This window comes from Schistocerca piceifrons, chromosome 5, assembly GCF_021461385.2.
Source record: "Schistocerca piceifrons isolate TAMUIC-IGC-003096 chromosome 5, iqSchPice1.1, whole genome shotgun sequence".
NCBI classification, from domain to species: Eukaryota; Metazoa; Arthropoda; class Insecta; order Orthoptera; family Acrididae; genus Schistocerca; species Schistocerca piceifrons.
The window spans coordinates 201,949,084-202,237,441 of record NC_060142.1 but is presented as its reverse complement, the minus strand read 5'-3'; the positions used below and the strand labels follow the sequence as shown (position 1 = coordinate 202,237,441).

Sequence of the window (288,358 nt, the reverse complement as noted above, 5' to 3'; positions counted from 1 at the left end):
TGAAAACGTCTAGTCAATGGTCGCCGAGCAACTGGCTCGTCACAATACGCCAGTCACTACTCTTGATGAACTGTGGTATCGTGTTGAAGCTGCATGGGCAGCTGTACCTGTACACGCCATCCGAGCCCTGTTTGATTCAATGCCCAGGCGTATCAAGGCCGTTATTACGGCCAGAGGTGGTTGTTCTGGGTACTGATTTCTCAGGATCTATGCACCCAAACTGCGTGAAAATGTAATCACATGTCAATTCTAGAATAACATATTTGTCCAATGAATGCCCATTCATCATCTGCATTTCTTCTTGGTGTAACAATTCTAACGGCCTTTAGTGTATTTAAGCGAAAATGGGAAGTTTTACTGAGAAACTAACTGTGGAGACAGTTGTAGCTTTGCTTCATCTACGTAACACGATTTTTTTAGGCACATTGGATGACTTGAAATTTCACCCCCCATGTATCGTGCGATTTTAGTTGAGGGTACCCCGAGGGAGTGGGAAGCTTGACACACCTGACCCGTCCCCATTGCCACTCTTATTTACTTCTGCGCTGTTTGGCTGGGCCGCAGGGAGTGGTGGGTGCGGTCGGACCCGCGCCTGCGGCTGTACATGACGATGCGGCTGGGCTGGTCGCTGCCGCCGCTGGAGAGCCGGTGGCGGGAGGACGAGCAGCTTGTGTCGCTGTACGAGGACCGTGTGCAGCTGCTGGCTGCGCGCTACGGCCGCCGCTTGCGCGAGCTGCGGCCGCTGCTCGCAGACTTCCTGCTCGCTCTGCTCGTGGCCAAGCCGCTCAACGCGTTCGCGTTCGCCGTCGACTACTTCACGGCGCAGGCCGGCACGACCCCGGGGGACGACCACCACGACTGCCGATTCAGCGAGGAGCCCACGACGGGCTTGCAGGTGACCCTCGTGCTGTGGTTCCAAGCCCGGGGCTCTTTACCCCTGACTGGTGGAAAAAAAATTGGGTCAGCCGAAGAGTCCGATCCCACCCTTCGGCTTTGACCTGTGACGTAAGGCTGTTGTGATGTGTGACGTCACGACGGCGCGGAATTTAGTTTGTGACAGTGGCGTGTTGTAGGTGTCGTTTTGATGTGATCGGTGGTGCTCTCTGGTGGTGTGTTAGGTGATGTTTTTGGTTTAGTTTGCGTGCGAGGCGTGTTAATAGGTGGCGTATTGTAGCGGTCGGTGGTTTTCTCTGGTGGTGTGTTTATGGGTAGCGTGTTACGTGGCGTATGGGGTTCATTTGCGTGATAGCATTGCACGTGTGTAGTATTGGGACTGTGCTTTTAGCGAAATATTTTTCAGTGAGTTAACGATTTTAGTTTTGTTATTTCGACATTATTGTAGTTTCTTTTTGTTCGTCGTGTGTGAATTTTGGTAAATAGTTTGTTTTTTTTGTCTTTGGTAGCTATGGATATAACTGACAGGGTCAACAGTTTTCGGTTGTCGGCGATGATGGGGGACAGTGCGTTGTCTCTAATAAAATTTCTTCAACTATTCGGATTTTTGAATGAAGTCGTGAAGTGTTCAGTATGTCGTGAATAAATGAGGCTTACTTATAGTTCCGGCGTCTCGGACCACGGACGGCTGTATGTGGAGATGTCGTAAGGATAACAGGTCAAGGGAAGTGTTCGATTCCAATGTGTGGTTGTGGCTGTGGGTTTTCCGGTATCGGGAGTTGCTTTTGAGTTATATAGATCAAGGGAAGTGTCCGATTCCAGAGGATATTGTGTTTAGTGGCATTTGGGGAGTTTTGTGTTGTCGATTTTTTTTCGTCGTTTTGTGTGGTTTGTATGGTGCTGTGTTTCTAAATTTGTTTATATTTACTTTGTCCCCACCCAAAAACCCCCAATTTCCCACGCTTGTCCCGTTAGTCTCATTAGGTTTTTTGTGGAACGTGCGTGTGCTGGTTTTTCAATCTATTTTCGTGTTTGTGGTCATGTTTACGTGATGACGTCACAGGCGCCATATTGGAGTCGTAGTGTATGTTCGTTTCCGCCATATTTGTGACGTCATGTGGGTCAAAGCAGATGGGTGGAATCGGACGCTTCTGTATTTCCAAAAATTTATACTTTTGCAAGTCAATACACAACGAGCAATTTTTTTCTCTCTGTTTGTCAATTCCACTGACTTAACATTTACGTACTGTAATAACCTTTCCTGGCGCCACCTGCCCATTCTAAAATCGGGACATGCCTTATAGTTCTCTGTTCTTACGGTGACTCAGGCGTCAGTTTCCTCTCGTAGTTGCAGGTCTAATCAACTTTGGACTCTCGCTTGTCACTATATGATTAAGCTAATCAGGTTGTCGCAATGAATGACCAACAAATGCTTAAATGGCTTACTTGCTGGAAACTGGCAGCCTTCACGAACTTACGATGCTTCAGCGCTCAGCTATACCGCCACAACGTAGCACCTAAACTGTTGGTCCATGTAGCACGACTTTTTACTTACCGTAAAAATGCGTGTTGTATTTCTCACGGAGATCAATGAAGTGAGCAAGTGAAGGCTAATGTCCACATACGCTGCTATTTAAGGCGTCAGCTCCCACAGAAAACAGGTACAACTGGCGCTTCTCTTTATTACCGACCAAATTGCGTCTTTTGTAGCTGCTCTGGAAGAACCACTCTCAGACGCCTAGTTGCCATGAAATGGTGTCTCCTAGCGACCACTTATACCATGCACGTGTCTCCCAGTGCAAGAGAGAATTAAAGTACCTTCGAAGACATTTAACGGAAATCGCCATCTTTGCAGTCATTAGTAACTTTTTAATACGACTAGGTACTGACATGGGAAAATCTGAGAAAAATACCTCTGTATGTATCTCTCATTATTCCCTATATATCATCTCTGACCTGCCCTCGCACTACATACAAAACTGGAACGTAAATCCTCTTGCTCAGCGGGAGACTGTGGCCGAGCGGTTCTAAGCGCTTCAGTCCGGAACCGAGCGACTGCTACGGTCGCAGGTTCGAATCCTGCCCCGTGCATGGATGTGTGTGATGTCCTTAGGTTAGTTAGGTGTAAGTAGTTCTAAGTCTAGGGGACTGATGACGTCAGATGTTAAATCCCATAGTGCTTAGAGCCATTTGAATTTTTTTCCTCCTGCACATAAGTTACTGAAATTACTGAATTAATTTTTTCAAGTACTTCATTTTCTTTAATCTAATTCTAAAGCTTTTATCGCAATCTCTAGAGAATTCAGATTAATTTGACTGTTGTTCTTGTGTGTTAGCAGTGTTGCGTTACTGAATAGCTCTATTCGTAATGAATCCAGAACATTTTATTACGAGTGCCCTGTTGTTCCTATGCATCGTGGAAGAAATAGGGGGAGTGATTCGTTTTCTTTACTCGAATGGACTAAAGCTCAGGAGATTATTCCCAGAATGCAGCTTCAGCATGGCGACATCTGCCTTACTGAACGAAAGATTTTTTTGAAGTCCAAAGACTGATTCAATGCAGCTCTCCACGCTACTCTATCCTGTGGACTCCTTTTCATCTCCGAATAATTATTGCAACCTATATTCAATTGAATCTCTTCACTGTATTCATCTCTAGATCTTCCTTGACCATTTGTATTCTTCACAGTTCCCCCTAATACTAAATGGATTATTCATTGATGTCTCATGATGTGTCCTATAAGTGGGTTCCCTCCTTTAGTCAAGTTGGGCCAAAAATTCATTTTATCCCCATTTCTATTCAGTACCTCATCATTAGATATGCAAAGTACCCACCTAATTTTCGACAGTCTTCTGTAGTATCGCTTTTCAAGAGCTTCTAGTGTGAATTGCTTGTCGTCCACATTTCACTTGCACCCATGGCTGGACTCCATACAAATTCTTTCAGAACGTACTTCCTAACAATTAAATTTATATTCGATGTGGCAATTTTCTCTTCTTCAGAAAAGCTTTTCTTGCCATTGCCAGTCTACATTTTATATCCTCTCTATTTCGGTCATCATCAGTTATTTTGCTGCCCAAATAGAAAACTCATCTTCTAATTATAGTGTCTCGTAATCTAATTCCCACAGCTTCGTGTGATTTAATTCGACTACATTCCATTACTTTTGTTTTACTTTTGTTGATATTCATCTTATATCTTCCAAAAGACGTTGTTCACTCAGTTCAATTGCACGTTCAAGTTCTCTACTGTCGCTAACACAATTACAATGTAACGTCGGAGTTTTTATTCCTTCTCCTTAAACTTTAATTTCCTCTTCAAATTCCTCCTTGGCTTCCATTACCGCTTGCTGAACGTATAGACTGAATAACATCGGCGTTGAGCTCCTATCCTGACTCACTACCTTCTCAACGGTTGCTTCGGTTTCATATCCGTCAACTCTTGTAACAGACTGGTTTCTGTACAAGTTGTATGTAGTCTTCCGCTCCCTCTACTTTATTCCTGCCTCCTTCAGAATTTCAAACACTGTCAAAAACTTTCTCCAAACCTGCAAATGCAATAAAGATAGGCTTGCCTTTCTTTAAACTATCTTTCAAAATACACTATATCATCAAAGGTGCCGGCCGGAGTGGCCGAGCGGTTCTAGGCGATACAGTCTGGAACAGCGCGACCGCTACGCTCGCAGGTTCGAATCCTGCCGCGGGCATGGATGTGTGTGATGTCCTTAGGTTAGTTAGGTTTAAGTAGTTCCAAGTTCTAGGGGACTGATGACCTTAGCAGTTAAGTCCCATAGTGCTCAGAGCCATTTGAACCATTTTTTCATCAAAAGTATCCGGGCACCCGCAAAAACATAGGTTTCTTACGTTGAGTGCATTGTGCTGCCACCTACTGCCAGGTACTCCATATCAGCGACCTCAGTAGTCATTAGATATCGTGAGAGAGCAGAACGGGATGCTCCGCGGAACTCACGGACTTCGAACGTGGTCAGGTGATTGAGATCACTTACGTCATACGTCTGTACGCGAGATTCCCACACTCCTAAACATCCGTAGGTCCACTGTCTCCGATGTGATAGTAAAGTGGAAACGTGAAGGGATACGTACTGCACAAAAGCGTACAGGCCGACCTCGTCTGTTGACTGACAGAGACCGCCGACAGTTGAAGACCGTCGTTAAGGTGTAGCAGGCAGACATCTCTGCAGACCATCACACAGGAATTCCAAGCTGCATCTGGATCCAGTGCAAGTACTATGACAGTTAGGCGGGAGGTGAGAAAACTTTGATTTCATGGTCGAGTGGCTGCTCATAAGCCGGTAGATGCCAAACAACGCCTCGCTTGGTGCAAGCAGCGTAAACATTGGACGAATGAACTGCGGAAAAACGTTGTGTGGAGTGACGAGTTACGGTGCACAATGTAGCGATTCGATGGTAGGGTGTGGGTATGGTGAATGCCCGGTGAATGTCATCTGCCAGCGTGTGTAGTGCCAATAGAAGAATTCGGAGGCGGTGGTGTTTTGGTGTGGTCGTGGTTTTCATGGAAGGGGCTTGCACCCCTTGTTGTTTTGCGTGGCACTATCACAGCACAGGCCTACCTTCTTGCTTCCCACTGTTGACGAGTAATTCGGGGATGGTGATTGCATTTTTCAACACGATCAAGCACCTGTTCATAATGCACGGCCTGTGGCGGAGTGATTACAAGACAGTAACATTCCTGTAATAGACTGGCCTGCACAGAGTCCTGACATGAATCCTATGGAACACCTTCGGGATGTTTTGGAAAGCTGACTTCGTGACAGGCCTCACCGACCGACATCAGTACCTCTCCTCAGTGCAGCACTCCGTGAAGAAACCTTCCAGCACCTGATTGAACGAATGCCTGCTAGAGCGGAAACTGTCATCAAGGCTAATGGTGGGCCAACACCATATTGAATTCCAGAATTACCAATGGAGGGCGCCATGAACGTGTCAGTCATTTTCACCAAGGTGTCCAGATACTTTTTATCACGTAGTGAAATTCGTAGGATCAGTATTGTTTTGCATGTTCCTACATTTCTCCGGAAAAAAAGATTGAGCCCTCCCGAAGTCGGTTTCAGATTTACGTGCCGATTAACAAAAAGACCGTGACGTGGAAATGCGACGATGTTTTATAAGTGAAGTCACAGTACGACCTCTAACCTGTGACCAGATGAGAGGAAACGCAGATTTCGACCGGAAAAACGAATAACTGTTTGTGGTAATTGATTAATATAAAATTTATTAACTGGACTTTTTTCTAATCTGTAAGTATTAAATAAAAAAACTGTACTATTCCAGGTTAAATCCGCTGAAGACGCCTTAATGTAAAAGGCGAAACGTATCAGAAACATGAACAACAAGAACAAGGTGTTTCATTTTATAAAACGAACATTTGTATACTTGCAGAGCATAACGACCACTGTTGAATCTCCTCCACATGGTGCCATCGATGTTGTCATTGAGCAGGTCACTACAGCGATCATTTCTGCTGCAGAAAAGCGATCCCTCGTTCTTTAAGGTGCCCCCATCGAAGGACAGTCCCTTGGTGGTTGCCGGGAGTCGCTAAGGCAATTAAAGAGCGTCGGCGAGCTCTACAATGACATAAGCGGCACCCATCCCTAGAGCATCTAACAGCCTTTAAGCAGCTCCGTGCCCGCGTTCGCCAGCTTATAAAACAACGGAAACAGGAGTGTTGGGAGACGTACGTGTCGACTATTGGGTGCCATACGTCAACTTCCCAAGTCTGGACGAAGATCAGACGTCTTTTTGGGTACCAGACCTTAAAAGGTGTCCCTGGCATTAACATCTATGGCGTGTTATCTACCGACGCAAACGCGATTGCCGAGCACTTTGCTAAGCACTATGCTTGAGCCTCTCCATAGGAGAACTACCCGCCCAGCCTTTTTACCCTCAAATGGCGGATGGAAAGGAAAGTCCTCTTGTTCACTATACGCCACAGTGAACCCTATAACGCTCCATTTACAGAGTGAGAGCTCCTCAGCGCCCTTGCACATTGCCCCAACACAGCTCCTGGGCCGAATCGGATCCACAGTCAGATGATTAAACATCTCTCGTCTGACTACAAGCGATATCTCCTCGTCATCTTCAAGCACATACGGTGCCATGGCGTCTTTCCATCGCAATGGCGGGAGAGCACCATCATTCCGCTGCTCAAACCCGGTTAAAACCCGCTTGATGTGGATAGCTACCGGCACATCAGCCTCACCAACTTTCTTTGTAAGCTACTGGAACATATGGTGTGTCGGCGGTTGGGTTGGGTCTTGGAGTCACGTGGCCTACTGGCTCCGTGTCAGGGTGGCTTCCTCCAGGGTCGCTCTACAGCTGATAATCTTGTGTCCCTCGAGTCTGCCATCTGAATAGCCTTTTCCAGACGCCAACATCTGGTTACCGTCTTTTTTGCCCTGCGGAAAGCACACCACATGACCTGGTGACATCATATCCTTGCCACACTGTATGAGTGGGGTTTCCGGGACCCGCTCCCGATTTTTATCCAAAACTTCCTGTTGTTCTGTACTTTCGGTGTCCAAATCAGTGCCTCCCATAGTTCCCCCCGTATTCAGAATGGCGTTCCGCAGAGCTCCGTATTGAGTGTCTCCCTATTTTTAGTAGCTATTAACGGTCTAGCAGCAGCTGTAGGCCATCTGTCTCACCTTCTCTGTATGCGGATGACTTCTGCATTTCGTACTGCTCCTCCAGTACTGGTGTTGCTGAGCGGCGCCTGCAGGGAGCCATTCACAAGGCACAATAATGGGCTCTAGCCCACAGCTTCTAGTTTTCAGTCGTGTGTCATGCATTTCTGTCGGCGTCGCACCGTTCATCCAGAACCAGAACTTTACCTTAATGACGATCCACTCACTGTAGTGAATACATATCGATTCTTAGGACTGATTTTCGACACCCGAGTGACTTGATTACCTCACCTTCGTCAGCTTAAGCAGAAGTGCTGGCAGCACCTAAATGCCATCCGCTGCCTGAGCAACAGCAATTGGGGTGCACATCGCTCTAAGCTGCTGCAGCTCTACAGAGCCCTTGTTCAATCCCGTCTTGGTTGTGGGAGTCTGGTTTACGATTCGGCGGCGCCCTCAGCGTTGCGTTTACTCGACCCAGTGCACCACTGTGGCGTTCGCCTAGCGATGGGAGCTTTTAGAACGAGTCCGGTGACCAGTCTCCTGGTGGAAGCTGGAGTCCCTCCATTGCAGGTCAGGCGTGCACATCTGCTCGCCAGTTACGTTGCACACGTTCGTAGTTCTCCTGCGCATCCGAATTACCGTCTCCTTTTCCCAACCACGGCGGTTCATCTCCCGCATCGGCGGCCCAGGTCAGGGCTTACGATTGCGGTTCGCGTCCGGTCCCTTCTGTCTGAACTGGAGTCCTCCCCCTTACCACCACTATTTGAGGTCCATTCATGTATACCTCCATGGTGTACCCCTAGGCCGCAGATTCTTCTGGACCTTTTACATGGCCCTAAGGACTCTATCAAACCTGCAGCTATCCGCTATCACTTCCTCTCGTTTCTCGACAACGAAGGCACGACGAATGATGGTCACGTAGGCTTTGCTTATGTTCATGGAGGACGTATTGAAAAGCACTCCTTGCCAGATGGCTGCAGTGTTTTCACTGCAGAGCTGGCGGCCATATATCGTGCTCTTTAGCACATCCGTTCTTGCCCTGGCGAGTCATTTCTCCTGTGTACTGACTCCTTGAGCAGCCTACAAGCTATCAACCAGTGCTACCCTCGCCATCCTTTGGTAGCGTCCATTCAGGAGTTCATCTATGCCCTGGAACGGTCCTGTCGTTCAGTGGTGTTTGTATGGACCCCAGGACAAGTCGGAATCCCATGTAACGAACTTGCCGACAGTCTGACCAAACAGGCTACGGGGAAACCGCTTCTGGAGATGGGAATCTCCGAAAATTACCTACGTTCTGTCTTACGCCGCAGGGTTTTTCAGCTTTGGGAGACGGAATGGCATAACAGTACGTGCAACAAACTACGTGTCATTAAGGAGACTATGAACGTGTGGAAGACTTCCATGCGGTCCTCTCGCAGAGAATCAGTTCTCTTTCGCCGGCTCCGCATTGACCATATTTGGCCAATGCGTGGTTACCTCCACCGTCGTCAAGACCCACGTCAGTGTCGCTGTGACTCACAAATGACGGTCGTCCACCTCTTGCTTGACTGCCCAGTTTTAGCCACTCTGTGCCGGACTTTTAACTTTCCCAGCACCCTATCTTAAGTGTTGGGCGACAATGCCTCAACAGCAGATTTAGTTTTACGTTTTATTCGTGAGGGTGGATTTTATCATTTGATCTAAGTTTTAGCGCATATTCTTTGTCCCTCTGCGTCCTCCACCCTAGTGCTTTTAGGGTGGAGGTTTTAATGTGTTGCAGAGTGGCTGGCTTCTCCTTTTTATTCTCATGATCAGCCAGCCATGGTAATCTTCTGCATGTTTCTTGCGTCTCTCTGTGGTTTACTTGTCCGATTTTGGCCATTTTAGTATTTGTTGCCCTTCTGTCATTCTTGTGGTTTTCTCCTCTCTTCCAGCTGTGTTTTGCATGTCTCGATCGTTTTACTCTCACCCTTGTGGAATTATTTTAATCGGAACGAGGGACCGATGACCTAGCAGTTTGGTCCCTCCCCCTCCCTGTTTTAAACAAACCAACCAACCTTGATCATAATTTGTCACGAAATTTCAAAATTATCCCCTCTTCCTCCCCCTTCCACCTGCTCACACCTTAGCGACGTTCTTGATGACTAAGACAGAATGCGTTTATAAACACTCCCACCTTTCAACACGTAGTGTGGTAACGTTCGTGCCATTGTTGCTACCACCGAGACCTGAGTGTACTATAGAGCAGAAACAATAGCGCTATTTTATTTTTTAATACACAATTACATGATCATTCCTCAACGCCGTAATCTGTTTCGACCAACCAGTGGTCATCTTCAGACTAAACGCATATACTGCAAGCAGTGATGTAATGTTCCTATTGCGTTGTCAGCAATGCGTTACAATCGGTGTGGTTCGTCACCAGCGACTCCTTCATGTCGGTGTAGAGCACTATCCGACCGTGGACTTCGCGACCTTTGACGTTTCCGACCGCAGATATTTTAGTTGTGGGTTTTCTGATCATCAAAGGAAGATGCAGCTGTGGGAAACGCTCTGTCGATCGTTCTGTAATAAGAACAGACACTCAACTTTTATCCAGGCTTAGGACTGGCTACACGCATAGTGCATAGGCATGTTTAAATTTTTTATTTCTTTTTACTGTTTTTTTAACTTTTATTTTTTGTTGTTTTGACTTGTGTTTTCCTCTCTACAATATTACTGGAGAAAATTATAAAATTCCTTTTCTCACTCTACGAATTTTGATTTCCCACTCAGTTTTTGTTAGAAAGCAGGAGATTTGAAACATCATCTTAAATCCCCAGAGTCGTTATACAGGGTGAAGCGAAATTCGCGCACTCGGGCAACGTACCGCAACTCCTCACGTGCCAGCGATAAAAAAATGTCTCTCACCAAATTTCGTCCTATGAATATATCCGCAAAAGAAGGACGTTAAAGAGTGGCAATCTGGCAACACTGAAACAAAATGTTTGATAAGTATCTCTGTCAGCAGTTAATACATGTTCTGTGCGGTTGGCGCAGTAGGTAAAGTTTTGGGTTATCATGCAGGATATCGAGGGTTCGATCCTTGGTCGGGAGCATTTTTTTATTTGCTAATTTCATACTGTATCCTAAATTTGCAACATTTTGCAACGCTTAAGATAACAAATATGTGGTTAGACAAATAAAAAATAGACAGTTGAAACAAATGACGTGTCATAGGACAGAATAACTACAAAACAATAACAGTTTCGAGATGCTAAAGATGATAGCACAGTACAATTATACAACAACTTTTCAGTGGTACATCATAGCTGGTGAATGAATCGATAAGAGATCTGTATAAAATCTCGGCACTGGCTTTGGGAATATCATCAGCATCGGTTCTTTCCTTAACTTTGTGCAACTCCAAAAACGTGTTACATATTTTTTAAGCTTCTTGATAAAAATTGCGTACCATAACGCAAGCAGTTTTGACTGTTGACTTGTCAGGTTGTCTCGTCCGTCATGACCGAAAATTTATTTTTTTGTAGTTTTTGGGCTAATTCTCCTTTCTGACCTCCAACAACGTTCTTTACCACTGCTGTTACTTTAGTTCATTTGAGCCCTATGTCCTTAATTTAGAATCCGTCACAACTTTTAATAAAGATATCAAATGGTCAGCAACCGAAAATGCAATGTTAAAATGTTATGCGCTGCAAAAAAAAAAAAGAAAAGAAAAAAAAAGAAAGCCAGCAAGTTTAATTTTTGCACGTGCTTTTTCTTTAATTTCTGGAGTTACTTTTTTGGAATCCAAACGATGTTACTGTTGGCGTTTTTGCCGTAGAACCAGGTTTGTTTTTGGTAGTGGCGTGAGTTTACAAATTAGATACTTCAGGTATCATCGATGTTCCCGGCCAAAATGCACATCTAGCTTCAATTGAATCACTGGTGTCTGGCAAAAGCCAGTCCTTAAAAGCCGGATCCTGTAACCACTGATGGCTAAAATTTTGTGAGCGATGCTGCGATGTGTTACCTTCCTTTTTACTTGTCCAGTCGCCTTTTTTGGGTATTTTTCTTGGAGTAAGATTTCACGAACGGTCACTGTCTTCCTCACAATCACTCATAATTATTGGTAAATAGGTAGTACAAACAACTGCACAAAAGACACAATACTGTCAGGTATGGAACAGAGAAAAGTAGATACTACATACGGCGAGGAGGGCTATTGTCAGTGCCGGAAACACACCTGCGCTGAACTATTGATGCACTGTGGGCTCAGAGCGCCATAAAATCGCCTGATTCCGTTAAAGAGCGTTGCATATGTGTTCATGTTCAAATGTGTGGCTACTTCATTATGAAGTACCTACTGAAATAATACCGCGCCACACATTGTTGGACTACGTATGTTGGCAGCGTTACGATTTCAGTTCTAATTGTCGGTAAGCGTCGGAGGAAGGAGCCATCTATTCTTGGCTGAGTAGTGCTGTCGCTTTTGTGATGGAGACGACAAATACGAAGAAAGGAATTTGTTCCTCGCAGGTTCCCGACTAACTAACCATAGAGTAGACTGTTTTTTCTTTTAAATGATATGTTTATTTAGGGATACCTTAGACTAGACTTTCAGAATGATTACAAGTGTTAACGACTTTTTTTGTGTGACTGAAGGTCACTGAAACGAAAATTAATATCAATGAGAAAAAAAATTATTGTATTCCATTGAACTTTCTCGTGCTCACTGTCACGTACTCTAGTGTACAAAATTCGGAACTTAGTTAAAATGAATTCCAGAGATTGGCTTTATCAACTAATTACTTTTTATGAATTGGAAACAAATGAAGATTGATTAATGTCATTATTACAATAAAACATTTAATTTCTTTAGTAATAGGAAAGTCACAGGCATGTTGCATTTGTCAAAATTTTAGAAATTTAAATGGTAACTAAAAAGTACAAAAATATACACCAGAAGCGCTAATTTTAGATGACATTCCGCCATATTTAGGAAATGAACGAGTCTAATGTGTTACCATGGAGAATAGATCTATTTTCCTTGAGTATTACATTTAACAGTTTTTGAATTGCTGTGTAACAATCTGTTTCGCAAGTGTCATTCCCATGCAGATTAGAAGTGTAATTAATAATACGCACGGGTATCGGCCATTATTCCTTGTAAAGTTTTTCCAGTTTCCTGGGATGAGAGGGAAGTGCGGCAAGAAGGAACGAAAGCAAAAGCCAACGCGTAACAGTGGGAAGGTTTCTTCGCAGTATTGCCAGCGGGCACGCAGTCCTCGCTTATTGTGGTGAAAACAGCACGAAAGTAAACACATTTGCTGGAAGAGCGTTATTGTGCAAGTTCATATTGAGTTACGGTACTTTCTTATATCAATGGATATGAAATACAGAAAAAAGTAAATCATGTGACAGTTATTCAAAGAGTGAGATTTGAATTACACTGAAAACCATGTAAAAATTTATTTTAATACTCAAAACGGATATAATCATTAACAAGTCATCCGCAGGCACTGCATTCTTATGGACTCTAGATTTGCGTCATCATCACTATCACATTAACACTATCGCGTCCAATGTATACTGGATTTCCGTTCATTGTAGTGCTGCACATTGCAAATCACATTCGTTGGCAACAGTGCGTAAAACTACAGAACGTTCCGGACCCTGTCGACGAGCTCCAAGGAAAACTGAGGGAGCTAAGGAAACTAGGAAAACTTTAAAAGATACATTAAAATGAAAAAAATCCGCGAACATAGCAAATGCGTCTAATTTTCGTATAGCACACGCAGTGTAGCGAAAGTGTAAAGATGCATTTATGATATAAATTGTTGCCCACAGTCAAAAATCGGTTTATAAAATTTCCTATTTAGGACTCCTGTAAATAATTGTACGAGCCTTACCGTGTTCACGTACCGCAGGCAACCCTGAATAGCAAATGCACACCCAGAGTAGCCAAAGTGTAAAGACGCCAGCACATTGTCGTGTACACATTTTTTATTTAACGTCATATGTATGGAAAAATAATATATGGGAGAAACAGTTTGTCTATTGGTTTAAACGCCCCGTTATTCTAGTTAGAACTGATAGTAAAAAAGAAAACGAAACCACACATCTTCACAGCACAATACTGCATTTTCTGTCACGCAGTCGGTTTTAAAAGAAAACGTGTACATCGTTGCTTAAAGAAATATATAAGCTGTGTCCACCTGAATGTTTATTAGTGTCTCGTGTAAAAATCAGAAGTAAATTGGTCAAGAACTTTTCGAGATTTTTGCTAACAAAGTTTCCCTCCATATATTAGTGTAGATAACTCATATGTAACATTACGTAGAAACTTTACGTTCTGTCTTTACTTTTATACGCAAAAATCACCGTTTGACATATTTCAAACTGGCCTCGTAAACTTATAAACGTATCTGTGAGAAGAAATAACAAAATAATTGTAAGAAATATAGCAATCAGGGTGTTTCCACTCGATGATGGAGTTGTATTTAATTCCTTTGTCTTTTTCTTAATGTTTTAATCTTATTGCTGTTTCATTTGTCATACAATGAATGTAGCGACGTGTGCGACTTTTTTGTAACTGTTTGGCAGATTAAGACTGCATTCCGGATAAGGAATCCAATCCAGAATTTTTTCTTTCGCAAGCAATGCACTTACAAAATGGGTTGTCCCTCCGTCCCCCATCCACCTCTTAAATTCACATCTTCCAGTACCTTTCACCTACTTTCCGAAGTTCACAAAAGCTCTCCAGTGCAGTAGGTCAGGCTATCTCTTCCTGGAAGAAAGGATACTCCGCAGAAATGGCTTAGCCACATAGTAGCTACAGATTTGTTTCCAGAACGTGTCTTTCATTTTGCAGTGGAGTGTGCGCCTTTGAAACTTCCTAATAGATTAAAACTGTGCGTCAGGTTAGGACTCGACCGCAGTACTTTGCCTTTCGCAGAGAGTAGTCTCACCGATGTATCCCTGCCTATCTTTACTGCTTCACTTCTGCCAGTATCAAATCTTGGTCTAGGACTAGTTTTGTGACAGTATAGTCATTTCTTCAGGTAACAAACTGTTGATCCTTCAATACATAATGTTCTTAAAACTTAAACTGTAGGTCCTCTATCTTCCAACATGAAATTGGCTTCACAAAGAACTCAACCATCTTGAACAAAATATCAGAGAAAGACGTAGCCCAGGCATATACCGACGGGAAAAAACGCGTAACACTACAAATAATTGATGTAGAGTAACGAAATTTCGGAAATACATTTGTCTAGATAATGTATTTAAGTGATTAACATTGCAAGATCAGAGGTTAATGTAAGCGTGAGATAAGTTATTAGAAATGTGAAATGCTGGTACATTAATTACCGGTGTAACCGGCATTACGTTGAAAGCAATTATTTAAGTGTGCATGCATTATGTTGTATAGGTGCCAGATGTAAATTTGTGGGATGGAGTTGCATGCCTGTTGCACATGGTCGGTCAGTATAGGAACGGTTAATGCCAATTGTGGTGGATGGCGCTGGAGTCGTCGTTTGATGATTTCCCATGTGTTCGACTGGAAACGGATCTGATGGTCGAACAGGCCAAGGCAACAAGTCAGCTCTCTGTAGAGCGTATTGGGTTGCATGAAATGGTGTTCATGAATGGCAGCACAAAAAGTCGAATCACCAGACTCACAGACAAATTTGCAGTCAGGGTGCGCGGGATAACCACGAGAGTGCTTGTGCTGTCATACGAATCGCGTCCCCGATAGAGATGGACAAAGTCGTTCATCCTTGAGAACTAGTTCACTGGTGCTCGTCCTGTTTTAGGAACCGTTCATTTTTACTCGTTCACCGTTCATTGTACCTGGTATATGGTTCTTATGAAAAATTGAAAATTAGTAACATAGGTGACTGAAGATGGAAGGCACCAAGAGGGGCACTTGCCTCCCTCCTGGAGTACAGAGTTTTTATTCATAACAGAATTCTCTTGTAATTTTCGTGATTCTGCAAAACATCTCGTTTAGCCAACTGCAGCGTTATGTGGCTGATCGCAGTGAAATAATATAAGGTGGCGCACGAAAAATCGGCCCCGAGTACAGACTGTTTGCCAATTAAGCACGATTTGTTGACCGCTACGAGCAGAATAGATAAACATGTAATAATTAGGCAGTGAAGAAATAACAAATAAGCTAATACAAACAACTTCGAAACAATAGATGACGATTGGTAAGCGGCAATGAGCAGTCTAGTACTCGGGGCCAATTTTTCGTGCGCCACCCTGTACCACTGAAATAATATTGTAGGAGTTATCATATTCTCTTTACAAAATGTGACACCATACACTCGATTACGAAACGCAGACTTCATTCGGTTGTAAGTCGGTCTGCCTTCCATAACAATGAACATACTCTTTTACCTTGGATCAAAAAAAGACGGAAAATGGCCACTCGTGTGTGCCGTGCCGACGTCCTTTGCATGTGTACTAACAAAAAATCTTACCTTTTTACAAGTATTCCTTCTACTGTTTATCGAAATAGTGAAGTAAGCTAATACGCTTTTTGTTACCTGAAAAGATGAATGTATTACATACCATGTAATTTTCATGTAATTGACGTAATTATAGAATACATTTTAATTACCGATCGTGGACGCTGAATAGAATACGAAAAGAACCAGAAGTTTAGAGTTCAAAAAAGGTTTGAAACAGATCTAGAATGGGCGTGCGAAGCGAACGTAACAAACAACAACGATTCGATACTGAACTATGAGCAGTTGGCAGTGGAACTGCGACGAGTGGCGACGCGAAGAAGGACGAGTCCGGCCGAGCGAGACCGAGACCGAGACAGACGAGAACGGGACCGAGGCTGGAACGAGACCGGCCGACGTGCCGTTGCGGGAACGAGACGGACCGTTTCCCGTTCCCGGGAACTGTAAGTAGAAAGCCGCGACTGAAGTGAACTATAACAGACCGTTCCCTAGAATTCGTTCCTCGCTCGTTCCGTTCATCTTGATGAACCGTTCCTTTGGATCCGTTAGTTCGCCAACGACCCATCTCTAGTCCCCTGCCATAGCTCCTTGTGTAGGTCCAGTGTGTCTAGCATTCAGACAAGTTGGTTGCACGCTCTCATTTTGCCCCCTTTTAAAGAACACAGGGCGATCATCAGCACCGAGACAGAACCAGATTTGATCATAAAACACTACAGACCTCCACCCTGCTCTCCAATGAGCTCTGTCTTGACGTCACTGAAGCCGCAAATGGGGGCGGTTTGGGGTCAGTGGAATGTACGATATTGGGCGTCTGGCGAGGAGCTGACATTGAAGTAAGCGATTTGTAACAGTTCGTTGTGCAGTTCGTTGTGTCACTGCGGTGCGTGGTGTTCCTCAAGCGGCTGCTGCAGACGCAGTACGACGTGCTAGAGCCATACGCCTGACACGATGGTCTTCCCTCTCGGTAGTACCAAGTGGCCGTTCGGAGCCCGGTCTCTTGCGACCGTATATTCTCGTGACCACCGTTGCCAGCAGTCATGTACAGTGGCTAAATTCCTGCCAAGTCTTTCTGCAATATCGCAGAAGGAAAATCCAGCTTCTCGTAACCCTATTTCACAACCTCGTTCAATCTTAGTGAGGTGCTGATGATGGCGTCTTTGTCGCCTTAAAGGCATTCTTGACTAACGTCAACACACTACATCCAGTCTCAAAGGTAACTAACGCTCACGAGCGTTACAGCGTCTGTTTAAAGCAAACCTATTTCGCATGCTCTTAGTGGCGGTATCAGCGCCACTCTTATGAGACTGGCGCAAAATTTGAATAGACATCATCTTTCAGATGTTTAAACACGCCTACTAACTTCCGTTTACGTCGCAAATTCCGTCTGGCGTTATGATCTTCTGTCCATCAGTGTACACAGGACGTCTTCTCAGAGGGCAGCCAGCTATACCAGTGTATACTGCGAATTTCATCAATCTAAATCGAACATCACAGCTATGGTTGCCCCTAGTATCAAGTGATTCGTTTTTCTCAACCATTTAATGCGATTGGCAGTATAGTTCTTTTGAAAGGGCACCTGTGAATGACTTTCCCAATTCTAAATTCTGACCCCATCTTTATGGTCTGGTCGTCGACAGTAAGTTAAACCATGATCTCCAGAATGAAATTTTCACTCTACAGCGGAGTGTGCGCTGATATGAATCTTCCTGTCAGATTAAAACTGTGTACCGGACCGGAGCTCGATCTCGGGACCTTTGTCTTTCGCGGGCAAGTGCTCTACCAACTGAGCTACACAAGCACGACTCACACCCCGTCCTAACAGTTTTACTTCTGCCAGTACCTCGTCTCCTATTTTCCAAACTTTACAGAAGATCTCCTGCGAACCTTGCAGAACTAGCACTCTTGAAAGCTTCATATCAGCGCACACTCCGCTGCAAAGTGAAAATTTCATTCTGGAAACGTCCCCCAGGCTGTGGTAAGCCATGTCTCCGCCGTATCCTTTCTTTCAGGAGTGCTAGTGCTGCAAGGTTCACAGGAGATCTTCTGTAAAGTTTGGAAATTAGGAGACGAGGTACTGGCAGAAGTAAAGCTGTGAGGGCGGGGCGTGAGTCATGCGTGGGTAGCTCAGTTGGTAGAGCACTTGCCCGCGAAAGGCAAAGGTCCCGAGTTCGAGTCTCGGTCCGGCACACAGTTTTAATCTGCCAGGAAGTTTCAAACCATAATCTTTCTTCCTTCTGCCGGTACCGCTCACCTGTTTTCCAAGTTCCACAGACGCTCTCGTGCATACCTTGCTGGACTAGCACGCTCTTCTGTTCTTTAAATGAAAAATTTTAATTGTTTTTAACAATGACTTTGACGATGTTTCGTCGAGAACCTTACAGTGAGTTGTCGACGGTCATGGGAAGGCACTGGATGTGATGTTAATTGCAAGTCACTCCGCGAGCCCTCAAAACTGCGGTTAAACGTCGAGGCATGTGGCCTCTACAAAGTGATGGACTTATTCTGTAATGCTACCCATAGTTGTTTGGTGTAGCTGGTGCTGTGTTTACCGAACACACACGGGTGTCGATGGCGTCCCTTTATACGCTCGATTAGATTTAAATCGAGTGATCTATGGAGAAAGGGGGAGGAAGACGAGCCATGGTCCTGAATGCATTAGAATGTTCATCAACCTGCATGCAATCAAAGGCTGGTGGTATTTTGGTCAGTTAGTTACATGATCCATAGATCATTTGAACAATTGTTTTACCGAAATGATATGTAAAGCCTCTATTTAAAGGATATGTATACAAGATGAGTGTCAACATTAATGAACGTATGGTTTCTTAGTCCTACCCATGCAACTACTCTTAAAAACGGTTGTTTACAGTCTACCAGTTTTTAAGTAGAAATTCATCTATGTAACAGAAGGAGTTGTCCAGGAGAAATTATTTTATAATAGACTTAAAATCTGCCTTGCTACTTGTCGAATATTTTATGATATTAGGTAAATCATCAAAAAAATTTTTTTTCCGTATTGAACTCCTTCGTGAACTACTGGCAGCTTTAACAATTGGAACCAAAGGTCATTTTTTCCTCTAGTGTTGTAGGTATGGACATCACCGTCCTCCTCAAATTGTGATGGACTATTTTTCACGAATTTCATAAGTGAATATTTATACTGCGACTGTGCAGCTAAAATGCTTAACTCGTTGACGATCGCTGTTGAAAACCATATATTATTCTTACTGGTCACTTTTGTGCAATCAATACTTTCTTACTAAGTGGTGAGTTATCCCAGAAAAATATGCCGTAAGACATTTTTGAGTGGAAGTATCTTAAATATATCATGAGCTTGATTCGTTCGTTTCCAAGACTAGCAGTTACACGAAGAGCAAAAGTAGCTGAACTTAATTGTTTCAGACGGTCAGGAATGTGCTATTTCCAGTTCAACTGTTCACCGATATGTACACCCAAAAATTTGAAACATTGTACCCCGTTTACTGACTCTTCTCATGTGCCACATCAATTGTTGGTATAACTTTATTTGTTGCACAGAACGAAATATAGAGTTTTTCATCAACTTTTAGGGAGAGTCCATTTTCCAGAGAACCACTTAATAATTCTTCCAAAGCCTCATCCATCAGCTCTTCTGTGGCTTTCTCTCTAATCAGAAGTATTATAACACTAGTATCGCCTCCAAAAAGTACCAATTGTGTTTGTTGAATATTAAGTGGAACGTCACTCAGATATAAAAGAAGAGTGCACCGGACAGTGAACCCTGTGGGACTCCCTTTGTGATTTCTCCCCAGTCACTTTCCAACATTTGAGTTATGCAACACAACTTTTTGCCTTCTCTTTGTTAAGTATGATTCTAGCCAGTTGTGTGTAAGGCTACGAATTCAATAAAACTTTAGTTTTTGTAAGAGTTAACATGATCAACAAAATCAAACACCTTCGAAAGCTCATCAAAAATTCCAACTGAAGATATTTTATTATTTAGCTAAGGCTTGTAATATTTGGCGTGTGAATGTATAAATAGCATTCTCATTCAAACAACCCTTCTGGAATACAACTGTGATACACAAAGTGAATTGTTTCTGTTTGGATGTGAGACTATTCCTGAGTACATTAATTTTTCGAATATATGGAAAAATGATGTCACTAAGGAAAAGGGATGTTAATTATTTAACTCCTCCTTATCACCTTTCTTATGAAAAGGTTTAACAACTGTATATTTTAATCAGGCTGGAAAATTTCCCTATGTCTGCGACGGATTACATGTAGCACTAAGGATATTACTTACTAAGTCAGAACAACTTTTCAGAATTCGTTATGAAATTCCATCAACACCGTATGAACTTTCATTTTTTTAGGATTTTTATAATTCTTTAAATTTCAGTGTAGGATGTTGGTGTTACTTCTAATTGCTTAAAGTTTTGTGGGAGGACTTTTTAAGATATTGTCTTGCTTCTCCCACTGAACCATTTAGTCATATTTTTGCAGCTACATTTGTAAAGTGATTGTTAAAAGTACTTGCAGCTTGTTAAATATCAATCACAACATTGTCATTTAGCTTAAATGTTGTAGCATCTTGTACATTGATTGGCTGTCCTGTCATCTACTTGACAATAACACATGTAGTTTCAATCTTATTTTCAGAATATTAAGTTCTGTCAGGAAGTACATACTTCTTGATATTTTGACGACTTTCCTCAAAGTATTACAGAATTTTTATAGTGTGTAAGTAATGGTGGATCTTGCCTTATTCTGGCAGTTATATAAATTTCCCTCTTCCTCTTACAAGAGATTTTAGTTCCCTCAGTTGTCAGTCGCTCACTTATTTTTTAAATTTCTTTCCTGAATACCTTTTTAGGAAATAACTTCCAAATACTGACACAGATCTACTGTGGAGTAAGCTGAGTTTGACATCAGCATCCCTTTCCATATATACATTGACGCATACCAACTCTTTTAACTTACTCTTAGATCATTGTACCTTGTTCTGATTCATAAACCTAACTGCTTTATATGAACATGCCTCAGGGCTTTAAGGTGCTGTATTGCTTTTCCCATTAACTGTGAACCATGATCAGATAGTACATCAACAACTGGGTGCACATTAATTGTTTCGGTCTGACTGCTACCTACAAAGGTGCTATCAGTGTCTTGTTATTTTGCTGAATACTGAAATTAGATTGAAGCACCCAAATAATGATTCCACTTCATTTTTCCTGTCCATATCTCTTAAGAATTCTGTATTGAAATCCCCACAAACTACTATTTCTTCTTGTTTGTTAGGCAGTTCATTAATGCATCTATATTTCTCATAAACAGCTGAAAAATTCTTAAAGGTGACCTATAGACTGCTACAATTACCAGAGAAGTAGGCTATTCTGCAGTAACAACTCACAAACACATGCTTCTAGAATCTGACTCTACAAAAACTATTTTATTCAATATTTTTGATTTTATGTCCAACTTTTACGTATATTAAAAATCCTCCTTTTTCTGTTTTAACGAAACTTATCCTAGTCAATAATACCTGATATTTAACTTTTCCATCCCTGAGGTTATGTGATTCAGAGAGGCACAGAACATCTATTACATCAGAATTTTCCACATCCTGTAGGTATACAAGAAGTTCATTTGCCTTGTTTTTCAATCCCTTATTATTCTAATGGAACAAACTAATTTTATTTTTCTGAAAATTGTTACCTATATTATGGTAATGTTCTGCTCTAATTTCTTGCAACACTGTCTGTCCTAACAAGACTAATAAAAAAAAAGAAGTGTCTCTCTGACTCCAGCAATCACGTCACGGGAATTTTCTCTTGTGCGTTTCTGGCCTCCTTAATACTTTCTGCAAGATGCTCAGCTAATCTTTCTCTCCTGTTCTATTCAGGTACATGCCATGATTTATCTATCCCCATTTACCAGCTGCAGCAACTCAATTATGAGGCTTTGTTTCAATCAAAAGAAATCCACTCAACTCCATGTTTAACAGCTAACAGCCGTGTTAACACAGGGCTGGTCATGGCATGATAAAACCTCCACGAAACCCACACGAGTGAGTGCTGTTGCCTCTTTCCCACATGTCACAATTAATACTACAGCCTAACAAGGAAGCCCTTGGGTGCGAGGCTGCGAAAGGTCAGTGATGTTTGCGGCATTCGAAACACCACATACTGTCTACCAAGCAACCACAATATTTATTGCCAATGGCAACAGGGGGCGGGATTGAAGGTATCCCATGGTGAGAACTGCATAAATCTACGTAGCATAGCTAAACTGCCGCCGAGGAGTAACTTACAACAGTGCTACAGTGCTAGTGGTGTTGATACAAAGCAGAACAAAGGCAACGATAAACAAAGCAAACATTGCGTTACATCTACAACAGCAGTTGCCGAAGTTGACATTTCGTCAGAAAGGAACTCTAGGAATTTAACAGAGCGAGAAAGAAGTGACAGATGTAATACTATCGTTTCTGCAAGATGAGTCAGTGGAATGTAGGGCGTCGTCTAGGTTCGACTGTGGGGACAATGTACATGACGCGTACAATGATGAAGATAGGTGCTTCGCAAGTGAAAGTGATATTTAAATAGGTATCGAGTCAAGTAGTTCATCATCCTCGTCGAATAGGGAGCCACAAATCCCGTCTCCAGTGAAACGCAGTAAAGGATAATCGTTATCCAAGGAGCGGATATTAAACATAATTACGTACATGGAAGAACATCCGTAGCGTAGTAAAAAAAAAAAAAAAAAAAAAAAAAAAAGAACGGATTTCGAATAAGTCCACAGCAATATGACCTTGTAGTGCATAAGGAAGACTACTGATATTCAAGGGAGGACAAGGCGCACTTGTTACAAAATCTGGTGTTAGCGCGTTTCAAAGATGCTCGATATAATTTACAGGATGTGCATGATAGTGACCTACGGTATGCACATCAAATTGCGCTCGACACAGACTGCAGTGATTTCAAGGGAAGCAGTAGATTGTTGCACAACTTTAAACAGTCCTACAGAATTGGAAGAGTAAGATAACGAAATTTCAGACGAAGCGTCAACATGAAGATGCACAGTAAATTGCGGAGTCGGCGCGAATATTTGAAGGTGAGATAGACAAACTTATCCCATCGTTGTTCAGTTCTCAACTCTGACCAATTGGGATTTGAAGAGGAAATGCATATGAAACGAACTCTGGAAAGTAGAGTACCAGGAGAATTGTATCAATATCAACTAACGTCAGTGCCTTAAGACATTTGTATACAATTACGTCGACTGTTAATCTGGATGGTAAACTGTCTGGAACGTTATTTATTGTGCTGCGAGAAGTTGTAGATGCTCGGTCCTCTGCGATTCTTTCTCGTGCGTGTGATCTTGCAATAGCAGTAGGAATATTTACGTCACAGCAAGCAAGAGTGGGAAAATGGGCGTAAGAGAAATTCAACTATGGCATGAGTACTGCTCTTGACCAATAGCTGATCAAAATAACTTGCTTTTGCTTGATTCCTGGTCTGCGTATAAAAATGATACTTTTTTAGAGCAACTATCCATTCTGCAAAATGTGTGACATTTCAGTTCAAACCACCTGGAACCACTGGACAAATTCAGCCTCTGGACGTTTATTTTTTCCGTGGCTATAAAACATATTATCGTATTACCTGCAGCTACGCCTTAAAGGATGGTCAGTTTCACTATAGGCTCCACGACAGACTGTTTCGCATTCGGTTGCATAGCATCACATTCCATCAGTTCTCATCACCTCTTTAACCAATATTATTCAATATGCATTCTTGTAAGAGTGGATACCTATCTAAATGTTTAGCACGGTTTGTAACTCCCAAGGAGTTCGCAAGGAAGATTGGGTTTAACGTCCTGTCAACATCGAGGTCATTAGAGACAGAGCACAAGCTCGGATCGTGTCAAGGAGGGGAAGTAAATCGGTCGTGTCCTTTCAAAGGTACCATCCCGCCATTTGCCTGGAGCGATTTAGGAAAATAACAGAAAACCTCAATTTTAATGGCCGGATGCGGGTTTGAGCCGTCGTCCTCCCGAAGGAGTTCGCCTTCGATCTTGATGGTGCGAACCTTTGTGATCATTGTGGCACGGCATTTTTCATTCGGTGTTTATTGTGAAAGTTAACTGTTGTTTTGAGCATTTTTTGAATGTCGACGATGTCCATTTTGCGAAGTGTAATGCATACATCCCATAGAAGGTTGATCTCTGCCCCCCCCCCCCCCCCCCCACGGACACTCATTTTATGTTGGCCTCTTCATGCACTTTGCAAGTAAATAGGAACTAATGTTTTTTCCCGTCGTATTATTAGCACACTTTCAAATGAGCCTTACTCAAGAAGATTACACTTGCGACCTCGCACTCAATGGGTTTCTTGTAATTTGTTAGTTAGGCTGTTTCCTGCTTCTCATACCATAAGTACCTGATCCTCTCCATCACTGTATTGTCCTGTTGAGACATGGCATCCCCATCAAAGTACTCTAATGTAATTGGTCTTCAAGAATGTCCTCTGAATGTGCACCTGTCATTGCTCCATGCACGCGAGCAATGAGGCCTAAGTGCGAGCTTGTGAATTCAGTGCAGACGATAGCTGAGGCACCACCTTTCTCAACATAGCCTTTTTGACACCCAGAATGCATAGCTTCATCGACCATACGCCACACTCTCATCCGCCCATAAGTTCGATGTGACTGGAACAGTGATTCACCAGATCACAGTACACACAAGTACTTTTCTGTAGTACAGTAGTGATGTTTGTGGACACGTGCCACTCGTTGAGCTGTGTGTTTAGGTGTCAGCAAAGGGACCTGAGGCGATTGTGTGCTGTTAAATGCCCACTTTCAAATCGCCGGCGATTCCCGGATGTCCAGCCGAGTCACGTAATGATTACTCATCGATATTTTGGCGAACAGACTCGTTGCCATCTTTAGGTGGTCTCAGATGACAACTGATCCGCTCCTGTAGGTGTCCTATATGTGTTACCCCCTCCAGTACAGGTGGTGGACAAAAACACTGAAACACCAAAAGAACAATACATTCCCATGGCTGATAACCGTTCTCGGTAAGGATACATGCATGACCTGTAAGGTTTTCAAAGCAATCTTATACCACTGTTCCTCCAAAATAGTGGCGTTGGATGATGGTGGTGTGTAGCGAAGTCGCGCCCTTTTGTCCAAAGTAAACCACAAATGTTCAATATATCGAGATTTTGAGGTAACAGGCGAGTTGTGGCGCCCTGGAAATATTTTAAGTTCAGTTTGGCAGCCACTGTTTGGGCCCCTCGGCAAGCCGCAACTCGTTAGCAACCGCGTGATGCCGCACAACGGCAGGACCACGTGATCAAGCCGAACGCGTGGCTGGAAATTCCATGGTGATGCTGTGTTGATGAAGGAATCATGCCGGGAGTGCTAAAGATGGCGGACTTTCTGAAACCTTAATGGCAGACATTTCACAGTTCGTATAGAAATTAATAGTAGCCAGATGAATCATGACACCTCAGAAAGAAACATGTACATTACCATTATTTGCATGATGATTCAGATGGTGTAATCAGATTTTCAGTGTCTTTAATAGTTTAAAGTTTAGTATCTGATGATAAATTATACAAGTAACACCCAGCAACGCATTTCCAAAATCTAAACAGTTCATCTGATTTTGTCGATCGACATGTCTTTAGAAAGCTGTTAGTGTAAACCTAAATTGGTATTAATGACAGGCATGTAACTTGAATAGTACATGAGTTATTGGAGGTCAAATTGGCCAATTACTATTAATCACGTCAGGCCATAAGTACTCCACAGTGACACGAAAAAACGGTGGCACCATGCTGATAAATATATTTATTCGTCTCTTTCTTTGTTTATATTAGATATATCCTATTCATAAAGAAAGGGGTTAAATACTTACTATGTTTTAGAAATCACAGGGACATTAGGCTACTGGCCTACCTTTGTTTCTACTCCTTTGATATATGTTTATTTAATCTGTTTATGTATTTAATAATGTGTGTTAGAGCGTGTTTATGGTACAGCCATAGGAATATTTATTTAATTTCAAGTTATTTAAGTGTAAATCCAGTATTTCGTATGTGTTTCAATATGTTTATGAGTGTGTGTCGGCTTGGAGACATGGCGGGAGCGCTCTAGCCAATCACAGCACTCGTTACTGCGGTAGGTGACTACTGAAGTCAGTGGAGAGACCGTATGGAAGTGGGGGAGGAGCGTCAGGTCACACGGGACACGGGGGAGCGCTGGACGGGAAGGTGAGAAGGACGGTCACGGGAAAGACTTGGAGAGTGGAGAATATGCGCGTGGTCGCGGGAGATAGAAATATTTCGTAGTGCCGACTTGTGCCCTCGTGAGATTTCCGTGGCTTCTGCAGTGAAGACGTAGTACGCGTTTAGAAGTGAATATCTCGCAAGCTGTGTTGTTGTTCATAACTAATTACGTGAATTAGCAATCTATTGTTTCCCTGTTATTCATCTTACATTTTATTTAATTGCTGGACCATCGATACCAATAACTGGTTTACAGTAATAAAGTACATTATTATAGGTACTTCTGCTTTCGTACTCATCATTTAAAGTCGTTAAAATAGTACCTACAGAATTTATTTAATTGCAATCTTTCCTTTATACATTTCTATATAACATTCAAAATTCGCAATTACCGAGTGATAGGAGCCTTCGACTATTCGATTCATGTGTATATTCATATTGTATACTGTAGCTGCAGAAGTATTTGGCTTATAATGTGGCAACTACGTATCCCAGACCCTAGACAACGAAACCAGCCAAAACTTTTAATATTTCAACTCTTGAATCTGAGGGTACGTAGCTGAGGACCACACCACGTTTCATTTTAAATTTGAAAGCCCACAAGATCTAGTGACTATGGTTTCCATGGTAGATGAGACAATTCAGCCTCCTGCTCACAAAACCGTCCTGGACAAGCTGTGTGGACAGGATCCCTGTCGTCTTCGAACACACCATCACCATTGGGGAACAAACATTATTCCATGGGATGGACCTGATAAGCCAAAATGGTCACATAATCCCTGGCAGTAATGCGACTTTGCAGAGTAACTATGGATCCCATGGAATACCACAATATGGCTACACAAACCATCAATGAAACGCCGCAATGTTTCATCCTTGAGACCAGATGTTGGAAACAGTGTGAAACAAGACTCATCCGACCAAATTAAATTCTTCCAGTGTGCCGTAGTCCAAGTTTTATGGCTTCGGCATCAGCTTTCCTGTAACGGGCGTATGCGTCACTGATGAATGGTTTTGGAACTTCAGCTCTCGCTGCAATTCGCAGTCGTTTAATGAACAAAGTAAGAGCATATGGACTATCAGACCAATTTTGTGACTGGATTGAAGAGTTCCTAGATAACATAATGCAGCATGTCATTCTCAATGGAGAGAAGTCTTCCGAAGTAACGGTGATATCAGGTGTGCCGCAGGGGAGTGTCATAGGACCGTTGCTATTCACAATAAACGTAAATGACCTTGTGGATAAGATCGGAAGCTCACTGAGGCTTTTTGCGGATGATGCTTTGGTATATCGAGAGGTTGCAACAATGGAAAATTGTACTGAAATGCAGGAGGATCTGCAAGGAATTGTCGCATGGTGCAGGGAATGGCAATTGAATCTCAATGTAGACAAGTTTAATGTGCTGCGAATACATAGAAAGAAAGATCCTTTATCATTTAGCTACAATATAGCAGGTCAGCAACTGGAAGCAGTTAATTCCATAAATTATCTGGGAGTACGCATTAGGAGTGATTTAAAATGGAATGATCATATAAAGTTGATCGTCGGTAAAGCAGATGTCAGACTGAAATTCATTGGAAGAATCCTAAGGAAATGCAGTCCGAAAACAAAGGAAGTGGGTCACAGTACACTTGTTTGCCCACTGCTTGAATACCGCTAACCGATGTGGGATCCGTGCCAGATGGGGTTGATAGATGGGATAGAGAAGATCCAACGGAGTGCAGCGCGTTTCATTACAGGATCATTTAGTAATCGCGAAATCGTTACGGAGATGATAGATAAACTCCAGTGGAAGACTTTGCAGGAGAGACGCTCAGTAGCTCGGTACGGGCTTTTGTTGAAGTTTCGAGAACATACCTTCACCGAGGAGTCAAGCAGTATATTGCTCCCTCCTACGTATATCTCGCGAAGAGACCATGAGGATAAAATCAGAGAGATTAGAGCCCACACAGAGGCATACCGACAATCTTTCTTTCCACGAACAATACGAGACTGGAATAAAAGGGAGAACGGATAGAGGTACTCAAATACCCTCCGCCACACACCGTCAGGTGGCTTGCGGAGTATGGATGTAGATGTAGATGTAGATGTAGATGTCATGGAGCTCCATTCAATGTTGTTTTGACGCTGACAGGGTTCGTGGTTGTGACATTGCGTTCTGCAGTGATTTTTGCGGCTGTAGTCGCCTTGTTTCTCATCACAATAACCTTCAATGACCGTCTATCACTATCAGTCAACACACACTTTCGTCCGCGTTGTGACTTAGCAATGATGTTTGTCGGCTTTGCTTCCATGCGGAATAAGTCTTCGACAAGGTGCCTCTTGGAACACGAAACACTTAGGCTCCCTTGGTTACGGAATACCAACAATTTGCACACGTTCGAAATAACTTAGCTCCGACATAATGCACTCATAAATACACAGAAGACTGTTCTAACCACGACCAAGACTTGCAACGTATTGGGAACATCACACCGGTAGCGTCCGTGGTCAAATACAACAGCACCACCCACAGGCTTTCATAGCGTCTGCATTTATGTCCAAGCATGCATTTCTGGTGGTGTTTTCATACTTTTGTCAAACACCTGTATGTACTACAGGAGTGTTGACGATGAGAAAAGGCGGGGACCCACTGGATGTACGCTTCGCTTGTCAGATACCGTATCTGCACTCACGTCATACGCCGCATCGAACCGCAACATTCGGGCGTTTATATATGGCAATTTTTCAAAAGGGGCAGCCGTTCCCTTGACTTTTGGCTACTGAGGCTATAACCAACAATAAAAAGAACAATGGCAAATGAATCGCTTATTTCTAAAGGGGGACAACTCACGACTGATAAAGTACAGGTTGTGGCACGGCAAATTGTTCCAACATGTCCAGGTAGATGGCTCCGTCCACAGTCGGCTCCTGAAAGGAAAACGGCCCAATAATGCGATTTGTCATCAAACCACACCACACATTAACTTTCGGACTGTCGCCCATGTGTTCCCTTGGTGCACGTGGATTTTCGGACCCCCAGATGCGCACATTGTGACAATTGACAGCCCCTAACACCTCAAAGGTTGCCTCGTCAGTAAACAACACGCGTGAAAAAAATGTCTCTTCCACGGCAATGCGATCTAACGTGACACATTCAAATTCTTCTCGCTTTGGTCGATCATCAGACTTGATTTCTTGCACAACCTGCACTTTATATGCGCACAAACGTAATCGCTGATGAAGCACTCTGTGCACTGTTGAACGTTTCATACGAAGTTCTCGTACTGCCTGTCGTACTGACTTCTGCGGACTTTGTTCGAATGACCGCCGCACTTGTTCCACACGATGTTCGCTGATCCCAGGCTTACCACCACCATGCCTTTTCGCAACACTCCCAGTAGCCAAAAACTGATCACACCGCTTCTTTATGGTCTTGAACGACGGGGGCGCTTTGTTGTAAACTCGACGAAAGTTTCTCTGCACTTGGGTCACCGATTTTGTCTCTGCATACCACCAGAGCACTTGTGCACGCTCCTTCATATCCTCAATTTTGCTAAAACAATTGATTGCAGCTCCTCTACGGCCACTTGGCGTATCAAATCTGCACACCACAAACTTGTTGAGTTGCTCTGTCTGCCCCTTCAGGATTCACAGGTCCACCATCTCAAATGAGAAAGATATAAGGCATTAAAATGTTTGAGTCTCATTGTGGACACCCTGTATTAAAGGGGAAGAATAAAAGACCTTTCATACTGTGTGAAACAATTCACGTTCTGGAATGTGTAAGGCTAATATTACCGAATTTGAAAAATATTTGTAGCTACTGTGGTGATTTTCATCTCACGGAGTTATCCCATAATAAAAATGTGTGAGAAATGAAATACAGGGTGTAACGGGTAAAAGTGCGATATTTCTGTTGGTGACTGAGGATGGCGTACTGAACAACGTCACATCAGAATTACGTCGTTTCCAGACTGATAATTATAGCTGTTAGAAGTCGTATGATGTTTAGGTTGAGTACTACCTCCAGGTAAATGTGGCAACAACAAGCCAATGCTTATTTTCTCCTGGGCAGCAGATCATATCTTCAAGTGTGGACGCACAGACGCACAGTGGTTAGTCCACACCGACAGGCATCGTTCACTTCATGCCCCAGGTACGGCCATGTAGAAAACGCTAGGTCGTAAACTTTGTGACGTGTTTGTGGGAAGACAGTTCGACACAGAGAAAAAACTAACGTGTACACATATCAAGATACGACGATTTTAAATATCTGCACTTATACCCGTTATGATCTAAATATTTAAAGGCACCTATTTAAATTAATTGAAAGTTAGAACTAATATTTAATGAATGGCAGTATTTCGAGTGCAATAAATGTACGCTACTGGCCATTAAAATTGCTACCTCAGGAAGAAATGCAGATGATAAATGGGTATTCATTGAACAAATATATTATACTAGAACTGACATGTGCTTACATTTTCACGCAATTTAGGTGCATAGATCCTGAGAAATCAGTATCCAGAACAACCACCTCTAGCCGTAATAACGGCCTTGATACGCCTGGGCATTGAGTCAAACAGAGCTTGTATGGCGCGTACAGGTACAGCTGCCCATGCAGCTTCAACACGATACCACAGTTCATCAAGAGTAGTGACTGGCGTATTGTGACGAGCCAGTTGCTCTGCCACCATTGACCAGACATTTTCACTTGGTGACAGATCTGGAGAATGTGCTGGCCAGGGCAGCAGTAGAACATTTTCTGTATCCAGAAAGGCCAGTACAGGACCTGCAACATGCGGTCGTGCATTATCCTGCTGAAATGTAGGGTTTCACAGGAATCGAATGAAGGGTAGAGCCACGGGTCGTGACACATCTGAAATATAACGTCCACTGCTCAAAGTTCCGTCAATGCTAACAAGAGATGACCGAGACGTGTAACCAATGGCACCCCATACCATCACGCCGGGTGACGTATACACGTTTCCAACGTGCGTTCACCGTGATGTCGCCAAACACGGATGCGACCATCATGATGCTATAAACAGAACCTGGATTCATCCGAAAATGTGACTTTTGCCATTCGTGCTCCCAGGTTTGTCGTTGAGTACACCACAGCAGGCGCTCCTGTCTGTGATGCAGCGTCAAGGGTAACCGCAGCTATGGTCTCCGAGCTGATAGTCCATGCTGCTGTAAACGTCGTCGAACTGTTCGTGCAGATGGTTGTTGTGTTGCAAACGTCCCCATCTGTTGGCTCAGGGATCGAGACGTGGCTGCACGATCCGTTACAGCCATGCAGATAAGATGCCTGTCACCTCGACTGCTAGTGATACGAGGCCGATGGGATCCGGTATGGCGTTCCGTATTACCCTCCTGAACCCACCGATTCCATATTCTGCTAACAGTCATTGGATCTCGACCAACACGAGCAGCAGTGTCGCGATACGATAAGCCGCAATCGCGATAGGCTACAATCCGACCTTTATCAAAGTCGGAAACGTGATGGTACGCATTTCTCCTCCTTACACGAGGCATCACAACAACGTTTCACCAGGCAACGCCGGTCAACTGCTGTTTGTGTATGAGAAATCGGTTGGAAACTTTCCTCATGTCAGCACGTTGTAGGTGTCGCCACCGGCGACAACCTTGTGTGAATGCTCTGGAAAGCTTATCATTTGCATATCACAGCATCTTCTTCCTGTCGGTTAAGTTTCGCGTCTGTAGCACGTCATCTTCGTGGTGTAACAATTTTAATGACCAGTAGTGTATTTTTGAGGAGCTGCCCCCTTTTAGTAATAAGCGATTCAAATGCTTTAGTTACAGCGTAACAACGTACTTCATTGTGTGTCCACAGTACACCGATGCGCTATTTTACTACGAGAGGGAGACGCAGCGACAGGAGGAGATGGCCCAGGAGGAGGAAGCGACGAAGCAGCTGGGAGAGAAAGGCGACCGCAAGAGCTTCGCTGCGGAGGGGCTCGGCGACCAGGAGGAGCAGGAGCCCGTGACGGCGGAGTACCAGCTGGCCAAGGCGCTGCTGTCGGAGGAACTGTCGCGCGCGCTGGCCGACCAGGAGCGGATGGAGCACGAGCGGCGCGAGACGAAGCGCGTGCGCGAGGAGCGCCAGCTGCGCGCCACGCTCTTCGAGGAGGCGGGCTTCGCCGAGCTGCTGGTCGGCGACACCGCCGACGCCGCCGTCGACGAGGCCGAGGCCGAGCTGCGCCGCCGCCAGGAGTGCGCCTTCAAGGTGCACCCCGTCTCCATACGCTCCGACCGCTCCGTCGTCAACGTCTACCACGACAAGCGCTACGGCGACGACTTCGAGGGGCGTTTCTTCGACGACGCCTGAACGCAGCGCTCTGCCACATTTGTACTGCAGGAAATAAAACGACAGAAGTAAAAATATACTACTATTGAACCTGCTCCTTATGAGAATGGGAATTCTGTCTACACTAACAAAATAAAATGCGTTCGGAAAGTACACCACTGCCCATTAAAATTGTTACACCTCGAAGATGACGTGCTACAGACGCGAAATTTAACCGACAGGAAGAAGATGCTGTATTATGCAAATGATTAGCTTTTCAGAGCATTCACACAAGGTTGGCGCTGGTGGCGAAACCTACAACGAAAGTTTCCAACCGATTTCTCATACACAAACAGCAGTTGACCGGCGTTGCCTGGTGAAACGTTGTTGTGATGCCTCGTGTAAGGAGGAGAAATGCGTACCATCACGTTTCCGACTTTGATAAAGGTCAGATTGTAGCCTATCGTGATTGTGGTTTATCATATCGCGACATTGCTGCTCGCGTTGGTCGAGATCCAATGACTGTTAGCAAAATATGGAACCGATGGGTTCAGGAGAGTAATACGGAACGCCGTGCTGGATCCCAACGGCCTCGTATCACTTGCATTCGAGATGACAGGCATCTTATCCGCATGGCTGTAACGGATCGTGCAGCCACGTCTCGATCCATGAGTCAACAGATGGGGACGTTCGCAAGACAACAACCATCTGCACGAACAGTTCGACGACGTTTGCAGCAGCGTGGACTATCAGCTCGGAGACCATGGCTGCGGTTACCCTTGACGCTGCATCACAGACAGGAGCGCCTGCGATGGTGTACTCAACGACGAACCTGGGTGCACGAATGGCAAAACGTCATTTTTTCGGATGAATCCAGGTCTGTTTACAGCATCATGATGGTCGCTTCCGTGTTTGGCGACATCGCGGTGAACGCACATTGCAACTGTGTATTCGTCATCTCCATACTAGCATATCACCCAGCGTGATGGTATGGGATGCCATTGGTTACACGTCTCGGCCGCCTTTTGTTCGCATTGACGGCACTTTGAGCAGTAGACGTTACATTTCAGATGTGTTACTAGCCGTGGCTCTACCCTTCATTCGATCCCTGCGAAACCCTACGTTTCAGCAGGATAATGCACGACCGCGTGTTGCAGGTCCTGTACTGGCCTTTCTGGACACAGAAAATCTTCGACTGCTGCCCTGGCCAGCACATTCTCCAGATCTCTCACCAACTGAAAACGTCTGGTCAATGGTGGCAGAGCAACTGGCTCGTCACAATAAACCAGTCACTACTCTTGATGAACTGTGGTATCGTGTTGAAGCTGCATGGGCAGCTGTACCTGTACACGCCATACAAGCTCTGTTTGACCCAACGCCCAGGCACATCAAGGCCGTTATTACGGCCAGAGGTGGTTGTTCTGGGTACTGATTTCTCAGGATCTTTGCACTGGATTAGCGGAAAGTCGGATAAGAGTACCCGTCTGGTGAGAGAGGCATTTTCTCTTCAGTTACAACACTGTGTCTTTTGGTCTCCAATGTGAAGCACTGGAAGATTGATTAAGTGTGGTGTGGTTTTAGCACCCTCACCACTCAAATTACACCTAGGGCCTTCTTTCCTTATACACGTCATGTGTAGGTATTTCTTAAGGTTCCCATGGCCAGTCATTGGCCCTACCATGAGTCTGTCTTGTGTTCAAGCCAAGGATTACAGAACTTCTCTTAAATGTGGCTCTGGCATATTGTTGTCTTTGGATCATAGTTCAATATTCTATATGCTGTCTTCAGATTCAGTTTGGTAGTTTTTATTTAACCATCGCCTTAGTGATGGTAAGGACAGGCTCCAATTCAATAAATGGAGTCGTCTCACCTGTCTTGTTCAACCTATCAGCTTGTTCATGTGATTTGTGAGTGACGTGGGATCACAGTAGGTTTGCGCCGTTGCTTTCCCCTAGTCTCACAAGAGCTTCGTGACATTCTGTAGCGATCTTTGATTTCGTTACAGATGCTAACAGGGATTTCAGAGCTGCTTGATTGTCCGAATAAACATAGATACTACGATTTTTGAAGCGCTTACGCAAGTTCTTCTCTGCGAACACTCTGATAGCGGATACTACCGCCTAGAATAACGTGACCAGCTTCCCTAGTGAAATTGTGGTCTCTAATCTAGGCTGTACCCCGTATACCGCAGTCCCAGAGCCTTTGTCTGTTTTTGACCCTTGAATAAATCAGGCTATGTCTACTGCACGATGTCGTGGTTCGTTCTTTCACTGCTCCCTACTTTCAGTTGTTCTTTATTGAAGCAGCTGGAAGTTACTGTGTACTCAGCTGGTATTTACCGACTATTCCTATATTTACCACATTCCCTATTATGGTTCAAAAATGGTTCAAATGGCTCTGAGCACTATGGGACTTAACTTCTGAGGTCATCAGTCCCCTAGAACATAGAACCACTTAAATCTAACTAACCTAAGGACATCACACACATCCATGCCCAAGGCAGGATTCGAACCTGCGACAGTAGCGGTCGCGCGATTCCAGACCCTACAGGTATCCAGTTTGTTCCAGTTTTTAGCTAGCATGCTCCTGCCTCTGACTCCATTTTGACCCACAGGTGTAATAGAGGAATGTCCAGCACGGTCTTCATCCCAGCAGTAGATGTGCAGCTACTTCCAACTGTTATGGTTAAGTAGGCCAGTCTCTGTACCCTGCCAAGCTCCTTAGCAGCAACTTTCTGTTCTACTTTATTTTGCCACACTGTAGTACCATAAATTATCACAAGTCTTATTACAGAGGTGTTTATTCAATACTCGTTCTTGGGGTTTACACCCCAGTTATTTTCCACAGGGCCTTTTAGTGATCATAAGGGTACCTTTAGCCTTTGAGCATATACTCCTTATGTAAGACGTCCATGACAGTTTCACAACAAGGGTTACCCCCAAACACTTCACTGCCCCGGCTAGAGGTAGAGTTTCAACGAGAATTTTAAGATTCCAGTAAATGTGCTGGACATGCTTACTCGTAAATGGTAGTATAATAGATTCCTTGAGGCTGACTGTCAGATCCTGCTTCCTGCACCAGTTTCGCACAATATTCAAGACACATTGTTGCATTGTCCTAACGTTACTACCAAATTTGATGCTTATTACTATGTCTAAGTTGTCCACGTATCCTTCGAAAAAGTAGCCTCTAGTATTTAGCTCTTCAGTGAGTTCCTTCACCACTAGCTTCCACTGTAGTGGGGGCAAAACCCTCCTTGTGGACATTCTCTAGTGGCGTTAATCGCCATTTTTTCATTCATCATGTTGGCTTGTACCTTTCTTCCACCCAAAATGATTTTAATCCACCTACATATGGTTGTCTCAATGCCATGCTCTTCTGCAGCTCCAACCATGGATTCGAAAATCGTATTGCTAAAAACTCCCCCTATATCGAGGAAGATGCAGAGAGCAGTTTCCTGAAAGTGTAGTGCTTTTTCCACGTTACTAACAAGTTGGTGAAGTACTGTTTCATATGATTTGCCTGGTTGTTACGAGTGTTGGTTTACAAGCAGAGGAGTCTCAGTTGACCTCTTTTTCCTAACGTGCACATTTACTAATTTTTCTAACGTCTTAACAGAAATGGAAGACAGAGTGATCAATCTCATATCCTTGGGCTTCGCATTACCAGTTCTCCCTGGCTTCGGAATGAAACAACCCCACTGTTTTACTAGCATTAGGAATCGTTCCTGCTGCTAGGTTAACCCTAAATAGCCTGCATATGGGTCTAACTGAACTCTCTCGTGCTTGTTGCATTAAAGTTGAGCCTGGTGACGAAATGGTTAAAATATTCCCACCACCTACCGAATTTTTTTAAACTCAACTCATTCTCTCGTAGATTCCCAGCTCTCTCTTGATTACCTGTAAGGCAGTACCTTTCAGAGACTGAATCTTGGCCTATGTTGTGTGCGAGAGTGCAATGAGGGTAATGAGTCTAGAGGAACACATCCAGCATCTCATATGCTGTCATTGTATACTCACCATCCTCCTCCTTTAAATTCCTCCTGGAGTAGATAGTATTCTGGTGAGGACTTTATTACCATTCATCCATCCATAGAGCAGATGCCGGAGGCAATGTTTTTATGTTCTCTAATCACCGCCATAGCCGGTGTCAGGGGGTACTATCCGTTTGCCGAGGTTCCCAATCCGTAGCCCTCTACGGAGGTAACCTAACAGTTGTTATACAGTTTTCTCAAGATCTAGAAGAAATAACAAACTTCATTTTCCCAATACTTTATACTGCAGCGGCAGCTCTTGATATTATTCAGAAACTGGTATATTAGATCCCACAGCATCACAGTCACAGACTTTATATCGTGCCGTCGGATTCCTTGCAGGTCGCTTTGACGGGTGCCATTTTACAGTGGAAACTAAGTCAAAAATCTTTGTATTCCTCACTGAAGATGCACCCGGAATGTAGAAGGACTGTCATTATGACAGTTTTTTAACTTCTCTAACTGAATTACACCCTTTATAAGTTTCAGTCTGCTGTTACTTTTTTGAAATACTCGGGTAAATGTAGCATTACACTTTTGTTAACGAAATAAAAAAGGGTTATGTTGGGTAGCCATTTGGTAGGACGACACTTTGACCCCATATAAACAGCTGTACTCAGGTTATTTAAAGAACCCATGAAATCTCTTGCGTAGAATCTGGATAAGTAGTATAATCCATTTGATAAGTAATTTTTTATCAGGCTTTTAAACATCTCTTTATTTTCAAGCATATGTTGACAACTGTTGCTGTTGATATTACACAGTTCCTTTAAACTAAAAAGCGTTGCCAAGAATTACAACATTTTTATTTCAAAATATCATTAGTAACCCCTTGCCATTCGTCTTTTCTTCCTATTGTCTTAACATACATCCATGTAATTCCATACTAGTAATTTGGAATCATATAGGTAACAACAGACGCATTTTTTACATATGTTTTTTACATACGTTCACATTCTACTCAATAAACTAATTTGTCCTCTAAAGCAATGCTCTTGATTTCCTCTCTCTCTCTCTCTCTCTCTCTCTCTCTCTCTCTCTCTCTCTTTCTTTCTCTATCTGTCTATCCATCTATACTAAAAGTTTCGATATACTTTCCGAATATTCCTGTATTCCATTCTTAATCACATTGATCATTGCGAAACTGATGTGATGAAGCTGAGCATCAATCAGTCGTTCTACTCATGTACGTTTTAAATCAAATGCATTCCTTCTATTGTTGCTAAATGGATGAAACCACTTTTAACTGTTGTCAAGATGTGTGTGATATCCATGAGAATGTTGAAAATTTGAATAAAAGTTACACCAAGATGTTCGAGTCGCTGAGAAACGAGTCAGTCGTTAAATGTTCAAGTATAAATTTGAAGAATACTTCCATGCGTTGTCAAAATATCCACGGGTGTGCTGCCGGTCTATAGTGTCCAACGGGCACAATATTTCGGCGATCATACATGTCGCCATCATCAGGTGAACTGACGGACTGAGCTCCTGTGAACGTGCCGGCACGGAGATCCGTACGCTATGGCTGCTCAGAGGGAACTGAAATACTTGTCAAGAAGCTACGTAAAATTTATAACAGGAATGCAGACTTGTGATCCTTAAATTATCGCCATTCTTATACACATTCTTTGTTTTACAGTTCTTTACATCTTAACAAAGCAAATAACTCTCCACCAAGTCATGAGAACTAATTCATTTGTACCATTAAACAGATTACTGTAAGATGTCAAAACAATGTACGGAAAAATATAGCTGTAACAATAAAATTTTTGTTCGACTTCAGTGTAAGGAAATAAAGTTTCAGGAAATTTTTAATCATTATTCCACAAGTACACTTTTTTCAGGAAAATTGTGCGTCATGTGCTTACTTCACATATAGTTACGTCGAAGATACAGATTACTGCATATAACATACTACGTAATTTTTATTTGTTACTGTACATTATTACTTAATTATTATGTGTAATCCAATAAGAAATTCGCAGAAATCATTTAGAGATCAATTAAAAGCTTTCAATTGGAAATAACGAATATCAGCCTTGTATTGGAAATGCTTTTATGCACTCCCTGTTTATCCATCTTCTGTTACGTTATCGTAATTTATAAAAATAGTTTTTATCCTTAAGCAAGACTCTTATCATATAAAGATAACAACTTCAATTTTCAATAGAAAATTATTAATTGCACAGTTCACTGTTATTTCATAGTAGTCATTATTGTAAAATACTATTTCGCGTTTGGATTTTGGTAACTAATTACTGTAGCACATAATAACATACTTAATTCTGTAAATACCTTGAAGAGAAGGATAATGTCATAGAGAAGGAGGTATTCCAGTCACTTGCATAGAATTTCCAAAATAGAGATGTCTTGCATGTCTAGGTTTCCCTTCTCCATGGGTCAGTTGAGATTCTTGTGCCAGCAAAAATTTAGGTCTGAAAGAATCCATATAATTTAAATTGGAGATCAATATGATTTCGCTCTTCTGCGATGCTTAACTATGCGGTTTTGGATTAAAACGTTAATTATTTTGGGAGCTCTCCCATAGAGCTTAGAAACAGAAAACGAAGGATATTTGTAATTGTATATCGTCTGAGTCGGTTTTCTGTGATATCGATGTAATATCATATGTGTAGAATAGTCCATATTCCTAAATGGGATTATACCCTACAAAATGTCACGTAATATACAACCTGCACCATAGTGCGTCTAGGCTCTGTAGTTACAAACAAACCGAAACCTTCACATCTGGTCTTCTGAAATGTTTCTTACTTTGTGTTATTGTGCAGGTTTTACTGAACCCAGTGTATCCCCCATTACTCTTCTTTACATTCTTCATAATTTATCTAAAATGTAGTTCAACATTGATATACATGCTCTCTAATATATACTGTAAATTCAATACTGCATTGTAGTATTTTAGTACAGACAGCAGTTAAAAACTTGAACTACTGCTGTGCTGCGTACTTCTCTCTTTAACCTGCTTTTACATCTAACAAGAGGTCGGTGCAATGCTCGTAACTCGTAAATCATAGTCATAGGTCAAAATAGTCCCATATTTAATATTTAAACGAAAGAATTCGCATCTGCTTTGCGAAGAAACACCGTCACAGTGAGAAATACAGATTAGGAATGCAACGGTTATATATATATATATATATATATATATATATATATATATATATATATATATATATATATAGAGGATCACCTAACTAGGGTCAGTTGTAGGATAATACTTTGGTTCTGAGGTTCAAATAAAGTCAGAATTTAATAAATTGTTTATCTATTTTAAGATATCGACACTTACCGTATTAAAATGACTGAGAATGAATATGGCATTAGCTACAATCGGGAAGTGAAATAAATCCAATGGCGACATGTGAAAATTTGAGCCCGATTGCAGGTGATGGAATTTTCTTTCGTCAAATATATAAAGCTGCAAGATCATGAATGGTGTCTGTTTTTTTAAGACATGGCCGGAAGGACAGACACTATACACATAAAATCTCCTTGAAAGACTGGTTGGGAAACCCTACAAGCTTTCCTAATCTGCGCAGCTTGCAAATGTAAACAAGTCCAAGACCAACGAAAATAGAACTTTAGTTGCATAATAAATCCGTCAAATTATGAGCTGCTCAGAAAGTGGACTGCACTGATGCAGAATGCGACACTTATTAAAAATTCAGCAAATATGTGCCAGAACGCGCCAGTCAGCACCGAATAAAGACTGTCGACAAAATCCTGCCCGCCGAGAACCTCTGGGCCTCAAATGCGGCAGACTGCTTCCGCAAGACAAGTGCCCAAAATTATCCTCCTCCAGAATTTTTGAAAAACTCTACATGGAGAGGAGGACATCCAGTCATTGCCACAGCGACCAGCAAAAATTCCGCTTTATTTAATTGACAACAAGGGAACCCTGCAGAAATTTCCCGTTCTTGGTTTATAGGATGCACCTTAACATGCAAGAATTTGGTATCGGCTGCTATCTATGTTGCCGGCCGTAGTGGGCGAGCGGTTCTAGGCGCTACAGTCTGGAACCGCGCGACCGCTACGGTCTCAGGTTCGAATCCTGCCTCGGGCGTGGATGTGTGTGATGTCCTTAGGTTAGTTAGGTTTAAGTAGTTCTAAATTCTAGGGGACTGTTGACCTCAGAAGTTAAGTCCCATAGCGCTCAGAGCCATCTGAACCGCTTTTAACATGGATACTTGTGTGCGCCAGTAGAACCAATACCAATTGTGACAGTGACATAGTCTTTGCGATAGTCTTTTTAACGTCAGGATGGAGGTTGCAGTAGGTACTGGGAGATGAAGAAACTTGCACAGGATAGGGTAGCATGGAGAGCTGCATCAAACCAGTCTCAGGACTGAAGACCACAACAACAAACAAATGGCTTGTAAGACAATTACGTTTCTCTTTCTAAGACACAATGTACCACTCGCAAGAAAAACTTATGAGACATGTCCACGCATCGCTGATTTTCGCTCAGTATTGTTCCGTTTCGCCAGCATTCAGCTACTGGCGAAGTACTGCACTTACAAGGGAACCGCCCCATCGCACCCCCCTCAGATTTAGTTATAAGTTGGCACAGTGGATATGCCTTGAAAAACTGAACACAGATTAATCGAGAAAACAGGAAGAAGTTGTGTGGAACCATGAAAAAAATAAGCAAAATGTACAAACTGAGTAGTCCATGCCTCGATACGCAACATTAAGGAGAGCATGACCTGAGTAGCGCCGTGGTCCCGTGGTTAGCGTGAGCAGCTGCGGAAGGAGAGGTCCTTGGTTCAAGTCTTCCCTCGAATGAAAAGTTTAATTTTTTATTTTCAGTTTATGTGACAAACTCTTATGTTTTCATCACTTTTTTGGGAGTGATTATCACATCCGCAAGAAAACCTAAATCGGGCAAGATAGAACAATCTTTTTACCCATTCGCTAAGTGTACAAGTTAGGTGGGTCGACAACATATTCCTGTCATGTGACGCACATGCCGTCACCAGTGTCGTATAGAATATATCAGACGTGTTTTCCTGTGAAGGAATCAGTTTACGTATGACCTTCTGATCAAATGTTTTCGGTTCCCATTGGAGAGGCACGTCCTTTCGTTTACTAATCACACGGTTTTGCGGTGCGGTCGCAAAACACAGACACTAAACTTATTACAGTGAACAGAGACGTCAATGAACGAACGGACAGATCATAACTTTGCGAAAATAAAGAAAGTAAAACTTTCCACTCGAGGGAATACTTGAACCGAAGACCTCTCGTTCCGCAGCTGCTCACGCTAACCACGGGACCACGGCGCTCCTGAGCTCAGATTTTTCTTGATGTTGCCTATCTTGTGCATGGACTACTCATTTTGTATATTTTGCTTATTTGTTTCATAGTTCCACTCAACTTCTTCCTGTTTTCTCGATTCATCTGTGTTCAGTTTTTCAAGGCCTATCCACTGTGACAACTTATAACTAAATCTGAGAGGGGGTGCGATGGGGAGGTTCCCTTGTTAGTAGTAGGGGATGAGTGATAGATTCGCCTCTGTGACAGACCAGTGCTCAAGGCACACCCTGCGGCGAACACCCGGGTTCCGTGTGTTTCATAAGAAGTTAATTTTCCTCCTGAGTTAGCCAGCTAAACCTCTTCAAAAATAGCCAAGAAATGAGTACAAATATTAAATATCGCTCAGCAATGTGTGACGATCATGTCACACACTTTTGTAGACGTTCTTACTTAATCCACATGTTCCTTCTGTCATTCATTACTGTGTTGTAGCGTTTTATACCAAGAATTTTAGTTAAAGACTTTCCATTACAGATATTCTCAAGGAATCCGTAATATCTCACTGTTACATGTATGTTACTACTTCTGTTACATTTTTAACTTTTTTCTGAATGATTCTCCTGAATCTTTACGCACAGATCTTTGAGTTTCTTTCTCATTGCTGTTTTATCAACATCTTTTATTAACAATTTAAATAGATTTTATGTTTTTCATACTTTTAGTTTTCTAAGATTTTAAGACCTATTCTGCTAGCTACCTCTTCTAGTGATATTATGCTGACAAATTTTCGGAATAAACTGTGAAATCATCAATTAGTAATGGGTAGCTTATTTGCTTCCTTCTCAATACCGTCAGAGTGATTTTTCCTACTTTTATGCTTTAACACTGAGGTCCTACAATTTGCCCCCTCTCCATCTATATCATTTTCCCCTCTGTCCATCTCCTCCTTCACCATCTCTCTGTCCATTTTCTCGTCCCCCATCTCTCGGTCTGTCCATCTTCTCCTCACCCCTCTCACTAACTGTCCATCTGCTCCTCCACCTCTGTCTGTCTGACCATTCCTATTTTTCCTTCTCTATCAGTCCATCACCTCTACCCCCCTCTCTGTCATTCTCCATCTACTCCTTTCTATGCTGTCCATATCCTCTTCCCCCCTCTTACTGTCAATCTTCTCCTTTCCCTTCCTTCTGTGTATCTCCTACTCCCCACTCTCTCTCTCTGTCGATTTCCTCCTCTTCTTTATCTGTGTCGTACCCTTCTCCCCCTCTCTCTGACCATCTTCTCTCTCTGTCCATCTCCTATTCCACTCTTCTGTCCATCTCCTCTTTCCCCCTTTCTTTGATCACTTCCTACTCCTGCTTCTCACTATCCATCTTTCTCCTAACCCCTTCTCTATCCATGTCTCCCTCTCTACCTTTCCTGTCCATCTCCTGCAACCTGCCTATCCCAGTCCCTCTCCTCCTCTCCCATCTCTTTATCCCTCTCCTCCTCACCCCCCTCTCTATCTCCTCCTCCCCCCCTCTTTGTCCATATCCTTGCTCACTTGCCTAGGTGGGTAAAATATTTTTATGTTATTGATTGATATTATTTTATTACTATTTTGACAGATTAATGACCCCTCTCCATCCTCCAAATACCTCATACTCATCTGTTACTCCCCCCCCCCCCCTTCTCTGTGTATCTACTCCTCCCCCTCTCTCTATCCATTTTATCTACCCCTCCCTCTATCCATCTCATCCTTCCAGCTCCATCTCGTCCTCCCCACACTCTGTTTGTCCACTTCTGCAGCCGCACAGGGTAGCCACGCAGTCTGAGGCGCCTTTCCACTGTCCATGCAGCTCCCCCCGTCGGAGATTCGAGTCCACCCTTGGGCATGGGTGTGTGTGTTGTCTATAGCGTAAGTTAGTTTCAGTTAGATTAAGTAGTGTGTAGGCTTAGGGAGCGATGGCCTAAGTAGTTTGGTTCCATAAGATCTTACCACAAATTTCCAAATTTTTTCCACTTTATCATCTCTGTCTCTCTCTGTCTCTCTCTCTCTCTCTCTCTCTCTCTCTCTCTCCTCCTACCTATCAATCCATCCCCTCTCACCCTCTCACCATCCATCTCTTCCTCCTGTCTCTGGTTGCTCAGCTGTGCCCATCCATGCATATACCCTGTGGAACACTTTTTAATACTACTGACATAAAATGCCTGTTGTGCATAGCAGCCTAGATGTTGACAGTAATCCAAACATTTTGGCCCCCATCCCCCACTCCCACCTTCCACCCTCTGTACAAAAATCATTCATGCTTTCAGTAGAGAATAGACTACAAAGAAACGTAATTTGGCGGTACTATAAACACATCTGTGACAAGTGTTTTCAGTATTCAGTAGCGTGTAGCTGAGGTGCCCAGTTGGTAGAATGTGTAAAATTTCGCGTTAGAATACTTGAGTTCCATTCCAGACGTAGATCTAATTCTTTTAATTTCTAATTTTGTTCTACCGAATACTACTGTCATATAGACTGTTTCTTGAACAATAAATATCGCACAAATACAGTCTTTTTACGTTCTGATTGGAGACACTTGTCATACATATGATTGGAGTGTTGCCAAATTGCCTTTCTGTGACATCCACTTTCTATATAAAACTAGCATGGGACGAAATTTTGTTAGAGATATTTTTATACTGTTAATACACAAGAGATCTCTCTGTGGCGTCGAAGTGCAGGTATTTCGATTGACCCTATGTATATGAGTGTGTTTGTGTGTGTGTGTGTATGTGTGTGTTACTGTTATTACTGGATGGCAATGTGTGGGAAGTGTTTGTCCGTTATAATATGTGTTAATTTGGTCGCTGGGCCTACTAATTGAAGTTGGATGTAGTTTTGTAGTTACTTAGCATATTGTACTATTATGCTACAGCACGCCCATATGTTTTGACGACATAAAATATGGTGATTAAAAGATGATGATCGGTTGTTCAATTTCCTTCACTGACACTGCACTGTGGTCTGTCTCTTTGGACATACTCTAGCTATGCAACTGACCACGAGGTTTTAAATTTAGCCGGCTGGTGTGGCCGAGCGGTTCTAGGCGCTTCAGTCTGGAACCGCGCGACCGCTACTGTCGCAGGTTCGAATCCTGCCTCGGGCATGGATGTGTGTGATGTCCTTAGGTTAGTTAGGTTTAAGTAGTTTTAAGTTCTAGGGGATTGATGACCTCAGATGTTTAGTCCCATAGTTCCCAGAGCCATTTGAACCATTTTTTGAAATTTACTTTTTCGCAGGAATCTGCGCTGTTGTCCCCTCAACCATTAGATCAGGCAGTCGATCACGGTGCGCTTAATGTACATCGAAATAAACAGATTTGGCACGAAACGATGACAAAGGACCCCCCAGCAACTTTGACAGCGAGTAGTGCGTTCACCCGCATATTCGCTAAGGAAGCCGGTGGAATCTGTTAATTACGGGGCGCTAAAGGGAAACACTGCGGGGTTTCCCACCGTAGGCGCTGTGACTTGCCAGCGCAGCCAAACTTGGCAACAGCGAAGCAAGGAGTTTGGCCCGGCGCGGTCCGGGCACAGCCGGCTAACAGCTTTGATTGTGGCGTCGTGATTGCCGCCGATCGACGCCCTTGTTTATCTTGGCGGGCGGCGGCCGGGACGGCGGTGGAGCTGTCAGCCGCACCTGCAATGAGCTAATAATCGCAGGAAATTGTTTGAGGGGTGCTCCAAAGCCTAATTCATTACCAGGTTGACGTTTGAGAGCGGTGCGGAGTTTGTCAACAGGCGAGGTCTGGTGGTGGTGGAAGGCCGTGAGGTAGGGGCGGAGAGGGGGGGATGGGAGAGAGAGAACCACAGTAGTCGGCAGTGCTTCGTTCCTTATTCTACAGCGCTACCAACAGCTGACACCGCGCCTGGGGACGATAACAATAGTAAAACCTGTGACGCTGCGGGAGAGAGAGAGAGAGAAGGCGAGTCGGATAACAAAATAGCCCACCGCGTAATTAACCGTCATGTCCTTAGTTACGGCGCTTAGACTCGGATTACCGTCAAGATTTTTCAATTAGGGCGGCCGGCGGCGACGGCGCCGTCATCAGCGGTGGAGCGGCTCGTTAGCGATCCGGGGGCCAATCAGCGCCAGGCGGCCCCCCGAGTCGCGCCGTAATTGGCCCGCCTCCGCGTCAAAGACTCCGCGAGCAGCGACTCCCCCGTAATAATATTAAGTGCCCGCCACCGGCGCGTCCTCGCGGCTGACGCGGGCGTAGCGTGGGCGAGGGGGGAAAGAGGGGAGGAGGGAACTTATTGTGAGGCCTGCCACGCGCACGCGCCCTCTTTATATCATCCCACTTTCCTCCGCCCTCGCAACAGAGTCTGCTGCCGTCTCCATTTGGTGAAAACTTTCTTCTTCTTGTTCTCTCTCTCTCACTCACTCACCTTCTCTCTCTCTCTCTCTCTCTCTCTCTTTCTCTCTCTTTCACTTGCCGCGTTTTGCTTCTCTGTGACGCATCGCCCTTGACAGTTTGCCGCAGAGTTCTAATTATACACATGTCCCATCTATATTAATCCGTTTGCTGTGCAGAACACATAGACGACTACGGAAATTCAACGAACAAAGGGCATTAAACCTATATTCATGCAGACTGTTTTCTGAATCATAAGAGTCGATCAAAAAGGTTCCGTTTGAGGGCATTGCTACAGCGTATATGCAACGTAGTGCGACTCCAGTGCGAGTATATAAGCACCGACATATAGGCAACGGATTAGCCTTACGGCTAGATGCCGTGCGGCTGCAGCTTGCCCCACACGGAAGTAGAGGTGCCCAGTATGTACACACGTGTGAATGGAATCACTCGCACGCAGGTGTTGATATATTGGGTGATCAAAAAGTCAGTATAAATTTGAACACTTAATAAACCACGGAATAATGTAGCAACAGAGGTAAAAATTGACACACATGCTTGGAATGACATGGGGTTTTATTAGAACCACCCCATATTGCTAGACGCGTGAAAGATCTCTTGCGAGTGTCGTTTGGTGACGATCGTGTGCTCAGCCGCCACTTTCGTCATGCTTGGCCTCCCAGGTCCCCAGACCTCAGTCCGTGCGATTATTGGCTTTGGGGTTACCTGAAGTCGCAAGTGTATCGTGATCGACCGACATCTCTAGGGATGCTGAAAGACAACATCCGACGCCAATGCCTCACCATATCTCCGGACATGCTTTACAGTGCTGTTCACAACATTATTCCTCGACTGCAGCTATTGTTGAGGACTGATGGTGGACATATTGAGCATTTCCTGTAAAGAACATCATCTTTGCTTTATCTTACTTTGTTGTGCTAATTATTGCTATTCTGATCAGATGAAGCGCCATCTGTCGGACATTTTTTGAACTTTTGTATTTTTTTGGTTCTAATAAACCCCATGTCATTCCAAGCATGTGTGTCAATTTGTACCTCTCTACCTACGTTATTCCGTGGTTTATTCAGTTTTCAAATTTATACTGACTTTTTGATCACCCGGTACAACCTACACGCCCGCCTCTACTTGCGTGTGAGGTGAGCACAGTCGGACGGCGACTAGGCGCAAGGCGCAAAGGTGCGAACGCACCTTATGTGTGACACTCGTCTCTTTCCGACGTACGAGCCGTAAAAGAGGAAATGTGAACTACGGCGCCGGTGTTCAAACAGGACTAACGTTCTGTTATTCTTTTCTTGACTGCCGGAGGACAAACAGCGATAGACATCAATCACTTAATGATGAATGCGTATGGGCCAGCATGCCTGTCGGAAACCACCGTTGGTATGGTGCGCCAAGTTCTTGATAACGTCTGTACCCATAACGCCAACTCAAGTGGGAGATACTCGAGCATCCGATCCTATAGTCCTGATCCGTCGCCATGCGATTATGACGCCCTTTGTCCGTTAAAAATGCCTTGAATGATCGACGATTCTAGTCGGACTAGGATGTGCAGCAGGCTGTTACAGATTTTTTCAAGCAGCGGGACACAATGTTATAGCAAACGAGTATCTTTAACCTGGCGTGTCGGTGGTATGATTAGCTCACCACTTAGGGTGATTTTGTCTGGTTGGCATACTCATTCTGGAGTTTATGGCCTTCGAAGATCAACTTTCTGATCACCTCAAATACACTCCTGGAAATTGAAATAAGAACACCGTGAATTCATTGTCCCAGGAAGGGGAAACTTTATTGACACATTCCTGGGGTCAGATACATCACATGATCACACTGACAGAACCACAGGCACATAGACACAGGCAACAGAGCATGCACAATGTCGGCACTAGTACAGTGTATATCCACCTTTCGCAGCAATGCAGGCTGCTATTCTCCCATGGAGACGATCGTAGAGATGCTGGATGTAGTCCTGTGGAACGGCTTGCCATGCCATTTCCACCTGGCGCCTCAGTTGGACCAGCGTTCGTGCTGGACGTGCAGACCGCGTGAGACGACACTTCATCCAGTCCCAAACATGCTCAATGGGGGACAGATCCGGAGATCTTGCTGGCCAGGGTAGTTGACTTACACCTTCTAGAGCACGTTGGGTGGCACAGGATACATGCGGACGTGCATTGTCCTGTTGGAACAGCAAGTTCCCTTGCCGGTCTAGGAATGGTAGAACGATGGGTTCGATGACGGTTTGGATGTACCGTGCACTATTCAGTGTCCCCTCGACGATCACCAGTGGTGTACGGCCAGTGTAGGAGATCGCTCCCCACACCATGATGCCGGGTGTTGGCCCTGTGTGCCTCGGTCGTGTGCAGTCCTGATTGTGGCGCTCACCTGCACGGCGCCAAACACGCATACGACCATCATTGGCACCAAGGCAGAAGCGACTCTCATCGCTGAAGACGACACGTCTCCATTCGTCCCTCCATTCACGCCTGTCGCGACACCACTGGAGGCGGGCTGCACGATGTTGGGGCGTGAGCGGAAGACGGCCTAACGGTGTGCGGGACCGTAGCCCAGCTTCATGGAGACGGTTGCGAATGGTCCTCGCCGATACCCCAGGAGCAACAGTGTCCCTAATTTGCTGGAAAGTGGCGGTGCGGTCCCCTACGGCACTGCGTAGGATCCTACGGTCTTGGCGTGCATCCGTGCGTCGCTGCGGTCCGGTCCCAGGTCGACGGGCACGTGCACCTTCCGCCGACCACTGGCGACAACATCGATGTACTGTGGAGACATTACGCCCCACGTGTTGAGCAATTCGGCGGTACGTCCACCCGGCCTCCCGCATGCCCACTATACGCCCTCGCTCAAAGTCCGTCAACTGCACATACGGTTCACGTCCACGCTGTCGCGGCATGCTACCAGTGTTAAAGACTGCGATGGAGCTCCGAATGCCACGGCAAACTGGCTGACACTGACGGCGGCGGTGCACAAATGCTGCGCAGCTAGCGCCATTCGACGGCCAACACCGCGGTTCCTGGTGTGTCCGCTGTGCCGTGCGTGTGATCATTGCTTGTACAGCCCTCTCGCAGTGTCCGGAGCAAGTATGGTGGGTCTGACACACCGGTGTCAATGTGTTCTTTTTTCCATTTCCAGGAGTGTATATGCAGGGTGGAGCAGAGGAAACATATGTTTTTTGAGCGGCTAGTACGCGGCGACGAGAGGGGGTATTGACCTTGAATGAAAGTTTGCAGACTGCCCGTATAATGCAGTTTGAGTCGCTATGGAGCGTTGGAGCATAGAGCATCGTCTGTTCGTTGTCGAGCAGTACTTTGGAAACAATGATTCCGTAGTCACAGTGTAAGGTCTTTCCCGTCAAAATTTTAGAGTTGGACGTCGAGTGCCTGATCGAAGTACTGTACTCCGATGGGTTGCAGCGTTTAGAAGTAATGGATCTGTGATGAAAAAGAAACCACCTGGTCTTCCCCGTCCAGTTCGCACTCCGGAAAATGTAGACCGAGTGAGAACAGCAGTTCTTGCTAGTCCGAAATGATCGGCTAGACGACAGGCTGTAGCGCTGGGTATGTCACGTCGTTCGCTTCACCGCATCTTACATGATGATCTTAAGTTTGACCTGTATAAGATAATGATCGTCCAGCAGCTTAGTGAAGGGGATTTTGTGCAGCGCAGAGAGTTTTGTCGCGTAATGGACGAAATTTTTATGGAAGATGCAGATGCTACAATCTTCATGAGTGATGACGGACAATTTCATGTAGACTGTTACATCAATGTTCAAAATTGTCGGTATTGGGCGCCGGAGAACCCACATGAATTACACCAAAGACCTCTCCACAGTTCAAAACTAACAGTGTGGTGCTACATTTCAAAGATGGGGATTGTTGGACCTTATATTTTTGAAGAGGAAGGAACTGCAGTTACTGTGACATCAGCGCACTAAGTTAAAATGTTAAACAACTTTCTTCGTCCAGAACTTTAAAGGTGTCAAGTGAACATGAGAGAAATATGGTTTCAGCAGGACGGTGCCACAGCTCACATGGCGAGAGCATCCATGGAAGTGGTTCGGCAAATGTTCCCAGACATGTTATTTCGAGATATGGTGATGTGTACTGGCCCCCTTCTCACCCGATTTGTCGATGTGCGACTTCTTTTTGTGGGGATGTTTAAAATCAAAAGTCTACATGAACAAGCCTCGCACAATCGATGACCTTAGGAATTCCATTCATCAGGAAATTGAATCCTTGACGAATGAAATGTTGGAGAGAGCCATGCGTAACTTTCGGGAGAGGTTCCAAATTTGTATCCAGCAAGAAGGACGTCATCTCCAAGACATTATTTTTCGAACCTAATTGAGGTATGTATATTTCAAAACTGTATTAAAAAATCTACCACGTAATGCTTGTTTTTATTATTTTTCTCAAACTGTGTCCCAGTCATTCAATAGTGAAAAACATGCATTTCCTCTGCTCCACCCTGTATAACCTATTGACTGGTTGTTGTGTACATATAAATGTGGGGTGCGTACTGTAAGACCTTCGGTACACACACCATCAGATTATTTGACTTGTCGCTCTAGCGAAGTAGGCGAGTGTCAGCATTAGTCTGCATTAGTCTGTATTAGTCTGCATTTGTCTGCACCAGTCTGTACCAGTCTGCATTAGTCTGTACCAGTCTATAGGCAAGTTCAGTCTGCGCCTAATAAGATTACCATATTCCTGTACATAGCCATGAAGATAAATGAATAGACACTTTGTCAAGTATCAGAGATATGTGAGAATAAGATTAACGTACCAAGACCAAAGGAACTTGAGATTGTCAATTGTAAACAGCATCCAGAATCAAGTTACGTAATATCTATGATCTTTATTATTTTAATAAATGTGTGTGAAAATTAATCTAGTTCTGTTTAAAGTTGATCACTCTAAGCGTGCAAGTGACATTTCTATCGTCTGACCTAACGGCAGAAGATAAACACGCCACGATAAGACCACGAGACATATTGCTGACACTCGCCTACTTCGCTAGAGCGACAAGTCAAATAATCTGATGGTGTGTGTACCGAAGGTCTTACAGTACGCACACCACACTGGTCCACACCGAAGAGGTGGCGAGATAGGCCTCATCCAACTGCGGAGGCACAAAGGAGAAGAGAGGGAGGAAGACTCAAAGACCGACAGAAAATAAGAAGAGAAAGACGTTTTAACAATTATTTGGAAGAAGTAAGTAAATTCTCCTCCTACCTTCATGGAGAAGAAGTAAAAACTTTGAGGTTCGCCGATGACATTGTAATTCTGTCAGAGACAGCAAAGGACTTGGAAGAGCAGTTGAACGGAACGGACAGTGTCTTGAAAGGAGGATATAAGATGAACATCAAAAAAAGCAAAACGAGGATAATGGAATGTAGTCAAATTAAATCGGGTGATGCTGAGGGGATTAGATTAGGAAATGAGACACTTAAAGTAGTAAAGGAGTTTTGCTATTTAGGGAGTAAAATAACTGATGATGGTCGAAGTAGAGAGGATATAAAATGTAGACTGGCAATGGCAAGGAAATCGTTTCTGAAGAAGAGAAATTTGTTAACATCGAGTATAGATTTAAGTGTCAGGAAGTCGTTTCTGAAAGTATTTGTATGGAGTGTAGCCATGTATGGAAGTGAAACATGGACGATAACCAGTTTGGACAAGAAGAGAATAGAAGCTTTCGAAATGTGGTGCTACAGAAGAATGCTGAAGATAAGGTGGGTAGATCACGTAACTAATGAGGAGGTATTGAATAGGATTGGGGAGAAGAGAAGTTTGTGGCACAACTTGACTAGAAGAAGGGATCGGTTGGTAGGACATGTTTTGAGGCATCAAGAGATCACAAACTTAGCATTGGAGGGCAGCGTGGAGGGTAAAAATCGTAGAGGGAGACCAAGAGATGAATACACTAAGCAGATTCAGAAGGATGTAGGTTGCAGTAGGTACTGGGAGATGAAGAAGCTTGCACAGGATAGAGTAGCATGGAGAGCTGCATCAAACCAGTCTCAGGACTGAAGACCACAACAACAACAACAACCTTCTACCATTGAGAAGAAGCCTCTCCCTTGGACTGTGATGATAAAAATACTCGTACGCTGTTGTCCCAGCATCATGAAGTCTGGCACTATGGTCTAGGGCACAGTAACTGAAGTCAGGGGATAGGTCAACGTCCGTAAACAAGAACAAAAAACCAAGAAAATCTGAGTGAAGCTTTCATCGATAGAATAAAAGAGGTGTTGTGCAATATCCACACAGAATTGTTAACAAAATTTACGAAGAAATAACTACATAAGAACGACAAAAATAAATTCGCGTCCCTGAAAAGCGAGAAGCCACGGGATTGAATGACAATCAGACCTGGTATTATTTTTCCGTCTCCCTTTAATCTGGCATTCTCCTCTCAACGTCGTAACAAGTCGCCAGGAGTGACACATGGTTCGGATCGTTACACGTTAACCTTAGCTCACATTTCCTAGACAGCTGGCGTAGGTTAGGGGCACGCGAGTCAGCGAAGTGGCGTTCAATTGAAAGACTTGCAAACAGCCACTGAGCCGCACGAAATTATTACTGTTAGCGTCATAAGCTAACGACTACTACCGAACAGACGTAAGTCGTCAACATGGTTTATGTGGCAACAGTGCGCTTGGTTCGCAGCGCTGCCATCACCACAACTTGTCATCAATAACTCTGGATGTAAAGGTGCTCATTCGCTACGGTGTTCTGAGATGAGAAATGTCGCCGAGCGGGTGCTGAAACAGACATGCTATTTGAGCAAAAACTTCCGATTTTTGCAGATTTCTGCCGACTGTGGACTCGAGCATGGCTGAGCTAGACTGCTTCCAAGTATTGATGCAATAAATCTCACATGTATCACACACTTTCATCTGACTTTCATTTCCTGTTAGTAAATGCCTCAAATGAAAGCTCTGGATCTTATACTGAAAATGTGCAACTCAGTCTCGTGCCAAATAAAGCAATGGCAGTGGAGCCAGTTACGGAAACAGCTGCATTCAAGTTTCATCTGCAAGGAGTATTGAAGAGCATCGATGTGGCTTCCGATATGGGTAATCTGAAGGTTTTTGTTTCAGACTACGGGTTAAACATCGAAATAGCTGTGAGAATATTTATGCAAATTAAGATTATAATATTATCATACTTCCAGGTAAAGGCTTATTTCTCTACTCTTCTTTGTAGCCCTCTATCTTTCGTTTCTGATTAATAATTTATCCACTACTGATAATTTATGAGGAGCAAATAAAGTCTGTTCTTCATTGCACATCATACTAAAACCAATGTACAGTATCTGCCATAAACAGTAATACACTACTGGCCATTAAAATTGCTACACCACGAAGATGAGGTGCTACAGACGCGAAATTTAACCGACAGGAAGAAGATGCTGTGATATGCAAATGATTAGCTTTTCAGAGCATTCACACAAGATTGGCGCCGGTGGCGACACCTACAACGTGCTGACATGAGGGAAGTTTCCAACCGCCGGTCGCGGTGGTCTCGCGGTTCTAGGCGCGCAGTCCGGACCCGCGCGACTGCTACGGTCGCAGGTTCGAATCCTCCCTCGGGCATGGATGTGTGTGATGTCCTTAGGTTAGTTAGGTTTAAGTAGTTCTAAGTTCTAGGGGACTGATGACCACAGCTGTTAAGTCCCATAGTGCTCAGAGCCATTTGAACCATTTGAAGTTTCCAACCGATTTCTCATACATAAACAGCAGTTGACCGGCGTTGCCTGGTGAAACGTTGTTGTGATGCCTCGTGTAAGGAGGAGAAATGTTTACGTTTCCTACTTTGATAAAGGTAGGATTGTAGCTTATCGCGATTGCGGTTTATCGTATCGCGACGTTGCTACCCGCGTTGGTCGAGATCCAATGACTGTTAGCAGAATATGGAGTCGGTGGGTTTAGGAGGGTAATACCAAACGCCATGCTGGATCTCAACGGCCTCGTATCACTAGAAGTCCGCATGGCTGTAACGGATCGTGCAGCCACGTATCGATGCCTGAGTCAACAGATGGGGACGTTTGCAAGACAACAACCATCTGCACGAACAGTTCGACGACGTTTGCAGCAGCATGGACCTTCAGTTCGGAGAACATGGCTGCGGTTACCCTTGACGCTGCATCACAGACAGGAGCGCCTGCGATGGTGTACTCAACGACGAACCTGGGTGCCCGCATGGCAAAACGTCATTTTTTTGGATGAAACCAGGTTCTGTTTACAGCATCATGATGGTCGAACATCGCGGTGAACGCACGTTGGAAGCGTGTATTCGTCATCGCCATACTGGCGCATCACCCGGCGTGATGGTATGGGATACCATTGGTTACACGCCTCGGTCACCTCTTGTTCACACTGACGGCACTTTGAACAGTGGACGTTACATTTCAGATGTTTAACGAACCGTGGCTCTGCCCTTCATTCGATCCCTGCGAAACCCTACATTTCAGTAGGATAATGCACGACCGCATGTTACAGGTCCTGTACGGGCCTTTCTGGATACAGAAAATGTTCGAGTGCTGCCCTGGCCAGCACATTCTCCAGATCTCTCACCAACTGAAAACGTCTGGTCAATGGTGTCAGAGTAACTGGCTCGTCACAATACACCAGTCACTACTCTTGATGAACTGTGGTATCGTGTTGAAGCTGCATGGGCAGCTGTACCTGTACACGTCATACAAGCTCTGTTTGACCCAATGCCCAGGCGCATCAAGGCCGTTATTACGGCCAGAGGTGGTTGTTCTGGGTACTGATGTCTCAGGATCTATGCACCCAAACTGAGTGAAAATGTAATCACATGTCAGTTCTAGTATAATGTATTTGTCCAATGAATGCCCGTTTATAATCTGCATTTCTTCTTGGTGTAGCGATTTTAATGGCCAGTAGTGTATATACATTTTGTTTTACTCTTAGTTGTTTTAGAAAGCTTGGCAGTTTGTAATTTATTTTGCGCAGTAATCTGTACCGCATTTAATTTATTGTGTGCAATATTTTTCAACCATGTAGCTCTTCTAAGTAATGATGTTGCTGCAGTATTCAGTCCGAAGGCTACTTTTATGCAGCTCTCCAAGCTAGTCTATCCTGTGCAGGCCTCCTAATCTCTTCATAACAACAGCAATATACGTCCATTTTAATCTGTTTCCTATATTGTCTGGTCACCCTGTGCAATTTTTGCCCTCCACACTTTCATCACTAACTTGACAAATTCCTTGATGCCCTGGCACGCGTTCTATTTTACTCAAGTTGTCCCATAAACTGCTTTTTCCCCCAACTCAATTCAGCACTTCCTCTTTTGTTATTCCACCTGCTCATCTAATCTCCAGCATTCTTCTCTGACACCAGTTTCAAGTCCTCTTGTCTGAGCTGCCTATCCTCCACGTTTGAATTCCATACAAGACTATACCCCAGACAAAAACCTTCTCGAAGGACTTTCTGACACTTAAATTTATGTTTGATATTAACAAATTCCCTTTTTCTGAAATGATTTTCTTGCTATTGCTAGTCTACATTTGATACATTCCCTACTTTCACAACCATTAGTTATTTTTCTCTCCAAATAAAACTCGTCTACTATTTTTAATGTCTAGTTTCCCAGTCTAATTTTCTCAGAATTGCCTGATTTACTTCAACTACACTACACTGCTCTTGTTCCAATTTCATTGATGTTCATCTTACAAGCTCTTTTCAAGACAGTATATCCATTCCGTTCAACTTCAAGTCCTTAGGCATCTCTGACAGAGTTATAATGTCATCGGCTAACCGCAAAGTTTTCATTTCTTCTCCTTGAAATGTATTCCCTTACCAAATTTATCCTTCGTTTCCTTCAAATAAATGGCTCTGAGCACTATGGGACTTAACATCTGAGGTCATCAGTCCCCTAGAACTTAGAACTACTTAAACCTAACTAACCTAAGGACATCACACACATCCATACCCGAGGCAGGATTCGAACCTGCGACCGTAGCGGTCGCGCGGTTCATACCGAAGCGCCTAGAACCGCTCGGCCACATCGACCGGCTCGTTTCCTTCACAGCTTATCCAATACACAGATTGAGTAACGTCGGAAATATAGTCCGTGAGACGAGTGATTGGTAGTGACAGTTCCGGCGGGCAGACGGCGCTGTTGCCGAACGTGGCTCACAACACGCGGCGCCCTGTCTGCTACACGCATTGTCTAGCAGCAGAAATAAAAGCGAGACAAAATACAAGTCGTATTGGTACGCGTGAATTTATTTAAAGTTGATGCTTGAAATATATTAACTCGAAAACTGATAAGAGCTATTTAGTACAAGTATCTAAGATGCTGAAACATAATAAAGTTATTTGTTAAACTTCACAACTGAAATGAAAACTATTTTCGCAAGTTGTTGAACATTAGCAGTTTTGGTTTCCATTGTTAAGTATTAGCATTATTAATTTGTTCTACTACAAGCTACAGAATAATTGGTCAGTGTATTAAGAGTTATAATCTGAAGAAAGTACTCACAATATGATGATCTGGTTGTAGATTGATAGCAAACTCCCTGCTTACATTCCTGAATACGTTGTAGTTACTGTAATGGAAAAACACCACTCACATCACTGTCAGAATCTGATTTGACATTGTCTTCCTCAGCACTACTCGAACTATCACTGCTCTCTCCCAGATGTATAATTAAATTTTCGATGCATTCTTCCACAACCCCTTCGGTTTTGGCCGCCTCTCTGATGGCACTTGCAGTGCTGTTTACAATTTTAGCCCACGTCTCGCTTGTCACTTTATTGATAGCTGCTGGAAGGAGAGTTTCCACTTCAGAGATCGTGAATTTTTTATTGTTTGCAGCAATGTAATTTTTTATCTGCGCCCACACTCCTTCAATTGCATTGAAGTGACAGTGGTATGGAGGAAGCCGGAAGATTTCATGCCCGTGCCTTTTAGCAATCTCGTCAATTACATATGTTGGAAATTGGGGTTTCTTTTGTGCCACAATTTCGAGCAGTTCCGCCTTCCTTAAATCTTCTCTGAAATCTACTTTTCGCCGTTTCAACCACTGAATGATATCGTCTTTTTTTGTTACCAAGGTTGGTGCCTTATCGTGAACAACGGAATGATAAGGCGCATTGTCCATAACGATCACTGATGGACTTGTCAGATTCGTCATAAGCGATGTCTCGAACCATTCTTGAAATACTACACTGTTTATTTCTTCATGGTAATCTCCCGTCTTTTTTGACCGAAACATTTTCAAGCAGTTTGGCACAAAACCTTTCGATGTTCCTGCATGTAAGACAATACTACGCCCTCATTTGCCAACAGGCACTGCCATTGTCCCCTCGGGCGTTCCATCATTCCAGCCTCTACGTAAAGAATGGCTGGCATTGACCCAAGTTTCATCTAACCACACTATACTTTCGAATTCCACACCCATGATCCTGCGCAGAAATATGCACCGCCATGCAACTACATCTGTCCTTTCCATTAATATTTTGCGTCCGTTAAACAGTGAATAGCTGAAGCCTATGTCTTTCAACACTGTACGCAATGAAAATTTGCTCCCTTTAAAAAGATCGTCTTTCTGAAGCGACACCTGTAATTTAGATAGAGTGGGATGTTCCCTTCTCTTATAATAGCTGTATATATGACGACGAATAGCGTCTTTCTGAAAATCGTCCAAAGCTGTCACCTGCTTATTTCTCGGTCGCTTCTTTCTTGGTGTGTGCAGCTTTGTTGTGCCACTCTCGTCACAATCTACACTATACTGTTCTTTCCCTATCTTTACAACAGTGTTCTTACTTATTTTCTATGCTGCTGCAGTTCTCTTCACAACCTGAACAACAGGAATTAAGGGCCCACCTTTGTCCTTTTCTTTCTCAAAGTAATCCCTCACAGAGCACACGAATTCACGGGCCTGGGTGTGTAGCACACTTTTCTTCCTCCGTTTCACTTCTTGTGTTGGGCTGGTACTACCCGCCGCACTAGACATTGTTTACAACGAAACATAAACAAAGAAACACTAAAAACAACAAAAACGAAATAAACTGCGAATTCAACTTCAAACGACGAACGACCGCACCGCCTGCACGCGAGACACTGGTTAAGTTTCATAAGCGCGCGCGACCGGGTTTCAGAGCGGCAACGTGGCCCTTGCTACCCGCTCAAAGTCAGGCCGTCATTGGCTGCCTGCCTGCGGTCGCTAGGCAACGGAAAGACGCTACAGAGCTGTCAATACCAAAGACTCGTCTCCCAGACTATAGGCTATACCCCTGTCTACTCTCTTCCCAACACTGCTTCCCTGTCATGTCCTTTGACTCTTGCAACTGCAATCGATTACGACATCCTCGTGAATAGTAACTGCCAGCAGACCCCTATCGGGGACTATTTTACCGACGGAATATTTTATCTTAGAGGATACCATCATCTTTCAGCCAACGGCAGAGGTGTATACGCCCGGGGGAAAAAAGACGCTGTATTTTCCCCTTGTATTGAACCGTTTGCAGTTGCAGCACAGCAAACCTATGTTTGCTAATGTTACAAACTGTTGTCCCTGCAACATCTGAAAAGGCTGTTGTCCCTCTTCAGAAACCACAGAGAGTCGGGCCTCTTCACAAATACCCCTCCCATGTGGTTGTACCTGCAATATGGCTACCCGTATCACTGAGGCAGGCGAGCCACCTTACCTCGGAAAGAGCTAGGGTCGATGGGGCTAATACTGTTTTTGTTAGACATACTCAGAAAATCATAAAATTTGCAAAATATAATCCACAGAAAGATATTTTTACGGGTGACTGGCAACTCTGACATTTCTGCAGGGTCGAGGATCGCCACGGTATGGCTTTGCTTGTTGGCGCTCTGTACTTTATAACACTTCCGAAGGTGTCCTGTCGTGCTAGTACTTCTGTCATTGCTCTATTACAGTGTTAATCTTTCGTCGTATCAGACGTTTCCAGCTAAAATGCTATTGTCGCACCATGTAATATTCTGTTAGACGATGAGGCTCTAAGCTACAGAATATATGCGGTCCAGTCACATTAATGAGACCACCGCCTACGTTCGATGTTAAAGTGCAATAACCACTCACAGGCAACTGGTGGCGGCGCTAGCAGAAGAGGGTGTATGATGTGTGTCGGGATGACGCGGAAAACAATGCAGTAGTTGTCGTAATACGGAAATGGAGCGATTTATTCGACGTCCGAAACGGCATAGTCATCAGCTTTCGGGCCAAGGATGGAAGCGTTTCCGAAACGGCTAAATTTTAAATTGTTGGTGAGCCGCCTTGGTTAGAGTATATCAGGCATAGAAAAATGGCGCTAAACAAAATCGGCGCAGAGGCAACTGGGATGCACCATGGGCCATAGATGACAGAAGTGAAGGGCTGCTGCGGAGACGTGTACGGGCGAATAGACGCCCAGATTAACCAGAGGGCTACTCAACGATCGTTCAGCGAACGTTGTTGCGTATGGGCCTCCATATCAGGCGCCTCGTACGTTCACCCATGCTGACTGCTATTCATCGGCGACTAAGGATGAAATTTGCACACCAGTTAAGCAGATGGACGTCCACTGAGCGGCGACAGGTGGTCTTTTCAGATGAATCACTTTTTACGCTCCATCGAACTGATGGCTGTTGACGGATACGGCGTGAAACTTCTGGAAGCAAGCACCCTGCAACAATCGTCGCAAGAGTCCAGGCCAAAGAGCATTCCCTGGGTTGTCTCGTCATTCTGGAAGGTACAATGGGTCAACACAATAATGCATATATCCTTAGGGATCGTGTCCACCCCTACATACACTCTGTTTTTCCTTAGCGCTATCACATCTACCAGCAGGACACGTGACGTGTCGTACAGCTGGCACTGTACGTGTGTGGTTCAAAGAGCACAAGGATGAGTTTGCGTATTGCTATGGCCACCAAACTTCTCGGATTTAAACCCAATCGAGAATCTGAGGCACCACCTCGATCGGGCTGTTCGTGCCACGGATCGTCAACCAAGAAACCCAGTGCAGCCGGCGACCTTCTAGAACCTCATTGACCCTCTTCTTGCAGGTCTCGCAGTGGTCTGCGTGGCAAAAGATTGTTATTCAGGCTTTTGACAGGCGGTCACATTAATGTGACTGGACCGTGTAGTTTCAAGATGGCATACGGGCTGTTCGTGCCACGGATCGTCAACCAAGAAACCCAGTGCAGCCGGCGACCTTCTAGAACCTCATTGACCCTCTTCTTGCAGGTCTCGCAGTGGTCTGCGTGGCAAAAGATTGTTATTCAGGCTTTTGACAGGCGGTCACATTAATGTGACTGGACCGTGTAGTTTCAAGATGGCATACGGAGCCGATTGAGATACTATTAGAACGATACTTGAATAAAGAGAGAATACGTCATTTTAGGCAGGATGTTAGTTCGAAGTCCTCTGATGAACGCTCGCAGGTTGATGTACAGAAAGTGAAATCAGACCGCGTACAAAGTAAAGATACTTTCGACTGTCAAAATTTTAACAGTGAATTGTCGAAGTATTAGTAACAATGTTCCCGAATTTACTGCCCTCCAGGAAAGTTGTCGCGCTCAAATTATTCACGGTACTGAGATATGTGTAAAACTTGAAGTAAAGGCTCTGAAATATTAAGCGAGGCGTGGAACGTATATCGAATAGACAGGTTAGAGTCATAGGAGGGGGGAGTGTTCATTGCAATCGAGAAAAATGTTGTGTCCATCAAGGTCAAAATAGAGTTTAACTGCGAAGTTATTTAGACGCGAGTAACAGACCTCGGATGTTTTTAATGGCCATTTGATTCCGCCGTGATAGTTCCAAGATAATTCAAAGGAAGTCTATGCTCAATAGCGCGTAAATACCCATATCATGCCAGATTAGTCGGAGGCGACTTCAACCTGCCGTGTATAGACTGGGACGTTTATCGATTCATTGATTTATGGATTGATTCCAGGTGGTTACGGACAGACAGTCTTGTGAAATAGTTTTAAACATATTTTCCGAAAACTGTCTTGAGCAGCTTGTTCGACAGGAAACACGCAGTAAAACATTTTAGACCTTGTAGCTGTGAAGTTGTATCGGAAAGTAACACACAATAATTGTTTTCATCCCTGTTACTGTAACTGGAATGTAGAAATTTCATGACGGTATAGTTTGAAGTTACAGAGGGTATTTTGTTTTCATGTGCAGATCTAGCTATAGAAGCCTGAACTACGAAACAAACATGGCGCGAATGTTACTGTCGTTAACTTGAGAAGAGCATCAAACTGTAATTCCATACTTGTGCGCCAAAAGGCATAAGGACATGCGTATCATGTACGGATGGGGATGACTGTATGGGCCACTAGCGGTGTCTTCAGGTGGTGTCCATTCTTCCAAGAGGGCCGTGTCAACCTTAGTGATTCTCCACGCTCAGGGTGTCCTGTAAGAGCCGCGAACCCACAGAATGTCGGAGCCATTGGACAGCCAGCGTGTGCAACTGCCAACCTTATCGCATTAGTTATCATTTCCTATGGTGCGGTGTACGATATTGATCATGGCATGCTGAAATTTCGTTAAGTTTGTGCTCGCTGGGTGTCTAAGAACCTGACCGACAATCACAAGGGTCAGCGAATGATGACAAGCTTGGATCACTTAACATGTTACGCCACAGAAGGACATGAATTTCTGAAACGAATCGTCACTGGTGGTGAGACGTGGCGTACGACAACACGCCCGAAACCAAGCAGGCCTCTATGGAATTGAATCATGCTGGTTCCCCAGTACGAAAAATATTCAAAGTGACTCACTCTGCTAGGAATGTCCTTATGACAGTGTTGTTGGATACACATGGTGTGTTATTGGCGGACTTCGCTAAACACGGGATCATTGGAAATGCTGCAGCCTACGTTAAAACTTTGGTTAAGTTGTGTCGGACCCATCGTGACAAATGCTACAACATTAATTCTGTCGGTGTCAAACTTCTTGATCACAATGTTCGCCCCCATGCTGCTGCTGCTATTCATAAGACAATCGCCAAAATTGGGTGAGAGGTGCTCCAGTATCCACCGTACAGTCCGGACCTTGCACCGTCGGACTTTCATTTGTTTGGCCCCGTGAAGAAATTCCTGACCGGCCACCGCTACTTTACTAAAGGTAATAAATTCATCAAGGAGAGGAGCGGTAGTTGTTAGCATCCAACTTAGACAAGGAATGGACATTATTCAGTTCCATTGACGTAGAGGAAATAGAGGCAAAGTTTAAAATGATTTTACGAGTAAATCGCGCTCTGGATAAGTATGTACCGATAAGTGGATAGAGAATAGAAAACACCCACCGTGGTTTAATTACCAAATTAGGAAAAGATGAGAAAGCGGAGAGTGTTGCACTCTCAATTCAAAAAAGAGCGCGCGAATGACGCTAGGCTAAAGTTAGTAGAAATTCGTGCGTCTGCAAAAATAACGATGCGCGAAGCATATAACAACTTCCAGCGTCATATCTTTCAGAGAACCCGAGAAAATTCTGGTCCTACGTATAATCGCTCAGCGGGTTGGAGGCGTTGGTGCCGTTGACCAATCTAGTGCGGCAACAGAAGACAGCAAAAGCAAAGCTGAAGCTTTAAATTTCACGCTCAAGGAATCATTCGCCCAGGAGGATCAACCTATTTAATGCTATCTCTATTTAAATTCAGCATCCACAAAGCGGAAACAAAGAGTGGCGAGCAGATTCCAAACCTCAGATTCAAGATTTCTGAGGACGAGCGAGAGGTTATTTTTAAATTATATTACGAGGTGCATTCAAGTTCTAAGGCCTCCGATTTTTTTTCTAATTAACTACTCACCCGAAATCGATGAAACTGGCGTTACTTCTCGACGTAATCGCCGTGCAGACGTACACATTTTTCACAACGCTGACGCCATGATTCCATGGCAGCGGCGAAGGCTTCTTTAGGAGTCTGTTTTGACCACTGGAAAATCGCTAAGGCAATAGCAGCACGGCTGATGAATGTGCGGCCACGGAGAGTGTCTTCCATTGTTGGAAAAAGCCAAAAGTCACTAGGAGCCAGGTCAGGTGAGTAGGGAGCATGAGGAATCACTTCAAAGTTGTTATCACGAAGAAACTGTTGCGTAACGTTAGTGCGATGTGCGGGTACGTTGTCTTGGTGAAACAGCAGACGCGCAGCCCTTCCCGGACGTTTTTGTTGCAGTGCAGGAAGGAGTTTGTTCTTCAAAACATTTTCGTAGGATGCACCTGCTACCATAGTGCCCTTTGGAACGCAATGGGTAAGGATTACGCCCTCGCTGTCCCAGAAGATGGACACCATCATTTTTTTGGTGACGGTGAATCTGTGTGCTTCCATTGAGCTGACTGGCGCTTTGTTTCTGGATTGAAAAATGGCATCCACGTCTCATCCATTGTCACAACCGACGAAAAGAAAGTTCCATTCATGCTGTCATTGCGCGTCAACATTGCTTGGCAACATGCCACACGGGCAGCCGTGTGGTCGTCCGTCAGCATTCGTGGCACCCACCCGGATGACACTTTTCGCATTTTCAGGTCGTCATGCAGGATTGTGTGCACAGAACCCACAGAAATGCCAATTCTGGAGGCGATCTGTTCAACAGTCATTCGGCGATCCCCCAAAAACAATTCTCTCCACTTTCTCGATCATGTCGTCAAACCGGCTTGTGCGAGCCCGAGGTTGTTTCGGTTTGTTGTCACACGATGTTCTACCTTCATTAAACTGTCGCACCCACGAACGCACTTTCGACACATCCATAACTCCATCACCACATGTCTCCTTCAACTGTCGATGAATTTCAATTGGATTCACACCACGCGAATTCAGAAAACGAATGATTGCACGCTGTTCAAATAAGGAAAACGTCGCCATTTTAAGTATTTAAAACAGTTCTCATTCTCGCCGCTGGCAGTAAAATTCCATCTGCCGTATGGTGCTGCCATCTCTGGGACGTATTGACAATGAATGCGGCCTCATTTTAAAACAATGCGCATGTTTCTATCTCTTTCCAGTCCGGAGAGAAAAATCGGAGGCCTTAGAACTTGAATGCACCTCGTATAGACTCAACAAAATATTTTGCCTTTCTAAGTAAAGCGTTGGTGATTCTAATTTCGTGAAAAGATCTCGCGCAACGAAAAAGCCTGTCTTTTAATGATTGCCACCATAACTTGCTGTTATGTCCATGACACCCTCTCCCCTATACAGTAACAATTCAAAACACTTCTCTCATCTTTTTCGCAGTCATCTGTATCTGGCAAGGTGCAAATACCGCGTCGCAATACTTGAGAAGCAGACCGACAAGCGTAGTAGTTTAGGTAGTGTCTTTCGTAGATTTGTTTCACTCCTAAATATTCTGCCACCTTCACAATGATGATTCCAAAATAAGCTGTTCGTAATTATAATCCCAAGGCATTCAGTTGAATCGACAACCTTTAAATCCGTTTTATTTATCGTGTACCGCACCTTTACCTTATTTTTGTTAGTATCCATGTGAAAAACCTGATTTTTTTTGTTCAAGGTCAATTGCCACTTTTTGCGCCATACATATATCTTGCCCAAAACATTTCGAAATTAGTGTTGATGTTCTGATGATTTACTATACGGTTAACGACAGCACCATCTGCATACAAACTAAATCCACATCTATACCCAGTAAACCGCCTTATGGTGCATGACGGAGGGTGCTTCTGCTACCACTATCTCTTCCCCCCTCCTCCTCCTATCAATGTCTCTCCCCCCCCCCCCTCTACCCCCCCTCTTCCCTGCTCCATTCCCGTATGGCGTGTGAGAAGTATGATTCTTGGTAAACATTGGTATGAGATCTAATTTCACTAATTCTTTTCGTCGAGTGATGTGATTCTTTTCGTCGAGTGATGTCGCGATATGTATGTCGCGGAAAATAATATGTTTTCGATACTTCCCAGAACTTACTCTCTCGGAATTCCGAGTGCAGAACCCCTCTGTGATGCACAACGCCTCTCTTGTAGTGTCTGCCAGTGAGGTTTCTGGAGCTACTCTTTATCGCTCTCGCGGCGACTAAACGATCCGATGACGAAATACGCCACTCTTCGTTCCTTCTTATCTCTCTCATCTGTTAAACAGACTTGGTAAGGTTCCCAGATTGAGGAGAAATACTCGAGACAGTCGAACAAGCGTTTTGTAAGCCAATTTGTCGTTGATAAATAACATTCTTCCAGTGAGTCTCATCGTGACATCAGCTTTCCAACAATTCACTTCGTGTGGTCATTACAATTTACGTCACTCCGGATGGTTATTCCTAGATATTTTACGGTAGTTACTCTTTCCAATGGTTTGCTCCCAACAGTTTAATTAAGCAGTAATGGATTTCTTCACTTATTTATGTGCAATGTGTTCCAATAATCATTGATCCTCTGCAGTTCTTCCTGAAGTTCGCTACAGTCATCTGGTGTTGCTAATTTCTTATAGAGAGTTGCCTTTTTTGCGAATATCCTCACGGAGCTTCCGTCCTTATCCACTAGACCATTTATATGTTGAACGTCTGACAAAAAATGAGGCAGCCACAAGGATAAGAGGAAACTAGATCAAACTTCGAGGACTCAGAGGGAATGCGGTGTTATTTCAATGATTACAACTTGGCAGTATGAGTCTACTTATTAATATGACACTGTACCCCCTCTGACCTGTATGCTTGCATTGAGGTCTCCCCTGAATCAAGCTGGCTGACAACTATTGCAATTGTTTCTTCATATCTTGGATACTGACATGGGTCGGAATTGGCGTCTGAGCGACATCCACACATGTTGTATTGGGGATCTTGTTCTCACGGGGAACAGAGTCAACGTGGGGACGAAGGCTGTCCTGTTGAAAAATGTCACCATGATACTGTCGCCTGAGAGGTAACACATGAGGACGTATGTGCGTGACGCACTGTTGAACCACCAGAGATCTCTCAGTCACTACCAACCTTAACCTGGTAATGGCTTCCCAACTGGGACAACAGGATTAACAGCATACAGCCTCTCCAAAACATTGGAGGAACGGGATCCTTCGCCAGATCGCCGATGAACTCCCCGACGATGGTCATCTGGCATTCTGCAGAACCATCATTCATCACTGAATACTATGCAGTACATTTTGTCAGTAGTCCGTTGTAACCTCCCAACAATAAAATATAATTATATAATGCACATTTTAGCGTAACCTACCAACAGATAAATTCCATAACCTACCAATAATACAGTGTGACTAACCTCTCAATAAAATTGTGGCTCACTTATAACCTTTCAATAATTAACTAACTGTGAATCTAAACTGGTAAATTTGGACGTCAGCAGTGCTGCGTCATAGCCCTGGAAGATCATTCTGAATAAATTGAAAAATCCTTACCTCAATGAAGTCGCCAGATAACGCGTATATATCTGCTCCTATATGAAATTTTTCTGGCTCAGCCCAGTGCAATGCTGTCCGATAGATTTGTCATGTACGAGGGCAGTTCAATAAGTAATGCAACACTTTTTTTTTCTCGGCCAATTTTGGTTGAAAAAAACCGGAAATTTCTTGTGGAATATTTTCAAACATTCCCACTTCGTCTCGTATAGTTTCATTGACTTCCGACAGGTGGCAGCGCTGTACGGAGCTGTTAAAATGGCGTCGGTAACGGATGTGCATTGCAAACAACGGACAGTGATCGAGTTTCTTTTGGCGGAAAACCAGGGCATCTCAGATATTCATAGGCGCTTGCAGAATGTCTACGGTGATCTGGCAGTGGACAAAAGCACGGTGAGTCGTTGGGCAAAGGGTGTGTCATCATCGCCGCAAGGTCAAGCAAGACTGTCTGATCTCCCGTGTGCGGGCCGACCGTGCACAGCAGTGACTCCTGCAATGGCGGAACGTGCGAACACACTCGTTCGAGATGATCGACGGATAACCATCAAACAACTCAGTGCTCAACTTGACATCTCTGTTGGTAGTGCTGTCACAATTGTTCACCAGTTGGGATATTCAAAGGTTTGTTCCCGCTGGGTTCCTCGTTGTCTAACCGAACACCATAAAGAGCAAAGGAGAACCATCTGTGCGGAATTGCTTGCTCGTCATGTGGCTGAGGGTGACAATTTCTTGTCAAAGATTGTTACAGGCGATGAAACATGGGTTCATCACTTCGAACCTGAAACAAAATGGCAATCAATGGAGTGGCGCCACACCCACTCCCCTACCAAGAAAAAGTTTAAAGCCATACCCTCAGTCGGTAAAGTCATGGTTACAGTCTTCTGGGACGCTGAAGGGGTTATTCTGTTCGATGTCCTTCCCCATGGTCAAACGATCAACTCTGAAGTGTATTGTGCTACTCTTCAGAAATTGAAGAAACGACTTCAGCGTGTTCGTAGGCACAAAAATCTGAACGAACTTCTCCTTCTTCATGACAACGCAAGACCTCACACAAGTATTCGCACCCGAGAGGAGCTCACAAAACTTCAGTGGACTGTTCTTCCTCATGCACCCTACAGCCCCGATCTCGCACCGTCGGATTCCCATATGTTTGGCCCAATGAAGGACGCAATCAGTGGGAGGCACTACGCGGATGATGAAGAAGTTATTGATGCAGTACGACGTTGGCTCCGACATCGACCAGTGGAATGGTACCGTGCAGGCATACAGGTCCTCATTTCAAGGTGGCGTAAGGCCGTAGCATTGAATGGAGATTACGTTGAAAAGTAGTGTTGTGTAGCTAAAAGATTGGGGAATAACATGGTGTATTTCAATGCTGAATAAAACAACCCCTGTTTCAGAAAAAAATGTGTTGCATTACTTATTGAACTGCCCTCGTATAAAAAGAAGCAACTGATTTTTGTTTACAATAATCGGGCCATGGATTGGAGAAATTAGTAAATTCTTTAAACTGAGATGATTAATTTTTATAAGAAAGATTATTATTAAGAGATTTTTTAAAAAACATTTACATGGGACTTGAAATAACAATAGTACATATGCGCGAGGCTGCTTTTACCTTATACTACAACGCTCATGCACCGCCATCGCTCCCCACGACCGGCCCAGCCAACTCGATACACACGACTGCTCGCTACTACTTACTCCTACTGCCACACAGTTCCTACTGCATACAACACTACTCTTTGGTCTGAGATTCTCTTATAGCTTACATATCGCAGGCAGCGCGTGAGCAATCCATCGAAATTACATCTGCTCGAGTGCGCTAGCAATAAATTCCTTAGTCATGGACCTCTTACACCATGCTTCCCCATCAAGGCACCACTCCAAACGCAGCCATTGTCGTTGTGGTATGGACGGCAGCCTACGCATAGGACTGTAAATCCCTTATCCAGCTGCTACTGGTCTCCGACCAGCGATGCAGGTTGCCACAGAATGTTTTGGGGAGTCCATTACTTGTCCTCGGATGACACGCGCATATGTGAAGGGGTTAAGACGTGCTTGGTGCGCTATATGACGATCCTCCTTCATGGTAGTCAGACATGGTCAGTTCGAACCTTGACGACGTTTATGCCTGCCCTCACGTTCCCATGCAGTCCGACATCGGGCCACTGTCACATTCGAACGCCCACATGTCTCAATCTTGGGTGAGTCAATCAGCTTGTCGACAGGAGACCCACAATGAGGCCCTTTTTAAACTCGGTCAGACTTTGATAACGCTGGCTCACGCGAGTACGTGGCATCTCTGTGTACTCCCTGGCGATCACGCAACACCTGACTCTAATCATGCCCCACAGTAGCCCTATTAACAACACTAAACGAGACAGCAGTAATGCACTCAGCTGGCCGTTCCTTCTGTCACGTAGAATTGTAACTCTAATCATTTACATACCCAACAATGGTATGTTTGTGCACGAAGCTACATTGACTTTTGAACATGTCTTCTTTTTCGGGTAGTGGATTATAACAGTAACGGTCCCATCACATTTCCTTAGGGTGCTCCAGAAGTTACCGTTACATCTCTCTTTTGGGTTCCATTATTAGCGACAGGTTCAGTTCTTTCTGTAAAAAAGTCGTGAATCCAGCAACAAATCAGCTCTGATACTCGTTAAGCTCGTATTTTGTTCACTAAATGACAGTGCGTAATTGTATTAAACACTTTCCTGAAATCGAGGAACACGGCACGAACTTAGGTACCGATGACTACGGCGCTCTGGATTTCATGGAAGACCAGAGCGATCTGCGTTTCGCGAGACCTCTGTTTGCGGAGTCGTTGTTTATTTCATAGGAAACTCGTTCTCCGAAAACTTCGTAACTAACACGTGAGGGCTGGTCAGATTGTCTCCTACGTCGTACAGTTGGTAAAACAGGATTGTGTGCAGAATTCAGTACAGAACGGGGAGGAGCAGCGGGGGCGGGGGGGGGGGGGGGGGGGTTAAAAGTGTATCAGTTTCTAAGTTGCTTAGGTGAGTGGTAGCCCTCGTGAATGTGCTCACGGCCTGATCGGAAACACTCCAGCCAGGTAAATGCCCACGTTCAGGCTTAATGATATGCTTACGGGTATAAAGCCTAGTTGTCGTTTCCACTTTTTGTGCAGTATTTCGACGCCCGACTCTGTCATCTTCTTCACGTGCTGTAAGTTGTGTAATTATGTGTACTGCTGCCTGGATTCCAACCAAGCTGTCAACTATTGTTCCTCCCATACCAACTGAGAAAGGAAACCTGCCATAGATCGCTCTCTGATACGGTCGAAACTTGGCGGGCTGAAAGAAGGGTGAAAATAAAAGGACACCTAGTTCGGCTTAGGTGCCAACAGTCGGTAGATTTCGAGAAAATAACGGTCAAATTTTCGATGCGACTCCACCAATTTGTAGCGCCGTGGCCAGCAGTACAGTGTTCAAATACCCAGGGCGAGTCAAAAGTTCTTGGCCACCTTCATAAGTTGGAAGATTAAAGGGGAAATTGAAATGTGATGATGGGAACATAGGTTTGACATGGGGCCGCAACTTTTGGAGTGAATTTCATTCATGGCCGCCATCTTGAAATCTGCCATTTTTTATTCAAGTCATGTTTTTAAATGGGAAGGAGGGTGTATGACACATCAGATAACACTCGCTTGAGCTCTGGAATTTAGTGGTGTAATTTGTTTTTGTCTGTCTTGTACAGTTTAGAAGTTATTAATGTTCCAAGTTACCTTGGTACAGACTCATGTCTCTCTTTGTTCCAGGTGATCTAAAATGGATGTGACACGTGAACAGAAGATCGAAATCATCCTTATATCAGGGGAACGCAGCTACCGAACAATAGCAGCTGACTACAACAGACGGCACCCAGACAGAGAACCGGTATCGCACAGCACGGTGCCCCACGTGATCACCAAATTCCGAGAGACGGGCTCTGTTCACGATAGGGCACGTAGTGGGCGACCAAGGACTGCCACCAATGAGGAAACTGCAACTGCGGTTGTTGCGTCGTTTGTGAAAAGTCCTAAACGAAGTACCCGTAGTGTGGCCCTAGCATGTGGAATAAACCAAACCTCCGTTGTCCGGATATCGCACACCAATAAGTGGCATCCTTACAAGCTGCAGATGTAACATCGACTTAACGAGGATGACCATGATCGCTGACTGGAGTTCTGCCTGTGGGCTACTGAACAACACGAACTGGATCCTTTGTTTGCCAAGGGCACACCGTTCAGTTCAAAAATGTTGAAATGTATGTGAAATCTTATGGGACTTAACTGCTAAGGTCATCAGTCCCTAAGCTTACACACTATTTAACCTAAATTATCCTAAGGACAAACACACACACCCATGCCTGAGGGAGGACTCGAACCTCCGCCAGGATCAGCCGCACAGTCCATGACTGCAGCGCCTTAACCGCTCGGCTAATCTACTGTTCAGTGACGAGGCGTATTTCACTTTGAACGGGGAGGTTAATCGACATAATAGTCGATAATGAAGTGAAGTAAATCCGAACTGAGTTGCCCCAATTCTAGAACATAGTCCAGCGAAGGTGATGGTGTGGTGTAACATATGGGACACCCGCTTCATTGGGCCATTTTTCATTTACAACACCTTAACTGCACCACAGTATCTGATGCTGCTGCAGGACCTTGTGTTCCATTCCACACTGAACGCTGACGGCAATTTCCCATCTTATTTTCAGCACGATGGAGCCCCTCCACACTATGGCATTGGTGTCCGTGAATGGTTGGAGGAACAACTGCCAGAGAAGTGGATTGGTCACCGTGGTCCCGTGGAGTGGCCACCCAGATCCCCTGACTTAACGCCCCTTGATTTTTATCTATGGGGACATCCTCAGCAGATAGTGTATGCTGAGAGCATCCGTGATTTGAGACACCTGGAAGAACGCATACAACACGCCTGTGACCAAACTGCAGGAGACACTCTCCTCCGTGTGCAGTCAGAGTGGTTGCAGTGACTACAGTTGTGCACTGCACGGGATGGACAACACGCAGAACATGTGTTGTAGCAGTCGGTATGAAGGTAATTTCCCAACTTTGAACATTAATAACCTCTAAACTGTACAAAATAGACAAAAACAAATTACACCACTAAATTCCAGAGCTCAAGCGAGTGTTATTTGACGTGTCATACAGCCCCATTCCCATTTTTAAAAAATGTCTTGAATCCAAAATGGCGGATTTCTAGATGGCGGCCATGAATGACATTCACTCCAAAAGTTGCGGCCCCACATGAAACCTATGTTCCTATCATCACAGTTCAATTTTCCCTTTAATCTTCCAGCTCATTAAGGTGTCCAAGGACTTTTGATTCGCCCTATATAACGCTACATTTTGTTTTTACTTTGGTGTCCAGGAAGTATGTCACATCAATACTTTTCTCTGACTTCGTAAAATAAAATTGAATTATTGACAAAAGCATTTCAAACATTTTTAAAAATACAGTGTAGTGTCTCAAATTTTATGTAGCCTTATACTGCCAATAGTACTTGGAAATTGAAAAGATAAAAATTTTAGTATTTCAGTTTGTGCTTTGAGTTTATTTTTATACTTCAAGAGAACCAGAGCATTCGTAAAAACATTCAAAGTATAAAAATTCGGAGCACCAAGAGTAAACGCGAAAGGCACTTATGGCACAGTAATTTTCGTGTACAGCATCATTAGGAAAACAGTCTCGCGATCTAGCGATAATTTCTTGGTAAATCATGCATATCGAAGCATTTTCTCGAAAGCGTGAGCCTGGTGAAATTGCATTGTTTCCAGTTGCGATGTCTCTTTGCTGTGCGATGAGATTAGGGCACTTCTGTAATCGGCGAATATAATGCTTCCCCTATCAGTAAAAGTTTACTTCGCATGCTTCACGAAACCGCATACACTTTGGTGGAATTACTTTTAAAGAATGTATGGGTATTCCGATTTCATCGATAAATAGCCCATCGTTTAAGGAGGGATCGTTTCGCCCATCCCACAGGTTAATAATGTACTCAAACGGCCTCCATTTTTACTTTGAGTTCACAAAACTTTGTCCAGAAAGCCATGATAGGGTTCTTTTGCGCGCTTTCAAGATTTTGTGGCTGTTCAGTGAACGTTCTGATGTCGTTCCATTAATTGGTTTACGTCTTGATGAACTCTAGGACCAAATTTGTCACTGACTTGTTGGAAACAAACTAAAACTCTTACTAGCACTTTTCTGCAAGGTGTTAATCAGTGTCTGTTGTGACGATAAAACCTGTTTTTAGTAAGATTTGGAATCTTCATTCCCTTTGCCATAAATTCCATCTTATTACACGATGTCATAAAAAATATTGATGTCACATGCGTCCGCGACAACAAATGAAAAGCAAAACTTAAGACTGAATTTGAACACGGTTCGCAAAACTTCGAAATGGTGCCCTTAGTCACCACGCTACCAAAGCACTTCGTTTTACGCCTACGGGTTGCGCAATGGAGATACGTCGAAAGTTTGATCGTCGTTTTCTCGGAAGCTACTGCGGTTTGTCACCTAATCCAAAATAGATGCAGCTTTATTTTCATTCTGTCATCCTGCCAAGTTTCGGCTGTATCGGAAAGCGACCTATGGCGGGTTCCCGTCGTCCACTAAGCCCTTTGATGCTCTTTTGCTTTTCAGAGCCCGTACTGGTATTCCCTGAAACCCACATATAGTTTACTGTCTCTGGTGGAGATGATGGCCAGTGAAATGTTAATAAACTGAGTGCCAGATCCCAAGCCTTGATTAAATTGAAATCTCTATCCCTGTTTATTACATTTTCCGACATCTTTATTTCGACAAACTCTAATTACGCTGTCCCAGAACTTTGGCATTTACACCACGAACCTGGTCATCTAGTAATTCGTTTCATGACTTCATTCAAGGCAGTGCTTGGTGACAGTGCTACCACCATCCGTCACAAATAAATTCGGTGCTAAACACTCGGGTCCATTGCGCTCGATCCTAAGCCTCGCCGAAGAATTACGTCAACTGCGAAGTGTTCCGAAGAAATGGGCGTACAGGTCGTCAAACTGAGAGGTCTTCGCGGCCAAAACTGAAGAATGCCTGTGAAAGAGATTGAGACAGGGAAAAAGAACTGAAGAATTACTTGCTTACCTTATACTGGCCCAATGTCCGGAAAGATCAATGAACTCCTGCGGAAAAATTGCCATCTATTGTATTGCGCTCCTGTCCACAAAGATCGAAAGTATTCTTTATAATGTTAAAGACGGTCTACGTCTCCGAGAGCCTAGTTTGTATCGCAGTCCAATGTGACATGTTCCGCAGGGGCAGACTATTAGGGCAGTCGAGAAGAGATGCAGTGGACAACAGCGACTCACCCGACCAAAACAACCAAGCAAATCAGCTGCCACCGAGCATTGCCTCGAATATAATCAAGAAACGAAATACGACAAGAGCAATACTGTGGTGTGTTCTATCCTCTGCTGTGGACTGATGTAACACACATTTACAACAGAACTGTTTATTACAGTAATTAAACAAAGTATGCTCCTGAGAGAGAATACCTTCACAACTTGATAACTGAAAACTATCATGGACATTATCTCGAGGAGGAGGGAAGACAGCTCGGCACCGTTCTACGACGCAAGGACCTGGTAGGCAGCCAGTGGTAACCACGGCGAAGACTACGTAAAATTTGAGACAATACAGTCTATTTTAAAAGGATTTGAAATGCTTATTTCTTTTGTCAATAATTCCATTGTATTTTACAATGTCAGAGAAAAATATTGACGTGACATATTTTCGTGACATCAGAATAAAGCCAAATGTAGGATTGTATTGGAACACATGAGTCTTGGCCGCTTACTACCAACTCACGTGGAATCACAATGCACGAGTGGAACGGTGAAATCGCGTCGAAAGTTTTACGGTTATTTTTCGAAAACTAGTGATTGTTGGCACCTAATCCGAACCAGGCGTCCCTTTTCAACCTGCCAAGCTTCTTCACAGAGCGACCTACGGCGAGTTCCCCTTCTCAGCTGGTATGGGACGAACAATAGTTGACAGTTTGGTTGGAATCCAGGCAGTGAGTAAACTGAAACGTCCCCTACGAAAAATTTATGAATTACGGTGCTGATGAACCCCTTACGTTATTTGATTTTCAAACAGCTGAGCAAAACTGAACGTACTCAGACATTACTCTCTTTACTCATTCTGATCAACACAAAACTGACACACAATATTTTTAGCGCAACGCAATCCGACTTTCAAAAATCCCTACAAAAGAATGGCCCTGACTAACAATAACCCATACCTTCAATGAATCACTTACCTCACAAAAATCTTCATTACTCGAACTGCTGCAATACAGAGAGCGCAAATACTGCCAGCTAAACAAAAGATTCTAACTACTGAAGGCACTAACTACTGATAGGCATAGTTAGCAAATGAAAGCTTTTGATAAAGAACAAACAATTTATTTACCTTAATAATGTTCAAAAGTCATTATATATATATATATATATATATATATATATATATATATATATATATATATATATATATATATATATATATATCAGTTCATGATATCCAGTATCACAAATTTACTCTTTCTGGCGGACGCACGTCCAGATCGTCCGCCCTTAAAATTCTTCCATCTCTCTCCCCACATCCACCACTGCTGGCGGCTCACCTCCAACTGCGCAACGCTACGCGCTGTTCACATCCAACTGCCCAACTCTACAATAGCGAACATTCCAACAATGCAAACCAGCCACAGCCTGCACACAGCACAGTCAGTGATTTTCATACAGAGCGCTACGTGACGTTACCAACATAAAAACCTAAACATCCTACTTACGAAGACTACATAAAATTTGAGAAAATACAGTCTATTTTTAAAATAATTTGAAATGCTTATTTCTTTTGTCAATAATTGCATTGCACTTTACGATGCCAGACAAAAATATTGATGTGACATACTTCCGTGACATCAGAATAAAAACAAAATGTAGGATTGTATTGGAACACATGAGTCTTGGCCACTGCATTTCCAACTCACCCAACTCACGTGGATTCACAATGCGCGAGTGGACTGGTGAAGTCACGTCAGATATTTGACGGTTATTTTTTTCGAAAACTAGTGATTGTTGGCACCTAAGCCGAACCAGGTGTCCCTTTATTTTCAACCTGCCAAATTTCGACCGTATCACAGAGCGACCTATGGCGGGTTCCTCTTCTCAGCTGGTATTGGACGAACGATAGTTGACAGTTTGGTTGGAATCCAGACAGTGAGTACACATAATTACACAACTCTCAGCCCGTGAAGGAGACATTGCACATAAAGTAGAAACGACAACTCGGCCTTATACTCGTAAGCACACCATTAAGCCTGAATGTGAGCATTTACCTGGCTAAAGTGTTTCTGATCAGGCCATGGGCACCTTCACGAGGGCTACCACTTACTTAAGCAACTGAAAACCCTCCTGTGTTAAACGTAGCTTGGAATTTTTGGAATGCCTCGTCATTCGAGTCTCGTACATTTCATGCCATGTTATTTTCCAAAATTTAACTTTCGAACTTGGAAACTGATATATACAAAGATATAAACACTTTTGCCATTTTTTTTACTATGGTAGGGTCTGGTATGGTCATAGCCTTGGAAAGCCTAGGGGGCCTCGGACCGGTGTTCATGGTGTGGGTTCCTGTAGTCATGTCCTAGTTCATGAACCACGGACAACGTATGAGTGGCCAAGTAAGTGGTCCCGACAGTCGGGATACGAGTTACTTTGGAATAAGGCTGGGCATCTCGGACATATTCTGAGTCGTCGTCACCTTTGTGCTCATACGGCAAAGACTACCAAATCCACCGGTTAGTCCCTCAGCCGTTAGGGGTAAAACCCAATGGGACTCGGGGCAAGTAAGGCTAGCAACCTGCTTCCCTGGTACTTTAAATATGATGCTGGCAACAATCAGAGCAAAATGCCTCGGACCTTTGGAGGTGACGGAGTCCCACCTCTAACTGACAAACCAGGGACTCCAAAGATACGACTTGGCAAACAAATGGTAATGAGATGGGGAGCTATTAATATCAATGGGGGCTACTCTGGGAAGAAGGTAGAGCTGGCAGAGGCTGCAAGTAAGATGGGGCTGGACGTTTTAGCTGTTAGTGACATTCGGGTAAGGGGTGAGAAAGAAGAGGAAGTGGGAGAATACAAGGTCTACCTGTCAGGAGTCAAAGCAGGAATAGCACAATGGGGTGTAGGGCTTTACATAAGGAAAGAAATGGAACCCAGCGTAGTTGCAATAAGGTATGTAAACGAACGACTGATGTGGATAGATTTGACAGTGTCTAGCAAGAAAATTAGGATTGTGTCGGTGTATTCGCATTGTGAAGGGACAGATCAAGATAATATGGATAGTTTTTATGAGGCACTCAGTGATGTAGTTGTTAGAGTAAAGGACAAGGACAGTGTTCTGCTCATGCGTGACTTTAACGCCAGGATTGGAAATCGAACAGAAGGGTATGAAAAGGTTATGCGTAAATTTGGAGAGGATATGGAGGCCAACAGGAACGGGAAACAACTCTTGGATTTCTGTGCCAGTATGGGTTTAGTAATCACAAACTCCATTTTTAAACATAAGAACATTCACCGGTATACTTGGGAAGGCAGGGGAACGAGATCTGTCATTGACTATATAATAACAGATCAGAAATTCAGGAAGGATGTGAGGGACACACGTGTATTCAGAGGATTCTTTGATGACACTGATCATTATTTAATCTGCAGTGAAATTGGGATTGTGAGGCCGAAAGTGCAGGAGGTCAGGTCCATTTGTAGGAGGATAAGAGTGGAGAAACTTCAGGATAAGGAAATCAGGCACAAGTACATAACAGCGATCTCAGAAAGGTACCAGTTAGTTGAATGTAGTCAATTACAGTCATTCGAAAAGGAATGGACAAGGTACAGGGACACAGTACTAGAAGTGGCTAAAGAATGCCTCGGAACAGTAGTGTGTAAAAGTAGGATGAAGCAAACAGCTTGGTGGAATGATACAGTCAAGGCAGCCTGTAAAAGGAAAAAGAAGGCGTATCAAAAATGGCTACAAACCAGAACCCAGGTAGACAAAGTTATGTTGAAGAAAAAAACAAAGCCAAACAGATAATTGCAGCATCCAAGAAGAAATCGTGGGAAGACTTTGGAAACAGGTTGGAGACTATGGGTCAAGCTGCTGGAAAACCATTCTGGAGTGTAATTAGCAGTCTTCGAAAGGGAGGTAAGGAGGAAATGACAAGTATTTTGGACAGGTCAGGAAAACTGCTGGTGAATCCTGTGGATGCCTTGGGCAGATGGAGGGAATATTTTGAAGAGTTGCTCAATGTAGGTGAAAATGCGATCAGTAATGTTTCAGATTTCGAGGTAGAATGGGGTAGGAATGATGATGGAAATAGGATCACATTTGAGGAAGTGGAAAAAATGGTCAATAGATTGCAGTGCAATAAAGCGGTTGGGGTGGATGAAATTAAGTCGGAACTCATCAAATACAGTGGAATGTCAGGTCTTAAATGGCTACACAGGATAATTGAAATGGCCTGGGAGTCGGGGCAGGTTCCATCAGACTGGACAAAAGCAGTAATCACACCAATCTTTAAGCATGGAAACAGAAAAGATTGTAACAACTATAGAGGTATCTCTTTAATCAGCGTTGTGGGTAAAATCTTCTCAGGTATTGTTGAAAGGAAAGTGCGAGTATTAGTTGAGGACCAATTGGATGAAAATCAGTGTGGGTTTAGGCCTCTTAGAGGTTGTCAGGACCAGATCTTTAGCTTACGGCAAATAATGGAGAAGTGTTATGAGTGGAACAGGGAATTGTATCTATGCTTTATAGATCTAGAAAAGGCATATGACCGGGTTCCTAGGAGGAAGGAGGAAGTTATTGTCTGTTCTACAAGATTATGGAATAGGAGGCAAACTTTTGCAAGCAATTAAAGGTCTTTACATGGATAGTCAGGCAGCAGTTAGAGTTGACGGTAAATTGAGTTCATGGTTCAGAGTAGTTTCAGGGGTAAGACAAGGCTACAACCTGTCTCCACTGTTGTTCATATTATTTATGGATCATATGTTGAAAACAATAGACTGGCTGGGTGAGATTAAGATATGTGAACGCAAAATAAGCAGTCTTGCATATGCGGATGACTTAGTTGTGATGGAAGATTCGATTGAAAGTTTGCAAAGTAATATTTCAGAGCTAGATCAGAAATGTAAGGACTATGGTATGAAGATTAGCATCTCCAAAACGAAAGTAATGTCAGTGGGAAAGAAATATAAACGGATTGAGTGCCAAATAGGAGGAACAAAGTTAGAACAGGCGGACGGTTTCAAGTACTTAGGATGCATATTCTCACAGGATGGCAACATAGTGAAAGAACTGGAGGCGAGGTGTAGCAAAGCTAATGCAGTGAGTGCTCAGCTACGATCTACTCTCTTCTGCAAGAAGGAATTCAGTACCAAGACTGAGTTATCTGTGCACCGTTCAATCTTTCGACCAACTTTGTTGTATGGGAGCGAAAGCTGGGTGGATTCAGGTTACCTTATCAACAAGGTTGAGGTTACGGATATGAAAGTAGCTAGGATGATTGCAGGTACTAGTAGATGGGAACAATGGCAGGAGGGTGTCCACAATGAGGAAATCAAAGAAAAACTGGGAATGAACTGTATAGATGTAGCAGTCAGGGCGAACAGGCTTAGATGGTGGGGTCATGTTACACGCATGGGAGAAGCAAGGTTACCCAAGAGACTCATGGATTCAGCAGTAGAGGGTAGGAGGAGTCGGGGCAGACTGAGGAGAAGGTACCTGGATTCGGTTAAGAATGATTTTGAAGTAATAGGTTTAACATCAGAAGAGGCACCAATGTTAGCACTGAATAGGGGATCATGGAGGAACTGTATAAGGGGGGCTATGCTCCAGACTGAACGCTGAAAGGCATAATCAGTCTTAAATGATGATGATGATGATGATGATATGGTAGGGTCAAGTCCTTAATGGCACTCCGCCCCCCTCGCTTCCACCCCCCCCCCCCCCCTATCCCCCTCCATGCCCTGTACTGCATTCAGAAAACAGTCCTGCTTTACTGACTATGCGACGTAGGAGACAATCTGAGCATCCCTCGCATGTTATGAGTTTTCGGAGAGCGAAAATTTCCTGTTAAAATCAACATGCACTCCGCAAATAGAGATTTCAGGAAACGCAGCTCGCTCTGTTCCTCCATGAGATCCAGAGAGCCGTAGACATCGGCACCCAAGTTGATGCTTCGTTCTATGATTTTAGAAAATTATTTTATGCAATTCCTCAGTGAACAAAATACGAGCTTAACGACTATCGGAGCTGATTTGTTGCTGGATTCAGTACTTCTTTACAGAAATAACTCAGCCTGTCGCTATTGACGGAACACAAGAGACAGATGTTACGGTAATTTTTGGAGTGCCTTAATGAAGTGTAATAAGACCGGTACTGTTATAATACACTGCCTGAAAAAGAAGAAGCCATATTCGAATGCCAATGTAACTTCGTACTCGAACATACCATTGGCGTGTATGTAAATGATTAGAGTTACAGTACTACATCTACATACTCCGCAATCCACCATACGGTGCGTGGCGGAGGATACCTCGTACCACAACTAGCATCTTTTCTCCCTGTTCCACTCCCAAACAGAACGAGGGAAAAATGACTGCCTATATGCCTCTGTACGAGCCCTAATCTCCCTTATCTTATCTTTGTGGTCTTTCCGCGAAATATAAGTTGGCGGCAGTAAAACTGTACTGCAGTCAGCCTCAAATGCTGGTTCTCTAAATTTCCTCAGTAGCGATTGTCGAAAAGAACGCCTCATTTCCTTCAGAGACTCTCACCCGAGTTCCTGAAGCATTTCCGTAACACTCGTGTGATGATCAAACCTACCAGAAACAAATCTAGCAGCCCGCCTCTGAATTGCTTCTATGTTCTCCCTCAATCCGACCTGATAGGGATCCCAAACGCTCGAGCAGTACTCAAGAATAGGTCGCACGAGCGTTCTATAAGCGATATCCTTTACAGATGAACCACATCTTCCCAAAATTCTACCAATGAACGGAAGACGACTATCCGCCCTCCACACAACTGCTGTTACATGCTTGTCCCACTTCATATCGCTCTGCAATGTTACGCCCAAATACTTAATCGACGTGACTGTGTCAAGCGCTACACTACTAATGGAGTATTCAAACATTACGTGATTCTTTTTCCTATTCATCTGCATTAATTTACATTAATCTATATTTAGAGTTAGCTGCCATTCTTTACACCAATCACAAATCCTGTCCAAGTCATCTTGTATCCTCCTACAGTCACTCAACGACGACACCTTCCCGTACACCACAGCATCATCAGCAAACAGCCGCACATTGCTATCCACCCTATCCAAAAGATCATTTATGTAGATAGAAAGCAACAGCGGACCTACCACACTTCCCTGGGGCACTCCAGATGATACCCTCACCTCCTACGAACAGTCACCATCGAGGACAACGTACTGGGTTCTATTACTTAAGAAGTCTTCGAGACACTCACATATTTGGGAACCAATTCCATATGCTCGTATCTTAGTTAGGAGTCTGCAGTGGGTCAACTTCTCTGTCTCAAGGAAATTCATTATATTCGAACTGAGAATACGTTCGAGAATCCTGCAACAAACCGATGTTAAGGATATTAGTCTGTAATTTTGAGGATCCGCCCTTCTACCCTTCTTATATACAGGCGTCACCTACGCTTTTTCCAGTCACTCGGGACTTTAAGTTGGGCAAGAGATTCGCGATAAATGCAAGCTAAGTAAGGAGCCAATGCAGTAGAGTACTCTCTGTAAAACCGACGTGACAGGAGAATGGCCATCTGAGTGCATTACTGCTGTCTCGTTTAGTGTTGTTACTAGGCCTCCTACGGGGCGTAAACAGCATCACATGCTGAGTGATCACCTAGGAGGACACAGAGATGCCACGCCCTTGCATGAGCCCGTGTTATGAGCATTGGTGTCGGAGTGTTGGCAGCGCAGCGGCGTATGTGGCTCACGGAGAAGACGTCACACCTCGGTGGCCAGCGGGAGCGGCAGCGGTCACGGCAGGCGGGGTGCGTTGCGGAGATTTGAAACGGTTCTTTATCCGTTGGAGCCCGGGACGTGTCTGCCTTCCTCCGGCCGGAGTGCAGACCTATTGTAGTTGCCTGTGGAAGGGTACGGCGCTGTACCACAAGAACACGTGGCCGCTCTATCGGAAAATACTGTCCGCCGATCGTTGCGCTGCGAGCTGCCACTCACATGCCAAATAGCAGTGAAGCTGGTGGCTCCGGACGCTGTGGCAGGTGCTGGCAGCTCGACTGCATACCAGTCGACCACAGTGTTATGCACCTGGGAGTGACGACGCTTCGGTCGGCTTCCGGCCAATTCACACTGGCCGTCACGTCACGTCACGCACGTCACGTCCCATCAAAACATTCTGCATTGCATTTCAAATGGCGGCATCCACACCAACCTTCCCGTCCCGTCACGTCACATCACGGCACAATTAAGGTTTCTCGGGAAGTTAGATTTGACGGCTGACGTCATAAGTGGGTTGTTTATCACGTGACCCCAAGCTCATTTGCACCCGATACTCGATCATGCACAGCTCTCCATATTTCGTTTCGCTCTGGCTTTCCCTCCATGAACCATAGACCTTGCCGTTGGTGGGGAGGCTTGCGTGCCTCAACGATACAGATAGCCGCACCGTAGGTGCAACCACAACGGAGAGGTATCTGTTGAGAGGCCACACAAACGTGTGGTTCCTGAAGAGGGGCAGCAGCCTTTTCAGTAGTTGCAGGGGAAACAGTCTGGATGATTGACTGATCTGGCCCTGTAACACTAACCAAAACGGCCTTGCTGTTTTGGCACTGCGAACGGCTGAAAGCAAGGGGAAAGTACAGCCGTAATTTTTCCCGAGGGCATGCAGCTTTACTGTATAGCGTGGAGAGCTGCATCAAACCAGTCTCAGGACTGAAGACCACAACAACAACAACTGGCTTTCGTGGTTAATAGCAGTTGTTTTTTGTTCGTTATTCGTTATAAACTGTTTCGCTATTATTTTATTAAAATTTATAGTAAATGACGAGAGATTAATTGAAGCAGTGAGGCAGCAGTCTGAATTGTACGACATGAGCTCACTCCCTCATTTGCCCAATACTACATTTATTAAGTAGATTTTTATACGTAGCGTTACGGTATTTATAATGAAACGCATTGCAATATGTACAATAAAGTACTGTGAGTAGAACCAGATTAATTAGCAGGTGCAATTTTTTTGTATGTTGTCAGGTATTTGTAGAGTTCCATAGAGAAATGGACCGATACCTTCAGGTACTACAAACTGTTTGTTTAAATATGTGTTTGTGGCAGGTTTATTTGTTGTTAAGTAGCTCTCTGGACTTGTGAAAAACAATTTAACATGCACCAATGGACAATATTTATGTACTTTCACTCAGTACAAATAAGGCACTTGAACTATTAAAAGCCAAATACAAGACGTAAGGAAAACCTATAAATCTTGAAGGGAAAGGTATTTAGGGAAACATGACTATTATAAGAAAAATTGCACTGGACTAGCAACGAAACTTAATCTTAAACAAACCAATTTTTCACTGGATATGATGACAGATCGTAACACTGTGTTGCTTTTAGTAATCCTGGTTGTAGTTTGATGTAACAAATAAGAAAACTGATGCTTCGACTTTCTAAAATATAAACTAACGACTTCTCTTCCTCGAGCTTCTTGTATAGTGTGTGAAATTCCCCTTCTCTACCACACTCTGTTTTTGCATTGTTTTGCACTTCTGTTTTTCTTCTCTAATATGTAAGCTATTCATGCAAGATCCAAACCATCTGAGTGCAATAAATGTCATTTTCGTACAAATGTGAACTCCAGCATCCACGTATATAAGCTATCACGTTGTGTATGTGAATTTCGACTGTAAAAACAGTTGAAAATCATCTTCGGAAGATTGCAATTCCCACGAAAAAAGAAAATACGTTTGAGAACAGCCATGCAAGTTAAGATCAGGTGACCTGAACTGACTTGACGTCTAGGTCCACGAGAAAGACAGGCCGTGGCGCGTACGTCACAGCAGGTGACACTGCAGGTCTTATGAGTCAACAACTGCCTCCGCCAGGGAACGAGTAACTATTTCAGACGAGTCTGATAATTCTTGAATACTCGTTTAGATGCATGCAAGTTCTCGATAGCACACGACAAAATTAAGAACTTTAGTCGGTACGTTTTCAATTAAATACTGATTTCTCTTAGGCCGTGCTCGGAGCTTAGCGTTACCGAAGTGTGGCGGACAAGCCTAGTCGAGGCCCACGTCACGAAGGTAGTCCTGAACTCGTTCGCTCGTTCAGCTCACCCGATAAAATGCGTTTCTAAACCTGTTAACTCGCAGCTGGGCGTGTAAGTACTAACGAGAATTGCATCTTCCACTGGAATCTGCTATTATGAAGTCTTACTGATTAACAGCACTACAGCAAAATTTAATTTAAGATCGATATAAATGGTATAACGGCTTGTTTATAGCATTCAGTCTCTTCTGCTTAACAGTACTCATTACATGCTGGAAGCGGTGCCTTATGCAACTGATAATCATTTTCGCATGATTTGATTTTACTGTACGCCAGTACAGCCGTAACAATGTATAAGCAGGCCCATGGACTTCCCATCATTGTAGGACTAATAACAATAAGATTCCATAATATCGGATTCCAGTATAAGATTCAGCTTTCGTTTGTACGGACACTCCTAGCTACGAGTTAACACGTGTAGAAACGTAGTTTGTCTGCTGATTTGAGCGAGCGAGCGAGCGCAGGACTACCTTCGTAACGTACGCGCCGCGGCCTGTCTTTCTCGTAGGCCTCGAGCCTAGTAGTGTGACGTCACAGTTCCTTGCTGGGCCCATATATCTCGTTAGCCCCGTTTGACGTGCCGTGACGTGACGGACAGTGTGAAAACACCGTGACGTGATGGTTACGTGACGTAACGGTACCGTGACGGCCTGTGCGAACTGGCCTTTATTGTGAGTCAGAACGTAATCGGAGTTGATAGTATACGCATAACTGCCCTGAAAGCATTGACAGTACTATGTCTTTTCCTCAGACGCCGTTGTTCTTTTTTACTGCAACGTCACCACTTGTTTCCCACGAGGACCAAGTGCGATAATATCGTGGTTGCGTAGCACAATGCCTTGCCTCGTCTATGTACCAATCACCCCGCAGGTGAGGTAGGGACGCTAAACGTAGACGTAAGTACGGTAGTCAAACAATGCAGGGGGCAGGCCTGCATACACTACATGGTGTAGGCGCCATATTTCTGGGAAAGCATGATTACGGTTCAAATGGTTCAAATGGCTCTGAGCACTATGGGACTTAACATCTGAGGTCATCAGTCCCCTAGAACTTAGAACTACTTAAACCTAACTAACCTAAGGACATTACACACATCCATGCCCGAGGTAGGATTCGAACCTGCGACCGTAGCACTGGCGCGGTTCCGGACTGAAGCGCCTAGAACCGCTCGGCCACCGCGGACGGCCATGATTACGGATTCTATCGAAATAAAGACGTCAGAAAACTAACAAATAAAGTTTGGGGTCTGGCACTCCGTTTATTAAAATCTCACCGGCCGTCACATTCACCAGAAATGGTGAACGCTAAGAGAATGTGCGTTTCAGAGACTGTCAGGACGGGTTCTGAAAAATAGAAGAGCATCAAAGGACGTAGTGGACGTCGGAAGCAGAACTCAGCTATAAATAACGGAGCGGGATCAACGATAGTTCAGAGTCTGGTTGAAGTCCAGGCAGCGAATACATACAATAGTGTAATCCGCAGCACCTGAAGAAGACGAATGGGTCGGTTGCCATAATATTATACGAAAAATGGAAACAACAACTCGGCTGTATACCTGGTAGCACAACATTAATTAATCATTCTGAGAAAACTTGAAAGCTCACATGCATAGGACTACTGTATCTGCAGACAGCAACAAATTCCAAATCTGAGGATGAAAATTTCAGTCTGCAGTGGAGTGTGCACTGATATGAAACTTTCTGGGCGGATTAAAACTGTGTGTCGGACCGGTAGAGCACTTGCCTGCGAAAAGCAAGTTGTAATCTGCAGGAACCAAACGATTCGTGAGTCCACAATAAGGACTAGGAAATCTCAGGAATTTGCGTTAAGAAACACAGAGAGAGGCAGAGCCTTTTCCCTCATTTACACGTTCACGTAGCTACAGATTGTTGACCAGCGTTAAAAGCCTTAGCGCTTAATAGTTATACTAATAATAATGAGAGCACACTTCCATTTTATATTGTGTCAGTTAACGACGTCAAAGTTTAGAGAATTTGTTGCTGTGTGAGTTCTTACGTTAGTTGTATGACATGTGTACTTCTGGAAGTACGTTTTTCAAACGCTACCCGCTCGTATAGCCCCACACGCGTTAGCACACCGCTTCCGGGATTTGGAGAGAAGCGTCGGCCCCGAAACGAATCCACCCAGTGACTTAAAGACGAAGTCCGGTGTGCTGGCCAGTCTGGATAAGGTTTTTAGACCGTTTTCCTTATCCGACCAAGAGAAGACTGGGCTGGTACCCATGTGCCGCTTCAGTTACACGATTCGCGAGCATTTCGAAACGTTCTCACACTTTCACATGGTATAAGACTCGACGCAGACACATGAGGGTGCACAAATTCCGCCCCAGGGCAGAAGAGATAACAGAAAGACATCAGACAACCCTCTACCACTAACATTGCCAAATACGGAACAACGCTCCGGTCCCGTCAAAGGATAAGGCCAGGAAAAAGAAAATGTTTTCGAAATGCTGTATTTTGCTGAATTATGATTTCTACATCTACATCTACATGATTACTCTGCAATTCACACTTAAGTGCCTGGCAGAGGGTTCATCGAACCATTTTCATACTACTTCTCTACCACTCTTGAATGGCGCTTGGGAAAAAGGAACACCTTAATCTTCCCGTTCGAGCTCTGATTTCTCTTATTTTATTATGATGATCATTTTTCCCTACGTAGGTGGGTTTCAACAAAATATTTTCATATTCCGAAGAGAAAGTTGGTGATTGAAAATTCGCAAATAGATCTCTACGAAAAGAAAACCGCCTTTGTTTCAGTGACTGCCACCCCAACTCGCGTATCATATCAGTGACACTCTCACCCCTATTGCGCGATAACACAAGCCTCCCTTCTTTGCACTTTTTCGATGTCCTCCGTCAATCCTACCTGGTAAGGATCCCACACCGCACAGCAATATTCCAGCAGAAGACGGACAAGTGTAATGTAGGCTGTCTGTTTAGTGGATTTGTCGCATCTCCTAAGTGTTCTGCCAACAAAGCGCAGTCTTTGTTTCGCCTTCCCCACAATATTATCTATGTGGTCTTTCCAATTTAAGTTCTCGTAATTGTAATTACTAGGTATTTAGTCGAATTGACAGCCCTTAGATTTGTGCGATTTATCGTATACCCAAAATTTATCGGATTTCTTTCAATACCCATGTGGATGACCTCGCGCTTTACTTTGTTTAGTGCCAATTGCCACTTTTTGGATCATACATTTCTTGGACATCATGTTAAAACGCTGCACTGAGCACTGATGTAAACAGATTATTATATTAAAACATTTTGTTGTAATTAAACAATTTATGATTATTACACTAAAACATTTTATTCGGTTGGTGCTTTAAGTTCGTGACTATACTCCATAAGTTTAATAAACGCAACAGGTACACATAACAGAGACTTCAGTTATCAGTAATATTTCCTGCTTCACTATTTACGCTAGGGTAGCTTTTTGGTTCCACGACTGTAGAAATCACCGGGTTTTGAGGCGTAGACACATGTTCGGTGCACATTTTCATCCAGGAAGGAAGTTCCTTGTAAGTTGTTGGTTATACAGCGAAAAAGGTTAAAATCCGAGGGTGCAAGATCAGATGAATAAGTGAGTCCGAAATAACTTCCTCATCCCACTCCTGTATGTTTTTTGTCAATCTAGCAGAATACGGGCTGGCGATGTTGGAAAGCAGCACTACTTTCTGGTCGTTGTACTTGGACAGGGTCTGCAAGACGTCTCAGTTGTTGACAATAAATGTCAGCAGCGATTGTTACATCTTGAGGAAGCAATTCGTAGTACACCACACCGTCGCTTTTCACCAGGTGCATAACAATATCTTTTGTGGAAGCGCGTCGGTCTTTGTAAGAGGAGTTGCAGCTTTCTTTGGACTCAACCATTCCTTTCTTTGCCCAATATTAACGTAAAAACACCATTTCTCGTCACCAGTAACAATACAGGATAGGAATCGTCGGTGTTGATCATGAGCCAGTTGATGACGAGCAAACAGACAAGCAGAGATACACATACGGCCATCCGCTGAGTTTTGGGGTTTTGGCCTTTTGTGAGATTATGCCGTACCCCTACACACTATTTTTGAAACTTCCCCACTGCATGCAAATGTCGCACGATGGTGGAATGATCACAGTTCATCACATTTGACAGTTCTCGTGTACACTGAATTGGATCATTGTGAATTGAACCGTTTAAACGATCGTCATCAAACCCCAAACATGGAGAGTCACTTTGTCAAAACGATTCTCCCTAAATCGAGAAAACCATTTTCTTGCTGTGTTGTGTCCGAAAGCGCAGCGTAAATGTTTCTCGCTGCCTCCGCTACTGTCATCCCTCTATTGAACTCAAACAGAATAATATGACGGAAATATTCAGATTTCTCCACTTGGAATTCCATATTGTAGCGTCTACAGCTCCACTCGTTTTCTTTAAATGACAAAATGACAATATCTAAACTGATTTAGCAAAAATGAACTACAAATAAAAAGCGAGAATCGATAAATAACATGAAAATAAAACGCTTCGAATTTATGCATTAATCTATAATTAAGATGGCAGGCATCTGCGGCACGTGGAAACTGGGGATGACGGCAAAGTAGATTTGCATGGGGGGAGGGCGAAGAGGACAGTAAGAAAATGTGACCCCGAACCGAACCCCGGTTCCGCGCCTGATCTAAAAGGAAGAACTCCAGTGGCACCCTGATAGGGGTTATCGGGTACAGTTTCAGGTGGTCGCGCGCGAGGCGTGCAGCTCTCCCACCAGGGGCACCAGTCGCCGCGTGGGACGCCGTACAGCGGACAGTTGGGCGCAGCAGAGCACAGGTCCCGGCGCGGCCCGCGTAATAGTGGTCAGCCTGCGGGCTGCGGACCGCGGGGGGTTCCCCGGGTATTAGCCCGGCGGCTGCAATCGCCGTCAATCAAAGACCGCTGCAATCACCGCGCTGCAGGCCGGCCGGGATAATTACCTTTTTGTTAATAACGCCAAACGAGTTTATAATTCGTCTCGTCAGTCGGCCAGAACAGAACAGTAGGGGTCGGGCAGATACATGCGCGGTGTCACTTTTTCTGTGGTGTCACAGTCATGGCAATTGGCTGTCAAAACTGGACCGCGTCCATTTGTGTCGATCTGCCCCCTGTGATAGGTGGCGTGGGAGGGGCGAGAGGGGGGGGGGGTTCGAGCGCGCAGGGGGCAAGTCGGCCAGCGACGCACCGCACTGGTGCGCGGCCAGCCGGCCTGGGACGTCTGTTTATCATAACTCCATTAACGACCGGTAATGAAATGTCGGCGGGGGTCGCGGCCCCCTCCTCCCTGCACAAACTCCGTATAATTTTGATGTTGTCGGCCGGCATACAATTAATGCTCACCACCGAAACTCGTTTCCATGTCTCACTTTTCTATTAAAATTCAAATAATGTCCGGAAATATTCAGGCGGCCGGGACAATTTGTGCATTTGAGCTTTCACGTAAATGTAATTGTTTTAAACTGTTACTCTATCAAAAGTGCCATTTAAATTTCCGTTTTAAAAAGCAAAATAAAATCGTCTGGGTGGGGACACGGTATCGAACGAAAAATACAGATTCATTACTCATGAGTGTCATACTCATAAGGTATCGAAAGAAAAGTATCGTTACCTTCAGGTAATATTAGAGTAGATACTCTCTATTTAATGTGAGTTCTTCCAGCTGCCGGCCGCGGTGGTCTAGCGGTTCTAGGCGCTTAGTCCGGAACCGCGCGACTGCTACGGTCGCAGGTTCGAATCCTGCCTCGGGCATGGATGTGTGTGATATCCTTAGATTAGTTAGGTTCAAGTAGTTCTAAGTTCTAGGGGACTGATGACCACAGATGTTAAGTCCCATGGTGCTCAGAGCCATTTGAACCATTTTGAAGTTCTTCCAGCTAATGAAACTTATCATGACAGATCGCACTGCTAAGTTATGATTTCCTGCGACAGCTTTCAGTTTTGATTTACGCCCTTCTTCCACCCATGTCGTTACATATTTGCACTAACACACACTATGTGATCAAAAGTATCCGGACACCTGGCTGAAAGTGACTTAAAAGTTCGTGGCGCCCTCCATCGGTAATGTTGGAATTCAATATGGTGTTGGCCCACCCTTATCCTTGATGACAGCTTCCACTCTCGCAGGCATACCATCAAGCAGGTGCTGGAAGCTTTCTTGCGGAATGGCAGCCCGTTCTTCACGGAGTGCTGCACTGAGGAGAGGTATCGATGTCAGTCAATGAGGCCTGGCATGAAGTCGACTTGCGAAAACATCCCAAAGGAGTTCCATAGGATTCAGGTCGGGACACTGTGCAGGCCAGTCCATTACAGGGATGTTATTGTCGTGTAACCACTTCGCCACAGGCCGTGCCATATGAACAGGTGCTCGATCGTGTTGAGAGATGCAGTCACCATCCCCGAATTGCTCTTCAACAGTGGGAAGCCAGAAGGTGCTTAAAACATTAATGTAGGCCCGTGCTGTGATAATGTCACCCAAAACAACAAGGGGTGCAAACCCCCTCCATGAAAAACACGATCACACTGAAAGGGTACAGTACCGCCCGACATTGAAAATAGGTACAACATACTTCATTATTCTTGTCAGTACAACATATTTTTTCTAATAATAATTCTGTTTCAATTAATACAGCGAAGCCGGATACCAGTGTGGGAAAGAATGACAATTTATTTATTTAATTGATCACATGTGCACTCCCACAAAATAAATCCCTACATCCAGTTTGGTGAGACCTGTGAAATGAATGAATGTATGGTCGTCTGCTAACCGCAGATAGTGAATGTGAATATATGATCATCTTTGAGATGTTCTTTTGGTCACCTTTGGTGGAACCAAAGAGATGAAACTTACCGGAGCTTTGAGCGCCTGAAATGTGGCTGACTAATACGGTAGCAAGGTGCTCCCCCACTTCGGCAGAGGTGCGAGAGGATCTGAAGAACGGCCATGTTTCAGCACTCTGCCGCTGGATCTAGTGCTGGTAATACCTGTCTTAGGTGTGCTCCGTAAAGACAAAAGAGTGGAGACATGGTATGCATGTGAAATACTTAAGAGTAGTTTGGAATAATAATTTCTCTATTTCAGGAACTTTTGTGGGGAGAATTAAATGTCAGGCAGGTAATATTAAGGGGATTGTAGTAATCTTCGGAAGCGACCAACGGTCACAATGAAACCACGCGTAGCAATAAGTTGAAGTACTTCCGAGTGCTTAAGTTAAGCTGAATTGCTAGCGTGTCTACTATAAGTTAGAAATATTTAAGAAATGGCGTGTGCAGGACTTGAAATTAGAGACGAGTACTTCCACGTGGTGAGTACTGTGTGAGTCTCAATCTATGTATGAGACAAAGGATAAAGAGAAGTACTCGTCCATGGTATCAGTTGAGGACTTGCGTGTGTGATGAATGTGTTCTTAATATCAATTTGCGTGTTATGTTTCCGTGTGACGCTTGATTCAAACTATAATACTCTGAGATAGAAGCAAGGTGAGTCAGCCGTCTATCCAGCAACGCCACTTGGCTTGCATTGCACAGGAAGACGTGCATATATCCTCCAGAGTTCATAGTAGGAAAGAAAAATTACGAAGTGGGGCAGTGTCGTGTGAAACTGGGATAAATACTAATTGAAGTGGGAAAGCTGAAAGTGATAATGTTGTGACTATTCCTTGTGTTGTATTCCATGTTGCAGTGTGGTGTATGTCATGTAATTTAAGTATGTGTGGTTTTCATGGGAGAGTAGCAAGGTAGTTTCAGAGGTAGTGGGTTATGCATGTTCCTTTTGTACCGCTCGGGCTTAAGGAAAGTTTCGTGATGATGGTTGTGAGAGTCGAAGTGTGAGATATAGCAAAAGATCCACCATCCTATCCAGAAAGTGCACTGTAGCGTTAAATAATTACGAGGCCATAAGATAGAGAATCACCAATGTAAAGCCATGCCCACTGGGCGAAATTTCTCATGTGTTATTGTTGTAGGTTATAGAATTTGCGTGTTTAGGTTATAGAATTTATCGAAATGAATAAGATAGTGAAAAGAAAAAGATTGGTGGCCTTTTCCTTCGAATAGTGTGTTGCCATGATACCCAGAATTTATAATGTGTGCGCCATTCATATGCAGTGCGATGGCCACGTGTTGATCAAAGCCGTTGAATAAGAACAGTTTATTTGCATGTAAACGACATGACGCTTGATGCGAGACACTAGAGAGGCAACACGAGCGAACACAAAAAAGACGCTACCCAGGGTCGTGACCTCTCGGACGACGCCGCTCACCGAACGAGAATAGGCGTTGCAGACTCCGGTTAAGTGAGTGCGTGACAAATAAAAGTGTACAGCGTAGTGTCAAGTGAAATGTCCTGATTAACAACGACATTCTAAAAGAATCTAATGAAACGGATAAAAAACATTACGAGACCAAACAGGTCACAGACAATTTTAGAGGACTGTTTAAGTAATTATTTCAATGTATCTGTGTATGTTTGTCTACTGACATGTTTTGTTTTCTATATAGAGTATTATTCATTTATCTTTGTGTGTGTTAGACTTAAGATTGTTTTTTGTCATATTTTGTTTCACAGTAACAGCAATTAAGGTAACAGTGCAAGGACACCTTACAATGAACTGAGAGAAGTGCCAAAGTGCACAAAAGACACTGAAAGACTTTATTTGTTTTCATAACTGTACTGGAATCATAAAATAACTAGATGACAAACTCATTCCAATTTTATGTTAGAACGAAAGTAAAGAGATGATAAAACACAGTAATGTCTTGAAACTACATGTGAGTCCTGATGATCCTTCCGGAATCATCATGCCTCACATGGGAGGCATTGTGACATTACAGTCTTTATCACTGCGATTTTTAACATGTAAAAGTTTTTTTTTCTGTATTCGCGTCAGTATGTGCGAACTTTTACCATATACCAATGAATGTTGTAACCAGATATCTTTGCCGCGCTCCTGAAAAGCGCAGAATATCACGATAGCTATAAATTGTTATACGCTGCTATCTATCAGTAAAAAAACGATGCACCTATGTTTCAAAATAACAATTGCCAATTTTTACTTCTGCAGGGAGCCGCGCCGCTCTCTAGCTGTTCTTCTGTGAATGTGTTGCGAGTCGGACCCGAAAGTATTGTGCTCCATACTGATATAATCATTTTATTGTAAATTTAAGAGTTTAAGTGATTAAAAATATATGTAGCCACAAACAAGCGAGAATGTGTATCATGAAAATTCGCTCCACCGCCACAATGGGTGGCCATGTTAATGTAAGTTTCCGTTTCATAATATAATACTTGAAGCCTTGAAGTTTATTTAATTTCAAAGAAAATCTCTCAACCTTATTTTCATTAATTATACTTGTGATAATCTTTTCTGTTTAAAAGATTTATGCAGCTTATGATCCAGCGTGTGTTCTGTCGGAACAGGAGGCTGTCGTGACGACATCGTTATAGTATTTATTCCAAGTTCTTTCAGTTCCGTTTATATGTTCGTACAAATCCAATTAGTTGGTCCCTTAGGTTTCTTTCATGTAACTTCCGTCTGTTTTCTCCGCGCGATCCTCCTCCGAAAAAAAAATTCTGTTCATTTTTTTAGTAATTTTCGATATCGCGAATGAGAAAAGACAGCCGCCTCCTGCTCCGAACGGAACACCACGACTTTTCTAACGTCGGAGAGTACCGCACGAATTTTCCGCTAAAAGGTAGTAGAATTTCTTAAAGCTGGATCAATTACACATGTTGCTGCTGTTCTCCGACAAATCTGGTGTGATTAATAGTAATTTATTCTGTCACGACAAAAAGAACCAATTTTATTTTTCCGTTGCGTAATATCCAAGCAGGAGAATAACTTTTAACTTAATTGTGAGTGCTAGAGTTCATGTTACTTGATAAATAAAAAATGAATCCACTCGCTTGGCAAACCACTCATCTTGCAGGCCTGACTACTTGATGCCACAGTATGAGCAAGGCATACGGGTACCTCTCAACACCATAACACAATAGCCTCCGAATGTTACTGTTGGCACTACTCACGTTGGCAGATGACGTTCACCGGACATTCATCATACCTACACCCTGCCATAGGATCGCCACATTGTGTACCGTGATTCGTCATTCCACACAACGTTTTTCCACTGCTCAAACGTCTAATGTTTACGCTGTTTACACCAACCGAGGCGTCGTTTGGCATTTACCGGCGTGATGTGTGGTTTATGAGCAGTCGCTCGACCATAAAATCCAAGTTTTCTCACCTCCCGCCTAACTGTCATAGTACTTGCAGTGGATCCTGATGCAGTTTGGAATCCCTGTATGATGGTCTGGATAGATGTCTGCCTATTACACATCACGAGCCTCTTCAATTGTCAGCAGTCTCTGTCAGTCAACAGACGAGGTCGGCCTGTACGCTTTTGTGCTGTACGCGTCCCTTCATTTTTCCACTTCAGTATCACATCGGAAACAGTGTACCTAAGGATGTTTAGGAGCGTGGAAATCTCGAGTACAGACATGTGACATAAGTGACACCCAATCACCTGACCACGTTCGAAGTCCGTGAGTTCCGCGGAGCACCGCATTCTGCTCTCTCACGATGTGTAGTGAATACTGAGGTCGCTGATATGGAGTACCTGGCAGTAAGTGGAAGTACAATGCATCTAATATGAAAAACGTATGTGTTTGGGGGTCTCCGGATACTTTTGATCACATAGTGTATGTAACGCTCTATTCACATAGTGGTCTTGTTACACAGTCTTGTTACATTTCAATCTACATAAATAAAAATCAGTTGTCACATGTATGAAAAATCATCACTTGAGAACGCCTTCACCGATTTGGGTGATGTGTTTTGGTTGTGTTCTTAATTGCCAGGAAAAGGTTTGTATGAAAGAAAATTTTTGTAAAATTCACCGGGAAAGTCGGAAATTTGGATGGTATTTTTACATGAAAATCTCCATGAAATAACGTGACGGTCGATTTGGCAGTTCTCCTGCCACATGCTTTCATAACAACAAAAATTGACGTTCATTTTGACAGATATGCTGTCGCATGTTTTCATAACAAGAAATTCCGCATTGAATATTGATTATGGTTATGGCAAAAGTGGTCGAATTCGAGTCGCAGTGGACGAAATAACACCATCAGAGAAAGTGTGGTCGCAATGAATGTAATCCTCGAGCAAATGAAAGTTCAAAGGCGTGGACGTTCTAAGTCCAAGAATACCACTGTTTCCAACCGACTTGGCGTTTCAGTTTAAGCATGTCCAGTTCCCAGTTCGTCTTGCATTCGCAATGATGATTAATAAATCGCGGGGCCAGTCGTTGGAAGTGTTCTCGACCAACTGACTGACAACTCACCGCCTAAAGCACTGTAGATATACAGATGTTATACATTAAACACTTCTGCGAGAACATGCTAAGCTGTGCTGCGAAAATGTGCGGTATCGCTTTCCTTTTCACAGTCATTTTTAACAGAAAACAGGAAAGTTGTGATTACGGCTAACTTCATAATCCTGCCTGTTCGTTCGTAGATTAAAACCATACGTAACAGTGTCATTAAAGCTACTACCAGGAGCTGGAAGGGTCTGCCTCATACCCAGTTTACCAATGATTCCAACCGATATACCCATTCATTTTGACTTATATTCCCAGTCAGGGGTCCGTTTGCAATAACAATAAATAAGGCCAGAGATAGAGGGGTGGAAGTGGATATAAAGAAGGGAAAGGACGATATGGACAGAGAGATGAGGGAGAGGAGATGGATAGAGAAAGTGTGGAATTAGAGATGTACAGGGAACGGATGAAGCTTTCGGACAGAGATAGAGAGGGGGGGAGGAGGAGAGGGATAGAGAGAGGGGGCAAAAGGATATCTCATACACGTTTAGCAACTGCGAAGCATTGTCGGGTTCGCTAGTTTATAATACTTTTTTAAGCGTACTGAATGTTGGACGACCAGTAAACTGCTGTTTCGAAGAATAAGCCACAAGTCCATTCCTGCTTAATTACCTCCGGTATATGATGGTAACTATAACCCGCCCGGATACCCATGTGCCTTAACACTCCTCTTCCGGGATTCGGGGAGGCGCGTGGACCCGATTTAGAAAACGTTCGCACACTTTCAGACGGAAAAACAGTAGATGCAGACAAATGTGGTATACAAATTGCGAATTCCGTCCCGGGAAAGCGGGACGGGGGTGGGGGGAGGGGTCGGTTGGCGCAGGGTTTTCGTCAAGGAGGGCATTCGCCCCACCCCCTCTACCACCAGCTTTGCCAAATCTTGTAATTAATATACTGACGCCATTAAGACATGTGATAGAAGCCAAGAATATGCAAGGGTAGTTAAACAGTGTCTCCCTTGCAGCAAAGACCACAACGAAATATCTGTTACAAACCACTTCTACAGAAAACTGAGTGCAACAATAGGTCCAGACTAAAAGTTCTAATAACTGAACACTTGTTACTTGAACTTATTTATTAACAATTATTTATTGTCGTGCATTGATTACAAATTGCAAACCCTGAGTCAACATCGCAACCAGTAATACAGAACATACTGCTCACTAGCAATTTCAGATAAGACAGTGTTCAATAGCAGTATCTAGTGATAAAACTGCCGGCTGGAGACAAGAGTAGCACCAATTATTTAATAAAATGGTTCAAATGGCTCTGAGCACTATGGGACTTAACATCTTAGGTCATCAGTCCCCTGGAACTTAGAACTACTTAAACCTAACTAACCTAAGGACATCACACACATCCATGCCCGAGACAGGATTCGAACCTGCGACCGTAGCAGTCCCGCGGTTCCGGACTGCAGTGCCTAGAACCGCACGGCCACCGCGGCCGGCAATTATTTAATAGATTTGTCGACAACCCCCCCCCCCCCCCACATGAACCACGGACCTTGCCGTTGGTGGGGAGGCTTGCGTGCCTCAGCGATACAGGTAACCGTACCGTAGGTGCAACCACAACGGAGGGGTATCTGTTGAGAGGCCAGACAAACGTGTGGTTCCTGAAGAGGGTCAGCAGCCTTTTCAGTAGTTGCAGGGGCAACAGTCTAGATGATTGACTGATCTGGCCCTGTAACACTAACCAAAATGGCCTTGCTGTTGTGGTACTGCGAACGGCTGAAAGCAAGCGGAAAGTACAGCCGTAATTTTTCCCGAGGGCATGCAGCTTTATTGTATGATTAAATGATGATGGCGTCCTTTTGGGTAGCCCACGCCTACTACAGTAGTACAAGTTTATATGCCAACTAGCTCTGCAGATGATGAAGAAATTGATGAAATGTATGATGAGATAAAAGAAATTATTCAGGTAGTGACGGGAGACGAATATTTAATAGTCATGGGTGACTGGAATTCGACAGTAAGAAAAGGAAGAGAAGGAAACGTAGTAGGTGAATATGGATTGGGGCTAAGAAATGAAAGAGGAAGCCGCCTGGTAGAATTTTGGACATAGCATAACTTAATCATAGCTAACACTTGGTTCAAGAATCATGAAAGAAGGTTGTACACATGGAAGAACCATGGAGATTCTAAAAGCTTTCAGATAGATTATAGAATGGTAAGACAGAGATTTAGGAACCAGATTTTAAATTGTAAGACATTTCCAGGAGCAGATGTGGACTCTGAGCACAATCTATTGGTTATGAACTGTAGATTAAAACCGAAGAAACTGCAAAAAGGTGGGAATTTAAGGAGATGGGACCTGGATAAACTGAAAGAACCAGAGGTTGTAAAGAGTTTCAGGGAGAGCATAAGGGAACAATTGACAGGAATGGGGGAAAGAAATACAGTAGAAGAAGAATGGGTAGCTTTGAGGAATAAAATAGTGAAGGCAGCAGAGGATCAAGTAGGTAAAAAGACGAGGGCTAGTAGAAATCCTTGGGTAACAGAAGAGATAATGAATTTCATTGATTAAAGGAGAAAATACAAAAATGCAGTAAGTGAAGCAGGCAAAAAGGAATACAAACGTCTCAAAAATGAGATCGACATGAAGTGCAGAATGGCTAAGCAGGGATGGCTAGAGGGCAAATGTAAGGATGTAGAGGCTTATCTCACGAGGGGTAAGATAGACAATGCCTGCAGGAAAATTAAAGAGACCTTTGGAGAAAAGAGAACCACTTGCATAAATATCAAGAGCTCAGATGGAAACCCAGTTCTAAGCAAAGAAGGGAAAGCAGAAAGGTGGAAGGAGTATATAGAGGGTCTATACCATCTCGAAATTCCCAAACTGTGCGACACAGCCTTCCACTCAATACAGCACTGAACAATAACTGACAGAGATAAAATAATGAAACTTCCGGTTGTTACACATTAAACACAAGTGTGTGCAGGGATACCAACTGCATTTCGTTCCAACACACTGTTTGGGCGAAATTACGAATGTTCCGGAATTTTCTAAACAGACCTCGTATTCCTAAGTTGTTATTTGTATTTTATAAGCAAATGTTGGTTTCAATCAGTTATAGTGAGTATATCACATACTCATTCCAATATTCCATAGCAAATGATTTATAGCTTCCAGTAAAATTTGCGATGTCACTGGTGAGAAAGCCCCTAAACGATTCTTGTGGAACTCAGAAATGCAAACATAGTTGACGCCATCTTCAGTGAAACTTCCTGGTAGATTAAAACTGTGTGCTGGGCTCAGAACCTTTGCTTTTCGTGGGTAAGTGCTCTACCAACTGAGCTACTCAAGCACGAGTCACAACCCTTCCTCATAGCTTTAAATCCACCAGTACCTCGTCTCCTACCTTTCAAACTTCACAGAAGCTCTCCTGCGAAACTTGCAAGACTAGCACTCCTGCAATAAAAGATACTGCAGAGACATGGCTTAGCCACCGCCTGGAAGATGTTTCCAGAGTGAAACTTTCACTCTGCAGCACAGTGTGCACGGATATGAAACTTTCCGGCAGATTGAAACTGTGTGCTGGATTGAGATTCAAACTTGGACAGATGCTCTACCATTTGAGCTACCTATGCACGACCTGTCCTCACGGCTTTGCTTCCACCTGTACCTCATCTGCTAGCCTCCAAACTTGACAGAAGCTCTCCTGTGAAACTTGCAAGAGTAGCACTCCTGGGAGAAAAGATATAGCAGAGATATGGCTTAGCCAAAGCTGGGGGATGTTTACAAAATGAAATTTTCGCTCTGCAGCAGTGTGTGTGCCGACATAAAACTTCCTGGTAGGTTACGACTGTGTGCTGGATTTAGACTCAAACTCGGGTCCTTTGCCTTTCATGGTCAGGTGCTCTACCAATTGAGCTACCTAAACATGACCCATCCTCACAGCTTTACTTCCGCCAGTACCTCATCTCCTACCTTCCAAAACTTCACAGAAGCTCTCCTGCAAAACTTGCAATACTAGCACTCGTGGAAGAAAACATATTGTGAAGACTTGGCTTAGCCGATGGAGGCAGAGGTGGCAGCATTCTTCTGAGATAGGTATTCAAAACTTTTACCAACCTGTGATAAGTGCTTACAGAATGGTGGGAGGTAAGTGGAAAGTTAATTTAAGATTTCTAGTTTTTTATGATAAATAGATTTTTTTGCTTTTGTACTTGTTTTGCTTTTATTAGTGGATGTAACTCATTTCCTAGATGCACCTTGTATTTTCTTTGCTACTGCTTATACAGTTCCTTAAAAGTAATGTAAGGAAATTTGTCATATGATTGTATGTTGGGAGAGGAGAGGATGGTAGCTGATATTCTGTAATTTGAGATGGAAGTTCATTGACCTCCAGAATACAATAACTTTGAAAGTAATCCTGTTAATCAGTTATAAAACAATGTTTAATCCACACATTGAAAAGAAATTTGTGTAAATTAATAATGGACCAATATACTCTGTCAATGAGTATGTTATCTGAAAATATAATTTATTTGATACAACATATATTAGTTAATTACATTGTGTAGAAAGCTGAAGCTCATAGCGAATATAAAATTCTATATGATACATTTATGCAGCTACAGATATCAAATAGCTGATTATGCTATGACTCAAACGAGTTCTAACTTGTTGTAATATGTTTAATCCCTTTTATATCATCCCTAAAAGAAAGAGAATAGCTATAGTAGCCTTATGTTCTCAAATAATGGGAGTAGAAGCTTAACTGGATAGCTTGTGACATTGTTTACTTTCCACTGTCTCACAAGTGGCAGCTGTCCCTTATACCAGTTAATACTAGGATGGTAAATTTTTGTATGGTGTGCAGTTTAATTGCTTATTTATATGTTTAATTGTATGGCATTGCTACATCATTTCAGATTCTGTGTTAAGTGTATATTATAACACAAAAAGATATTAGTACCACCACAAAGAAAATCAGTTGTGCTTACAAAATATTACATTGCTCTATTCACATGACTGGTAAACGACACAGATGTAGTAATAAAGCAGTAATATGGTATTTTAACAGTTAAAAAGACTCGTGCTTAAGGACTAAGCGGATTTCGTCTAAATCCCAAAGTCTTATCGATCAGTAATCGGCAAAGCATTTTATTTTAACCATTAATAATTTTGTACAATCAGTTGCGTGTGGACGGGCCTTTAACATTGCATAGAGCCAATGGGAAAGTGTGTACGGTAATTCATTCTTTAGAATATCATATGAGACAGCGTTAGAGACTTTTGATTTTTAAACAAGTACAGCAAAATGATATGAAATAGAAGCGTGGCAATTTCCCATTGTCTTTCAGTAACTGAGGTCTGGCTGCACAGGGTAACAGCTGATTACTTGTGTGCTGGGGATAGTACGGACGATTTCTTGCAGCGTCACAGCTGTAGAATCTATGGGTATATTTATTGTTTCGTAACATCTTTGGTTCTGAAAACAAGTTTGTGTTTATAATGCATGTCAAACGTTATTGCAGGGCTTTATTGTTATTGCAAAGTTATCGAAATAGGAATGACTGTTGGTGAATATGTGATAGATTTGTGTATGATAATGTGAAACTTTACACACAGTCGTAAATCATGCGTTGTATTCCAATTAATGGCCAGGTGGTTGTTCTTATCTTGCTATCACTCTTGCTGAAAGGTGTTAAGCAGTCGCAGACAGGTATGTTGTTTTCAGTATTCTCATGTAACATTCGTGTATCTAGTTGCGACTCTCCTAGGCAATTTTTTTTGGTTTTGTTTTTAGGTTTTGAGTTGTAATACTGGATAAGACAGATCACAACAGTGTGATCAGAAATGAAGCTACTTTTGTTGTAGCTTTATACAACCCACAGTACATTTCTGTTCGTGCTACTGTGTGAGAAAAGTTCAGATTAGAATAAGCTGCTTCTTAGTAACTTGTTATCGGACTACCAAGGTTGTGTTCAGAGATTTTCAATCTGCGGGATGTGTTTCATATTTCTTCCTCTCTGTGTTGTTGGTGTGTACACTAACATTTTTAATGACCTATGAGAATCTTGGTGATGGATATTTTTGTTTTATATCTGTTCAGAGGTGTTAAAGTTAAGATGCCTAGTAGATTTTTAAAGCATCTTCTATATGGTTTAGAAGTCCTCCTTAATGATCCTAATTGCATTTTTTAATGTGGGTACTCGTTTTGTATCCTGAACGTTTGGGTTTACCATTCTGTCACTCCATAGGGCCACTACCAGTATGATTCAAAGAGCCCATGGTGTACTGTTCATAAAATCTGTTTGTTTGCATATTGTGGTAGCTGCATCATTATGAATATGATAAACTGAGTTTATTATGGACAGGATCGATATATTGTTTCCATTTAAGCTCTTTATCCACAGTACCGTGTAAAAATCTAGAGGATTTTACTTCTTCCTTCTTTGTGTACTCCACCTCTAATTTCATACACACTATCTTCTCTTTGTTTTGAACACTGCATACTTAGTCCTTTTTTAGGTATATAATCATTTCATTTTCCATGAGCCATTATATGTTTGCAGAAATATATGCTCTTTGGTCAAGGTGTTAAACAATTTGGTCACAGTGCAGTATTGTCTTGTACTTGCATATAGGCCCTATTTTCTTTTTCCTTTTTGCCCCTTTCTCCACAACACATTTATCATTTATAAAAAGGTGAAATAGCAATGGCCACATTAATCAACCATGCAGAAGTCTGTATTTGACGTTATGTGTTTCTAAATGATATGTGTTTCCTATTAACACATTATTCATTCCAAGTAAAATAATAATAATTTGAAGCTTGTTGATTTATGATTTTGTAATTTTTTGTGGTTTTATTCTACCTGTTGAAATAAGAAAATTTCAAAGTTACAGATTTTTCAGACATTGTGTTTTTAAATTATTAATTTTTCGAGTTTCGAGATTGTGAAATTTTTGTCACAGTTCAAAACCTTAAAATGACCATATCTCGAAGTATTTGATGTACAGACCAGAAATTTATACCATTTTATTCGCTTTATTGTTGACTATAACATGCCCTCCTTCCCCATATTCATAAAATGTTAAATTTTTTAAACTTTGAAAATTTCAAAACTTGATTTTTCAAAAAAAAAAAAAAAAAAAAAAAAAAAAAAAGAGGTCAGTATTTGTTAATGTGTGTGCCAAACTTTGTGATATATTCCAAAGGGAAAAGATTGAAATAAATTTTATTTTACTGCTATTAATATTGCCTACTGTAGCTCAACTGCACTTGGTTTGCAAGCTGGTTCACAAAACTGCTGTTAAAATGAAATTATTGAGTGCTCTCTCTCTCTCTCTCTCTCTCTCTCTCTCTCATTTCAACATTTTATTGGGAAATTAAGCATTTTAAATTATGACACTGCCATATTTGTGCTGGTCTGTCACCTGAGGCTGTTCATATAAATGAAACCAGTGGCTTAATAAATGTACATAAAGTAAAAGTCGAAGTGGGTTTCTTAACATTCACATTAATCAGTTGTGGAAGCATAACATGATCAAATATTAACTTCCTTCCATTTGTTTGAGTCGGGTAAAACACACATGGCGTCAGTCACTCCCATGTGACAAATGATAAGCAGGCAGCGTAAAAAAAGGAGCTTGGCAAAAATATTTTATAGAGCCATAGCAGTCACAGTGACTCAGAAGTATGGTGCATTTATTCCTGTGAACAAAACCAAAGATAAAGCAAAAATTGTTTCTCATTTTTAGGACTTTAATTTTCATAAAATTCATGTGGGTTTAGGTGACACATGCTTTTGAACAGATTAAAAGACTTGTTACTCGTGCCTGTGACAACAAATTGTAGGTGGTTTCTATGCTATCAAGAGATGAAAAAGAAGAAAATCTTTCATTTATGCATCCTTGTAGATGAACTCTTTCCTTTTTATAACCATGAAGACTGTATAAATTGACTGCAGTTAAAAAAGCTTCACAGTTTGTAAATTAAATCCCGCAACTGCCTTTGGAAGGACATTATATAGACTATCAGTTGCAGAGGTCTGAAAAGCCTCTGATTATATTGGAAAACAACGTGTTGGTACATCAATAATCTGTCATTGTTGCGTGGGAGATCTAGATTACATCATTTGAAAGAAAACTGTAACACACTGTCTTAGACTGTAATAGGATTGTTAGTGGATCACCATAACATCTCTCTTGTTGAAGGTGAGTAAAAAAAATTCTCATTTCAATACTCTTATATAACACATCATTTATTATTACTATTAACATGGGGAATCCAAATGTGAATCGAAATTAAAGTTTCTAATTCTAATAATGTAATAAATTGATTTTCACGAAATAAAAAATAATGATTAGATCATCTTACTCAGTTTTTGACATATTATAACCTAATAACAGGTCAAAGCCCTACAGTACGCACTAGGTGCTGCACTTACCAGTAAAATAAAGTTTTTTCTAGTATGTTCCTACTGGAACACTGGCATGAAAATTGGCTCACACATTTTAAAAAAATGTACAAGTAACATACGTTTTTCCCTTCAAGACAAAACAAAAAATTTGATTTTGAAATTTTCGAAATAAAACAAGGCTTTAATTGTGGAAAATTGAGCATTGTTACGAATATCATTAGTTAGCAAGTGCTTGTAAAGCTTGTAAGAAACTGAATAAAATGGTGAAATGGTGCAAATATTTTTTAATATATGGCAATTTGAAGGTTTCAAAACATAAAAGAAATTGCACAATCCTGGAAGTTTTAAAAATTAATAACTCACGAGTAAAAGACCAAAAAAAAAAAAACAATTAATTTGGGGGTCTTCATGCATACTAGTGCTACTATAAAACTACAAAAAATTATCAAAATTTGAACTGTTAAGAGCCAGACCACTAGCTGATTTCACATGGACTGACACATATACTATTTCCTGTTGCATAGGTATGAGTGGATCCACTCTCCTGCTTGCCCTCCAGTGCCACAGTTGTCCAATTTTTATGTCAATATTTTATCGGTAAATAGTGTCAAATGCATGTATTCTGACTGACTGGCAATTGCTAATTCTTTAGAATCACTCTTTCTGAAACCCTGCTGTAGCGGTACAAGAATGTGTTTCTCAAGATAATCAGCTAGTGTATTATACATAAGCATTCTGTGATTCTTGAGAATCCTCATGTTGGTGAAACTAGTCTCTGGATATAGGGTTCATTTTTATCCCCTTTCTTGCACACTGGCACATTCCTGCTTATATCATTTATCTGGAAAATTTCCATCTCTGAAGGAGCTATTTGCTAGGTCCAGCTTCGGTGCCTTTACTTTTTCACTTAGCATACAGTATTTATAATGTGCTTTAATGTCGTCATCACCAGCTGATTTTCTGTAGAACATGTGCTGTTATCCTATACAAATAAATGTGTGGGCCTACAGGAAAGGCAGTTGAACGGAGAACAGTTGCCAAGTTCTTTTTGGAACATGTTAATTAATTGAAGCCTTAGGTACCACTTCACCAATTCTCAACTACACTGTCAGCTCTCAACTTAATCTAGATATTGGGCTTAGTTACGGATCAGTATGGTAACATAAGGAAGATTTCATATTCAGATTCATTACCCTTCAGATTAGTCTGCCATCACAACCTACATTTTGGAAAGTAACACAGACACAAAACAAATATTGTCAGTGTTCTGCTCTCTTTTTAATCACATGATTTTAAATACGACAGGGTCAATACAACATGGATCAAAACAATTGGTACAATTGATCCGGCGATCGACAGTCTCTGTCTTCACACTCTGTATGTGACATTTGCACAGGGCCTTCTGCAGAAAACAAAATCTATGAGATTAGAACACACTCAGGTGCTGAGAGACGGGCATACCAACAACTTGCAAACAACAGATAAAAGCTGAGATCCTGAGAACAAGCTGTACATGGTGTGCAAGAAAGAAATGACAATAAAATAGTTCTTAAGAGTTGCCAGAGAATATTTAAAGATGAGTGAAATGTGTCTCAGTTCTAATTAAAGAACCATACCAACTGAAAGCACTAAACTCAACAATACCCCGGTGTGCTACACAGTTCTTATCAGTTCCACTTTGAATTACTGCCTTGAAGAAGCTTGCACAGGATAGAGTAGTATGGAGAGCTGCATCAAACCAGTCTTAGGACTGAAGACCACAGCAACAACAACAATGTCATAGCCCCCTTCATGATGGAGAACAGTTACGGATGAGGAATAACTCGGCTAACATCAACAAATGAAGCAAATGTTAAAAACTGCATTGGTAATTAATTACCAAAAGTCCTAAAAACCGTTTGTACATGCTCCAGTTAAATTTAACACAGTAAAATAACAGGAAAACTTTTATTAGGAAGCAAACTGCCTCCACTCACAACTGCCTCCACTCACAATATATTAGACAGCTACTGTTTATCTGCTGTTGCTAGCTGAATATGTTCGACTACATTGGTATTCCATCAATGGAAACTACAATTAGGTATATCGACAATGTAGGAAAAGACAGATTGCTACTTAAAGAAGACACATTAAGTTGCAGACAGGTACAAGTAAAAGATACTTATGTAAAGCTTTCAGCCACAGCCTTCGTCAGTAAAAGAGAGACAAACATCATTCATACACACAAGCAAGCACACCTCATTCACACATGACCGCCAACACCAGCATCTTGAGACAGAACGTAACTATCACAAGCAGCAATCTGGAGGGAATGGAGAAGGGGAAGGGAAGGCAGTGTACAGCTTGGGAAGAGAGATGAACGCTGTCTGGAACAGAGTACAGGGACTAGAATGCCAACAGACGCAGCATCAGGAGGTTATGGGGTAGGGATATGGGGAAAAAGGAGCAAAAAAAAAGGAGAGTAGCTGAGAAAGATGGGTGCATGCATTGGCAAAAGGCAGCAGATACAACCTCCAATCCATGGTTAAAGCTTTAGGCTCTTCCTGGAACATCTCCCTAGAATCCATTTCCCTCCTCACCCCTGTAACATTCCATACACCCACCTTCTACATGCTCCCCAAAAGCCACAAACCCAACAATCCTGGATGCCCCATTGTGGCTGGTTATTGTGCCCCCACTGAAAGACTTTCGGCCCTCATTGAGTAACACCTCCAACCAATTGTCATAATCTAGCCTCACATGTCAAAGACACCATTTCCTTCACGGACTCTTCACCATCCCCACCACCTGGATCTCTACTCGTCATTTGTTAATGCCATCTCCCTATACACCAACATCCATCATGCCCATGATTTACCACTATGGACCACTATCTTTCCCAATGTCCTTCAGACTCCAAACACACTACCACATTTTTCATACTAACTTTTCCTAAAATGTATATGGGCTCCCTCGAGGCACCCTCCTATGCCAACCTTTTCAAGGGCCATCTGGAGGAGACCTTCCTAGCCTCCCAAAACACCAAACCCCTAGTCTGGTTCCAGTTCATTGATGATATCATTATGATCTGGACTCAGGGCCAAGACACCCTATCTTTGTTCCTCTACAACCTCAATGCTTTCTGTCCCACCGGCTTCATGTAGTCCTCCTCAACCCAGCATGCCACCCTTCCTAGATGTTGACCTCCTTCTCTCTGATGGCTCCATCTCTACCCCTGTCCACATGAAACTCACCAGCCTCCAACAGTAACTACATTTTGACAGCTGTTATCCCTTTCACACCAAAAAAAATCCCTCCCATACAGCCTGGCCATCTGGCACAGTGTATCTGCAGTGACAAAAACTCTCTTGCTCAGTATGCTGAGGGTCTCATCCAGGCCTTCACAGACAGGCATGATCCCCCAGACGTAGTCTGCAAACAGATCTCCCGTGCCATTTCCCCTCACACCCCACAATCCTCCTACCATCCCTCACAAAGGAGTATCCTGTACACTACGCAATACCACCCCAGACCAGAACAACTGAATCACATCCTTTGTCAAGGCTTTAATTACCTATCATTATGCCCTGAAATGAGGGACATCCTACTCAAGACACTTCCCATATGTCGTAACATGGTGTTCCATCACCCACCCAACCTCCACGTCTTAGTCCATTCCTAAGCCACTCCCAATCCCACCCCCTTGCCAAAAGGATCATATCCCTGTGAAAGACACAGATGCAAAACCCGCCCAATTCACCCACCCAGTGCTTCTTATTCCGGTGCTATTACAGGTTTATCCTACCCCATCAGGTGGCCAGACCACCTGTGAAAGCAGCCGTGTCATTTAACAGCTCTGCTGCAATCATTGCACAGCTTTTTATATTGGTGTGAGTACCAACCAGCTGTCCACCAGGATGAACAACCACTGTCAAACAGTGGCCAAGAAGAAAGTAGACTACCCTGTGGCACAACATGCAGCTGAGCGTAACACACTTGATTTTAATGGCTGCTTCACCACAAGAGCCATGTGGACACTTCCGTCCACCACCAGCTTTTCTGAACTGTGCAAGTGAGAGTTATCCTTACAATATATTCTCCGCTCCCATAATTATCTCGGCCTCAACTTTGGTTGATATAGTGTCCTCACACACTCCATCCAACAGTTTCCGCCCTCTCTGTCCTTTCGTTTCCTCCCCATTTTCATCTCCCACCCTGTTTATTTGCCACCCTCTGCCAATGCATCCATCTGTCTTTTCCCGCTCCTCCCCTTTTTTGCTTCTTTTTTTCCCCACATCCCTGCCCCACAATCTCCTGACACTGCACCTGTTGCCATTGTACTCCGTCTACACACCACCAGACAGCGTTCGTCTTTCTCTCACTCTGCCCATACACTGCTATCCCTTGCCTGCCCTCTCCAACTTGCTGCTTGCCTCTCATGTGATAGCTGCATTCCGGACTGATATGCTGGAGTTGGTGGTCATGTGTGCATGAGATGTGCTTGCTTATATGTATGAGTGGTGTGTGTGTCTCTTTTAGTGATGAAGGCTGTGGTCGAAAGCTTAATGTAAGAATCTTAACTGTGCCTGTCTGCAGCTTAACGTGTCTTCTTTGCGATAAGTAACAATCTGACTTTGCCTGCATTGATATTTGTGTACAACAATACTTATCTCTTTTCTGTAGGAACAAAGATCTGTTTACAGTAAGTGTTGCTACTTGTTGGGCTACTAACTTAAAAAGGTATTCCATTTTTGAGGTAGATGATCAGTTAATTCGTAGGAGTCAATAATCATATATGTTTTTGAACTAGTAGAAATTCTCAACTTACTGTATTGTCATATGAGAGCAACTTGAATAGATGCACCATGATATTGACCAGTTTCTATGTCCTGGACAAGCTTGAACATTCTTGTGAAAAGGATTACTGTTACCAAGAAATTGTTATTAAATAATAAGTGTATTTGAAGTTGGCATAAGAATTAATAGATATTTGTTTGACTGATTATCTAAACAGTTTTGTTCCCTTTTCTGGAATAAACACTGTCTTTTCTTTAGTTGTATTCCCTCATTGCGCAATTCTGCAAGGCAACGTGGAGTGACAGTTACATTTCAATGTGTAAAATTGCTGAACTGAAGCTCTTGATTCATTTACCTGATGGGTGACTCCATTTTAACTTGGCATACACCTGGATCCAAAGACTAAGTTTACTGAGATCACTTCTAAATCTAATAAGCCTGCTAAGATGGAACCGCATTGCTCCTGGTATGGTTGAGTTTGGGCTCATGATTTTAATAGCCTTGTCAGTAAGGAATATTGTTTGCAGCTGAAAAAATTCTGTCATTTTATGTCTGCCCCCTCGGAGGAATTTTTATTGTGAGTCATCGTTGTCCAGCATTCCAACACATTCATCCATCTTAATAATTAACAAAGTAATTTGTAAACACTAGGGATTTGCTGACTAAACTTTTCTTATGACTGGCACTCCTGTGCTGAGTGCCGTATCTGCTGCAGGTGCATTCACTCCACAGTGTACCATTGTGTCAAGTGGTTTTAGTTCAGTCACTGACTCATCATCAAGGTGTTGGTGTGGTGAGCAGCTGAAATATCAGAACAAGAAATATTGTTGTCTCGGATGTACGCGCATAAGGTGATAGAATAAGAACCATAGTTGTTGAAGAGTCCAATAAGCCAATGGAAGGAAATTACAGAAGTTAGGAATAAAATTGGATCCAATACCAAATCATGAATGTCTCCACATTTTATGTTCCTTTGTTGTGAGTTCAGCTTTTTTCTTGTGATACAAATTTGCCAGTGTGGTCCTCTTCATTCCTTTTGTGATTTTTATGACATTTTAGCTTCCCACTTAACATTTCAGCCTCTGTACAGTCAGAGGTTAGAAGTCACGGAACTGGACAACTTTTGTTTAGCTCTGCCAGTAAGATCACATGTATCTCTTTTTGTAGAGAATTGCTTTTGAAAGCAGAACTGAGAGGCTGTGAAAAATGAGTATTTCATTTTAAGTTCTCAACTTTACATCTTTAACTGTAGTTCACAGCACACCATATGGAGTGCAGTGAATGATTCACAGTGTACCCATCTCATCCACCCTCTTTTCCCTTACCTATTCTGTTCATAGTGTTAATAATCTTCCACATGAGCCCTAATGTTTCAAGTTTTGGAATCGTAACCTTTCCACAATATTATATGGAGGAAATAGTATACTTTTTACTCTTTTTGGTTTGTGGGCTCTTGAAAGTTGTAGTGTACAATGTCTTTCTTGTAATGTTTCCCACGACTGTTCATTGATAATCTTTGCAGAATTCTCACATTGACCAAGGAAACTTGTGAAGAATCGTGCATCTCTACTTTGAATTTTTTGTATTTCTTCCATTAATCTAACTTGGCAAGGGTCTTGTATTGATGAACAATGCTCCAGAAGTAGTCAAACAAGAGTCTTGTAGGTGACTTGTCTTGTGCAAGAATTACACTTCTTTAGGATTCTTGCAGTAAATCTGAGTCTGGCATATCTGCCGTCTCCACTGTTAAATTTGTATTATTATTCCAGCTTAAATTACTCTGTTCAGAAACTTCTAGATAGATGAAGATAGTGACTGCTTCCGCTGACTGATCACCAATTTTGTAGGCAAATGATCCTCTATATTTTTATCTATTTACTTGCATTACGTTTGTTTATTGTTAAAGTTTGTTGCCAATCTCTGCACCAGGTGCTGATTGACTGCAAGTGAGTTTGAATTATCACCTCATAATATTATTATGTAATCAATTTTTTGTTTGTTTGAAAGTACATACGCTATGTGATCAAGAGTATGCGGACACCTGGCTGAAAATGACTTAAAAGTTCTCGGCACCCTCCATTGGTAATGCTGGAATTCAAAATGGTGTTGGCCCACCCTTAGCCTTGATGACAGCTTTCACTCTTACAGGCATATGTTCAGTCAGGTGCTGGAAGGTTTCTTGGGGAATGGCAGCCCATTCTTCACAGAATGCTGCTCTGAGGAGAGGTATTGATGTTGATCAGTGACACCTGGCACAAAGTCGGCGTTCCAAAACATTCCAAAGGTTGGATTCAGGTCAGGACTCTGTGCAGACCAGTTCATTACAGGGATGTTATTGTCGTGTAATCACTCCGCCACAGGCCGTACATTATGAACAGGTGCTCAGTCGTGTTGAAAGGCGTAATCGCCATCCCCAAATTGCTCTTCAACACTGGGAAGCCAGAAGGTGCTTAAAACATCAATGTAGGCACGTGATGTGATAGTGCCACAAAAAGCAACAAGGGTGCCCCCTCCATGAAAAACACAACCACACCATAACACCATTGCCTCCAAATTTTATTGTTGGCATTACACACGCTGGCAGATGACATTCACTGGGTATTCGCCATACCCACACACTGCCATCAGATCACCACATTGTGTACCTTCATTTGTCACTCCACACAACATGTTTCCACTGTTCAGTCATCCAATGTTTACACTCCTTACACCAAGCGAGGTCTTTGTCAGTCAACAGACTAGGTCGGCCTGTATGCTTTTGTGCTGTATGTGTCCCTTCACGTTTCCACTTCACTATCACTCGGAACCAGTGGACCTAGGGATGTTTAGAAGTGTGGAAATCTCGCGTACAGACGTATGACGCAAGTGACACACAGTCACTTGACCAGGTTCGAAGTCCGAGAGTTCCGCGGAGCGCCCCGTTCTGCTCTCTCACAATGCCTAATGACTACTGAGGTCGCTGATATGGAGTACCTGGCAATAGGTAGGAGCACAGTGCACCTAATATGAAAAACGTATTTTTTGGGGGTGTCCAGATACTTTTGATCACGTAGTATATTGGTATTCCTGGCACACTCTGAAACCATCACAGTACTGTAGCACACTGCTAGAGAACCAAAACAAAATGGCACAATCCAATGATAAAAATGCTTTGCTATTTTCGCACATACTGTCAATCTCATTTTTTAGATGTCTGTATTCCATTTTGACTGCTTCACTCACTGCATTTTTAGTGTCCTTGTACATGAGTGCAATATATGTCCCACAATGCCACAAGACATTGACACTAGTGAGATATATGTATAGGTCTGATCATTGGTATTACAACACTTCTTGTACACCGAAACAGCATCTGGCTTCCGTCAGTTTACATGAAATGCCTCGATGTTCCTGTGACCTATGGTAAACTGATGTTAGGAGGAGGATCAGGTGCTGCACATGATCAGCCCATGTTACCTTTCTTGTATTGAACGATTTGTACTAATTTTCAATTACATGCTTAATTATTTTCATATGTCGCTCACACATACATATGATGGTTGATCATAGGAACTGCATTGTGATCTGTATTGAAGTGGTTTGGAAAGACAGAATTTACCATGCTCATCTTCATTTTATCTTCTGTTTCAATACTATTGTTGTTACAAGCATTTAGGCAACATTGTTCTGTTGACTGATTTTATGAAGACTCAAAACATTTTGAGGTTTTGTTTGAAAACAAACCCAGTAAGATCTTATATCAACTTCACTGAACACTTCTTACAGAGCTGGTCTTACAATTAATTCTGCTTTGATCCTATGACTGATTTGTATTATGTCTCTGAGCAACACAATCATTAACTATACTTTAATTTTTGTTAAGCTAAGGTCCTGCATTATTTGGCTTATATGTAGCCAGAAGAATCTCCACCTTCTAGTGACATCATAATTTTTGTTATTTTCTAAGGGGTTATTTCTAAACTAATGTCTGTTTATAATGTAAAAATTGTGTCATTGCATACATTTAATGTGTGTATATGTCTAGGGGCTCATTCACTCTTTGCAAACTCTTTTTACCCTGGAGAGAATATTGGCAACTAATAGATTTTCTTTTTGTAGCAGTTCCTTTCCTTCTATTTTGCTCACTGACAGTAACAGAAGAGTATAAGAAGGAGGTTTGCAAGTCCCAGTTACCAAGACTCCAATATTCATTAAATACTTCCTGTCTTGTTTGTTGACTGATGTTTTGATTGCACTTGAATTGGCAGTTGTGATTTTACACTCTTACCTTTCTTTCTTTGTGCAACTTTCCTTTGTAATCCACATATTCTTTGCCTTCATTATGTTTTGTAGATGATACTAGACTTTTCCATAAATGAGTCCTTTGTGGTTTTTTTTCTCCCCACATGCTTTACTCTCTTAGAAGCTTTGTGCCCTCCACTGTTTACCTCATTTTCATCAGACCCCTCATTTTCGTCTGAAATGGAAAAAGTATAGAGCAGTATGCTAACCTGGTTAGTTTTACTTTTTCAGGTAATGAAATTTGTTTTGATTTCTCATTATTTGAAAATTAATGGTAAATACACAGCTTGTAAAACTTTTCTGGGCAGCAAGATGAAAATGTGAACAAGAAAATGCACCAACATGGCTGTGGGGTGAGGAAAGATGAGGGGAGACAGCTCTGTGTAATACTGTCAACTTCACATTAATAATTCACTATGGTAGGAATTAACGATGCACGGCAGTAACAGTGCTTCAGAAAGGAAAATATTATACAGATATTCACTGTCAAAGTAATGTAGTTCTGACTAGTGTTAAAGAATGTGGAATTAATGAATAAATCTTTCGTAGCACTTATAATCAGTTGCGTACTACGTTTGGCAGTGTCTGCAAGCAGAAAACAGCACAATGCACTCTGACTTCCACCGAGAAATATCAATCAGGAGAAAGGAGCTACTCTGCCAGGAAAATTTTTACAAACTGTAACTTAGTTTACTGCTCATATTGCATCAATTATAGAAAATTACCTTCATCACTAGAGTTCTCCCTGGAGTCAGTATCTACACTATCTACCTCTGGTTCATATGAAATATCATCTTCGTCTGTCTGGTCTGAATAATATCAACAGCTTTTCACTTTAAATATAAAATATACGTATTTTTGAAGTGTTTTATTTAAACACGAGGCAATAATATTAATGGTGTACTTAATTAAACACCTTCGGAGCTGTCAGAAAAGTCCCCTTCTGGAGATGTCATAGTTACTGTTCTCTCTCATATTTTATGTCCAATTTACAATAAAAATAATATTATAATATTCATATTTATTGATGAAAGACAGTAAACACTTATATGCAATGAAACAACGAACTTCACTTCATAACAGTAACACTGCATTCACATGCATGCACCACCATTATTGCCATATAACCCTAGACCACCAAACAATACACCCGTTTCTGCAAGTAGTTAAATTTTCTGCCGCCAGATTGCAGCCCCAGACAGAGATACACTTGTAACTCTTGGCCACCATAATTTTACACATATTAGGAACTCATTTCTGCACTTAACTCATTTTTTTCCGAAAATGTCACTTATACCCCTTGGCTTCTTACTTCCTCATAAGAAGGTGCTGTAACTCCTTTTTCCTGGTAGTCTATCTTCCACAACAGAGGCCCAGGTTTGGAGTCAGAGCCACAGTTTGCATACATAGTGTCTGCTCTGAACTCCATCTTTCCCCGCTGTCGCCTGTTATCAGGGATAAAGAATCCACCATAAGCTGAACTAAAGTCACTAATTTTCCATGAATGTGGTTTATTTGCGAAAGAGAGAGAGAAGAAAAATGGTATGATCATCTTTCCAACAAACCAAATGCAATTAACATTCAAACATGATTGACAGACTGAAGGGCTTTGTCCAACAACTGAGAGTCTTGCACTTTGTTGTGTTTCCACAAACTAATATTTACAAAGTTTTGCTGCTGCACATGGAGACCAAATTCCCTAAAAGTTGACATTTAATGATTGTATAGTGATATAGATCCTTGGGGAAAATACAATACAATCAATGTTCTGTCAAAATGCATGAACCAGGTTACAACATTCAACCACAGACTGGGCCAGTGGCAGAGCTTCAGAGGCCAGGCAATGTTCGTTGAGGAGGCACTGGTCAGCAGCAGGTATTTTTTTCATCGACAGCAGGCAATGGTCGTCGTCATGGAGCGGATGTCCATCTGTAGCTCAGACTCGACACGAACTGGCTGTGCGCGAGCCTAAATACTGTCATGCAACAGGATATCGCAGCAACTACTTTAGGTCATGTGGGTCACGGATGGAAATAGATCTCTCACAGATCGTGACCCATGGTGGCACTGATAGGGCTACCTAGTGTAACTGCTGCAAAACTCCTTTGGGGCAGAGCGGTTCTGTGGCATGTAGACAACCCAAGATGTTGTTGTGCCCGATGGGTTGCTGGCCATGTGAGCAGAATGCCACAGCATGTCACTCGCCTGCCCCCCCCCCCCCCCCTCCCCCTCCATATGCCGCGGGCTGGTACAGAGAGAGCTCAAGTCAACATCCTGGGACTTTGCTCCAGGCAGTAAGGAGAGGGGACGGGACAATCTCCACATCCATAGGCATCGTTTCTGGGAATGAATGTGGGCTGGACTACAGGACCAGGTGCTGGCTGTGTACGGGCGGACTGCTAGACGTCCCGTGGCGTTCATGCACACTGTTAGAGACCAGATGGAACAGAGCAGTATGAGGTAAGTGAATGCTATTCATTTCACAAAAGTAGCAACATTTGTTGAAAGTAAATTGGACCCTGTTATCCATAACGAAAGTTTCCGGCAATCCCTCAGTGCAAAAAATTGTGGCCAAGCTCCAAATGGTATGATTGGAGGTGGTTCTGGGCATGCGGGAAACATAGGGAAAACCAGTACCAGCATCCACCGCTGTGAGTCATGTATGGCCCAGGAATGGTCCAACAAAACCCGGGTGGAGGCGGGACCAAGACACTACAGCATCTGGCCATGGGAAGAAATGGCAGGGTGGCGTGACTTGCTTGCTTGCTCTGGCAGGTGGCACATGTGGACACCAGGTGAGTGATTGTCGCATCAATACCTCGACAGTAGGCGTGCTGGTGAGCTAAACGCTTGGTGAGGACCACTTCCCAGTGCCCTTCATGGTGGAGGGCCAACACCCATTGCTGGACAGATGCCAGAACCACCACCCGAGTGCAGTTGCTCTCATGCCGTAGGTGAACTACACCACACAGAATAGGCAACTTGTCGCACCAGTGGCAGTAAGCTTGGACGTCTGCGTCAGCGAGGCTGCAGCAATCAGCAAGCCACCCATGCTTGACCAGGTGTGGAGCTTACCCGATAGCAGGGTCATTCAAGGAGTGTGGAACCATTAGTGATGTGTGTAGCGAGAGACAGGCAACAGCGGCTTCTTCGTCGTCATTCCGGTGAAAACACACTTCTGAATCCCTGTTGAAATCTGGGTCCTGACCTACCAATAAAAGATACAAAATATGCACTTTGGTATGACAGGTGATGGGGAGGTATTGGATGACATAGTTGCAGGCTGACAAAAACAGTGCCCAACGCTGGAGGTGGTAGGTCATCTTAGTGGGAGGGGATGCGGAGGCCTTAAAAAGGGGCAACAGTGGCTTGTGATCTGTAAGTAAAGTAAGTTGTCTCCCCTAGACATAGTCATGAAACTTTTTGTGGCCAGTGCCTCATCCTTGATTTGGCTAGATGGCCTTGGGCCGATGAGAGGGTCTCTGAAAGGAATAAAATGGGTCACTGCACCCCATGAATCAGGAAGGGACAGAGGAGAACCTGCTTCATTTCCCCAAAAGCTATTGCACATGTGGCTGTCCATTCCCACTTGAAGTTTCCCTGGAGGAGGTTTTGGAGAGATTCCACTGTGGCTGCTGCTTGAGGAATGAATTTTTGGTGATAATTTAACTGCCCCAGCGTAGATTTGAGCTAGCGAACATCACTGGCTTGGGGTAACACTTAGGTCGCCTTCACATTTTGTGGCATGGGACAAATGGCTACTGTGCTGAGGATGTGCTCCAGCTATTCGACTTGCTTGACGAAAAACTGCATTGGTCCATATTGCAGTGAAGGTTTGCATTCTGAAGCATGGAAAACAACGCTTCTAAGTTCTTGGCAAGTTCTGATGCATCAGTGCTGGCGGCAACGATTTCATCTAGGTAATTCACAGCACATAGAACATCATAAATCGGAGTTTCTAGGTAATGGTGGAAAAATGGCTGGGGCGCTAGCGATTCCAAATGGGAGGCGATTGTGTTGACAGAGGCTGAAAGATGTATTGATGATCAGTTTCTGCTGGGATTCCTCATCCAAGGGGAGTGGAGTTAGACATTCTTCAGATCAATCTTGGCAAAAATAGTACCACCCCAAGCGGGTTCAAAATGTCATCTACTTTAGGGATGGGGTAGGAATTGACCACGGACTTAGGGTTGATTGTGTTGGAGAAATCACCACAAATTTGCAAGTACTATTTGGCTTCTCAACCAGGACAATAGGCATCGCCTACCGACTATTAAAGACTGGGGAGGAGGCCTTTGTCTTGCAAATACTGGTGTTCAAGGTGCAACTTATTGGGGGGGGGGGGGGGCAAAGAGCACATTGTGCATCTCGAAAAATTTGGGGATAGCGAATGGGAGCAGGGTGATATGAGCGTCAAAACATTTGATGCCTGTCGGGCTGTGAGGGCTGTGAAAACACGGAATTAAAACCAGCAAATAAATCTTCCAGGAGACCCGACATGCTGAGGGAATGGACTGTAGGTGTGGAATCACGGATTTTGAGGCCCAGTGCACTATATAGATCATTCCAAATAAATTTACAGCCCCTGGGGACATCTACCACTAGGATGCACACCTCGATGGAGTGATCTCCGTATTGGATGGTAACTGTGAACGGGCCTGAAAAATGGATGATGCCATTATTGTACAACCACATCGGGAAATCCACAGGCTGGAGGGATGGGACACGTGCCTGCTGATGGGAGTACCAGTCAATGATTGTGGCCGAGGAACCTGTGTCAAGTTGGAGGTGGAGATGCACACCTGCAATGGAGACTGTCAGGGAAAGACTGTGTGGTGGGGTAAACATTGATTGGACATAAATGACATCAGGAAAAGGCTAATTTCTGCCTTGTGTTTCAGCATACAGCAGATTGACACACATGTAGTTCACCAACATTTTGTTAGACTTACATACTTCTGCCCTGTGACCTGATTTAGAAAAAGCTGTACATTTCACCCACCGATAATGGCGTTAGTGACAGGGGTGTGACACAAAACATTGGTTACAGGAAGACAATTGCATGGGTACCTGGTTGTTGTGAGACAGTTGCCACTCTGGCCGGGCATGTGGCAGGGAATAACAGGTGGCTCCAGCAGCAGAGACCTGAGACCGGTCATGCAGTGCTGTCGTCAGACATGCTAATTTCTCAGAGGACATGATGAGTGGCAAACATGCCTCTAGAGAGGGGCCCTTCAATTTTGACAAGTTTGCCCAGAGTGCGTCATCTGGGGAGTACACCAATAGCATCATTAAGATGGCTGAATAAGACCTGTGGCAGGGTAGATTCTGCCACTCAAAACCACGGTCCCGGGAGAGACCCTGCAACTGGACAATCCATTCCCTATAAGATTGTCTAGGGAGTTTCTGGTGACATGCACTTGGGAATCAAAATAAGCACACAAACTGGACTTAACCTGGTCATAAGGAAGGGTGTGGGGTTCAGCCTCCAGGTTCATGTTGTACCAGTTCATAGATCTCAGGTCTAGCATAAGCTAACAAGAATGCGCATTGGTGCTCATAACTGGAGATACTGTGGACCAAGAAGTGTTGCTCCATCCACGCAATGTAGTTGGCCCACAGTTTGAGTTTGATGAGCGGTAGGAACGTTGGAGCCGAAGTGCAGAAGTTCTTCACCATGGTGTCTATGTGAGAGAGGCAATGGGAGACTTTCAGCGCTGCTGCAGACAACACAACAACCCTGCCATCGTGGCTTGAAAAACTTGCTGCATGTGTTGCAGGGTGAGCAGAACCTGTGAAGTCATATCCAAGGTTTCAGATATTGAACACACGAAATATTTTCTCAGGGAAGGAAGGCACTCACAAGTTCCTACCCAGCACTGTTGGCACAAATGTAAGTGTTAAATAAACCTCGTCACCAGTGAAGGCTGAACTAAAGTCACTAACTTTCGTCAAATGTAGTTTATTGGAGAGAGAGAGAGAGAGAGAGAGAGAGAAGAGAAGAAAAATATTATGTTTGTTTATTCTGACATACCAAAAACAATTGACATTCAGAAATGACTTGACAGCCTGAAGGCCTTTGTCCAACAACTCAGTCTTGAACTTGGTTACGTTCCCACAAATTAATGGAAAAATGGAATACAGTCTATGTTCTACCAAAATTCGTGAACCAGGTTACTACATCCAACCAGAGAGACTCTGGGCCAGTGACAGAGCTGCAGAGGCCAGAAAGTGTCTGTCGAGGAGGCAGCTGGTCGGCTGCAGGCAACGGTGTCGTAGTGGAGCAGATGTCCGTCTGTAGCTCTGGCTCGATGTGAACTGCTTGTGCACTGCTCTGCGCAGGCCTAAACAGTGTCACAAAGCAGGATATGGCAGGAAGTATTTCAGGTCATGTGGGTCGCAGGTCGTCTGATCGTTGCGAACATTATCATTGTGAATCCTGTAAATATATCGATCAGTTTGGCCCAAACATTGCAGCTCTGCCCTTTATACTATCCCAGCCTCCTGTCTCAGAAGTGAATCACTGAGACTAAAGAGAACATCTTTCGTGCCTCATAGTCACAAATGGTACAACACTATCTGGAGCATACCCTTGTGACAGTGTAACAGTCATTGGCTCAACTCTATCTGAAAAGCGTAAAAAAAATTTAAGTTTACAAAATTTCAGTGTGTTCAGAGAAAGTAAAAAGAAGCACTTTTTGTCACATCGAAAAAGTGTTTCTTTAGTCTCTTCTAAACACTAAATTTTGTATATGTATTTTTCTGATACCCTATATATTATCCACAAAACAGTTCTTTTAGCTCATTGATTAGGATAATAAATGGTCTGATGACCATGGTGTTGAGTCTGGAAAACCCATTCAGTCAGTAAAAAATCTATGTTCATGTCATGATAGAGAATCTACTGCAGTTCATCAAAGATTTTGTTCAATTCTTTAATTAAACTAATATTTCTATTCTCCCATTAGAGAAATTTTGTGTCTGGGCCTTTTATTTTATCGCTGTAGATTTGTGTTTTCTTCTTCGTAATTTTTCTCTCAATAGTCAAAATTTCATACAAATATTTGTGTTTCAGATGAAGACGTGGCCAAAGACAAAACTCCTCAGGCACCAGAAAAGAAGGTAGTAAGTTTTGGAGTAATTTCTTTGTTTTGCACATAATGAACTAATACCATGTAAGATAAAAACAAATGGGAAACACCTCTCACTTGTTACACACTTTCCTCACATATTCTTTAGAATGAATGTGTTCAGTCTAGTACCAGTCATTTTTTACTTAGCGGACTAAAACCCAATGAAAATATTGTATAATATTCTCAGTTTTGCTCCCAGATAATAAAATAAACTTGACATAATATTTCAAAAAGGAAAGTTGCCATTTACTGTACGGTGGAGATAGGCACAACAAAAAGATTGTCACAAATAAAACTTTTGGCCCATAAGGCCTTCATCAAAAATCACACACACACACACACACACACACACACACACACACACACTCATGCTTGCAGTCTCAGGCAACTGTAGCCACACTGTCAGTATTCTTGACGAAGGCCTTATACTCATGCTTGCAGTCTCAGGCAACTGTAACCACACTGTCAGTATTCTTGACGAAGGCCTTACGAGCCGAAAGCTTTATTTGTAACAATCTTTTTGTTGTGCCTATCTGTTACTCAGCTTCTCTGCTATATGGTCAGTGGCGACTTTCCTTTTTGTAATATTGTGACATAATATTTCAGTTTACCACCTGACTACCTTCTAAACATAAAATCTAAAGCTCTATCTTGATCAAGCATTGCTTTGTCACCATAATGTTCAAGCCTATTGTAACCCAGTGTGGTGGCAATGTTCCACACACTGTCCAAGACTGTTGGAATGATCTGGCCCAAGTAAGCTTTCCCACCTTGATGTGGTACTGCATATGCACCGGGCTTTCTTAACACCAGATCGTATTTAGCAGCACCAACACAACTTTGGTATTAAATTGTTTGAATGTGCAGTTGTTGTTGCCTCATTTTGATGAGTTTTACAAACTGTATCACCAGTTGAATTTCCCAGTCATTGTTTGTCAAAGATCAAATATCTCTGACTCTGTCAGTCTCTCAGGTTATAAGCTTCTGAGGGTTAATTGTATAATTCATCTGGGGGTAATGTAGATTATTATGTTCACGCTGATTTGAAATAGTAGATATAAAATACAGTGGAAGCTAATGGTGAAGGATAAGCAGGGTTCTTGTTGCCACCTCCGCCCCCCCCCCCCCCCCCAAAAAAAAAAAAAAAAAAAAAAAACTATGAGCCATCCAAAATCAGTATGAGATCTTCCATTCAGTCAGCATTATTTTCACTCTTGTCGCAGTATGAGCATGTAATCAGTATGAGAGACACAGATAAAGCCCTACAGCTAAAATTGTGCTTTGCAGACAATTTAAGGAGACTGTTTCAATCTAATGATATAATACCTATGGATTCAACCTTGTTTCAATCTAATGATATAATACCTATGGATTCAACCTATCACACACCATCTTGTGGTGCCCTCATAGATATAATTGCAGTGAAGAAGACAAATGAATTTTCTTCCCATTGTGTAGTATTCTTGACGTGCTCACTCCAGACTGCCAGAGGAAAGGGTCACCTAATGATGTACAGAAATTTATAACAGGTCAGTCATGGAACCATGCAATCATGACAGCAAGACATAAGCAAGGACCAAACATTATACAGTATAATCTGGGCATTCAATCATACACTTACTGCACACAGTCCTCTACTTTCAGTCAAAGTAAACGGAGCTCCTGCTCCATAGGTGACTGCAATGCTATGCCAGATCATTAATGGATGACTCTACATATAGAAGATTCATGTAAAATCCAACAGCTGATCTTCCTGAAGTATTTGGAGAAGCTCCAGAACACAACACAGTAAAACAACAAAATTGGGACTATCCATCCTGTTGTATACAGTGAAGTGTATCTTGCAGAACTGTTCTGAAAAACCTGTGGTACTTTGGCATAAGTTAGCTAATTAGCTACATATTCCATCGATCATTTGATCTTTTTATTGAAATGGTGTGGAACGAGTCAGTTTACAGGACGTATACTTTAGTATTTTTAGCATTAATGAAAATGCTATTTTTCAATCCTACTTGTGTAACCACACTTAAAAATGAGGGTTTTGTAAAATAAAAATTTTCCGTGAGTTAGTGTAGTTGTGCAGAAAAAACAATTTTAGGTTAGATTTAAAACTGTTTTGTTACCAGTTAGACATTCTGTGTTATTGAGCAAATGATTATTTATTTATTTACTGTGTGTGTGTGTGTGTTCTGATTTTTTTATTTTTTTATGATAGATTTCATCAGCACAGTAATATGCTTCTACCAGTTCCAGTTTTCATCTATATGTACACCCAAAAATTTGGATCATTGTGCCCTGTTTACTGACTACTATTCATGTGCTGCATCAGTCGTTAGCTGTGATTCTTACTTGTTGTACAGAACTGAATATAGTGTGTTTTCTAAAGATGTGATAGTCAATTTTCAGAGAACCACTTAGTAATTCTTCGAAAAAGTCATTAACCATTTCGTGTATTTCGTTCTCTCAGTGAGATTTATTATAACACTAGTATTGTTTGCAAAATGTACCCATTCTGCATGATGAAAATTAGATGGAAGACCATTCACTTATTTAAGGAATAGGGTTGGACCCAAAATTGAACTGTGTGGGACTGCCTCTGTGATTTCTATCCTGTCACTAAAAGTCTCTTTCCTTCCAGTATTGTTTGAATTACCCAGCACAAATGTTTATGTTTGGATTGTTAAGTATGACTCCAACCAGTTGAATATTATTAAACACTTGTAATATTTAATAGTGAATGTGTAAATAGCATCATCAGCCGAGCAACCCTTCTGGAATCCAAACACTGAGGTGCCGAGTAAATTGTTTTTACTTAAATGTGAAACTACTGTTTAATAGATTACATTTTCAAGATTTTGGATTACGATGTTGTTGAGTAAATTGGATAACAATTATTTAAGTCTTTCTTGTAGGAAGTTTAAAAATTACATATTTTAATCTGTCAAAAAATTCCCTGTGCCAGTGATGCGTTATGTGTACCACTAAGGGCATTACTTTTTAAGTTAGAATAACTCTTCAGAATTTTGTTTTAAATTCTGTCAACACCATATGAGCTGTCAATTTTAGATTTTTGTAATTCTGTTAAGTTTTGTGAAGGATACTGGTGCTACTTCTAGTTGCTTAACATTAGGTGGAGTAACATTTTTAATATATTCTGTTCTTCTGCAACTGAACTGTTTAATCCTATTTTTGCTGCTACATAATGATTGTTAAAAATACTTATAAATTGGAATTATCAATCACAAAATTGTCATTCGGTTTAATTGTGGTAGTATCTTGTGCACTGACTGATGTCTTATCTCCTGTTTCACAGTATTCCATATAGTTTTTATCTCATTGTGTGCATTATTAATTTCTATCATGATGTGCAGATTCCTGGACATTTTAATGACTTCACTTAAAACATTACCGTATTTTCTGCAGTATGCAGGCAATGTTGGATCTTGACTAATTACGGCCTTAAACGTCCCCCTTCCTCTTACATAAATTTTTAATTCCCTTAGTTATCCATTGCCTGCTTGTTTTTTTAATGGATTTTCTGGATAACTTTCTAGGAAAGCAACTTTCAAATGTCACACAAATTTATTATGGAATAAACAGTATTTGTCATCAGCATCTCTGTCTGTAAATACTTTGTCCTTTAGCACATCTTGTAACATACTCTTATAACATTCTCTCAAGTAATCATTAATAAACCTCACTGCCACTGCTTTGTATGAACACGTGTCAGAGCTGCTACATTGTTTGTTTCCATAAATTGTGTATAATGATAAGATAGTTCATTAACAATTGGGTAAATGTCAGTTGTTTCAACCTGTAAAAATTTTGTCAATCAAAATCTTGCTGCACATAATTTGGAAAATTCGTTACTGAACTTTGAAACTGTTAAATACAAGCACCTGCAAATAAGTTGAATGAGTTTTTGTTAACAGCAATCAGCTCTCAAGTTGTGATAAATTACCTGCCATATTATTTCACCTTCGTAGCATAACTCTTTTTCCTTGGAACATACCCAGAATGGGAGGATCTCTTCTGCGGCAGTAAGTAATGATGGTGTGGAAATGACCTAATTAAAAACAGTGCCAAAAATTATATTCTAGTTCTTACACAGACATCTTTTATCTCTTTTATAAGTGGTACATATCCTGCTGAGTGGAAACAAAGCTTAACTTGACCTATACCCAAGAATGATAACTCAGGATCACCAGGTGACCGTAGGCCTACTAGCAGATTACCCACAGGATCTAAAAAATTGAACAGCTGAAAGGCAGACATCCACGATAAATATGTAAGGCTTCTGAAAACACAATAACAGGAAATGCATTAATCAAAGTGACTAACAACATCAAACATGCCATGGCCAAGTGTGAAAAGACCATTGTAGCTCTAATTGATACCAACATGGCTTTTGATATTGTTGTTTTCAGTATATTAGTTATGAAAATGAAATGGGTGTATTTATTATCATAGCTATGTCGTTTGTCAGTCAAGATTGGATAGACTGCTTCAGTGTTACAAGTTCAAGATTACTCAAGCATTATAATACAAGAATAAATTGGCATAATTATGCATAATACTACAAAAACAAATTTGCATAAGTATAGCATAACACTTGATGATATACAGAGTGAGAGCTTTTTATCAAGTTCATGTTCACTTCATTTCATTTAGTGTGTTTAGGCAGACCAATTTGTTGTTTTACTGTCAAAAGTACTCATTTAAACATTACTGAGGTTTTTGGTGCAGATTTTATGACATCTTTCCTCAAAATTTCACCAATTCCAAGGACTGCATTTCAGTATTTAGACAGTTGAACTTTTTAATAGCTCCTGTGTCATGGAGAGTCAACAGCTTGAGGTGCCTGTGATTTCCTTACTGGGCATGTTGTTATTGTGATGTTACTCCTGTTGGTGAATGTTTCATACATGAGATAGGTGAAGACATATTGACTGAAAATTGTTATAACTCTGAGAAACTTGCTGTGGCCCAGTTTTCTGCTTGATATTATGATTCTTATTGCTTTTTTTGTAGTAGCAGTATTTTTTTGCAGCCTGTAAAGTGACTCCATAGTAGCAGGCAATAGCTGATGTGGCTATGGAACAGTGAATAATTTACCATCAGCAGATATGGATCGGATATCACTTGCTTCAGTTTCCTCAGGAGGTATATGACTCACGGCAGTTTGTCACAGACGTGTGCAGTGTGTTCTTGCCAAGTGAATTTACTGTCCACCATGAATTCTAAAGTTTTGTAGTTCCTGCACTGCTCAGGTAGCCTTTTTCACTTAGGATACATTCCAATTTTTACATTTTTTCTTCATTTATTTTCATTTTGCTTATAACAAACCTTTCCTTTGTAGAATCAAACAAAGTGTCTGCTACTCCTTGTGCCTTGCTGGCATCAGTGCCTTTTGAGTACAGAGTTGTGTCATCTGTGAATTGAAAGTGTTGTCCATGAGAGCTTAAATCATTTTCAAAAACAAGGAACGGGAGGGTGCCCATTACCAATCCCTGTGGCACGCCAAATTCCAACTTCAGTTCACATGACTAGTACTTCATGGACTGATACAGTCTGCCTTCTGTTTTCCAAATAAGATTTGAGGATTGTTAAAACAGTGCCTCCAACTCCATGTTTACTGAGCTCATTTAAGAATACATTGTTGTTTCACCGAACATTTTTTTCTTTGGCACAGGGTATCCAGAAATGTCCGTATTAGTTTTACTGAATGGCAGCTCTAGTTGCACCAAAACGTCTTTTGCATGAACAGTTTAGGCCTATATGCCATTCTGAAGTGTTCATGACTGAACAGTGGAGCGCATTTGAGAGCTATAATGCTCATTGGGCAACCTTTATTTATTGAAGTGTCTGAGCATTTAATAATTTGCTTCTGAATATAGCATTCAGTTTTCCAAATGATCTCCAAGCCATTTTTACCCTCTTCCTTCTTTCTTTATGTATCAACAACTTGGTGTTCTCAGCTGTCTTACGTATGGAAATTCATAAACTTTTTCTATAACTTCATCCTTATTCTTCACTCTTGCCCTGTTGGCAAACTGATTGTACATTATTTCAATTTTACTGTAATTTAACTTCAAGCTTACTGTCACACTTGCTGTGTTCTGTTCATCCATCTTCCGCTGAATTTCTTCTGCAGGCAAATTGCGCAAAACAATATCATCTTCAAATTGAAAATCTACATCTACATCTATGTGGTTACTCTGCTATTCACAATAAAGTGCCTGGCAGAGGGTTCAGTGAACCACCTTCAAGCTGTCTCTTTACCATTCCACTCTCGAACGGCACGCGGGAAAAACAAGCACTTAAATTTTTCTGTGCGAGTCCTGATTTCTCTTATTTTATCGTGATGATCATTTCTCCCTATGTAGGTGGGTGCCAACAGAATGTTTTCACAATCTGAGGAGAAAACTGGTGATTGAAATTTCATGAGAAGATCTCGTCGCAACAAAAAATGCCTTTGTTTTAGTGATTGCCACTCCAATTTACGTATCATGTCTGTGACACTATCACCCCTATTTCGCAGTAATACAAAATGAGCTGCCCTTCTTTGTACTTTTTCGATGTCATCCATCAGTCCCACCTGAGTAGACCTGTTGCACCTTTTAAGTGTTGTGCCAATGAATCGCAGTCTTTGGTTTGCTCTACCCACAATATTATCTATGTGATTGTTCCAATTTAGGTTATTTGTAATTGTAATCCCTAAGTATTTAGTTGAATTTACAGCCTTCAGATTTGTGTGATTTATCACGTAATCGAAATTTAGCTGATTTCTTTTAGTACTCATTTGAATAATTTCACACTTTTCCTTATTCAGGGTCAACTGCCACTTTTCGCACCATACAGATATCTTATCTAAATCATTTTGCAAGTCAATTTGATCATATGATGACTTTACAAGACGGTAAATGACAGCATCATCTGCAAAAAATCTAAGACGGCTACTCAGATTCCCTCTTATGTTGTTAATGTAGATCAGGAACAATAGAGGGCCTATAACACATCCTTGGGGAGTGCCAGATATTACTTCTGTTTTACTCGATGACTTTCCGTCTATTACTACGAACTGTGACCTTTCTGACAGGATATCATGAATCCAGTCGCACAACTGAGGCGATACTGCGTAGGCAAGCAGTTTGGTTAGAAGGCACTTGTGAGGAATGGTGTGAAAAGCCTTCTGGAAACTTAAAAATATGGAATCAATTTGACATCCCCATGTGGATAGCACTTATTACTTCATGAGTATAAAGAGCTAGTTGTGTTTCACAAGAACGATATTTTCTGAAACCGTGCTGACTCTCTGTCAATAAATCGTTTTCTTCAAGGTACTTCATAATGTTCGAATACAGTATATGTTACAAAACCGTATTGCAAATTGACATTAGTGATATAGGCCTGTAATTCAGTGGATTACTCCTACTTCCCTTTTTGGGTTGTGGCGTGACTTGAGCAATTTTCCAGTCTTTAGGTACAGATCTTTCTGTGAGTGAGTGGTTGTATATAATTGCTAAATATGGAGCTATTTTATCAGCATACTCTGAGAGGAACCTGACTAGTATACAATTGGGACCAGAGGCCGTGCCTTTAGTAAGTGATTTAAGCTGCTTCGTTACTCTGACGATATCTACTTCTATGTTTCTCATCTTGGCAGTTGTTCTTGATTGGAATTCAGGAATATTTACTTCGTCTTCTTTGGTGAAGGAGTTTCGGAAAACCGTGTTTAATAACTCTGCTTTAGTGGCACTGTCTCAGTGACTTCACCGTTGTTATCACGCAGTGAAGGTATTGATTGCGTCTTGCCACTGGTGTGCTTTATGTATGACCAGAATATCTTTCGGTTTTCTGCCAGATTTCGAGACAGAATGATTAAGATAAGATCAATTTATACATATTCCTTCTTTGTTTCAGTTTAATGGTATGAAGACATCTTCCAAGGTTGCATAAATAAATAACTTTTATGAAATGGCAGGGTGGCAATTCTCCTGGAAAAATTGGGGAAATCCCAGGGCTCTTCAGGCATTTCATAAAATCTCAGGGAATTCTGTGTTTTTAACCTAGCATTGGAATTTCATTTTATTGAGTCTTATAAATCACAAATTTTAAAATCCTGTATTTTCCATATTTAAATTTTAAAATACTTATTATTTCAACATGTGTTAATTAAATGAATATTATTCTATATTAATTATTGGTGTTTAAAAATTATGATCAAACTACTGCTTATTGCTTGTGTATCACAGGAAAGAAGCGCTATCAGCACTTTAAGACAATGGAAACTCCAGGTAGAAATGTCAACAACGTAGTAAGACAGATTGCTACGTACCGCAAAGAAGACACGTGAAGTTGCAGATAGGTGCAATTAAATGACACTTACATAAAGCTTTTGGCCACAATCTTTATCTGTAAAAGAGAGACACACATCATTCATGCACACACGACTGCCAACTCCAGCATCTCGGGCCAGAATGCAGCTATCACGTGGGATGCAAGCAACAATCTGGAGGGAGTGGAGAAGGGGAATACATAGTAGTGCACATGTGGGGAGAGAGATGAACGCTGTCTTGTGGAGTGTGCATGATCTAGAATGCCAACAGGTGTAGCATCAGGTGGTTATGGGGCAGGGAGGTGGGGAAAAAAGGAGTAGAAAAGGAGAAGAGCAGGGGAAATGAGTGGATGCGTCGGCAGAGGGCAGCAAATAAACAGGGTGGGAGACGAGCATAACGCAATTGATATCAATAGCTGCTGCGCTGCCTGAGCCATCTGGATCCTTCCTCCACCACCAGCTTCTCTGAACTGCACAAATGGGAGTTATCCTTACAACCCATTCTCCGCTCTCGTAATTATACTGGTTTCAACCTACAGTAACATACTGCCCCCACACCCTCAACCCAACAGTTTCCACCCCCTCTGCTCTATCATCTCCTCCCCAGTCTCATCACCCACCTTTTTTTATTTGCCACCCTCTGCCAATGGATCTGCCCATCTCTACCCACTCCTCTCCTTTTTTGTTCATTTTTTTCCCCCACCACCCTGTCCCACAACCTCCTGACACTACACCTGTTGGTATTCTACTCGCTGTACAGTCCATACACTACTATTCCTTCCCCTTCTCCGCCCCCTCCAGATTGCTGCTTGCATCTCACGTGATAGTTCCATTCTGGACTGAGATGCTGGAGTCAGCAGTCGTGTGCATGAATGGTGTGTGTGTGTGTGTGTGTGTGTGTGTGTGTGTGTGTGTGTGGTTTTCACTGATGCAGGCTGTGGCTGAAAGCTTTATGTATGTGTCTTTTAATTGTGCGTGTGTACCACTCAATGTGACGTCTTTACAGTAAATAGCAATCTGTCTTTTCCTATATCTTTGTCAGCACTTTCATGTAGTCTGTAATTTCGTTGACAACTTGTAGAATCTCCACTATACTATTCCTACTTCTATAGCCAACTTGTCTTTTCCATAATTAAAGTCTCGAGTTTTTTTGCTGATGGTTAGTAAAGATTTCCAAAAAAACTCTTGCATAATCGATATCAAATGAATGGCCTATAGTTCTTTGCAGCATATAATATCTGACACAAATCAGAGATCTTGAAAGTATTCAGTATGCTCCTTCCAGTTCTTTATAACTTTTAGTGATAAATGACTCACACTTGGTTGACATGATAATGAAACTTTGAAAATTTGCCCAGAAGCTAAAACTCACATAGAAATGTCTGCACTGTCTGTAGATGATGGAAGGAAGTGGGTGTAACTGTCAGTTGGAAGTTTTTGATAAATCAACATTAGTCCTGGAAAGACACATGTGGTATGCATATCTTTATGTACCATTATTTGATTACTTTTGGGAATTTAACATTTTGATTGCTTTTGATCCTGGGTTGTGGATGACATGCTATTCTTTGAACCATGTTTTCCATCTTTGTACATCTATACCATTTTATCTTTTTACTCCTAAGGAGTAATGCGCTGGCTCCAAAAACTGTGTGTTGGTGTGTGTTAATGGTGTTGCCATTCCTAAGATATATTTATTTTATAAATACGGACATTTTACTCATATTCAACGTATGATCACTGAGAATTGCAAGTGGCTTCAAATTTTACACTCTACTGATTAAAAAGCTAGTTTTGGGGCCTCTATAGCTGTAGCTGTGTTGTTTTATCTGTCTTAATAGTGACTGTCAGTTAATGATAATATTCATTGTTTGAGACAACAAAGTTAAGTACTGTAATATTGTAGTAAACAATACTCAATATTTTACAAAGAGAAATTCAGAGCACATCTTCTATTTGAATTTTTCTGAAGTAATAATAATAAAAAACTACTATTGTCTCATGTTTTACTAAAGTGTTAGTTCACTCCATTCTTGTTTAGTGAAACAATGTAACCCAGTCTCAATCTCTACCCTCTCCCAGGGGGCTCACCACTCTTTGGTGGGTTTGTGCTTAGCTACCATGGGGCCCCAGCCTTTGCAACATCTTTTCCCTTTCGTGCTGCATGTCTATTCTCTTGTTGTTCTTTTTTCCCTCCCTTGGGGAACATGTCTGGGTTGTTATTGGGAATGTGGCGCATTGCCCGTTGCTGACATAAGAACAGCCTCATCACTGTTTTTTGTTCCCTGTTCTTTTCTTTGTTTACTTTTTCCTATCCTTCTCCTCCACTTTGGCATTTGTGGTTCCTCTTTTTCTTCCTCCTCCCTATGCACTCCTGAAGGTTGGACCATGCATCTGATGCTTAGCAAGTAACTGGGTAAAACGTAATTCCAGCCCTGGATCGACAGGTAGGGTTCACACACACCCCCTGGTACAGGCCAGGTCCAGGGAGGGGTGATTGGCTGAGTTGCTAACATCCCACATTGCCTGTTGGTTCCTCTGTTGGGTGTTCAGGAGGTATGGCCTAAGGTGCAACCAATCACCTAAGGTGAGTGCAGCCTTTTGTGAAGGGGGCCCCCAGTTGGAAGGAGCATGCCATAAGAGAAGCTGGCAACCATGGGGGATTCTCTCACAATGAGCCAATCATCTTCACAATCAGTGTCTACGAAACATAAACAGAATGAGGCTAATGATTTGAAGAACCCTTCAGCTTCACCACGGTTCCTCATGGTTTATGTACTGAAGACAGTCGGGCCTTTGCAACGGTAAATCCATTTATTATTCAGAAAGGTGTTAATGCAATTGCTGGCCCTGTTAAGTCTTGCTCTCATTTACGGAAAGGCACTTTGCTTTTGGAGACTACTTCTAATTCTGAAGTACAACAACTGCTTGCCTCTTCACTTCTCCATGGCTGTCCTGTTTGTGTTGAGGCCTATAGAACTCTGAATTCTTCCTGTGGTGTTATTTACACCAGGCTGCTTGATAGTCTGCCCGATGCCAAAATCCTCTCTCATCAGGGTGTCTGGCAACCATCACATGATGAAGAAGGTAAATTCCTCCGTAGTGCCCACACGCGCTCTTTTTCTCACCTTTGATAGTGTGGTTCTTCCATCCATTATCAAAGCGGGCTATGAAATTATCACAGTCTGACAGTATATTCCGACTCCAGTGTGCTGCTACCAGTGTCATTGTTTCAACCACACTCAAAAATGTCTTGTCAACAGCCGGCCAAATGTGTTACCTGTGGTAGGGATGCACACAAGGACAATTGTCCACCTCCTCCTCCCCATTGTATCAACTCCGATGGTGGCAATGCCGCCTCCTCTCAAGATTGTCTCATGTATCTCGATGAGTGGGCATTCCAGGAGATCCGGGTGAAATAAAAAGTTCCTTACCCAGTTGCTCGCAAGTTGTTGGCTAGTCAGAAACCCTGCGTTCTACTGTCTGGCACTTACAGTACTCCTCTTGCTACATCTCGCTCCATGGTGGACATAACCATGCAGACCTGCGACCTCAAATTCAGCTCTGAGTTTTTGAAATCGCCCAGTGCCAAGGTAGCATTACTGTCCCCTCCTCCAGTGTTGCAACAAGCCATCAAAGTCTCCCCTCATGGGGCAAAGTCACCTGCTACACAACTGGCAGGCTGGAAAGGAGAGGAGGAGTACTCCCATGAAGACTTCTTATGTCCCTCCAGCCAATCAACACCTGGGTCTTCCTCTGCTAACTGGAAAGGCTCGAAGAAGTCCAACAAAGGCAAACAGTGTTCTCCTTTGCCAACTCGAAGATCCTCTTTGACAGTTTCCCCACGTGATACCTTCACCCGGCCTGCGTCTGTGTTGCCAGTGTGCACCACCAACAATTTTTCTGCATTGAACTCCGCAGACCAACAGCCCAAGAAAGCCGATGCTTCTGTGGACCTCATGGAGCAGGATCCTCTTGTCTCTAAGCTGTGAATCTTCGCAGGCTGGCACTCGGCAGCCCCCGAGGTGACACCCCGTGATTTCTTTCCTCATCATGACTTTCCCCTAATGGAACGTTCATGGTCTTCGATCCGACAAAGAGGATTTACAGCTGCTTTTAGAATCGCAGCATCCATGTGTACTCTGCCTTTAGGAAACAAAATTGCGTCCTCAAGACCACTTTAAGCTAACACCCCAGTGTGTTTGCAAGGTGATGAAATGTATGATTCATGTCCGGCTGGTAAGGTGGCTTGAGTCTCGCAGTGTACTAACCACTGCACGGTGTTGATTTCGAATGCGCCATTCTGCAGTTGATCAACTTGTCACTTTGTCCATCCATGTCGTGAATGCAGAAATCCCAGACTGTGACCATGTTTTTCAATTTGGAGAAGACCTAAGACACCTGCTGGAGGACTGGTATCCTCTGCACACTTTACATGTGGGGCTTCCATGGCCGGCTGCCCCGTTTCTGGGAGGAATTTTTAAAAGAGCGAGTTTTCAAGTTGTGTGTGCTTTCTGCCTTGTCGTACACCTTTATCCAGGAAAATTGTGTGCCTCAGGCTTCTGCCCTGAGTGTCATCCCCTTTGCTATCACCATTAACCTATAATGGCCTGTCTCCTGCTGGGCATCTCCAGCTTCCTTTTTGTTGACCATTTTGCCATCCATTGCACATTGCAGTTCTCCATGGACCTGTCTCATTGAGCAACATCTTCAGCGATGTCTCAATCATCTTTACCCAAAGAGCATCAACACTGGCTTTCTTTTCCACTGACAAAACTGCTTGTATGAATTTCTGGCAGCACGTTGTGCTAAAATTCTAAAACTGCCAGATGCTGATTTAAAAACAATGCTCTTTAGTGTGGGATCTCAAACAGTTGTGGACATGAGATTTATTTTGAGGCTGCATGTACTTCTGTTGTTCAAAGTGCACAAGACACAATGTCTAAAGTACACAATAGTGTTAAAGAGATTAAGCATAGGACTCAAACAAATAGTAAGAGTAGGAGTAAAAGTTTTCAGCCACACGGTACACAACATGTGATACAAAATTCTGTGAGGAAGTCTTGTCTGCAGTACTTCTTGATTTATGACTGGAAAGCTTGTCCTTGTCATGATGCAAAATGCCATCAGTGTGGACATCAAGATAACATTCAAACAGTATGTTTACATGGCACACTAAGTTGAGCAACCAACTGCCGCTGGCCGACTGCTTGGCCGTGGCTAAGTTGTAGGTGCATATGGTGTTGGCAAAGCCATACACAATGGCGTACGCCAAAAGTCACACTTCCTCACCATGGAAAATTCCATGCCATAAGTAGGCAAGTGAACAAACTTTGTATTCAGTTATGAGTGGAACGAAAGACAATTTATAGTTGGACACTGTTGCTTCTGTTCCCCTGATTAATAAAGATGTATATGACAGAATCAGTAGCCCACCACTATAGCAGTCTACTTCTATTTTGTCTGTCTACAATGGACAAGAAATTCCTGTCCTTGGCATTTGTAGTTTGCCAGCAGCTTTTTGTGGAGAGTCAAAGTGTATTTTGTTTCATATACTCAAGTCTAGTAACGAAGCAATCAATTTTGAGTTAATTTGTTTGTTTTGTTCAACAAATGTTTTAGAAATCTGAGTTTCTTTGCTGTAATGTTTCTGATGTGTATAGTAAGTACAAGGAGCTGTTTGAACAAGATTTAGGAAGACCTGAAGACTTTGAAGTGCACATTGCTGTGAAAGACAATACACAGCTGTGATTTCTTCATGCATGGCCTCTCCCCCATACAGTATGTGAGAAAGTTCCTCACGTACTGCAAAGGTGGAAAGACGGCCTGTTTCTGCAAGCCAGTGGGCATCACCCAGGGTCATTCTGAAGAAACCTTCAGGTGGTTTATGTCTGTATGCTGATTTTAAAGCAACAGTTGCAATTTTTCAATGGTTCCTGGAGCAGTTAACAGCAAAGGTCCTTTCCTGTATGACTATTTAGACGATTTCAGGGGGGTGCTGGGAAGAGGAGTCCCGGGAGGGAGCTCCAGTACCAGCGGCCACCGGAGGAGGGGAGCACTTCTCCGGCAGGGAAGGGGGAGCAGCACCCGAAGGGGTGGGTATGGGTACTGACGGGGAGGGGGAGTGGGAGAGGCAGCAGGAGGCTGAAGGCATGGAGCAAATGGGGTGGAGCTGGGAAGATGAGGGGGTAGGAGGTGGAATGGACATAACGGAAGCAAAAGTAGAAGACATAGACATGGGATGAAGCCGGTCATACCTGTGACGAGCCTCAGTGTATGTGGGTCGATCTAAGGTTTTGTACTCTTGAATCCTTCTTTCTTTCACAAACACCGGGCATACAGGCGAGTGTGGAGGTTGCTGTTCATGGTAATTTACACACAAAGGTGGGGGAGCACAGTCACTCCCCTCATGGAGGGGGTGCCCACAGTCACCGCAGAGAGGATCAATGGTGCGGCAGGAAGACATGCCTCCAAACCATAAGCATTTAAAGCATCTCTTCGGTGGTGGAATATAAGGTTTTACATCACACCGATACACTATTACCTTGACATTCTCTGGGAGGACATCCCTCTTGAAGGCCAGTATAAAGGCTCCTGTACTGGTGCGATTGTTTGGAGGGCCTCGCTGCACACGGCAGATAATACGAACCTCTCGCCGCTCGAGGTTAGCACAGGGTTCCTCGTCAGTTTGGAGAAGAAGATCTCGGTGGAAAATAATGCCCTGTACCAAGTTCAAAGATTGCTGGGGTGTGACAGAGACTGGGACGCCACCAAGACGGTCACAAGCATGCAGGGTGTCAGATGGACAGCAGCAGATGTCTTTATGAGCAAAGCACCAGACCACATTTTACTCATCGATTCCACTTTGCCATACAAATCTCGAATCGTCTCCACGGAAAACAAAGGCTTGGTCGTGGCAAAACTTCCACCATCCGTCCTGGTACAAACCAGGTACCGAGGGAAAGGTTTAAACCAAAGCCGGCGAGCTTGACCCTCCTCCCAGGGAGGGGAAGCCCGAAGAATCAAGGAGTGTCACGTCTGCTACCACTCTTAGAGATGGCCAGAGAATGGCCAGGATGGTGAAGCTTTTGTTGCTTCATGCGCAAGGTGTCCACCCTAGTACCACCCACTCTGATCAAGGGCTCGCCCTGTGGGCGCCACCCAGCCACAGCAAGGGCCATGTAGCACAGCGGCCACTGAAGGGAATCCTGGTGCCCCAAAGTGATGAGCATCAACTCCTGGGCATACACGAGGCGTTAAAAGCTCAGGTACTAGCAGTGTGATCCCTGTGGTTTCAGGGTGCTCAGCCAAGTGGGTACTTAACAACCGCACCACACGGACTGGCTAATGTGCTGGTGACCTAGCAGGAGGGGGGCCAGGGTGCAGAGGGAAAGGGAAGGGGAGGGAGAGAGGAGCCCGCGCCTTGGAAGTGAGGTAGGGAGTTCATCCCCAAATGGCTCACACTGAACGGAAAATTTTGGGAATGGAGGACAAACCCCAAGTGGACCAAAAACGCCAAAAGGAAATGGAAACAGCAAAATAAACAATAGCACAGACCAAAGCAAAGCCAGGAGGATAGCCATGCCGACATAAAGAAATCCACTAAGAGGGAAAAGAAGAGGCAGGGGCAAAGGAATTAGGATAGGGAGGGAGAGGAACAGGGATGGTAATGCAGCCTGGAAAGGAAAGGAGACTGCAATAGCTCGGCGCCCCGTGTGCGCCACACACATACCCACAAATGGACTGTGGGCCCCCTGGGGGTGTATTGACATATAATGTCAGATGGAAGTGGGCTTCATCTGCCCACACAATTTTCCAAGGCCAATCATTGTCTACTTCCATGCGAGCAAGCAATTTTAAAGCAAAGGTCTCTCTTGCTGGCAGGTCAACAGGAAGCAACTCGTGCACATCAGTAATTTTGAATGGATAGCAAAGAAGGATGTTTTGTAGGGTTTTACACACCATGCTCACAGATATGTCCAATGTTCGGACAATTCTCCATGCACTATACGTTTGCACACCACCACTCATCTCCTCCTGCACTGCTGTGGCCACTGCTTCCACTGACATGGAATCAATTCGGTTTCTCCCTCTACCAGGTTGCACACCAAAAGAACCCAAGAACCCGTCTTTTCGAATTTCCGAATCATTTTCTCCAGATCCACGGGGAGTCATTGGACCAACGCCTTTTTTCGAATCCTTCAGTGTCTGGAACTTCTGCAGAGCAATGTGTGCACAGTCATCATTCTTGTAATACTGCTTTACAAGCAGAGTGCGATCCTACATTGAGACATTCACGGCTTATGTCGCAGACACTAAAGAAGGAAAAGCTGTGTACCCAGCATTTTTATACCAACTACAATAGGTCATGCGCATGACAGGTGTTTTCATTTACATATTCTGACACATACAGCGCCATCTATTGATCAATTTTCACACTATTTTTCTTCTTCTGCCATTCGTGTTCCCCCTTCTCCGATAATATTCCGCTGCAATCTGACATCATTCTGACCCCAGTGGTGTTATTCCTACAGCATTTTGAAAGTTTAACTTTAATTAGAATCACCCTGAATGTCAGTAGTAAGTTTGTTCTGTTAATCATCTATCTGGCTGTTTCTAGTGTGGATGTATTTGGGCCTTTCTATCAGTATGCTAGTTGTCGTCAGCAAACTTCCCAATGTTTGAAGAGTGTTTCAGTGTCTCACGTACATCATTCATAGAGGTCAAGAACAGGAGTACGCAACACACAGAATCTAGTGGGACACTGTATTTCATGTTTCCCCACTCCAACTTTATATTTATTCCTGTTGTGTTGTTTTTTAATGTCATTCTCCAAGTCTGTTAAGATATGACTCCATCCATGCAATCGGAATGTCTTCAACGGCATAACATTTTAGTTTCCCTAGTAGAATTTTATGACCAACACCATCAAAGGCCTGTGAATTTCACAGAAAATGCCAAAGGATAGGTCTACCGAAACTGGATTTGTGAGGTCATATCATGCATTTATGAGTATATAATCACATACAAAGAAATGAGATGAATTCATAATAATAGATCATTTGCTTTCATTTCCCTTTGTTTCTTTCTTTTGTCCTCTGTTTTTAGCTACTGTTAGGAAGAATGCATTGAATTTAGTAGCCAATGATTTGAATTTAATATTAGCCATCTTGATGCTTCTGTCATTAGGGAGTTTAATATAATTTGCCTTACTAGTATAGTTGTTTCATGCCTAATAATGCCTCTAATTTTCTTCATTTAGTTGCTGGAATTTCAAATTTTTAGGCATATTACATGGTTTTTGCCTTTCTGTTACACACAAAAGAATCTTACAATACTACTTGTAGTGCCCTTTTAATTATTATTACACTTGTCTCTCTGCAAAAAAAAAAAGCTGTCTCTTCCTGTCACCAGACACTTTGATCCTATATGTTTGCCACACTTTCCCTCAGTTTCCACTGACCTATTGTACAGGAAAACTGCGCTCGTAGTGTGGTACAAATATTTTAGATAGATAGATATTCAGCGATCACAGGCCCTACAGACCACACGCTGCTTCCACAAAACTGCCTCCATTCCTTCCCGTTTTGTGCCCAGTTCCTCCAGGTATCTTCAATTCCCAGGGCTGCTAGGTCCTTCGCCAGGTCATCCATCCAGCGCTGCCGTGGTCGTCCAATGGGGCATTTGTGTTTGGTTTCCCCACTAGTGCCATCTTCGCCTGTCTTCCATCTGGCATACGGGCTACATGGCCCACCCATTGTATTCTTTCGCTCTTTATCTTCTGTAGGATAGTTGGTTGTCGCATCAGAAGGTAGATTTCCTCATTTTTCCACCTCCTCAATTCTCCGTTATCTAAAACTGGTCCTCATATCTTCCTCATTACTCTTCTTTCAAATATTAATAGCTTTTCCCTTTCTCACTTAGTCATGCTCCATGTTTCTGAACCATACATTATCGCTGGGCATATCACTATGTTGTAGATTTTCATCTTAGTGTTCACTGAGATCGATTTAGAGCCAAGCGTCTCTCTGAGGGAATGCATGCATTTCGTTTCCACTGCTATTCTTTCCTTGATGTCCATTTTTATGTTGTTGTCCATAGTAAACCAAGATCCCAAGTATTTGAACTGGTCTACTCTCTTGAACCTCTTGTCATCTATCTGAAGAAATTCTACCTGCTCTTGTCTTCTTCCTAATTGCAAAAACTCTGTTTTGTCTTGATTCACTTTGAGCCCTACTTTCTGTGTATTACTGTCCATTTTCCGGTACATTTCTTTCAACTCGTGCTTTGATTCACTGAATAGTACTACGTCAGCTGCATATGCGAGACAATTGAAATTACCGTCCATCTCTACTCCAGTCCACTCCTGTTGCCTACACTCTTTTATTACTTTCTCTAAGATGACATTGATCAGAGCACATGAGAGAGCATTCCCTTCTCTGAGGCCTGTCTCAATATCGAATGTTTCTGATGTGGCTCCTCTGAAACATACTGCTGCGTTTGACCCTTCCATACAAGCCTGCACCATTCTCAGTAGCTTCTCAGGGATTCTGAAGGCCTGCATTGCATTGTGTAGGCTATTCCTGTGGATGCTGTCATATGCACGCTGAAAATTGACGAACAGGCTGTAGGTGTCTTTATCATATTCCCAATGCTTTTCAAACAATTGTCTTAGTGTGAAAATGTGATCTATTGTTGATCGGTCTGGTCTAAAGTCAGCATTGTACTCCTGTATGTTGTTCTCTATGAATGGTTGCAATTTTCTGAAGACAATGATGGACAGCACCTTACACGTTACATTCAGCAAGCTGATTCCTCTGTAGTTACCGCATTCCATTTTGCTTCCCTTCTTGTATATTGGGCATATTATAGCCAATTTGCATTCTTCTGGCAGTATCTCCTCCCATATCAACTGGATCAGTTTATATATCTCTAAGTGTAAGCTCTCACCTCCCTCCTTGATTAATTCTGATGTTATTCCATCCTCCCCTGGGGCTTTGTTTTTTCTGAGTCCTTTGATTGCGATTTTCACGTCTTCTTCACCAACTTCCCATTCTTCTTCATCTTTCCTTTCCTCCGCAGTGTTTGCAGGTAATATCCCATCTTGGTCTGGGAGATTCAACAGTTCTGAGAAGTATTCTTTCCATCTTTCTACAATTATTTCCTTGTCATTTATCAAGTTGCCGTTCATACCTCTAATGAAAAATGTTGGGCTCTGAAATCCACGTTCTTTAGTGGCACTTCCTCGTAGTTTCTCAACATTCAAAGCAGGTTCTAGTGTCCCCTTCTTGTTATGCATGTAGGTGAACATGAGTTTAAGCCTGCACAAAATGAGGAAGTGGTCTGACGCACAGTTGGCTCCTCTATACGACCTGATGTCCATGACTCTACGGCTTTAGCGCTGGTCCACCAAGATGTGATCTATCTGGTTGGTGATTCTTCCATCCAGTGAACACCATGTTCCCTTGTGTATTCTCTTGTGTTTGAAGTAAGTCAAACTTACTCTCAGGTTCTTTGAGATAGCTAAGTTGATCATCCTCTGACGATTCCCATTGGTCTCATCATGCAAACTGTGCCTTCCTATAGTTGGTATGTAGGATTCTTCTTTTCCTGCTTTACCATTAAAATCTCCCAGCACTATCCTGATATTTCTAGTTGGTGTGTTCTCAATTGTTTGTTCTAGTTGGTCATAGAACTCTTTCTTTTCCTCATCTGTTTTACCCCCAGTTGAGGTATGAACACTGATGACTCAGTCTGGGGTCAGTTGCCTTGCAACAGCCACTGCCGGTCCGAAGCATGGATAAAGGAGGAGGGTTGGGCATTGGGCTAGCAACCCAATCCTGCAAAAAAACTCTCTGTTACAAAAAACAAACTTGCTTCGGACGTGGATGGATACAATGGAATACGAAAACTGCAGAGGACAAATGGCACACGATTCAGACAAATATTTTATGGACAGAACTTTGTCGTCCCATAAATTCTCTCTGACTAGAGTCAGCATAAATGATTAATAAAAACTGGATGTTTCCCTTCTTCATTGAACCTGATTGATGGTGATTCTTTATTGCTGCCATTTAGACAGTAACAGTCAGAGCTCAAACAAAGTACATAAAAGACAATACGATTTAGAAATAAATTATTAAATACTGTTGCATTATCTCCTCCTAACCTTGTTGGGATTGTTACTGTGAGGATCAAACCAAAGTAGGACATAGCAACTCTAAATGCCCTCCATCACAGCTATCCAAGAGGAAATCAGTACTGAAATCTCTACTTACAATGACTTCTCAATTATTTCTACTAACTCTTATGTCTTACTCCCTCTAACTGCTTAATGCAGTTTAAAATGTTTCCTGCTGGGGACCCAGGCATTGTCAGATCTACTGTCTTTTATGTTTCCATGTTTGAAGACAGCGCTCAAAGAGCTGCGCAATGCAGCACTCATTAAGGTCTATGGCCTAGGAAATTTTAATAATTTTTGTGAATGTAGCCACTGTTCTTTTTTTATTGTGTATATAATAAGAGAGTACTAACTTGCTTCCATCTTGGCACATCTGTTCAATTTCTCTGATTTCCAAACAATGTTCTGTTCTGCACAGTACACCTTTAGAAACACATTTAAATACTTCAGTTTCTTGTAGTGAGGAGAAGCAGGTGTTTCTTATTTAACAATATCCTTAAGCTCTGATAGAAAAGATCTAATTTATTATGATTGCATCTTTTCTGCTGATCAAGCCAATTTTTGCAATTGTCTCTGTACTTATTCGGCAGCTCTGTCTTTCAGAAAAAATTACCGTAAAAAGGTCCAAAGCACTTGACAGGCAGTGATTCATTTACATTTGAATGCTTCTAAAAATTACTTGTGCAAGTCACTTCTTACTGGAAACATTCAGATGTAGCTCATTCTGTGTGTGGAGGGACTGTGTGATGGGCAATGCATCAATTACAACTAAACGTGTTCATCCCACTCTGTAGAGTAACCCTTGAAAAGCCCTCCACTGACATATTCAGCAGATTGTTTCATCTGGAGTTTATCATACTACTCAATTAGTGATACAATTTCCACATCACTGTGACAATTCCAAGCAATGTGCCGCAGTCATCCTCAACTGTGTAGCTGATGTTACGGTCCAAACTGTTTCCAGCACCATCTATAACCACTACATGATCTTTACTATGATATTTCCATTACAATCCTAAATCACGGTGATGTCGCTGAACCATAAAAAATTAGCTTCAAGGTCCTAGTTACCTGGTATTCTCTAACAATGGAGTTCTTTACTCATTCAGACATTCCACTCCCATGAGCACTCCCTATTACAATGACCTTGTTGTTTTCTATTAACCCACTGACTACTATTAAACTTCACATAATTTTTTTCCCTGTTTTCTGGAACTCCTTTGGCTGCCTGCAAAATTTTGCCCCAAACCTTTAGAGTACTGAAGATGTCTCAGACATTTAGACTGAAGCTAGAAGACTTGCAGCCTCTCTAAAACCTCTTTCCTAATTCTAAACATTACTGCAGCCAGCAGCAGCTCTCAACTGTACTATTTCTGGTTGTCATACAGCCAGACCAGATTTGAGTTTTAAAATCAACTGCTATTTCTCCATAATCAGAGCACAATAAGCAAAGGCTAGTCACATCTCCATACAAGCTGGTAGCTTCACAGCATTCAACTTATATATATTTTGGCAATAGGGGCTCTCACTCTTACAGTTTTAACTGCATGACTGTGTGGGGCGGATCTACACACACATGTGAGTGCATGCATAAATGTGACACTCATGCATGTGGAGAGAAGTTTAGGGACATGTTCTTACCCAAGCCCAAGTTGGGGCAAGAGGCTGTGTGTAAATAGTGCAATGTGCATGTAGGCATGGCGTGTGAAGTTTCATTAGTTCTAAAATCCTGTATGGCATGTGCAAGGTGAGTATATTAGTTGCAGCCAATCTTTGTGTGAAAATGAATCGAAGGAGTATTATTATCACTACTACAGCAATAGGCACTGTAGCTAGGAACATGAACATAAATCAAAGAAATATGGTACTTAGGTTAAGGAGTACAGGTACCATTGTCTAGGACAGTAACAGCTGGAATGATGCACTTACAAGGAAGAGCATTTCTGCAGAGGAACATCTTACAGCTACCCAGATTTTTAGCAATGCATCTGCCCAGGAATTTCCATATTGTCACTATCTAAAACAATTGCAAAGAGATGCAAAGCACCATATGACATGCTAAGGCCAGGTCATGATAGAAAACAGTTAAAAGTATTATATATTGTATTAATTTTTATTATTTAGGAAATTGCTGACAACCATATGGAAGGAAACTTGCACAGACATACTTTTTTGTGTCATTGCTTAAAAATGAGAAACAAGAAAAAGACTTGCTACTGTTACTATTTTGTGGTCATATAATTATCATGTTTGTCATAAATGTGTTAAAGGAAGTACTGCCTTGATTTTGAAGCCAAGTGTGAGACCTGCAGATGTAGGAGGAGATGAAGGAGCAAAAGAGCTGCAAGCATGTGATGGTGCTGGTAACTAACCTGATCTAACACGTTTTATTGTCACACACATCAGTCAGTGCAGTCAAAGTTTTCAACAAACCTTGTCACTCTTGATCCACAGTAAATAAAAGTGAGTCACACTACTACAAAAGTTAGCACACAAACGTAATTGAGAGATCTCTACATTTCTTGTCACAAAATTTCTTCAGTTCCTTTCTAAACAAGCCCCCATAAGATTTGTATTTTTGTCTTTTGTCCCCTCAAAAAGAGTCTTGGTTTGGTTCCAGCAAAACTGGTTTGCAAAACAGAACCAATTTATCATAAGCTTTAGTCTTTAAATTCCTATTTATATAGTCTTTGGGTCTCACTTTCCATGACCATGAACGCTGTTGCTCTTAGTAGCCTATATATTTATAAATTCCATCAAAAAGCTCTTGGTCCAGCAACAGGAACTGACCATGATTCCATTACACACTGCAAGTTACTGACAAAAATCTGTGCAAGAGTGCAAAACAGTCATTGCATGTATTGTATGTAACTGATCAGGGGTGCCTGTGGAGGGTGGCCACAGCAGAAAAAATTACTGAACACACATTGGTACATGACTTTTAATTTTACTGGCACAAAATGAGTAATGTAGTCTTTATCTCTATGTTGGCAATCAGACTGAAATTCAACTGTCATAATATAAGAACATTAACATCTTTGGTCAAGTGATCGCACCAAGTCAGGCAAACGTTGCTGTTTTCAGTTAGTTAAAAGTTGTATGGTGCTTAAGGCAACTGCTGGTAGTTGACAATTAGAGAACCTTTCTTTGTGATTGGAGACAGAAATGTTGACAAAGTTTAGGACGAAAACATTGTACTAAATCAAGAAGTCAAGAGTAACTAGTGTGTTTCAGTCTTTTGATAAAAGCGTGACCTGAATACTGGAAAGTTTTAATGGAGTGTTATAGCCCATAGATGACTGCACTAACAGTGAAAAACAAACAGTTCCTTAAAAATACATAGAAACATAGAAAACGAAGAATAATTCAATAATTCTCTCACACATAAAGTTCTGTAAATCCCAACACAAAGAAGTGCCTTCACAGGTCATACCATTAACACACACAAAATAATTTAGAAATAATTTCCATAATAATGAGAATGAGTAGATTTCATAGCTGTGGAGGCACATGGACATCAGGTCGTATAGAGGAGCCAACTATGCGTCAGACCACTTCCTCATTTTGTGCAGGCTTAAACTCGTGTTCACATATATGCATAACAAGAAGGGGACACTAGAACCTGCTTTGAATGTTGAGAAACTACGAGAAAGTGCCATTAAAGAACAATATGCCCTAGAAATCAAAAACCGTTTTGAGGTCCTAGAGACCCTAGAACCAAGAGAGAACCTGGAGGGAAGGTGGAAAGAAATGAAGTCCACCGTACTAAGTGTAGCAGAGGATATATTGGGAAGAAAGAAGATAACGAAGAAGAGGAAATGGTTCAACGAGACATGCCAGAAGGTTACAGAAAAGAGAAGGGAGACGAGAGAGAAGTGGCTAGCTGACAGGGAGAATGAGCAGAAAAGGGAACATTTTATCAACATCAGGAGGGAGACAAAGCGAATCCTAAGAGCAGAGAAGAGACTATATCTAACCAGTTTGCTACAAGAAGTTGAGGCAGAGAGCCAAAACAAGAACTCAAGGCAAGTCTTCCAATACATAAAAAATTGGAAACGTGGATTTCAGAGCCCAACATTTTTCATTACAGGTATGAACGGCTACTTGATTAATGACAAGGAAATAATTGTAGAAAGATGGAAAGAATACTTCTCAGAACTGTTGAATCTCCCAGACCAAGATGGGATATTACCTGCAAACACTGCGGAGGAAAGGAAAGATGAAGAAGAATGGGAAGTTGGTGAAGAAGACGTGAAAATCGCAATCAAAGGACTCAGAAACAACAAAGCCCCAGGGGAGGATGGAATAACATCAGAATTAATCAAGGAGGGAGGTGAGAGCTTACACTTAGAGATATATAAACTGATCCAGTTGATATGGGAGAAGGAGATACTGCCAGAAGAATGGAAATTGGCTATAGTATGCAAAATATACAAGAAGGGAAGCAAAATGGAATGCGGTAACTACAGAGGAATCAGCTTGCTGAATGTAACGTGTAAGGTGCTGTCCATCATTGCCCTCAGAAAATTGCAACCATTCATAGAGAACAACATACAGGAGTACCATGCTGACTTTCGACCAGACCGATCAACAATAGATCACATTTTCACACTAAGACAATTGTTTGAAAAGCATTGGGAATATGATAAAGATACCTACAGCCTGTTCGTCAATTTTCAGCGTGCATATGACAGCATCCACAGGAATAGCCTACACAATGCAATGCAGGCCTTCAGAATCCCTGAGAAGCTACTGAGAATGGTGCAGGCTTGTATGGAAGGGTCAAACGCAGCAGTATGTTTCAGAGGAGCCACATCAGAAACATTCGATATTGAGACAGGCTTCAGAGAAGGGAATGCTCTCTCATGTGCTCTGATCAATGTCATCTTAGAGAAAGTAATAAAAGAGTGTAGGCAACAGGAGTGGACTGGAGTAGAGATGGACGGTAACTTCAATTGTCTCGCATATGCAGTTGATGTAGTACTATTCAGTGAATCAAAGCACGAGTTGAAAGAAATGTACCGGAAAATGGACAGTAATGCACAGAAAGTAGGGCTCAAAGTGAATCGAGACAAAACAGAGTTTTTGCAGTTAGGAAGAAGACAAGAGCAGGTAGAATTTCTTCAGATAGATGACAAGAGGTTCAAGAGAGTAGACCAGTTCAAATACTTGGGATCTTGGTTTACTATGGACAACAACATAAAAATGGACATCATGGAAAGAATAGCAGTGGAAACGAAATGCATGCATTCCCTCAGAGAGACGCTTGGCTCTAAATCGATCTCAGTGAACACTAAGATGAAAATCTACAACATAGTGATATGCCCAGCGGTAATGTATGGTTCAGAAACATGGAGCATGACTAAGTGAGAAAGGGAAAAGCTATTAATATTTGAAAGAAGAGTAATGAGGAAGATATGAGGACCAGTTTTAGATAACGGAGAATTGAGGAGGTGGAAAAATGAGGAAATCTACCTTCTGATGCGACAACCAACTATCCTACAGAAGATAAAGAGCGAAAGAATACAATGGGTGGGCCATGTAGCCCGTATGCCAGATGGAAGACAGGCGAAGATGGCACTAGTGGGGAAACCAAACACAAATGCCCCATTGGACGACCACGGCAGCGCTGGATGGATGACCTGGCGAAGGACCTAGCAGCCCTGGGAATTGAAGATACCTGGAGGAACTGGGCACAAAACGGGAAGGAATGGAGGCAGTTTTGTGGAAGCAGCGTGTGGTCTGTAGGGCCTGTGATCGCTGAATATCTATCTATCTAAAGTATTTGTACCACACTACGAGTGCAGTTTTCCTGTACAATAGGTCAGTGGAAACTGAGGGAAAGTGTGGCAAACATATAGGATCAAAGTGTCTGGTGTCAGGAAGAGACAGCTTTTTTTTTTTTTTTGCAGAGAGACAAGTGTAATAATAATTAAAATGGCACTACAAGTAGTATTGTAAGATTCTTTTGTGTGTAACAGAAAGGCAAAAACCATGTAATATGCCTAAAAATTTGAAATTCCAGCAACTAAATGAAGAAAATTAGAGGCATTATTAGGCATGAAACAACTATACTAGTAAGGCAAATTATATTAAACTCCCTGATGACAGAAGCATCAAGATGGCTGATATTAAATTCAAATCATTGGCTACTAAATTCAATGCATTCTTCCTAACAGTAGCTAAAAACAGAGGACAAAAGAAAGAAACAAAGGGAAATGAAAGCAAATGATCTATTATTATGAATTCATCTCATTTCTTTGTATGTGATTATATACTCATAAATGCATGATATGACCTCGCAAATCCAGTTTCGGTAGACCTATCCTTTGGCATTTTCTGTGAAATTCACAGGCCTTTGATGGTGTTGGTCATAAAATTCTACTAGGGAAACTAAAATGTTATGCCGTTGAAGACATTCCGATTGCATGGATGGAGTCATATCTTAACAGACTTGGAGAATGACATTAAAAAACAACACAACAGGAATAAATATAAAGTTGGAGTGGGGAAACATGAAATACAGTGTCCCACTAGATTCTGTGTGTTGCGTACTCCTGTTCTTGACCTCTATGAATGATGTACGTGAGACACTGGAACACTCTTCAAACATTGGGAAGTTTGCTGACGACAACTAGCATACTGATAGAAAGGCCCAAATACATCCACACTAGAAACAGCCAGATAGATGATTAACAGAACAAACTTACTACTGACATTCAGGGTGATTCTAATTAAAGTTAAACTTTCAAAATGCTGTAGGAATAACACCACTGGGGTCAGAATGATGTCAGATTGCAGCGGAATATTATCGGAGAAGGGGGAACACGAATGGCAGAAGAAGAAAAATAGTGTGAAAATTGATCAATAGATGGCGCTGTATGTGTCAGAATATGTAAATGAAAACACCTGTCATGCGCATGACCTATTGTAGTTGGTATAAAAATGCTGGGTACACAGCTTTTCCTTCTTTAGTGTCTGCGACATAAGCCGTGAATGTCTCAATGTAGGATCGCGCTCTGCTTGTAAAGCAGTATTACAAGAATGATGACTGTGCACACATTGCTCTGCAGAAGTTCCAGACACTGAAGGATTCGAAAAAAGGCGTTGGTCCAATGACTCCCCGTGGATCCGGAGAAAATGATTCGGAAATTCGAAAAGATGGGTTCTTGGGTTCTTTTGGTGTGCAACCTGGTAGAGGGAGAAACCGAATTGATTCCATGTCAGTGGAAGCAGTGGCCACAGCAGTGCAGGAGGAGATGAGTGGTGGTGTGCAAACGTATAGTGCATGGAGAATTGTCCGAACATTGGACATATCTGTGAGCATGGTGTGTAAAACCCTACAAAACATCCTTCTTTGCTATCCATTCAAAATTACTGATGTGCACGAGTTGCTTCCTGTTGACCTGCCATCAAGAGAGACCTTTGCTTTAAAATTGCTTGCTCGCATGGAAGTAGACAATGATTGGCCTTGGAAAATTGTGTGGGCAGATGAAGCCCACTTCCATCTGACATTATATGTCAATACACCCCCAGGGGGCCCACAGTCCATTTGTGGGTATGTGTGTGGCGCACACGGGGCGCCGAGCTATTGCAGTCTCCTTTCCTTTCCAGGCTGCATTACCATCCCTGTTCCTCTCCCTCCCTATCCTAATTCCTTTGCCCCTGCCTCTTCTTTTCCCTCTTAGTGGATTTCTTTATGTCGGCATGGCTATCCTCCTGGCTTTGCTTTGGTCTGTGCTATTGTTTATTTTGCTGTTTCCATTTCCTTTTGGCGTTTTTGGTCCACTTGGGGTTTGTCCTCCATTCCCAAAATTTTCCGTTCAGTGTGAGCCATTTGGGGATGAACTCCCTACCTTGCTTCCAAGGCGCGGGCTCCTCTCTCCCTCCCCTTCCCTTTCCCTCTGCACCCTGGCCCCACTCCTGCTAGGTCACCAGCACATTAGCCAGTCCGTGTGGTGCGGTTGTTAAGTACCCACTTGGCTGAGCACCCTGAAACCACAGGGATCACACTGCTAGTACCTGAGCTTTTAACGCCTCGTGTATGCCCAGGAGTTGATGCTCATCACTTTGGGGCACCAGGATTCCCTTCAGTGGCCGCTGTGCTACATGGGCCTTGGTGTGGCTGGGTGGCGCCCACAGGGCGAGCCCTTGATCAGAGTGGGTGGTACTAGGGTGGACACCTTGCGCATGAAGCAACAAAAGCTTCACCATCCTGGCCATTCTCTGGCCATCTCTAAGAGTGGTAGCAGACGTGACACTCCTTGATTCTTCGGGCTTCCCCTCCCTGGGAGGAGGGTCAAGCTCGCCGGCTTTGGTTTAAACCTTTCCCTCGGTACCTGGTTTGTACCAGGACGGATAGTGGAAGTTTTGCCACGACCAAGCCTTTGTTTTCCGTGGAGACGATTCGAGATTTGTATGGCAAAGTGGAATCGATGAGTAAAATGTGGTCTGGTGCTTTGCTCATAAAGACATCTGCTGCTGTCCATCTGACACCCTGCATGCTTGTGACCGTCTTGGTGGCGTCCCAGTCTCTGTCACACCCCAGCAATCTTTGAACTTGGTACAGGGCATTATTTTCCACCGAGATCTTCTTCTCCAAACTGACGAGGAACCCTGTGCTAACCTCGAGCGGCGAGAGGTTCGTATTATCTGCCGTGTGCAGCGAGGCCCTCCAAACAATCGCACCAGTACAGGAGCCTTTATACTGGCCTTCAAGAGGGATGTCCTCCCAGAGAATGTCAAGGTAATAGTGTATCGGTGTGATGTAAAACCTTATATTCCACCACCGAAGAGATGCTTTAAATGCTTATGGTTTGGAGGCATGTCTTCCTGCCGCACCATTGATCCTCTCTGCGGTGACTGTGGGCACCCCCTCCATGAGGGGAGTGACTGTGCTCCCCCACCTTTGTGTGTAAATTATCATGAACAGCAACCTCCACACTCGCCTGTATGCCCGGTGTTTGTGAAAGAAAGAAGGATTCAAGAGTACAAAACCTTAGATCGACCCACATACACTGAGGCTCATCACAGGTATGACCGGCTTCATCCCATGTCTATGTCTTCTACTTTTGCTTCCGTTATGTCCATTCCACCTCCTACCCCCTCATCTTCCCAGCCCCACCCCATTTGCCCCATGCCTTCAACCTCTTGATGCCTCTCCCACTCCCCCTTCCCGTCAGTACCCATACCCACCCCTTCGGGTGCTGCTCCCCCTTCCCTGCCGGAGAAGTGCTCCCCTCCTCTGGTGGCCGCTGGTACTGGAGCTCCCTCCCGAGACTCCTCTTCCCAGCACCCCCCTGAAAGGCGATCTAATCCACATCAGCAGTGCGATCTACGGCCGGTGGGCACCAAGATTGCTCGGTGTAATTCCTTGCCTGCCCTCTCTGAAGTCTGCCCTTCTCTTCCTTCCCAAGAGAAGAAGCAGAAACGCAAAAACAAGGGCAAGGCCCATCCGTTACCCCCTGAGGTGCAGCCTTGCCCTCCTCCCGTCAGTGAACCAGTAGGGTCTGACCCCACCTATCTGGATATTACCCCATCTTTATTGGTGATGCATGGCAACTCGGCAGCATGACCGACTCCAGTCCCTTCACTTCCCCCTTGGACTCCGGCTTGAGAATCCTCCAGTGGAATTGTAATGGGTATTTGCGTCACCTTCCAAAGTTGCAGCCCCTTCTTTCCTTCTACTCTGCCACTTGTATTGCGCTCCAGGAGACCTATTTTGTCGATTCTTACTCAACCGCCCTTCGTGGGTTCCACGCTTTCTGTCGGAACCGAATTGACCCTTTGCCGGCTTCTGGTAGTGTTTGCACCATGGTCCGCAAGGACATTGTTAATAAATGGGTTCCCCTCCATACCACTCTGGAAGCCATTGCTGTCAGGGTCCATCTGGCCACTCCAGTCACAATCTGTGATCTCTACCTCCCACCTGACAGGCCGCCCACATCCCTTGCCCTAACCACCCTTCTTCAACAACTCCTTTCTCCCTTCCCGCTATTAGGGGACTTCAATGCCCACAACCCTCTATGGGGTAGTCATACGACTACTGCCCTGGGCAGGACAGTTGAAGCTGTTCTGGTAGACTTTACCTCTGTTCACTAAACAAAGGCGCTCCCACACACTTTATTGTGCTGCGCAGCACTTTTTCTACCAATGACCTCTCCATCTGCAGTCCCGGCCTTCTTCCCTCCATTCAGTGGGGAGTCCACGATGACTTCTGTGACAGCGACCATTATCCAATTGTTTTGACCTTGCTTCAGTGTGTCTCATTCTGTCACCCTCCCAGATGGTCCGTATCTAAGGCTGATTTGGGTGCCTTCTCCTCTGCTCCCATCCCCCCTGCATTGCCACATGACAGTGTTGATGAATCTACTCAGACTTTGACTGCTGCCATCCTTTCAGCAGCTGTTTCTGCAGGCACACTCATGGGCTCTCTCCCATGGCTTTCAGTTTTCGGTGGCCAAGACATGTGTCGTGCATTTCTGCCATCGCTGTACAGTCCATCCCCATCCAGAACTGTTCCTCGATTGCCAGCCCCTCAAGGTAGTGGACACCCATCACTTCTTGGGTCTGGTCTTCGATACCCAGTTGACATGGCTCCCTCATCTTCGCCAGCTGAAGAGGATGTGCTGGTCCCATCTCGGTGTTCTTAGTTGTCTGTGCAATACCGCCTGGGGTGCAGACCGCTCTGTTCTCCTGCGATTGTCTCAAGCGTTGGTCCAGTCTCATTTAGACTATGGAAGTCCTGTCTATGGTTCTGTGCAGCATTCAACGCTGCAGATCCTAGACCCCATCCACCACTGTGGGGTCCAACTTGCGACTGGTGCCTTCCGGACTAGCCCTGTACTTAGCCTTCTCGTAGAGGCAGGGATTCCACCACTGTGAGTTTTGCACCAACAACAGCTGATATCTTATACGCTCCGCATTCGCTGCACCCCAAAGCACCCTAATTATGGTCTCCTTTATCCAGACACGGAGACCACCCTGCCGTAGTGGCGGCCACGATGTGGGCTTACCATGGCTGTCCGCATTCAGTTGCTCTTTTCTGAGCTATAGCAATTCCATTTACTGCCTCTCTTCTCTGCTCACGCATGTACGCCTCATTGGTGTGTGTCTCAGCCACAGCTCTGTCTTGATCTCTCAATCGATTCAAAGGATTCTGTCTCTCTGATGGCTCTTCGCCACCAATTCTCCTGTCTCCTCAGTTCATTCCAGAGTTCAGAAGTGATCTATACTGATGGCTCCATGGTTGCTGGCCACACTGGTTTTGCTTACACCTATGCATGACGCACAGAACTTCATTCTTTGCGTGATGGCTGTAGTGTTTTTGCTGCAGAATTGGTAGCCATCTTGCACGCACTGGACCATATCCGCTCCTGCTCAGGACCATCCTTTACTATCTGTAGTGACTCATTGAGCGGTTTGCACGCTATCGGCCAGTACTTCCCTCGCCACCCGTTGGTCATCCCTATCCAGGACTCACTTTCTCTCCTTGCTCAACGTGGATGCTTGGTGGTTTTCGTTTGGACCCCAGGCCATGTTGGGATTCCTGGAAATGAACTTGCCGATTGACTGGCTAAGTTAGCTACTACCAGGCCATCTTTTGCTATTGGCATTCCGGAAATAGACCTTCGCTCGGCATTACGTCGTCAGGTTTTAGGCCTTTGGGATGCAGAAAGGCACACTCTTTCTTCACTGAACAAGCTCAGGGCAATTACGGATTCTACAACTCCATGGCGGTCCTCCTCCTGGGCCTCTCATAAGGCCTCTGTCCTCCTACATCGGTTCTGCATCGGCCATGCTTGATTGACTCACGGTTATCTCCTCCCGTCGGGAGGACCCCCCTCTCTGTCGTTGTGGATCGATGTTGACTGTGGCTCACATCTTATTGGACTGCCCCAACTTAGCCACCCTGCGATGGAATTTTAACTTTCCAGACTCGCTACCCCTGGTGTTGGCTGACAATGCCTCAATGGCAGATTTCATTTTACGTTTTATTCGTGATGGGAGATTTTATTGCTTTATTTAAGGGAGGGACCTTCTACCTTATCGGTGAGTGGAGGGGATGGCGGGCACTCTTGCCCCCCCCCCTCCCCCTTTTCACCCTTCCTTTCCTTGAGGGGTCTGTTATGTCTTGAGCATATCTCTTATCTCCCATGCTTCTCCCTTCACGCCTCTGTCATTAGTCACTTTCTCTCCCTCACCTCTTCTTCCATCCCTTTCCTTCTTTCCCTGTCAATAGTTGATCGTTTTATGGATACTGTACTTCCCTCTTTTAATGTGGGATTTTATCGGTTTTAGTTAATCTAAGGTCGGAGGGACTGATGACCGCGTAGTTTGCTCCCTTCTCCACCCATCCGCCCCACCAACCAACCTATGTGTCAGTACACAGAATTGTTGAACATGGGCAACGGAAAATCCTCACACAAATCAACCAGTACCTCTTCATCTTGAAAAGGTCACTGTGTGGTGCGGGTTTACAGCATCATTCATCATAGGGCTGTATTTTTTGGAAGAGACAGGTGCTTCCCACCCTGTTACCTGTACCATCACTGGTAGGCGCTATGAGTGTCTTTTGGGCAACCACGTCATTCCAGCTCTCCAACAATGTGGATGGGATCATTTTTGTGCAAGATGGGGCACCTCCGCACATTGCAAATCTAGGTAAGCAGCTGCTGAAGCACCGTTTCATAAATGCTAAAATTCTCAGCCGCCATTTCCGTACAGCCTGGCCATCCCGATCACCAGGTCTTAACCGGTGTGACTTCTGGCTGTGGGACTATCTGAAAGATGTTGTGTCCAGCGTTCTGATTGCGAACTTAGCTGCATTGAAGGCACACATTGCGCAACACATTCTGACCGTGACTCCGGAAACACTTCAATCAGTTGTGGAACATGGTGTTTCTTGATTTCAACTTGCTGCAGAAAACGGTGGACAGCACATTGACCATGTTTTGCGCCAATCACATGGAAATTAATAATACGATTTGCTTTTTATGCGGTTTTTGGCCTCAGGACAATTAAAAAGTGATGTGAGTGATGATTTTTATGTGTGTTTTTTCCGCAGGACAATCAAAAACCGATTTTTCCCATCCGATGTGATTTGATCTTGCCGTGATGGATGAGCTTACATAACTAACAGTATCACACCTGTACACTCATGCACACAGAGTAGTACAGTTTAATGTCAAACGTACGCCTTAGGCATTGTTGTGTGATTCATTCGTCATTTGTAGTTGACCACTATTAAATTATGATCCTTACAGTGCCATCTATTGCTACATTTTGGAAGTATTTATTTTTCTTTAGCCATACGTTTTCCCCCTTCTCCGATAATATTCCGTTGCAATTTGTCATCGTTCTGACCAGTGGTGTTATTTCTACAGCAATTTGAAAGTTTAACTGTAATTATAATCACCCCCATACATCAGCTTCAGATCAGGTGAATTTGATGACGAAATATTGTTAGTTCACAATCGGGCTCCTAAACCACTGTAGAACGATTCTGGCATTGTGAAACAGACAGTTAATCTGCTGGAAGGTGACATCTCCATTGGGGCAGACATCAAGTGTGAAGGGATGCAGGTAGTCCACACTAACGTTCACATACTTCACAGCTGTCAAGGTGCCTTCAATAACTACAGCAGCTCTTATGGAAAACCATATGGATGCCTCCCAAACCATAATACTGCCGCCACTGGCCTACATCCATGGCATGGTACAAGGTTCAAGCAACTGTTTGTGAGGATAAGTGTGCCCGGACATGACCATCAGCTTGGTGTAACAAGAAATGTGGTGCATCCAACTAGGTGACACATTTCCATTGATCTATCATCCTATCCAGGAGACTCTATACCTATACCCATTGCAATTGTAATTGACTATGGCGTTGTGTCAACATAGGAACACGTGTCATCCACCACAGAGGCCCGTAGGCATCAATATGCACTGAACAGTGTGCTCTGAAGCACTTGGACCTGCACCAGCATTGTGCTGTCATCAAATATGTCACAGATTACTGCCTATCCTGCTTTACTTAGCTGGCAAGCCACCGACCTCCGTGTTCTGTGATGATGCATTGATGTCCAACAATTCGTCATCTATTTGTGATTTCACCACCCCTAAACCCTCACAACAATAGCATATGAACAGCAAACCAGCTTTCTGTTTCCGAGATGCTTGTTCCCAGGCACCAGGCCCTTTGCCAAAGTCACTTATATCAGTGAATTTCACCATTTCTGTGTCATCACTAGAATGATTCCCTATTCATCTTTGCTCTGCTTATATACTTTACTTAGCGATTAAACTATTGGGATGAGAACTGTTGGATCCCCTTAAATGGGTCATGGGTAATGATGAGACAATTAACTGGTTTTAACAACCCATAGGCCAGTCAATTGTTTTTCCATTCAGTCGGCTTTTTCAGTTACCTGAAGCAAAAAGAATTGAAGCAGTCTCTGCAGTCGCATCAGCCATATGAATGTTTTTTTAATAACTCTCTCAAGTGGTTTCACTTTATCTGAGACAACTGACTGTCAGAAGACTCTGATGTTATGCAAGTTATGAGTGTTTTCACTTACACACATGTTCAGCCTTTATATTTATAGTTCATCCATGGCTAGGACTGCTAACATTTTTAGTGACGAATAAAAAAAAGTATGTTTCTGAAAATGATATAATTTAAAAATGTATGTATTTAGTTACTTGAAAGTTAATTTTTTGTACTTCTGGCATTAAATATTTAATTTTGGGTGGTTTTAAAAGTTTAATAACTGGTGGTGCATTGTAAATTCCTCTTTTTAATTTAAGTTTATTGAAGCTCTATTTCTCTTTTCCACCAGTTTGCACGCAGAACATGTAGGTTATTATTATTATTATTATTATTATTATTGTCATCATTTGATGCCTTAATCACTTGCTTTTTAAGCATATACTGCCATTTATTACAAAAGAATATTTGTCATTTATTAATTTTCTTTGAATTTCTCTAATTAGTGTAGCTTCACAATATGACTCATCCTAGCAGGTACCGTATTACACATTGAACTTATATTGAACATCAGTCTCTCTCTCTGGTCATGTAGTATCTACCATTCATATGTATATTTATGAAATAGTTATGTTTCTTTGTTTTCACTGGTCTTATTGGTATAGCAGACTCCCTTTTAGTGTTTTTTGTTGTCATTTAAGTAGTACAAATGAACAAAATGCATTTATGAATTCTAAACTTTGCAACTTGTTAAAGCATTGAAACACACAAATTCAGATGATGTAACTTGAGATTATCTCAAAGGTGGTTCTTACATGTGTTGAAATCTGTGTGTGTGTGTGTGTGTGTGTGTGTGTGTGTGTGTTTTTTAGTGTTACTATGTAGATACATTTTTCATATGTAAGTGTTTATCATGTAACTGAGGTGAATGAGGTTAACTAGCCCAGTATTTGTCTAGACAAATGCAGGGAACTATCTAAAATAACATAAGGCTGCCTGGCAGAACTGACTTGAAATGATGGGGCATCAAACAAAGATGTCTCTCACCTCCCCAAATCTGTTGTACAGCGAGCAGAAGTGATACTTTACTACCATGCCAGTGGGTTCACACTTTTAAAATAATACTTCAAAATTATTATTTAGTTGAATTATGTTGTACTCTCTCATTTTAGAAATTGAAATGCCTCTTCCTTATTGCAGTCTATATTTGTACTCACTGTAGACATGTTTCACCATTTACTTTGAGGCATGTTCAGTGAATTTAATCTGGAATAATACAGCTTTTTATATGCGGTATCTGTGGGTTAGAAGAGGGTTCACCTCATAATTTGTATAGGATAGAGTAGCATGGAGAGCAGCATCAAACCAGTCTCTGGACTGAAGATCAGAACAACAACAACAATAATGAATTACTACTGATTCATTTTTTCCTGCTGAAATCTGAATCAGCTGTTTTCTCCCAGTATGCATTAACACACACAAAATAATTTAAAAATAATTTCCATAATAATCAGAGTTAGTAGATTTCATAGCTGTGAAGGCACTCCTCCATGTTGGGATTTATAGAATTTGATGTGTGAATGAATGATTCAATTATTCTTCGTTTTCTATGCATTTTCAAGGAATTGTTTGTTTTTCACTATTAGCAAACAAGGTAATTTGTGACACTGTGTTTATACACTCCATGCAGTTAGATGAAATACACTTTGTTTACCAGACATCAAAGTGAAAAATTGAATGAATATTGAAAGCAATATGCAACAGCTTAAGATGGCAAGAAGATCCTAAAATGTTTGGAATGGGCAAAATGACAATGGACAAGGGATAAAAATTAATGGTATGTAAAAATATATTGCTCAGAGTCGCAAGTCAATGTGCCCTGCCACCTCTTCACCTCCCTCCCCTCTGCCCCCCCCCCCCTTCGGCTTCCCCTCCACACACACACACACACACACACACACACACACACACACACACACACACAGTGTGTCCCTCTCAAGAGTTGGCTAGCACATTTTCTCCCATGTTTTAGCAGATATTTGCAATTCCATTTTTGCAATGTGTAGCTGGAGTCAGCCCAAACAAAAACTGTTCATTGCGTCTTTCATGCAACACCTAACATCAGCAGAAGGTTTTAGTTTATTTCCTATCACAGACAAGAACATTTTTAAACCAGAGTTTTATGTGTCCCTTTGCTTGAGCAGTTTCAAATTAGTCTAGTGTGATATTCGTTTTATCAGTATTTGTGAACAGCGAGAGTACAACATGAAGGATAAGCTGTGACTGAGTAGCACTGCCACATGATGAGGGCAGTCAGTGCAGGCCAGGGCAGTGCTGTCACTGCAGGAATACTTCATATTCTCTGAGTGTTACTGTCACTGTTAATATCCATAGCTAAAACAAATATTGTACCGTATTGATATGGGCCCCCTCTGTCAAATGAGCATGCAAAATTCCGCTTTAAAATTTAATTTTTTTGCTGGACATTGCATGAAAGATGCGTTGAGCAGTATTTGTATTTATATGTATTTACAGGTTGATTCCATGAAGGTGTTACAAACTTTCATGGATGATGGAGGTAAAACTATCAATTTGAGGTAAGGGACCCTGGTTCAAAAACAACAGAGTTGGAAGTTATGTGCAAAAATCTGCTGATACCTCTGACTGTGGACCTTTAATACTGCAAGCTCTTTGCTTTTCAAATTTTGGGAGGAGGCGGTATGGACCAAAACAATAAAAAATGTTCAGTAAATATGAGCTCTGAAGTGCATACCTTAGGAGCTAAGCATTTGTTCATCCTTGCTACTGTGAATACAGCTCTTCTAATGAACAAATGCTCGTAGTTCTTAACACTTTGGTGACCAAGCCCGAGCGTAGGTCGGGCCACAGAATTGCTTCAAAACGACCGCACCTGAGTATAGGTTGGGCAGCTGTTGCGTGCCGTTCACAGCTTATTAGCCATCCAGAAGCAGGCAGGCTACTGTGGTAATGCTGCCTATGTGTCCATTGACTGCTGCTCCCCTCTGTGTTCTGGTTTTAGAACTGTGTCAAAACAAACTGTAAGATAAGCATAGTAGATTCCGTGACACGCTGTGCCATTGTGCATGGGTGTAGCCATGAGTTTCAAATGTCGTCGTTACTGCTTGCCGTTTCTTGTTAATTTTTCTCTCAAATGTGTCACATTTTCTGAGTAAGAAAGAAATTTTAGAAGCCTTAGAAAAAGAATTGGACGATTCTGGTTTTGAGTAAGAAATGTCTGAATATGAAGAGAATGAAGAGGATTCAGATACAGGTAAGGAGCTCTCTAGTGCAATCTTCCTTCAGTATTATTATTACGACTTATATTGCTTGAGTTGCTTCAGTTAGCAGAAAATTTATTTCTGTATATCTTGTCTATCTTGCAGAGGAATCTGATGAGCTTGCATGTGTGCAGCCATGTTTACTGAACAAAGTACATCCTCAACAACGCAGGCGTCAGCTGCAACACAGCTGTCTTTACCTCCAACAAAGAGGCAACGAATTCCATGCAAAAAACCTCTGATGCCGAATTAGGCTGGAACTTCGCTGACGCGCAGCCTAGGCAGCTGTTCATGAGAATTCCACTCCTCTCGATGTGTTTTCGATCTTTTTTCCCCAATTCCATAATGAAACACACAAAATCCAAAACAGATAGATATGCAGAGTCTTTTTATGACAAACTCAAAGCAGCTTCTAGGATAAAGCTTCACAGTTTTTGTAATTCGTGGGTGGGAGTAAAGCTGCATCAAATGTATTTGTTTTTTGGCCTATTTGTCCACATGTGCACTGTGAAAAAACCAAAATTGACAGATTATTGGTCTCCCATGTTTCTGTTATGGCCAGAAACAGATTCAAGGCAGTATTATCAAACCTGCATTTGAATTACAATGCAACTTACGTTCTGAAAAGTCAACCTCAGTGTGACCCCATGCATAAAATCAGGCCAATCCTGGATTATTTCTTATTGTTGTTGTTGTGGTCTTCAGTCCTGAGACTGGTTTCATGCAGCTCTCCATGCTAATCTATCCTGTGCAAGCTCCTTCACTTCCCAGTACCTAATGCAACCTACATCCTTCTGAATCTGCTTAGTGTATTCATCTCTTGGTCTCTCTCTACGATTTTTACCCTCCACGCTGCCCTCCAATGCTAAATTTGTGATCCCTCAGGACATGTCCTACCAACTGATCCCTTCTTCTAGTCAAGTTGTGCCACAAACTTCTCTTCTCCCCAATCCTATTCAATATCTCCTCATTAGTTACATGATCTGCCCATCTAATCTTCAGCATTCTTCTGTAGCACCACATTTCGAAAGCTTCTGTTCTCTTCTTGTCTAAACTAGTTATTGTCCATGTTTCACTTCCATACATGGCTACACTCCATACAAATACTTTCAGAAACGACTTCCTGACACTTAAATCTATACTCGAAGGTAACAAATTTCTCTTTTTCAGAAACGCTTTCCTTGCCATTGCCAGTCTACATTTTATATCCCCTCTACTTTGACCATCATCAGTTATTTTGCTCCCCAAATAGCAAAACTCCTTTACTACTTTAACTGTCTCATTTCCTAATCTAATTCCCTCAGCATCACCCGACTTAATTCAACTGCATTCCATTATCCTCGATTTGCTTTTTGTTGATGTTCATCTTATATCCTCCTTTCAAGATACTGTCCATTCCGTTCAACTGCTCTTCCAAGTCCTTTGCTGTCTCTGACATAATTACAATGTCATTGGCGAACCTCAAAGTTTTTATTTCTTCTCCATGGACTTTAATACCTACTCCGAATTTTTCTTTTGTTTCCTTTACTGCTTGTTCAATGTACAGATTGAATAACATCGGGGATAGGCTAAAACCCTGTCTCACTCCCTTCCCAACCACTGCTTCCCTTTCATACCCCTCGACTCCTATAACTGCCATCTGGTTTCTGTACAAATTGTAAATAGCCTTTCGTTCCCTGTATTTTACCCCTGCCACCTTTAGAATTTGAAAGAGAGTATTCCAGTCAACATTGTCAAAAGCTTTCTCTAAGTCTACAAATGCTAGAAATGTAGGTTTGCCTTTCCTTAATCTATTTTCTAAGATAAGTAGTAAGGTCAGTATTGCCTCACGTGTTCCAATATTTCTATGGAATCCAAACTGATCTTTGCCAAGGTCGGCTTCTACCAGTTTTTCCATTCGTCTGTAAAGAATTCGCGTTAGTATTTTGCAGCTGTGACTTATTAAACTGATAGTTCGGTAATTTTCACATCTGTCAACACCTGCTTTCTTTGGGATAGGAATTATTATATTCTTCTTGAAGTCTGAGGGTATTTCGCCTGTCTCATACATCTTGCTCACCAGATGGTAGAGTTTTGTCAGGACTGGCTCACCCAAGGCCGTCAGTAGTTCCAATGGAATGTTGTCTACTCCCGGGGCCTTGTTTCGACTCAGGTCTTTCAGTGCACTGTCAAACTCTTCATGCAGCATCGTATCTCCCATTTCATCTTCATCTACATCCTCTTCCATTTCCATAATATTGTCCTCAAGTACATCGCCCTTGTATAGACCCTCTATATACTCCTTTCACCTTTCTGCTTTCCCTTCTTTGCTTAGAACTGGGTTTCCATCTGAGCTCTTGATATTCATACAAGTGGCTCTCTTTTCTCCAAAGGTCTCTTTAATTTTCCTGTAGGCTGTATCTATCTTACCCCTCGTGAGATAAGCCTCTACATCCTTACATTTGTCCTCTAGACATCCCTGCTTAGCCATTTTGCACTTCCTATTGATCTCATTTTTGAGACGTTTGTATTCCTTTTTGCCTGCTTCATTTACTGCATTTTTATATTTTCTCCTTTCATCAATTAAATTCAATATTTCTTCTGTTACCCAAGGATTTCTACTAGTCCTCCTCTTTTTACCTACTTTATCCTCTGCTGCCTTCACTGCTTCATCCCTCAGAGCTACCCATTCGTCTTCTACTGTATTTCTTTCTCCCATTCCTGTCAATTGTTTTCTTATGCTGTCCTTGAAACTCTGTACAATCTCTGGTTTAGTCAGTTTATCCAGGTCCCATCTCAAATTCCCACCTTTTTGCAATTTCTTAAGTTTTAAACTACAATTCATAACCAACAGATTGTGGTCAGAGTCCACATCTGCCCCTGGAAATGTCCTACAATTTAAGACCTGGTTCCTAAATCTCTGTCTTACCATTATATAATCTATCTGATACCTTCTAGTATCTCCAGGATTCTTCCATGTATACAACCTTCTTTTATGATTCTTGAACCAAGTGTTAGCTATGATTAAGTTATGCTCTGTGCAAAATTCATTTCTTAGCCCCAATCCATATTCACCTACTATGTTTCCTTCTCTCCCTTTTCCTACTGTCGAATTCCAGTCACCCATGACTATTAAATTTTCGTCTCCCTTCACTACCTGAATAATTTCTTTTATTTCATCATACATTTCTTCAATTTCTTCATCATCTGCGGAGCTAGTTGGCATATAAACTTGTACTACTGTAGTAGACATGGGCTTCGTGTCTATCTTGGCCTCTATAATACGTTCACTATGCTGTTTGTAGTAGCTTACCCGCACTCCTATTTTCCTATTCAGTATTAAACCTACTCCCGCATTACCCCTATTTGATTTTGTATTTATAACCCTGTATTTACCTGACCAGAAGTCTTGTTCCTCCTGCCACCGAACTTCACTAATTCCCACTATATCTAACTTTAACCTATCCATTTCCCTTTTTAAATTTTCTAACCTACCTGCCCGATTAAGGGATCTGACATTCCACGCTCCGATCCGTAGAATGCCAGTTTTTTTTCTCCTGATAACGACGTCCTCTTGAGTAGTCCCCGCCCGGAGATCCGAATGGGGGACTATTTTACCTCCAGAATATTTTACCCAAGAGGACGCCATCGTCATTTAACCATACAGTAAAGCTGCATGCCGTCGGGAAAAATTACGGCTGTAGTTTCCCCTTGCTTTCAGCCGTTCGCAGTACCACAACAGCAAGGCCGTTTTGGTTAATGTAACAAGGCCAGATCAGTCAATCATCCAGACTGTTGCCCCTGCAACTACTGAAAAGGCTGCTGTCCCTCTTCAGGAACCACACGTTTGTCTGGCCTCTCAACAGATACCCCTCCGTTGTGGTTGCACCTACGGTACGGCTATCTGTATCGTTGAGGCACGCAAGCCTCCCCACCAACAGCAAGGGCCATGGTTCATGGGGGGAGGATCCATGGTTCATGGGGGGATTCTTATTAGAATCACAGAAATCATTTTACCCATCAGAAAACCTCACTATTAATGAAGTCATGTGTGGTTTTCATGTAAGAGTGGCATTTTGGGTTTACGTAAAAACTAAACCTGATGAGTATGGAATCAAGATGTTTACTGTGTGCGATTCCAAAACTAGTTATGTTCTTACACTGGAGGTATATGCCAGGAAAGGAACATAAGACAACTTCATAATACCATTATTTGAGAGTTGGTAGCAGATTACATGGAAAAGACCACACTGTTTACATGTACAGATTTTATAGTTCACCAGCAGTATTCGATTTTCTGTGACAGCATAAAACGAAAGCAGTAGGTACATGCATGACTAATTGCAAAGAACTACCAAATGAAATTGTTTCCAAAACACTGAAAAGGTATGAATCTTGTGTCAATGAGGAGGAATCATCTGCTTTGTTTGAAGTGGAAAGACACAAGAGATGTACTATGCCTGTCCAATGTGCACAAAATGACCAGCTCTGACCCATCTGTTCATAAAAGGTCAAAGTAAAATCAAAACCAGACGCCATTCTTGGCTATAATATTTACAAAACGGGGGGTCGACAGGAGTGATCAGATGATTTCTTACTAGCATTTAGGAGGGAACAGATGAAGTGGTGGACTAAATTGTTCTTCCATATGCTTATAATGGCTGCAACAGATGCATTTGTCTTATGCTGGGAAACGAGGACTCTTGCTCAAAGAAAGGGCTGCCATTTTACCACTTTTCTACGACAAATTGGTGAAGGACTGATTCACAAAGGTACAAATTTTGCAAGTCAAGCTCACAGTAACAGACTTTTAGGATGACACTTTGCAGAAAAAATTCCAGCCACTGAGAAGAAGGAGTGTCCACCTAGTGTGTGTAAAGTTTACTCTGAGAAGACAAAACAATCTAGTGGTAAAGCGGGTAGGAAGGAAACCAGCTGGTGGTGTCCAGACTGCAATGTACCACTCTGCATGCCAGAATGCTTCAGAATCTTCCACACTGAAGCTAATTAATTACCTGTGAATTTACTCAAAACTAAAAACACATTTTTTTGTGAAACCGAATTCATACATTTTATGTTTGTTGTTATTAATTTTGTCATCAACCAATATAATTAAAATAAATGTTTAAAATAAACCTTAAAGACTGTTCTTTCATAATGTTTTTTGTTTCAAGATTTCGTAAATAGAAACATGCCAGTGACATTTAAGAAAACTCCAAAAATGGCCAGTCCACTATACCGAGAGTGTGCCTAAGGTGCCGGTCCTCAAAATGTTAAGGGGGGATGTAATCGATTTTGGTCCAAAAAATCGATTTTGGTCCAAAAAATCGATTTTTCAAAAATATTTTAATTTTTTGATCTACACAGTTTAATCTATGTTGTATATGAATTTTATTGTGGTAGCAGCTTTAGAAATGTCTGTAAATTGTTAAACTGATAAACTCTGCACTGGCGGCCACACCCACCTTTTCCGACATTACTTGCTTCAGCGGAATTTTTGTCAGTGTGAAGGCTATTTTCTTTTGATATCTTTGGCTAACATCTATATCTCTGGCTGACATCTTTTTCTTTGCCTGAAAACTTTCTTGCATCTGGTTTATTTACATTTTGACAATACTAACACACATTAGTAGGTGGAAGGTTGAATTCACAGACCTTTACGTGTAAGTCAAGCTTTTTGCATAATGGGTGGTGGAAAAACTGTGTTTAGGGAATGGAGGTTTCATGGAAATCGGTTTACCAACAGAAAAGAGGAAGCAGCTCGAAATGAAGAACGTAAACTCTCAGCTTCAGCATCGAAACTTGGGCCAGGAGAATTGTACAGGTGTGTGAATGATATTGATATGGATTCTACTGGATTCAGAGTTATTGATTTAGAGCTTCTCTGCCGGGCTATAAAGTTTTCATGTTCATGAAAAATTAGCATATGCTCAGAGATGCCGTGGACGTGGCAGGGAAGGTGGTGATTTTCGTGCAAGGTTTGAAAAAATAAATAAAGAAATGTCTGATGCTGTATGCCCAAGTTTCTATGAAGAAAGCAGTGGAGAAATTGGTGGAAATAAACCAAAAAGAAATAGATCCTGGGGTGGATATTCATGACAGTGAATCTCCTACAAATGTTACTGACCTGTGAGTGTCTGTAAATGGGACCTAAGGGGTCATGCATCTCTGTATGGAGTTGCATCTGTTATTGGTATTGACTCAGGTGAGGCTTTAGATGTAGAAATTATGTCTAAATACTGCCACCAGTGTGCAACAAGGAAAATGTCCAACAATGGAGACAGTGAGAAACAGTGGCAAGAAAAGCATGCTGTAAAAATTATAGTGGCTGAAGTGGAGGGGGGGGGGGGTGGTTTCATGGAAGTTAGTACAGTTGTGAGGGTGTTCTAGAGGACCAGTATGGTGTTAGATATACTAACTACTTTGGTGATGGGGACTCCTCTTTCTTCAAACTGTAACAGATAAAGATCCGTACAATACGACAATAGAAAAGGTGGAATGTGTTGGCCTCATCCAAAAGAGGCTAGGTGGTAAGCTTCATCGCTTGCTAAAAGAGAAGAAAGGTGAAGTACTTGAGGATGGAAAACCACTAGGTGGAAAAGGCAGGCTTACTCTGAAAGAAACGTTTTCTCTTCAGTTATTTTATGGGAGAGAGATCAGGAAAAACAAACACAATTTAGAGGGAATGAGGCGTGCTGTGTGGGCAGTTTTTTCCACAAACTATCCACTGACCAAACACCAGTGCACAATCTGTGTCTGAAAGACGGTTGGTGTAAGTTCCACAACAGAAATAAGATGTATTCACATAAACACTCATTACCAGAACCTGTTATGAATGCAATTAAGCCCACATTCAGGTTTCTTGCAAACCCTGATTTATTGAGGAAGTGTCTTCATGGAAAGACATAAAATGCAAATGAAAGCCTCAATAATTTAATTTGGATTAGATCCTCAAAAAGGACATTCTATGGACTTGAAGTACTCAAAATAGATATCTATGATGTAGTTTTATATTACAATAATGGAAATAATGGCAGAATTGAAATGCTGAAGAGAGTTGGTATAGATCGTGGTGTGATTACAACAAAAGCATTTTACACCATCGATGAGAGCAGGGTCAAGAAAGCTAACTGTGTCTTACCTGCAAACACGCGCCAGGCGGATTCGAAGAGGAGAGAAGAGAAACCCGGCGGGTGAGGAGTATCAGTATGGAGGATTTTAAAATTGAGGTAAGCTTATTACATGTAAAAGTATGAGAAGAAAATCTTTGAACCTCATTTTCTCTGTTTTACATTTTTTACATTATTAGAAGTCTTTTCTCAAAAAGTATATGCGCTAATGCAATGAAATTTTCAGGAACTGTTCGCAACATGTTGCTGTCTCCCTGGAACAACAAAATACAAGAGCCTGCAATTACATTCTGATTTTTAAATGATTGTATGTAGAAAAAAAAGTTAATTTAGAATGTGAAAAATTAAAAATGCTGTTAATGATACAATTTGTACCATAAATTAATAACTGCAATTCAGTGGTCTTATAACCTTCTCAGGAAACTACATTAAAATTCTCAGATTAATTGAATGATTAGAATTTGAGTTATGGCTTTTTATAAAAGACAATAAAAAATTAAAAATTATATTTCTGGCAAAATATTAATCCTGCGTATTTTATTATATTTTTATGTTAAAAACATACCTCTTTTGCTTTACACTTGCAAAGTTTTAGATTTGTACTTTAATAAATGTGGCTGTAACGATTTTTTATAGTAAATGTTTACATTTTCCATTACATCCTCCCCTTAAGGTTTGCACTTTAGAGCCCATATTTATTGCACATTTTTTGTTGCTTTGGTCCATACTACCTTCTCCCAAAATTTGGAAAGCAGAGTTCACAGTAGAAGAGGTCCACTATCACCGGTATGAGAAAGATTTTCACTCATTACTTTCAGCTCAGTCATTTCCGGACCAGGTCCGTTACATCAAATTGATAGATTTACCTATCTCCCTCACCCCTGAAAGTTTTTAACGTCATCACATAATCACCCTGTGTGTGCATGTGCACATGCACATCTTCAGTACCCTAGCTCTTGTTTTACTTGTAAGACACATTTCTTAATATGAAATTGTGAATGATAGTGTTTTCCTGCTGTCTTTGCCACCAGTGTTCAACTTGTCTTCCTTGTATGTTTTCTTTTACTGCCAGTTTTGTAAAATCCAATTCTTAAACGCTCAATATTAATCATGTTTAATATTTTTTTCTTCTTCTAGAGTTATTTTGATTTGAATATTTGTGACTACATTTTATCAAAGTGTAGTTTTCAATCTTAATTTCTTATTTATACATATAAATTGTATTTCTTGCTATTCAGTTTTATTTTTAATTAATATCTCTGTTCCCTAGGCAGAAGATTGTCCATCCAATGTTGAGTGTACAAAATTAGGTGGAGCTTGTATTGACTGTGAACCATTTGACTATAATTCCTGTATTTATGGAGAGAAAGTGAATGTTACCTGCAGGCCAAAAGAAAATGTTGACTGCATCAGTAATGTAAGTTCCTACAAAATGTTTAAATTTACAGAATTCATGCATTGGTTGTATACGAAGTTTCTAAAATGCTTCCCTGATTTCAGAATTCTTTTGTAATATGGTTTTGCTGTAACTTTGTATATAATTCTATGTTTGCTTTCTAGTGACAGTGAGTAATTAAATGAAATCATTGTTATGAAAAAGTAAGATACCCCACAACATAGTGGTGGCAATGTTCTTGTGGAGCGTTACTTCGTCTGATACCTTTTATATGATGTCACATATGTACTTTTGTGGTATGAATGACTATAATGATATAGCACACAGGACATCGTTGTGTGGGTCGGTGGCCATAATCATGCACAAGCACAAAATTTTTCTTTCTTGGCCGCACTTAATTATTTCTTATTTTGATTATGTGTTTAGGCTAGCTGTCATCATCAGATCTGTCATGGAACAAAATGTAAAACCATGATATATACAGATCTTTGCACATTACAAAATATTTTTCACAAGAAGAGAATTATCCATGGTAAATACATTATTTCAGTAAATCTCAGAATAAGAAGTGCTCACAATAAATAATGTACATTTCTATATTTGTACATGAGTAATACATAGCAAAAATTTCAAAATATCAGTAGAATGTATATCGTCAAATAGAACATGTTCATACAAAGTGCAGGTTCATATTGGTGGTGATACAGTCACTGGTAAAAAGGTCAGTTGTTCGGCCACCGTCGGGATGGTACTCAAGACAGAATAATGGGGCACTCTATTTGACTGATGATTGATAAGTGCAAACATGACCAAAATATAAATTTTGCGAAAGATATACTTTCATTTTAGTTAATATTTTAAATAATCATTAAAACAAAAAATTCATATGGAGTAATACATGTGCATCTATATGACTTTCACGAGATTTTAACAAACTTTACATAATGTATGATTTGTATAATGTCTAACTGCTTACAGAACAATGATGCACCACCAAATGCAAGACTGCAGACCAACATGAGAGACGTTGTGGAGCCCAACAACAGCAGAAAACAGTCAGCAACTGAATATAATGAAATGTAGTGACAAAACTCAAATGCAGGGAATGCAGTAAATTTTATGTAGGCTGAAGTGGTTTGAACTTTGCAACAAGATATAGGAAGCACATGTAAGAGTCCAACAAGAACCTTTTAAGTTCTGAGAAACACAGTCTCAACCTTACTACAGAAATCTTCAAAATCCTATATGTAGCACCTAAAGACATTGTACACAGTAATTTGGAAAAACTTGAGATAAGCTCCCATAGAAAAAGGCAGACACAGTGAGTGATAAACAGGCAGAATGATTTTAGTAAAAATTGGGTTTTTGACATCTTTTATGATTGGTTATGGCATTTGACAGCTTGACAAACCAGCCCCTTCATCTCTACCTTACTTTTATTAGCTCCACATGGATTACACACTGGTTGCCTTGGAGTCATTTTCCTATAGTTGTGTCATTGCTTTTTATTATATTCTGTCGCTGATTGTTTTCTGCAGCTTTGAATTTGGTGCTGCAGTATTGTAGTGCGAGTTGCGATACATTATGCAAATTGTGTATTACATAAAGTTTGTTAAAATCTCAAGAGAGATATACAGATGCAAATGTATTAATCCATATCGATTTGTTATTTTAAAGATTACTTAACATATTAACAAAAATGGAAAGTACGTTTTTAACCTCATTTACATTTTATTCATGTGCCCACTTGCCAGCCTTCAATCATGCACTTTTATTGTGTGTTGAGTGCCACCTGATGGCAGCTGATTAATAACTGTACTAGGGGTTAGGGGGGCCTTCTTCTACACCCTGTGATTGTGAACACATATCATACTGTGACTTACTTTATCACAACCAGTATGCACCTTCACCTCACACAAACATATACATATCCATTATATTGACATAACATACTTGGTACATGTATTACTCATATACAGTGTGAATGAGAGCTCCCCATAACCCAGTAACCCCTGTTTTGTATTAAATGTTGTTTGCAGGTTGGTAGTATGTTGCTTTTTATTAACTGTTGAAATTCATGTATGTTTACATGTTTCTGCAGTCGCAGTTGAGTTTTAATTTGTATCTGTGGCAGATGTGAGCAATCATAGTTACATTATTGAGGAGCACTTAGTGATAAATTTGTGTGGGTGTACAACAACACAAAGAGCCGATAATGAGATAGATTATGGGAGCATTCCAGGAAAGATTTAGTAAGGCTCATCCATGAAAGGCAACACTTCTGGATTGGGAAAGACGTGCTTTTACTTTTGGCAGTGTTAAAGACAGGCTGTAGAGTGGAAGGAAGAAGACATGAGAAGTAGCCTGTGCCAGAGTCTCTGCTTTGATTGAACAGTTTTCTATTAAGTTGACTTGTAAAAGTATTCTGGAACACAGTATACTGAGGACAACAATGAAAGTTGACATGAAAAAAGACTGTAAGGTCCTACCTTTTGAGTCAATGTTCGTAAACGAGTTACTGGACACACGGACATTTATCGTAGCTTATTTGCTAGAAATGTTGTCACTTGGGTCAAAGAGAGTCCTCATTACACAGTCGAGTTAGAAAGGAACATGCCTCACTTAATGATATGGGCAGCAATTACATCACAAACTCTGGTTGACCATACTTTTTTGGAGGGACTGTGATTTATTTGCACATGTTACAAACATGGTTAATACTTCCGCTTGAGGAAAGGAGCCTCACAGGATGCATATGATTGCAGCAAGTTGGAGCACCTCCTTGCAGTGTACAAGTTCCTAAATGGACATTTTTCAGCACTAGGGATAGGTTGTGATTCATCAACAACACCAGCTCCCTTGAAATCGCCACCAAGAAGTCCTGACCCCACCACACGTGATAACTCATCATGGGACGCCATTAAGGTGCTTTTATCTGCACATTATTACACTACAAAAAAAGAACTGTGCAGTGCTGTTGAAAATGCATTTTGCACTGTAACACCAGACATGTGGAAAAATATGTCAAGAAGAACGAGGAGCATATGGAAATGTGTTTACAGTGTGATGGGGGACATTCCGACATATTGGACACTTTACATGTGAGTACAGTACTTCATTAAAACAAGTCAAATCAATTAGCATTCGATACTAGGGGTTACAGAGACTTCTTGCCCACCATGTGATTGTGAGCACATACTGTCCTGTGACTTACTGAAATAATTTGTGTTCCGTGGATATTTCTCAAAAAAATCCTGTAATGTGCAAAGAATTGTATGTCTCATGATTTAACGTATTGCTTCATGACATATACCATAACGAAGGCTAGCTGAAATGCTTAGTCAAAAGAAGAAATAATAAAGTGCGCACAAGACAGAAAAATTTTGTTTTCTTTCTTTAATGATAGCTTGAGTGGTGTTGTATTTTTACGGGAAAATGTGGACATGTAACGAATAGAGGGCTTCCAGGCCAGTGCCTATACATAGCCATTGAAATAGAACTGAGGCCTATTGTCACCATCCATTGCACGAATTAGTGTCAGCAATGTAATATATCCCTAACCCTGTAGAGTACAGTAGAAAGGACTGAAATTTAATCAAAACCTTAGAGCTTGATTGCTCTTTGTTTTTTGGGATGCTGAAAACAAATTTGTGGCTTGCTGTCAAAACAAGTGATAAAATATCGAGGATAAAACTACAAAAGAAAGTGAGAAGCCTGTTTTTGGTCAGTTTATTGCTTATATCTTGAAAAAAATGTGCCCCCTATCGTGGAAAGCCAGCCAGTAAAAAATAAATTTCCTAAAAATTACTTCTGTGTCGCTTTTTTGTCAGGCAAATAATTCTGGCAAAAAACTGAAATGAGAATTAATTTTGTTTGTCTTTAGCGGCACAGTCAAGCACATTAACTTATAAATGTAATACCGACACACTTTCACAATAGAATCCTATTTAATATTAGGAGCTTGAAGATTTGATGGGTAGATCGAATAACCGATGATGAGGTACTGAACCAGATTTGGGAAGAAAAGAGATTTATGGCATAACTTGACTAAAAGAAGGGATCATTTGATAGGACATATCGTAAGGCAGCAAGAAATGGAGGGAAGTGTAGAGAGTAATAATTGTACAGTGAGACCAAAACTTGAATAAAGTGAGCAGGTTCAAATGGATGTATGTTTGTTGGAGTAGTTGTGCTGAGATGAGGCAGCTTGCACAGGTAGACTAGCTTGTAGAGCTACGCTGAACATGTTTTTGGACTGAAAACCATGATAATGGTGATCAAACTAGCTATTTTTGTCTGAATCGTAGTTTTACAATTTTGACTGTGCATTTCTCTTACGTACATATTTTTAATGGACTCAGGTTTTTATTTAAACAATTTAAGATCCACATGCAGAACTTTTAACCACCTTTCATTTGTTCACACAATGGCTGGCTCGTTGCCGTTTTTGATTAGCTGGCAGCCAGCCACATGTACCAGGAACTAAGCTTCAGCACTTTCTTCGTATAATATTTGGTTTATTTAGTATTTTTTGGTGATTATTTTATTATAGTTTTATTAAAGCATGAGGAAAAACTGCTAACATGCTTGTATAGGTGCACATATTTATTCCTGATTTTTATTATCCATTTTATGAAAAGGATAGATGCTACTCACCGTATAGCAGAGATGCTGAGTCGCAGATAGGCGCAACTTAAAGACTGTCAGAAAGTAAGCTTTTGGCCAACAAGGTCTTTGTCGAAAACAGACAATACACACACAAGCACTCATGTATATTTTCGATGAAGACCTTGTTGGCCAAAAGCTCACTTTCTGACAGTCTTTTTGTTGTGCCTATCTGCGACTCAGTATCTCAACTATAAGGTGAGTAGCAACTATCCTTTACATAATATTGCTACATTCCATCACAGAGTTTCTATTGTTTGATTTGATCGCCCATTTTAATATATTGGTAGGCAACTGCTATCTGTGTAGTCATTGCCAGACAGTCTTTCAGTCTCCAGAATGCAGAAGAAATGTATACACAGTTGCAAACACTATTAATTAGACTTCAGCTGCGCAATTTATTGGTGATACGTGAAAATTTGTCCCGGACTGGAACGCGAACCCAAGTTACCTGCTGTACGTGAAATGTCACCTTAACTACGTGAGCTGTCATCTTAACAACTTCGGCCATCCAAGCACACCTCTTCGACTGACCCAAACCTCCATATGTCACTGTGTGTCTACGTCCTGCCTGCTTGCATGCAAGTCTGTTGGAACAGACACCGCTATGATTCGGGTTCTCAGCGCAGTCTGGCACAAATTTACACTTCGCCAATAAATTGTGCAGCTGAAGTCTGTTGTGAACACATTTATTCTATTTCAAACAGCTCTAGATCATAGCAGTTTCATTCCTTCTGCCATGCATGCGTGTCTGAAGGACTCAGCATAGTACACCATAAAACACAGACGCTGCAGAATAGTCTTCACTGTGTGTCCATGACCCATTGTTCCAAGAAGAATGCATGTGAGGAAAAACTTTTTTCACCTCACTAAATGCATACATCAATGTTCCAGAAGGGGTCTGACATCCATGCTGTTGAATCCCCTGATACCACCACGACCACAACCACCAACACCAACAACAACAGTTATCAGCAGCACCAGCAAGCATAAAGCTAGGTTGCACTAAGTATTCACCATCTTGACATGATTAGCTATCAGCATTGCTATTCTTTAGCCTTCGCATTAAGTCACATTTTCACTCCACCCCTGAGCCAATTTATATGTATGTTTTTGCTTTCCCAGTTACAGAACATTGCATTTCTTTTCTAATTAGTTGCGCCATAACTCAAGACTGCTAGGCATTCATAGAATGAAATCTTTTTATTACTAAAAAGAAGAATGTTACTGCACATGTAATCATTTTGATAAACCTCTCACTCAATACAGTTTGTAGATGTGAGGAGATCCAAAAAATTATAAAATTGCCATATGTGCTGGCAGGTTCTATCTATTGCTTAAGTCTGAGCAATCTGGTTAAGATGATCTATTACTACTAATACTGCTACCACATTTACACTAATCTAATGTGCCACCAAATATAATTCGTGCCCCAAGTTTAAAAATTAAAATCATAAAAAAACTGTTTGCTGGCAGATCACTGGTAGGCTAAAATTATTTTACACAACAGTAGATGTAGACATGAACAACCAAAACAACAATTTTTAAGTGACCTGTTGCTATATGCCACAGTCATTATTAAAAAGGAACACCTATCTTGATTACTGACATGACATGGAAACAAAATTACAGGCATTACTCATCATTATTCACTGATGTGATCATTACTGGTATCTTCGGAGGAGTCTACATTAGAAACAGATTGATTTTTTTTCTTACCATTATCCTCTGTGTTGTTCCAGAGCACATTGTCAACATTGCAGTCCATAGTATTTGAAATACAACGTTTCTTGAACGATTTTACAATCATTGGTGCTGCGATGCTTTTCCTGGCACCAGAAGCCCAGTGTTAAATATGTGGATGCAGCATGCTTAATTTTTCCTGTCAAGACTCAGTTCACAGTTCAGTTCACATATCTATTTTTTTGTACTGTTCCTGAATGTGATCTGTGAAAGTCTCACATATACTTAGGTTCAGAGGTTGTACACGTAAGTCATTCCACCAGGAATAGAAAGGAGGTGACTGGTTAGACAGTGGATCAACTTCTTTACGTCATCTGTGAGATGACCACTAAATGCATCAAGACAGAGTATTGATGATAGTTTGGAAAGCCCACCCGGACAGAGTTCCCATACACTTTGGAGCCAGTCGAGTGTTAAAAATTTGTCAGCTATCCCTTTTCTTGATTACATATAATTTCATCGGGGAAGAGTCTTTATTTTTAGGGGCCTTGGGCTTCTGTTACGTTTGTAGGTAGAAAGGGAGAAGTTTGCATCCATCTGCTGTGATAGCCAGTGTTACAGTTATGTGTTGTTCTTCACACCCTGATATTTCGACGGTAACTTTTTTTGTCCTCTTCTCATCCGTCATGTAATTACGTGACATATCAAACCAAATTGGTGTCTCATCAGCATCATCCATGTGGCAGCCTATCAAAAAATTCTTCTCGTTTCGAAGTGTGATGACATCCTGCTGGATGTGCTCCCTGCCGTCATTGGATAAACAGCTGCAGCAGCAAGTCGTATACTCCTAGCTCACTCATTTGCTACATAGTTTAATTCTTAATTTCTTTGCGTGTTCTTGGTACTTGCATTGTCTAATTCATAAATTTCTGGCGTATTATAGTATTTGAGAGTTGTAGCATCGCGTTTTAGTACCTGAATAGTGTAAATTTGCGTAGTCGTTTGTCTTCTGTTTTTGCTTTGAACGGCCAGTGTCGGTTGGTCACAGTCAGTGTGCTCCCTGCCGCCGTTGGATAAGCAGCTGCAGCAGCAAGTCGTATACTCCTAGCTCACTCATTTGTTACATAGTTTAATTCTTAATTTCTTTGCGTGTTTTTGGTACTTGCATTGTTTAATTCATAAATTTCGGGCGTATTACAGTATTTGAGAGTTGCAGCATCGCGTTTTAGTACCTGAATAGTGTAAAATCGCGTAGTCTCCTTCCGCCGCCGAGCAGTGTGTCAGCAGTGCGCAAGTAGCAGCATTACTGCATTTACTAGGCAATCTTGTACTTTAATAACCATTTAAATTTTGTGTCGATTTGTTTGCGCTCTCTGTAGATTAGTTCAGACGTTCTTTGCACAACAGTTTTTAGCGTGGATAGGGACTGCAACTGCTGTGTTCAGATGCAGGCTGAGTTGGCATACCTTCGCTCCCAGCTTCAGGCAGTGTTGGCTTCGGTCACACAGCTTGAGGCTGTTGCCAATGGGCATCACTGTGGGGTTCCGGATGGGGGTTTGTCGGGGACGGCCAGCTCGTCCCACGCATCCCCCGATCGGACTACGACTGTGGTTGCCCGGGATACTGCCCGCATTGAGGCTGATCCCTCACCTGTGGTAGAGTGGGAGGTCGTCTCAAGGTGTGGCAGGGGGCGAAAGACATTCCGGAGGGCTGAACGGAAGGCCTCTCCAGTTTGTCTGACGAACCGGTTTCAGGCTCTGTCTCAGGCTGATACTGATCTTCGGCCTGACATGGCTGCTTGTCCTGTTCCAGAGGTTGCCCCTCAGTCTGCAAGATCCGGGCGGTCGCAGAGGGTGGGCTTACTGGTAGTTGGGAGCTCCAACGTCAGGCGCGTAATGGGGCCCCTTAGGGATATGGCAGCAAGAGAGGGGAAGAAAACCAATGAGCACTCCGTGTGCATACCGGGGGGAGTCATTCCAGATGTGGAAAGGGTCCTTCCGGATGCCATGAAGGGTGCACCCATCTGCCCCCTTCCTCGTCCTACATGTAAATAAATACAAATAAAAAATATAAAAGCTCCATTTGCATGTAAGGTTCGAATAATTCAGCCATTATTTACGTCTCAGCAGATGTGAACTACACTACTAAACGCTATTTCAATATTTGAATAATGTATAGCTAAAAATAGTCCAGTTACAATTTGAATTACCAAACATAACCCTAGTAGGGACTCAAAATTTCATCAAAATGAAATATTTGTTGGTGCAGGTGGTCGCTCATGTCGGCACCAATGATGTGTGTCGCTATGGATCCGAGGAAATTCTCTCTGGCTTCCGGCGGCTATCTGATTTGGTGAAGACTGCCAGTCTCGCTAGCGGGATGAAAGCAGAGCTCACCATCTGCAGCATCGTCGACAGGACTGACTGCGGACCTTTGGTACAGAGCCGAGTGGAGGGTCTGAATCAGAGGCTGAGACGGTTCTGCGACCATGTGGGCTGCAGATTCCTTGACTTGCGCCATAGGGTGATGGGGTTTCGGGTTCCGCTGGATAGGTCAGGAGTCCACTACACGCAACAAGCAGCTACATGGGTAGCAGGGGTTGTGTGGCGTGGGCTGGGCGGTTTTTTAGGTTAGATGGCCTTGGGCAAGTACAGAAAGGGCAACAGCCTCAACGGGTGCAGGGCAAAGTCAGGACGTGCGGGGACCAAGCAGCAATCGGTATTGTAATTGTAAACTGTCAAAGCTGCGTTGGTAAAGTACCGGAACTTCAAGCGCTGATAGAAAGCACCGAAGCCGAAATCGTTATAGGTACAGAAAGCTGGTTGAAGCCACAGATAAATTCTGCCGAAATTTTTACAAAAGTACAGACGGTGTTTAGAAAGGATAGATTGCATGCAACCGGTGGTGGAGTGTTCGTCGCTGTTAGTAGCAGTTTAACCCGTAATGAAATAGAAGTGGATAGTTCCTGTGAATTATTATGGGTGGAGGTTACACTCAACAACCGAGCTAGGTTAATAATTGGCTCCTTTAACCGACCTCCCGACTCAGCAGCATTAGTGGCAGAACAACTGAGAGAAAATTTGGAATACATTTCACATAAATTTTCTCAGCATGTTATAGTCTTAGGTGGAGATTTCAATTTACCAGATATAGACTGGGACACTCAGATGTTTAGGACGGGTGGTAGGGACAGAGCATCGAGTGACATTATACTGAGTGCACTATCCGAAAATTACCTCGCAATTAAACAGAGAACCGACTCGTGGAGATAACATCTTGGACCTACTGATAACAAACAGACCCGAACTTTTCGACTCTGTATGTACAGAACAGGGAATCAGTGATCATAAGGCTTTTGCAGCATCCCTGAATATGGAAGTTAATAGGAATATAAAAAAAGGGAGGAAGGTTTATCTGTTTAGCAAGAGTAATAGAAGGCAGATTTCAGACTACCTAACAGATCAAAACGAAAATTTCTGTTCCGACACTGACAATGTTGAATGTTTATGGAAAAAGTTCAATGCAATCGTAAAATGCGTTTTAGACAGGTACGTGCTGAGTAAAGCTGTGAGGGACGGGAAAAACCCACCGTGGTACAACAACAAAGTTAGGAAACTACTGCGAAAGCAAAGAGAGCTTCACTCTAAGTTTAAATGCAGTCAAAACCTCTCAGACAAACAGAAGCTAAACGATGTCAAAGTTAGCGTAAGGAGGGCTATGCGTGAAGCGTTCAGTGAATTCGAAAGTAAAATTCTATGTACCGACTTGACAGAAAATCCTAGGAAGTTCTGGTCTTACGTTAAATCAGTAAGTGGCTCGAAACAGAATATCCAGACACTCTGGGATGATGATGGCATTGAAACAGAGGATGACACGCGTAAAGCTGAAATACTAAACACCTTTTTCCCAAGCTGTTTCACAAAGGAAGACCGCACTGCAGTTCCTTCTCTAAATCCTCGCACAAACGAAAAATGGCTGACATCGAAATAAGTGTCCAAGGAATAGAAAAGCAACTGGAATCACTCAACAGAGGAAAGTCCACTGGACCTGACGGGATACCAATTCAATTCTACACAGAGTACGCGAAAGAACTTGCCCTCCTTCTAACAGCCGTGTACCGCAAGTTCTAGAGGAACGGAAGGTTCCAAATGATTGGAAAAGAGCACAGGTAATCCCAGTCTTCAAGAAGGGTCGTCGAGCAGATGCGCAGGGTCGTCGAGCAGATGCGCAAAACTATAGAGGTATATCTCTGACGTTGATCTGTTGTAGAATTTTAGAACATGTTTTTTGCTCGAGTATCATGTCGTTTTTGGAAACCCAGAATCTACTACGTAGGAATCGACATGGATTCCGGAAACAGCGATCGTGTGAGACCCAACTCGCTTTATTAGATCATGAGACCCAGAAAATATTAGATACAGGCTCCCAGGTAGATGCTATTTTCCTTGACTTCCGGAAGGTGTTCGATACAGTTCCGCACTGTCGCCTGATAAACAAAGTAAGAGCCTACGGAATATCAGATCAGCTGTGTGGCTGGATTGAAGAGTTTTTAGCAAACAGAACACAGCATGTTGTTATCAATGGAGAGACATCTGGCGTGCCACAGGGGAGTGTTATGGGACCATTGCTTTTCACAATATATATAAATGACCTAGTAGATAGTGTCGGAAGTCCCATGCGGCTTTTCGCGGATGATGCTGTAGTATACAGAGAAGTTGCAGCATTAGAAAATTGTAGCGAAATGCAGGAAGATCTGCAGCGGATAGGCACTTGGTGCAGGGAGTGGCAACTGACCCTTAACATAGACAAATGTAATGTATTGCGAATACATAGAAAGAAGGAAAGATGGATCCTTTATTGTATGATTATATGATAGCAGAACAAACACTGGTAGCAGTTACTTCTGTAAAATATCTGGGAGTATGCGTGCGGAACGATTTGAAGTGGAATGATCATATAAAATTAATTGTTGGTAAGGCGGATACCAGGTTGAGATTCATTGGGAGAGTCCTTAGAAAAAGTAGTCCATCAACAAAGGAGGTGGCTTACAAAACACTCGTTCGACCTATACTTGAGTATTGCTCATCAGTGTGGGATCCGTACCAGATCGGGTTGACGGAGGAGATAGAGAAGATCCAAAGAAGAGCGGCGCGTTTCGTCACAGGGTTATTTGGTATCCGTGATAGCGTTACGGAGATGTTTAACAAACTCAAGTGGCAGACTCTGCAAGAGAAGCGCTCTGCATCGCAGTGTAGCTTGCTTGCCAGGTTTCGAGAGGGTGCGTTTCTGGATGAGGTATTGAATATATTGCTTCCCCCTACTTATACCTCCCGAGGAGATCACGAATGTAAAATTAGAGAGATTAGAGCGCGCACGGAGGCTTTCAGACAGTCGTTCTTCCCGCGAACCATACGCGACTGGAACAGGAAAGGGAGGTAATGACAGTGGCATGTAAAGTGCCCTCCACCACACACCGTTGGGTGGCTTGCGGAGTATAAATGTAGATGTAGATGTAGATCTAGAATTCTTGAAGTTTTTTCTCAAATTCTGAGGAAGCTGTTGTTATATTGTTGCACAGCATCATAGAGTTAAGGGTCCCTTCCTCCTCCCTCTCATTTCATAAAGCAATCAACCCATCCATGGTTGGTTTAAACTTTTGCTAAGATGTATTAAGAACTGGAGCCACCTCTTTTGCTTTGTTTGTTTTGGGTCAATAGTCTAAGGTTACCCATTCTTTCTCCTGTAATCAACAAATTCCAAAACTTTTACTTCAGAAAGTTTTCCTTTGCGAGGGCCAGCGAATTTCTTTCCAACAGCAATAGTTGCATATAATGCAATTTCTGTTTCTTCACAAACAAATGTTGCTTTTAGCTACATTGAATTCTTGTCCTGCCCTCCTGTTGCCATATATTTTAGCACAGTGAATTACTTTACACTTGAAAGTAGCATAATATGGTATTTTTCTGTGATTGCATACAATTTCGGGCCTATGTATGTAGTAATAGGTTAACAATGATGTGAAGAAGCTGAGAATTATGACACTGAATTGTGATGTAAAGGAAGATACCTAAATTTCAGTGATGTTGCAGGTGAAGATTAGATTAGATTAGATTTACTTTCATTCCAGTTGATCTGTAGTGAGGAGGTCCTCCAGGATATGGAACATGTCAGAAAAACAACAATACATGACAAATATTTACAACTAAAACAAATAAGCTAATGTACCATTCCACAGGTCCCAAGTGGAATGATCGTCATTTTTTAATGAACACTATATGAAAGATATGAAACTTCCTGGCAGATTAAAACTGTGTGCCCGACCGAGACTCGAACTCGGGACCTTTGCCTTTCGCGGGCAAGTGCTCTACCAACTGAGCTACCGAAGCACGACTCACGCCCGGTACTCACAGCTTTACTTCTGCCAGTACCTCGTCTCCTACCTTCCAAACTTTACAGAAGCTCTCCTGCGAACCTTGCAGAACTAGCACTCCTGAAAGAAAGGATATTGCGGAGACATGGCTTAGCCACAGCCTGGGGGATGTTTCCAGAATGAGATTTTCACTCTGCAGCGGAGTGTGCGCTGATATGAAACTTCCTGGCAGATTAAAACTGTGTGCCTGACTGAGACTCGAACTCGGGACCTTTGCCTTTCGCGGGCAAGTGCTCGCACTTGCCCGCGAAAGGCAAAGGTCCTGAGTTCGAGTCTCGGTCGGGCACACAGTTTTAATCTGCCAGGAAGTTTCATATCAGCGCACACTCCGCTGCAGAGTGAAAATCTCATTCTGGAAACATCCCCCAGGCTGTGGCTAAGCCATGTCTCCGCAATATCCTTTCTTTCAGGAGTGCTAGTTCTGCAAGGTTCGCAGGAGAGCTTCTGTAAAGTTTGGAAGGTAGGAGACGAGGTACTGGCAGAAGTAAAGCTGTGAGTACCGGGCGTGAGTCGTGCTTCGGTAGCTCAGTTGGTAGAGCACTTGCCCGCGAAAGGCAAAGGTCCCGAGTTCGAGTCTCAGTCAGGCACACAGTTTTAATCTGCCAGGATGTTTCATATCAGCGCACACTCCGCTGCAGAGTGAAAATCTCATTCTGGAAACATCCCCCAGGCTGTGGCTAAGCCATGTCTCCGCAATATCCTTTCTTTCAGGAGTGCTAGTTCTGCAAGGTTCGCAGGAGAGCTTCTGTAAAGTTTGGAAGGTAGGAGACGAGGTACTGGCAGAAGTAAAGCTGTGAGTACCGGGCGTGAGTCGTGCTTCGGTAGCTCAGTTGGTAGAGCACTTGCCCGCGAAAGGCAAAGGTCCCGAGTTCGAGTCTCGGTCAGGCACACAGTTTTAATCTGCCAGGAAGTTTCATATCAGCGCACACTCCGCTGCAGAGTGAAAATCTCATTCTGGAAACTATATGAAAGAGTCATTTTACAAATACTAATGAACTGAATTTAAAATTAAAAATTTCTTTTATTTATTTATAAGGTAATAAACATGTAATACAACTACTATAATACTTATTTACAATGAACACATTACTGCACTGAAATGGTGCAGAAGTTAGATTGTACTGCTTCTCTTACAGTGAATTTCATTGGTTGTTAAGCTTTTTATGGCTGCTGGCAAGTTATTGAAAATGTGTGTTCATGAATAATGCACACCTTTTTGTATGAGACTAAGTGACTTTAAATCCTTGTGAAGATTATTCTTATTTCTAGTATTGATTCCATGAATTGAGCTGTTGGTTGGAAAAAGTGATATATTTTCAATGACAAATTTCATTAAGGAATAAATATATTGGGAAGCAGTAGTTAGTATCCCTAGTTCCCTAAACAGGCTTATGCAGGATGTTCTTGAGTTCGCACCACATATAACTCTTACTGCACGTTTTTGTGCCCGGAAAACTTCAGCTTGGCTTGATGAATTACCCCAAAAAATAATCCCATATGACATTATGGAATGAAAGTAAGCATAGTATGCCAGCTTTTTTATTTTTATATCCCCTATGTCTGACAAAATTCGCATTGCAAACAGAGATATGTTAATACGCTTCAGCAGTTCTGTGGTGTGCTCCTCGCAGTTGAATTTATTATTGAGCTGTAATCCCAAGAATTTAACACTGTCCACTTCTTCTATCTTCTTGTCATCATATGTTAGACATATACTCGTGGGACACCCCTTACAAGTTCTGAACTGCATGTATTGTGTTTTTTCAAAGTTTAGTGACAAGGAATTGGCTAGGAACCAGTGATTAATGTCCACAAATATTTTATTAGCTGATCTTTCTAAGACTACGCTTGATTTGCTATTTATTGCAATGTTTGTATCATCGGCAAACAAAACAAACTTGGTATCTGGTAATGTTACTGATGAAAGGTCATTGACATACACAAGAAAAAGTAAGGGCCCCAAAATGGAACCTTGTGGGACCCCACATGTAATTAGTTGTCAATTGGATGATGCCTGATAGCTTTATACATGTCTCTTTCCTAATAACACCCTTTGTTTCCTGCCAGATATATAAGATTTGAACCATTTTGCAGCATTTCCTGTTACACTATAATATTCTAATTTACTCAAAAGGATATTGTGATTTACACAGTCAAATGCCTTTGATAGATCACAAAATATACCAGTTGCCTGCAAGTTTTTGCCTAATGAATTAAGCACATTTTCGCTGTAAGTGTAGATAGCCTTCTCAATATCAGAACCTTTTAGAAAACCAAACTGTGACTTTGACAGTATGTTATTTGAGATAAGATGGTTATAAAGCCGACTGTACATTACTTTTTCTAAAATTTTTGAGAATGCTGGCAACAGTGAAATTGGACGGAAATTTGATGCTATTTCTTTATCTCCCTTCTTAAACAGTGGCTTTACTTCAGCATATTTCAATCATTCAGGAAATATTTCACTGATAAACGACTGGTTACACAGATAGTTTAATATGTTACTTAACTCAGAATCACATTCTTTAATTAACTTTGTTGATATTTCATCATACCCACTAGATTTTTTTTGATTTTATAGATTTTATGGTGGACATTATTTCTGTTGGGGTAGTGAGGGTCAAATTCGTATTATGGAAGTTACTTGAAATGTCTGCTCTGAGGTATTCCATAGCAGCATCTACCGAACCTGACAACCCCATCTTTTCAGTAACAGTTATAAAATGTTTGTTAAAAAGTTCTGCAACACTATACACATCTGTCACCAATGTATCATTTACTTTTAATGCTATTTGTTCCTCTTCATGTCTGGTTCTACCGGTCTCCTCCTTCACTATATCCCATATAGTCTTTATTTTATTATCTGATACGACTATCTTTTTCTTGTATTATATTTGCTTTGACGTCCGTATTACAGTCTTTAATATTTTGCAGTATTTCTTGTAATGTGCTATAGCATCAACATCGGAACTGTTTTGGATTGACAGATACAGTTTTCTTTTTGTTTTACAAGATACCCCTATTCCTTGAGAAATCCATGGCTTCTTTGTAGACTTTGCTCTAACCTTGGTAAGTTTTGGGGGAAAACAGTGTTCGAATAAGGTAAGCACTTTATTAGCAAAAGTGTTATATTTTTCATTCATGCCAAGAGCACTGTAAACATCAGTCCAGTGAATGTCTCTGAGGAGTGTCCTAAAATAATCAATTTTTGGCTCATTGATTATCCTCTTGAGCTCAGATTTAACAGATTTTATTTCCTGTTCAGTATTAACATTTAACAGAAGGAACTGCATGTCATGGTCCGAGAGGCCATTGACTATTGGTTTGTAATATAATTTTGTTCATTGGACTTTTCTATAAGATATTATCAATGGCTGTTTGTGAGCAATTGGCTACCCTAATGGGAAACTTTACAGTGGAAATTAAGTTGAATGATAGTGTTACTAGCTCAAATAAGTTCTTATTGGGAGAGTCTTTAAGGAAATCTACATTGAAATCACCAGCAACCACTATTTCTTTGTTTTTGGTTGTTAAATGTGCCAGTACAGCTTCAAGGTGGTTTACAAACAGATTAAAGTTACCTGCAGGTGCTCGATATACACTTAATATTATGAAGGATTTTTTTGTGAAATTCTACTTCTGTTGCACATGCTTCCATATGCTGTTCTAGGCAAAATTTATGAATGTCTATGTTCTTAGATTTATGACAGTGCCTGATGAATGTGGCAACTCCTCCTTTCTCCATTTCTGATCTACAAAAGTGAGATGCTAACCTAAACCCTGTAACACTTAAAAGTTCTATACCAGTGGTTACATGATGTTCAGAGAGGCAGATTATGTCACCTGGGTTTGAAGACTCTAATTCATCTATGCAGATAGTTAATTCATTAATTTTATTTCTCAGTCTTCGGATATTTTGATGTAATAAAGATAGCTGACATTTCACATTAACTGAGTTAAAATTGGGTAGAGTTAAAATATATGCTGACTGTTGAAAATTCTTAACCAATAGCTGTTAATGCTGATGTAATAAGCTGGAATTATGTTTTTTGATTTCTTTCTCAAACTGAAGGGTTGTCTCAGTTCTAACCTCTCTTAAAATTTGCTTTCTTTCTGTCCTCCCTACCCTAAAAAAAGGGTCTTTTCTGAACCCTATAACCACTGGTATTTTACCACTCATGACAGTGCCTCCCCCCTTTAACTTTCCTGCTATTTCCCCAGCCAATTTACCCTTCCCCTTCCTGCTGAGGTGAAGGCCATGCCTAGTATAATCCCACCTACAGAGAGAATCAACAGGAACCACACCAATGTGTGACCCTGCACACGACATAAGCAGCTGTTCCAGCTCCAAATTAACTCTCTTGACAGAAGAGTTCAAATGAGGTCAGTCATGGGGCCCAAGAACAGATACAAACTCAACACTAGTATGCTTCAATGCTGATGCAATCTTTGCCAGATCACACTCTATACTGTACCCAGGATCTCTGTCAATACTGTTAACTGACCCACCCACTATAACCACGGTATCTTACTTAGTGAAATCTTTGCAAAGTGATCCTAAATCCTCTGTCACCTGCTCCAGACCAGCACTAGGTTTAAAAAAATTGGTGACCTGGTATTCTGATCCTAGTTCATCCTGCAAAAGTTGGCCAACACCTCTTCCATGGGAACTACCTAACAACAACACTTCCTTTCTCTTTACTGATTTCCCTACATTCTTACTTTTCAATTTGCTGCTGAAAGTTTGTTGTGCCCTGTCTACACCTGCAACTGCTTGAGGCTCACCAGCTTCTAACTGAAGCAACAGGTCAAACCTATTTTCCACATTTACCATGAAGCTTTCAGACAAAGTTCTAGGCCTGTTCCTCCTGTTGCCTGTTGCCACTTCCCACCTCTCTTTACCCATCTCCCTCCTTAACCTGTTAAGATCTCCCCTGGCCTTGTCTAACTCAGCCTGAAGGGTGGCAATTTTCCCCTCCTGTTCTAGTATCTTCCTATCTTAACTACAAATCCTACAAAACCACTGATGAGTCTCATTTACTTCGCCTATTCCCACGCCACTACAGTCACCCACATGGAAAAAACTACAGCACCCATCACACCAAAGCCCCGACCTAACAATTCTACAGCAAGTTAAGCACTTTTCACTCATGATAAACGTAATAGTTTATTAAGAGTAAGTCAGTTAAATTACAGATAAACACAAAAATATGGTTCCACAAATTTGGCCTATACGCAACTGTGTGTAAACAAAAACAACAGTGCATAGTTTCTGAAACAACAATTTAAACTTTACGCTACTTGCTGGAAATGCTAGTTAAATAATGAAGAGGTACGCTAAGTTAAATTGCTGGAGAGAGCAAGGAACAACTAAATGAAATTATATAGATTTGCTGCAGCAAAACATAAACAGAAAATACGACTGTACGATCTTTTTGCTTTTTCTGCTATATTACGTAAATAAAAATGAAACCTTTAATGGTACACTTAAAAGGCACACTAATACACCTATTTACCACATAATCAGTACTAAACTATATGTTTTATAATCTAAAATGACTTATCTTTACGAGAACACCAAAATTCGCGCTAGTCGCCTGGTTGCAGGGCTGAACACTGGATTCAGGTTTGTGCTTGAATGTAATGTGCCATCAAATCTTATGTGCACCCCAATTTTGAATACTGCATATGGTAAAAAAAAATGTGCATTGGATGAACGTAAATATAGTATTATTATTATTATTATTATTATTATTATTATTATTATTATTGGTGGTGATTGTGGTGGTGGTAGTTATTGTTGTAGTATTAATATTATTAATGCTTCATGTGTTGCAGAATGCTGGCAACAAAAGCTTTGAGCGTACAATGGTGTGCCAATTTTGTTACCAGACAGAGCCCTGGGAGCATAAGTGTACATATAAAGCCAACTGCAAATCAGTTGGGTCACCTAGATTTAAATCATACTACAGGTATGTTTTATGGTAAAGTAGCATTCTAAAATCATATTTCTTCTATATTCATAAGTTTCTTGCAGCTAAAACTGATAGCTTTGATGGAAACTGTATCACTCATTTAGCTTCACGTTTTCAGGCATCGTTTTAACTCTTGATGTGTAGACTGCATGTCTGTTATTTGTGAGGTGTCTTGCTCATTATATGAAAAAAAATCTGGTGCCAAGGTTTTTCATGTCTAATATTCATGGAGCAGTTCTAGACTCATTTCAGTGTGTATCATCAATAACTTGCGCAAAACATAACAGGTAACTTATTTCTATATGAAATTCCATTTAAGCTTTACAGGGTACATACATCATGTTGGTGAGTGTGTAAGACATGTTTTGGAGATCAGCATACTTGCATGGATATGGATCATTTCTCAGCAGCTGTATCAATTACATGCCCAAATCACTTGAAGTACCCAAATGTTAGTTCTGTCTTCACCTACTGAACAGTTGGCCTACTTTGAAACCTCCACTGTGAGAGGTATTCCTGGAGGCTGGGTGCACAGCACTACCCATTTGGTGACTTATTGTGTGAAATGAGATGACTTGCCAACCCCTGCATTATATGCAGCAGCAGAGTCCTCATGGCAGCCAGTGGACAAAAGCTCCAGCCAAATAAACTGGACATGTCACATCAGCATAACTGTTTGTCTGAATATCGCTTGTAGGTACCACAACAAAATACTGCTCTTCAATTCTTGTAGGCGCATAGCATTTATATACATTGGTTATGAGAAGAAGTTGCTTTTTGAAAACAACATTTACAATTCGTGGAAAGTGCTCTGTCACTTTTTTTCTTTTTTATGAAACATCATCAAGCAGTTACTTTTAAAGTATACATGCTGGATTATAAAATGATCATACATAGCAAGACAGAAGCTTCAATTGCTAAAAATTATTATAATGAAAAATGTGTAATTAAAAAAATTAAAGAGAAAAACACTTTAAACAAAAATCTCGTAACACAAAACCATGCTGTGGTCTCAACAAATGGTGATCACCCAGTTTTATCAGCTTATTTTATTTATTTTTCACTAAACTGAAAGTAACAGTGGTTCCTGCTACAACTGTATTACCACTTACCCTTGGGTACTGCCAATGTCAAAAAGACTTCTGTCAATTGTTAAATTTGATGATGGATGTGTTGAAGTTAGTGAATTGTGTATCAAACTAGGTGAAATTCATGTCAAAAATCTTTTCTTTTTTGTGTTTAAATGTGAGTAGCATAAATTGTAACAGCAGTGGAAATTCCTGGGTGGATAACGTGCAGAATAAAGGGAAGGCAACCACCCAGCTGTAGCTGACTACTGTGTGTTGCTTAGAAACACACTACAGAAACAGTATTTTGCTAACTTTCAAATTCTTGCTATTTCTCTAGCAGAAGTACACATATTCACTCACACAACGAGACAGACATCCATTCAAATACTCACACCCCTGACCATGGTGAGGCTGACTGTTGATTATCAGTTATTGAGGACAGAGTTGCCTGAGCAGATGTAAGTGGAGAGGGTGTAGGAAAGGATGCATGTGGCAAGTAGGGTATAGTGGGATGGTGTGAGGCAGATTTTTTTATAGATGATTCAGTGGCTACACAGCAAAGCGAAAGGAGTTCAGAGGGTAAAGCACATAAGGCGTCGAGAGAGGGATGGGAGGGAAGGTGAGAGGAAAGGAGAGGAAAGTGGAGATGAGGAGGGAGACTGGGAGGGAAGAGAGAAAGGGAGACCGGAAGGAGGGGAAGGGAGCGATAGCCAGCCCACATGAGGGGGGGGGGGGGGGGGGGAGTTGGGGGAGAACGCAGTACATGAGCTGGACAGTGAAGGATTGGTGTAGAGATATTGACAGAAGAAAGAAGGGGAAAAAGTAAGATGAGGAAACAGGTTAGTGTAGGTTTAGGCAAGGGGGATTGTGAGAGTGCAGCATATGCTGGACAGATAATTCCCACTGCATAGTTTAGAGAAGCTAGTGCTGAGAGTGAGTATCCAGATAACTTGCGTAATGAAGCATCTGTTGATCATTATTTGCATTGTGGTGCGCAGCATTTTTGGTGGCTAGATGGCCATGTTTGCAGTTTGCCACAGTTTGGCGGTGGCCATTCGTGTGAGTAGATAGTTGATTCGTTACCATGCCCACATAAAATGCTGTACTGTTTACACAGCATAGCCTATATATAACATGGCTGCTCTCATACATGGCCCAGCCTTTTATACGGTAGGAAATGCCTTTAACTGGAGGTGGTATGTTGGTGTACGGAACAGGTCTTGCACCAGGTCCAACAGAAGGGAATGACTCCAAGGGTACAGGAGTGGGCACAGGATTGCTGCAATAGGGATGGGCAAGGTTGTTGGTTGGGTGCGTGGCAAAACAAATTCTGTGATTCTGTTAGGATTTTAGGTAGAATGTCACTCATCTCAGGGCATGATGAGAGGTAGTCAAAGCCCTGGTGAAGGATGTGATTGAGCTTCTCAAGGCCAGAGTAATATTAGATGATCAGTGGGGGTGCAGGTCAGTGACAAGTTAACACGTTTCACAGTGTCAGAGGTGATGTAACAGGAGATCTGTTTATGGATAAGCTGGGTACGATATTGTCTGTCAGTAAAACTTCTGGTAGTATTATCGGTAAATTTTGACAACTGCTTTCCTCTTCCTCTGCTCTCCTTGAAACACACTGCTCCTGAACACTGACTCTGTAACTCTGTTGTCAACTTTCCTGTCAAAACTCTGACCCCTGCAGAAGTCACAGTATTTTCTAAAAGCCTCACCTTTAGCCCTAAACCTAAGTTCAGCCATGCCATATTTCTAAAGGACCTTCTTTTCTGTACCCATTATCTGCAGTGGATACATTTCTTCAACAGCCAACCAAAACCATGTGTAGAATTTGTTTAAAACAGTTCCAACCTCCCTTCAATCGTGATCCTCCTCCTCTCCACCCAATCATTCCACACTCTCTCTCCCTCTCTCCCTCTCTCCCTCTCTCCCTCTCTCCCTCTCTCCCTCTCTCTCTCCCCCCCCCTTTCCTTTCCTCACCCTTTCTTCTTGTCTCTCTCCCTCTCCTTTGCTCCCCCCCCCCGCCCCCTAAGCTAACTTCTCATATATAATAAGCAAATAATGGTGGATGGTACATCATGACATACAATTACTGTAGTAAAATGTGATGAGGTCAAAATTCAATTCCTCCCCATTCATTGCTTAACATGCAAAAAACATTTCATTCCCTTCAGTTTTGTGTATTAACTGTGAGAAAATTGAAACATCCAGAAAAAATTGTCCAAATTAATCTTGACATAAGAGGTTGAAGATCACTGTGTACTAAGCGATGCTGCCTCTGTATGGCGGGATCCTGAATTTGATTATCATTTGGGTTGGGGATTTTCTCTGCCCAGGGGCTGGGTGTTTGTGTTGTCCTCCTCATTTAATCATCGTCGTCATTCGTGACAGTGGCTAGACTGGACTGTGTACCTTTTCGAAATAAGGTCTACAAATAATGAATATGATTGCAGAGAGAGGCCATACGTGTAGTACCAGCAGTGTCATCCTTTGAGTGACATAACCGGGGTATCTGAGCCGGGTGGAAATTTTGGGGGAGGGGGAAAATTCATATTCTTGAGGAAAAAACTTGTTTCACAAAGTACCTAGCATCCAGCACACGTCGGTCCATCGATTATTCATGTGATTTTGAAACGCACTCCTGCTGATTTTTGAACACATTCTAAGTTGATTTCTGAATGAATCGTAAGTTGATTTTTGAATGTGTGCATAGTGTATGTGATGTCTCTGCCAGGGGAATTCTCGTTGCATCTAGAAATGAACTTTCCTGTGGATGAAACAGGATGGGGCTATACGAGCTAAGCGGAATAAAGCCGAACTGGTGAATGCCAACTGCTGCTTGTTTATGTGGTTGATTTGGTTTGCAAATAGTCAGTGTTGTCATAATTACTAGCGAAATCCATAGATTCAGACTACCAGAGTGGAAATAATCGACTAAGAGTAATAACAGGTAAAACAGATTATGTATTATCTTCTTGGTGTATCCAAGAAAGTGAAATCCGACAGAGAATTTTTGGCCAGATCGCTACACTAGACAGGGCCATTTGTAGATCCCGGCTAGCACCCGCTTAAGTTTCATTCTGGGAGTAGTGCAGAAAACGCATTGCACTAACGTGTAATAGCGCCTAACCGGAGAATAATCACTGGATACCTAAACCGGTGATTGTGGCAGGGTTTGTAAAGGTTAGTGGAGAATGAGTTTTGACAGTGGTAGGAATAGTTACAGAATTAGTGATGACAAGATTGTTTGTTAGAACGAGGATGGAGAAGAAACTGGGCATCAGACAAATTTATACAAAAATTTCGTTTTACCACTTTTCGGTGTCATGCATGAGAAACTGGAGTATATGAATGAAATGTGAAACTATTTCGTAACATAAAGCTTTTTGATTGTAGTAGGCCAAATAGGTATTTCGTATTGGTACTTTGTGAATTATATTGTCATACTATAAAAATAATCATTATTACCTAAACAGTCTCTCTTATTTGGTGTGTGTTACAATTGCTGGAATATTAGAAAGGCCTATTTTGTTTTATCCAGTCACACAGTGCTAACATAGACGTAATGAGATTGAGTAACCACACCAGTCTTGGATACTATTTGTATTAACAGCTTTTTCAGTATTAGGCGACGACATTGAAGAAATGTGTACAGTCTTGCCTGTCTCTTGTCTTTACTAATTTTAGGTTTCCTATATTTAATTTTATGTCACACAGAAAGTCGGTTATTAGCTTATGGGCAACAGAGTGTCCAGATTTTCTATATATATTCCACGCGGGAAAAATATATTTAAAAACAAAGATGATGTGACTTACCATACGAAAGCGCTGGCAGGTCGAAAGAAACACAAACAAACACACACATACACACACAATTCTAGCTTTTGCAACCAATGGTTGCTTCGTCAGGAAATAGGGAAGGAGAGGGAAAGACAAAAGGATGTGGGTTTTGAGGGAGAGGGTAAGGAGTCATTCCAATCCTGGAAGCGGAAAGACTTACCTTAGGGGGAAAAAAGGACAGGTATACACTCGCACACACACACATATCCATCCGCACATACACAGACACAAGCAGACATTTGTAAAGGCCAAGGTAAGTCTTTCCGCTCCCGGGATTGGAATGACTCCTTACCCTCTCCCTTAAAACCCACATCCTTTCGTCTTTCCCCTCCTTCCCTCTTTCCTGATGAGGCAACAGTTTGTTGCGAAAGCTTGAATTTTGTGTGTATGTGTGTCTTTGTTTGTGTTTCTATCGACCTGCCAGCGCTTTCGTATGGTAAGTCACATCATCTTTGTTTTTAAATATATTTTTCCCGCGTAGAATGTTTCCTCTATTATATTCATATACTTTAATTTGAACACAACAATCACGTTTGTTGTTGTCACTGTTGCATTTCGAAATCATTTCTGTCATCTTATTTTCTCTTTCTGTTTTTGCCAGTAGGTTCACTTTGTATTCACCTTCTCCTTTTTACCGTAATCTACTATACAATTTTATCCCACCTATATATACTCAATAATACGTAACACACTTCCAAACCATAACCAAAAAAATTTTTTTTTCCGCTTTCAACACTACCACCGCTATAAAATCCACCGTTTCTAGTTCACCAACAGTTCCTTTCACCTATTAAGCAACCATTTCGGCTAGTTCTAATAACTTTCACTTTATTTCCATTTCAGTTTTTTCACACATCATTGATTATTTTTAGCCGCTTCCCATTATTTCTTCGTCAGACAATTGTTAGCATCATTCTCATAATCTGCCACCACAAAACCACTCCTTTTAATACATTTACACGTAGTTTTTTCGAAATTTTCCCGATTTTCTCCACCCTTTAACGTGTTTTGGCGGCAACACAACCACCTAACCTTTATGCACATCGTTTTCTACCAACCCAAGTCCACCACGGGATCAACGCAGCCCAGCTTTAACCAACACTTTTTCGCCTTTTTTCACACCAGATCTCCAGTTGCCTTCTAGTTCACCTTTATCTCTCCCCATACATATATTTTTTTCATTTTCATTTCAGTCTCATGTTACACTTTCCACTTTCTAATACCATGTCACCCTCACAACACCCCCACAACGACCCCCATTAAGTTTTTATTTACATTCCCTCCGCATATATATATATATATAATAGAAGGAAACATTCCACGTGGGAAAAATTATATATAAAAACAAAGATGAGGTGACTTACCGAACGAAAGCGCTGGCAGGTCGATAGACGCACAAACAAACACAAACATACACACAAAATTCAAGCTTTCGCAACAAACTGTTGCCTCATCAGGAAAGAGGGAAGGAGAGGGGAAGACGAAAGGAAGTGGGTTTTAAGGGAGAGGGTAAGGAGTCATTCCAATCCCGGGAGCGGAAAGACTTACCTTAGGGGGAAAAAAGGACAGGTATACACTCGCACACACGCACATATCCATCCACACATACAGACACAAGCAGACATATTTAAAGACAAAGAGTTTGGGCAGAGATGTCAGTCGAGGCAGAAGTGTAGAGGCAAAGAAGTTGTTGAAAGACAGGTGAGGTATGAGTGGCGGCAACTTGAAATTAGCGGAGATTGAGGCCTGGCGGATGACGAGAAGAGAGGATATACTGAAGGGCAAGTTCCCATCTCCGGAGTTCGGATAGGTTGGTGTTGGTGGGAAGTATCCAGATAACCCGGACGGTGTAACACTGTGCCAAGATGTGCTGGCTGTGCACCAAGGCATGTTTAGCCACAGGGTGATCCTCATTACCAACAAACACTGTCTGCCTGTGTCCATTCATGCGAATGGACAGTTTGTTGCTGGTCATTCCCACATAGAATGCATCACAGTGTAGGCAGGTCAGTTGGTAAATCACGTGGGTGCTTTCACACGTGGCTCTGCCTTTGATCGTGTACACCTTCCGGGTTACAGGACTGGAGTAGGTGGTGGTGGGAGGGTGCATGGGACAGGTTTTGCATCGGGGGCGGTTACAAGGAAAGGAGCCAGAGGGTAGGGAAGGTGGTTTGGGGATTTCATAGGGATGAACTAAGAGGTTACGAAGGTTAGGTGGACGGCGGAAAGACACTCTTGGCGGAGTGGGGAGGATTTCATGAAGGATGGATCTCATTTCAGGGCAGGATTTGAGGAAGTCGTATCCCTGCTGGAGAGCCACATTCAGAGTCTGGTCCAGTCCCGGAAAGTATCCTGTCACAAGTGGGGCACTTTTGTGGTTCTTCTGTGGGGGATTCTGGGTTTGAGGGGACGAGGAAGTGGCTCTGGTTATTTGCTTCTGTACCAGGTCAGGAGGGTAGTTGCGGGATGCGAAAGCTGTTTTCAGGTTGTTGGTGTAAGGCCTCACCTTCAGCCCCACTCCCAGATTCAACCAAACAGCCCTCGTCAAAGATTTACTGTCCTACACTCGTACTCTCTGCTGGAAGTATCACTTTGTCACGAAGAAAAATGATCCTAATCCTACTCCTAATGATCCGACTCCTCAAGGCACCATCCAAATTGAACCCTGCCTGGAACAGTTCCGTCCTCCGTCACAGCGGAACCCACCTCCTCTTCCTCAAAATCACCCTCTCCAAACCTTCCAGGAATTTCTGACTTCCAGCCTTGCATCTCAATCCTTCTTAGGAAACCTTAATCCTACACCCAACATCACCACTGCTGAAGCCCAGGCTATCCGTGATCTGAAGGCTGACCGATCCATCGTCATTCTTCCGGCGGACAAGGGTTCCACGACCGTGGTACTTGATCGTCGGGAGTATGTGGCTGAGGGACTGCGTCAGCTTTCAGACAACACCACATACAAAGTTTGCCAAGGTAACCCCATTCCCGATGTCCAGGCGGAGCTTCAAGGAATCCTCAGAACCTTAGGCCCCCTGCAAAACCTTTCACCTGACTCCATCAACCTCCTGACCCCACCGACACCCCGCACCCCTACCTTCTACCTTCTTCCTAAAATCCACAAACCCAATCATCCCGGCCGCCCCATTGTAGCTGGTTACCAAGCCCCCACAGAACGTATCTCTGCCTACGTAGATCAACACCTTCAACCCATTATATGCAGTCTCCCATCCTTCATCAAAGACACCAACCACTTGCTTGAACGCCTGGAATCCTTACCCAATCTGTTACCCCCGGAAACCATCCTTGTAACCATTGATGCCACGTCCTTATACACAAATATTCCACACGTCCAGGGCCTCACTGCGATGGAGCATTTCCTTTCACGCCGATCACCTGCCACCCTACCTAAAACCTCTTTCCTCATTACCTTAGCCGGCTTCATCCTGACCCACAACTTCTTCACTTTTGAAGGCCAGACATACCAACAATTAAAGGGAACAGCCATGGGTACCAGGATGGCCCCCTCGTACGCCAACCTATTCATGGGTCGCCAAGAGGAAGCCTTCTTGGTTACCCAGGCCTGCCAACCCAAAGTTTGGTACAGATTTATTGATGACATCTTCATGATCTGGACTCACAGTGAAGAAGAACTCCAGAATTTCCTCTCCAACCTCAACTCCTTTGGTTCCATCAGATTCACCTCGACGTTGACCTCCATCTGTCCAATGGCCAGCTTCACACGTCCGTCCACATCAAACCCACCAACAAGCAACAGTACCTCCATTATGACAGCTGCCACCCATTCCACATCAAACGGTCCCTTCCCTACAGCCTAGGTCTTCGTGGCAAACGAATCTGCTCCAGTCCGGAATCCCTGAACCATTACACCAACAACCTGACAACAGCTTTCGCATCCCGTAACTACCCTCCCGACCTGGTACAGAAGCAAATAACCAGAGCCACTTCCTCGTCCCCTCAAACCCAGAATCCCCCACAGAAGAACCACAAAAGTGCCCCACTTGTGACAGGATACTTTCCGGGACTGGACCAGACTGAATGTGGCTCTCCAGCAGGGATACGACTTCCTCAAATCCTGCCCTGAAATGAGATCCATCCTTCATGAAATCCTCCCCACTCCGCCAAGAGTGTCTTTCCGCCGTCCACCTAACATTCGTAACCTGTTAGTTCATCCCTATGAAATCCCCAAACCACCTTCCCTACCCTCTGGCTCCTTTCCTTGTAACCGCCCCCGATGCAAAACCTGTCCCATGCACCCTCCCACCACCACCTACTCCAGTCCTGTAACCCGGAAGGTGTACACGATCAAAGGCAGAGCCACGTGTGAAAGCACCCACGTGATTTACCAACTGACCTGCCTACACTGTGATGCATTCTATGTGGGAATGACCAGCAACAAACTGTCCATTCGCATGAATGGACACAGGCAGACAGTGTTTGTTGGTAATGAGGATCACCCTGTGGCTAAACATGCCTTGGTGCACAGCCAGCACATCTTGGCACAGTGTTACGCCGTCCGGGTTATCTGGATACTTCCCACTAACACCAACCTATCCGAACTCCGGAGATGGGAACTTGCCCTTCAGTATATCCTCTCTTCTCGTCATCCGCCAGGCCTCAATCTCCGCTAATTTCAAGTTGCCGCCACTCATACCTCACCTGTCTTTCAACAACTTCTTTGCCTCTACACTTCTGCCTCGACTGACATCTCTGCCCAAACTCTTTGTCTTTAAATATGTCTGCTTGTGTCTGTATGTGTGGATGGATATGTGCGTGTGTGCGAGTGTATACCTGTCCTTTTTTCCCCCTAAGGTAAGTCTTTCCGCTCCCGGGATTGGAATGACTCCTTACCCTCTCCCTTAAAACCCACTTCCTTTCGTCTTCCCCTCTCCTTCCCTCTTTCCTGATGAGGCAACAGTTTGTTGCGAAAGCTTGAATTTTGTGTGTATGTTTGTGTTTGTTTGTGTGTCTATCGACCTGCCAGCGCTTTCGTTCGGTAAGTCACCTCATCTTTGTTTTTTTGTTGCGAAAGCTTGAATTTTGTGTGTATATTTGTGTGTCTGTCGACCTGCCAGCACTTTCATTTGGTAAGTCACATCATATATATATTTGTGTGTCTGTCGACCTAGGTCGACAGACACACAAATATACACACAAAATTCAAGCTTTCGCAACAAACTGTTGCTTCATCAGGAAAGAGGGAAGGAGGGGAAAGACAAAAGGATGTGGGTTTTAAGGGAGAGGGTAAGGAGTCATTCCAATCCCGGGAGCGGAAAGACTTACCTTAGGAGGAAAAAAATGACGGGTATACACTCGCACACACACACATACCCATCCACACATATACAGACACAAGCAGGCATATTTAAAGACAAGGAGTCTGGGCAGAGATGTCAGTCGAGGCGGAAGTGCAGAGGCAAAGATGTTGTTGAATGACAGGTGAGGTATGAGTGGCGGCAACTTGAAATTAGCGGAGATTGAGACCTGGTGGGTAACGGGAAGAGAGGATATATTGAAGAGCAAGTTCCCATCTCCGGAGTTCCGATAGGTTGGTGTTGGTGGGAAGTATCCAGGTAACCCGGACGGTGTAACACTGTGCCAAGATGTGCTGGCCGTACACCAAGGCATGTTTAGCCACAGGGTGATCCTCATTACCAACAAACACTGTCTGCCTGTGTCCATTCATGCGAATGGACAGTTTGTTGCTGGTCATTCCCACATAGAATGCATCACAGTGTAGGCAGGTCAGTTGGTAAATCACGTGGGTGCTTTCACACGTGGCTCTGCCTTTGATCGTGTACACCTTCCGGGTTACAGGACTGGAGTAGGTGGTGGTGGGAGGTTTTACACCGGGGGCGGTTACAAGGATAGGAGCCAGAGGGTAGGAAAGGTGGTTTGGGGATTTCATAGGGATGAACTAAGAGGTTACGAAGGTTAGGTGGACGGCGGAAAGACACTCTTGGCGGAGTGGGGAGGATTTCATGAAGGATGGATCTCATTTCAGGGCAGGATTTGAGGAAGTCGTATCCCTGCTGGAGAGCCACATTCAGAGTCTGATCGAGTCCCGGAAAGTATCCTGTCACAAGTGGGGCACTTTTGTGGTTCTTCTGTGGGAGGTTCTTGGTTTGAGGGGATGAGGAAGTGGCTCTGATTATTTGCTTCTGTACCAGGTCGGGAGGGTAGTTACGGGATGCGAAAGCTGTTGTCAGGTTGTTGGTGTAATGGTTCAGGGATTCCGGACTGGAGCAGATTCGTTTGCCACGAAGACCTAGGCTGTAGGGAAGGGACCGTTTGATGTGGAATGGGTGGCAGCTGTCATAATGGAGGTACTGTTGCTTGTTGGTGGGTTTGATGTGGACGGACGTGTGAAGCTGGCCATTGGACAGATGGAGGTCAACGTCGAGGTGAATCTGATGGAACCAAAGGAGTTGAGGTTGGAGAGGAAATTCTGGAGTTCTTCTTCACTGTGAGTCCAGATCATGAAGATGTCATCAATAAATCTGTACCAAACTTTGGGTTGGCAGGCCTGGGTAACCAAGAAGGCTTCCTCTTGGCGACCCATGAATAGGTTGGCGTACGAGGGGGCCATCCTGGTACCCATGGCTGTTCCCTTTAATTGTTGGTATGTCTGGCCTTCAAAAGTGAAGAAGTTGTGGGTCAGGATGAAGCTGGCTAAGGTAATGAGGAAAGAGGTTTTAGGTAGGGTGGCAGGTGATCGGCGTGAAAGGAAATGCTCCATCGCAGCGAGGCCCTGGACATGCAGAATATTTGTGTATAAGGAAGTGGCATCGATGGTTACAAGGATGGTTTCCGGGGGTAACAGATTGGGTAAGGATTCCAGGCGTTCGAGAAAGTGGTTGGTGTCTTTGATGAAGGATGGGAGACTGCATGTAATGGGTTGAAGGTGTTGATCTACGTAGGCAGAGATACGTTCTGTGGGGGCTTGGTAACCAGCTACAATGGGGCGGCCGGGATGATTGGGTTTGTGAATTTTAGGAAGAAGGTAGAAGGTAGGGGTGCGGGGTGTTGGTGGTGTCAGGAGGTTGATGGAGTCAGGTGAAAGGTTTTGCAGGGGGCCTAAGGTTCTGAGGATTCCTTGAAGCTCCACCAGCAACAAACTGTCCATTCGCATGAATGGACACAGGCAGACAGTGTTTGTTGGTAATGATGATCACCCTGTGGCTAAACATGCCTTGGTGCACTGCCAGCACATCTTGGCACAGTGTTACACCGTCCGGGTTATCTGGATACTTCCCACCAACACCAACCTATCCGAACTCCGGAGATGGGAACTTGCTCTTCAATATATGCTCTCTTCCCGTTACCCACCAGTTCTCAATCTCCGCTAATTTCAAGTTGCCGCCACTCATACCTCACCTGTCATTCAACAACATCTTTGCCTCTGCACTTCCGCCTCAACTGACATCTCTGCCCAAACTCTTTGTCTTTAAATATGTCTGCTTGTGTCTGTATATGTGTGGATGGATATGTGGGTGTGTGTGTGCGAGTGTATACCCATCCTTTTTTCCCCCTAAGGTAAGTCTTTCCGCTCCCGGGATTGGAATGACTCCTTACCCTCTCCCTTAAAACCCACATCCTTTCGTCTTTCCCTCTCCTTCCCTCTTTCGTGATGAGGCAACAGTTTGTTGCGAATGCTTGAATTTTGTGTGTATGTTTGTGTTTGTTTGTGTGTCTGTCGACCTGCCAGCACTTTCATTTGGTAAGTCACATCATCTTATATATATATATAATGTCTAACCAGCTGACTGGGAGCAGGAGAGCCCTACATGACATTTTAATTTCCACTGTCCTGAAATAGCTTGATGGCATCCATTATGAAATATACACGTTTTGAGTTCCACAGTGCGAAATACAATGACGTGCGGTATAAGAATGTTGTTTGAAGAGGCATGACACTGCACTTCAGCACAATTAAGACCAAATAACTTGTCTTACATTTCCTTGAAGATATATTTTTTATGTATCAGGCTCTTCAGAAAGATGTGTGCTACAAAATAAACTTATTTTTGAAAAGTCCTTTTCTTTTGCGTTCTGATGCGCAGAGAAGTCTGGGTTATATTGGGGGGGGGGGGGGGGGGGCATTGTCTCTACGTGACCCGTGTTTACATTTAGTGATTTTTCTGTTTCCTCTTCGTTTACTGCTTTCACGTGAAATGAAAACAAGACAGATTTCTGTGGCTGGGAGCTATCGAGTGAATTAAAATACATTCACATAATTATGGAAGGCTGAAATATGTTACTCTTTTTCAGATTTTATTTTATTTCCACCTTTCTGACTGTCAAGCATTAATCACCTTGCAGAACAGTGAAGTTATTTTTGTCGGTTTGCTAAAGTAATTTGGCTTTTATTAAGCTTTCCTGCTAAGGCAGTTAATTTATTTGAAACGAAGTAATTCCACACTTTGGCTAGTTTCAACTGTATGCTGCATTTCAAGTGAATATTTTCATCTTCTAGCACATATGACATTATGGCATAATAAAGAACCAAACAAGATAATACAGTACTGGTACTCCAAGAAAATTTACGTCCCGAAAACCACACCGAAAAGCTTAATCTCAGGTCGAGGCCTACGTCATTGGGAATCTGGACATATGAATGAGCGATTTAAGGCAAACTATGCATTTTAGTGTGGTTCATGAAATTCTGACTCTCTTGGAGTATCCTCTGATGTCTTGTTTCCTTTAGACATAATGTAAGAAAGATCTTCTAATGTTTTACACATACAAACATACAGGCTTCCTACATCACCATAGCTGCCCATGCACGGAGATGCCTCTTACCTGGCGCTCTCTGGCAACTGCTGAAATAAATCAATTTCTAACAGGTCACGAGAAAATATTGCCAATTGTGGTTCAAAAAGTGTTATTTTCAAAATAAATTTCCTTTTACATAAGATGAACTATGTGCGAGAATGTATGATGAATTTCTTAAATCACAGAGCATTTGCTCCCATTCAAAAATCAACTCTTTGATGACGAGCCATTTAGAAGAATTTCAAGCCCAGAAGATCAGAGATTTATGTCGGTATTAAAAAATTTTACTACTGTATTTGTGTGATGTATTTTAAACTGTAACACGCTAAACAGATCAACATTATACGTGAAAGCTTGGCTCCTCTTGTATCTTATTAATCTTTGAGACAAATATTATTTTCGAAAGCTTTGCTTTTCTTGTAGCAACACTATGTGTATTAACTTAAACCATTAACTTTTCCTGTCGGTGGAATTCGAATTTATAGTTTCGTAATACAAAAATAAACAGCATATGTGTTGCTGCACATCAAAGATCTTTCCAAAACATGCTATTTTCCCCTGAGTTTCGTTTTCTATAGTACCGGAAAATTATATGCTGCTGTATAAAACCATATCCATTCAAAGGATTCATAAGTTTTACAGTTTCGACAGAAAGTATACTGTCACTTACTATGGAAAAAGTGTATTTTCACCTGGGAGAAAATGTATTTTTAACTGAGAGGTCTGGGGAAAATCCGTGAATTTTTTTTTCCTTGTCCCCATATACACCCTGATGTAGTACACCGCTGACCTATCAAGGGAAATCCTACAGTTCTCCACTCCATAATGCAAGTCCAAAAATCTGCATCCAATACCATCACAGAATTGACGGAGCCTCTGCCTGAGACCTGCCACTGAGACATGCCAACTAAGGATCCCCATCAATTCTGGTACAATACTGCAAATTGTAAGCACTGCTTGCAGTAGTAAAGAGGCATCTTTGGTTTAGACGTAATCCACACCTTGCATATGAGTATACTCTTGATAGCTGCAGGTCAGATGAGACACACAGGCTGACATGCTGAGTGCACATTGGACTCTTTCTAGCCACGGGCGTTAGTTTCCTAAGGGACTCAATGATGCACCTAATTGGAGCTCCTGGTAACTAGCAAACACTACCCTATATGCCTGCTAGGATCTTGCTGAAGGAGTGGTCCACTCCTCACATTCACCCTCCGCCTCAAGAGACATGAATGGGCTACAGTCTGCCCCACACTGTGTGGTGAGCAAAACTCCCCTGCGCCAGGTACGCTGGAAGGACCTCAGCACCAGAACCCATGGGCAAAGTAGTCAACACCTGAAATGTTCCAAGCAGTGCATCAGCTTCTCCAATGCCTCTGCATCCAGACATAGCTGTCTATAGACAGTTGCTCATGGCCAGCAGCATCTTCAGCTGTTCACGAAATGTGACCAACTCCTGCATCCACACCTCCTATCCACCTACTACTAAAATTGACAGAAGCTCGTGAAAAAACACTAAAGACTCTGTACAAACACAAACAGCTGTTAGTGTTGTTGCTGCTGGCACTGTCTCTCCTGCATCCCTGCAGCTCTACTGGCAAAATTCAAAAAAATATCAGATGACAGCAGCAGTAATGGCAGTGTGAAGGTATATTACTAACACAACTCTCACAAAAGTCCATTGACAAGCACTTTTGTAATATGACAGCAGTGAGTGTGCATAGATTCAGTGAATTGATGTCAGTAATAGTTTTAAGCATGTACAAGCACTTACTTCAACATGCATGATCGTGGACACCCATAAACATGCAATACAGAGAATATAATATTGTTTTACATAACAATATAAAAATTATTTCTGCTGGGTCCTGAGACACAGTTCAAATATAAATTAACTAGTTGTAATTTCCATTTCAGATGAGGTTTAATCTAAATAGAGCCACAGTGAAGAATTTTTGGCATTTAATTGTTTCATCATTTTGTTTTACTCACGTGTAGCTATGTTGTATCCAGCATTGTATGTTAAATCATGTAATAAAAATAGTATTTTATATTAGTACGTCATTCTTAAATGTGTTTCCATATATTTATCTCCAGGACAAACTGCTCAGTAAATAGTGATATAATATGTTTTGGGAACAGAAACTTTGAGAAGAATGTCCCATGTAACTGGACAGGAGGATATCGGTGGTCCACTGCTCTTCTGCTGAGCATAACATTGGGAGGATTTGGAGCAGACAGGTAAGTATTGCGACATTTTACAGGTGTAGACCATTATATGGAAGTAACATATTTTGAGTATTTTGCTTGTATATATTTATTTTTAAAAATAAAAAAAATATTGGAAAATCCAGTATGGAATACAAACAGTGGAAGAAGTAATGGCGACCATTCACTACATAGGTGGGTGGTAGCGAGTGGTCTCTCTCTCTCTCTCCTGGGGTGGGGGTGGCAGGCTGTGTTGTATCAAACAAAGTGGTACTGATTATGTACAGAATGATACATCAGTCTGTGATTGAGAACTTTAAAGCAGATTATTAAACTGTATTACTGAGTCATTACAATTTTAGTCTTTTCTGTACTGCAGTGACATAATTTAAAAATGAAAACCAAAATGATAATAATTTCATTCCCTTTTGTACCCTGTTTTAACTAAACAGATGCTTACTCACCCGATTTGAAACACTTTCATGTAAATGCAACCCCCCCCCCCCCCCCCTCACACACACACACACACACACACACACACACACACACACACACACACACACACACGCACTCGTTCCACCATTTATTGCAAGTATGCCAGTGGTACACTACTTCTCCAGAGAAAAATATCTGTCATTACACCTTCAAATATTGCTTGAAATAAATGCAACTTAATGCTCTGCTCTTTCTTCAGTGAGTACACTGCTGATTTCTGTAGTTGTCACAGGCAAAGCTCACTTTTACATCATCTCCAAGGAACTCCATTTTTATTTCATATTGTTAATAATTTTGTATAGTTAAATGTGCCTTAATTGGGCATTTAATCATACACACCGCAGAATCTATTCCTTTTCTTGCAGCAACAGATATCAAAGTTTTCTACAAAATAAATATAATTTCCATATTTGACCTAATATGTATACATTAAAAAACTTTTAATTACATGAACTTAAAATTTAAGATTTTATAAGCTTGTTAAGAATTTATCTTCTCTTTACTCAAAAGTTCTGTTCATTAACTGTATGAAAATGATGGTCATTGACAGACATTTATATTTAGATTTCCTGTGACACATCTTCAGCCATTGAATATGATGAGAAGTAAGACCTATCCTTGGTTAAGGGTGTTTAAATAATTTATTTGCTTTAAATTATCTAGTAGTATGGGAATGTGGCTCTGACAAACATAGCCACTCAGATGTTAAGTTCATCAGTTCTGTACTCACTTTGACTGATAGAATTGCTAAACATATAACTATAAACAAATGCTGTTTTAAATACTTATCTTGGACATAAGGTAGCCTCTGAATCATTTAACACTAACACTGGGCTTGGATATTAGGTCACCTCTAGTTTTAAAAAGCTGCAAAACTAACTGGTCGTACTGCACTGATTAATGGTTTGAATAAGGGTTTCACAGAAGAGAACTAGGTAGTGATAGTTAATTACGCTTAATGCAGTTTCTGGTTGGGGTTGACAATGAGCAGTGACCTGATGAAGATAGCACACATGACTGATAAACAGACTGTTGTTTTCCAGTTTCATCACAAATGCTTCTGTGACAGAGTTGTTAAGAATATCAGTTTGAAATTCAATAAGATACATTTTCAGATTAAAGTTGATAGGTACCTCTATACAAGCTACATCTAATTGACTAGAGTTCATGAGTGAATGCGTCAGTCAAGGATGATTTACGCTAAAATTCCAGTAATAAAACTAGGAATTTTGGAAGTATCTTTCAAATAACACAGAGTGCTCAGTAGGAATTTGATTTATCATATATAAAACTCGAAATAAAAGCATGAGTGTCATCTGTGTAGCAAGAAAGGTTTTGGTGGGTTGGACACTGTTGTGGCATCAGTACATTGTTTTGTCTTAAAGCAGTCTTTAATAAATCTTTGTTTTAGATCCATTCATACTGTGGAACGTACAAGGTAATTCAGGAAAGCTGTTCATCATAAATGCTTCTGGACCATTTGAAACATTTTAATTTTGTTTTCACCCAATTTAGTTGTAAGGTCAACATAATCTTTTGCCATTACTATATTAATTATAGAGATGCCAGTATGAACTTCAGTAACAACAGTATGAAAAGGATAGATTGCTACTCACCACATAGAGGAGGCATTGAGTGGCACATTTAACAATGCTAGATACACTACTGGCCATTAAAATTGCTGCACCACGAAGATGATATGCTACAGACGCAAAATTTAACCGACAGGAAAAAGTTGCTGTGATATGCATATGATTAGCTTCTCAGAGCATTCACACAAGGTTGGCGCCGGTGGCGACACCTACAGCATGCTGTCATGAGGAAAGTTTCCAACTGATTTCTCATACACAAACAGCAGTTGACCGGCATTGCCTGGTGAAACGTTGGTGTGATGCCTCGTGTAAGGAGGGGAAATGCGTACTATCACGTTTCCGACTTTGATAAAGGTCGGATTGTAGCCTATCGTGATTGCGGTTTATCGTATCACGACATTACTGCTTGCGTTGTTCGAGATCCAATGACTGTTAGCAGAATATGGAATTGATGGGTTCAGGAGAGTAATACAGAACACCGTGCTGGATCCCAACAGCCTCGTATCACTAACAATCGAAATGACAGGCATCTTATCGACATAGCTGTAACGGATCGTGCAGCCACGTCTCGATCCCCGAGTCAACAGATGGGGACATTTGCAAGACAACAACCAACTGTACGAACAATTCGACGACATTTGCAGCAGCATGGACTATCAGCTCGGAGACCATGGCTGCGGTTACCCTTGACGCTGCATCACAGACAGGAGTGCCTGCGATGGTGTACTCAACGACAAACCTAGATGCACGAATGGCAAAACGCAATTTTTTCGAATGAATACAGGTTCTGTTTACAGCATCATGATGGTCACATCCATGTTTGGCAATATCGCGGTGTAACCACATTGGAAGTGTGTATTCGTCATCGCCATACTGGCTTATCACGTGGCACGATGGTATGGGGTGCCATTGGTTACACATCTCGGTCACCTCTTGTTCGCATTGACGTCCACTTTGAACAGTGGACGTTACATTTCAGATGTGTTACGACCCGTGGCTCTACCCTTCATTCGATCCCTGCGAAACCCTACATTTCAGCAGGATAATGCACGACTGCGTGTTGCAGGTCCTGTACGGGCCTTTCTGGATGCAGAAAATGTTTGACTACTGCCCTGGCCAGCACATTCTCCAGATCTTTCACCAATTGAAAATGTCTGGTCAATGGTGGCCGAGCAACTGGCTCGTCACAATACGCCAGTTACTAATCTTGATTAACTGTGGTATCGTGTTGAAGCTGCATGGGCAGCTGTACCTGTACACGCCATCCAAGCTCTGTTTGACTCAATGCGCAGGCGTATCAAGGCTGTTATTACGGTCAGAGGTGGTTATTCTGGGTACTGATTTCTCAGGATCTATGCACCCAAATTGCGTGAAAATGTAATCGCATGTCATTTCTAGTATAATATATTTGTCCGATGAATACCCATTTATCATCTGCTCTTCTTCTTAGTGTAGCAATTTTAATGGCCAGTAGTGTAGTATCTGAAATATGTAGATGTATTGGGTACCAGGATAATGGGTTTCTCACTAATTACTTGCTTGTGGCTAGAAAATCACTCTCCCACATCTTTTGTGGTTGCTGGCTAGGACTAAAAGATGTTATTAGTTGGCCTGCATGTTCACCTAATTTGACACAACTCAACTTTTATTCTCTGGGGAGCTAGATGATGAAGTCTGTGAACAAGTTCCAACAACTCAAGAGAAAGTAAATTATCACATTGTTACAGGATGCTGATCAATATTGAAAGAATCCCTTCAGTTTGTTCAGGCATCCTTCTACACGCAGTTGGAAATGTTTGTCGCAGTTGACAGTGGGAATTTCAAACACCCAATGAGATATATGGAATTTTGTGGAAGTATTTATGACAACTTTCTTTTGTCATTTTCTTTTTGTTACTTTTGCTGGTGTCGTAATTTTTCTCCATCTGAAGTTGTTGTTCATAAATCTTTATACTTCAATTTTCTGCTTTACAAATCCATTTAATTTGTGATCTTACTTTCAAGGGCCTGACAAAACTGAGAGCAGAACAGTGCAAGTGAATGTCTTTGTAACATGTTAAAACAATAAAAAATTTTGGAGTTTCTTACTACAGCAATTCATAGTGTGTTTCCGGAAAGGTATACCTTCCTAAACATCATGTATACACTGTGAATTTACGCAGCAAGGAACCGAAGAAAATTTTATCGAAAAAGCAGCTTTGTTACCATAATTACATGGTGAATCATGCTTTGGCGCACAACCTTTGCCTTCCAGTTCATGTGTTCATCTCGCATCCGTTTGTGTTATAAATTAAACTTTTTCTCAGCTACTCAAAATTTGTGATTACGCCCTCTTAGTTGTGTGGAACTGAAGCACATCATTAGCAATACACAACAATGCTGTGTGAGAACATGAACTGATGCACATGATAGCAATTAGTTCAAAGTAAAGAACAGATAAATCAGAAGTTTTAAACTTGAAACAGTCTCTCTGCCCATTAATTACCTTCAGGAAGTGAAATATGTAGTACTGCTGATAGAAACATATAAAAGTGACACACTACCTAGCTTTTGGAACTCCAAACTACAACTACTACATCACCTACAATTATATGAAAGTACAATAATGTTGTTGTTGTTGTTGTTGTTGTTGTCTTCAGTCCTGAGACTGGTTTGATGCAGCTCTCCATGTTATATAATAATATGGAGCTACAAATTGTTAATATTTAATTGTATAACCCTAGCAGCACTAGCAAGCTATAGCATAATAAATTATCTGAACTAAGATTGCTAATGTAATGATCCAATTTTTAACAATTAGTTTTGTAGAAGTTTGATTTTCGCTCGAGCGGTGATCGCCGATTATGATTTAAGTTCACCTTTCTGCTTGCTCATGGGTAAAGCTTAAATTTCATCTTCATATTTGGCAGTAAATGCTGGCAGTCAAGAATCTAGCACAATATCTAATTGTGAGTAAACATGCCACTTCTTAACCAATGTGCCAAATAGTCTTGCTCTAAAATACAGTAACTCTTCATACAAACATGTGTTTACACAATACATTTCAGTAACTACTTAACTCTCAGTCTCAATGTCAATGTCAAGTTAACAGATGGAAATAAAATGGAATGATTACATTATTTCAAATTATTTTATTCACTGTAGTCACTTTCCATATTGCATTCTGTGGCTCTTACTCCAGGGCTGACTGCTTCTCCAACATGGGACAACGATTTATGGATTGTGCATTAACACCCCTGCATGTACCATCACTTGTGTTGTTATAGCTATCATTGTCTCTTCACATTATTCAGCATATGTAAATATATACCAGAAACAAACCTAATAGTAACATTCTCTTTTTCGAACCTCATTCTGCAATTGAACGGAGTCTTACAGGGTGACCCAATGAGCCCTTTGCTCTACATTCTTGCCACTGACGAAGTACTCCAAATTGGAGAAAATGAAGATGATGTATGCGTATATGCATATGCTGACGACATAGCCATAGTTTCAACAATTATACAGAAGCTGCAGAAAATCATTGAGAAAATGGACAAATGGTGCAGTGAACACAAACTACACATAAACATAACAAAGACAGAATTGGAGATTTTCAGAAAAGGAGGCAGAACACCCAAGAATGCGGAAATCAACTTCAGAGGACAAAAAATAAAAATCTCATCAGACTTTAAATACCTAGGGGTGAGATTGCAACCAACAGCCAAATGCTTCACGAAGCATACAACAGAACGAGCAGCCCAAGCAATAATAGCAATACAGGACACCAAAAACATCCGCCTACTCAACCTAGAAACAGCCATGAAATTATTCAATGCAAAAATCTTGCCAATCCTGGCCTATGGGATGGAGGTTATGTGGGACCCCCTGACAGAAAAAAATCAAGAAACACTAGAAAAGGTGAAATCGACTTATCTAAAAAGAGCACTAGGTCTCTCAAAGACAACAAGATCTAGACTAGTGTACCCGCTAGCGAGAGAGACATTCCTAATTGAAGACATCAAACTTTGATATATGATGCCACACACCAGGGCTTTCAGAAAGCAACTGAAGATCATGGAGAAGAAACGAGTAAAAGTATGGCCAGAGTTCTATGGCACCGAAGCAATGACGAACCGCTCACGGACAACACCAAATTTCGAGCTGTGACATGTCGTAACTAGACTTTCTATTCATGGCTTTCATCATCTAATTTGCAAAAACAAAACTTATCAAGACCCAACCACAACATGTGTATTTGAACTGTGTAACGAAGCCTGTGATCAATATCACATCGAACTGTGCAGTAAAAAGAGTGAAATCGATAAATGAATATGCAAAAATGTAAAATGTAAATGTAAAATGTTAAGCAAAGTAACTGTGTATGGCTATTTGGCTGCAATTTTATTAAATTAAATTAAATACTAAATTCGAACATCATTCATCGGCAAGGTAGAAATATGACTACAAAAAGTAACCTATCCCAAATTATTTACCATTGATTTGTTAATTGAAGCACAGAAAAGCAAGAGCAATTGCTTTCCATTCTTTACATCACAACTTTGAAATGTGGTCTGTTGGGTTTACAACAAACTGTAAAGAGAGTCCTGTAATAGCACTCTCATCAAACTAATTTCTGTGAAGTCATTTGTTCTTTTTATTTCCAGGTTTTATCTTGGTCATTGGCAGGAAGGCATTGGTAAATTGTTCAGTTTTGGAGGACTTGGAGTCTGGACATTGATTGATGTGATTCTAATATCATTACATTACTTAGGTCCAGATGATGGTTCTCTCTATATATAACACTTGCAGGTGAGATAATTTAAAATAAATATTGGCATATTTATTACAATGATGGAAATTTCAAGATGGGAACAGAAAACAAAAGAATAGGACAGATACCACTCATGTGCAGTTGAATGATGAGTGACGCATGAAATTAGAAAATTGTGCTGGATTTGTTCTTTTTCTAGTATTAGTATTCATTTGCATATGAGTGGTTTCCTGCCCTCATTTTTAATTTTTTGTATATTGCTGTTTTTATTGTAATGTGCTAGTAAACCATACAAAATCTGTGTGATTAACCTGTAGGGCACTTTACAGCATTTTCAAAGCCATACATATTTAAAATCACTTTTACAGAAACTGATTGGCAGTGGTGTCCTCATATTTTACTGTTGATGTGTCACTTGCCCACTCTGATTGTGGTTCATGAGTTATGGGTAACATCCTCACGTCAGAAGCAGCTCCTCCTTTCATGTGGCTCTTCTGTTCTTCAAACTGGAAGATGTGTGCATTTAGATTGGGAGGCAGGGACAAAAAATTTTGCAATGTTGTTCTAAACTTATTTTTTGAAAATGATTTAGTGCAGTTAGTGAAACAGCTGGCCCCAAAGGAAAGTTGTTAGATCTGTTGCCAATTAACAGGCCCAACCTTTTTGATTTGATGTGTATAAATATGGGAATAACTTAACTACAATGTTACTAAATCACCATTTGTGAGTGATGTTGAACAGAAAGTTAAAGAAGTTAGAAAGATATTTATGCTTAACATGTTCAATGGGAAAGTCACTAGACTCGACTGGGGTAGTCACCAGCAAATATCACTCTGAAAAGAGAATGTGGACGATCAGTGGCAGAAATTCAGATGTAGGTTACATGCTAGATACGTTGTTGCTGTGGTAGATTGTGTGGCTCGGCAAGAACACACTGTGGTTGTATAAATACAGAGTGTACTTAAAGTCTGGGAACACTTTCAATTATTTATTGCACAAGAACCAAACATTGTACAGATATCATATATATGTCATTTTGAAGAGAAACCCTGAAATTTAATCTCCCCCCCCCCATGTATGCCACCACAGCGTAGTTTGGTAATTTGCCGATAGTCAGCGCTAGTCGCAAACTGACAAGTTCAGGTGCGGAGCGAGCTTTCTGTGTGTTGGATTTCGACGTGGCCTCCCTGATCACCAGATCTCACTCCGTGTGACTTTTTTCTGTGGGACACATTAAAGATCTGGTGTATGAACCGCCTCTACCACGTGATGTAGCAGAGCTCTGGGAGTGAATACGGGAAGCGACTACCACGGTCAGTGATGCCATGCTGGGACAGGTATGGCAAGAATTCGATTACTGTATTGATGCCTGCCAGGCCACTCCTGGTTCACATATCGAATGTTTGTAAAAAAAGCTTTTAGAGTTTCTTTTCAAAATGCAATATGTATGATATCTGTACAGTGTTTAGTTCTTGTGGAATAAATAATTGAATGTGTTCCCAAACTTTATGTACACCCTGCATATTAGCAAACTACTAAAAATGCTATGTGAGCTGTATAGCAGATTCAAACTAAGTGAATCCTTGTTGACAAACTAAAGTTGAACAAAATCAAAACAAGCATAAGGCAAGCTATGCAGCAAGTGTTCACTGAATTCAAAAGCAAGGTCGTATCTACGGGGTTGTTAAAAAAATAATTCTAAAATGTTGTTAAAAATTTCTAAAAGGTTTTAGCCGTATGTAAAAGCAGTGAATGGAACACAGTCCATGGTTGCACCAAAATGGAAACTGTTTCACCAAAGAATATTCCATCATTTTCTACTTGTGACCATTGTATTGATGCAAAAATGACCAATATAGAATTAAGCATAGAATGTGGAAACAAACTGTTGATAGAGGAAAGGCAACAGAATCTGGTGGGGTGTCATTAGATTCTAAAGTTTCAGCCATTACAATTGCAACATAATGAAGCTTACATGCAACAAGCATCAATGAGGCTTTAAGTGTACTGCATGCTTGGATAAGCAAATGATTAGCATTGCAGCACAACCGCAAAAAGTAGGTAAGAATAATGTCATCTACTTTGTTAATGTAGGGAAAGATTACTCAGCCAGTTTTTCATTCAGTATTTGAATTTTGGTTGTTTGTTAGGAAGAGGAGGAGGAGGAGGAATGATTACTAACAAGTCAGAATTTTACAATGTCAGCATTTGGTCTATGAGTACTGTGGTTTATAACTCTACAACCTCACTGCTCATGTTGGCTAGGAATCCCACAGCTGGCATGTGAATGTGGAATTGATTGGTTTAAGAGGGCCATACTCGACATCATACAGGATGTCAACAGTGATTCTTTTAACGTCTGAAGAACTAAACCAATTGAAACCATACACGAGCCAGAAACCTGAACAGGACATGTAATTTGTCAAGAGAAAAACAAGAGAGAAAGACACCCCTAAACAAGCAACCAACTTTGTGTGGCAAAATATTAGCAGATCTGGCTTCTAAACTAGCAAAAACTCAAGTGAATTTAGTCTGTGGCCACCTTACCATCTTGCCTCATCACCTGAAGCACTTTCTAACCCTCACAGTGTGGGCGTGCCATCTTGGTGACCACTGTGATCAGTTTGCTGGCTGCCAGCATCATTGGTTCTGTGTCATTCCTTGCCATGGTATTATCTGCAGGCACAAATACGAAATCCCTTCCTGCTTTAATGGACAGGTGAGGACAATATTGCCCAGATCTGTGGCTTAAAGCCTTAGGAAGGGAAAAGAGAGAGATGCCAGAAGCCGAGCCAGGAATTCACCAGGTATGGCTGCTGAGGTCAAGGGGGAGCAAAATGCAACTCTCCTTCGCCATGTTCAGCAGTCTGCTGAGCTGGTGTCAGAGGGAACACCTCAGTCTCCTGTGGTGTCCTTCTTGCCCTGTGGAAGACTAGCACTGCCATGAGCTTAAGTGATAAACGTGGTGTGGGTATGGCGAGTCTTGCCTTATATATTGTGGGGAAGTACTGATGTCATCCATACATGTTTTAGACTCCAAGTTGGCTCCTTAGGTTGGCAGCTGGCGATGCTCATGTTATGGTTGTAATCGATTCGTACATCTTGTATACCTATTGTCTCTGACCATAACGTAAAAAGAATTTGTCGACCTCTGTGTTGGGCTGTAACCCCGTCGGCCCACCTCAGTCAACACCCACTGCCCAAATGTGCGGCCCGACACTAACACATCCATGTGGAATGTGACTGCTGGGGAGGGGCCGTAAGAGAGCTGACAGCATACAGGGCAGTTGTCCATGCACCAGCTCTGCCGGACTACACCCATTTACTAGGGTGGTCGGTACATGGCTAAGAAGTGCAAAAAAGCATCATCTCTCAGCATGGTTTGCACTGCCATCCTCATTTTAGTCCTAACCATCCACTCTGCCTCTTGAGTCGGTTGGTGGATGGAAAGGAACATTGGTCAGGTGCTGGATACCATTGAGGCAACAGAATTTCTGAAACTCAGAAGCTGTGAAAGGGGGCCATTATTGGAGGCCAGTGTGGTTGAAGTGGGTGGCACATCCTGTATTGTAAATGTGGTCATAAGCACCTTGATGAATGATGTTCATGTTGTAGTGGATACCCGTGCTATACAGGAGAAGTTGGACAGGATATCCAACAGTATCAACCACGTTTAGTCAAGAAATGGGCTGGCAAAATCCAGGTCTTCCCCATCCCACGGTTGAGGCAATGGCAAAAATTTCTATGTAGGGGCCTTGGTTCTGTGAACGGGCTTGTAAGCAACATCACTCCCTGATGCACGTTAAGCCACTCATTCGTACTTTGCAGCTAGAAAATTGGGATGGGCGTCCTTAGGAATGCTTGCGTGTCACCCTCATGACACTGGTTTGCAATTTGTGGCTGCTGCTACTTCTTTGTTGACAATGGGAAATTCTTGCAGCATTGTTTCTATCGCATCGTCTATCTTGAAACAAACAATGTCTTCCCTATCAAACTGAGTATTGGGACCCATGGGCAACCTGTACAATGCATCAGCATTAGCCTGCTGTGCTATGAACTGAAAATGGACATCATGAAATTAATTGCTGAGAAATAGTGCCCAATGCTGTAGTCTGTGAGCCTTCTTGTCCAGGAATTTGGCCTTGGGATCAAACAGCAGTGCCAATGGATTATGATCCGCACCCAAGTGAAATTTGGAGCAATACAGGAAAATGTGAAACTTTTTAACACCAAACACCATAGCCTTTGTCTGTTTCTCAATCTGGGAGTGGTTCAGGATGTATATGCTCCGGGAAAAATCCAGGAATTTTTTCATCCAGGAAAAAACCGGGAAAATCCCTGGAATTTTTTAAATTCCAGGAATTTTTCATTGTTTTAGTCATCAGTTAAATTTTTGTAATTTTGACTGGTAAGAACTGATAAAACAGCAAAATGTGTCAAAGGCTTTAGGACAAAGACTATGGAATACTTCGTAACAATAAACTACTGCCGACAAGCGTGATGTCACAACTTTTTATGTTATGTTTGTTTGAGCAGTTTCCCACGGGCTCACGTGCTTGCACAGTTGAGTTGTTTATGGGCAGTACTGTCTCCCGCTTCCGGCTACTTGAAGTGTAGCTGTTAGTCGTGTCAGCAGTACCAGCAAGCAGCCAGATACTACCCGGAAAAATTTTTCTGGTATGCCCAAGCTGCTGGATTCGTGCTTGCAAATAGCAGTCTGAGTTGTAGTGGAGAAGGACTTAGTCTCCTTGTAAGCCATGTTTAAGTTTAATGACTTTGCTGTTTCCTCTTCATTTACACTTCTTACATCAAACGAAAACAAAACAGATTTCTGTGGTTGGGAGCTATGAAGTGAATTAAAAAACGTGCACATAAATGCGGAAGGCTAACATACATTATTAGTTTCAGTTTTGTGATTTTATTTCATTTCCACATTTTTGGCAGTCAGTCACTTAGCAGAACAATGAAGTTATTGTTGTCGGTTTGCTAAATAAATGTGACTTTTAGTAATCTTTTCCCCAGAGGTAGTCAATTTATTAGAAAGAAAGTGTTTCACTCCGCACTTGGCTAGTTTTTCAGGTGTACCCTGAATTTCTGTTGCACATTTTCATCTTCTGGCACATATGGTATTATGCCGTAATAAAGAGCCAAAGATGAGATAATACAGTACAGGTACTCTAAAAAAATTTGCATCCTGGAAACGGTTGGGGCCTACTTCATTGTGAATCTGGACATATGAGTGTGCACTTAACACCAAATTATGCATATTAGCATGGTTTACGAAATTCCGATGCTCTTGGAGTGTGTCTTTTTTTTTTAAATGATGTCTGGTAAGATCTCTTACTACTATGTATGTACAAACATATGGGCTTCTTACATCATTGTAGCTGTCCAGGCACAGTGATGCCTGTTTTCTGGCGCTCTCTGGCAACTGCTGAAACAAAGCTATTTCTAACAGATCGTGGGAAAATATTGTGAATGGTGCTTTGAAAAGCATTAGTTTCAAATTAAATTTTCTTTTACACAAGTGAATTATGTTACATGTGTGAATGTGCAATGAATTTCTTAAATCACAGACCATTTCACTCTTGAGGACTAGAATTTCGAGCCAAGAAGACCAGAAATTAAGATCATTATTCAAAATGTTGCTGGCACAATTCTATGATGTATCTTAAAGTTTAACACATGCTAAAAAAGATCAATGTTATTTGTGAATGCTAAGGTTTTCTTGTATTTACACTATGTACATTAATTTAAACCCTTAACTTTCCCTATTTGTGTGTTCACACTACCTAATAGTGAAGTTGTTATTGGCTGACGTCACGTGTTCTGTGCTCTGAATATTTACCGTCATTGGCTGGCGAGATCACGTGACATGAGCTATGAGTGGCTTACAAAAGCGCATTTTAATCTCGATTTCAATGCTTCAAAAACTAATGTGCTGTTTCGAATCTATACTTCCGTAATATGAATACAAAAATATGCAGTGTATCGTAATATGACAATATGCACCATAAATGTTGCTGCACGTCACAGATCTTGCCAAAGCTTTTTTCACTCTCTAAAGTTTCACACTGGTGTATAAAATGTTTACCATTTGAAGGATTTATATTTTTACTACTCTGAGGGAAAGTATACTGTCACTTATCATGGGAAAAGTGTATTTTTCATGTTGGAAGAAGTATGTTTTTACGTGGGAAAAAGTGCGTTTTAACCAAGAAATCTGGGGAAAACTGGGATTTTTTCTCCTTGTCCGCAGATACACCCTGTAATTCTTTTGGGTGGACAGGAGGGTCTTACATACAACACAGTAAATTGTTCTGGTCAGTATAGATTTCCGTGGGACAGTATGGCTCCAATCCCATACTGCAATGTATCAGTAGCCAGTAATTAAGCTATTAAGCTAAGGTCATGTTGACCAGAAGCTTACTTTCTGACAGCCCTTTTGTTGTTCATTGGCTCAAACAACTGAGTACAGGACTCCAAAAGTAACTCAAGGTCATCAAAAGGAATTATTGGTGATACAAAATTAACGTAATCAACAGTTTGGGACTCAAATGTTGCAAATATGCCAAATCCAAAAATAGTTGACAACAAAGCAGAATCAACAACTAATAATATTACTCAGTGCTCCGCATTCTTATATTTTGCTGCCACAACCAGTTGACCCTTCAACGGAATTAGTTGGCAACTGTAGGAGTCTACTGTCATGTTAACTGCTTTTAATGGGCAGGGAGGAGGGGGGGGGGGGGGGGGCGCCTTGGGCTGTGATGCTCACGATACATAGTGAAATTGATCAACAAGACTCCAGCCCCAGTATCAAGCTGAAATTCAGCTGAGTGTCCCAGAATAGACAATTGGAGCAAAAGGTTATGAACCATTTGGCAGACATATGAGGTTGGTGTGGAAACCACTTTAATAGACAACTGGTCAGTATTGCGAACTTAACACTGCATAGCACAGACAGCAGTGATGTGACCCCTTTGGTTGCACTGCAAACTTTATTTATGTGTGGAGAGGAAAGCCTTATAATTTGAGGGACTTCCACTGTGACAGCCAGTCCGACAGGGAAAGCTTATTCCTAGTCTGTCTTATCAAGTTGCTTAACAGGTTAGCTATGAGACTGCTATTGGACAACTAAGAATAACCCAGGCATGTATGCCCCTAGCTATCTCATCTGGTCATTTAGTGTGGGAAAAACTACATTCCACTTCCAATATGTGGCACACACCAACAAAGGTTGCCTGGGGCACTGCTGACAGCACTTCAACTGTGCCCCATCAGCTGAAAGTGGATCAGACAACTCTAAAAGCTTTGCTTGAAACTACTTATTTGGGGCTAATCAAATAATTACATAGCAGATAATGGAATTGGCATAAGACACACCTTAGGGACCACGACCTCAGCAGTTTGGTCCCATAAGACCTTACCACAAATTTCCAATAAGACACACCATGCTGACTACAAACTTACAATCTCCAGACAAACGTTATAACTCCAGTGCCATCAATTGCACATATGACTCACTAATCCACATAAGTCGCTGATTAAATTTAGAGAATGCTGCCACAACATGTGATTTACGCTCTAAATGTGCATTCAACACTGTACACAACTAATCAAACACCTAATCAAACAACTGTCTATGTGTGGCAGAATATTAGCAAGTCTGGCTTTTAAAGTAGCAAACACACAAGTGACTTCGAGTCTGCAGCCACCTTACTTTCTCACAATTGGCACCAGATGCTCTCTCCAGCACACACTGTGCGGACGCATCCTGTTGGCAGCCACCATGACCAGTTTGCTGGCTGCCAGCGTTCAGGGTATCTGTGATGCTGTTATTCAAGAAGATAATGAAAGACTTTATGTTGCCTGTGAAGTCCCTGACTTCTTTCAATACAGAAGATGTTTGACTGGTTTCCTGGTCAGCACATTCTCCAAATCTCTCACACATTGAAAACATGTGGTCATCTGTCATTGAGAGACTGGCACACCACCAATTGCCAGTCACTTGGTGAACTCTGGCATAGAGTTGAAGCAGCACGGAATGACTGGTAGCCCAGTTCGCCTCAGTGCCCAGCTTAGATAGAGCGGTTAGTGCTGCCAGAGATGGCAACTCTGTGTACTAAATTTTGCACCCTGTATACCACCGTATCACCCACAAATTTAATCTTATGTTCTTCCTACTTTGTTGTGTCCACATAATAAGAAGCATTTCATCACTTCCTCTCTAATGCCTAGTATATAAAATATGTGCATTGATAGAGAATATCACAATTGATATGTGACTGGATTTGAATCTTCCTCACAAACACAAACCAGTAGCCAGTTCTTATTAGAAGTAAACATATAATATACATAGCTCGAGGTAGTCCTATGAGGCTGTTTGCAGATGATGTTGTGTACAGGGAGGTAACATAATTGGTAACTTGGTATGAAATGCAGACACTTACAGTTGATCAAAGCCTGGCACAAAGATTGACTGCTGGCACTCAATGTAAGTAGACAAAATGATATGTCATTAAAATACAATATCAATGATCAGCCACTGGAATCATTCATTGCCTTCAAGTATATAGTAGTTATGTCTGGAGTGAATTAAGATGGAACGACCACATAAATTTAACTCTGGGGAAGACAGATGCCAGACTCAAATTCATTAGAAGAAGCCTAAGAAAGTTTAATTCATGCACAAAGTAAGTATAAAAGTTTTTGTTCAAGTCATTCTTTAGTTTTATTACTTAATTATGAGAATTCCTCAGAGGAAGGAGGAAGAGGGGAAACAGACTGGTACGTTGTATACCTTCTGCTGTATAATGTATGATAGCATGTTGATTGCAGATGTGGATGTAAATCTGAATGGATACTTTAATGTAATTGGATAGACAAAAAATCTCACCATCGGCTGGGGAACATACATATAAAGGTATTTAAATTTGCAAGCTGTCAGAGCCAGTGGCTCCTTCTTTTGACAAAAGAGGTTGAAGGAGAAGGAATAGGTGTGAAGGAAAAGGACTGGTGAGGTTTAGAAAATGGGATGAGTTCAGAAAATTCACCCAGAACTTTAGGTCAGGGGAACTTACTGCCCAGGGGAGACTTACCAAATGGGATGAGAAGGAAAGTCTGTTTGTTGGAGACTGCACCAGATGAGATTTGAGAACCTGAGAGCTTAAAGGGGAAAATAGAGCACTGTGCAAGGCAAGATTTTATATCAAAACCTTGTGCACAAGCTTATAAGAGTGGGAAGGTAAGTGCATTGTATGTGGTAGAGATGGGGTGGTGGTGGTGGTGGTGGTGGTGGTGGTGGTGAATTATAGATAGATCAGGAAATGAAAGATATAGAAAACTAAAATGGCGTGACGAAGGGAGTAGGTACTGTGAAGAAGTGCAAAGACCGAAGAAATTCACATAAATTTAAATACCTTTATATGTGTGTCATTCTGCGACTTCTTGACGAATAGAATTTGTATCCATCCAGTTACATTACATTTTCGAAAACAAACTATTTTTCATTTTATTTATTTTGGGGGGAGGGGGGGGGGGGACATTGTTTCAGACGAAACAAATGTATGAAACTTACACACTGCAAGCTTTGCCATGTATCTTCCATAAATCAGTTGATTACGAAATAAGAGTAGGAATCTGTGCAATGAAGTCATGTACTGTTCTTTCCGAAATGTGTAAAAACAGTCCATGACAAATTACTTCCGAAGTACAGGTACTTCAAACATGCTAAGTGTTTATAGGTGATCATCAACAAGAAGACAGGAATTTCACAGAAATGTGATTGGTTCAATGATTATTTGATTAGTAGAACCCAGCATGATGTTCATATTTGATCTCCAGCCAGAACATAATGTCATCTTGACACAATATTTTGGTAGTCCTTCTGGCTGCCATCTTTAGGTAAGTAAGCCATCACATGAACTCCCCGGAACTGAAATCCAACACGCTGCAGCGGCTCCTTCATACACCACATGTAGGTCCACCACGCGTGTGCGAACATAATGTCCTCTAGTGCAAGGCAAAGAAGCGCACCGGTGGTGAAAACTCGTGGAAATGATAAATCAATGTCAAACACTATTGACGTCTTTTGATGACCAACACAAAGACAATTAATTTTTAATGTCAAACAAAACAGTTTTCCAACTGTTACTTCAAGCATACCCATATCTCTCTTTGTAATATTGTCAGATTACTGGATTTCAATACTCTCTTTCATTACACAGTCACAATAACACGATGCAGGGGCACCCACTTGTGTGGTTCTTTTATGTCCTTCAGTAAGACAATGTTCTGCAACTACAGATTTTTCTGGCTGAAGTAAATGCGTGTGGCGATGGTGCTCCAACATCAGTCCTGGACCATACATATTGTTTGCCCAAAACAGGCTTTCCTGCAGTGGCAGGGAATTTTGTAGACTGGGCTTCCTCAAGTCAGGGTGTATACGATCCGGGAAAAACCCGGGAATTTTTGCATCCGGGAGAAAACCGGGAATTTTTTAGAATTCCTGGAATTTTTCGTTGTTTTAGTTTTTAGTTAAATCTTGTAATTTTGGCTGGTAAGAATCGGTCCTCTAACAAAGGATATTACTGTGTCCCACTACTGCGGAGCGTTTGCCAACAGGAAAATGTGTCAAAGGCTTTAGGAAGACTATGCAATGCTTCATAACAACAAATTGCCTCCGATGAGCGTGACGTGACAACTGTTTACATTAGATTCGTTTTAGCAGTTACGAGGGTGCTCATGTGCATGCGCAGTTAAGTGGCGTATGAGTAGTACCTTCTCCCATTTCTGGGTACAGAAATATGGCTGTTGGCGTCGCTGTGTAAGCATTCGCAGCAAGCAGCTAGATGCAACTGAGAAAAATTTTACTGCCGCGCCTAAGCTGCAAGATTCACGCATGCGCAGTGGGCTCGGATCTATGAGGGAGGGGGCCAGATTCATATTCTTGAGGAGAAATACCTTGTTTCACAAAGCGCCTAGCATCCAGCGCACATTGGTCTATCAATTACTCATATGATTTTGATGCGCATCCCTGTTGATTTTTGAACACACACTGTAAGTCTATTTCTGAATGAATCATAAGCCGCGTCTGTGACAAATTGTCACAGTTTGCGCTGCTCCCCTCGTCGGAGGTTCGAATCCTCCCTCGGGCATGGGTGTATTTGTTGTCCTTAGCGTAAGTTAAAGTTAGATTAAGTAGTGTGTAAGCTTAGGGACCAATGACTTCAGCAGTTTGGTCCCATAGTAAAAAAAGAAAAAACATCGTAAGTTGATTTCTGAACGCGTGCATAGTGTATGTGATGTCTCTGTCAGGAGAATCCTCGTCGCATCTATTTTAGTATTGCCCGGTTTTGAAATATCGTAGATCCGGGGCGGTCTGACAAGGAGACCGCACGAGCGTGGGGTCGGGGATTTGTCCGAAATTTTGTGTGGTGAAAGAGGACCCCTAACACCTCACATGGGTAAAATATTAGGACGCACAACCCGGAAAATCCCAGGAAAAATTGATCCAAAGTTTCTGAGATGCCTTATGAGTATAAAATGTTAGTCCATTGCCGAGCCGCCGTTCGGCGTAGATGTTTAGGGCTCGGACTCTTACGTCAGAGGTCTCGGGTTCTATTCCTCCTCTGGCACTTTTTTTTCTTCTGTTTCATTTTCTTTTGTTATTGCACCAATTATTCAGAAAGTTTCCCAAACCTACATTATCTTTAACAAATTAGTTACATTATTGAATAAAAATTATTTTCTTTTTGTCCAACAACACAATTCGTGGCAGGGTTTTTCCCTTTTTCATTGTAAAGTATATAAGTAGAATCATTGGGTTTTTAATCAGAATAACAAATTCGATTGGGAAACATTCAATTTTGATACATATAATAATTATAAACAAGAATCGCAGTGGTAATTATCGTAAAAACAAACAAAGCAATAATTTTTGCGACATCTTGCGCAACATATAAAAGCGGATTTTTTTACAATCACAGGGCGTTTGCAATAAATCTGTACAAAAATATGCCCCATTAACATTTATGAAAATGTTTTGAGTTTCTGATAATTTTGAGGCAAACCAGGCATATTGAATCATGTCTCGCTGCATTTCCAGTGCACATATTCATCCTCTAGCACATATGGCATTATACCATAATAAAGAATCAAAAGTGAGTTGATACAGTACTGGTACTCCAAGAAAATTTTCGTACCGAAACCCACACTGAAAAAGCTTGATGATCAGGTCGTGGCCCGCTTCATTGGGAATCTGGACATATGAATGTGCTCTTTAAGTATGCACTTTAAATGTGCCATTTTAGTATGGTTCACGAAATTCCGATGCTCTTGGAGTATCCTCTGACGTATTTTCTATTTTATGACATAATGTAAGATCTTTTAATGTTTTACATGTACAAACTTATGGGCTTCCTGCGTCATAGCAGCTGCCAAAGCGCGGTGGCGCCTGTTATCTGGCGCTCTCTGACGACTACTGAAACGAACGTATTTCTTACAGGTAGCGGGAAAATATTGCGAATGGTTGTTTGAAAAACGTCACTTTCAAATTAAATTTCCTTTTACACATGTTGAACTATGTGCGAGAATGTACGATGAATTTCTTAAATCGCAGAGCGTTTGATGATGAGCCATTTAGAAGTATTTCGAGCCCAGAACATAAGACATTCGTGTCGTTATTATGAGCAAATTGATGTAGTGCTACGGGAAGCTCTCTCTCCTCTGCAGTAGCTAATTTATTTGTGGAAAACTTTGAGAGCAAGTCACTGAGATCGGCTAAAAATTTTACTGGTACATTTGTGTGATACTTCTTAAAATGTAACATGCACAAAAAAGATCAACATTATATGTGAAAGCTTAGCTTCTCTTGTAGCTTATTAACCTTAGAGACCAGTATCATTTGTGAAAGCTTTGCTTTTCTTGTCGCAACAGTATGTGCGTGTGTGCGAGTGTATACCTGTCCTTTTTCCCCCCTAAGGTAAGTCTTTCCGCTCCCGGGATTGGAATGACTCCTTACCCTCTCCTTTAAAACCCACTTCCTTTCGTCTTCCCCTCTCCTTCCCTCTTTCCTGATGAGGCAACAATTTGTTGCGAAAGCTTGAATTTTGTGTGTATGTTTGTGTTTGTTTGTGTGTCTATCGACCTGCCAGCGTTTTTGTTCGGTAAGTCACCTCATCTTTGTATTTATATATAATTTTTCCCACGTGGAATGTTTCCTTCCATTATATTGATATCATTAATTTAAAATATTAACTTTTTCTGTTTGTGTACCCACGCTACTTAACAGGGATGTTGCTGTTAGCTGACTACATCACGTGTCCTGTGGTCTGAATACCCGCTGTCATCAACTGGCGGGATCATGTGACATGAGCTATGACTGGCTTACAAAATCGCATCGCAATCTCGATTACAACGGTTCGGAAAGTAACATGCGGTGTTTGGTGGAATTCAAATTTATACTTTTGTAATACGAAAATATGCAGTGTACATGTTGCTGCACATCAAAAATCTTTCCAAAAGGAGTTTTCTTTCCTGAGTTTCGTTTTCTAAAGTTCCGGGTAATTCTAAGCCTGTGTATAAAAAACATAACCATTCAAAGGATTGACAAGTTTTACAGTGCTGAGGGAAAATACACTGTCACTTAATAACACGGAAAAAGTGTGTTTTCATCTGGGAGAAAGTGTATTTTTAACCGGGAAATCCAGGAATTGTTTTTCCTTGTCTGCCAATACACCCTGTCAAATCCAAATCATCCATCACAGAGCCCAGCAGGGATCTAGTCTTAGCTAACAGACTGAATCCACTTTTAATATAAGTCTCCCTAAAATTATTCCTATTTTTGAAGATGTGCCCCCCCCCCCCCCCCCCCATGAAATGTAGGAATGTCAATGATTTGTTAGTATCTTCTGTTGATTCCTGCGAAGGTCCGATCTGTAGAGCACAACAGATCTGATTGTTGGTATAACCATTCTGCTTAACCACAGCTTTTAGATGATCCATTTCTTTTGTCAAACTTCGTGCATCTAATATGGCATAAGCTCTTTTTAACAATGTACTTAGTACCCCGTTGTGTTGGTACGATGGATGACAACTTGATTCATGAAGATATCAGTTTGTATGCATAGGCTTACAATAAACATGTGTCCTAATGTCCCATCATCCCTCCTGAGGACCAAGACATCTAAAAACCATAAGTTTTGCATTCTTTTCAACTCCCATCACCAACTTAATATTGTGATACAGGCAATTAAAATGATCTAGGAAACTATCCAGAGGATCCCTGCCATGTGGCCATACCATAAATGTATCGTTGATGTATCTCCAAAAGTTGTCTTTAGTGCTGTGTCCTAAAGTTGGTGACTGTGGGGGATAATGGACTCCCCATAGACATTCCGTCATTTTGTTCAAACTCTTTGTCATTAAATAAAAAATAAATCGACGTCAACATATGGTGACAAACCTTAGTTGTATCTTCGTCCAATTTTTCATGAGGAGGAACTCTGGTAAAAAGAGACACAACATCAAAACTAATGAGCAAATCTGCAGACTGAGACATAAAGACATCAAACGCTGAATAAAAACCAGAGAATTGGAAATACGATTTTTGCATTGTCTGACATGGGAACTGAGAATGAATGCTAAATACTTGGTAAGATTGTAAGTAGGAACACTCAAATTACTAATTGTTGGGCAAAGAGGAACCCCTTGTTTGTGTGCCTTAGGTAAACTGTATATTCTCGGTGAGACTGCAGCGCCAGATCAAAGTTTTTTAAGAGCATCATCAGATAATGAAATCTTTTTCAATAGTGAAAGTGTCTTTCGTTTTATACGTTCAGTGGGATCATTCTGTTATGTTGGGTATGCCAAGTCTGCAAATAAGATCAATTTTACCCACATAACCATCCCATGAAAGAAGAAGCATTGCATTGCCCTTGCCCGCTGCTAGAATTACTAAATCCTGGTCTTCTCTGATAGACTGGATCGCGGCTCTTTCAAGCAAGGAAATGTGTTACTTTGCAGAGGTGGCACTCGATGCAACATATGCAAGACCTCTTGCCTAACTTCATCAGCTAGATCGGGAAATCAGGACACTACTTGTTCAAGTGTGGAAATGAATTCTGTAATGGGAACATTCTTGGGTGTAGGAGTAAAATTTAACCCCTTACCCAATACTGCCATTGTAGCATCGTGCAGTTGTTTGGTTGTAAGATTAGTCGCAACGTGTCGACGGGTGTGACTTTGAAAATTGCCTACTGAGAGTGTTTGCAAATAATGTTGTTGCCCATTTTTGTCCCAAAGTAATGACAATTCTGACAAATTTAGATATTATACCTTCATTCTGGCATCTCAGCAGAAAAGTGAGAGCACTCGGCAACTTCCCCTTCTTCTTATTAAGTTTATCAAGCTTCCTTACAAATGCTGTCAGTAGGCAATCTTTGAAGTTTCAATGGGTTTCTTCTCAGTCCACAATAATGGATGGTGACACATGTTGACATGTTGTGATTAATCTCACAATCAAATGACACTATGCTGGCAGTACTGAAAAAGGGATTAAATTTTGCCCCTACCCCCCGGTGTTTCCATTGTGGAATTCATTTCCGTAGTTGAGCAAGCAGTGTCCAGGTTTCCCGACGAACTAACTGATGAAGTTAAGCAAGAGGTCTCGCATATGATGTGTTGGTTGCCACCCCAGTGAAGTAACACATCTCCTTGCTTGAAAGAGCCACAATCCAGTCCGTCAGAGAAGACCAGGATTTTGTAATTATACCAGCAGACCACATGGGAGAGATCCTCTGGATCGTTTCCTAGATCATTTTGACTGTCTGTATCCCAATATTTAAGTTCATGATGGAAGTTGAAAAGGATGGAAAACTTCTGTTTCTTTCGCGGGACACTTATGAGGGCAAAAGACTTGGGGACCCAACATACTTAAGGTTACAGAATGACCCAGCTGAATGTATAAAACACAAGACGCTTTCACTTTTTAAGATTTTGTTACCTGATGATGTTCATAAAAAGCTTCGACCTGGTGCTGCAGTCCCACCGAGATTATACTGCTTACCTAAGGCACACAAGCAATGAGTTCCTCTTTGGCCTGTTGTTAGCAATTTAAGTGCTCCTAATTACAACTTGGCCAAGTATTTAGCATCCATTCTCAGTCCCCATGTCAGAAAATGCAAACACCGTATTTCCAGTTCAGCATTTGAAGTTTTTGTGTCTTCAGCCCACAGATTTTCTCGTTAGTTTTGATGTTGTGTCTCTTTTTACCAGAGTTCGTCTTGAAGTTTATTTGCAGTTAATTGCTGAAAAATTGGATGAAGAAACAACTACGGTCTGTCACCATATGTTGACATCGACTTATTTTTTATTTAATGACAGATAGTTTGAACAAACTGACAGAATGGCTATGGGGAGTCCATTATCCCCCATAGTCACCAATTCGTTTACGGAAGAGTTTGAGGACACGGCACTAAAGATGGCGTTCTTAAACCCAACTTTATTTTTGGAGATACATCGACGATACGTTTATGGTATGGCCACATGGGAGGGATCCTCTGGATCATTTTGATTGTCTGTATCCCAATATTAAGTTCATGATGGAAGTTGAAAAGGATGGAAAACTTCTGCATTTAGATGTCTTGATGAACAGGAGGGATGATGGGACATTAGGACACAGTGTTTATTGTAAGCCAATGCATACAGACTAATACCTTCATGCATCAAGTTGTCATCCATCATACCAAAGCAATGAGGTACTATGTACACCAGTAAAAAGAGCTTATGCTATCTCAGATGCAGATAGTTTGACACAAGAACTGGATCATCTAAAAGCTGTGTTTAAGCAGAATCGTTATACCGACAATCAGATCTGTTGTGCTCTACAGATTGGACCTTCGTGGTAACCAACAGAAGATACAAGCAAATCAGTGGCATTCCTACCTTTAATGGGAAGTATATCTTCAAAAATAGGAAGAATTTTAAGGAGATTTGATATTGAAAGTGTATTCAGTCTGCCAGCTGAGACTAGAGCTCTGCTGGGTTCTGTGAAGGATGATTTGGGTTTGAGGAATCGCGGTGTCTACAAAATTCCCTGTCATGGCGGGAGAGCCTATATTGGACAAACAATTTTTATGGCCCAGGATCAATGCGAGGAGCACCATTGCCACATTTGTTTATTTCAGACAGAAAAATCTGCAGTTGCAGAATTTTGTCTTATGGATGGACATAAAATGTACGCTGAGATACAAGTGGTTGCCCCTGCCTCACATTATTAGGATTGTGTAATGAAAGAAGTTACTGAAGTCCAGTTATCTGACAATATTATAAACAGAGATAAGTAATGTGTTTAAGTAACAGTTGGAACCCTGTTTTGTGTGACATTAAAAACAACAGTCGTTGTTTCAGTCATCAAAAGATGTCAATAGTTCTTGACATCAATTTATCATTCCCATGAGTTTTCACCACTGGTACACTGTTGTGCCTTGTGCTAGAGGGCAGTTATGTCAGCACATGCATGGCGGACCTATGGGCGGTGTAAAAGGAGCCTCCGCAGCATGTTTGATTTCAGTTTCGGCGAGTCAGTGCGACGGCTTACTCACCCGAAGATGGCGGCCAGTTGGACCGCTGAAATATTGTGTCAAGATGATAATATGTTCGATAACATTGGATGTGTCCCAAATATACGTAATAGGACCTAGAATGTTCTCATTATACATAAACTGTTTATCATATAAGGTCAGAAGAACTGTAAGATTGTTTGCTGGCAGTGAGTATCATTGTTGAAAGAGCATACGTAACTGCTGAAAGACGTTGACACAGTTTTCACTTGGTGAAATAAAATGTGGCGTTGCTTGATGTGGGTAAATACTATATAATGCCTAAAACAGAGAGAAAACCCAGTAGCATTCTGTTTCAAGATTAGTGTGAACAGAGCCTTTTACATAAAGAACTTAACTGTGTTAGTGTAAAGTAACATGAAATGAGATGTTCATGTAAATTCAGGTACTAGGAAAGGTAAATGGAAGACTTGGAAGGTGTCTGGTAACATGATAGGCATCTGTAACAGAAATTGCAAGCAGAATGCTAGTGTGACTAATTCTAGAGTATTTTTCCTGTGTTTGGAGTCCTTATTATGTAGGTATAACAATAGACATCTGAATGATGAATTCAAACATATGCTGCTAGGATTGTAACAGAACAGTAAAGCTTATATGAAAGTGTTATAGAAATGCTCAGGAAACTTAAAAACCCTTGGAAGAAAAACAATGTAGTTTTTGAAATACTGTTTGGTATATTTAGGACACCTGTATTCAAAGAAGACTGCACAACCATTCTGTTGCCCTCATCTCTCATGAGGATAATGAGAATGATATGATATGATACTCAGGCATATAATCATTTTCGTCACTAAGTATGCAATTGGAATGAGACAGAAATTCAATATTATTGGTACAAAGTACCCTCTGCAATGTACTGTCCCATGTCTTATGCAGTATAAGTGTAGATGTAGGTGAACTGTGTGTCAAGTTCAATTGGATAGTTGGCAGAACTGTAGAAAAATGTGTGTGTAATGTAATAATTAAAGATACCAGAGTTCCTCATGGGTATACAGACAACTTCATTGGAAACAGCATGTACTGCACAATAGATACAAAACAAAGCATAGATCCATGGATAGGGTGATGCTGCAACACATGAACGCTGGTACTTTGGTGTGTTGCGCTACTTTTGCTTATGTTTATAGGTGTTTTGTTGGTTTCATTACTTTTTTAACAACTTGGCAGGAACAGCAATTTATTGTAGTCATTGTGGTGTAAATTTCAGTAACTTAATTATACCAGCTTCCCACTATAGGTAGCTGTGTACTTCCTTGTAAGCAAACATTTGCAATTGCAATTTGTGTAAACTCCATGGTTTTTTAAATTCTCCAAAGTGCAGTATTAGTTTCCTTTAATTTGTCCCTATTATTGTCCTTGCTCTTTGAACTTGTTTCAGTTATGCCTGTGTTGTTGATTTCCTAAAGTGTGACTTGTTGTTTCCCGTTGAGCATAAGCCATTTGACTGTTACTCATGATTTTGTAGAATCGCTTATTGAACATTCAAGTATATCTCTGTATATGTCTTATGTTCGCCTTTCTTATGGAGAGGATGTAGGAGTAAACAGGCATTAGAGATGTTGTAATTTATCCAGATTTCTTCTCTAAACTGTTGGAGTCTTCCTGCTATGATTTTAATTCTGATTTCTTTCATACCGGTCAACTTGGAGTCACATGAAGATTTTCCTAAACATTTATTCTTCCCAAAGTTAACATCAGTCTGAACTAGCCAGCCAGACACTGAGAGATTTATTTGTTTTACACTTCGACATTATCAGATTTTGACTTAAGCACTGAGTCAATGACAGTCTCTCTCCCTGTATAAATGTCCTGTGAAGCTTCTGTGTAAAATTCCCTTGGTTTTGTTTTTCCTAATTTCTTGCAGTTATTACCCAGGTTTTTATAACTTTAACTTTGTCTTCTTTAAAACTTCCCAATTTTTCTTGAGTTATTTTGGCCTGCCGTCTTCTCCTCTGTTTGTATTCTAAATACTTATCACACTATTCATTTTACAGTTTCTGCTTTTATTTTTTATTAGAGTTTCTTAAGTTATTGTGAAGGGAGAGACAAAAGTGTTTTCTTTCTTAGAAGCATTGTGAGGTATGAGGACTTTATTATTGAGTTGAATGTCAATAGAAGGTGTTCAGTCTTCACATTTCATTTCCTGTCTTATGTATTAGATAATCCTCAACAACGGTTTCAGATATTTTCATATCACAAACATTAATCTTGGCATGTCCATAGGTACGCTTTCAAATCCAATACAGAAGTGATATCCTCTCCAAGAGATGAAACTCAAAATGGATTGGGTGATGTTCCATTTTGACAATAAAACAGTTCATAAGATTAAAATGTTATGCATTCTTGTGAGACCTGTTTCACTATCACTGAGTAACCTGTTGCATTCACTGTATTAATAACATGGATATTCAACACGCATACTGAGTGAGGTGGTGTGGAGTGGTTAGCGCATTGGACTCACATTAGGGAGGATGATAGTTAAAACCAGCATCCAGCCACCCTAATTTAGGTTTTCTATGATTTCCCTAAATCGCTTCAGGAAAATTCTGGAATGGTTCTTTTCAAAGGACACAGCTGGCCAAATTCCTTCCCCAAGATTGTGCTCCATCTCTAATGACCGTGTTGTCAGCAACATGTTAACCACTAATCTCCTTCTCTGCAGCACACATTTTATTTTTGGCATGCAGAAATATATTACATATTGTAATGTATTCATTCACATATTGCTTCATAGAGATGGATATTATTGGCACTTTGTATTAAATTGGAGCTGCCACATAATAATAAATAACAGAATACATTTGCAATAGCACTAGCTGAATAATCCACATTGCCCAGCTATTACGTATTCCAGTCTTTTGTTGGTCCATCTCCTCCTCCCCACCTTCTCTGTCCATGACCAAGTTATCACCCCCACTCCAATAGCAGGCCAGTAGTTCTTACCCCCACAGTATTTCTTTCCAGAGAGTGAGTAATGTGTGTACGTAGTTTGGTTGAAAGCGATTCAAGCATTTTTCATCACATGTATTTTACATATTTCACACAAATTCGTCCACATATTTCACCCGTATCTGTGGCGAATTTTGACATGCAGTTCCTTTTTGATGCAGCTCAATCTTTATGATATCTTACCTTCTAAACACTGTGTCACGCAATGGTATGATTTTGCAGGTACATTCAGTGGTATACATGAATGCTGTCTGCAAAGTATGTCGTGGATAGTTAGTAGTAAAGAAGTAATAAATTAAAATGTCATGCCTGATGCAGCAGTTTTACTGCATGAATAGCGAAAAATGTAGTAAATGATAAACTGTTTTCCTTTCATCATTATGTGGGGATTGTTAGCAATAAAAGCTTTTTTAAAGATTTGAAATTATGTGTAAAATTTGTTAGATGTGCTCTCATTCTCAAATACTGGATGAATAAATTCTGGGTATCAGTGCTTTGTGGGCTACACTTTTTGAACTCCACCCTCACCCCAATGATAGGTAGGTGGTTATAATCACCATAGCAGTTTCCAGACAGGAAGTGATATGTGTACCAAGTTCGGCTGAGATCAGTGCATACATTTTTATAATATGTATGGATCCTGTATATCCAACAGTGACCGAAAAAGACTAGGCAACTTACAGCTTCATTTAATTGTGTTAAAAATAATTTTTAGATGAACTTCCAGCATGGTGGAATAATAAGTCTGCAACTTCTGTTAGTTGGTACAACAAAAAACACAGAAACCCAGACAAAATTACAAATTTGACTTTTTTAATATTTTATTTATAGTTAACAAGTTTCTGGCTGGGACCCCATTTTCAAATCATCATATCAGATAGTCAAAATGGTGCTTCTGAAATTTGACTGTCTGATACAATGATTTGGAAATGCACCCTGGCCAGAAACTGGTAATCAAATAAAGAAATAAATAAATGGAATGTGCAACTTTGGCTGGTATTTTGTTGTTTTAACTCTATACAGACCATTGGTTGAATTGAAATGCTGGTGAATAATAATGATATTTGAATATCTAGATTCACGGTTGGAAACCTTTGTTAGCCATATGCCAAGTAGTATTGTTTGCTGCAAAGCTGTATGACAAGTAATAGTGTATTTATAGACGTAAAAAATATTTTCTTTGAACAATATCATTGTAATTTAGTAAAAGCTTCTAATAGCAAATAAACAGCAGCTTTTTCCAAAGTAGCAGCTCTCTTGTCAATTTAATTGATTAAATGTATATGGTACGAGTGTGAATAGCATTATGCAGTATAGTGATAGTTTATTCTTAGTCTGTATACTGTATTAAGTTTCTGTGATGTCTTTATCTTATTTTAAAGTACATGTTGACTTGCTCACGCGCCTGAAGGTTCTTGTTCTTGTGGGGAGCTACGCAACAGGATGGATGAGTGAATGTTCCTTCAGCATTGATGAGTAATTCACAGTAATTCAAAATAAAATGCAGTTAAATTGAGTGTTTGTTCCAAGAGCATGATTTCCACTACAGTTAACATTAAACACAGAATGCTTACATTTTGAAGTTTCTTATTGGACAACTAAACTACTTGTTTCAGATTGTAATGCTGTCGGTGTTTGGGTGAAGAATGCATATTCAGGGAATACAGCATGCAGGCGGACCTAGAAGTTTCATCAGGCTACATTGTGAAGAATTTATTGAAACAGTATTTTAATACAGAACAATGATTTATTTGTACTTGTTATATTTTTTCCATAACAAATAAATATAAAAATTTTGCCTCTTTCTTTGTTTTTTCCTTATGCTCAGCTTGTGATTCTTACAAAGAAAAGTCACAATATTTGTGATGTAGATGAATACTGCTTGTTGGAGCAAACAAGAACAAGGTGGGGAGAGAGTAGGGCAGCTACGTGCAGTAGAGACATTGAAGAAAAGTTCCTTCGACATTATGTTTTTGATTATGGTATGCATTTCATATTTCTGAATTTTTCATTTTATTGTTTTTCTGCTTATGGGGGAAAGGTGTGTGTACATGTTTCATTAGTTTTATAATCTGAGAATATATTATTCACTACCCTGTATATCTCAAAGTTTTCTTCTTCTTGAACCACCCATAAAAGGTTTTTTGTAAATATTTACCCCATGGATTAAACATTAAGCCTGTTCTGCCAAAAAACTGCTCCATCTTTACATACCGGCTCCTCATACTTCTTTTCTTCTCCCATATATCGTGATATTTTAAAGCACAGTGAAAGTCTCCTCCCGTAAAAACTATTTCTTCATTAATGACATTATAAAAAGGGTAGTTGCTACTCACCTTACAGAGGAGATGCACTGTCAAACAAAGCCTTTGGCCAAACAGCTTTTATCAGAACAGACAACATACACTCACGCAAACAGGACCACAGTCTGTGGCTGCCAAGGTGAAACTGCAAGCACCAGTGCAGATCGGACAAGCAGCTGGATTGTGGGGGTAAGGAGGAGGCTGGGGGGGAGGAGGGATAGCAGGGTAGGCGTGGGGAATGGTAGTGTGCTGCTTGTTGGCGCAAACAAGAACAAGGTGGGGAGAGAGTAGGGCAGGTACGTGCAGTGGAGACATTGAACGGGGGGCACGGGAGGGGGGGGGGGAGGGGGGGCAGTGGAAAAGAAGTAAAAACTTGGTGGAATAGAGGGCTAATGTACTGCTGGTGTGAGAACAGGGAAGGGGATAGGTGGGTAAAGACAATTTCTAATGAAGATTGAGGCCAGTACGGTTACAGGAACATAGATTTATGGTAGGTAGAATACCCATCTGCACAATTCATAAAAACTGGTGTTGTGGGCAGGATCCAGGTGGCACAAGCTGTGAAGCTGTCTTTGAAATGAAGAATGTCATGTTGGGTAGTGCGCTCAGCGTCTGGATGCAGCTTAGCTTATAGATCACGACTGATTTCACAGGTAGCCGTGCTTTTGATGGGGTAGGTGATGCTTGCATGAGGATGTATTGGATAGGTCTTGCATCTAGATCTATGACACAAATATTAGCCATGAGCCAAGGGGTTGGGAACACGGGTTATGTGGACAAGAATATTTTGTACATTCGGTGGGTGGAGAAATAATACTGCGGGAAGGTTGGGAAGGATAGTGGGTAGGACATTTCTCATTTCAGAGCACGGTAGTTGAAACAGTGATGGAGAATGTGATTCAGTTGCTGCAGTCCTGGGTGGTACCGATTCACCAGGGGAATGCTACTCTGTGGCCAGATGGTGAGACTTTAGGAGGTAGTGGCTGACTGGAGAGATAATGCATTGGAGATCTGTTTTTGTACAAAGTTGTGAGGGTAATTATGGTCTGTGAAGACCTCAGTGAGACCCTTGTATTTTGAGAGGGACTGCTCGTCACATAGATGAGACAGCCATAGGTGGCTAGGCTGTATGGAAGGATCTTCTTGGTATGGAATGGGTGGCAATCGTCAAAGTGAAGGTACTGCTCCTGGTTGGTATGTTTGATATGGACAGAGGTACTACGTAACCGTCCATGAGGTGGAGGTCAACATCAAGGGAGGGCCAGGTGATGCGAATGGGGGAGAAGCTGTTGAGGTTCTGGAGGAATGTGGATAGGGTGTTCTCACCCTCGATCCAGATCATGAAGATGTCATCAATGAATCTGAACTGGGTGTTGGGATACTAAGTAGTCAGAAGGGATTCCTCTAGATGGCCAATGAATAGGTTGGCATAGGATGGTGCCGTGTGGGTGCCCACAACCATACCCCAGATTTGTTTGTAGGTAATGCCTTCAAAGGAGAAATAATTGTGGGTGAAGATATAAATGATTAATGGAAAATCTCATATAAGATGTGAAACAAATACTAACAAAGAGATAGAGGGGCTGGCCAGTACTTACCTCAGCTCAGTACAGCCGATAGATACACATAAAACAGAACTGAAAATTTACATTCCTAGCTTTCAGAACTTTGTTCCTTCATCAGGGAGGAGAGAGGGGAAAAAAGGGAAGAAGGGAAAGTGGATTCAGTTACTCACAACCCAGGTTATGAAGCAACAGGGAAAGGTAAACAGGGAGGGTGGCAAGGATGGAGGCTGGGTGAAGATATAATTGGTCATGGTGACTAGGAAGGAGGTTGTAGGTTTGGAATCCTTCGGGCGTTGGGAAAGGTAGTGCTCAATAGCAGCAAGGCCATGGGCATTAGATATGTTAGTGTAAAGGGAGGTGGCATCAATAGTGATGCGCAGGGCACTGTGTGGTAAAGGAACAGGAACTGTGAAGACTCAATGGAGGAAATGGATTGCTGGTATCTTTTATTCAGAAGGGTAGGTTGTAGACTGCAGGTGTTGGTCTACGAGAGCAGAGATTCTCTCAGTTGGAGCACAGTAACCAGCGACAATGGGGTGTCCTGGTTGGTAGGGTTTATGAACTTTAGGAAGCATGTTTTAGAGGCAGCACTTTGAGGAGTGGTAGGGGTGAGGAGAGAGATCCTGCTCGATTTTTGAAATAGGTTCACTGTGGCAGGGTTTGTAGGTGGATGAATCTGACAGCTGCAGCAGGTGAGATTATAAGATGAGCATCAGTCTTTAGGTGGTGCATTGTGGTTCTTTTGGCTGATGTAAAGTTAGTTTGCATGTTGAGGGATTTGGGGAATGACGGTGATGCAAGGTAAAAGTTAACAGGGGGTGATTTGGGGGTAGTGGGAGTGGATCAAGGTTGGATGGAGGAGTGAACTGGGTCAGGCAGGGATCAACATTGGTCTTTGGTTGAGTCTGATTGGTAGGGTTGGTGGCAAAAAAGTATGTCCACTGTAGGGAGTGAGATAAGAGCTTTAACAAGTCCTGCATGATTGAATTTGGGAGTGGGGCAAAAGGTGAGGCCTTTGTAAAGGACTGATACTTCTGTGGGAATAAGGCTTTTGGAGGAAAGGTTCATGTATTTCGAGTCTGTTTAGGTTCTGGATTCTCTATGGTGATGGCAGTGAGTTTTTGAGGGTGGGGTAAAAATGTAGCAGGTCAGCTATGAGGGGATGTGAGGGGGGGGGGGGGGGGGGGAGTTTGGAGAGTGTTTTAAAAGTGGTGGATAGTGGTAGTCCAAAGCGGGAGTCCGAAACTAGCAGGGTGGAGAGGTGGGTGCAGCTCTAGTTCCAGGGGGGCAAGTGTTTCAGTGTGTGTGACATGGGATCCAGGAATTTGGGATTGCATAGCAGGAGAATTTTATGGATGGACAGGAGCTATTACAAGGAGGTTTGGACCTGATTGGCTTGGTTTTGCAGGCTCATGTTGGTGAGGGTTAAGGACTTTCAGAATCTGAACAGATGGAGATCATAGTGGAAGGAGGGGTTACACCGGGAGACGTGTAGTTTGATGGTAAGGCTGTTTGGGGGGGACTCCATGAACCAAGCAATAATGCAGGAACAGTATGTGGGAATGGGTTCTGGTTAGGGATAAGGAAACTTTCATGTATAGAAGGAGCAAGGACATGGTAGAGGGTAAAAACGTGTAAAGATATGTAAGTAATGTAGAAATACGTGCAATAAATTTCACAAAAATCACCACACACGCTGCAAAAATCACAAAAAAGATGAAACGGATGAAGTATGGAGGAACAAGATGAAATCTGGGTGAGTAGGCCAATAGTGAAAGGCGAAAACCAACTGAAATCGGCTTGAAAACATTATGAGATCAAATAAAAATAAAAAAATAAAAAAAAGGATTTTAATGTGAGTTGCAAGTCGGTGAGTGGATATGTGTGAAGAAGGGGGATGGCAGGTATGACTAGAATAGATGAAGTTAGTAAGTGCGATCTGGAATAGAGACAAGTACGGGAGAAGGAGGGGGGGGGGGGGTTGGTAAGGTGAGATACAAGTTCTTGTGGCACAGAAATAACACAAAAATATGCTACAGTGGCACAGGAAGAGTGATCAACTTTAAGGTCTAAGATTAATGTGATCGGCAGGAGCAAAGTGGTACATGAGATGCTGCACTAACAATCAGAACGATCCTGTAGCCATCTCTTGTGTGTGACTAGATGGTTGATGCAATGTGGTCTTTAAGGCGACAAAAGTAATGCTGGAAAGAAGACAAAGAAGGATGCATTAGAAAACAGTAACAAAGGAAAACAGCAGTGGATGAAGGAATGAAAGAAAAGATATCAGGTAAAATCAAACAGTGGAAAATCCAGGATAGAATAACGACAATATTATGAAAAGGATAGTGGCTATTCATCACACAGCAGAGGTGCTGAGTCGCAGATAGGCACGACACTGTGCTGCATACTAGGTGGGTGTGACAACCAACAAGTTGGCTGTCCAGATGAATGGCCACCGACAAACTGTGGCTAAGAGACAACTGGACCACCCAGTCGCAGAGTATGCTGCTGCCCAACAAAATGTTCTTCATTTCAATTGCTTCTTCCCAGACTGGGCCATTTGGATCCTTCCCATCAACACACCTACTTTTTGGACTTGTGCACATGGGAACTCTCCCTACAATATATCATACGTTCCTGTAACCCATCCAGCATCAACTTTTGTTAGTCATTGTCCTTACCCTCCTATCCCCTTCCCTGTTCCCACTGCAGCACTATAGAGCCCTCTATTCCACCAATGCACCCACACTCTTTCTACTTCTCTCCTTTTCCACTGTCCTCACCCCCACCCTTCATGTAACCTCCCAACTGCACCTAAGCTGCCCTACCCTCTCACCACATTGTCCCTGTATGCTCCCGCCAGCAGCACTTTACCCCCAACCCCCACAACTACCCTACTATCCCTCCCCTTCCCCACCCCATCCTCCTCCTTACCCCTACCTCCGAGCTGCTTCTTTTGAGAGAGAGAGAGAGAGAGAGAGAGAGAGAGAGAGAGAGAGAGAGAGAGAGAGAGAGAGAGGGGGGGGGGGGATCTTTTGTCTTTTTGTTGTCTCTATCTGCAACTCAGCATTTCCACTATATGAGCAGCAGGAACTATCGTTTTCATAGTACTGTCATTATTCCATCGTGGATTTTCCACAGTTTGACATTTCTTCATTAAATAGTCATATGAAAACAACAATGAAACCAATATCCTGTACAAAATACAGTCCCTTCAGTATATCCGAGTTGTATGGTATAATTATGGCATTTTGCCAGCTTCTTTGTATATTTCTCTCTCACACTCTCTAGTTTTTATCATACAAAAGCTGTCATCACTAAGTAGTCCCACATCTGCAGGATTAGTCCCACATCTGCAGGATCAGCTTCAGGTACATACGTGTAGTACTGCAGAGATTGTGTATAATTTCTGTTAAATAGAAGCAGTTACATCAACACTGGGAGCAAATCAAACAGTTTCTCACTGTAACTGACTCATGTCATGTTTGATATATAAAACCACCCAGATAAATTCCTGTAACCACCATTGCCAAAGAAACAAAAAAGGTCAAAGTTGTTGGAATATGAAAGGGATGCAGCACAGGAGTGACAAAGAAAGGAGCTCAAATCCCTAGAGTGTAAAATAAATGGACTGCAAACACCTTCACTACCCTCCTTCCACCTCCAATGACAATGTCATTGGGTATTAAATTCTAATCTCCTTTCCATCTTGGTTCTTCAGTGCATTCTGATAAAGGAGGCCTGAACACCATTCACATAACAGGGTAAAGATATGCACCCCAGCACAAAATTATTCACTTAGTAGTACTATATCATCAGCATATGAAAGCCAATTGAAATTACCATTCATCTGTACTCTAGTACACATTGCCTACTACTCCCATATTACTTTCTCAGAGATAATATTGAACAGAACACATGAGAGAGCATTCCCTTGTCTGGGATCTGTGACCTATTGTCAATCACTTTATTCAAAAGCCAGCTTGGTATTCTTGTATGTTGTTACCTATTAATGTTTGTAATTTTCTGAGGATAATGATAGTGTCTTGTAGGTTACATTCAGCAAGCTAATACTTCTGTAGTTGTCACATTCCATTTTGCTACTCTTCGTGTATATAAGGCATATTGTGGCCAATTTCCGTTTTTCTGGTAATGTCTCATTTTTCCGTAACAACTGAATCAATTATATATATCTAACAGCAAACTCTTACCTCCCTCTTTGATTAATTCTCCTATTCTGTCTCCCATGCGGCTTTGTCGTTTCAGAGTCTTTTGATTGCAACCTTCACATCTTCTTCAGTGACTTCCCATTCTTCAGCTTTCCTTTCATCCTTGGTGTCTGCAGGTAACATCTCATCCGGGTCTGCTCGATTCAAAATTTCTGAGTATTCTTTCCATCTTCCTACAATTCTTTCTGTGTCATTTATCAAGTTGCCATTCTTATCTCTAATGAAAAGGGTTGGGCTCTGAAACCCACATTTCTGATTTTCAATGCGCTGAAAAAATTATCTTGAATTCTTGTTGCAGATCTCTGCCTCAACTTATTCTAACAAATGGATTAGATATATTCTCTTCTCTGTTCTCAGGATTCACTTGTCTCCCTTCTTAAGTTAGAAAAATGTCCTCTTTTCTGCTCATTCTCCCTGTCAGCCAGCCACTACCCACCACCTTCCATCTGTTGCCTGAAAGAGAGTGACATTGTTTAACGAAAATATGTCAGCTTCTTGATTTCTCTCTCCTCAAGATTTGTAATGATTCTAAATGCAAATGTGGCTGAACCAAGTTGTTTTAGGAGTTCCAAAATGTGCTTTTACCAGTTTACATTCTCATTAATATGGACACCAAAGAATTTTGAAGCTTCCACCCTATTTATTATTTCTTCACAATGTGTTACATTTATCATTGGTGTGGTAACCCCTCCATGAACCATGGACCTTGCCGTTGGTGGGGAGGTTTGCGTGCCTCAGCGATACAGATAGCCATACCGTAGGTGCAACCACAGTGGAAGGGTATCTGTTGAGATGCCAGACAAACGTGTGGTTCCTGAAGAGGGGCAGCAGCCTTTTCAGTAGGTGCAGGGGCAACAGTCTGGATGATTGACAGATCTGGCCTTGTAACATTCACCAGAACAGCTGAAAGCAAGGGAAAACTACAGCTGTAATTTTTCCTGAGGGCATGCAACTTTACTGTATGGTTACATGATGATGGCGTCCTCTTGGGTAAAATATTCCAGAGGTAAAGTAGTCCCCCATTTGGATCTCCGGGAGGAGACTACTCAGGAGGACGTAGTTATCAGGAGAAGGAAAACTGGTGACAGATCGGAGCGTGGAATGTCAGGTCCCTCAATCGGGCAGGTAGGTCAGAGAATTTAAAAAGGGAAATGGATAGGTTAAAGTTAGATATAGTGGGAATTAGTGAAGTACAGTGGCAGGAGGAACAAGACTTCTGATCAGGTGACTACAGGGTTGTAAACACAAAATCAAATAGGGTAGGTTTCACAATGAATTAAAAAAAAAAAAAAGGAGTGCTGGTAAGCTACTACAAACAGCATAGTGAACGCATTATTGTGGCCAAGATAGACACGAAGCCCATGCCTACCACAGTAGTACAAGTTTACATGCCAACTAGCTCTGCAGATGACGAAGAGATTAATGAATTGTATGATGAGATAGAAGAAATTATTCAGATAGTGAAAGGAGGCGAAAATTTATTAGTCATGGTTGAATGGAATTCGATAGTAGGAATAGGAAGAGAAGGAAAAGTGGTATGTGAATATGGAATGGGCGTAAGGAATGAAAGAGGAAGCCGCCTGGCAGAATTTTGCACATAGCGCAACTTGATCATAGCTAACACTTGGTTCGTGAATCATGAAAGAGGGTTGTGTAAGTGGAAGGGGCCTGGAGACACTGAAATGTTTCAGATAGATTATATAATGGTAAAACAGAGATTTAGGAACCACGTTTTAAATTGTAAGACATTTCCAGGGGCAGATGTGGACTCTGACCACAATCTGTTGGTTATGAACTGTAGATTAAAACTGAAGAAACTGCAAAAAGGTGGGAATTTAAGGAGATGGGACCTGGATAAACTGACAGAACCAGGGGTTGTAGAGTGTTCCAGGGAGAGCATTAGGGAATGATTGACAAGAATGGGGGAAAGAAATACAGTAGATGAAGAATGAGTAGCTTTGAGAGATGGAATAGTGAAGGCAGCACAGGATCAAGTAGGTAAAAAGACAAGGGCTAGTAGAAATCATTGGTTAAGGAAGAAATATTGAATTTAATTGATGAAAGGAGAAAATATAAAAATGCAGTAAATGAAGCAGGCAAAAAGGAATACAAACATCTCAAAAATGAGATCGACAGGAAGTGCAAAATGGCTAAGCAGGGATGTCTAGAGGACAAATGTAAGGATGTAGAGGCTTATCTCACTAGGGGTAAGATAGATACTGCCTACAGGAAAATTAAAGAGACCTTTGGAGAACCACTTGTATGAATATCAAGGGCTCAGATGGAAACCCAGTTCTAAGCAAAGAAGGGAAAGCAGAAAGGTGGAAGGAGTATACAGAGGGTCTATACAAGGGCGATGTACTTGAGAACAATATTATGGAAATGGAAGAGGATGCAGATGAAGATAGAATGGGAGATATGATACTGCGTGAAGAGTTCGACAGAGCACGGAAAGACCTAAGTCAAAACAAGGCCCCAGGAGTAGACAACATTCCATTAGAACTACTGACGGCCTTGGGTGAGCCAGTTCTGACAAAACTCTACCATCTGGTGAGCAAGATGTATGAGACCGGCAAAATTCCCTCAGACTTCAAGAAGAATGTAATAATTCCAATCCCAAAGAAAGCAGGTGTTGACATGTGAAAATTACCAAACTATCAGTTTAATAAGTCAAGGCTGCAAAATACTAACGCGAATTCTTTACAGACGAATGGAAAAACTGGTAGGAGCCGACCTCGGCGAACATCAGTTTGGATTCCATAGAAATATTGGAACACGGCTTATCTTAGAAGCTAGATTAAGGAAAGGTAAACCTACGTTTCTAGCATTTGTAGACTTAGAGAAAGCTTTTGACGATGTTGACTGGAATACTCTCTTTCAAATTCTGAAGGTGGCAGGGGTAAAATACAGGGAGCGAAAGGCTATTTACAATTTGTACAGAAACCAGATGGCAGTTATATGAGTCGAGAGGTATGAAAGGGAAGCAGTGGTTGGGAAGGGAGTGAGACAGGGTTGTAGCCTATCCCCAATGTTATTCAATCTGTATATTGAGCAAGCAGTGAAGGAAACAAAAGAAAAATTCGGAGTTGGTATTAAAATCCATGGAGAAGAAATAAAAGCTTTTGAGGTTCGCCGATGACATTGTAATTCTGTCAGAGACAGCAAAGGATCCGGAAGAGCAGTTGAACGGAATGGACAGTGTCTTGAGAGGAGGATAGAAGATGAACATCAATAAAGGCAAAACGAGAATAATGGAACGTAGCAGAATTAAATTGGGTGATGCTGAGGGAATTAGATTAGGAAATGAGACTCTTAAAGTAATAAATGAGTTTTGCTATTTGGGGAGTAAAATAACTGATGATGGTCGAAGTAGAGAGGATATAAAATGTAGACTGGCAATGACAAGGAAAGCGTTTCTGAAGAAGAGAAATTTGTTAACATAGAGTACAGATTTAAATGACAGGAAGTCGTTTCTGAAAGTATTTGTATGGAGTGTAGCCATGTATGGAAGTGAAACATAGACGATAAATACTTTAGACAAGAAGAGAATAGAAGCTTTCGAAATGTGGTGCTACAGAAGAATGGGTAGACCACATAACTAATGAGGAGGTATTGAACAGAATTGGGGAGAAGAGAAAATTGTGACACAACTTAACTAGAGGAAGGGATCAGTTGGTAGGACATGTTCTGAGGCATCAAAGAATGACCAATTTAGTACTGGAGGGCAGCGTGGAGGGTAAAAATTGTAGAGGGAGACCAAGAGATGAATACACTAAGCAGATTCAGAAGGATGTAGGTTGCAGTAGCTACTGGGAGATGAAGAAGCTTGCATAGGATAGAGTAACATGGAGAGCTGCCTCAAACCAGTCTCTGGACTGAAGACCACAACAACAGTATCCCTAGATGCACAGAACTGAACATGTTGTCTCTTTTAAAATTGAGGACATGCAAAAAGAACTAATTCTGCTTGTTGTCAATTAGACAGGGGACTGTTTACATATATGAGGAACAACAGTGGGCCCAAGATTGAGCATTGGGGAACATCGTATGTGATTTCTGCCCAGCCAAAATAATGTCCTCCAGACTGCATTCGTTGAATTATTAAGTACAACTTTCTACATTATTTTGGTTAGATACGGCCTTATACATTTGTTGGCTATATCAATCCCATATAGCCTCAGTTTATTTAGGATAATATTGTGATTCATACATTCCAGTTCTTTACTTAGGTCACAGAAAATACCAACCAGTGCTATTTTGTTGTTTAATGCTTTTAAAATTTGGTGAGTGAACACGTAAATGGCATTCTCAGTTGAGCAACTCTTCTGAAATCCAAACTGATTTACTGAGGAAATTATTTTTGCTCAGGTGAGATACTATTCTAGAATACATCACTACCTCAGACTTTGTGGGAAATGATGTCATTACTGAAATAGGTCAGTAGTTATTTGCAACCGTCCTATCATCATTTTTATAGAAGGTTTAACAACAGCGCATTTCAGTCTCTGGAAAAATGCCTTGAGTTAGTGACGCATTACATATTTGAGATGACAGGGCTTTTATGGAATCAAATATTTAGTATTGTATTGAAAACACCACCATAACCACATGAGGTTTTATTTTTGATAAAATATAACACTTTCTTAATTTCAGTAGCAGAAGTTGGTGATATACTCATAATATGGCTGAATTTTAAGGGGCGTTGCTTTTACAACATACTGCTGTGATTTTTCTCTTGAACTGTTTGCTCCCTATGTTTTCTACTATATTTAAGAAATTATTACCAAATGTATTTGCTACCTTGTAGATCAACATTTATAGCCCTTCCATATGGTTCAACAGTGATGTTATCCTGTTCTGTGGTTTGTTGTCCTGTCTCTCACTTTACTAGATTTCATATAGCCTTATGTCTTTTTTCGGCATTACTGATTTCTGACTTCATGTGAATGTTCCTTGATCTTTAAATAACTTTTATTAGTAATTTTTTGTAGCTTTTGTAGTGCAACTACTGCAAGAACTCTACTACTTCTTGCCTATAGAACATTCGCCTTTTCCTTTCACAAGATACTTTAAACCCTCAACTGAGCTGTTTAATGTCCTTTCTGATTAGCTATGTGGAAAGCCCTTTTCAAATAATGATATGACTTTATCATGGATTACATTAAATTTTACGTCAGCATTTGGTTCATTATCAATTTTATCCCAGGCCATCTCTGGAAAACTATTCTTCAAAACGTTTGTTCTGGAATCATTAATTATTTTGATTTCCATTAAGTAGTATCAATACTGCAAAGAAAACATTAATATGGGTGCTTCATCAAAGAAAACCTCAATTAGGGTTACTATTCTCAACCACCCATGTTGGAAAGTTAATCACTGAGATCAAATTGTGGGATCCAAATAAGATTTATAGTAATTTTACCTATTAGAAAATTTACACTGAGATCACTACAGACCCTGACTACTTGCTGCTACCAGATACCACTGTAACAATGTAGGAAAAGATAAATCGCTACTTACCATCAAGAAGACACATTAAGTTGCAGTTAGGCACAATTAAGACGCTTACACAAAACTTCCAGCCACAGCCTTCATCAGCAAAAGAGAAACATACACCATTCATATATACAAGCAAGCACACTTCACGCACACATGAGCGCCAACTCCAGCAGCTCGGGCCAGAATGCAAGTTTCATGTGGGATGGAAGCAGCAATCCAGAGGGGCAGAAAGGGTTGGGGGTTGTAGTGTACGTGTGGGAGGAACGCTGTCTGGTAGAGTGAAAACTGCCGATGACCCACCCATCTTTCCCTGCTTCTCTCCTTTTTCATTCTATTTTTCCCCATCTCCCTGCCCCATAACCTCCTGACACTGAGCCTGTAGGCATTGATAGGCTACAAGGGGGCCAATGACAGGGCTTGCTTTACATGGCCTCCACGTTCACCTGACCTAACGCCATGCGATTTTTTCCTTTGGGGCTTCATCAAGAATCATGTGCAAGTACCTCCACTACCAGCAGACCTCCCTGAATTAAGAAACTGGATTGAAGCAGCTGTTGCTACACTCACTGAAGACACACTTATCAACATTTGGGTTTGACGTGTGCCGTGTGACAAATGGTGCTGACATTAAACATTTATAAGGTTCGTGGTAAAACTGTTTGAGTTGCTCTTTCATTTGACATATCATTTATAACTGTAAGTTTAATGTAATAAATATTATAAAGCTTTAAAACCCTGATATTCACTTATAGACACCCTGTATATGTAACAACTCCTCCTTTTTATGTGTTAGTTCTGCTTCAATAAGCTGCAATAGTGTAATCTTTTATATGTAACTTATCTAAAGCCATGGTTATGTGGTGCTTACAGGCACAGGGTGTCTATCTTTTCAGATATATCTGAATTTTCCAGACAAGAATTTCTTCTACCTCATTACTCAGTCCTCTGATATTCCGATAAAATAAGATAACCTTACCTTTCTGTGCATTATTAAGCACTTTGTGGGGCTCTTCTGTTATTTTAACTTTTTTCACAATAGTGTGCCTGAATCCTGATTATAACCTAAAAAGGGTACCTCTCTGTTACTGGTACCCACAGAGATCTTCCTTTGTGTGATGGTGGTCCCTCCTTACATTTTCTACAAGAAACACAGCCAGCTTATATTTCCATGTCTTATTCAGGTGTACGCTGTGTCTAGTATACAGCTATCTCCCAATTGTAGCAACAGGTGCTGCACTCATATGAGATTTCAGTCAGTCACCAGCAGCCTGCTCAACTCAAGTGTTCACCGGCTCACAGCAGTGTTAACACATAACTGGTCATGGTGCTGAAGGACCTCCACAAAACTCTTATTTGTGTGTGTCACTGCTACTTCTGTTTCATCCATGTCATCCCTAATGCTGCAATTTCTGTCTTTAGCCAGGCTTTTCCCTGCACCACCTTTTATAATAATCTGTTCCTCTTTGTCAAAATCTCTGCCTGAATTTCATATGTCCTCTGTCACTTGGATAAGGCTAGAACTCGATTTCACAGTATTTGTGACCTGGTACCCCACTCCTTATCTGTCTTGTGCCATCTGGTTTACACCCCTGCCTTAGCTACTACTGAGCAGCAAAACTCTCTTTGTCCTCATCTCTTTTGGTAACGACCTACACTTAGTTTCTTTGCTGGAAGTCTGCTGCACCCTACTGTGAGCTATAGCCAGATGTGAGGCTCCTCCCCTCCTACTTCAGGTAACAAGTCAAATTTACATTAAACTGTAAGATCAAATTTAAATTAAGTTGAAGAACTTTTGCCATTTCACCCAATGCGTATTACCTTTACCCAACAATCTTTCTCCCCTTCAACATATCTAGTTCAAATTTCTAACATCAATACAGTGTCCCATTGCAACTGAATCTGGAAGCAGCAGTTTTCCTCAAAATGAGGTAGTTGTTGTATCACTCTTGCAATGGCTGTGAGAAGACCACTAGGCCACCATAACTTTACAGACTAAGTGGCCCATTCATGCAGCACCCATAGTATGTCTGTGATTAAATGACATAGTGATGGTTGAGTACAGGATAAACAAGCCACACAATAATTTAAAGTTAGGTAATGTTAATTTTGGTAGTGGTGTTCTCACATGAAGTTTCATTTTTTCTAGAACCTTTAAATGGCAAGATTAACATCCAACCTATACAATATTGTAGCACATCCTTGTGAGGAATAATCCGATTTAATTGCCCTGTAGGGTGCATCAAGAAATTTATCTCTGTCAACACCTCATGAACTAAATATATTAATTTAATACTTTTCCACTTTCAGCAACACTCAATTAGTCCACCTGTGAAAAAAATGTCTGTTTCAACATAAGTACTGTATCATCATTTGATGTGAACCTTGTCATGCAGCCACTTCTTCAGGCTTTGACCAAAAAGAAAACTAGTCACTGGCCACAAATGAAGAAGCAATTCAGAATGAAGTTAATACGGCTTTCACAGCAGCAGTCCAAGATCAGTGATGACATTTTAGTGTGGTGGAAGAGAACTTTTCTCTTCGTAAAATTTGGACCTTTGTGTGAAAAGCATCCTTCATTTGTCACTGATGCTTGTTCTGTCTCTGTGAAGCTATCATATGAACTTCTTCCTCTTCTGCGGCTCTACAACTCTTGATGAGTCTTGGCCTCTTCAACTATCTCCTTCAATTTATACCAGTCCCTTGCTAGCATATTCCAGTTCCTGTACACTATCTTCTGAAGTTCTTCTATGACTTCACGCTCCCATCTACTTTTTGGTCGACCACATCCTGTCTATACACCAGGCTTTACCTGTAAATTTTTTTTTTTTTTTGTTTTGTTTTTTGTGGTTCCATATCATTCATTCGTGCCACGTGCCCAGCCCATCTCAGCCTAGATGACTTCACAATTCTTCTAACAGATTGATCTTTGTAGACAGCATACAGCATCTCCAGGGCCGATGATTCTCCTGAGTATCCTTATCTCGAATGCATCCAGCAATATAGCATACTTTGCTGGGAGAGCACATGTTTCAGAGGCATATGTATGCACTGGTCTAATCAGTGTTTTATAGGTCATTAGTTTAGTGGTCCTAATCAGGAGCCTTGAAGATACAAGCTTTGTTAAGGCAAAATAGCTTTATTGCCTGCAGTTGGTTCCTGCTTTATTTGATAAGAGGTATCATTTAGGCTGTTTGTTGTTTACAATTGAACCCATTTACAGTCGAAGTCAGGTACTTGAAATGATCCACTCTTTTAATGGTGTATCTACCCATTCTTATTTTGCCTGGCATGTTCTCCCTGTGTGCTTTCCCAGCAGCTAGGAATTTTCTGTTAGTTGATATTTATTCTTAACTCCTGCCAGCCTGTTCAACTGCGGTGACTGTGACTGCCATTGCCATCAGAGTTCTTGCTACTATGTTGATGTCATCTGCATAGGCCAGTATCTGCACAGATTTATGAAAAAACATTCCTCTATTTACAATATTTGCTTCTCTTGTCACCTTCTCCAAGGCTGCGTTGAATAGGAGGCATGCCAGTGCATCACCCTGCTGTACTCCATTTTTAATTTCCAAAGTACTGGACAACATCCCTCCAGTTTTTATACTACCTTGCGTTCCTCTCATTGTCATTCTTACTAAATTTGTCAGTTTTTTGGAATACCCAGATCACCTAGAGCTTGATATAGCTCCTCTCTGTCTATACTATCGCACACTTCTTTAAAATCAATAAAAATATCACATGTTCTAACCCCACATTCCTTTATTTTTTTCCAGAATTTGTCTTAGGGTAAACATCTGGTGGACAGTTGACGTACTGGGGATAAATCCACATTGGTACAACCCCATTTCCCTCTGTATTATTGGTAGGAGTCAGTCACACAGTATGTTAGAGAGGATTTTATATCCCAGATTAAGCAGTGTCATCCCTCTACAGTTACCACATTCCATCTTGTCTCCTTTCTTATATATAGGGCATACAATTCCCTTTTTCCATGTTTGAGGGCACTGCCTCTTCTTTCCATATTAGACTAACCAGTTTCAGGACGTTCACTTCCAATTCAGAGCCTCCTTGCTTTTTTAATTTCTTTATTTCAGTTCTCATGTCTTCTATGTTGGTGGGTCCACGCTGTTATCTGGGTCCTCTTCCTCCTGTATTTCTGCTGGGTTCCTTGGTACAACTGATCATGGATTAAGGAGTTTATCAAAGAAGTGATGCCACCTCAAACATATCTCCTTTTCTTTACTTATAATGTTGTGGCGTAGCAAGACAGCCACGCCACGGAAGTAGCCGAAAGGCACGCGTTTAGTTACCGCAGGCAAGAGATAGGTCTGTAACAGGATACGCAATGAATGCTATAAAGAAAAGTACGTAGCTTCTGGAATACTTAACTTTAATCCATACTTGTGGTACATCGCTCTTGACGATACAAGTGAGACTCTGTAGATACATGCAATGTTACTAATGGCGCCTTGCTAGGTCGTAACCACTGACTTAGCTGAAGGCTATTCTAACTATCTGCTCTGCAAATGAGCGAGGCTTCGACAGTGTGCATCGCTAGCTACGTCGTCCGTACAACTGGGGCGAGTGCTATCCCGTATCTCGAGACCTGCCTTGTGGTGGCGCTCGGTCTGCGATCACACAGTGGCGACACGCGGGTCCGACATGTACTAATGGACCGCGGCCGATTTAAAGCTACCACCTAGCAAGTGTGGTGTCCGGCGGTGACACCACATGTAATTTTACCGTTCTTGTCTTTTATTAAGTTTGTTCTGCATCCTGATAAGTTTCCTTGTCATACTCTCCTCTCTCTGAAATTTCCTTGCTTCATTTCCATTTCTTCAACATTTGCCTTCATCCACTCCCTCTTTTTCCTTTGATGGGTCCTTTTTCAATTCTCCATTTTTCTTTATATTCTTCCGTTATCCTCCTGGTACAATGTGGTTACAATATCCTTCTCTATGCTTCATTTTTTTCATTTGTTACTGTTTCACGCTAGGTATCAAACCACAAGGTTCCTGTTTGCTTTATGCTTTTCCCAAGTATCTTCTTTGCTGCTGCGTGCACTGTCTCTTCCCATTGATCTTCAATGTTGTCACAGTCTCCAGTGTTTTCAAGGACCTGAATTATTCTCTCCTGGATTCGTTCCCTTGCTTCCTCTGATTATAAGGCTGTGACATTATATTTCTGTGTCCTGGGTCTTCCTTTCACTGGATTAGAGATATTCTTGCTCGCACCCATGCCCAGACTAGGAAGTGATAAATATCTATATTTGGACCTCTTAAACTCCTCACATCCAGTAAGTCTGAGTTGTGCCTTGCATAAATTTGTACGTGGTCGATTTGGTGCTGTCCATGTTACCTTATGTATTTCCTTGTATAGGAACAATGTGGAACCTACCATCATGTTTCTAGATGTTGAAAATAGTATCAACCTTGTCCTGTTGTCCATTACTTACAGCATGTTTACTACAGATACCGACTTTCTACTGTGTGAACACATCATAATCATCCCTAAAACTGGCAACTAGCTCACTGCCACCATTTGTTGGTGTTTCTCTTTGATTTCTTAAATGTAATGATGAAAGACTGTCACATTACTGTTGTGAAACCTCACAGAAACTTGTTGAAAGTACATTTAATTATGATCAACATTTGTTGTAATAGATTCTGGGTCAGCAGTTAGGACACTGCACTCACAGAACAAAATGAGTTGTCATATATAAAATATGTAACATGTGGTCTTCATGCCCAAGATCTTGTTTTTCATGATTAACAAGCTGTCTAGGGATATTAAAGGTTGTCGATTATTGTGGGCAGTTGCCTGGGTAGATGGGGGGTGCAGAGAGGGTAGGGAAAGATGGCACAAGGCAAAGAGAGGGTAGGGAGATGGTGTGAGGCAGATGACTCAATGGCTGCACAAGAGGAAAGGAGTTCAGAGGGTAGAGCATATACAAGGTAGAGAGAGAGAGAGAGGGAGGGAAGGGAAAGGAACGAGTGGAAAGGAGACTGTGAAAATTAAGGGAGGGACATGAAAGGAAGAGTGAAAGGGGTGGAGAGAGGAAGAGTGGTACAATACAGCACACAATACGGAAGGGCAAGGAGAGTTGGGGATGGAAGAGAGAGGGGAAAAGTAAAGTGACACAGTGGGAAATTTAGCAGAGGTTTAGGCAAGGAGGATTATGAGAGCACAGCATAATCTACAGTGACAATTCCCACCCGTATAGTTCAGAGAAACTAGGAGGAGTATCTGAATGGCTTGCATAGTGAACCAGCTGTTGAAGTCATTTTTGTTGTGTGCTGCATGTTCAGCAGCTGGATGGTCAAGTCTGCACTTTGGCTGTGGGCTGTGGCCATGCATGTGAGTAGACCGGTGGTTACTAGCGCCGTGCCCACATAGAACACTGCTCAGTAATTTCACACATGGCCCTCTAGAGTACGAAAGGCCTGTGAATGGACTGCGATAGGTGGTGCGTGTGAGAGTATAGGACACGTTGACCACTAGGGAATGTGGGAGTATAGGACAGACCACTAGGGAATGACATATGGGGTTACAGGACTGATTTCTTACATTGTTGCAAGCCAGTCCTCTGCACCTCAATCTGTTCTTTTTTCTGTAGCCGCAAATGGCAGGTACAAATCACGTTTATATCTTTTGGCCAGTGATGGTACTGAATAAACTTGTCTTCATTCTCCCCTTCCCTTTCTTCACCTTCTTCTTCATTAATATCCGGATTGTTTGCATTGTTTCCTTTCCCACTTCTCTTAAAGTGCAGCATTCTTGTATTCGACATATGATGCAGCGATTGAAAAACAAAAAACTACTGTTGTACCGTTATGGACCACTTCTTCATTCTACCTCTCATGGCGTATTTGCTAATGACTCTCTTTGGAAGATCCTCAACTCTCATATAAGAATTGTTCATATTTACAGCATGTGAACTAGAAATCTCTCTGTACTGACCTCGCTGTTTGCTCCACCTTCGACAAGTTTCAACAGGATTTACTCCACAGCAGGTAGAGGCCAAATAAATGGCACAATTATCATGCCATTTTATGATTGGAATAGCATCGTCGCCACCCGCTCCCCCAACTCCACTCTCTTCCTTCATGTTCTTCCTCTAATCAGTTGTTTCTCTCTGACTTACCCATGGAATGGCACCATTTGTTCATCAATAGAAACCATTTCTGGGTGAGCATGCTGCATAAATGCTTTCCTAGTCATTGACAACAATGGTCTCACTTTCCAGTGTCTGTCATCTGTCTTTTCATTGTCACTGACATACTGGCAACAACCACCTTGAGGCATACTCTAGAACTGATCTCTGCCATTGGATATCTAATATATTAGTTCCCAACATATCCTACACTTAAAAGAACCAATTAGTGATATCACAGTGCTTGCAGCCCAGTACTTCTTGATTTCATCTGGGGTGGTGTTGAGAGATTTTTCTCGTGATAAATTGTTCCACATTTGTTTTTCAGCCATATTACTTTAAAAAAATCTTTATTTAAATGCTGACTGAAATATTCAAATGGTTTCTTAACTCCTGTAATGATAGAGTTTGCATCAGAACCTGTTGATGTTGATATCATGGAAGACAAGATACTGGACGAAAATCTAGAACAGAAAGAACAGAATCAATTAATATTACTGCTATGTAATAATGAACACTAATGCCTATTAGAGATACTAAAAAATTACATACTCTGTTCTCTGGTGGCAATGGCATGTTGGATCTCTAAGAGATGGAGTTTCAATAGCTCATGTTGGCACTATTGAACATTCATTGTCTGAAACATCTTGAAGTTCTTCTTCAGATGCTGTTAATCCCTGAATGTGAACTTCAGCAGCATCACCAATTTCTATACCACAATTATCAGCATCAAAGACCTCATATCAGCATCAAACACCTCAGCCAGAAGTTGATCAATTTTTGAATCAGAAGACCTGTTAGTAATATTTCAGTTATCATTTTTAATACACATTCCAATGTTTTAATTGTACTGGAAGCATCAGAAATGCCCATTAAATTATGGAAGCACTCAAATACATACTGGAAATAATAAAAAACACCAAAATGGCGAATGAACACTGTAAGCTGCAATCTGCTAAGAGGTATATGAAATGTAGTCGCAAAGATTCCCATATCATGTATACCACATTTTATGGACTATAAGACACACCTTAATTTTTACGATTTTTTAAAAAAATAATGTTTTTACCATTTTTATTATTGGACTGCAAATCAGGCTAAAAAAAATTCTTGGTTTACAAACCGAACTGACAGTTAAAAATCACTGAAAATCAAACTGGCCTTTAAAAATCCCTGAAAATTTTCATCTGAACCTCCTCCTCCTCCTCCTCCTCCTTCTTCTTCTTCTTCTTCTTCTTCTCCTCCTCCTCCTCCTCCTCCTCCTCCCTCAACATTGTCCTCTTCATACATAGGATGTCCTTCACTGCCATCGATAGCATTACTTATGCTGCACTTCTTGAAAGATGTAACAATAACGTCTTCTCTCACCCTAGACCACAAACGTGTTATCCACTGACACACTTGTTTGATTGTAGCTCATTTTAAAACTCCCTTTGGCATGAATTCAAGTTGGGTTTCATCCATCATCCATTTGCTCCTTTCCTCTCCTGTATACACTTTAAATTGTTTACTTTTGAGACATCAAGAGATTGCAGTTGTGAAGTAAGTCATCCCTATTTCCATGTCGCAGTTTCTCTTTCACAAAATTTTTCAAATAACTACTAAACTGATCTAGCACAAGAAGAGAGATATTCTTTAATAAAGCACCTTTCCTTCTCTCCCACACCCTCTTAACCCATAATTTCATACCAGTCTCATCCATCCAACCCTTGTCATGTGTGTGAACACCACCACCTGGCAGTATTTTGGAAGGTTCTGGCATTGTTTTGTACTTGAAAATGATCATTGGATTAAGTTTAGTACCATCAGCACAACATGAAAGGACAACAGTGGAGTGCACTTTTTTATGTCCACATGCTGTTATAACTACAGTTTTAGCACCCTTTATTGCAACAGTTCTGTTATGTAGCACATCAAATGTCAAAAGAGTTTCATCCTTATTCGCTATTTGACTTAGTTCCACACTGGTTTTCTCTTGATGTTGAATAATAAAGCGATGGAAAGATAACTTAACAGAAGCTCTCCTGCGAACCTTGCAGAACTAGCACTCCTGAAAGAAAGGAGAGCTTCTGTTAAGTTTGGAAAGTAGGAGACGAGGTACTGGCAGAAGTAAAGCTGTGGGGACAGGGTGTGAGTCGTGCTTGAGTAGCTCAGTCGGCGGAGCACTTGCCTGCTAAAGGCAAAGGTCCCGAGTTCGAGTCTCGGTCCGGCACACAGTTTTAATCTGCCAGGAAGTTTCATATCAGCGCACACTCCGCTGCAGAGTGAAAATCTCATTCTGGAAACATCACCAAGGCTGTGGCTAAGCCATGTCTCCGCAATATCCTTTCTTTCAGGAGTGCTAGTTCTGCAAGGTTCGCAGGACAGCTTCTGTTAAGTTTGGAAAGTAGGAGACGAGGTACTGGCAGAAGTAAAGCTGTGGGGACGGGGCGTGAGTCATGCTTGGGTAGCTCAGTCAGTGGAGCACTTGCCTGCGAAAGGCAAAGGTCCCGAGTTCGAGTCTCGGTCCGGCACACAGTTTTAATCTGCCAGGAAGTTTCAATCTAGCTGATTACCTGGCATTGCCCAACGCCTTCCGTTTTAGATAGAAACAGCAATCAGCTACATGTAAAGTATAAAATAAATATAAATTTATTAACTTTTAAAATTAAAACTACAATATACAAATTATAATTTAAATGTTTTACAAAATCATAATTATTGTACTATCCCTGAATCACCAGAGTTAACACCCTATTGCCAAGTCAACTCCTTTTGTCTACCCTTTACATGTATTTGGTCCATGGCCTTATGTTCCTGGGAGGGGGCCATTGTCACTCTGTTAGGAGAGGCACGGGGGAGGGGGGCGGGGCGGGGGGGGGGATGGAGACACTGGTAATGTAGCCAATCAGCACAGAGTAACCAAAAACTACAAATTTGGTACATCTATTGGGAGGGGGAGGGCACTCAGAATGTTGGCAATGAGCCCAGAATAACCAAAAGCTACAGATTTGGCACAACCATTGCTCATTTTCATTTTCAGCGATTGATACATCACCCTTTTCCAAACACCAGCATTTTTACATTGGAGTTTCTCTTTCTGAACATCGACTTGGATGGTTTGAACTGATGCATCATTTGGGCAGTCCATTCCCATGAAGTCAGTATTGCTGCTCCTTTGAGTACGATCTGAAGAACGATTTCCTAGGTTGTAGTTGCTATGGCCTAGACTGATCTTTCTTTCTGCGACAAATATCTCTGCCTTGTTAGCGGACAAGAAATCAAATCCATGTATACCGACATAGCGAGTTTCGTTATTTGAAACAACTTACACTCTTGCTGTGTATTTATCTTTATCTTTATCTTTATTTGGCCAAGAATTAATTCTACATCAACTTCTCCATAGTTACATAGCTTTCTGTTTAATCAATGCACTTTTAATAGTGGCTGTTTCAATTTATCCCATTTATCTGTGACATGCCACATTAATGGGGTCTGTGCTCCTGTGTCAATAAGTAGTTTGATGTTTCTCCCACGATATACAGCACCTATCACGAAGTCATTTTCAGTCTGGTATGATTTTCGCTGGAACTAACAGGAATCACTGTCTCCAGCAGGAGGTGGACGGAGTGGTGGCCTGTACGTCCCCGTACTCGTTTAAAGATCTGGCAGACTGTCTGTTGTTCCATTACCTTTCTTCTTGTTGCGACAATCTCTCAAAACATGACCCTGCATCCAGCAATGATAGCAAATTCAATTCTCTTTACAACCCTTATACTTGTGACCCAGCTTATTGCATCTGTAGCATTGTACTGTTGTGTTAAGAACTCTGCATTCTTGTTTCTGCATCTCATTCGGTCGTCTTAGTGCTTCAATGAAACCAACAGGTGATTCTACTGCTTCCTGAAATGTTTCACATCATGCCAAACTAACAGCTTTGCTTACTTCCTCTCCGTGCAACCCATGAATGAATGTGTTCAAGGCGCTCTGGTCGGCTTCGAACAACTGAATGCGATTTTCATTTTCATCTTGTACTAACTCGTACATTTGAGCGCTGATGTTTCGAATTCTGTCGGCAAACTGCTCAATAGATTCGTCTCGTCGCATTCGCAAACTGTACAGCTGCTCTCTGTACAATCTGATCGCATTTTTACATTTAAATCTCTGAACAACAACCGTTATAAACTAATTGTAATCTTCTGTTTTCACACAAGTAGTCTCCGTGCTAATGAAATCTTATGCTGCTCCCTGAATTCTTAATTTGGAAACCACTAGCTTATCAGAATCTGTCCATGATCCTAACAGGGCAGCACCTTCAAGTTTACAAAAAAAAACCTTCACATCATCTTCGAGTTTACCGATAAACACTGGTGCTGATAGCAGTAATGAAAAATTCTTTATTGTAGTTGTACTGTACTGCATGAACTGTCATTTGACAAGTCTTTCAGAATGTTACGCTCTCTTCTTTCTGCTTTTAACTGCCAAATCTCTTCTTGCAGTTTATTAATAACAGTCTGTAGATCGACAACGTTACTCTGACTGAATTGTGATATTTCGTCTAATTTAACATCAATGAGTCACTCAAATGTAAATAAAAATCCATCACTGCCTTTTGTATTCCAGCCAAACTGGAGTAGACCAACCTGAATTCCAGTGTTGGATGTCCCCGCGTAGTCGGAAGAAGTTCATGTTATGCTGCATCTCTTCAGGACTACAGATTTTCCATAATTAGCCCACTTCTGACACCACTTCTATAAGGGGGTTGTTTATGTTGTTGCCCCGGATGATAATTACACAAAATATTTTTCAGGATTTGTAAGCGGTGGGTCCTTGAGGTATGACAACACTCAGAAGTAAATTTAAACAGTTTTATTAACAAAAGGCTGATTATAAAACATGCACACTACGCGTGCCCATCTTCACTGTGTCTGACATCCTCACAGCCGCTAATTACATTCGTATCGAAAGGCTCCATGGTGAGCTAAGAAAAAAAGACATTTGCGTTGGAGGCCACGCCAGTTATCCGGTGTGCTGCAGACGGCGGCCAATCGCTTACTCCCTGCATCACACTGCGGCTGGACGCACGTGTACTGACCAAGCAAATTGACAGCATTCCATATAGGTTGGCTGGCGAGCGCGAGTTATGTACTGTACGGCTGCGTGCAACCCATAGACCCTTATAGTATATATCATAAACTTAGGGTCACTTTCACATAATGTTTCAATGCTTAACACTACCACAACCATAAAAAAAAATGAAGTTGACATTTAAAAACAAAGCAGACCATCCACTGAAGAAATAAATTCTGTAAATGCTTTAAAATGGTTTATTTACTAGAATTTTAAAGCAATACATAATTTAAGAAAAGTAATGACGAGCTTTCTTTCTGCAATGTTACCACACAACAGTGGAGGTATCACATTGTACAAGAAACATTTAAGGAAAGAACTGAAAGCAACATTGGCATCCAGTTGCCATGACCAATAAAACCAGCTATTCACAAGATGTGACACAATCTGCACAGCTATATGAGTACTTGGGAGAGTATAGTTTGTTTTGAAGGTAAAAAGAAATGGAAAAAAGTCAGAAGGATATCCCGTGAGACTAAATCTGATGATTTTGAGGAAAAAATCCATTTGTGTGATTTTCCTGAATATCTCTCTTTTCAGCAAGTCATGGTTTTGTTCCATGTATGTTCAAACCTGAAGATGGATGCCTTTTGATTCATTAGAAATATGTGGCTCCTTGTAGCTGAATTATAATGCTGTAAGTGTTTTCACCACCATGATAAGTGTATTTAAAGCACTCTATAGTGTCGATGTTTGTCATATTTTAATAATGAAATTTAGTGCAGTCAAAAATTACATGAATGTTTCTTGGGCCGTACTGATGTTGACTGGATAGTCTTTTCCCATAGTCCACGGGATAAGGCTTGGCCAAAGGCTATGTCATAATATTGTCACGTCAAAACCCCAATCAAGTCCAAATCCCAAGACAGGGTCATCAAAGAAGTACAACACTTAGCACTGAAAGCACGTTTGTTATTGACAATATCATATAGCCAGAACAGAACTGAAATTCTGAACTGTGTGCACCTATTTATACAAACCTTAAGTATACCAGAGTATACACATATAAGACATTTCAAGAGCCTTCCCAAAATGATAAATACTAAATAACGAGTAATGCTAGTGGTCAGGTTTGAAGTGGTGACCACAGCAAGGCAGCTAACAATGCTAACCACTATGCCACACTGCACACACTACAGCTCGTGGCAGCGCTCCCTTTCCTGGAGAGACAATGACCTGCCATTTCAGAAATTCTCATTGGAGTCAAATACAACACACTGAATGTAGATCTTGTCAGTGGGCCTCTACATGGTGATGCTCACAGATCCTCCCAGTCTGGTCATGTTGTTACATCCTTTTCACTATTATGAGCACTGAATGTAGCCCTCCTGTCAATGCTTCATAATCATTGTGTGGTGTTCAGTTTCCTTGAACCTCCCATCATTAATCTGCAACTCTGGAGTGTAGCAGGACTTCATACAGAGGACATGGATGATATAACTGCACTTTTGTCTTCTTGATGAAGGGTCAAAATCCTCGACTTCGTATGTGACATCTGAAAGATGATGGAAGGACACAGTACAGACCAAAGCAGTGCTTTAGTAACTTTTCCAATAGTTCCACTTTCCTTACAGGTGTAAAAAGTTATACCAAGTCTCCCGAGTTGCATCTCACTGGCCAATGCTTGGTGTTATGACACTCTAGGTCTTTCTCTTGGGCGTCTAGCTCCGTATGCAAGCCTGTGCTCCTGATGATGAGCTATTTCACGCAGTCGTCCTGAATACCACCCTGTTGAAATGGGAACAGTGTATCAACGGCATATCAAGTGTACTGTTTAAGCCTTGCGACTACGGAGCAGGAAGAACAGTATGAAACTTACAGTGTCTTGCTTTGCTGTGTTGTATGCGAATGTCGCAACAAGCAGTTTCATATTTCAGTCTCTCTGTTAGGCATCAACTTACATCAAAAGGACAACTGCTGACAACTTATTAAAGAATTCTGTGAGGCCATTCATCTGTGAATGGCAGACAGTTGTCATCCTGCTATCACAATGTGAAACTACCTTTGATACCAGTATTGAGTGGAAAACTTTTCCACACTCAGAGATCATGACATGGGTGCTCCGTGCTTCAAAATAATGTCTTCTACAAGAAGCTTCACAATTTTTGGAGTTTCAGCAGTCGGCACAGCACTGGTGACAGCATAGCAAGTGAGGCAGTCAGTGCAGACTATTATCTGTTGATCCCATTTGTCAACTACAGGCACAACTCCCCAAGAAGTTGATTCCAATTGCACTTGGGATTGGTACCAGATGCCCCGGAGGTAATTTCGGCAAGTGCTTCCATCGTCGGCATTCCTTACAGTGACTCACAGTTTCTAACAGATCGGTACAGATCTGGCCAGCGATACCTGCATCTGATTCTGTTTAGAGTCTTGACGAATCCCAGGTGACCATATGTTGGAGTGTCATGGCAATACTTCGGAATGGATGGCTGTAGATGAGCTGGTATAATGAACAGTCATTACAACTCTATTGGCTCATAATTCCTCATATACAATGCTCCACTTATCATCTGGAATTCTCGTTTAATCATTCCCTCCTCCTTCAGATCTTCTACGGTCTTCAGCAGTGCTGGATCTTCCCTCTGTCCAGCACCCATGTCATTTAATGCAGTGATGACAGATTTCATCCACACTACTGTATTTTGCCAAATATCACTCTGAAACCATACTCCTGAAGCTGCAGTTCCCATGGCAGTCAACCGAATGAATCCTTCACATCGGTCAGCCAGCATAGGGAATGGGGGCCCTGTCACAACAGTGAATGGTTTGCTTTATAAACATGGCTGTAACTTGTTGGTGGCCCCAATGATTGCAAGTAATTCTTTTACAGTTGTAGTGTAATCATCTTGGACTTGGACAATACTCTGGAAATATAAGCTATCACCTTTTCAGCACCTTTCCGAATTTGTGCTAGAACTGCATCTATCCCTTAACTGCAAATGCTGGTGTGTAGTTCTGTCTCTGCTCTCTCACCGCACAATGTTAGCACTAAAGAAGATGTCAGTGACTCCTTAAACACAAGGAAAGACCATATTTGCACCTAGTTCCAAGAAAATCTGGCATCTCCGTGCAGTAGTTCTTACAAGGGACATGACTGGGACAGAAGTCCTTTAGGAATCACTGGTAGTACAAGCACAGAAAATCTGTGGTAGCTCCTATTTTCTTCAGATAGGGATGGACTCCATTGCCTTCCACTACATGCCCCAAGATTTTCATTGCTTTGGCAGCAAACGGGCAATTTTTCAGATTCATGCGGAGGCCCACAACCTGAACATTCTTCATTACAGTTGTCAGTCAGCTTAGATGTTCTTTAAATGTCTTCAAAACAATGATGACATCCAGATAGCAAAGACATGTCATTCATTTAAGGTGTCAAAGGTTATGCATCAAATGTTTTAAGGTGGCTGGAGCAGTACACAGACCAAATAGTATAACACCAAACCCATAGAGGCTGTCAGGAGTTATGAAAGCAGTCTTTTCCCAGTCAGCCTTATCAACCTTGATTTGCCAATAGCCTGTATTTGTGTTTATAGTTTAGAAATACTTTGCCACTTTGCAATCCAGGATGTCGGCATCAATGCGTAGAATGGGTAGATGCCTTTCTTCATTCATGATTTTGTCCAGCGATGCAGAAGCATCGTGTGCCAGCCTCCTTCTCCACAATGACCACAGGACAGGTCCACAGACACTCTGAAGGTTCAATGATGTCATCATGCAGCATCTTCTCCACTTCCTCTTGGATAATCTGCCATTCAGCCAGCAACACTGGCTAATTGGTAGATGATCCCCAATGTTGATAAAGTGTTTTACCATGGACCACTTGGTCTGTCTCTCCTCCACTCAGGTTTTCAAAGCACCCAAAAATTGACAGAGAATGGCTGTCACTTGCCAGCATTGTACCTTGGTCATTTGGTCAGGCCAGATCTTGTTGGTCGTTCAATAGGCCAATAGCAACTTCCTCCCCTGTTTTGTCTGCAGTGGTAGCAGTTCAAAATTCTTTGTCAATGACACTATTGCTGCGTTTTCTGTTCAGATGTTCCTACATACATACCTTTAGGGACGGGTTGTGGCTGCTCATGACAGTTAGCGATCCGAAGTTCTCCTTGACCACATAAAGTGTTTATGATCATTGCTGGCATGTAGATTTTGTTTGTAAGCCTAACAGAAGCTTCAAAGTGTAACAGGGCCTCCTGACTGATGACTGGAACTCATTTTGACGAAGATGGCAGAATAACATTTTCAATGGCAAAAAACCACCCAGAGCAATCTTATTTTTCTATGGTTGTTGGAATAGCTTTGTCAATCTGGAGGCTCATGCCTTCCACAGACTATGGCTGCTTATCATGCCTGCAAAAAGTCTCATTCAAGAATAACATTGTCACTGTTAAAACAATGAATTCAAATATATATAATGATCAATATACCTCTTTTTCAACATTCTCTATCATCTCCTGGCATATGATGCTGACATTCATGACTGCTACCTCTTGTGCAACCGGCCTGACATTTCTGGCTGCTGTATACCGCTATATTTCTTCTCTTACTATCTGGTGTATCTGAGAGCGAGCTCATGGTGGTCTTTACAACTGCCATATGGACCACATTCAGCAGCTAATTCTTTTCTGTTGCATTTCTGCTATTCCCTGACACCACTCTATGATTTCCTCTGTCACTGTGACATCCGTTACTAAAAGGGCTTAGTGCATGCTTTCTGTAACTCCTTTCATTAAATGCAAGGTTTTGTTGGCTTTTGTCAGGTTCGGATTCACAATGAGGTATAGGGCCAAAACATTCTGTATATTCTTCTGTGTCATTTCCCCATGACACTGGGCCCTGTTCTTCAACTGTTCTTCCACTAACTGGAGTTCCTGATGGTTGCCACTGAATTTTTCCTTCGGTTTGGCCTGGAGTATCTTCTCTTCATTGTTCTCAAACCACTGCAGGGTTATGCTGTCCAAGTAAAAATGCACATTTGCCACAAATCACCTCATCCCACCTATTGTATTTCATGACTTGACTGAATCCAGTCACTTTGCCACTCTAAGTGGAGTAGACCCAGAAGAAGGCCACTGCAACTGTGACCGAAACGCTGATTTTTCTCCAGCAGCAGGTGTTTTATACATTATGACATGGTAGCATACCGAGATAACGTTTATGTCCACACCTCAATTGTCAAAAGAAGCACTACATGCTGGAAAAGTGTGGGTATCAGAGGATTTCAGGACTTTGGAAAATATATATCTCAAAGAAAAGAATAGGAATGAGAAGCCATACTCTGTGATACATGCTCTTTCACTAAATAAAATATTCTGTAGTATTTTCTTGTGACCAATAATCTTCTTGTGAATTAAACTGTTGGTACAGAACTTTTGAAAAATAAAATCAAAATTACTTATGAAGTAAAGAGCGTAACATTTCTGTAACATGATACATTAATGTTAATTTACTGTCACATATCACTACATATACTCATACTGGCCGAAACTCATCTACTTTATACGTACTGATTCACAGATTTTCCCATTTGTTACATTCAATCACTTTCCTGAGCTGATCCTCCACATGACTGTAAAAGTTCTCAGTACCTTCAATCTTGTCAAGGTTTTGTTCTAGCATCTAAAATAGGAGAAGCATTTGTTATTACTTTGTAACAACAATAACTCATTCACATGAAAATTTTAAGCTAATTATTCCAGTCTTTGCAATTTGCATGACAAATGTTGGAGTGAAAGGTCCTTACCACTATGTTTGTATATCCAAGGGCCTCTGATAGTTGTAACTTAAATTTCATGAGGCCATCTGGTAACTCAGATTTGTGTAAACAAACAGTTGAATCCAGTACTTCTACATTTATCTGTGTGCTGAAAAGAAGGACGTTGTATGTTACTGGCATCAGGTATATAAATTTCAAAGGCATATGTGTAACTTAATGTTCATGAAGATAATAAACCAGCTATAAATAAAAAATTACAAATAATCAGAAATCAAAGGGTAGACACTATCTTGCTTTTATGTGTTTTGCATTGTGCCACTTGTTATGCAAATGAGAACTAGCTAATCTAACTGTATTTCAATTTCTTTAGTATATAGCTGTTCTGTTACAAGGAGAGAGTGATATAAATGTGTGGCCTTGCTTCTAGAAGCTCTGTTGATGATGGTGACACTTAAATATGTCCTAAGGCACGTGACTTACATATAAAATAGTCACTTCAGGATAAACCCAACACTGCAACTGCAGTGTGTAGTTCAAGTCAGCAGATGAACAAGTGGTCCAGTCATCTAATCAACCATATATTTTCAAAAATAGATATGTGATACAACTCAAGTCTTCTACAAGGGTTAGCAAGATACAGAAAAGTAATGTGTGATTATAATTAAAGTACAGCTACTCACAGAGATCCAGTGTGGGCTGGTAATTATTGTACAGCACTGAAATTCTGATGTGTTAATGTGGAACCAATTTACACTGGAAAAAATTAGTTCCAATTTTGACCAACAGGTGCAAATCTGGCACTGTGAATGCAAGAAAGATGTTTCCATACATAATGGATTAGTAACGGGACACGGGCAGAAGAGGTCAAACAAGTGAGAAAGGCACAATGTTGATTTTATTATTTACCACTGCTTACATAATTTGTTCGATATGGGCACTACTGTACAGTGCCACATTTGCATCTTGTCGCCAAAATAGGAAATAATTTTTTCCAAAGTAAATTGGTTCTGCATTTGCATATCTACCAAGTTCCACTGGCTCATGATAATTACACCCCACAATGGAACTCTGTGAGCAGCTGCACATTAATTACAGCCACCCAGTACATGGAAAGAACAAATACTTAGCGATTGGGAATTTGAGCAATAGTCTAGAGTTGAGTCTACCTAAGTAGATCCCTGACAGCTAGCTGCACTGTTACCGGCTCTCAACTGCTAAACGCAAATGGCTGCAGGTAGAAACAGCAGCAGTATATAGAGCTGTGACAATTCTGTAGCTTTGCCATACAAATGTTTACAAAACTGCATTGCGTGACTGGTTGAGGTAGTCATGCAAAGTTGTTGCGTCCAGCTCACTGCAACTGTCAAAGATTTTCTTACACCAATTCAACTACAGGAATAAAATTCCTAATTTTACATCTATTACTTCTACAGCAGGTATAGTGTTTTCTGTTGAGATTCAGAAGAGATCCTGCTACTGAGGTTTAAAAAGAGTATGGAGACTGGTGCTGTAAGAACAGTATACGTAAACACCAGCAACAGCTGTCACTTTGTTTCAGCTGCTCTCCTGGCCCCACTGGGTATGCCCTTAATAAGAGATCAATCTCGTCATTGAGGACCCTGATAAAACTTCTATACATCTATTCCTTAAATTTATTTTACAACACTAGGTAACCATTCTTCCTAAAGGAACACTTTGGATCTGACACTGAATGGTTGAGACAGTCTGTGTTCCTTATCAAAGTGTGGAAGAAAAAGACTATATAAATATAATGCTGCAGGGGAAAAAATTGGGAAACACAGTTATTTCTGAAATTATTATGTTTGAATGCATCACAGCAGTTTCTAGCATTCATCATTGCTTTATAGGAAAGTAAATAGAGACTACAGGATACACACAGAGATATTAGTCAGCACTTATAAATCAAAAACATTTTCAAATGACAGTTATAATTACCCATCCGATGCTTCAGCTGTTATTCCTGCTATGTAAATATGTGGCACACTAAATTCACATTTTACTCTGCTTAGTTTTAAAGTTCCAGCAAGATTTTTCATGGCCATTAAAACATTGCAGAGTTGCTCTCTTCTTTGCAAATGAAGTTCCAACTTTGGTTTCCAAATTTTCAACAAATTCATTTCCTTCAAAAGTTCAGTTTGAACAATGTTTGGTCCCTCTATCTGAACAGCAGACAGTAACAAGCAAAAACGTGAATTATGCCGAATTCGCTGTTTCCCTGTGAATAATGTGAAGCTGGTTATGAATACAAATACTATGTTAAGAAAATCCACTGAAATTACATGCAAAGATGAGGACAGCTGCTACACAAAAAATTGGTAACGTCTGCAAAATTTCCAAACAGACCACTACTGTTTGTGGAAACTGCAAACTAAGGACAAGGCATATCATTACAATGAAATTTACTGCACAGTTTAGAGACATGACAGAACACCAGTGGTTAGAACAAACCAAAACACTTGGCATTTGTCCGCTGCATCGCTCAACAATGCAGTCTGTCCAACTGTGTTCACCACTGTTGCGTCTAACACATACATTGTCATCACTGAGGGACAAGTTGAGGTGGGACTTTTATGAAAACATTACAGTTTGTCATTCCCAAATGCCAGTGATGGTGCGTGCCATGCGTACGCAACCCCCCCCCCCCCCCCCAAACACAAACACACAAACACACAAACACACACACACACACACACACACACACACACACACACACACCGCAGTCTGAGGTGCTGGTGGCTTCTGGTCAACGGAAGTCAATGCAATGGCAAGCATGCCACCAGTCCAGCCCTCAGCAGGCAATGCCGAATCATCTGTGCGGACATGTCCATACTATTGGTAGTGCTCTGACAGTGAGCCAACACTATATGTGAAGCACTGTTCTGTCATTTACAGTCATGTGGCCTAGTTGGCAGTTATCCCATGCTCTGGTCACACTGTGTGATCCAGTACTTGCTCGTCGCAGTGTATGACCCTCTTCTATCCACTGGTTATACATACATATTACTGCCATAGTGTGCCCAGTACATGTGGCAACATCACAGTATGATAAAACTGTTTCTCAGAAACAAATCATTCTGCTCTGTTCATACTAACTCACATGCAGATATTGTGCCCTTTGATGTCAACAAGGCAGATCGGCACACGCTTGCATGTTTCCACTTCAGCTGACTGCTCTGCACCAACTGAATGTGGCATAGCACCAACCTGTCTGTTCTCTCAAAAGAAGGTGTTTCTGGGCCCATGTGCAAGCCATTTCTCTGCATTCTTAACGACGTATTTTAGTTCCATTGTTCTCCACAAACTTCTATTTTGGAGTGATTCAGACCACTCATTCTAAGCATTGCAATGTTCATAAATTGGAATGTAGCCTTCAACAGGACATATACTGTGACAGTATACAAAACATGAATTTAGCAACTGACTAATGGAAATCATGCAAAAAGTTAAATACAGCACAGCATTCCAACACAAAGTTTTCAGATACACTATGAACTAGTGGTAATATGATTACCTCAATATTACACACAAGTGGTCTTGTTAATAATGTAGAAGTTTATAAGTATACAATAGATTTCTGAGCAGTGAATGCGCTCCATTAGTGATTAATGTATTTCAATAGTAAGTAAATGCAATGGGAGTAGAGGGCACAAGAGTGGCAGCTAAGCCCCATTGATGGTTTTGTGGTATGATTGCCCTCCATCACCCCATCCTTGAAGAAGATTTCGAGCATCACACCAATGGACTTGTTACGGAAAGTTGATGAAACAGCTGGGAATCAAGTGCTGAATTAGCCAAGTCTGACCAGAATGTTTCTTCTGGAATGTTGTACAATGTTCCAGAAGATTCAAGAAATTTTGCAGAATCTATCACTGTTCTGTTTTGCTGGTGATACAATCCAGCTCAACAGGGCATATATAGGCGAAGGTGAGGCACGTGCATAAACTTACTTTTGCAAATCAGTTAAATAGGATCAAGGAAAAGTGAAAGTCATAAAAAGTGAAATAAATTTAAGGCAAAGTGATTAGCTTAAGGTAGTGAACAATGACTTAGTGGAATTCTGGCATGTTAAGTAATATTAACAGAGTGGGATCATTGTTACCATTATCAAACATTGTTGAACAGTTCAGTGAATTTAAGAGTATTTAGTATTTTTGAGCGTTCAAGAGTATTTTTGAGTGTAACACTATTAAATATTTACCTTTCTTTTTTTTAAAAAAAAGTTAATTTTTACTACATTTTCAAGTTATCTTTAATATCTTCAGAAACCCAATGAAAATGAAGGCCAAGTACAGTAGTTTTTTTTATTTTTTTCAGCTAGTTCAAAATAAATGGATAGGAAACAGTTGTTATTGGAATAAATTTCCATTATCAATAGCTGACAATAATTTCATTACATAACAAAATTACAAAAAAGATAACTGCATGGAGTCTGCCAATAATCTTGGTACAATGTGAACAGAACTACCTGCTGTTCTTCATCACTCTTTGAGACAGTTATTTTGTAGTAGTTTACTATACAACAACAACAACACATATTTTATCAGCACACTGTCTTTTATAATTTTCATTCACACAGAAGAGATGTGTTTAGCTTGCTTATAGGGTCATTTTACCTGAAATGTAATGCAGTTTCCGGTGGTTTTATTGAGTAACAGCAAAGGTGTTACAAGTTTCCTGACATACGGTGTCAGTAATCTTCTGCATATTATTATGTTAGGACATATGGTATGTTACAATCTACATCTACAGCCATACTCTGAAAAACCACTGTGAAGTGCATGGCAGGGGTACTTCCTATGGATTACATAGGGAATAGAGGAAGAATGATTTCAAATGGCTCTGTTTGTACCATAATTAGCCTGATCTTGTCTCCATGGTCAAAGGAACAATTTGTAGGGGGCTACAGGAAATTTCTAAATTTCTCACTTAACTGAGGTTTGTGGAATTTTGTTAGTAGGCTTTTGCAAGGAAGTTTGCGACTATCTTTCAGTTTCTGCCAGTTCAGTTTTTCAGCATTTCCACAACCCTCCCCCATGAGTCAAATTGACTTATCACCATTTGTGCTTCCCTTCTTTGTTACTCCTATATAACATGTGCCTCACACACTTGACCAATACCGAGCGAGGTGGCACAGTTGTTAGCACACTGGACTTGCATTTGGGAGGACGATGGTTCAATCCCGCATCCAGCCATCCTGATTTAGGTTTTCCATGATTTCCCTAAATCTGCTTCAGGCAAATGCCGAGATGGTTCCTTTGAAAGGGCACAGCCGACTTCCTTCCCTAATCTGATGAGACCAATGGCCTCGTAGTTTGGTCTCATCCCCCAAATCAACCCCAACTTGACCAATATTGTAGGAATGGTTACACTGATTTTTGTTAGCAGTTGTCTTTGTGGAATTATAGCATTTTCTCAGGATCCTACCAAATGTGCTAAGGGCTACCACCTATCAAGCCTATGTGATCTTTCCACTTGAAATCCTCGCAAATAGTTACATCCAATTATTTGTGTGAGTTGACTGATTCCAATTGTGACTCACTGATACTGTAGTCACAGTGTTTCTGAATTTTGTGTAGTGCACAATTCCACATTTCTAAACATTTAAGACAGGTTGCCAATCTTTGTCCCACTTTGAAATCTTGTCAACATCTGATAGAATATTTGTGCAGCTTTTCTGCAACAGTACTTCATTATAAATAACTGCACCATCTGCGGAAAGTCTGAGGTCACTATTAATATTGCCTACCAGGCCATTAATACATAACATGAACAGCAAGGCTCCCATCATGTTTCCCTGGGACTTCCTTGAAGTCATGTGTACATATGTCAGTGACTCTCCATTGAAGATAACATGCTGCGACCTTCCCGCCCATAAATTCTCAATTATTCAGACACAAATTTCATTTGATATCCCAACTGATCATACATTTGTTCATAAGCATTGGAATGGTATCAAGTCAAATGCCCTTCAGAAGTCAAAAAATACTGCTTCTATATACCATATTTCATGACTTTCAGTATGTCATGTGAGAACATTATATGTTGGGTTTTGCTGACTGATAATTTCGGAATGCATGCTGCCTGGCATGGATGGAGTCATTCATTGCGAGACACCATCTTAGATTGGAAATCAGAATATATTCTAAAATTTAAGAACACCTCATTTGTTCCATATCAAACAATGATTAGTCGAAGTCACACAATCTGGACCACTAAGCTTGGATTTCTGCCATTTTATCAATCATTAACATTGGTGACCACATATCTGCCATTGAGGATGGGAATTTGAAATGGAGCCTGGTATGGCATTTCTGAGCACACTTCCTGATGATGGACTGAATAGTACTGAAGAATTGAAGAATTCATTACAAAGTGATAGATGAATTATGTCATTTTACAACACTGACCAAGAGGAATGAGCTGATGAATTCTTGGCTACTGTGCAGCTGAAAAACAATGCTGCATTTCATGTTCATTATTACCATTTACTGTCAGCTTCAGGAAGCCAGTCTACAAGGAAGAAAAAATGTCTGCAATAAAGCTCCTTCACAAACATCAACTGTTCTGCTGTCAGTATCAGTTGTAATAACATATATGTAACATATTCCAATGAGTCAGTATTTTCATCAGTCAGGAAGGGGGGAGGGGAGGGGGGGAACACACACGGACACACAGTGTTACCTGCAACACTTTCACGAACAAAGAGTAACCAAATCAAATAAAAACCCAAGTTTCTAACAAGTGTACGACCTGATGCGGAATAAGCAGCACAGCTGCCTGATTGTACAAGGACTGAACCAAAATGAATAAAAAAGTGGTTCAACTCCTTTATTAGATAGTGGAGAGCATTCAAATTATTGCCCAACATGATTTCCATCAAAAGCACAGTTACTGAACCCAATTCTTAAATCGTCTAAACAGGCAAGTGTACATTATCACACACACTTCTTCATGGTCATTTAAGCCTCATTTTTCTATGCCATTGATAAGGCCAATAGACTAGCACAATTTGCTCATCACTAGATTTGTTACCAAAAAGGTGTGTGGTCTCACTTTGTCATGGTTGGTTTGGATTGCTTTCAGATCATTCCACAGTCTCTTACTTCCTTCTTGTTAATGGGTTCTCTAAGCTTCTAGGTACAATCACTATGGCTTTCTAAGCTGATCACTGGGTCTTAACTTTAAAATTCACAGAAGAAGATGTGACACAATTTCATGGGCTAGTACTCTGTTCCAGATCACAAAGACATGAGCACATTTCAACTCTGTCACTCGATAGGAAAATAAAATGTTTGCAGTGGCTTCAGATGCTTCAAGCCAGTTAAATCAAACTTCAGCCTTCCCTTCTTTCGAAGTAGGTGATGACTGCTAAACTATCTACTTTGCACAGACTTTGCTGAATAAATAGCAACCTTCCTTTGCCAAGAGCTCAACAACAAAATGTTGCATCTACTTGAAATTTATTATTCACCAAAGAGAAAGAAATGGGAAAACATATTCTGAAGCACGCTCTGTCACACACTTCAGCGTGCTTTCCAAAGCATGGACATTGGAAAGTTGAAACTCCTTGAACATGGTAGCAACTATAAAACACACGGTTTAAAGATGATGCACTTGAGTTAAACAACTATTTCAGTCATCATCTCCATATCACTGAATGTGACAGTGTCTTCTTAATAATTCTCCTCCACCATTCCAATGCAAATAACACGCAAAGAATGCTAGGAAGAATGGTGACAATTGATTATGCTGAGCACTCTTTAGTACTGCTTAAGGTTGTTTATTATACTCAACCTTTCTCTCAGCTCACCCAAACCCATTCACACTGCACACTAGGAATGTAATGATACACACTCCAACATACACCTCCAAAAGTAGATCTATTGATGAGAAAGACAAGATCCTGAAAGTAAATCATCCCTGGTGATTCTCAGTAGTGATCTGTATACTGTTCAGCAAAATGGCTTAGGATGCAAACACAGACATTATTGGAGACACTGTGGAAGAAAGTTTGTGGATGCTCCATTAATTTGTTAATATATCAATCCCATACACCTAAGGGCAGCTCAGAAAATGTCCTGTGCTGTTGTTGGGTATGGAATGTTATTTTAAAATCAAGGGGTGAAGGTCCAAGGATTTTAAAATATGGACTGTCAGGAAATTGCCTTTTTAATTGCAAAGAGAGGGTTTAGAAAGTTGTTAAGCAACAAAGAAAAGCAGTGGAGCCAAAAATTCTCAAATCATGTCAACAATGGAAAATTCATCTACACATCACTGCACATTTGTAATTGCAGAAAGGAGTTTATTACATCTACATCTGTACTCGGCAAACCACTGTGGAAAAAGGTAGATCCCATAGTACCATTTATTAGGGCTTTTACCTTCCATTTATATAAGGACCATAGGGTGAATGATTGTTTCAGTGCTTCCATTTGTGTCATAATTAACATAATATTGTCCTAACAATACCCATGGGAGCAATATGTGAGGGTTGTAGTACAGTAGATACCTAAAGTCATCATTTAAAGCCAGTTCTTGAAACTTTGTTAGTAGACTTTCTTGGGATAGTTTCCATCTATCTTCAAGAGTTTCCCAGTTCAGTTCTTTCACCATCTATGCGATACACTCCCACAGGTCAAACAAACCTGTGATCATTTATACTGGCCTTCTCTCTATATGTTCAATATTGCCTGTTAGTCCTATTTGGTATGGGTTCCACACACTTGAGCAATATTCTAAGATGCGTCACACGAGTGCATCTGTCTTTGGGCAGGCTCTAGGGTTCCACAGTAATGTGGATTCCAATTAATGTTTTCACAACCTTGCAAAGTTGAAATATGAGGAACATGCTATACAATCAAAATCACTTACTTTTCCTGAAAACCCAAGTATGTGTTATTTAGTAGTTAATTTCTTGAACATTCATTCGCCTTCCTACCCCAAAGAAAACATTACAGTAACAGCTTTCAATGACAAAAAGAGGCTGTAAATTTTTTGGTTAAATGAAGGAGGGTGAAAATGATTTCAGTTAAGCAGTGTGTAATGCCTGCAAAATCTGAATGTGAATTGTATAAATGAAATAAAGATTTATACAATGTATGAAATATGCACCAACACAAAATTTGCGAAAGATTGAAAGAAAAACTGTCCTAAGGATTTAGAACTGCTCTTGACAGCCAAAGCTCTGAGGGAGATCTATGAGACTGGGCACTCTGAATGGCAAGTGAGATGAAAATTACAGTCTTCCAGGCTTATTTAACCTAGTTAAAGAAATCCAAGAAATTGTACAAAAAAGGAGGTCACAAAATTACAAAGTTTACTTGAAGTAAATGTGTAGAGCAGATGTCGTTAATGGTAATACAACAGATACATTCATAGTGTTGTAAGGCGAAGCTTCTGTTATCCACTAAAATGCTGTAAGTCAATTAGTCACTTTTGTGCAAGAACTGTGTGCAAACTGCACTTTATCATCTCGGGTGAAAAAAGACAGACTTTGCAGTTGATGAATGCTGTGATACATTCTTATGCAACAATGCCAGTTATATGTACAGTGTATTACTGTGTACACAGCTCTATATTTGTCTTCAGGCACCTCAAAGCAAATTAGATCTTGTAATCCAGGTGTAGTAAAATTGGGAAAAATGGGAGAGAATAAGTTTCAATATTACATCCAAAACTACTTCTTAGCAGTTGCAGCAAATAATTCATCACTTTTGATGGAATCTTCACCTGAGCGTAACAATATCTCTGTCTTCAGGATGACAACAGAAAGCCTATTAATATAATCTCGATTTCACCCAGACCTAGTAGTGTGATTTAACCTCTCAATATAGAATTTTTTTATAATGGAAAACATTTTTTGAAAACTGTTGGACAACACACTTTCCAACAGCTCTTTCTAATTTCATATTTATCAATGGAACAGTATTGTTAACCTTCAGACATTTCTGCTTTGTCAGTTTGCATCACCACATTTTATGAATTTGATCAAGTATGCCCGGTATGCAGAACAATAGTCACTATCAATTCTTCCTCCACCACAATTTTGTCTAAATAAAACTAGTAATTACTGTGAAGTGCCTGAATGCATTACTTTTTCTTTTACTGAATGTCTCTGGTGTAAGGGAAATAACTGCTTTCATCATCCAATAGACACTTCGCATCTTTGTGATGACTACATGGAATAAACAAAGAACTGTTTCATTGTCAGTAAAATACACATTACTTAAAAACTGTGATAAGACATAATAACTGTGCTACAAGATTTATAATAAAACACTTCACGCCAACAAATTAAAATCACTGCTGACGTAAGTCATCTGTAATGTCACATCATTTACTGCTTTGACTTTCTTTGCTCTGCTAGTCACTTGTGTAACAATTACATCATCTGCAACAGTTTAGCTTTCGATATGAACTGCAAGCTATTCAAAAATGAATGATTTGAGGTATTTTTGGTATGGTGTAAGTGTTTAGAAACCATGTGTGTGCACTTTAGACTTCGTGTTATGCAGCATTGTGTTCTCTTACCATGGTGGCAGCTGCTTATTTGCGGATTCTCACACTAGGCAGGAAGGGCTGTACAAACCACGGTTATAAGTTGTTCTTTGTATTTAACATTTTTGTTGTGAATCTTAGCAGCTAAAATTTTGACAGTGCATTTCTTTCAGTGTATTCTTCCTGTGTTGGAAATTTCAGGGTACGTCTCGACATGTCGGACTGGACCATTCCCTTGAGTCAAATACTACTTGGATATTGAGAAATACTGCATCAACCTGACTGCCTCGATCCATGCCTTTCAGGATGTCACAGGAGAAAAGTGCAAGTTGGGTTTCATACGATCTATGTTTTCGAAATCCGTGCTAACTGGCATAGATAAGGTCTTTCTGCTTGATTTACCTCATTAGGTGTGAGCTCAGAATATGTTCTTAGATTCTAAAACAAATGGATGACAAAGATATTGGATGGTACTTTTGTTGATAACTTCTGCTACCCTTCTTATAGACAGGTATGGCCTGTGCTTTCCTGCAACTACTGGGCTCAGATTTTTGTTCGACAGCTCTGCAACAGATCAAAGTTAATTGAGGAGCTAACTCGGCTGCAAATTGAGTTTAGAATCTGATAGGTATTCCATCAGCTCCTGAGGCTTTGTTCAGTTTTAATGATTCCAGCTGTTTCTTGATGCCACTGACTCTAATATCTATTTCTCTCATCTTCTTAGTACTTTGTATTATACCTATTATGCACTAGTCTTTGTTTCTTTAAAAGTCTTCAGAGTAATTGTATATTAAGGAGGATCTTTTCCATAATGAACTGTTCTACTGGGTACATTCTATCCACTTGAGTCCTAGTTTCACTACATGCTTCTGTCCTGAAAGTTTCAAGTTCCTCATTGAGATATGACCCTTGTTTGGTTAATTTACTGAACATACAAATCTTCCTACTTGTTTTAGTGACCTTGTGTAGTTTGGTATTCATTGATACTAAAACTGCCTCATGATTAGTGATAAAAGTTTCAATGCAGACATTCTCAAAGAGGTCAGGTCTGTTTGTTGCCATTAGATCTATACACTTTCATCGTCAGTGGCATCCTGAACTACCTGTTTTCAGTGGCATCCTGAACTACCTGTTTTCAGAGAAAGCATTTAGCAATGTTTCATAGCATGTCTTGTCATACCCACCACGAACAAAACTGTAATTATCTCAATTGATTGTTGGATGACTCAAGTCTCCTCCAATGATTACAGTACAATTAGGGAACTTAATGCATCAATGCCAGTATGCTTGCTAGACTTCAACCTGTCTTGTCTAAAGCTTACATGGTCCCAATGAGAGCCTATTTGTGACACTGAAACCTCTCAGTCCATGATCAAAACAGATCCACTTTACATTTGAACATGTACAGTAGCCACAGCCTTCAAGAGCCTATTTCCAAAAGTCAGAGGGTGATTCTACATTTTAGAGCAACAACTGTTTTACTTTGCTGATAAACTGCACAGTGGGACTCCTCGAACAGGTAATAAAATGTCTCTTAAAGTGGATCCGGAAAGCCATGAGACAACACTCTGGTTAAAATAATTCCCAATATGCATCTCTCAACTGCTCCCTTAGGGTTTTTCACATTAAAAGGCCATTTCTCACTGCCACAACTCTAACCTGGTTTACACACTAATTGCAAAATTTATATTCCGGGCACAGGTGTGAACGTTCTCGGAGCATTCTGAGAACACTTTTTGTGTTATGCAATCGCCTTACACAGCTCCCATTTCAGTTTTGAATTTTTCACTATCCTGGTGAAACTGAATTTATGGTGTAGCATTGAGACATTTACACTGATAGAAATGGAAAGTGTTCCACCACGAAGCACTAGTCCAACATTTATCAAACTTTGGGAAGATGTTCATCACTTGACAGGTACTACACCACTGAACTTTTGTTCTGTTCAACTCTGATGTCCACCATCATGAACATCAGTTTGAAGTGCGACTCCTAAGGACACAAATACACTCTTGTATTTGGTATGGCATGGAAGCCAACAGCCTCTGAATGTCATCTCGAGGAATTTCTTGCAATGCCTGAAACACTTTCTTTTTCATGTATGAAGACTGCTGAAAGCATGAATGCACAACTCTCCCCATCAAATTCCAGATATGATTTATGGATTAGAAGTCAGGCAACTGGGCATGTAGGAAAAGATACACTCTTCAAGGAGTTTGAGGTGTGAACTTCAGTGGGCAGTCTTCATTATCCCGAAGGAATAAGCCACATGGTATGCTCCACCACAAAAGGTGTGACAAGGAGTTTTACCAGTACGGCCACATAGGGGCGAGCATTCGGCCTCCATTCAACAGTTACCAAATCAGTCCTGTTGTCATATGCTATAGCTCTTCAAACCATGATTCCAGGAGGAGAAACAAAGATGTTGAAAATCACTGCTCTTTGTAATCTTTCACCTAGTTTTCTATGGACATGTTGGTGTCTACCTGACCGCCACAACCACGAGTGAGACTCATCGCTGAGCAGCACAGAACGCCACTCTGTGTCCCACTTGAGTTGCTCTACAGCATGCAAGTTTCTGTTCTCTATTGTTTGGTATCCACAGTAAATGAAACATAGTACTTCAAGACGTCTAGCCAGTTTCCACTAATTTGTCACCAAAGGCTTGTGGTGAAACTGCCTGTTATCTCTGTTGGATCTCAACTGCTCTCATCCATTTGTCACAAATAGTTGAACATTCTTATCATCTTCTCATGGTGGTGGAGAAGTTTACTGTTTATAACATCCCGTCAACAACAAACGTGTTAGAGACAGAGTACAAGCTACGATTAAGGAAGGAATGAGAAGGAAAGTGGCTGTGCTCTATCTTCCCGACTGAGAGACCACAGGTCAGTCAAGTGTGGCCAATGCAGTCGACAGAGGACTGTGGTCTCCGTAACTGGCCTCAGTTTGTTTGGGGAGATAAGGACAGACCAATCTGAGTTCCAGACTTCCATCAGTTAATGGCACATAAATGACTAAAGGTTCGATTCCAGGACCCCCATTTCCAGAATTGGCATCCTGGTGGCATCCAGTCAGCTCGTTCATTTCCCAAAATCCCAACATGACCGGGGGCCAAATGAAAACAACTGGCTGCCCAGCTTGACGGAGGTTGGAGACAAGAAACTGGATAGCTGTAACCTGAGAGTAACACTGGTCTAAAGCCTGAAGGCTGATAAGGGAGTCACAACAGATTACGATACTCTTGGCGGTGCAAGAACGAACAAGTTAAGGACTAATTTAATGGCCATCAGTTCAGCAGAAGACGCTAAAGTTATTTGGCAGTGTGTTGAGTTCACTGCTCCGTGTACATAAAGCCTGTTTCCCCATTAGCTGTTGAAGCATTGGTGAGTACCACTCCTGAAACCAGACACTTCTCAATGACAGCCAAGAACAGACAGTGAAAAATCTTTTGGACCGAAGGAGACTTTTAGGAAAATCCAAGGTCAGGGCACAAGCCATGGGGGCAGATGCAATGTCTCCCTGACCAGTAGCAACAGTAGAGGAAGTTGCAGTTCCAAACAGGGACACTAGAGGTGTGCAGCAATTGTAAACCAAGTTCTGGGTTGTTGCTGTGGGAGATGGAGCTCCCTTCCAGGGGAAAGGACAGGGTAGTACGGATGTTCAGGGAAGCTATGAATGTATACAGCATAATTCAGCATCTGTTGTTGGCACCTGATAGGCAATGGAGGGACTACAACCTCGACTAGTATACTGTTTACAGGGCTAGTTCAGAAGGCTCCTGTCACAAGTCGGACCCCATAATGATGAACGGGGTCGACTATCCACAATGCTGAGGTAATGCTGAACCACATGCAAGACTTCCATAGTCAAGATGGGACTGAATCAAGTCTTTGTAGAGCCGCAAAAGAATAGAACAATCTCCACCTCAGCTAGTGTTACTGAGGCAATGAAGTATACTGATGTGCCGCCAGCACTTTCACTCAAGTTGACGAAGGTGGGGAAGACATGTCAGGTGGGAGTTGAAGGCTAGTCCCAAAAAGTGGTGTTCTCAACTAAAAGAATGATGATAATGATAATGATGAGTTGGGTTGAGGGGGCACTCGACATCATGGTCATCAGCACCCTGACGAAAAACCAATAGGAAATCTCATGAGTGGGGACGAAGGCTGTCCCCACATGCAGAGCAGTTTATAACGTACTAAAGTCTGCCGCCCTACCCCACCAGTTTAGGGATGAGGCCTGACAGTTCACAAAATTTCACCACTCTGTTAACACTGGTATCGGTATCTGCGAGGACAGTGGGCAGATCTCCAGCGAGACCAAGGGCTGCCCTATTATCAGTATACAGGACACATGTAGCCACAATATGCTGAACTGAAAGCGGCACACCACAAACTTCACAGAAAGGTGGATCCTCCCCCCCGGAGAAGGAAGCTATATGTGAAAGGGATATGCCTATATGCCTGATGCGCAGTCTGGTAAGCAAAACCTCCATCCAGCAGCGAGGCTGACACGAAGTCCGCCAAGCTTTTGTGGTCGGTTTGAGTGACCGCAGTTTGTTGTCTGACACCTGCAACCATTCAGTCTCCCACTGACGCATGATGCATCTGCAAGAAAATGAGATAATGGCATGCAACGGGATGGGACATTGATGAACAGCACCATCCCAACATGCTTCCTTGGCAGCTTTATCAGTCATGTCGCGTTACCCTGTATCCCAACATGGCCAGGTACCCATCAAAATATCACCTCCTTGCCACAGTGTTGGAGCCGCTGTAAGCAGTCATGGATGAGCTGAATCAGCGGGTCTACCGGATACATTTGGTGAAGCGCTTGCAGTGCACTAAGAGAGTCTTAACAGACAAGAAAACTCGTACGGTGATGTCTGTGAACCCTCTCCAGTGCCATTAAAATGCCATATAACTCCGCATAACAACTTGTAAATTGTTCTGGAGGACACACTTTAAAAACTCTATCAGGGAAAACCACAGAACAACCGAGAGCATTCCCCTGCTGGGATCCATCTGTATAAATAACGATAAAACGATGGTACATACTTAAAATAGATGAAAACAAAGTTGTAAAAACCATAACTGGAGTACAATTTTTTGGGTACTGCGCCAAGCTTAAAATCACTTTGGGCCTCCGAAGACACCAAGGCGGCAGTGCGTTCCACCCCTGGGTGTGTATTTCCATGTCTGAGAGCTCCAGATCCTTGAGGCAGGCCGTAACACATATACCAAATGGCTGGGTCACGTGGGGCCGATTCCTGAATAGTCGTTCGAAGGCGGGTTGGATCACTGAACTAAATGCCAACGACTGAGGTAACGCTGAGATTTTCAGCACCTGTCGAGCCAAAAGGATATGTCGCCAAATCCAGAGTGGTGGTTCACCAGTTTCTGCACACAGACTCTGAACTGGGCTGGTCCGAAAGGCTCCAGTCGATATCCAAATGCCCGCATGGTGGACAGCATCTAACATTCTGAGGTAGGAAGAACAGGCCGATCCATAGACCATGCTGCAACAGTGGAAGAACGGGCCGATCCATAGACCATGCTGCAACAGTGGAAGAACGGGCCGATCCATAGACCATGCTGCAACAGTGGAAGAACGGGCCGATCCATAGACCATGCTGCCACAGTCTAAGCGTGATAGAACAAATCCCCTATAAAACTGTAGGAGGTGGGACCTGTCAGCTGCCCATGTTTTACCACCAAGGCATTTCAAAATGTTTAACAACTGGAAGCCCTTTGTTCTTAGGTCTTTCAGGTGTGGGAGCCATGTTAATTTCGAGTCAAATAATAAACACAAAAAGTGCACTGTGTCTTGAAAAAGTAAAATATGGTCCCCCATTGTAAGCTCTGGTTGGTTAAAACTCCAACAAGCACGATTAAAATTAACACACGCAGTCTTCTCAGGTGAGAACTGAAAACCAGTTGTCTGGGCCCAGGTTTCCTGCCTCCTAATGGTCAGGTGTAGCTGCCTCGTCATTGTCGTTGTAAAATCAGAGGAAGAGTAGAAGATTGCAAAGTCATCCACAAACAAAGAGCATTTGACAGGGCTCCTGACTGCAGAGGAAATGCCATTGATAGCGATGGCAAACAATATAACATGAGGACACTGCCCTGGAGCACACCATTCTCCTGAACATAGCAATCAGATATGGCATTGCCAATGTGATAACAAAAACGCCTGTCCTCGACAAAGGATTGGATCAGAAGCGGCAGGCGTCCAAGTAGTTCCCATTCATGAAGTTGGCGAAGGATGTTGTACCTCCAAGTAGTGTCATATGCTTTTTCGAGGTCAAAAAACACACAAACTAAATGGTTTCGGTGTAAGAAGGGCTCCTGTATCATCGTCGCCAGTAGAATTAAGTTGTCAAGAGTGGAATGGTAGTGCCTGAAACCACACTGGGAGCGGTTCAGTTAATCTTGGGATATGAGCAGCCAGACGAAGAAGTGGTTGACCATGCGTTCAAGAGTCTTACCTATACAACTAGAAAGGACGACACTCCGATAACTGTTAGGGGCGCTCGGGTCCTCACCTGGTTTCCAGAATGGAATTAAGATTGCCTCCTTCCAAGTCATGGGGTACTGTCCATCAAACCAAATCTGATTGAAACAAGAGAGGAGCTGACCTTTTGCTTCAGAGCACAAATGACAAAGCATGGTATAATGGATCTCACCAGGACCCGGAGCAGTGTCTTTGGCTGCAGATAAAGCTGGTTCCAGTTCCCACATGGAGACTTCTTCATTACGCGAGAAAAAATTGAGCTGCCTCATCTCTGCAGTCCGACGGAATACCTGAACAGCAGGAGCTTGTCTGGATGACTTAGTAACAGTAAAGAAGTGTTCAGCTAAAACATGAGCCATCTCTTCTGGCATGTCTACCAAGACCCCATTTTTTGACAAGGCCGTAAGGGGATGTGGACTACCCTTGCCTGAAATCTGTCTTATTGATTCCCAAACGTGCACAGCGGAAGTGGACCAATTAATGGAAGTCGTGAATTCACTCCAGGAAGCCTTCTTCCGCTCTTTGATCACTCGCCTTGCATGTGCTTGTCTGTAGTTGGACACCGTTTGAAGTTCCGAAGAGCTGTCCATCTGGCCCTGATTGCCAATCGACAGTCGTCATTCCACCATGGTACAGGCCATTGTCCGAGGTGGTTACTAGACCTGGGGATGGACTCTGTGGCAGCCCTTTGGATCTCATGACTGATATGGGCCACCACCTCTTGTGCACAATCCTTTCGTTCAAAAATAGCCTGTCGACTGTACTGTAACCAATTTTCTCTTTGTATCACCCACCTGCGTGGTCTCCTGCTGGTCAGTCCTAGGCAGCAGATGAACCCACACTGGGAAGTGGTCACTAGAATGTAAATCAGGAGCCACTTCCCACTGAACTGAATCTGTAATAGCTCAGGAACAAAAGCAAAGAGCAACAGCTGAAAAAGACCCTGTAGCTGTGGAAAAGTGAGTCAGCTGACCCACGTTCAGAAGGCAGATATCCTCAGAATGGACAAGTCGCTCGATCAGCCTACCACTGGAGCCAGTAGTAGCCAAGCCCCACAGCACATTGTGGGCATTGAAGTCCCCCACAAGAAGGAATGGGCGCGAAAGTGCCTGGAAGAGGTCTGCCAGTGCGTCCACATCCAAATTGTCATGGGGAGGGGGGCAGGTACAAAGAAACTTCTACAGCAATTGCTTGGATGGTCATGGATAGAGAAACAGCAGAGGAGTGGTATCTGTTATCAAGAAAAATAGCCATTCCATCTTTAGCCCTGCCTACAGCAGTATCGTCTTTCCTGTATATGTGGTAGCTCCGTAATGTAGGTGTCTCTGTGACTTTAAAATGCGTTTCTTGTAAGCAGATGCAGAATGGTTTATCCTGGACTAGCAGCTGCAGTTCTTCCAAATGTGAGCGATATCCATTCAAATTCCACTGCAACACAGAAATCGCTATGGAAGCTTTCTCCCTCATAGGCAGTGATTTACCGGGGAGGTCAGGGGGAACCTTAGCCAGTTCCGCGTTCTCTAGTTCTTCTGATTGGAAGTCCGTATCTTCAAGAGCATAGTCGCCATCAGAAAGGGAGAGCGCTCGTCGATCTGAAGGCTTACCTACCACTTTCTTGGACTTAGAACTACTTTTAGGAGGACGTTTTTCTTTACTGACAGGAGGAGGAGGCTGCCTGGGTTGCTGGGATGGCTTAGGTGGCTTCTGAAGTTGGGGAGTGGTATGTGGCTTAGGTGGTAAGTCTACTGCTGACGGCTTCCGAGCGACATCAGTTGCAAGTGGAGCATTTCCCTCACAGGTACAGCAACAAGTGCATGTGCTCATACTTGAATCTGTGGTCTGAGTTTGTGTGAAGGCATCACACTTAGCTATTGGTGTTTTAAGGGCTGATGCAAAAGAAGTTGCAAAAACTGGTGGTTGCATGGCTTTGTAAGCCTTTTTAGCTTCACCATAGGGTATGTGTGTCTGTACTTTCAACTCCTGAATTTTCTTTTCCTCATTGTAAACCCCACACTTTCTGCTCTACACTGGGTGATCCCCAGAGCAGTTAACACATTTCAGAGGAAGTGTACAAGAAGTCCCTGAATCGTGTGCAGAGTCTCCACAATTGCCACATGTAGCCTTCCCATTACACCCCATACTAGTATGGCCAAATCTTTGACATTTATAGCAGTGCATGGGGTTAGGAACAAACGGGTAAACCTTAAGGCGGATGCCAGCAAGGATTTATTCCAGTAATTCTGGAGTACTAAACATTAGGATAAACGTTGCCGATTTTTCCAATTTGCCATTGACTCTCCTCATATAATTCTGCACCTCTTTGACACCCACATTCTTCCACTCTTCACGTAACTCCGCGGGGTCCATCTCCATTATATCGGAGCAGGAAACCAGGCCCTTACTATAGTTAAGGGTGTTATGCAATTCAGCCTGGACTGGAGAGTCATCTAGAAGCTTAGATATTTGGGTGGAATTAGCAGTTTCCACCAAAGGCGTTCCATTACGTAGTCGTTTGACACTTTTCAGAGACCCAGCTATACCTTCCAATGCCTTGTTAATATAAAAAGGGGATATCTTCTCAAAGCTTCCCCTGCTTCGCTTCATTACAATGAGAGTGTTATGGCACATTAATGCCCTGTTACTATTAGTGGGAGACTACTTTTCGGGAGGACTGACCAACCGAGCTCTCTTTGAGGAGTGGGTGTAGTTGCCTGATGGTACACTCATCCGTCAGGAGTAGTTGTTTCATGAGGCAGTTCCATAAGGATCCCACGAGATGCCAGGGAAACAACCGTCGATCTAGGCAGAGCCCTGCATGCCTGAGCAAGCCGATTCAACTGGGGTGTGGCAGCTGCCCCAGAGATTGCTCGCTAAAGACTGTTTCACCTTGGCGGCCATTCACCTCCTCAGCACGTAGCCCACCTTGAAGTTGAGGTTTTTTTTTATAGAGGTGGGTACCTTCCTCGCAGTCCAGGTGGTGAAGCCAAGACCCCCATTCTCCAAAACGCACAACATCCCACAGCCGCGCCTCACGGTGGTCGTTGAAGTATGACCAGAGCTTAAAGTGACAGATGACTGGTGGCGCTTACCAGTCCCCAGCTCAGGAACCCTGGGGTCGCCAAGCCCGTACTCAGCAAACGAATGCTGAGCTCCTGAGGGGTCAACTAAAAGAAGTAATTGATCATCTATGTAAAGCTCTGGGTGTGAGTGGGCAGTACGATGGCGACAGAAGTGCATGACATGAGTCTTGGCGGCTTAAAACCGAAAGCCATGGATGAGAGCCCATGACTGTTCCTTTCGTATGGCATCCTGTAGGCAATGCTCAGCAACAAACATACTAGAGGATCAATAATAAAAGCAAAAATCATTGGCATATAAGGAGGCTGATACAGCCGCCGCCAGACCATTGATGGCCACCAGAAAGAGGGGGACACTCAGTACAGAGCCCTGCAGGATCCCTCCTCTTAGATATGGGACATACTGAGTGAAGCACCCCCCCCCCCCCCCCTCCCCTCCCCAGAACATACGGTGCGACAGGAAGTTCTTAACAAAAACTGGGAGAGGACCCAGGAGAGTCCACTCATGTAATGTAGTAGAGGTGTGGTGACACTATGTCATGTCATAAGCCTTCTGTAGGTCTAAAAAGACAGCAATGAGGTGCTGATGACATGCAAAGGCCGTCCAGGTGATGGACTCCAGGTGAACCAAATTATCAGCAGTGGAGTGGCCTCTGCAAAAACCACCCTGAGATGCAGCCCAAAGGCCCCGAGACAATTGTTTGCTCACAATGCATTTGAGCGACTTATAGATAATGTTGATAAGGCTGACTGGGTGATAACCATCCATCTTGAGGGCGTTCTTACTTGTTTCAGTACTGGAAATAACGTGCTTTCATGCCAGATATATGGAACTCCCCCTTGTCCCAGATCCGATTAAAGAGGATAAGGAAGTGATGCTGACAATCCACTGAGAGAAGTTTCAGCATTTGGTTGTGGATATGGTCTGACCCTGGCACTGTGTCAGGGCAATGGTTAGGGGATTGGACAGTTCCCACTCGCTAAATGGTGCATTATACAGCTCCAGATGACGGGTAGTAAAAGGTACGCCCATTTGCTCCACTCGCTGTTTTATGAGCAGGGTGGTAGTTCTCAGATGCAGATGCATGAATGTAATCCTCAGCAAAATGTTCAGCGACAGTGTTTGCATCAGTTTAAATGGCACCATATAAGGAAATATTTGGTATATCGGCAAAGGACAGGAAGCCATAGAGGTGTTTCATCTTTGCCCATACCTGGGATGGAGAGGTACATGATCCAATGGTGGAAATATACTGTTCCCAGGATTCTTGCTTTCATCATTTTATGAGGTAGCGGATGTGGGCACTGAGCCGTTTAAAGGCAATGAGGTGCTCCAGTGAAGGGTGCCACTTACTGCATTGCAGATCTCATTTATGATGTTTCATGGTTGCAGTGATCTCTGGGGTCCACTGGGGTACCATCTTCCAATGGGGGGAACCCGAGGAAGAGGGGATGGTTTGGTTGGCCGCCAAAAAAATGGCTGCCATTGTATGCTGAACAACCACATGGGTCCTGCCTAATGGTGGGGAGCTAAGGACGACAGCAGTGATGAACCCACCCCAGTCAACATTACAGAGAATCATCTGGGTGGGTATCCAGGAGAACAACACTGAGGGAGGGACAGGAATGTCGGGAAATGGTCACAACCACACAGGTCTCTGTGTACCCTCCAGGTTCTGCACGCCACACTGAAGTGGGGGCACCAGAGCTGAAGAGGCAAAGAACAAGCTGTGCCAGTAAAGTTTTGATGTCTTTACCACAGCCAGTGATCATTGTTCCACTTAATAAAGGATTATGGGTGTTGAAGTTGCCTAAGAGTAGGAATGGGGAAAGAGCTGAGATGGTAATGCTGACAGTACGTCCTGGGACATGACATCATAGGGAGAGAGATAAACCTGTTGGTAAAAACGGTAAAAACCTGACGTACCCATACCAGAACAGCCACAGCCTCAAATGGTATATCAAGAGGCACAAGTTCACTTTATACTGAGTCCAGCATATATCTACAAACTCCACCTGGTGCCCTCTCATCTTTGGTATGATTCCTGAAATAACCCTGGTAACCACGAAGGGCAGGGGGTACAAGTGCCTGGAAACCATGTTTCCTGGATGGCAACACAGATGCAAGGAATGTGCTTAAAACTGCCATAGCTCAGAAAAGTGGTGGAAGAATCTGTTACAATTCCACTGGAGGATAAGACACTCTTAACACTGTGGAGACACGAAGCGACTGGGGGGGGGGGAGAGAGGGTGAGGGCGCAGGTTAAGACCCAGGGTCATGTACTGCCATCAGTTTGGATCCCGTGTGCCTGGAGAGATCTGATGTCTCCGGTGCCACCGGGATCTCCACCTTGGCCACAGAAGGAGTACAAGCAGAGTCCAGTGGCATGGAGACCACAAGAGTTTCCTTCATCTTAGAGGGCTTCTTTTTTTCTTCTCGTCCTTTTTCTCCTTAGAAGATGAGAAGATTTCCCTGAATTAGTTTCAGGGATAGAGGAAGAACAAAAAGTCTAAAGGCCAGCAGTCTGTGGTTCCTTCAGCCACTGGTTGGCATCTGGCTGTGGAGCAGCAGAAACCATGGAAGGTAGAGTCCCAAGGGACCTCTTCCTAGCTAGAGGAGGATGAGGTGCCTCTGGCTGGGGGATGGGGACCTGTGTCCCCAGCAGGTGGAGAGCCATTGCTCCCAAAGTGCGTGTGATGTAAGCACCAGAAGTGGTCCCAACCACCTAGAAGGCAGGTACCAGTGGGCAGCTCTGAGGGCCCACTGTAAGAGGTGCAACAGAGGATGGCACCATTGGCAGAAAAGGCAACGACATTGCAGCTGTAGTGTAAGATAGTGTCATTTGTCCGTAACTAAGACACTCGTACTTTTTTTGTGGACTCTTGATATGTGAGCTTGTCCAGGCTCTTGTACTCCTTGATATTCTTCACTTGCTTACAAACAGAGCAGGGAGAGTGGAGCTTGCCACAGTTTACGCAGATGGGGGGTAGGGGCACAAGGAACATTCACGTGCAGCTGATGTCCTCTATCTTTGCAAACTAGGACAGCTTTGCATCGGGAAGACACATGTCCGAACTTCATACACCTAAAGCACCTCACTGGATGGGTTTCACGTCACACTGGTAGACCATCATATTGACCTTCTCAGGTAACGTACCACCCTGGAAAGCCAAGATGAAGACCCCAGTAGGAACCCTTGTTTTCCTTTGGTTCCCTATGGACAAGACGGATGAAATGCACACACTGTCACTCTAAGTTCGCCCCCAGCAGTTCATCAGATTGCAGAAGAAGATCACGGTGAAAGATGAGGCCCTGAACCATACTGAGAGTCTTGCGGAGAGTGACAATCATGGGAATGTCACACAACTTTCACAAAAGAGCAGTGCCTGTGACTAGGCAGGAGATGACATTTTAATGAGTATGAAACTGCTCTTCATCTTAGAGATGTCTACAACTTGATCATATTTGTCTCCAACGTTTCCCATAAAAAATTACGGCTTTGTGACCAAAAAGGCGTCCCTGTTGGTCCTGGTACAGGCCAGGTACTGGGGGAGGGGGAGGGATTTTACTCCTTATCATCTTTCCAGCATTCCTCCAATGGTGTGGCACAGGAAGGGAACGCACAAACAATGCGTTAAGGGCAGTCAAGTCAAGGCATTACAACCACGGAATGAAAAAGAATAAACAGAATCTATGCAGGATGGGCAACCCATCGCCAACAGACCCTGGGCAGGGGTGGAGGGTGGAGCGTGCAGGGAAGGGAAGTGGGGGGGAGGGGGGGGAGGGGGGCAGGCGGAGGGCATTGAGGGATCCTCCCGTCTGAGAATGTGACCACAGGTCAGCCAAGTGTGGCCAATGCAGAGTTAACAGAGGTCTGTGGTCTCCTTAACTGGCCTCAGTTTGTTTGAGGAGATCAGGACAGGCCAATCTGAGTTCCATACTTCCATCAGTCGATGGCACATAAATGACTAAAGGTCTGGCTCTGGAACCCTATTTCCAGAATTGGCATCCTGGTGACATCTGGTCAGCTCGTTCATTTCCCGAAATCCCAAATGACCACGAACCAAACAAAAATGACTGGCCACCCATCTTGATGGAGATCGTACTTCATCGTATCATATGAGGGCTTTCCACCTGAAGAGACTGCTGGGGCCGTGTGATCACCAGCGGGAGAAAGTTTCAGTCATTTCAGGTGCGAACTATCTGCCGTGGCACCACCCATTCTGAATGAGGGTTCTCCCCATGGGCACCACCCAGCCACAGCAACAGCTACTGATCAGTAATCCATTGCCAGGAGTCCCCGTGCCCCAGTCATGATGTGCCCATAGTCCACGATAGTCCATGGCGTATGAGGGGAATGTGCAGGGCAGGCACAAACAGTGTGATTCCTGCATTGTTGGGGGAGGAGGGGGGGGGGAGGGAGGTTACCATCGTGCAGGTCCTTGCACATCAAATCCAATAAGGGGGACCATATAATCACTAATGGACGGTGAAGAAAGCACCGGAAGTGAAAGTAAAAATCAAGATCTAAATCATTTAACAAGACCGCGCAGAGTCTGCACCAAAAAAGGCCATCCAACAGAAATGGCCAAAATGTAGGTTTGCAGCACAGAAAGAGGAAGCAATGCTGCAAAGGTGGGGACCCGTGGAAGCCAAGCATTTACTCGTCAAAAGAGTGGTGGGGGCTTGGGTGGAGTGCGATATTGCCACTACTGTTCACAATAGATATAAATGACTTGGTAAACAATGTTTATCCCTATGAAGCTATTCCCACACTATGCAGTTGTGTTCACAAATGCTATGCATACACAAATGCAATGCTTTTGGATATTTGTTTGGAAATACAGCTTCCTGCAGAGCTTGACAGATGACTCTGAACATAAATAAATGTAATGCAATAGGTATAAGTAGATGAAAAGATTCATTGCATGTAAAGTCAACACAGTGATTTTACTCTCCATCTCAGATTTCGAAGAACCTTGGCAGAAAGATACTCTGAAAACATATTAAGAAGAATTTCCAGTTTTATTAAAATAAGTCAACCCATTTCGAAAATATGGCAATGTGAAGTTGTTAAAAATTGCCAAAAAAACATCCCAAAGCCATAAATTCAAATTGCTGTAGCAACTCTCCTAATTAAACTAAAATGATTGGAGAGGTGCCATTTTGCAGCAATTTTTCGTGAGCTTTTCTATGATATACAATACAATATGGGTATACAAATTTGTAATTTATCAAAAAGAGCATCTTCATATTTCTTTTAAAAGAATTGTATACAATACTTCACATTAATGTTAACTAATTCCCTAAGTATGAAAGTGGGATTGTCATGGATTCATAGCTTCATAAAAGTTCAAAAATACAAGTTTCTCTAAAAAATTACATTTGCATAAAATTTATCAATTTCAGCAAAAATATACATAACTTTATTATTAACACATCTATGTACACATTTAAATTTACTGTCAACAGACACACACACACACATTTTTGAAATGCCATTTGCAAAACCTGAGACAAACAATGTGTGTTTTAAGGTTTCACATCTTTTTAAAATTTCCTTTTTTCACAGCAACATCCTCAGGAATTTGATATATTGTTCCTCTTGGTGTTAATGGGTTTATTTTACAAAGAAGACCATTTACAGACACCCATAGATTAACAGGTTTTGTAGGATATTCAGAAGACAGTGATTGGCCAGCTGGGTGAAGGGATGTTGACTTTAACTTCATCAAAACTTTCATCTTTTGTTACATCTACACTTACATCTAAATACACATTCCACAAGCCACTGTGTGGAGCATGATGTATGGTACCCTGTACCACTACTAGTCATGTCTTTTCCCATTCCACTCGCAAATAAAGCAAGGGGAAAAATGACTGTCTACTTACCTTCACTTGAGCTCTAATTTCTCATAACTTACCTTCATGGTTCTTACACAAACTGTATGCTGGCGGCAGTAGAATCGTTCTGAACTCAGATTTGAATGCCGGTTCTCTAAATTTTCTTGACAGTGTACCTCAGAAAAAAATGTCGCCTACCCTCCAGGGATACCAATTTGAGTTCCTGAAGAATCTCAGTAACATTGGGATCAGTAACAAATCTAGCAGCCTATCTTTGAATTGCTTCAATGTCTTCCTTTAATCTGACATAGGGTGGAGCCCAAACACTTGAGCATGTACTCAAGAATAGGTCGCTCTAGTGTCCTATATGCAGTCTCCTTTACAGATGAACAACACTTTACCAAAATTTTCCTAATAAACCAAAGTCAAACATTCATCTAGCCTACCACAATCCTCACATGCTCATTCCATTTCATATAGCTATGTAACATTATGGCCATATATTTAAATGAAGTGACTGTGGCAAGCAGTACACTACTAATGCTATATCCGAACGTTAAGGATTTGCTTCTCCTACTCACCTTTATTAACTTACATTTTTCTACATTTAGAGCTACCTGCCGTACATCACACCAATAGAAATTTTGTCAAACTCATCTTGTATCCTTAAACAGTCACTCAACTTTGACATCTTACCATACACAACAGCATCACCAGCAAACAAACGCAGATTGCTGCGCACTCTGTCTGCAAGATCGTTTATGTATATAGAAAATTACAGCAGTCCAACTGCAGTTCCCTGAGGCACTCGTGACAATACCTTTGCCTCTGGTGAACACTCATTGGTAAGGACAACATATAGGTTCTATTACTTATGAAGACTGAGCCACTCGCATATCTGAGAACCTTTTCCATATGCTCATACCTTTGTTAACAGTCTGCAGTAGATGATCGTGGTGGATGCTTTCCAGAAATCTAGAAATATGGAATCGTATCATGTGAGAAAAGGGAAAGCTACACTTCATACGAGCAGTGCATTCTAAAAACAAGCTGATTGGTGTACGTGAGTTTCTCAGTTTCATAAAAATTTATTATATTCAAACTGAAAACATGTTCAAGGATTCTACAGCAAACCAATGTTAGCGATATTGGTTAGTAATTTTGTGGGTCCACTCCTACATCCTACTTACATATAGGAATCACCGGTGCTTTGTTAAAACATATGCTAGTCACCGTTTCTTATTGCAGATGGCAGTAATGTATCCATGAATACCTCACAAAGCCAGTTTCTCTGGAGATTTTTGTGACTTTTGAAAGTAGATTCTTTCATATCTGAGAAAGTCTTCACCATCTTCTCCCAATTCACATCCCCTCACCATCACTGTGCTCTGCCAATGCACCCACTGGTCTTTTCTCCTTCTCTGCTCTTCTCTTTTACCACCCCATTCCTCCAAAGCATCCTGATGCTGCACCTGGCAGCCTTGTCCGGCTAACATTTAGTCCCTGCATGTTCCACCAGGCAGTGCTGACTACTCCTTCCCCTATGCCCTGGTATTTCTCCCCCTACTTGTTCCACTCCAGATTGCTGTTTACATTCGATGTGATACCTATGCATTCTGGCCAAAGAAGCCGGAGATAGAGGTCATGTGTGCTCCAGATGTGTTTGCTTGCATGAATGTGTGGGTTTTCTTTCCTGAAGAAGGCTTTGGCTGAAAGCTCAATGTGTAACATCTTTTTGTTGCATCTGTCTGAGCTCAGCGTGTCATCTTTATGTCGAGTATCAGTCTGTCCTTTCCATAATACTGTTGAGATTTGCCAATCTTTTTGAAGCTCTTGATGCTATCAGTGCTATCAGTATA

The 288,358-nt window shown here is 42.0% G+C and overlaps 2 protein-coding genes across 5 annotated transcripts in view; one reads left to right on the top strand and one right to left on the bottom strand.

Annotated features, from left to right (window-relative positions):
* The first annotated feature begins 100,919 nt into the window (after nt 1–100,919).
* Nucleotides 100,920–230,770, top strand: LOC124797912 (TM2 domain-containing protein almondex). 2 transcript variants are annotated; one of them, XM_047261042.1, is made up of 7 exons: nt 100,920–101,178; nt 120,015–120,061; nt 166,758–166,904; nt 185,500–185,633; nt 201,488–201,586; nt 208,287–208,431; nt 230,583–230,770. In XM_047261042.1, exons 1-6 carry the CDS (start codon nt 101,094–101,096, stop codon nt 208,420–208,422), a joined length of 648 nt encoding a protein of 215 aa, XP_047116998.1. In that variant the 5' UTR covers nt 100,920–101,093; the 3' UTR covers nt 208,423–208,431; nt 230,583–230,770. The 2 variants fall into 2 exon arrangements, with proteins under 2 accessions (XP_047116998.1, XP_047116997.1); XM_047261041.1 differs by having other exon boundaries at nt 100,925–101,178; nt 201,443–201,586.
* Nucleotides 230,771–250,077: 19,307 nt separating this feature from the next.
* LOC124798591 overlaps nt 250,078–288,358 on the bottom strand; it is a 44,758-nt gene continuing 6,477 nt past the window's right edge. The window contains exons 2-6 of one of the 3 annotated variants that reach the window (XR_007016959.1): nt 262,500–262,779; nt 260,571–260,691; nt 260,335–260,446; nt 250,271–250,512; nt 250,078–250,182 (exon numbers count right to left, since the gene is read on the bottom strand). Coding sequence is in view for 2 of the 3 variants with exons in the window: in XM_047262057.1 (XP_047118013.1) it covers nt 260,339–260,446; nt 260,571–260,691; nt 262,500–262,779 (509 nt within the window). In the remaining variant the exon portion in view is untranslated. Of the gene's footprint in view, nt 250,183–250,270; nt 250,513–256,542; nt 256,556–260,178; nt 260,447–260,570; nt 260,692–262,499; nt 262,780–288,358 lie in introns of those variants that run through there. The other 2 variants (XM_047262057.1, XM_047262056.1) reach the window with 2 other exon arrangements.

Bases quoted from the DNA above. Each gene is read 5' to 3' on its own strand.
- LOC124797912 (XM_047261041.1), top strand. From the start codon at position 101,094: ATGCGTTGTATTCCAATTAATGGCCAGGTGGTTGTTCTTATCTTGCTA. The intron at 120,062-166,757 runs GTAGTAAGTTTT...TCTGTTCCCTAG, and splicing joins CTCAGGCACCAGAAAAGAAG to GCAGAAGATTGTCCATCCAA. The intron at 166,905-185,499 runs GTAAGTTCCTAC...CATGTGTTGCAG, and splicing joins ATGTTGACTGCATCAGTAAT to AATGCTGGCAACAAAAGCTT.